General features: G+C 56.3%; 3 protein-coding genes and 1 long non-coding RNA gene across 15 annotated transcripts; 2 read left to right on the forward strand and 2 right to left on the reverse strand.

Moving 5' to 3' along the window:
* Positions 1–25,810: 25,810 nt before the first annotated feature.
* SEPTIN9 (septin 9) lies at positions 25,811–170,601 on the reverse strand. 10 transcript variants are annotated; one of them, XM_072746523.1, is made up of 12 exons: positions 170,475–170,601; positions 155,268–155,324; positions 91,703–92,344; positions 36,745–36,936; positions 35,627–35,755; positions 35,185–35,266; positions 34,758–34,895; positions 33,951–34,068; positions 33,004–33,099; positions 32,765–32,861; positions 29,020–29,071; positions 25,811–28,009 (listed from the first exon to the last, which is right to left on the reverse strand). In XM_072746523.1, exons 1-12 carry the CDS (start codon positions 170,491–170,493, stop codon positions 27,874–27,876), a joined length of 1,758 nt encoding a protein of 585 aa, XP_072602624.1. In that variant the 5' UTR covers positions 170,494–170,601; the 3' UTR covers positions 25,811–27,873. The 10 variants fall into 10 exon arrangements, with proteins under 10 accessions (XP_072602624.1, XP_025855632.1, XP_072602625.1 ...); XM_025999847.2 differs by lacking the exons at positions 155,268–155,324; positions 170,475–170,601 and adding an exon at positions 145,321–146,145; XM_072746524.1 differs by lacking the exons at positions 155,268–155,324; positions 170,475–170,601 and adding an exon at positions 113,499–113,656.
* Positions 114,515–117,593, forward strand: LOC140597677 (uncharacterized). The gene is made up of 2 exons (XR_011999497.1): positions 114,515–115,736; positions 115,887–117,593. It is a non-coding gene; the product is annotated as an uncharacterized lncRNA (long non-coding RNA).
* On the forward strand, positions 148,855–152,351 carry LOC112920665 (uncharacterized). Its single transcript, XM_025999479.2, has 2 exons — positions 148,855–149,251; positions 149,876–152,351. The coding sequence occupies exons 1-2, from the start codon at positions 148,873–148,875 to the stop codon at positions 150,517–150,519; spliced, it is 1,023 nt and encodes a 340-aa protein (XP_025855264.2). The 5' UTR covers positions 148,855–148,872; the 3' UTR covers positions 150,520–152,351.
* Positions 170,602–212,955: 42,354 nt separating the features above from the next.
* Positions 212,956–269,534, reverse strand: SEC14L1 (SEC14 like lipid binding 1). 3 transcript variants are annotated; one of them, XM_072746543.1, is made up of 18 exons: positions 269,293–269,534; positions 268,206–268,310; positions 266,759–266,851; positions 233,678–233,827; positions 233,428–233,559; positions 231,533–231,661; positions 230,222–230,456; positions 228,738–228,847; positions 226,535–226,724; positions 224,700–224,788; positions 223,141–223,211; positions 222,066–222,237; positions 221,599–221,733; positions 219,679–219,813; positions 217,119–217,370; positions 215,809–215,987; positions 215,426–215,527; positions 212,956–213,486 (listed from the first exon to the last, which is right to left on the reverse strand). In XM_072746543.1, the coding sequence occupies exons 3-18, from the start codon at positions 266,819–266,821 to the stop codon at positions 213,471–213,473; spliced, it is 2,160 nt and encodes a 719-aa protein (XP_072602644.1). In that variant the 5' UTR covers positions 266,822–266,851; positions 268,206–268,310; positions 269,293–269,534; the 3' UTR covers positions 212,956–213,470. The 3 variants fall into 3 exon arrangements, with proteins under 3 accessions (XP_072602644.1, XP_072602645.1, XP_072602646.1); XM_072746544.1 differs by lacking the exon at positions 268,206–268,310 and having other exon boundaries at positions 269,293–269,430; XM_072746545.1 differs by lacking the exons at positions 266,759–266,851; positions 268,206–268,310; positions 269,293–269,534 and adding exons at positions 262,104–262,152; positions 262,764–262,862.
* Between the last annotated feature and the right edge of the window lie 13,478 nt (positions 269,535–283,012).

A 283,012-nucleotide genomic window follows, 5' to 3' on the forward strand; every position in this document is an offset into this window, starting at 1 on the left:
AAAAAAGATTTTATTTCTTTATTCATGAGAGACACAGAGAGAGAGGCAGAGACACAGGCAGAGGGAGAAGCAATCTCCATGCAGGGAGCCTGATGTGGGACTCGATCCCGGGTCTCCAGGATCATGCTCTGGGCCAAAGGCAGGCACCAAACCACTGAGCCACCCAGGGATCCCCAAGAAATAAAATCTTTTTTTAATTCTTTTTTTTTAAGATTTTATTTATTTATTCATGAGAGACACAGAGAGAGAGAGAGAGAGGCAGAGACACAGGCAGAGGGAGAAGCAGGCTCCATGTGGGAAGCCCAATGTGGGACTCGATCCCGGGTCTCCAGGATCACACCCCGGGCTGAAGGCACATGCTCAACCGCCGAGCCACCCAAGCGTCCCAGAAATAAAATCTTTAAAGAAAAAAAAGAACTTTGATGAAACTAAAAATGTAAATCTGCCTCATCCAAGCTCCTGGACCCCAACAGGTCCATGAACGGCAGGTTAGGGACCTCCGGCGGTCTGGTCTGTGTTGCTTCTCAATAAATGTTAGCCACTCTTCTTTGGGATGTGGATTCCCTTTGTCTGCAGAAACCTCCCGATTCCTCAGAGGGAAACCAGATGCCTATCCATGCATGTGGACGCAATATTTTCCAGACAATTGCAAGGGGGTTCCAAGACCTCCGGAAGCCCCCCTTGGATCCCGGGCTAAGGAGCCCTCCTTCCTAAACAGGTGTCACGGTCCTTATCTGCTCCGGAGGAAAACGATCATGATCTCCCCGAGAACACATAGTACTTGGAAAGAAAGAGAGAATGCAGAGAGCAGAACCAACCACTCAAGAACAGAAAGAAAATATCTTTCCCAGCCATCAGGGCCAGCAGGCAGCTGTGACCCAGCGTAGCCCCTTTACGAGACTGATGACTTAATGGGATCCACTTGGCAACGAGACGCGGGGTGAGGCCAGTGGAGGGCTGGAGACAGAGGGGACGTATCACGTGATGCTGTTTGATGACACTAATTACTCATAATGGCCCGAACCAGGAACCCAACCACAAGCCAACTCATTGTAAAAGCCATATAATAATGTTTAGGATAAGGGATTAATTTTTATAGCCATCGGGGCGCTGAACTTCTGCTGTAATACAGATTTATTACAAATTAAATTCTCTCCTCAAGTGGTTAATGTAAAGACACCGAACATGGCAGAAAGGACTCCCCGACCAGACCCCCCACTCAGGCTGTGCTGGGGACCAAGGGCGGGTGTTTGATGGGCTGCCACCCCCACCTGCAGACCCCTGTCCCCAAATGCCATGCGGCTCCCACGGGGTCTATCACCTCCTGTGCATCCCCCGGCAAGCTTATCCCCTCCTTGCCTCTCACGGACGGGACCAAGGGCACCCTGCAGGCCGCAGCCCACGGGCACTGCTTTCCCAGTTCAGACCCCCGAAGAGAAGCCGGGGGGCGGGCAGGAGGCCAGGCCGGAGCCTGCAGCTCCCCATGCTCTGACTTTCAGCCTTGTGCCCTCAGCCCCAGGAGTTTCACATTTGGGAATAAATTTTGGTTTACTTTTGGCTGATGAAACCCCCTGTCCTTTCAGATGCGACAGATAGGGAACCCCTGGGGTTCTCGGGCCGGTCAGATTTCCCTGTCCTCCCTCTGAGACAACCAAGCCAGAAAAGGGTTTCTTGGCTGGGTCCCAGGCAGGCGAGGTATGGGCGCCCCCCGGCCCCGTCTCGCTGTCCCCGCAGCTCCCTGTTGACCTCGGCGAGCACATCAGTGGCCAGAGCAGCGTTTGGAAGCAGCATCCGAGGCCCCACTCCTGGCCGGGGTCCTGGCGCGGGGCCTGGGAATCTGTATGTTAAAGCACCTCCGCTGCTTTGCCAGTCGGTCGGCTGTTGGAGAGCAGCTGCAGGAAGCCCTTCTCCCTGGAAGGATCTCTAGCAGCCGTCTACACCATGCCCGCCCCAGCGCAAGGACCCACTTCCTCCCCTATGTAAACCAGCTTTCAGCCCGAGGAACAGTAGGCTATGAAGCACGGGGCACCTGGGCGCAGGTGGGGGCTGCTGAAAGGATAGCGGGGTGTCCGGGACACCTGTGCTTCTGGAACCTCCAGGGCACCTCCTCCCGAAGGTGCAGGTTCTCAGGGACCTCTGCTAGGGGGGCTGGCTCTTGTCCAGACACAGACAGGGTGTAGTGAGGTGTCCCCACATGCAGGGGAGGGTACCCACACAGAGGGGGGACACAGGCCTTCAGCCAGGAGCCAAACCCCCTGAGAGATGACGTGCAGAGTATTTGCAAATTTGTTCCACACCCTGGATTCTAGGCATTTCCTTGATGCCCCCACGGAGCTCAGATCACCTCCCGGCTGGCATCTTGGGGCTCTTGCCTTCAGAGGAGAATATGAGGGGCGCCTGAGTTGTTCCATCATGAAACATCAGCCTTTGGCTCAGGCATGATCCCGGGGTTCTGGGATCGAGCCCTGCATCGGGCTCACTGCTCAGCAGGGAGCCTGCTTCTCCCTCTCCTGCTCCCCCTGCTTGTGCTCTCTCTCCTTCTCTCTCTTTCTGTCAAATAAATAGATAAAATCTTTAAATAAAAATAATGGAAAAGGCACCCAGAGTCCAGGAAGCAGAGACATAAGGGGAAGTCAAGTGCTGGGAGGGCTTGACCTCTCACCTCCTGGGTCCCCTAACATCTCAAATGCTAGCCCAGGCACACCTGGCTGGCTCAGCGTGTGGAACATGTGACTCTTGATCTCAGGGTGATGAGTTCAACCCCCACATTGGGCGTAGAGCCTCCTTAAAAATAAATGAATGGGTAGAGGATGGATAGATAGAGTTAGCCCAGATCTTTTCAAGATGCCGGGCAAAGGCCCTGTTCCTCTGGGCCACTCTCTTTCCTCCAACCTACCTGTGTTAGGGCCCCCTACCAGCCAGGCCCTGGGGACACAACACCCAAAGCAAAGTGCTGACCCTCACAAAGGGGGGAAGAGAGACAGCAAGCAAGTAACTGAGATAATTATAAGCGATGTCAGGTGGGATAAAAGCTGTGGAAACGAGGCAGGACATGCGGACGGGGAGTGAAAGCAGCTGCTTCAAGGTGGGTAGAGCCAGAGAAGGCCTCTCTGCTGAGCGGACACAGATGCTGGTGCGAGACATGTGGAACTCAGGGAGGGAACAGCATCCCAGGCAGAGGGAACAGCCTGTGCAAAGGCCCTGAGGCAGCACAGGGCGCATGTGTTCAAGGAACACAAGCGGGCAGTGCGGCTCAGAAAGGAATAAACCGGGACTGGCTACTGCAGGGCCTCAGAGGCCAAGGCAAAGACTTTGCACTTTTTTTTTTTATATAAGACGGGAAGTCATGGGGGCTTTGGAGCAGAGGACCGACCTGATCTTACTTGTAAAAGGCTCACATCCGCGGCAAGGAGGCCGCTAGAGGGAGGGTGGGGGGTGCAGCCAGACGTGGTAGGAGATGTGGGTAACTGCAGCGGGGAGGGCCGGCGGCTTGGGCCAGGGGCAGCCGTAGAGGGCGGAAGACCACCCTAGGCTTACTCGTCCACCCAGCAGGGGCTTCGATGCTGACCAAGAAGCATGGGGAGGAAGTGGACGACCCTTGCCTCCTCTGAGGGGGGGGGGGATTTAAGCCCCCAGACAGAAGGACGGTCGGATCCCCCCCCAGCCATCCCACGTAAGGTCTTTGAGGTCCGTCCATGTTGTACTCACACCAATATTTCATTCCTGTTTAAGGCTGAATAGTATCCCATTGTACGGGCACATCACGTCTTGCTTGTTCTCTCTCTCTCTTTTTAAAGATTTTATTCATTTATTAGACAGAGAGAGAGAGAGAACACAAGCAGGGGGAGCGGCAGGCAGAGGGAGAGGGAGAAGCAGACCCCCTCCCTGAGCAGGGAGCCCAACGCGGGGCTCGATCCCAGGCCCCGGGGATCACGACCTGAGCCCAAGGCACACGCTCACCCGCTGAGCCACCGGGTGCCCTGCTTGTTCTGCTCTTGGTGGACACTGGGGTTGTTTCCCCCGCTTTGGCTGCTCGTGTGCACTCAAGTCCCTGCTCTCTGCTCTCCGGGGCTCATAGCCAGGAGTGGAAGCGCTGGGTCTCGGAGCCCCTATACGTGACCTACTGGGGAACCGCCGGACTGCTGGCCAGGCGGCTGCACCATGTTACACCCCCACCCCCCAGCCCCAGCGGCACACGAGGGCCCCAACTTCCCCACGTGCTCACCAACACTGGTCATTTTCTGTTTTGGGGGGGGATTGTTTTTTTTCCAGTAATACGCCATCCGAGGAGGTGTGATGTGACGTCTCATTGTGGTTCCGATGTGCATTTTCCCGGTGACTAATGGTGTTGGCTGACCTGGTTTTTGTTGCAATTAGTTGTGCTTTGTGAATATTCAAGGACCTCCTCAGAGATGCTCGGAGGCACCTGGCTGGTGTGATGGTCCGGGAGGGACTGGCACCCAGGACTCCGAGGTGGGGCCAGGTGCGCCCATCAGGGGGTGCTGGGCAGGCCCCTCCCAGCACATCCCACCCCCAGGCTGCCTCGGGAGCCGACCCTTCCAAATGCTCGTCTAAGGACACCTCCCACAAGGTCTCTGGAAGCCTTCGGGTGGATTCCAGCTCCACACCCGCCTGGATTTAGACTCCAATTTGTGGGTCCCTGGAAAGGTCTAGTTAAGCAGTAAAACTTTGGAGCTTTTTTTTCTGCCTGATTTTGCTATTAGAGAGAAAAAAAAAAACTTCCCCCATTTCCTTTGACTTTAGCCTTTCCAGTTCCTTTCGTAATCACTGTCTGAGAAAGCCCAGGTGATGAGAATGGTGGGCGCCTCCTCCGTGCTCCCCCTGCCACACACACACACGTGCACACTTGCCTCCGGCGTGCGCTGTGTGACATCAGCCACCAAAGCACGTGAAGGGACTCCTAGCTCCAGCGTGTCCTGTAGATAAGCTTCCTCGTGAAAACAGCCATCCCTGACCTGCTCGGGAAGTAGATTTGGACTGAACATTGTCTTAAAGCGGAACTTCTTAGGGCACCTGAGCGGCTCAGTGCACCTCCCTTCAGCCCAGGGCGTGATCCTGGGGTCCTGGGACTGAGTCCCGCATCGGGCTCCCCGCAGGGAGCCTGCTTCTCCCTCTGCCTGTGTCTCTGCCTCTGTGTGTGTGTGTCTCTCATGAATAAATAAATAAAATCTTAAAAAAAAAAAAAGCAGGGGATCCCTGGGTGGAGCAGCGGTTTGGCACCTGCCTTTGGCCCAGGGCGCGATCCTGGAGACCCGGGATCGAATCCCACGTCGGGCTCCCGGTGCATGGAGCCTGCTTCTTCCTCTGCCTGTGTCTCTGCCTCTCTCTCTCTCTGTGACTATCATAAATAAATAATAAAAAAAAAAATCTTAAAAAGTATTAAAAAAAAAAAAGCAGAATTTCTTTTTTTTTTTTTTAAAGCAGAATTTCTTGACACCTACAGTGGTAGTGCCTCCCTAGATGCATGACCCTAACATTCAAGGCTTCATGTCCCCAAATTTCCACGGTGGAATATTTTGGAAGAGCACCAGATATGGGAGGCCTAAAAGTCACAAGTGCCTGACCTGGGCCATGTTCTGAGCTTCTCTGCCCCTCTCTCTCTCTCTCTCTTTCCATCTGTAAAATGGGCACGACGTGACCTCTTTCATCTACTCCAGAGTCTAGGGTATGAGGACACAAGGTCTCTCACTGGCAGTAAAGGCATAAGATCCTGGTTGCTTTGAAAATTTATTTATTTATTTTAAATTTTTTATTTATGATAGTCACACACACACACACAGAGAGAGAGAGAGAGAGAGAGAGAGAGGCAGAGGGAGAAGCAGGCTCCATGCACTGGGAGCCCGACGTGGGATTCGATCCCGGGTCTCCAGGATCGCGCCCTGGGCCAAAGGCAGGCGCCAAACCGCTACGCCACCCAGGGATCCCTGCTTTGGAAATTTAAAGGAAGGCAAGGTCACTCCTCGTGGTGGGCATCATCACCCAAGGCTCTGTGAGCGGAGGAGGGAGGTTGTGAAGAATGAGTCCACGTGATTCTGCGGGACGTGGCGTCAAGACTCAGCGCCCACAGCCACCCAGGCCCCCGGGAGCAGTCACGCCCTGTACCCTCCCTAGTGGCCATGATGGTGGCGGGGACATACGCCCTGGTCCCCACACCGGGAGGCCCTCTCAGCACGTGGGCCACAGGTACGAACAGCTGTAGGAGGTGGAACGGTCGGGGAGGGCTGGGCACAGGGTCCCTCCTCATCAGTCATTCCTCTCTCTTTTACTGGGATCCTTCACCCCCCCTTCGTCGCTAAAACCGAGAGCGCTGTGGTATTATCATAAAGGTAAATACATAATTACAGTAGGTGGTAGGTTTTAAAAAAAAAAACAACAACATGCAAGCTGATTATTTATTTATCCAACCAACTGGAAACCCATGAGCAAAACCATCCTACTCTGACAGGTGAACATAGTCATAATTGCTCCTTAAACATGTATTTAAGTGTTGATCTGTTGTGTAAATAGATTTCTAAAAGAGCACGTTTTGAGAAAACATCTTTGAGGGGGAATGTGCTGGGCAGGGGGCTCGGAGCGTGAAAACATCTTGGCTCGTTCCAGCACACGCATTCCGGAAGTTTCTCCTCCTATCAGAGCAGATGTTTTTAGGGACTTGGGATATAGCTGCTAGAAATACATTTTTGTGTTTATGTGTTTATCTATTTATTTAGAGAGGGAGGGGGAGAGAGAGAGAGAGGAGGGGAGGGGCAGAGGGAGAGCAACCCCAGCGAGCTTCACGCCTAGCGCTGAGCCCAACACGGGCTCGACCCCAGGACCCCAAGATCATGACCTGAGCCGAAATCAAGACCTAGATGCTCAACCGACTGAGCCACCGAGGCGCCCCTTGGAAATACATTTGGGAATCGAATTTTCCAAGAGATTCTATACCCGTCAGCTCAGGCTGCCGCAGCAAAGCACCACGGGCTGGGTGACTTAAGCAACAGAAATCTATTTTCCCCCAATTCTGGAGGCTGGACTCAGATCCGGGAGTGGGCAGGGCTGGTTCCTTCTGAGGCCTGTGTGCTTGGCGTGCTGACGGCCGCCTTCTCCCTCTGTGTGTGTGGGGTGTGTCCCCAGCTCCGCTTTTTATAAGGACGCCAGTCGCCAGTCGTACTGGATTAGGGTGGCCCTCGTGACCCCACTTAACCTTGATGATCCCTTCAAAGACCCTGTCTCCGCATCCTGAGGTGCTGGCGTCTGAAGGGGGCAGGGTCTCCAGTCCACACCAGCCAACGTCCGCGAGCTGGCACTGCCTGGGGACGAGGGACCTGTGGACCCGTGTCCAGCATCATTCCCAGGGCTCTCCTGTAAGAGCACCTGGGTCCAGCCACTGGCTTTATCTTTAAGGATAAATACACCAGAGGGTGATTTAACATGATGATAAATACATGCCTCAAAGGCAGAGAAAACATTCCAGAAAGTTCCACACTTGAAGGACTGTCCTGATGGGGGAACAGGTGATTTCCAGGGTCAACCTTAGACGCCCCACGAGGTGGCCGGGAGCAGAGGAGGGGAGGGCGGCCTCACTGCAGGGCCTGGCCAGCAGGGGATGACCTCCACCGCCCCTGCCCGCTCCCCCCTACCCCCCACCCAGGGGGCAGCCCCTCCGCGGGCTCGTTAGCCATCCCCAGCTTTCAGGGGTGCTTCTCCTAGCTCTTCCCCAGGGAGGGGGGACACAGGCCCGAGGCCAGAGCCTCTCTGACATGTGTCAGGTCCAATCACCAGCTCTCCTGAGAACACCTTCCTCTCTGGTGCCCTCGCCTCTGGCCGTGCCAGCGGTGCACAGAGACACCCCTAATGATGCCGGGCAGGCAGCCCCAACAGCACACACCCCTCCCCGCTCTCCCAGGTCGGTGGAAGGGCCACCACCAACTGCACGGTCCCTGCAGCCATCACCCCCACTTTAGAACAGAGCGCGGTGAAGGGTGGGGGCCCCCTGAGCGGCCCTCACCTTCCTGGCTGGCCCGTCCCTCCCCGGCAGTGGAGAGAAGAGGACAAACCTGCTTCCCAGGGCCTGGGGGGGGCCGGCCACGCCCCGCCTCCTGTCCTATTGTCATCATGCTTACCTGTTTACCCCACAGCCCTTGGGCGTTTCAAGTCCTGCACCCAGACAGAGAACGGAAGTGCACATTCTCACCCCCCCCAACCCCCCTGCCCATTCAGAAATGCTCTCTGCTATTATATGAGCGGGTGTTCCAGAAGTTTCCTCAGCTGGCTCTGGCCCAGGCAGCTCTGCTTGCGGCCTCCCAAGTGGGCCCAGGTGGACCGTCCTGTCAACAATGGGCACTCTGTCCCCTGACCCCTCTGTCCCCCCTTTGTCTTCCCCACCCCAGGAGGGAGCAGTGAGGGGAGGGGTAGAGGGAGGGAAGGATGGTGCCCGTGGTGTGACAGCTCATGGGGGGCCAGCCCTGAGCATCCCGGACGCTTCCAGACTCTCCCCACCCCGCGGGCCTCCTGGAAGCACACAGAGAGGTGGCGGCACTGAGCACCTTGGCGGGCAGGCCGCAGGGTGGGGGACAGGGAGCTGACACCTAGAACCTTGCGGGAAGGAAGGTGTTAAAAAGCAGGGGGGAGGAGGAGGGGTGTGTGTGCTGCAGGGGAGGAGAGAGAAGGGGTCCTCCCAGGCGTCCTGGGCCCCAGAGAGGAGCAGACAGGTAAACAAAGGCAGGGCCCAGCTTGCCTCCCGCACCCGCCTCCCAGGTGACCACTGTTTTTCTTCTTTCTCCCACCACCCCCCATAACTGAGCCTTGTTCCAAAGTGGAGGCAAGGTCCCGGGGGGGGGGGCGGGTACCAGAGGAAGAGGGGCCTCTGCTGGGAGGACATGACGGGAAAGGCTTGGCTGGAACCCTTGGGTCTCCCCCAAGACCACACACACAGCCCAGGTGCACCGCGCAGCTCTGAGCCAAGCCTGGGGCCGGCGTCCACACTGGGTGCCCAGATGCAGGCCCCTGGACACCCCAGGGGATTTGCCCTCGGCGGCCCAGGCCCCACCACGCCGGGCACCAGGCAAGACCCACACCCCGGGGCACCACGGCTCCTTTCCCGGCTCTTCTGTAGGGTGGCTGGCAAGGAGCCCGCGCTGCGGTGGCACCAGACGGTGGCAGAGAGGGGGAGGGAAGGGGCCTCACAGAGCCCGTTGGGGCATCTCTGCGGGAGCCCTGCGCGGGAGCCCCCCACCCTGGTGGCTGGGCCCGCACCCTGGCCTGTCTTGCCCTGGAGGCCGCAGGCATTCCCAGCTCAGCCCCTGCCCGGGAGGGAGGCTCGGTGTTCCTGGGCAGGGGGGAGGTGCGGGGGGGGGGGCTCCCCAGGGTCAGCCTTCCCGCGCGCCACGTGGGGAAGGTCGGCGAGCCGGACGAGCTGCGGCGGGGGCTCCTTCTTCCCTCTCACAGCCCGGAACGCCGGAGCCCATCACTGCTCTCTTGGTAGGATTTTTTTTTTAAATCCTGCATATTACAAGACCAGAATTAAGCTCTGATGAATGCAGTATTAATTAATTACACGAGGATCCGGTGGAGCCTGAGAGGGGTGAGGAGGGAGGGGCGGCCCGCAGATGGCAGGGGCGGGGCTCCTCTGCCTTGGGAGGTTTACCTGCAGCAGCAGATGTGGCTCGCACAATGCAAGCCCCTGGCACCATCACGCGGAGTGGGGGTGTGGGGGGGGGCTGGGGCCGCGGTGCTCCCCCCCACCCCCGTGCAGGGAGGAGGGGAGGGGGGCCCTGGCTCGGCCACCATCTTCTGTCTCTGCAGGTGCCAATCGGAAACCTTGGAAACGCATCCCGCGTGGTCCTGAGCCCGGCCAGGTGCCGGGGCCTGCTGGGGCTGGAGCACCCCTTGGGTCTCTTCTGTCCCTAACACGGAGCGTGAGCATCGCCGGCGCAGTCCTCGTCGGCGAGAGGCAGGTTGTCCCCCTTAAACAGCCCCCAAGTCTGAGTCCCCGGGGTGGGGGCCACAGAAACCCGGCAAAACAAGATGACTCCCCTGAGGACAAATGTAAGACTGCACTCGAAGATCACGACCGGGGACCCATAGCCTGGGCTTTAAACTGCTCGGATGTGAGCGGCCACTTCCCAGGTGGCTCTGGGATACGGCCACCCCTCCCCCCCCACCGCGTGCCTGCAGCCTGACCTGAGACAAGCATCTCCGCCCTCGGGAGCAGACCCGACGTGTCCTCTCGGGCAGCATCTGGGGCGCCAGGCTGGGGTCTCCAGGCTGAGCCGGGAAGGAAGAGAGAAACGGGACACACGGGTCCCCCGTGACGGGCCCTCCTCTGTAGGCCACTCACATCCTCTTTCTCCCTGATGGGAACGTTGTCAGAATCGGAGGGCCTCGCATCATAGTGAGCGACAAGGCCTTCCATTATGAACTGGGATGGTTGTGTCCCCCTAAAATTCGTCTGCTAAATCCTAGTGCCCAGTGTGGTGGGGTTGGAGGTAGGGATGGGGCCCCCGTCCCCTGGGAGCGAGGTCAGCAAGGACGGCGGCGGGGTGACCTGATGGGGCGGCAGGAAGGGGGTCCCCACAGACTCGTAAGCTCAAGGTGCAGGGGGTGAGCCGTCCAGCCAGGGGTGGCGGGAGCCAGTGGACGCGGCGTTGGGAGCTGAGCATGTGTCCAGGACATGTGGCCCAGACCCTCCGGTGCCTGTCGTGAAGGGCATTTGTTTCACGAGCATTTGCAGCCGCGGAAGCCCTGGTTCCCAGCCCGGAGGCGTCAGCATCTGGCAGCAAACCCGCAATGGAGCAGTCAGCCCTCCCCACCTCAGACTTCTTTCGTGGCCACGGGTGTCCCCCAAAAGGAGCCCGCGGCTGTGGTGACCGAGGTCCCTGAGGTCCCCGAGGTCAACTCACAAGGAAAGGGCCTAGCAAGGCCCCAGCACAAGGTGCATCGCGATGCTACTTGAACCACAGCGCTGGAGAAGTGACCAGAGCAGCCTCGGAGAGGGAGAGGCCGCTTGCCAAGGACAGAAGTGGCACCAAGGCTACCCCAGCAGCAGGGCCTGGAAGACCAAAGAGCAACACCATCAGTTTCCAGAGGAGTGATTTTCTTTTCTTTTCTTTTCTTTTTTAAGATTTTATTTATTGATTTGACAGAGAGAGAGCGAGCACACAAGCAGGGGAAGCGGCAGAGGGAGAGGGAGAAGCAGACTGCCTGCCAAACAGGGAGCCTGACTCGGGGCTCGATCCCAGGACCCCAGGATCATGACCTGAGCCCAAAGCAGAATCTCAACGAACTGAGCACCCCACCCCAGGTGCCCCAGAGCACTGATTTTCAACGAGCACTCCACACCAAAGTGTGAAGGCAGAACCAAGACATTGCCAGGCGAAGCCTCAGGAAACGTACCTCTCTGGGTTTTTGGGAAGCCCCTGGGAGACACCTGATCTGGGAACCAGGAGCCACAACCCCATGGGAAGGAAAGAGAAGTTGCACGTCGCTGGGGAGGAGGGGGTGTGGCAACCTCAGGGAACAGCCAGAGCTCAGGAGGGGCGTGGGGGGATCCATCGGGTGGGGTGGGAGCGACTCATGAGGCATCTGATGTAACCATCGTAAGGAACATTGAGTGTGGTGTCAGGGAATTTAGGAGCAAATTGCAGCCGAGACCTAGTCAACTGTGTAACCAAATAATAATATCTAATTAGACATTATTAACGCATATATATATTAAGTCTAAGACACAAGAAAGGAAATGTAGCCATAATCATAGCATTTATCTCGGTGGTGAAAATTACGTGGTTTTTTCCCTAAGCCCTTGTTGCATGATCCCAATAATCCAAAGACTAAGTAATGTTTTTAGCCCAACGTGCGCCCTATTAGATGGACAGAGAGCAGGCAAGGGGGGTGGGGGTGGGAAAGATGGTGCTTCATCTTCCGCCACGGGATGTTGAGGGTAATGTCAAGAAACGTCACAGAAGTCCGTTATGGAGACGTGGGCCAAAACCAGGTGAAATATGCTTGAAAAAGGGACCTCAGAGGTGAGGTGGGAAGACGTCTTAGTCCATTCAGGCTGCTGTCACCAAGTACCAAAGAAGAGGAGCTTATAAGCAACGGAAATGAATGTCTCGGGGTGCCTGGGGGGGCTCAGTCCGTGAAGCGTGTGCCTTCGGCTCAGGTCATACATGATCCTGGGGTCCTGGGACGGAGTCCCGCGTCGGGCGCCCTGCTCACTGGGGCGTCTGCTTCTCCCTCTCTCTCTGCCCCTCCTCCTGCTCCTGCTCTCTCTCTCTACCAAATAAATAAAATCTTTAAGAAGAAAGGAAGAGGGAAGCCCGGGTGGCTCAGTGGTTTGGCGCCACCTTCGGCCCAGGGCGTGATCCTGGAGACCCGGGATCGAGTCCCACATTGGGCTCTGCCCAGGGAGCCTGCTTCTCCTTCTGCCTCTCTCTGTGTGTCTGTGTCTCTCATGAATAAATAAAAATAAAAAATCTTAAATAAATAGAAAGAAAGAAAGAAAGAAAGAAAGAAAGAAAGAAAGAAAGAAAGCAAATAGAAAGAAGGAAGGAAGGGAGGAAGGAAGGAAAGGAATGTCTCATAGCTGTAGAGGCTGAAGTCCAAGGTCAAGCTGCCAGCAGATTCCGCATCTGGTGAAGGTCCCCACCTGATTCACAGACCATCCTCTTACTGGGTCCTCTGACGGCATCAAGGGCTGCTAGTGAAGGGCCCTGAGCACACTCCTGGGACTTGTCCTCATGACCTGGTCACCACCCAGGCACCATCACCTTACGGGCTCATGTTCCCACCTATGCCTTTTAGGGAGAGGGACACATTCATTTCACTGCAGAGACAAAGGGCATGAACCTCGTGACTTTTTCTACTTTCCCTTTAATATTACCGAATGTGTAAAAAGCTAGGCGCCCATGTTAATGTCATTAAAAAGTCATTTTGAAAGCATATAGATAAAAAAATAAAAATTAAAAAAATTTTTTAAAAAACCATCTCGATTTCAACGTTCTTACGTTTACAACCAAATACGGAATTAATAACCAGGACATACCTTCCAAAGATCTAGAATATATGCCAGGAAGGTAAAAACACAATCTATATAGAAAAATCCGGAAGACTTAGAACACTCATGAGAAAACCAGAGAGACAAAGAAGACAAAAGCATTCCAACCGAATGTGTTTGTTATAACAATAAAAGTAAATGAGTGAAACTCCCTTATTTAAAAACAAACAAACTTACAAGTACATGCTGTTTACCAGAAGCACTTCCACAACAAAAGAGAAATCAAATATTAAGGAGAGATGGAAATTTAAAACAGCAAACACGAGCAGTTAAAGGCAAACAGAGCGCACAGGTGGGAACGTCCTCAGCACAGCGCCAAGAGCGAAAGATACGGAGACTCACAGTTATTTTATGATCAAAGATAGAATCCAAAAAAAAAAAAAAAAAGATAGAATCCATGGGCAGCCCCTGTGGCTCAGCGGTTTAGCGTTGCCTCCGGCCCAGGGTGTGATCCTGGGATCGAATCCCACGTCGGGCTCCCTGCATGGAGCCTGTTTCTCCCTCTGCCTGTGTCTCTGCCTCTGTGTGTGTGTCTCTCATGAATAAATAAATAAAATCTTTAAAAAAAAAACACAAAGATAGAATCCACATGGGAAACGTTATGCCATTCGTCATACCGCAGGTTAACTTGGAGTTGAAACGTATCAACAAAAAAGTAGCCAAATACAAAAAGAATCAGAAGGGCAGTGGTCGGCAATGACCACCTCTCTCGGTTGAGAGTCAAGTGGATGAAAAAAAATGGACCAAGTATTTTAATGACACAATTCATAAGGTTAAATTACTCTCTCCCCATGTCTATAAATAGACCAGGAGGTAGAGTGTGGTAGCCAGCCCCCAAGATGACCCGTGTGTCCACTCCCTTCCCGCGTGGGGCTGAGGATGGTCTGCGTAACCAGCCCAGCACACAGGAGTTAGGGTGCGGCACTTCCAAGATTGGGCTATGAGAGACATCACAGCTCCTGTTCCGGTCGTGTTCTTTCTTTTCGCCGTGGGTCACTCCCTCGGGGGAAGCCAGGTGTAACGTGAAGACAGGCCCGCGTGGCAAGGAACCCACATGGCTTCTGCCAACAGCCAACAGGAATGGAGCCGTCTTGGAAACAAATCCTCGGGCCCGAGTCAAGCCCTCCCGTGGCAGCTGCCTTGGCCAACGTCTCATCACTTCTCGAAAGACCCTGGGCAAGTCCTTCCCCCGTCCACTGCCCCTCAGCTCCTGAGCCACAGAGCCTGGGAGTGAATTACTGCCTGTTGGTTTGAAGCTACTGTTTGAGAATAATTCGTTATGTAGATGACTAATAGATGGGTGGGAAAAAATAGGTTTTTCATAATATGCCCTCTTTCTGAACATCAATGGAGAGGTTACACAATTGATTATACATTGGGTCACAAAGTAGATCTTTTCCAAGTGCTTTCTTTTCTAGCCACGTACAGGTCACATCTGATAAGGAATGTCTATACCCAGATTTAAAAAAAAAGAAAGAAAGAAAGAAAATTATTGCCAGACCCTGCAATGAGGCGTTACGGTCGCCTAAAAGTCAAGATGATAACATCTGGCTCCAATATCGGGTGGCGGTTGTATGGATTTATCCTCTCATTAAGGGTATTTATTTTTTAAGAGGATATGTGGCTTGACTGCACATTACTGCTGACGTAGCTTAAATATTTTGAATGCATAAAATTCTTTAACTCTTTCCATTTCTTGCCACATTCAGGTTTTCCACCCACGGACACAACTGAGAGATGGTTATTTCTACCCCACTCTGGCAGTATCAATGTGCTAGGCGCTGCATTTGCTAGCTGGAGCGAGCCATATATTTTTAAGGGTACGTGTGATCTAGACACCAAACTATTTCCCAACAAACAGCAAGTTCTGCTCTGTTCATGTGGGATAGATAAAGCTAAATCCAGGAACACAGCACATAGCCAAGCTTATAGTAAAATCCAGGAAATACAGTTTCTGTGAACTTTGGACCATTACGTTGTTGGCCTCCAGAATAAGAATAAAACGTTTACAATTGTATTAGTTAACGCCACAATTTTATTTTATTTTATTTTATTTTATTTTATTTTTTTAACGCCACAATTTTAATAGTTAATTTTTGTAATGCTAATTTCTGTTACTAATTCTCCATCTTATTATACTGAAGTCAGATGTAGTCAGTAATGGTTCTTCTTTGGGGATTTTATTAAGGTTTTCTTTGCGGCGCAGCCTAGAATCAGCTTTCATACATGTCCATGGTCACTCAAAGAAAAAATACACTGCCACCAGGGGATGGTTAACGTACCCCCGTCAGCTCCAGCATCTCTGCAGCTTTACGTATCTCTAGTCTGCTTTTCCCGTTATGTGTGGAGAGAGGCAAGCCATGCATAGTCCACTGACCTGCTCACCCTCCTGGCTCGTCCACCTGGGCCTCTAGATCTCATGCCACGTTGTTTGGGGGGCACGTGTTCCACTCTGGCAGCCCCTTTGTTCCACTTAGCACTTCTGCCCCTGAGCTGACCGCTTTCCAGTACCAGTATTATGACCCTGACACTTCTGTTTGTGTTTGGTTGATCTAGCATGTTTTTTCCTTCTTCTCTGTTTAACTTGACTGAATTGCTTTGTTTAATATGTGTTCCTTATAAACACTATATAACTGAGTTTGTTTTCCGACCCAATTCTAGAGTCCTTTCCTTTTAATGGGTGATTTATGCCATTTACATTAATTGATATAAATGAAATAGGCGGTCCTAACTATATTATTAAATATCATTAGCTATCGTTTTCAATATTTTTTTCTCTTTATTACTCTAGGTCTGTTATTTTCATGTGCATATATATCAAATATTTATATAAGTATGTATTTTATGTACATATAAAATATACCTATGCATATTTTGTATAACATATAAAATATTTTTAATACATAATAAATCATAATAGTATTAATAAAATATAAAGTATAGTTGTGCATGTGTGTGTGTGTGCCTGTCTGATTTTCTCCGTGATACAAGAACCACCATCCACCCAGGCACACAGTAACAAATTCATAAGTCACTTAAGCTCCCCGCTCCATTCATTCCATCGATAGCCAGTGCCTGGCTCTTTGACATACCTCTCAAATCTATCATTTCCTCTTCAGTCTCTGCCTTATGCCAGATTCTTAATGCTTCTCACCTGGATCGTCACATATCCTTCTCACTGGCCCGTCACCTGCCCTCATCTCACATCGACATAGTCTTCTCGCAGCTGATAGGGATCCCTGTCTAAAACTGCACCGCCCAATACGGTAGGCGAGTTTATGTAAAATTAAAAATTCAATTCCTCAGACGCCCTGGCCACTTTTCAAATGTTTAATAGCCACATGGGTCTCATGGCTGCTGCACCGGACAGCTCCACCGTGAAACTCTGATGTGGCTGCAGAAAGTTCCTTTGCACAGCTCTGTTTTAGATGCAGATCTAACTCTGTTGTTCCCCTTCAGGAAAAGCCTTTAGTAGCTCTGATGGTTTGCAAAGCACAGCTCGAATTCCTCACCATGGCCCTCCAGGCTCTTCACAACGTGGCCCCTGCCTGTATGCTGGCCTCTCTCTTGCCCATTTCCAGATTTCCTCTCCAGCTCCAGGGAATTATTTGCTTGTCTTTGACCACCGTGCACTGCGTCTCTTTGATGCTCTGATGTTCACCGCTCCCTCAACCAAGTGCTGCCTCTTCCCGGGCAGATTGTCTCTCCGGCATCCCTCTGGCCTTCCCACTCTGGCTCCCACAGCCTCTGGGCCAACTCTGCTCTGAACTATAGTTACGAGACGGGCATCTGTCTTCCCCACCATGCTACAAACCCCTGAGAAGAGGTCCTGCCTTTTATGACTTAGATTCCCCACAGGAAGCATATTACTGGCACACAGAGGTTCTCAAGACAAACATTCCTTAAATGAACAAACAGGTAATCACATGAATGGAGGCCAAGGAGCACAAGTGATGCTCATGTGTTCAGGGAGCAGTAAAGGGACTGATTGATAACAGAGCCTGGGAGGTGGGCAGATTCCACCTTGAGGCAGTTTCAGTCCACACCGATGATCAAACTGGATGGATTCAGGGCTTTGAAGGCACGCACGATTGCAAAGAGCAAGTTCAATTTCCTTTGGGAGCTGCCGAACATTAAATTAACCTTTTTAATCCTTGAAAAGCGGCGCAAATGCAGTCTGCACACTTTGTGTGCTCTGCAGCTGACTGGGGTAGGGGGGAACACCAGCCTTTGGAGCATTAGAGAGAAAGCTATTAAAGCTGCGTATTTTTTAAAAGAGAGAGAGTATAAAGAAGAATTACGAGAAGCCCCCGAAATTACAAGTGTGGGTTACAGTAATTGCTAAATTACAGAGCTCCAGCTTTATTAGACACACACCCCCTCGGCTTCTGCCGATTTCTAGGGCTGTCTTGAGCTGACAAAAGCCAAAAAGCCCTGTGGGAAGTCTGGCAGGGAGCTGAATGGGGCTAATGGGCGCCCCCCTTGTGGGTGAGGCTGGGACGCAGAAGTCTGGGTCAAGACCAGGGCAGTTTCTGTTTTCTAGTTATAAATTCATATGTGGGGGGTGGGGTAGACAATGTACCATGTGCTGGGGTTTGGAGGTAGAACTGGGGTGTTCACGTTTTCCTACTACGTGGAAGCAGCCATGGCCTGTGGCCAGTTGATTTAGAAATCCTGAGATGTGTCCCGGGGTCCTTGAGGGCCCTGGATTCAGCAGAGAAGGCCCTTCATCAGGCTGACGGTCATCATTTTCTCTATCCACAGCCTTAACATCTAAGCTCAGTGTCCTGTTCTATAGCACTCCCCCTCCATACACCTGCCTGCCGCCACGCCAGCCACAGATGGGCACATGCCACCTACCTTTTACGTAGAGACACACATTAACTTTATCATGCTGTCATCTTCTCTCCCAAACACTAAAGAGAAAGACCTCAGCTTACCTTCAAAACACCGGAAGCGAGTGGCAAAATGAATCTAATGAATGCTACATCCAAGCCCAGACCCGGCTCAACTGGACACTAGATGGCTTAGCCCCTCACACTCATGGCCTGAAAGAAGAAGGGTCGTGTTCTTTTTTCCAAGAGGAATGTATTTAATTTTTCCAGGAGAAATGTATTTATGTTGCACACTCCTGGCTTTTTTACATATAGCATTTGGGTAAATAAGAAATTACATGCAAATAAACAGGAAAATGTGACCCAGAATCAGGAGAAAAACTGTCAGTAGAAGTAGACCCAGAGATGGTGAGATGTTAGAATGACTGGACAAGGACTTTATGATAAAGATGTTAAAAGATCTAGTAGGGAAGGAGGCAGCAGGTGAATAGGGCAGCAGAAAGGGCACCAGATGGGACTGCAAACAGCTCACCATCTCCTCTACTGTCAGCTCTGCCCTCCACCTTCTGGCTGGTTTTCATTCCTTTTTTTTTTTTTTTTTAGATTTTATTTTTAAGTGATCTCTATGTCCACTACTTTGGGGCTTGAGTCATAATCCTGAGATCAAGAGTCACATGACTAAGCCAGCCAGCCAGGCATCCTTGGTTTTCATTCCTTTTGATTCCAGGGCAGAGAAGCAAGTTGAGGCCATCCCATCAGCTTCAGGATGTTGGTGATAATGGTGGTGATGGTGATGATGGTGGATGGTGATGATAGTGGCTATGGTGATGGTGCTGGTCATGGTGTTGATGGTGGTGATGATGGTGGTGATGGTGGTGATGGTGGTGATGATGGTGATGATGTTGATGGTGATGATGTTGACGGTGATGGTACTGGTGATGGTGGTGATGGTGATGATGGTAGTTGTCATCATCTGCTTGGGCAGATATAGCAAAATAGCATAGACTGGGTGGTTTAAAAACAGAAATTCATTCCTTACACTTCTGTACCTCGGGGAGTTAAGATCAAGGTGCTGACATTTGTTCCTGGTGAGAGTCAGCTCCATGGCTTGTAGACAGCTGCCTTCTCACTATGATCAAATGTGCTTAAATGGCCTCTGCTCAGTGTGTGCACATGGAGAGAGCAAGCAATCTTGTCTCTTCTTATAAGACATGAATCACGTCCTGAAGGCACCACCCTCAAGACTTCATCTAAACCTAATGTTTAATCACCTGCCAAAGGCCCCCCTTCCAACTTCCATTACATTGGGGGGTAGGCTCTGACATGAATTTGGGGGGACACAGACATGCAGTCTGCAGCAGGAGTGATGCTGCTGCTGCTGGTGCTGGCGATGCTGATGGCTAACACCTGTGCCGCCGTCTTTACTGACCAGACACTATTCTATGTACTTCACACGAACCATCTCACACGAACAGTTACTAGGTATTGTTTCCCCATCACTTTGCATATGGGGAAACTGAGGCATGGACCCAGGTTAAGTCACCCAGCTGGTAAGTAGAAGAACCAATATTCAAAGCCAGCTGCAGAGAACACTGCCCTTGGATGATCTTTGCAAATGTACACAGCTCAAGGACCTGCAAAAAGTTAGGGGGCAGATGTATGCATTATCTAGAGAAATGAGCCTTTAAGAAAATAAAAAGTGGGACGCCTGGGCGGCTCGGAAGTTTAGCACCTGCCTTCGGCCCAGGGCATGATCCTGGAGACCCGGGATCGAGTCGCACACATCGGGGTCCCTGCGTGGAGCCTGCTTCTCCCTCTGCCTGCGTCTCTGCCTCTCTCCGTGTGTCTCTCATGAGTAAATAAATAAAATCTTCTAAAAAAAAAAAAAAGAAAGAAAGAAAAGAAAATGTAGATAAGCAGCTCATAGGACTGCAACCTAGAATTCTCTACCCTCCTCACATTTGCTTGAGGGCTGAGTCTCCAGGGGGCACAACTGTAGGAGTTCTGCAGATGGGCTTTTGCTTCATCAGTGCATATCGCTAGTCTTCGTTTTACTGGGCTTCGCAGGGCTGAATTTGTAACACAGGTTTTATACTCACTGCTGGCCTGTCACCAGAGGGCTCACCTCCCAGCCAGTCGTCTGTACAGTTGCGATGTCAGTCTCTGGGCCCTAATCCCAAAGAGCAGATGACCCCAACACTCACCATCGGGAGTAAACCCCCAAGCCAGTGGCTCTCTTGATCCCTCGGGTTTCCCTGTATTCCATGCTATGGGGGCATGCATGTTTGCTGGAGTGCTCACAGGTGTGCACACAGACACACGCGCCCTACTCTGAGACCACAGGCGGACCAGCGCAATGAGATTTAACAACGTGGCTGTGTTCCAGCCCCTCTCCTCCCAGGGAGGGAGGCAGCAGAGGAAGGGTGCCCAGAGCAGCACCCAGAGCACGCGGCACCTGAAGGAGGAACCCTGGGAGCCAGGCCTCTGCCGCCACCCCGCTGCAAGACCTGCCTCCTCATCTGGGAGGTGGAACCAGCAGCCCCCAATGTGGTTCCTGCAAAGACACCACTTGAGTGGGAATCTCCGTAAAGCTTGAAGCGCTGGACAAAAACCCAGGGCTCTCTGTTAGAGGAAAAGACTTTTGTCTCCCCCATGTACCCCCAGCTGCTCTGGAGAGCAGGAGATCCAGATGAGACCCTGAGGAGGAGGGGGGCAGAGAAAGGCAAAGGATGGAGAGCTGGCTGGGGAAGGGATCCTCTGCAGGAACTTCCACTGAGCAGCAGGCAGGCTGCAGACCTGCCCCAGAGCCAAAGCCAGAGCCGGGATCCGGGTCCCTCCCACAGCAGTGGGGTCCGGTCGGGCCTGTGCCCGGGCCACCCAACAGTGGAACTCCAAAGATGGTATTGAGCCCTGTAATGAGTGGCCCCCTTGGGTTACTCTGGTTGCAAGTCCTGAGACTCAGCAACCCCCACCCCAGGTCAAGTCTACACCCTCGAAGCTCACGACCCACCAGGAGGCACTGCTGGTCCTACCTCCCCCTGCCCCCAGCAGCGGTCACAGCCCCTCCTGCTTGCTGCTCACCCTGGCTGGGCTGGAGAGGCTGCCCCTGGAGTTCCTGAGCGCCCTGCCTGGACAGGTCCTTGGAGCCTCCCCCGCGCCATCCCTCCATGCGGCTGTTTCCTTCGGGGGACTTAGATTTCTTCATGGGACAGGCTCCGAGGAAGTCATTAATCAGGGAGGTGGAGGGGCCGTGGCGGTTCTCCACGTGCCAGGTGATCAGCTGATGCTGGCGTCCCTGGCACCTGAGGGGGCAGAGAGGGAAAAGGAGGAGGGGGGAGAGGAGGGGAGATGGGGGTAGGGGTAGGGAGGAGGGGATGGGGGGGAGGAGAAGAAAAGGAGAGGAGGGGAGGAGAGGGAGGAAGAGGAGGGAATAGAAGGATAGAAGGAGGGGGAGGGCAGGGAGGAGGGAGAGGGATGGGAGATGGGGGTGGGGGGAAAGAGGAGGGGATAAGGGGAGAGGAGGGGAAGAAAAGAAAAAGGAGGGGAAGGAAGGAGGAGGCGCAGGGGGGAGGGGACAGGCAGGAGGGGGAGGGGTGAGAGGGAGGAGGGTTGAGGGGGAAGAGGGAGGGGAGAGGGAGGACAGAGGGGACAGGGAGAAGGAGGAGGGGGAGAAGGGAGGGGAGGGGGAGGAGGAGGAAGGAGGGGAGAGGGAGTGAGAGGAGGGGGAGGGGAGGGGGCAGGGGAGGAGAGGGAGGAGGGGGAGGAGGGTGTTGAGGGAAGGTGCAGCAGCTCCCTGGCAGTGACTCTCTCTGAGGAATTAGTCTATGAATCAGGCGACACTCAAGGTCCTTGTGGTTACCCGCACTCCCTCTTGTCCTCATTACCGGGGCACTCGTTGGGCCCCACTCCTCCCCGGGCCCCACTGCTCTATGGGGACCGTGGTCTGCCCGCAGGTCAGTGGCTGAGCGGCGGCCCCAGGACCCTGCCCGGCACGTGGAAGGCCGGTGGGGTGCTCCCGTGGAGGACTTGGGGCGTCGGGTGTCCCCGGAGCCGCCCTGCTGTCCTCTGGGAGCTCCGGGCAGGGGCGCGGCAGGAGGGCTGGGGCTCACACAGGCAGGAGGAAGGAGGGTGGCCAGGCCAGCTTTGCAGGGGTGCAGGGAAGGGCTTGGCTTGGCTGGAATCAGCCCCCTGCCCCCGCCCCCCACCGCTTCCAGCCTCCCAGCCTCGGGGTCCCTTCCAGCTCTGCGCCCCCCGACTCAGGCCTTTGCACAAAGGGAGCCCGTCTGACGCCGACCCCATCACGGGTGGGTCCCCCATCACACCACCTTCCCGGCCTGGAACTTCAATATGTGCTCTCCGAGGGGGCACCTGCTGGGGTCCTCCTGGGACCCCACTCGAGAGCCGCCCGCTGCCCACTGGAGTCTGCGTGGGGAAGGGGCTCAGAAGTGGGCGTTTCAGGAACAGAGTCGACCAGGGTTCTGTGCCGCGGCCCCGAGCTCCGCAGTCCGCAGGGGATGGTGGCTCGCAGGACTTCCCCAGGACGCTCTGCCCACCTGCCTGCAGCGAGGACAGCGGCCCGGTGGAGCGGGGCAGAGGGGGGAGGCCGAGGGAACAGCAGTCCTGGGGCCCCTCCTGCGTCTGGGTCTACACAGACCCTTCCAGCCGGGGCTTCGAACGGTTTCCAGCAGCTCCCGGCAACCAGGCGCCTTTCTCATCTGAGGACAGGGATGGCCTGTGCACCTCCAGCCCCCGGGGCGCGGCCCACTTGTAAAAACGTAGCTATTCTCACTTATTTTTTTTTTCTATTCTCACTTATTAAGATAGATGTACAGGATGCTCTAATGTACCGCTATTAAAATCCTGTTTTCAAAACAAACAAACAAAAAAAACACAAAACAAAACATACGGAAGTGGGGAAATCCTCACGGGTAAGTGAAAGCACAGGTTACAAAAGGAACCTGCTCCCTCTGAACTCAGTTTTAGAAAAACAAATAACAAAGTTTGCAGAAGCATTTAAAAGCACCTCTCCAAAAATAAATAAATAAACAAACAAATAAATAAATAAATAATAAAATATAAAATAAAATAAAATAAAATAAAATAAAATAAAATAAATAAAATAAAAGCACCTCTCCCCTCCGGTGCGTGGGCCGGTGGCTCCCGTGTTCACTGCTACAGTGGTTGTTTCTCGGCTTTTCTCTATTTTTCAAACTTTCTACGCAAAGCAGGTATTGCTAATATTATCGGAGGAAAACCAGAACATCTGACTTTCTGTAAAGGCCAGAGCCCTGGGGGTGGGGGCAGGGCTGGGTGTGCAGCCAGCCGGGGTCAGGGGTCAGCAGCGGGACCACAGCCCCCGGGGGACAGGCTCTCAGGCTCAGCTCCTCACCGTGACATTTTTCTCCATCAGTGACAGACCCATGTGCTGGCGTCAGGCCCGCGTCCCTGACACAGCTGGTTCTGGTTGCCCGGGCCCCTCCTGATTGTGCCTTGGGCGGCGCACACATCTGGAAAGCGTTCTAGGCGCCAAGGCAGGAAATGCATCTGGTCTGCGCAGTGAGTCCCAATTTCCACCATCCGGGACACCCGAGCTGGGCCCAACCTACTTGGAAGCCTGTCACCCCTCTCCTCCCTCAGGGGGAGCAATGGGGGAGCAGGGAGCTGGGGGCGGGGAGGGGAAGGGGAAGGCCGGGGACAGAAGGCTCCTGCCTGGCCGAGGCGGCCTCACCTGAGCTCGGAGTCAGCAGAGACACCTGCTTGGGCTCAGTGGGGGCGGGGGACCCCGCAGGGTGGAACCTGGCACAGGATGCCTCCAACTGTCAGCACTGTGGGAAGCTACAGCAGTTCCCTGGCAGTGAGCACATGGGGGTCCGGCCCAGGAGTCTGCATGGCTCTTACCCTCCCTCCTGCCCCCCTACATCCTCTCCCCAGCACCCCTAACACCCAATCAAGCAGGATACAAGCACGCCCAGGAAGCATTATGGTAATTATGCCAGCCCTCCCCTCCCCTCCCCTCCCCTCTCCTCCCCCCAGCCAGAGTTGGGGCTGGGGAAAAGGACGGTGGGCTTTGTATTTCCTTGTGGTGTTTTTTGTGTTTTGTTTTGTTTTTCTGGCATTTCCACATTCCACATTGTCTACTGTGTTCACGTTACTTTCGTAGCCAGAAAGTAATGCTTAAAGACGAGAGGAGGCAAGGCCATGAATACAGATCCAAAAGGAGACCCCTTAGCTGATTTCCATCTGGCTTCTTCCCCAGGTGGAGGCCACCTGCCATGGATCCTCGCCGGATGCCAACGCGCACACACAAGCAGGGTCTGGAGACCCCGTCACCCTAATAAAAAAAAACCCCTGTTGATTGAATCGCTTTTCTGGCTTGTTCAAACCCCGCAGCCCAGAGCAGGGAAGGCGTGAGCACTGGACACCTGGTCACCACAGCCCCCTAGGGACATCCCACCCCCACACAGGTGCTCAGAGTCCTAATGACGCTCTGGCTGGTCCTTGGGGCCTCCCGAGCACCCCCAGGATGTCTGGCAAGCTCAGCCCAGATCATGCAGCTTCTTAAGGAGCCCCGTGGGCCAAAGGAGACCAAGACCAGGACCCTGGGCGGTGGGAGAAGGGTCGGGGTGGTATGGGGTCTACAGAGGGTGAGCAACTTGTCCAGCTCACCCAGGACCTTCCTGGTTTTAGCACTAAAAGTGGCACATCCCTGGAACCCCCGCATGTGCAGGCAAACTGGACAGTTGGTCACCTGGATCAACAATAGGGGAGAGTCCCCGTCACTGCAGGGAGTCTCAGGCTGCCCTGGGATGGGAAAGGCAGGTGGGCTGGGCGGAGAGCCGGCCTCCTGGTCCCCGTGGGGCTGGCGAGTGAGGGACCAGCAGCACAGGGCCAGGCAGGCGGCGAGGCACGGGAAGTGAGCCCCGGGGAGGAAGGGGCCAGATTCCTGAGCTGAGGTCAAGGCCTGGAGAGGGTCCGGTCCAGAGAGAGCAGCTGCCGGACAGGGATGTCCAGCAGGGGTGAAAATGGGGACCATTTTAGTCTGGAGGAGGGACAGGGCTTCGGGGTCAAGGAACTGCCCCCCCCCCGTGGACCCTGTCCTCCTGTGCTCCCGGCAGATGTCAGCTGTGGGTGACACACCCCAGAAGCCTGGAAGCAGAGGCTCTACGTGGCCACTGTCCATCTCCATTGATTCATTCGGGCAAGAAACCCATTTACCTCCTGCAAAAGGAGCCAACCTGCCCCACAGAGAGGGCAGGGGACACCTGGGCTGGAACAGCACCCACCTTCCCCCGAATTCATGTCCTTGCAGAACCTCAGAACGTGGCCTTATTTGCAAACAGCATCTTTGCAGATGGAAGGTAAGGACGGGATGAAGCCACCCTGGATTAAGGTGGGCCCCAAACCCAATGGGAGTGCCAGGCAAGAAATCGGTTTCTTGTCTACAAGGACAAAAGCACAGAGCAGGAGGCCAGAGCCAGGCACAGCCTGCAGACACCCCAATCTTGGGCTCTCGGCCTCCAGTACAGTCACAGAATGGGGCACCTGGTTGGCTCAGGGCGTGATCCCGGGGTCCTGGGGTCAAGTCCCGCACCGGGCTCCCCGCAGGGAACCTGCTTCTCCCTCTGCCTCTCTTAAATAAATAAAATCTTTAAAAAGAAAAAAAAAAAAAAAAAGCACTGGGAGAGTGAATTTTTGTCGTTTTAGGCAGCCCCAGAGATCCCCTGGACACGCAGAGGCGACCTGGGGGTCGCGGTGGTTTCAAGCCAAAGGGCTTGGGTCCAGAACGCCCGGGCTCGCGCCCCCTGCCCACGGCACCTTCCGGAACCGGTCTCCTCCCCGTTCTCTAGGCACAAACTCGCCGGTGTGGAAATACTGTCAAATACTGACCAGTTCATAGGGTCCAATCTGATAGGGCGGATTTTAAGAAGAAAAACTTTATTTCCAACAATATAGGAACAGAAGCAGCTGGCAGCGCCTCCCCGTGGGAAACCCTCCCAAGCCTCCTTCAGTGAATAAATTAGGAAAGCTCTGCCCTTGGCTTTCCAGAGAAACGAGTGCTTCTGGATTCCCCGAAACCGGCGTCCCCGCCACCATTAAACAGCCCCCCACACCCTGCAAGCACCCCAGTGCCGGCTTCCTCTGGAAGGAAGGCCGGGCCTCCGGGGCCAGGAAGAGGAACACATCCCCCCTTCCAGGTTTGCTTTCGGACATTTATTTCAGGAAATACATTTTCAACTTTGTTATTTATACAAAAAGACGAATTTCTCAGGAGGCACATAGCAAAAGGCCACTGCGGAACAGATCCCAGTGAAAGTCACAATTTTTTCAAGGTCTGGCTACAGAGAAGGAAAGCGAGTCCACCCGGCCGGGGAGGCCGCCCCTCGCCCTGCGCCCCGCGCCCCGCCGCTGGAGGTGGAGGTGTCCTTCGCAATCTTGGTTTTGGCAAAAACACGGCAAGTCGGCAAGTCAACGGTTTCACTGAGGGGTCCTTCCTGTCTTGGGTGGGGAGTGAACACGTGATGCACGCACATCGTAGGCGAGCGTACACACACACCTCTGCACAGGCCTCTCTGCACCCCCTTCCTCCACTGTTCTCACGGGCTGCAGTGAGCCGGCGCGGGGGGGGGGGGGGGCGCGGCAGACAGACGTGCACCTCACCTGGGTCTCATCTCACCTGCCCTCTGCTGTGCGAGGGTCCCTGCTGTCTCTCGGGGGAGACAGAGGGTGAAGGAGCAGGACCAGGAGCGACCAGCACAGCCCTGCTTGGAAAATCCCGTCTGCAGCCTGACGATGGGCCATGTGCACCTGACTCCTGACCTCTCCTTCTCTGGGGGGTGGGGGTGTCTTTACGATGGGTTCTGGGGCGCAGGAGCCGAGGCACATTTAGGGCCATGAAAAGCTCCTGGGGTTATGGTGTCAGCAAGGCCTGGCCCGGGAGGGCTGCATGTGTACCTGGGGTGGCCGCCTGGGCATAATTTAACCAGAGCATCTTGGGCCAAAGAGGTGTCTAAACAGACAGACGGACACACACACTCTCTCCCAGTTCCCAGTTCCGTGGGGCAGTGCAGGGCAGACACCGGGGCCACTAGGGCCGCTCTGACAGGCCCAGGCTCGGCCCACAGCCCCCTCCTTCTGGCACAGTCACCTCCTCCTCATCTCCTCCACCAGATTCACTTGCTTGGACCTTCCCCAGAATCATGGGGGTGGGCTGGAGTGGGGTGCATCCGTTTCCTTCCCTTGAAGGCTCAATCAAATCCTGGGGGGAGGGGGGACGACGGAGAGATGGAGGCACACCTCTCTCTGCCTGACTTGTCCCCAGTTCCGGCAGAGGGGACGGCGGGGGATAGGACGCTGGCTCGTGGACGGCTGAGATAAAGGCACTTTCTGCTCCAGGACGGGCTCATGGGGGCTCGTGGGGGGGTGGGGGGCGGGCAGCAGGCAGCCAGTGGGCCTCGCTGGGTCTAAGCAATCGGCAACTTGCATCTCATGGAATCAACTCTTCTCCCGGTGGGTGGGGCAAGGGCAGGGGCTCTCTGAGTTCCGGGTCTGAGTTAGGCCCTTAGGGCCTGGGGCCGCGCAGGGAGGGGGTGGGAGGGGGTGGGAGGGGGCTCCGGGTCTCCCCCCCACACCACCCTGCCCCGATCGGAGGCTGTGGCGACCGGGAGCTGCGCCTGGGGATGGGGACTGACGTGGAATGGGGGGCCCCTCCTGCCCCCCCAGACCTCGGGGACAGCCAGAGGGGCGCGGCCTCTCCGAAGCCCAGGCCGGTCCAGGCCCCGGAGTCAGCGGCTAATAACGCGCGTACTCAGGAGGGCACACGGCGTGTCGTTACTCGGCAGCGTGTCAGGGGGCGGAGGACGATGATGAACGGAGGAAATGATATAAAATAAGACGGGGCACGTGGGCAGGCCTGGGGGTGGTGCTGGAGAGGACTGGGGGGCAGGGTCCCGGGGGCAGGGTCCCGGGGGCAGGGCGGGTGGGTTACATCTCCTGGGCTTCGGGCCCCTTCTCGTCGACGCCGTTGGACACGGCGCTGCTGCCCTCGTGCAGGCGCTTCACCCGGTAGGCCTCGAAGTGGATGGTGCTGGTAATGTCCTTAATGTTTTGCATGTGTGTCCTGGAGAGGGGGACACGACACAGGGAGGTCACAAGATGGGGCCGACCCCAGTCCCCACCCCCTGGCTTTCAGGGAGCCCCCCCAGGAGGGGCCAGCAGGTGGGCCGGGGCCCAGGCCTGGCGGGGTTGTGGGTGCTGTCTCCGAGGCACAAGAACACAAACGTTCCCACTGCTCGTGCCCCCGTCCCCCTTGTGTCCAGTCTAAGGGCAGGGGCTGGGTGTGAACTCAGAGGGGACAACACTGGAATGTCCTTGCTGCCACCTAGAAGCCCCAGGCCATTGGCCAGGTCGGGCGGGGGGGGGACCAGTGGTCCTGGGGCCAGGGCCTGAGCTGGTGGACCCCACTGGTCCTATGCTCGGGTTTTCCCTCCCCTGCAGCCCAGGCCCTCAGGACAGACTGGAAAGTGGAGGGGGGGGCGGTGTCTTCTGCTGCCAGGCTTTCCAACATGGTGGGGTCACCCCCCGAAGCCACAGCCCATCCCCCCAACTTAGAGGCCCCAAGAGATAGCCTTGTCCCTCCCCTTGACTTCATTCCTACATTCCTAGAATGCATCCACCTGCTGAGAAGTGGGGAGCCCCTGGTGCCACAGCGGGAGCCCCCCACCCCCACCCCCACTCCTGCTCTATAGGCTTAGGGGTGGCCGCCCAGGGGACACCAAGGAGCCTCAGCTAGGTCAAAGCAGTGCGGTCAGAGGACACTGGGATGGGAGTGGGGGACGCCGCCCCCATGCCTGGCACCAAAGGCCCCTGGGCCCTGAATCTAATGGACCCAGGCTGCAGAGATGAGAACCTGGCCCCCTTCCCACCCAGGTGACATCATCTAGAGGAAGAATTTCTACTTCCTGCTTCATTTCCATGGCAGTGTTTTAGGCCAACGGACTTCGGAGGTCATCCTGGGGGAGGTCGGGCCAGCTGCTGTCCAGGCCTGCTCCCCCACTGCCCACACTCCTCATTCAGGGGCCTCTCGGGGCCTTCAGGGGGCTAAGCCCACAGCCCACAGCCCTGACTCACCTGATAAGGAGGTCCCGAAGGTAGGCAAACTCACAGTGGGTGGTGTTCTCAACTGAGGAGAAGAGACAGAGGAGCTTTAATGTCACCCGAAGGCCCTCCCCAGCCCTGCCGCTCCCCTCCCTGAGGGGTTCTGGTGCCAAGAGGAGCCTGGGCAGGTGGGCACGGGAGTCACCACCCCACAGGGGAGCACTGGGCCCCTCACGGGCACCTGGCTCTGCAGATACGACCGTGGCAGGCCCCATGGGGCTCCTGTTCCCCGGAGGGTTCTGGTTGAGTGGTGACAGGACACAGGAACCCTCCACCCAGCAGTGGGCTACGGGCAGGAGGGCCGGGGTTGGGGGCTCCTGGGGGGGCTCAGTGGGTGAAGCATCTGCCTTCAGCTCAGGTCATGATCCCGGGGTCCTGGGATCGAGCCCCACATCGGGCTCCCTGCTCAGTGGGGAGCCTGCTTCTCCCTCTGCCTGTGTCTCTGCCGCTCCCCCGCTTGTGCTCTCTCTCTCTCTCTCTCTCTCTCTCTCTCTCCCCAGTAAATACATAACACCTTGGCCGGAGCAGTGGGGCCACAGCTCCTCACTGGGAACCAGGGAGGCTCCTGGGAAGAGCAGGACGTCCCAGGGGATCCCTGAAGCCGGGACAGGGTCAGGAGTCGAAGGTGGCGTCCTAAAGACCCTGTGCCCCAGCGGGCGCTCTCCCACACGCGTTAGCATTCACATCGCGCTCTGGCTGCAGGGGACAGCTCTGGGGACGTGGGAAGACGGGGCAGGGAGGGGGCCCCCAGGTCCCCCATGAGGACCCGAGCGGCACCCCCGTGGTGGCTGGGGGCGCAGCTGGTGGCCCATCTCATTGCTGGCCTCATCACTAAGCCGCATCACCGGGGTATGTGATTGTCGCGCACCGGCAGGCCGCTAACCGTCTACACCGCAGGAGGCGGGCACAGAGCACGCACGGAGAGGCGTCAGGTGCGGGGCGCCTGCATGTTTAATCCAATCTCCTCACACCCCACAAGCCAGCACCACGGCCCCTCCTCTGCGGTCTCAGGAACTGGGGCTCAGAGGGCAGGGAACGAGTCTGTCTCCCCGCCGCCCGGTAAGCTGCCAGGCAGGGCTGTGGAGAAAAAGCCCCAGTGCCTCTGCCTTGCCGAGCCCTTGAGCTCTAGATCTTATTCCAGTTGCTGCTTGCCTGGCTTCCGCCCTCCATGCGCCTCTGACACCCCCACCCGCACGGGGCTGTGCCTGCACTAGAACCTTCCGCCGACCGGCTCCCATATGGCGTTGCTACAAGCAGGGAGAGCGGGCGGGAAGAGCAGAGCCCCAAGCTGGGAGTGTGAGCATGAGTGTGGCTGCTTCCCCTGGCCTCGGCTTGAGTCCTCCTGGCCTCTCTGACCCCCGGTTTCCTCCTCTGTAAAGTGGGGGCTCAAAGGTCACCCACATCTCAGGGACTCGAGAGCATTGGATGAGCCGACTGTGTGCGGTATCACACCCCACCCAGCTCCCGAAGACACCCGGCCGTTTCCGAGGATGAGCGGAATATCTCAGGACGGTGCACCCCAAGTGGCAGGGAAGATCAAGGAAACAGGACCAGGGATGGGGAGGGACGGGGTGGGGTGGGGTGGGGTGGGCAAGAATGAGGCAAAAGCGCCTGCTGCCAGGGGCGAGCACAGAGCATCCCTCAGGTCCGCTATCAGCACACACGGTCCCGGAGATAAAGAGCCAGCCCTGTTCTGGGGAGGCTGAGCTACGCTGACGTAGCTCCTCCAGGGCCCTCGAGGGTCCTCATACAGGCTGCGGGAGCGGGAGACCCGCCACCTCGCCACTGTCCTTATAGGTGCCACCACACGGGTCACAGGATCTAGGGCCCGACACAGCAGGCCGGAGTAGGCCGCCAGGGGGCAGCAGACGCGTGTCCATCCCTGGGCTGCCCCCAAGCCTCTGTGGCCTCTGGCCTTTTTTTTTTTTTTTTTTAAGATTTTATTTATTTATTGGAGAGAGAGATCAAGCAGGAGAGCGAGCGAGCACGAGCACAGGGAGCGGCAGAGGGAGAAGCAGGCTCCCCTCTAGCAGGAAGCCCAATGAGGGGCTCGATCCCAGGACCCTGGAATCATGACCTGAGCTGAAGGCAGAGGCTTCAGGACTGGGCCTCCCAGGCGCCCCCCATGGGCCCTTCCTATCCCACACTTCGCCCTCCAGAGCGTGTGTCCGTGAACCAGCTCCTAAACAGCAAGGTTTCAAGACGAGGCGGAGCCAACACAGGACAAGCCCAGGAAAGGCTGGTTGTGGGCGAGCAGCTCCCCCAGAGACCCCCCCAGGGGTCACAACCCTTGGAGGAGGGGAGATCTGCAGCAGGCGGAGCCAGCAAACACCCAGGCAGAGGTGGGTTCGTAAAACACCATCCTGCACCCGATCGGCACCCGTGGGCACCCGAGGCAGGTCCGCGGGCCTCTCCAGGCCTCGCCCAGGCTTCAGCAGAGCAGGGCTGGGCCCTGGGGCTCCGCAGCGCGGCCTCCTGCAGGAGGGGCAGGCAGGCAGCAGGATAATGCCTGTGAAGCGGGCACGGACGGAGCCCCCTGACCGGCGGTTTTCACGGCCCTCACTTTCGCGTGTTTGCCCTAAAAGCTCCAGAAGTCCTTGGGACGTTCTGCATTTTACTAAAATCTTGGCCCATGGTACCCATTTTAAGGATGGTGAGCATGGAGGCCCTTGGGGTTAAGGGACTTGCCCAGTTCCACAGGGGGGCGAGGGTGGCGGCGGGGGGAGGGCCTTCTGGACCTTCTCTATACTGGGCCCTCGGCCGGGGATCGGCCCTGGGATCGGCCCCAGGATCGAAGAACAAAGCAGCCCATTTCAATCCATCCTTCCTCCCTCCTCTGTCCCAAAGAGGGAGGACGAAACAGAGCGGGTGGTGAAGAAACACCCGGGGTGGGGCCCACCTAGGGCGCCAGCACCTGACGGGGGTGAACTGTGCCGCCCACACCACGCCCAACGCCCAGCTCCTCGCTACTCGTGACGCAGAACTTATTTGGAAAGTGTTTTTGAAGATGTGATTGAGGTAAAGACCGTAACAGGGGGTCATCCTGGATCTCAGGGGGACGCTAAGCCAACGACAAATGTCCTTCTGAGAAGACAGACGCAGTCAGAAAGCTGAAACGGAGACGGGGGGCGGGGCGGGGGTGCAGGCGGGGAAGCCAAGGGACATTGAGGACGGCTGGCAGCCCCCAGGAGACAGGCCTGGAGGGACATGTCCCCCCTCCGGGCCTCCGCAAGGAACCCACCCTGCTGACGCCTTGACGTCGGGCCTCCAGAACTAGGAGAATCAATTTCTGTTTCAAGCCACCCGGTCTGTGCTAACTTGTTCGAGCAGCCCCCAGGGCACTAAGATGTGGGGGTCCTGGGAGCTTCTGCAGGGGGCGGGGCGTCTGGTTCTCAGAGCTGGACGGAGCCACAGGGCCCAGCCCTGTCGTAGGCCCAGGGAGGTGAAGCAAGGTGTCCAGGGTCACACCGCGTGGCTATGAAACACCAGCACCAGAACTTGGCAGGACCCCTCCTAGCTCCTTTCTCTCTGGGGGATTGGGGGAGAGCTCCAACAGCTAAGGGGGAAGCTGCCTGTCCCCCTCCCTGTGGCCGAGAGGGGCCACGTGACCCATGAGGTCCAGGAGCACCCAGCTGGGGCTCTGGTGCATGGGCTTCAGGTCAGCAGAAGCGGCTTTAGCTTTCCGATCCGCCGGGGGCCTCAGCGGCTTGGCGATTACCTTCGATGGTGCCCCATTTGGTTTTCCTTCCGAGGATCCTCTTCCCATTCACTTGGTACTCATGGTCACTGCCCACCACGGCGAACGGGATCATCTCCTGGGGGAGGGACAGGCGGCACTGGTCAGGCTTGTGTGCAAAGGCCGGTGTGCCCCCGGGGCCCCTGGGAGGAGCTGCCCCGCCGTGCCCTCTAGCAGGAATCGAGGGGCCCCTGGGCACGGCATCCGGCCCACCCACTCACTCGGAACTTCTCGTTCACCAGCCGGTCCTCCGAGTCCTCGTCAAACTCCTTCTGGGGGTACACATCGATGCCGTTGGACAGCAGGTCCGCGGTGATCTGGGGATCCAGAGGGGGGAGGTGTGGGCACCGTCCACACAGCCAGCTGGACCGCTGCCCCCGCCCCGGATCCGCTCCCACTGTGACCTCCAGAAAGTGAGGGGGCCCAGCTTGGGGTGAAGGGCGGGCTCTGCGGGGCTGGTGACCCTGATATTCCAGTTCTGGAGCCTCCTGGGCGGAGGAGGGGCAGCTGCAGGCCCAAGTCCTAAACGGCTCCCCGTCCTGCCTATCCAGCCACATCGCACCCCGAAGATGGCAGCTTGGGGTTGTCGAGTCACCCTCGAGCTCTACCCGGAAGCCCTCTGTCCTGGTGGGCCCCGGATGCTGCGCAGGCCCTCTGCAGCCCAGCACGCACCTGCCCGTGTCAGGACTGTCACTACCCTTTGTGGCACCAGCTCCTGCAGACACAGGGATACTCCTGTGCATGGCCGTCGTCTCTGCCCTAAGCACAGACCCACCGCCGTGCGCAGGCTCCTCCGCCAGCCAACACGGCCATGGCAAGGGCAGTCCCCCCTCAGCATGCTGGGAGAAGCCCCACACCTGAGGCTGTGGGCCAAGGCCAGGGGGCCAGGCATGCGGAGCTTCGGGGATTAGACAGAAGGGCCTCCTGGCTCACGCCCACCGGGTGGAGGGTCTACAGGGCCCAGGTGCCTCGAGTGGCTCTGACATGTGGCCTGCGAGGAGGCAGCAGCCCCGGGTGCGCCCGCCTGTGTGGACGGCAGGCTGACGTAGGGGAGGGAGATGCGGCCCCTGTCCCCTCGGTGGAGACCACCCCCTTTGCGCTTTCTCTTCCATCTAAGAAAAGCCCGGCATGCCGTGTCTGACGGCCGTGTGGAGGCGGGGAGCCCTACCCGCTGCTTGAAGTAGACCCTCTCCTCCAGGGTCAGCGTGTCGGCCTTGGCGATGACGGGAACGATGTTCACTACTTTGCTTAGGCGCTTCATGAACTCGATGTCCAGGGGCCTGAGGCTGGAAGGGAACGGCGTGGATGAGTAGGGGCGGCGGGGACGGGGACAGAACGAGAGGCTCCGGCTGGAGCTGAGAGAGGGCCCTCAGGGTGCCCGTGCGGGCTCCCGGGGCGGGGACGTGCCAGCCCGGCCAAGGCCGTGACTCGAGTGCCAGCCAAGCCCTGAGCAAGGGACAGGAAAGGGGCAGAGGGGCATTCCCTAGACACGAGCCGGGCCGGGCCGGGCAGGCTGGGGACAGGCCCGCTCTGAGCACTGTCCTGGCTGGGGTGTCCTCTCCGAGAGGGCAGCTGGGGCTACTCTTGCTCCGAAGGCTGCGGGGCTTCCCTTGGGAGGGACAGGCAGGAGGAAGCACCCGGCCAAGCCTCCGGGACAGGCTGCTGTCCACGGCGCCCCCAGACCCGGGCCCACCGGCTCCAGCGTGCTGCAGTCTGACGTCGGTTAAGGCCCTGGCCCTCAACAGCCCCCCGCCACCCGGAAATGCGCCCTGAGCAGGTGTGGGGCAGCATCGCGGGGCCCCCGAGGGGCAGGCACCCTCCTCCCACCCTGGGGCAGAGCTGTGCCCACTCTTCCCCCCGCCCCGGCGAGAGCAGCAGTCACAGACACAGCCCGGGGTCCTGAACCAGGCTGCACAGAGCCGCCCTGACCACGCGGGACCGGGGACCTGGAGAGGCAACACCGCGCAGGACTCACGAGTGGCCGGTGGCGGGGATGAAGTACAGGCAGCAGTGCACGCGCGTGTCCGGGATGCGCTTCTTCCGATTGATGTTGACCTCTTCCTGCAGGTACTTCTCGTACTGGTCGTTGATGAACTTCATGATGGGCTGCCAGCTGCGCGGAGAGGCCCCGTCAGGCTGCACCAGGCGACGGCTCCCGCCCCGTCCCCTCCCGCAGGCTGCCAGTCCCCCGATTCCCCGCCGGGTACCCAGCCTTCCAGGTACAAGGGCCGGGGGTGTTGGGCTTTCTGAGCAGAGGCCGCAGCCTTCCCTGAGCTCCCAAACCAGCCTCCCATGCTGACCTTTGACCCCAGGGGGAGGGCGAGGGCAAGATTCCCAGGGTAACTGCATTGGTCTGGGATTTGGGGGCCTCTGAGGCCAGGAGCAGCCTGATGGGCTCTTACCAGTTCTCGTTGTTGATATGGTCCCCGAACCCCGGGGTGTCGATGACGGTCAGCTTCATGCGGACGCCTTTCTCCTCAATATCTGCACAGAATCACAGCACCCACCAGGCTCAGGGGGAGACTCCGGACCCTTACAGCCCCACCCTGAGGCCCCGGGGTCACATGGGTGACCAGCGATGACCCCCCTCCCCAGGTGACGCCAGGGAGACGACCGCCTCCAGCAGCAAAGCCCAGCAGGGGCTGGTGACGGTCGTCTTGGGCAGCTGCTTCCCATGGTGGCAAACTCAGTCATCTGGGGCACGGAGGGGGGCTCCTTCTGACCAGGGCCTGCAGGGGTCCTGGAGAGCATCCCGACCCAGAGTTCCAACATACCCAGCCCAGGGGATCCGACTCGGCACTCCCAGCTCCACCCCTGGCACCCCAGCCCCACCCCAGTGCTGACCGTGCGTGATGGACTTGATCTCGATGGTCTTGGGGATGCGCTCCTCCGAGGTGGGCTGTACCGACTTCCGGCTGATTTTGGATTTGAAGAGGGTGTTGATCAAGGTGGACTTCCCCAAGCCGCTCTGCCCTGCGGAGAGGATGGGAGCCGGTCAGTGGGCCCTGCGATTCAGCAGCACCTCGGCGCTGCCCCCCAGCACCCCTCCCGTGGGGGCCCCGGGGCAGGGGGAGCTCCGGAGGCAGGAAGGTCTGGGATGCCCAGGCAGTGGCCCAGCTCTTGTGGTGCCCTGTAGCAGGGCAGGACCCAGAGGGCCCAAGAGGAGCCGAGATGCAGAGCAGCCTGGGGGAGGCCATGTGGGGGGGCAGGGGCTCCATGCACCTCTCCTCTCCAGAGCTCAACATACCAGGAGGCTCTGCAAACCTACCACGGTCTAACCACGGCCAGGCCACCCACGCTGCTGGGTTTGGGTCCAAAGACCCCAGGGCCGGGCTCCCAGTTTCTGGGGGTCATCTGGGTGGGAAGTGCAGGCACGCTCAGCATAAAGCCTGCAGCCGGGCAACCCCTGGGCTTGGTGAAAAGCCCCTAGTCGGTTCCTTCTAGGGCAGGACAGGGGCCCCTGGACGGTGGGCAGCTGGGGCCTCACTGCCAGGGACGGGACACCCGCTGGCTGGTCCCCTAACTGCAGACCCTGCCGCTGAGAGGCTGACTGGCCAGGGAGCCCCCAGGACGTCAGACCACCTCCTGCGTGCCTCCCAGGTGCCTGGGCCCCAGAAGCGCTCCTGGCCTTGCCATGTGCCCCAACGTCACTCACCGAGTCCCCTCCCTCATCTGGAGGACAGAGGGTGGAGGGCACGGGGGTGGGGGGGAGCTGGACTAGGCTGTGACTGGAAGGCCCCTCCTGCTCACGAGGGTCATGGATCTAGTCTAGGGCACAGAGCCCAGCGTGGGGATAGGGGGACCCAGCTGCCTGGCTCCGGGGGCCCGCCCTGACCTGCCACCTCGGGGTTCACACAGGGCGATCCGCCTCACAGACCGCATGCAGCCACCCCGGTTTTCAGAAGAGGAGACTGAGCCCCAAAGCCCCCGGTGCAGGGTCCCGGCGCGGGGCGCAGACTCACCGACCACCATGATGTTGAACTCGAAGCCCTGCTTCATGGCCTTCCTGCGCATCTGCTCCAGGATGGAGTCGATCCCCACGTAGCCGAAGTCCGCGGGGGCCTTCTCGTTCCGGGGCGCGGGCGCCTGCTTCAGCCCAGCGTCTCTGGGGGTGTCGGCCATGTCGCCAATGCAGCCGGGAGCTGCCTCAGGGGCTGTGGGGGGACAGTGGGGGTGGCGGGGGTCAGACACAGGCATCTGCAAAGCACCTACACCACCCCCACTTCTCAAACAGGGAAACTGAGACCCCTGTGGAACACCCCAGACCTAAAGGCCGCCCTGCACGGTGCCCTTCCCTCAGCTCCAATACAGCGCTGACCCCAGCCCTCCTCTTCCCAGCCTCCACCCTGCCCCAGGGCACCCAGGTGGGCCCTCTCCGCCTCCAGCACCTGGCTGCAATAGGCCCCAGCACCTGCTGCAGCCTGGGGGCCTCGAGACCCTTGGGGCCAAACAGCTGAGTGTCTGGGGCCAGCCTGTGAACCAGGACAAAGGAGGGGACAACCTTCTTGGGATTGAAAGGAGGACCCGAGTCCTCACTATCCTGCCCCTCCTGGGCAAGGCGTGTTCAAGCCCCGAGCAATGCTCCTCCAGGGGGGCCCAGCTGTTCCCGGCAAGGAGGGCAGGCGGAGAGGGCTCCGGGGCAGCTCCCTGCCCCCCACCCTGGACTGGGCCCCGCGGGCTCTCCTCTCAGCCCAGCACCTGTGTTCCCCACAACCACAGCTTTTGCTTTCAGGTCTGTGGACGGGCAGATGGGACGGAGCTGCTTCTAGGAGCAACTCAAGCTTTTGCAGCTTGTAGGTCAGAACCTTCCTCCTCTGGCCGCCCTCGGGAGTCTGCACGTCCCGGTCAGAGGCCTAAGGGAGGGACGACCAGGAGGCACCCAGTGGGGACGTGAGAGGTGCTCACCGCAATGCGGGTCCCCCCCAGGGCCTGGCAGGAGCACCCCGTCCCGGTGTGCCCCTAGACACACCACACACGCCTGGCCGCACCTTTCCTCGGGCAGCCTCTCAGTTCCCCTGGCGGCCTCCCTTGCCCTGGTGCATCCAGGCCCTTCCCACCCCTCGACCACTCAGGAGGAATGTCAGCTCCACCCCACTTCCCGGGGGCGCTCACGGGCCTGTCCGGTGCACCCCAAGCTCATGGGAAGAAAGCACACGGTGCACCTCGACGTCTCCCGGGTCCCTGCAGGGTGGGGCTGGTTGGCTCCCTGGGCATCAGCCCCGGAACCCCCATTCCTCTGCTCCCGGGTGTGTGCTGGGCGGGGAGGGGGGGGGACACGACAGGGTCGTGTCCCCCCCCCTCCCGGTCCCGCCCGAGGAAGCAGCAGGCACGGGCTGCCCGGCCCGAAGGCCACCGCGGGGGCCTCAGACACACTGTGCCTCCACTTCCTGGGGAAGTGCCCGGACGCTCCTGCAACCACCAAACCCCAGTGGGCCCGGCCAGCTCGCACCTCTGTCTTCCAGGTGTCAGAGGGCGCGGACAGCGGGGGCAGGCACCCTTCCCACCCACGACAAGGAGGGACCATCTGCTGACCAGTCCCAGAAATCGGAGCGTGGGCAGCTTATCCACACAAAGTCACTCAACTTCTCCATTTTCTCAGCCCCACAAAGTGTGGGTAATTCCTACTTCGCCGGATGGGGGATGGAGCAAATAACAGAGCACATGTGAAAGCGCCGGGGACCCCCGCTGCCCCCCGCCCAGGCCAGCGAAAGCCAAGGGACCCAGGAGGCAGCGATGACAGCCTCGGGCCTCCTCCCAGCAGCGCCCAGAAGGCATCTGCCTCTGCTCCCTCTTCAGAAACACTGTCCCCAGCTCCAGCATCTTTAAATAAACAAAGACAAGCGCTGCATCTGGCCTTGAACATGTGGCTGTGGGGCTGCTTCCTGGAGGCAGCCGCGGGGCCTCCTCTTGCAGGCCAGCAGTTCAGCCCGGCCCCACGTGACCTCAAATTGCTTCCATCTGCCTGTGGGTCTGGGAGCCATTCTGTCCGGGCCTGGGCACCCCCTCCCCTCTCTCCCCCTCCCTCCCCCCTGCACCCCCTCCGCTCCAGCTCCCTCCTCCCCTCCGGCCTCTGCTCCAGCTGGCCCCCTCCAAAGGCGCCAACATCCACTGCAGAAACTCAAACCACAAAGCAAACATCCTGCCCCCCAGGGCCCTGCTCGAGAAATAATAATAATAAAGCGACAAGCCCCATCCTTCCCTCGGCGGCGCAGGTGAGGGTCCATCCTGCCAGCCTCTCCTCTCCGAGGGCAGCCACCCCAGTTTGTCCTGCCCGGCCGGGAGGTGGCAGGCTGTGGGGTCTGCCTCCAGGGCCTCTGCGTGGAAAAAGCAGAGGCCCCATCAGGCAAACGGGCCCAGGGACACTTTCTCTGAACACTTGCTTCCCACGGAGAGCCACCAGGGACCTGCTCCGGCCGGCCCGGAGCGACGACAGGGGCCGTCTCCTCCGTCTCCTCCGTCTCCTCCACCACCGTCCGAGAGGCCCCCATTCTGTGCCCCCGCGCGGTCTGACGCTGTAGCCACTGGGACTGTCTCCTTAATCGTGGTAAGAGATACACAAAACCGGACATTTGCCACCAACCATTTAAAGTGTCCGGTGCGGTGGCGTTAAATACGTTCACCTTGTACAGTCGATCTCCAGAACGCTTTCCACCTCGGGGAACTGCGGTTCTCTCCCCGCGACACCGAACCCCCCTCCTTCCCCCCGCCCCGGGGGGGGGGGGCATCCTACTGTCTGTGCAACTGGCTGCTCCAGGGACCCCTCGATAAAGGGGAATCTTAACAGCGCTCACCCACTGGGGGCTGGCTTACTGCACGTGACATAATGTCCTCACGGTCTGCCTATGTCGCAGCAGGTGTCAGGACACCCTTCGTTCTCGAGGCTGAGCACGAGTGCCCGGCGTGGCTAGAGCACGTCCTGCGTATCTGTTCATCCCTCCACGGACGCCGGAGCTGCTCTCGCACACGGCTCCGCATACAGGTGTGCAAGTAGCCAGGGACCCTGCTTCTTGCCTCCTTTGGGGACATCCCCACAGGTGGGATTGCCGGGTCGCATGGCATCAGCATCTTTGATTTTTGTGAGCAACTGCCAGCTGTTTTCACGTGGGGGCCACTGAGCCCTTGAAATGCAGCCCGGCCGAGCGAGGAACTAGATTTATTTATTTGATCTGATTTTAATTAGTTTATATTTAAAAAGCGACACATGGCAAACGACAAAGATGCTGGACAGCACACAGTTCTAGGTCAACCTACTCCTTTCACAAATGGGGAAACTGAGGTCCTCGGAGCAATTTTTTTTCTCTTCCTGAGACGCCATCAAAAGAGGTCAGGCCAATGACCTGCGACCTTCACTCCATCTGTTCGACCCTGAAGCTTCCCCTGCACCGCTGTGCCGCGTGATTACTGACCCCCTCCCCGCCCCGGGTCTCCAGACCTGCACAGGAGGGGACACAATCAATACTCATGGGGTGACGGGGGTCTTGGGAGTGTCCCCTTGGTGTCGGGTGGGTGGAGGAGGGCTGTGCTGCCCCAGGCTGGCCCGCAGCTCCTCCACCACGATGGTCAGACCTGCATCCAGGCCACGTCCCCCAGTGACCTCTCCCTGCAGCTGGGGCCTCATCCTCTTTCCATGGCCCTGGCACCTAAGGTCTTGTTTCACACCCCAACTTCTTGAGATGCTATTAATAGGAAAGAGATGTTCTTCACGTAAAAAAAAGGTTTCGCATTCACCTCCCAGATACTTCTGTCTGCACCTTCATCAGCTTAAGAGAACAAGAGGGAGCCCCATTTTTAAAAAAGATTATTTTTGAGAGAGAGAGAGTGAGTGCATGAGCAGGAGGGGCAGAGGGAGAGAGAGAATCCCAAGCAGACTCCATGCTGGGTGTGGAGCCCAATGCGGGGCCTGATCCCACGACCCCGAGATCATGGCCTGAGCGGAAGCCAAGAGTCAGATGCCCAACCAACTACACCACCCAGCAGCCCCGAGCTGGTTTTTAAAGAAGATCCTGTTTTTAAGTAACCTCTACACTCAACTGGGGCTTGAACTCACAACCCCACGGTTGAGTCACATGCTCTACGGACTGAGCCAGCCAGGAGCCCCAGCGGAGCCCCGTTTCTGAAAGAGGAAAACTCAGGTTCAGATCACAGAGGTTAAGTAACGTCCTTGTGGTCACGCAGCACTGCCTGCCTTCTCTCCCTGCTCCCGCCTGGCTCTCGGGCAGGGCAATGCGGCGCGAGGGCAAGCTGCACGCTCTTGCTTCCCCACCTCAGAGGAGGGGACCCCGGGTGTGCCCTGGACGCATGGGCCCCGGTGCGGCCTCCCTCCCTGCCCAGCAGCCGCAGGCCAGCAGCTCTCCCCTCAAGGCTCTCAGGCCCACGGTGACGTCACTGCCCACCAGGCCACCGACCTCCCCGTGGAAGGCAGGCCCAGGACCACCCAGGCTGGGGTGACCCTACACACGGGCTCATACCTTCCTCCAGCCTAATTCTTTCCTTTGTTGTGGTAAACATACACACACAGAACGTTTCGACCGTTTAAACCGTGTTTCAGCGTCTGCTCCCGCGGTACGCAGCCCGTGCACGACGGCGCGCAGCCACTGCCACCGTCTACCTCCAGACTGTTTCCATCACCCCAGACAGAAACTGCCCCCACCAAAGTCCAACCTGTCCTCCTGCTCCCCCAGGGGCCTCTCCGGCCCACCTGCTAACTCGGTGAACTTGACCCGTCTACAGACCTCAGCAGCACGGTCGCAGCACGGTCCCGTGTCTGGCCTCTTTCACTGAGCCTGACATCCTCAGGGCCCCTGCATGTTGCAGCAGGTGCCACGACGTCCTTCCTCTTCACGTCTGCGTAACATTCCACTGTGTATCCATTCACCCGTCGGTGGATGAATTCTTCTGGGGATCCAGCCTAACTATGAATAGAACCCAGGTGACCCCCAGCAAGACACAGCAACAGACACGGTCATCCTACGGTGAAAACGAGGCGGCACGGCAGATGCCAGGGGCCTTTGGTTCTGGCCTTGGCTCCATGTGGCCCTTTGCAAGCCCCCACTCCCCGCCCTGCTACACTGACACTGCTCACAGGGGCAGAAGATGGGCCACCCGCTTCCTGACCACCGCCCCCTCCTCTGCAAGCCCCTTGAACCTGTGGACACTGTGGCCTGCTCAGTGGTATCCCTAACTCCTGAGCCCAGATGGCGGCACTCGAGAAATATCTAAAATCCAGCGATGGATGAAGGGATAAAAATCACAATGGGAGTATCAGCCATAAAATGCAGTGACGACCCGGCACCTGCTACCACGTGGGCAAACCTTGCAAACGTCACACTCAGTGTTTTAATAAGCTGGTCGCAGAAAGTCACCCGTGTACGATCCCACTGATGCGAAACATCCAGAATCAGCAAATCCACAGAGACACCAAGTAGATGAGTGATGCCAGGGGCTGGGGGAGAGAGAGTGCTTGCTTCATGCGTAAAGGGTTTCCTTTTGGGGTGATGAAAATGTTCTGGAAGCAGACAGGGGACGCTCAAACAACTCGGGTAAATGCCACCGAACTGCATGCTCTAAATGGGTCAATTGTCTGGTGTGGGAACCGTCATCTCAATAAAGCTGTCATAATTAAGAAAGAAAAGCAGAGGCTGCCAGTGGCGCTGGACTGAAAAGAACCCAACTGTGCCCATGAGTGCCCACCAGCCGGCTCTACAGCTCAGAGGACAGCTGGGCCCCAGATGCTACGCTCAGGCCTGAGGTCTGGAGCCCCGCAGCTGCCAGGTGGTGCCCCCCGGGTCGGAGCCCTGCATCTCCCAGAAAGGGCAACGCCGGGGGTGGCAGATGATCTCTCTGCAGGTCCCCATTTCCGCCCCTGGCCCACTTACCACTCCCTGTGGGTGAGCCCCACCCCCTCCTCCAGCACGCACACCTGCTGGGCGGGACTTTTCTCGGGAGGTGGGTGACAGGGTCCAAAAGCAGGAAGGAAGTGCCGGCAGGGCTCTGCCCAGCCCCTACCAGGGACCTCCCTCTCCCAAGTGCCCGCAGCCCAGCGGGGGCTGTGATTCCCAGCCGGAGCCAGCCACATCTGGGCACCTCTGCTCGGACCCAGGGCCTACAAAGGATGATGGGATCACGCGGCCAGGGAGCTCGCAGGGCCTGGGGCTATGGGTTGCTCATCTGGCTGGGAGGCCGACCCTGGAAAGAAGCCCGCTCTTGGGGTGGGGGATGCCTCCGGAGCCACTCAGTCCACCCCAGCTCCAGGGCAGCTGCAGAGAGAGCTCACCACGGCAGGCTTGCAAGGCCTGACCTGGAAACCGACACTCAGGGGACCCCCCCAGCCTGCCGCCTCCCTGTTTGTCCTGCTGCCTTGTTCTGCATCCCGGCAGTGTCCCAAGTTCCATCCTCCCCAAACATCAGCCTCGTCTGCCAAACACAGAAGCAGCTCTGTCGGGGCCATGGCAGCCACGTGGTACCACGTGGGGCAGTCAGGTCGCCCCAGCGTCACAGCCAGGCCCCAGACGAACTTCTTGGGGGTAAAACCGATGCCGTTGGCCGAGCTTACCCAGATCGTCTCCCAAGGCGGGGGCGCCAAAGCACGCAAACCCTAGTACAGTTGGAGGCCCCACGCCAGAGGCCTGGCACACCTGCTGCCCCGCCAAAGCTCCCACATGGACCCATCTGAGCAGACGTCAAAGTGCCCATTCTCATCCTTTAGGACCCTCCACCTCTTGGAGGTCACCCCAGGTTGAGCTGACAAATTCACAGAGGCCTCAGAGAGGACTCCTCAATTCTGGTGTAAGTGGCAGGGAGGGGAGGGAGATGCTCTTGTTAGCCAACCTGGGATTGGGGAATGCAGGTGAAGGACCAGACACACACACACAAGCACTCACAGGCTACAGAGCTGCCCTGGAACAAGATGTGCAAGAAACGGCACAAACAATAATCCTAGAAGAAGATCCCAGGGTTCTAGGGGACCTCCCTCCCTGAGCTGCAGCAGGCAGGACCAGTGAGAACCAGCAATGGGCATCAGCAGCAGTGGGCCTGGAGGGTGCGGGGCCTGGCTCTCCCCGCAGGGCTTGGGAATCAGGACCTCTTCCCATTTACTCCGTTCCTTGCTCCTAGTCCCCACCCCCACCCACCCCGTTCACCTACCCAGGCCGCTGCACACTCCCCAGAAATGTCCCAGGGGAACTTCCTGCTCCCTTCTAAAGACGGAAACACTGAATATAAACGACCAAATTTTGCAAATTTGTGCAGGCGGGGATCAGAGGGACTGGATTTCAAAAAGCGCACAAGCCTCATCTAATTCGATAAGTAATTCCAAATCACATTACACTTCACACTTTGTCCGAGGCAGGAAGCGTCTAGTCAGAGTCTGGTCAGGAACTGGGGATGCCAGAAATCTGAGACTTTGCCCTCTGTCCTGAAACTCCGCCTGGAAATGGAGCACAAAGGCTCGTGCCTCTCTGCAGAAAGGAGGGATTTGCACATGCAAAGGGCTGCATTTTCTTCAGCTAAGAGCTCCTCCTTCCGTTTTCCCCCTAGGAGGAGGAGGGGGAGGAGGAGGGGGAGGAGGAGGGGGAGGAGGAACAACAACCAGGCCCAAGGTTGCAGCGAGAGAAGACCTGGTGGGGGTGTGCCCGAATCAAGATCTCCCAGGACCCCGTGCCCTCCGCAGACCCGGGAGGGGACAGAGCAGGGACAGTGCCATGCCCGTCCAGCTCAGGCTCATTCATTCTTTCAGGGGCCGGAGGCGCCCCTGAGGCGGGGAGGGGGGGTCCCCCACTCCTACTGCCTGCCAAGGCTCCTGGGCTCGGCTCCCGCCAAACGCGTGAAAGCAAGCTTCTCCTCCATTGTGCAGGGAGGAATCTCAAGAAGCTCTTGGTTTCAATTGGCCCGAGTCGGCAAGAGTCAGATTTGGACAGCGGCCACCTCTCACCAGGCCAGCCCACCCCCTTCGGGAAGAGGCCCTCTTCTGTTCTCTCTTTGCGGCCCGGCCTCCTCCTCCTCCTCCTCCTCCTCCTCCAGTGCCTCTGGGCCAGCCAGGCTCCGCGGCCCCACGGAGACATCAGGCTTCGTCCAGAGCAAGCTCCAACCTGCAGGCCGCCCATGCTCCCTTCCTAAAAAGCAGCCTGCAGCAGGGACCCGCAGCCGGGGCCCAGGGATGAGCCCTCCGACTTCCTGCGTCAAGGATTTATTATTTAATTTTCCACCCACCCCGCTGTCCTTGCAGGATCAGGGACCGTGCCTCCCCCTGCACCCCGCCACGGAGCATCCTCCCACCCCAGAGAATCTTCCGGCATGAAGACCCCCAACCCCAAAGCAAACCCAGAATCCAGCCCCGGCCCGCCCGCCCACCAAGTCCGAAGGGGCGCCGGCTGACCGCAGAGATTCCGTTAGTTCTTGGCAAATATTTGCCAAGTTAAAAAGAGAAAGAAAAGATCCTCCCCCGTGGATGGGTGGAAACTGGCCATTTGTCACCGAGTGGAATTTCCTCTTATCAGGGACGTCCCCCTAAGGAGGGGGCTGAGGCCTCTCCTCCACCCCCACCCCCTCTCCTATCAGCAGGACTGTCAGCAGATCCTCACCAGAGCTGGGGGCGCTGGGGTTCCGCCTCCCCCCACTGATGAAATCATCTGAGAAAACAAAAAGTAGACAGGCCTCCCGGGGTGCAACAGCGCAGCCCCCCCACCCAGGGGCTATGTAGAGGAAGATATCAAAAATTCACCCCCCTCCCTGCCCGAAGTTATGAAACGATTTGCATCTGTGCAGTCCTGGTCAGGCCCAGGGTGGGGTGGGGTGGGGTGGGGTGGTGGGGGGTGCTACCTAAGGTGACCTCGTGCCCAGAGCACTCGAGGCAGGCGGAGCCCAGCCTGGGAGGGGGCCGAGCAGGGAGCGGCACATTCTTGGGCTAGGAGAGAAGTCTGGCCCGATGACCCCGGAGCAGGGAGCTGGCCATCTCGTGCCACCAGCCGAGGGTCTGAGGTCTAGGAAGCAAGCGCGGGGTCAGCCACTCCGGACCACCTCGACTCAGGTCACCCATCCATTTGCGGCTCCAGCTCTGGGCTGCAGGGAGAGAGCCGGAGTCACTGCTCTCCCGCCTCTGGGTCCTCCCTGCTCAGGAGGGAAGTGGGGCTGGAAGCAGTGTGCTCAGGGCCCGGGGGGTGGCAGGGACCCTCCTACGGCTCCCGCAGCCCAACTGCCAGCGGGGCTGCTTAGATCCTCCATGTCCCCAAGTAAGACCCCACTGCTCATCTGGTGAATAAACCACAGAAAGACCCTGTGAAACCCAAGGGCACATCCTAGGGTGCGCCAGGCCCACCACCTACGGCTGAAGCTCTCTGAAGGGACCGTGGGACGGACTGCCTGCCCATCCGCGGGGTCTCAGACACACAGCCACCCCCCTACCCCAGGCCCGCCCCAGGAAAAAGCCGTGAGCAGGGACAGCGGTGAGCAGGGACAGCGGCCCAGTCAGCCCTCGGGACAGACACATCCATCACCCCCGTAACCCTGCCTGGCAGGGGGTGGGCGGGGTGCAGACACCTGAGCCCAGCGCTGGGTCACACCACAGAGGAAGGAGAGGCGAGGTCCGTCCTCCCGTCTGGGCTGTGGCGTGATGCACCCTGGGGCTTGGGGTTTTGAGGAGACACAGCGGCCAGGCGTCTGCAGGGCAAAGTACTTAGGGGTCACCCCTCACCCCAAGTTGCAGCACATGCGCCCGGACCACCCCAGCCTTTCCCTTCCTGAAATCTCTCGGCTTCCGCGCCAGCCCCTCCTCCACATGCAGCATCAGCCCTGGTCCCTGGCTGGACACCGTCCCCGGGAGACTCTGCCCGTCTTCCGTGCATTAAATGCCAGCCTCTGTCCTTCACACACCGGAGCCGACTGACCATTCCCTTACGTCCATCATGGCTCGACAGAGATGCCCGGAGCCCCACGTCGGCCAGGCCTCGAGCCCAGCACAGGGGATCTGCGGCCTCGGCCCCAGCGCAGCCTGGCTGTCTCGCACTGAACATGCCCTGAGCCAAACTCCGACTCTCCAGCCTGCCCCGCACGTCCCTCTTGGAGTAAGTGGCCCCTTCGTGCATGCGGTCATTACAGCTACAAACCTGGGGGGCCGTCTTTGACCTTCCCCTTCCATCTCCCAGACCCATCACCCACCCCAAATTCCTACCACTTCTAACCCAACATTCCTGCAGGCGCGTCTCCTTGCTCCCCACCCGCCCCCCTTCCTCGCCACAGTCCAAGCCATCACTGTCAACCGCCTTCGCCCTCACCCGCCCCACCACCACACTCGCTGTGACCCTGAGCAAGTCCCTTAACCTCTCTGTGCCTCCATTTTCCTACGTGTATGTTGGAACAGTAATATTTGCCTCCCAAGAGCACTAGGAGAATCAAGCAAGGTCATTTACGAAACACACAGAATCACGCGGGCACACTCCACGCTCTATAGTGGTTAGCAAGACACAGGCCCGGGCCCAGCTCTCCAGCCTGGGTGCACGACGGTCTCCCGGGCTCCCATCAGCTCTGCAAAGGGAGCCGCTCCCCCGCTGCTCCTGGAGAAACCCTCCCTGTTTCCCCAGGTTGCTGAATGAAGGAATGAATGAATAGGGAGCTCGCTGCCCTGCTGCCCTTCCTCCCCCTGTGGCTCTTCTCAGAACGTCGTGGGGGGCCGGCCACGCTCCCGCCCTGGCCCCCAAAGTGCTGGCCTGCATCCTTTCCCACGGGCTTCCCCGCGGCCTGCAATGTGTGGCAGCCCGTGACCGAGACGTTAACCATTTCCAGCTTCCATCGTCCTCTGGAGCCACAAAGCACCAAACAGGAAGGAGGGATGGAAGGACGGACTTCCGGGGACAGCTCCTGCCGGTCAGGAAATTTTGCTCAGGAAATGGTGGGGGGTGAAGAGGAAGGGGGCCCGTCCAGGAGGAGAGGAGGGGGGACACGGCGAGGCCCGGTGGCCTGTGGCAGGGCCCAGTCTCGAGCCCCATCCTCACCCCAGGGGCAGGTGGCGGGCTCTCCTAGGGGCACAGCAGATGCAGAGCCTGGGCAGGCGGCCGGTGGGCAGGACTCGGAGCAGAACGGCGGAGGCCACCCCGGCACTGCCCCAAGCCGCTCCCCACGCTGCAGCTGGCCCAGCCAGCGCTACAGTGACAAGTGGATCCCCTGTGTGGAGGGACCAGGCCATCGGTCATTGAGCAGCCCCAGAAGGAAGATGTGCCCCTGGCACTGGGGCCCGCCAGTTAGTTTCACAGCACGAGGGTGACTTTTCCTGCGGCCGCTTAATCCGCGGCCCAGCTGTTCATGTGACACACGTCCAGCCCACACTTAAGAGTGGCTGGGACTGGCAAAGAGGACTTAATCACGGAGACACGGGCCACCGGAGCAGCCGCCGGAGCAGCGCGGACCGCCAGCCCTGGGTCGTGCACGGACACTTTACAGTCTACATCGCGCTCGAATTTGCTTTATGGCACAGGGTCCTGGCTTCCAGTCCCTCCTTAGGGTCCACGTTTCCTGCGGTAATTTGCTGCGACTCTTGAAACGAGAGCAAGAGGATGACAGTATGGGGTTCTTACACAAGTTCGGCCGGAATGAAGTTGAGCCAGGAAGCGTGACTGTCTGCGGGGTCCCACTCTCATGGGACCCTGCCCACCAGCCTGCCGGCACCCCCACACCCCCACACCCCGGGGTACCTGCCAGTGGATCGGAAGTGTTGTCGGAGTTCTCCACCCGATGGAGGCCACTGGTCAGAAGCAGGAGGCCCTGGGGGTAGGAGCCTGTCCCCTCGTCTCCTCCCAGGTCCCTCAGCCAGAAGCTCCGGCTCCGGCTCCGGGAAGGAGCCACATTCATATGGTAATTTCTGCCTGCGAACTGGCGACAGGCAGAGGCTCCTCCAGCTGCGGCCAGAGGGGGAGGAGGGGAGCCTGGCCCCCCAGCCCAACCGCCCCTGACCACGTCCCAGCCCCACCAACAGGCCCTTCCCTCCTGAACTTGGGCTGCAGTGGGGGCGGTGCTGGGGGGGGCGCCCCAGTGCAGGCGGGGCAAAGGGCCTTCGCCGTTTGCACTCACGTGGTGGTTTCCGATGACAATGGACACACATTTGTTTGAGCCTAATGTTTCTGTGGGACACGCTCTGCAGCTCTGCAGTCCCGCCGCCCGCACCCCCTCCCGGGATCCCAGGGGCAGCCCTCGGCACGTCCACCCTCCCAGGAAGGACGTGTGTCCCTGGGGCCGCGGCTGGTGGGGGCAGGGGGAGTGCGTTCCCTAGGGAAGAAAAAGCAAGGCCGCTCCCACACCCCAGTCCATTCCCCCAGCTTCCTAGAGGGGGAAGGGGGGGCCACAACGAAACCCAGCCACTCCCTCCACCCACTTCCTCTCTCTCACTGCAGCAGGAGCTGGGGCTGCAGCTCCCCTATCGCCCCAGGAGGACATACAAACCTGCCCAGTTCAGGCCATGCGGAGGAAGGGGACCGGATGGCCACTCCATACCCCCACGCCTACCCCCGATCCACCCACGGGCCCCTTCACCGCATCCCAAGGAGCTGGCCCTGGGCTCAAGAGGAAACAAAAGGACCCCTGGCGAAATGCCCGGACAGATTCAGGACCTGTCATGGGAGAAAGCGCAAGAAACGCACAAAGGATTGCACACAGGGCTCCCCCACTCCCACCCCGGGGGGCAGGCCAACCACCTCCCACACCACAGGAGCTTCCCGAGAGAAATGATAACACACGTCCACACCAAGACGTGGGCACATGTGTTCAGGGCCGCGTGGCTCACTCAGAACAGCGAGAACGCGGGCACATCCCTGATGCCCATCTACTGGTGAACAGGGAAACGCGCCGTGGCCAGCCCGTGGGCACCTGCCATGATGCAAACCTTGAAGCCGTCGTGTTGTGTGAAAAAAGCCAGACACAAAAGGCCGCCTGTTAGGCTCCCACTGGTGTAAAATGTCCAGGACAGGTGAACCCACAGAGACAGGACGAAGATTAGTGGTGCCGGGGGCTGTGGGCAGCAAGCTGCAGATGGGTACGGAGTCCCTTTGCAAGTGATGAGAATGTTCTAGAATCAGCGATGACCGCGTAACTTTGTGAATGCATTTGAAACACCGCGGAGTTTTCTCCATGTGTCAGAAGAGTGAACTTTACGGCATGTGAGTGATCATCTCAACAAAGCTACTAACGACGATGGCACCGGTGACCAGTGCTCCCCAATAACCAAGAGCGGGCACTGTGTCGGTGGCCAGCCCCCAGCCCTGTGACTTCCTGCTCGCCCTCCCTGCTCCTCGTGCCACCAGTGCTCATAAGACCTCACCATTAATCTCAAAAAAAGGGCCTTCGGTGCCACGGGCTGGAACCCATAAGTCAGAGTGAGCTAGGAGCAGGCCCCGTTAATAGAGGGAAGCCCCAAGCCTCAACCCAAAAGGAGGGGAGTCTGGGAAGAAACATGCAGCCAATCAGCAACCACAGAGGATGAACCGGCTCATCCCAGGCCTCCGGGCAGGCAGGAGGGACCAGGGAAAACCCACTCAAGCATCCCCTCCCGATGTGGGGACCCTGGCGACCCCTTCCAGGCACCAGAACCAGCTGTGAGCAGCAGCAGGACCCAGCACTACGCCCCCCCACCCCACACACACACACTGGGCAGGTGCTCAGCCTTCTGCGCAGGCCCAGTCCACCTGAGGAAGTGACTGCAGGAGGCTGCAGCTGCTGAGGGGCGGCCCCCGGATTTCCTGAGCCATCTCTGCAGGACCCACCCCGAATCTGCTAGAGGCCCGAGGCTTCTCCCTCCCCACAACCCCGACTCTAAGGATGCTGCTGGAAGAGGCTCCACGAAGACAAGTCAGAGAGACTTCACTGAAGCCCCACATTTACGGGGCGGCACAGGCCCCAGAGGGAGAGGGGTCTCCGGTGGCTCAAGGTTTAATTATAACTTCATCAGCACCGAGTCTCTCCCAGAGTGGTGTTAATTAGCTTTTTAGTCCCCAACCGTCCTTGGAGAGCCCCACGGGGAGGAGCCAGCCCAGAGCAGCACACGCACACAGGGGCGTCCCCTCACCCCCGGGAGAACCAGTCCCATCCGTGACTCACACGTCTCCCGCACAACCCCGCAAACTGCTGCTGAGCCGGAGGCAGAAAGTGAGGTGCAGACAGAGGCCACTGGCTCACCCTCCCACGGCCTACGACGGGCCTGGCCCCGGCTGCACCCCAGAAGCCGGCAGCACGACGCTCTCTGCAGACCAGGCCTGGGTCTCAGGCCCAGACGTATCTGTGCACCTTACTGCTGAGTGGTGTCCAAGGCGCACGGCTGGGTGAACGTAGGAGGAAATAACAAAGACAGAGGTGGCTGCTGGCACACAGGCAAGGTCCCAGGAGCCTCGGGGAGACAGACCAGGCGCTCCGGTTCCACTGCGAGCCCTGGAGGAGGCTGGGGAGGCCGCCAAGACCTTTGGAAGGATGGCAAAGGTCAGCTGAGGAATCTGTGCCAGGAGAGCAGGAAGCAGGAAGCAGGCAGCTGCGGAGGGTGCTGTGCGGAGGGCTCGGCGACGCAGGCGGTCTGCGGAGCAGCTCGGAGGACTGGCCCTACCCTGGAGGCCGCCGGCTGTCCCAGGACAGGCGGGCACCGCACCCTGGGGCCCCTCCCACTTGCTGACCTCGGAGCCGCTCTCCTCTGTGTCTCGGGTGAAATCCCAGACAGCCCGGGGACAGCACCTCCACGCTCCGGGAGCATCTCATTTGGAGCTGGCATGTACCTACCACCTAACTGGATTGGAAGCTTCTGGAAGGCTCGCCTCATGTGCTCCCCTATGCCGCTCGGCCCAGGGCTGCCATGTGGGGTGGAACTCAAGATAGCAGCTGCCCCGGGGTGCCATACACGCAGCGTGTCCCAGACCCCTCTTCTGTCTCATGTCCGTCCTACGCCGACCCTGCAAACTGGTAACTGAACCCCGGGCTGTGGCTCAGAAGGGGCGAGTCCCATGTGGAAGGCCACAGGGTCATCGAGGTGCACAGGGGGCCCCTGGGCAGGTCACCGGCCCCACCTGTGAAACTGCCTCCAGGGAATAGCTATCACTGAATTTGGGGAGCGGATGGCCAGGAGCCTCAGCAAAGGCTGACCCGGTCCTCAGGGGGCCGGCCTGCGCCCCGGCCACTTTAGTGGAGGCGGAGCTGGCACGTGGGCCCCAGGCTGCGTCAGAGACAGGGGTCTTCGTGCCACCCGCCCCTGTCCTCCTCTCCCCTCATCTGCAGGAACTCTGGTCGGAGACAAATCAGGCCCCTCACTGTTCCCCAACTTCCCAGCTTCCACCCGGTGTCCCCCACCACCCTCGCTGGGAGAGCAGGCCTCACCCAGGGGGGCTGTGTTCCCTTGGATATGAAGGGCCCCCACTTCCGGCCTCCCAGGGTCCTTAGCCCGGGTGGGGGGGCCCTAAGCAGAGTGCTAAGAGCGGCTCACACTAAACCTGTGTAGGGAACTCACAGGCGGGGGGTCCCACCTCCCCTGCCCCATGGGGGGCCGTGTGACCTGCTTCCCCAGCCTGCGCCCTGGCCTCCAAGGGGAGGAACACAGGAGGGCATGAGCCGTAACATCCCCAGCGTGCACCTGGGTGATGCCGGCACAGCCGTCCCCCGGGCACCGTTTGGCCACCCAGGCCCTTCCACAGGGAAGGTGCCCTGACGCAGCCCTTCCCCCCGCCGGGTGGGGTCCTTGCCGGAGCGCCCAGGGGAGGCACGTGTATCTCTGCTGTGGGGTGAGGTGGCCCAAGGGATCAGCTTAAAGCTCATTCCCATCTGTAATAAATAAACTTATTTCTACTAGGTGACCTGATTTTTGGTCTCAGAAGAGACTTTCTCACCCACCTACAACACTTTGGGGATGACTTCACTGTGTTGCCTGTTTCCAGGGAGGGAACCAGGCAGCCTTGTTACCTAAACGCCCCAAGATGAAGACGGAGGGCTCCGGGCCCCAGGCCCAGAGATGACCCTGGTCATCATGATGGTGCCCGTCGTAGGGTCCGGCCCCTCAGTAGCAGTAGCAGAGCGTGTGGTTTGCAAAGTGACCACAGCCTCCCTCAGCTCCAGGGGCGCTCTCTGCTGGGCAGGGCTGGTGCAGCTGAGCGAGGCCTAGAGGTAGAGAATTCCTGGCAGGACACGTGGCCTCGCCACATGATGTGACGCCACAGATGCGACACTCCTTCCACCGCTGTCTGTGCTGCGCTGCCCACCTGTGCCCCCCGCCCCCCACTACCTCCACCAACGGTGGTTCTCCCACTGACTCGTGGGGCCACTGTCCCCGTCATCAGCCTTTGGAGCCCACAAGCGACACCCAACAATGGGTGGCAACACGGATCCTTTCCTTAGGCCTCTCCTTCCCGGAAAGCAGGGCACAAAGGGGGGGCCAGGGTCACCTGGTCGGTCCAGTCCCCTGCCCCGGGGAGAATGTATTCAGATCTGGGAAACGCTCCAAGAAGAGCGCGTATAAAGACAGCAGGCCCAATGGCTGTTCTCGCAAGGCCCCCTCGAGCCAGCTGTCCAGAAACCAGAGGACTTGGACAGAAGATGAAAAGCTGCAGTCACATCGTGCTGACCGAGTACATTCATTCAAATATTAACTAAGCAAGCTCCTGGGAGGTCCAGCACCCGGAGCCCGAGATCGATAAACCACAATCTCTGCCCCGGTCTCCACGGTCTGGCCAAAGACAGACAGGAACAAATGTCCCCACCTGATGGGGGGGGGGGGGGGGGGGCGGGCGGTGTCCTCTGGGCAGGAGGGTGAATTCACAGTCCTGCTCCGGGCTGGGAAAACCTTATCTGCGGTCAGAGGCCTGCCTGTGACAGGCACCCAGAACCAGGCCTGGGGACACCAGCAAGGACACCGTTCCGATGACTGTCCAGAGGACGGGGCGCTTGGTGCCTGGTACTCGCAGGGCAGGGCAGAGGCTGGCAGGCCTCTGGGGGCACAGGTCCGGCAAGGGGAGGCCCTCGCCAGGCACAATGGAACAGAGGGAGGAGCACCACAGCAGCGCCAGGTGAGGCCCCTCCCCAAGGCCAAATGGGGGGTCAGTGTTGGTGACTCACCCCCAAACCAGAGCTGGGGTTCCACGTGCAGCCACAGGTGCTCAGGGGCTGTGCCCCACCCCCAGCTCCAGAGTGGAGGCAGGAAACCTGGGGGTACATCTGCCACGGTCCAGCTACTGATTTCAAACCAAAATTGTTTATGATTCGAGGGACGCCTGGGCGGCTCAGCGGTTGAGCGTCTGCCTTCGGCTCAGGGCGTGACCCCAGGGTCCTGGGATCGAGTCCCACATCGGGCTCCCTGCATGGAGCCTGCTTCTCCCTCTGCCTGTGTCTCTGCCTCTCTCCGTGTCTCTCATGAATAGATAAATAAATAAAATCTTTAAAACGAACAAAGAAAATGAAACATTTATAATTCAATTTAGGTTGGAACAGCCAGGAAGAGGGGAGTGAGCTGACAGGCTGGCCTTCACCTTGCAGAGCCTTCCTTCGCACGAAGCTGCCGCCCCCAAACCAAGGCCCAGGCCCTCCTCCCGGAAACCGGCTCCCACGGGCTGAGCACTAACTCTGCTCTTACGGTGGGAACGGCCAGCCCAGAGGGCAAGCGGCAGCTCAGGGCCCTGCACAAAGTCAGAATCAGAACTCAGAACCCCCGGTCCTGGCAGCCCGTGCTTCCCAGGGGTGGCACAAAGAGAGAGAGGAGAGGGGCGTCTGGACCCCATTCACCCACCCACAGCCCAGGGACGAGCCAAAGGTGGGCAAGATGTTGCCACCCGCCCCTCCGGCGACCCTGGAACTGGAACAAGGCTCCCGATGAGCCCGCTGAGAGGCGGTCAGGCTAGAGGGCCTGTAATCGGACATCAGACGTGAGCCTCCCCTGGCTTCCCAGCCTGCTCCTCTCGCCTGCACAGCCCACTGCGCGGCCTGCCACCCCCGGGAGCGGTCCTGGGGAGGCCTCCTAAGGCTCCACTGAGCTCCCGAGAACAGGTCCCTACCTGTCCAAGGAACCAGGCTGGCGCTCAATAAACAAATCAAAGCTTGCCGCTGGAAGGCAGAAGTCTGGGCATGGAGTCTTGGCCAAGGGCTGTGATTTGTGCTGGAAGCACCTTCCCCAAGAGCCCAGCTGCGGATACGGGGCTCTCCGGAGATCATCGGCCCTGGAATAAACTCATCCTTCCTGTGCACTTGGCCGTGGAGAGCAGGAGGGAGCCCAGAACCTCTGGGTGGCACGGGGGAGCCGGCCCAAGACTTAAATGTGCAGGGGGCATGGGATGAGGGAAGCTCAGCCAGTCAACCAATGGCTCCCTAAGAACAGCCTTGAGATCTTGGACGACACAGGAAACCGGGCAGGGCTGGCTGGGGGTGCTGGGGGCGCTCTCTCAAGTATGGGGTCTTCTTCCCCTGCAGGGAGGGCCCCTGGGGACCGTGCCCCACGTCCTATCTGACAACAGCAGCTCAGACAGTGACACAACAGGAAGGGGGGAGGGTATGTGGCCGGGAAGTGGGGAGGGGTGGGGAGGTATGTGGGCCCAGAGAGTCTAGTCACCCAAATGGGGATGGGGCTCCTGGGGTGAAAGTCCCTGTGAATGAACCCTGTGCTGTAGGTTTGGGGCACGGACCAGGCTCCCAGGGAATGACCCCTCCCCCGCCCTGGGCCCCAACCTGGGCTGTCCTTGGCTTCCAGGGGACAGGGGACAGGGTGGGGGGCCGAGGGGGGCCTTGAGACTGCCCCCTTCCCATCAAAAACAGTCTACTGGGTCCCCCGCACAGTGTCGGCCCTCCCCGCGCCCCAACCCACCTGGCCGTGGTCCCCGACGCGGTGCCGGGCACCCAGAGCAGGCTGGCGGAAATACACACACGAGCCCGCAGACACAATAGCGTTGCAAGTGCCACAACACGGAAGCGATCGGGGTGGCAGGGGGAGGCCTGTGAGCGGTCAGCGACAACGCAGGTCCCCAGACACCACTGTTAAAAGGGGTCCGTCAGGGAAGAGAGGTCTCCGCCTGCGGTCACACCCTGGCCCCGAGGAGACCCAAAGGGAGAGGAAGAGGCCTCAGGCAGACACTGGGCCTCCAGCCCCAAATGCTTAAACTCATTCTCCTTTCTATTTCCTGAAGGGAGGGCCCCCATGGGTTGCCATGAGGAGCCACCAAAGAGAAATGACATTTATGTAGACACCCGTGGAGGCGAACCAACGATGAATCTAGTGGGAAACCCACATGTAATTCCAAGGAATTCTAAGGGAATGCAAGGGAGCCTAAGGGAACGGGGGCTTTCTCTCCCTCGTCGCCTCTCAGGCTTTTCCACGGGGGATCCAAACCAAATTCCTACTGGGGCGCCGTCCCTACAGCCAGAAACCCACTGACTGGAAGGCACATTTCTTATTTTCCTCCTGGAACGGAATTTCAAACTTCTCTTGGGTCAGCAGAGATGCACCCCCAAAGCTCTGAAAAGCCCCGCAGATTTCCCGGCGGAGAGGACGGGCAGAGAGACGGGATGGAACCCGGAGGCCGAGCGATCCCCAGGGGACGTGTGGGATGAAGTTTCAGGAGCAGATGGCATCGGCTCTCCGGCGGCGGGCGGCGGGCCGGCCCGGGGTGGCCGTGGGGCTGGGGGCTGGGGGTCTTCCCAGCGTCTCAGCTGGAAGGGCCTGGCGACGGCGGGTCCCCGCGGAGCAGCCTGGCCCAGCACAGCACACGCACCCCGGCCCCCGCCCGCTCCGGCTCCCGGACCGGCCGCCCGTCCCACGCCTCCCCGGAGCCCGGAGCCGAGCCCAGCGCGTCGGACCCCGCATTTGGAGCGGCTGTTGCAGCTCACGCCGCCCGGCCCCCAGCCGCCCGCCCCAACGGCTGACAGTCTGTGCCGAACGACTTTAAGGGGCGGCGGCGGCCAATCCGATCCCCAGCCCCCCCAGCCCCCCCAGCCCGGGCCTCGCTAGAAGTCAGGGCAGCCCCTTGCGAACGGGAATCGGGCTCCTGAGAAAGCCCCGCCGCCGGGAGGACCTGGGCACTCAGCGGGCGGGCACGTAGCAGTGGCCGCACAAAGCCCCGCACAAAGCCCCCGCACAAAGCCCCGGTCCTCTGCCCCGCGGCCCAAAATCTGGGCCCCGCGTGGAGACCGCGCTCCCGCCGCCCCTCGCTCGCTCCCGGGGACCCGGAGCCGGTCCCGCCGGCCGGGGGCGCGGGGTGGGCCCCGGGGCGGTGCCGCTCCCGCCCCGCCGCCGGGCCTCCGGGGGGCCGCCGGGCACCTGAGGGCCCCCCGCCGCCGGCGCGCGGCTGCGAGGAACAAAGGGAGCGGAGGACTCACCCAGCAGCTGAGTCGGGCTGCGCTGGCCGCCGGAGAGCGCGGCCCGCCCACCGGGTCACATGGCTCCGAGCCGAGCAGAGGATCAAAGGGGCTTTGTGGCCGCGGAACAAGGAGCCTCCCAGAGCGCGGGCAGAGGTAGGAGGGACGGGCTGGGAGCGGAGGCTCGGGGGCAGGGCGAGGGGAGCGGAGTTGGGGGGACGGGTGGGGGCGCGGCTGCAGGCCTGAAACCAAGCCGGGCCGGGGGGTGCATTCTGTGCGAGGAACGCCGAGGAGCCGAGCTCCCCAGCCGCCGCCAGAGTCACCCCCAAAAGGAAAGTGACACGGTGCCCGGGAAGGAGGCTCACCTGGACGTCCAGCCCCGCTGCCCGGGCCAGAGCCACCAGTCCCCTCCTCCCAGGCTGTCCTCCCGCCGGGTGAGGCCGGCCGGAGCGCGGGGCGGTGCTGGGAATCTGACACTGCCCAGGGGCGCCCTCTCTCCCCGCTACCCCGCCCGGCACTCCCCGTTTGCCAGGTGAGCCCCAGATGGGTCCTGACCCCCGGCCGGCTCAGAGGACACGCCCAGGCTAACGGGCAGGCCTCCGCCCGCTCACAGACCCCCCGGAAAAGCAGTCCTGAGCGATCCTGGGGTCCGGAGCACAGCCAGCCCCGTTGGCCATCGACTGCCTAAGGGTTCTAGGGTGGAAACACCCGCAGGGGAGAAGCCACGGAAGGGGAACTGGGGCAGGGCCGGCTCACCCAGTGCTCGCTCTTCTTCCTGGAGCCTGAGAACTCGGCTTCGGGGCTGCGGCTTCTACAGCCCTAAGGGCCTGGGCAGTGAGTCACCCTCCCTGCAGACCCCAGTCATACGCCGAGACCCTGAGGAGGGTGGGCTAGGTGGTCCCCAGAGGGAGGAGCTTGGGAGCCACCCTGTTTGGGGCTGGGCCTGGACGCTGGGATCCCTGGGATCTGCCAGCCAGACCCATCCTGTGCCCCGACCCCTGACCCCGAGTGAGTCCCGCCCAAGCACAGGCGTGGCCAGGGCAGCCCCAGGCCTACTCCCCACCAGAAGAGGGCTCCCACAGGTTTTGGGAATTTGCAGGGGCAAGGAGCGAGGAAGTTCAAGTGCAAAGGAGCCCTGAGTGACCCCTGAGCAGGTTGTCCTAGGGAGGTCCACCCTCCCGTCCCCTGGAGGGCCAACTCTGGCCCAGTGCTCGCTCCCAAGGCATGCTCTCCTTTCCCGTGCCCACCCCCTCCCCATGGCCGGTGGGTGAGGCCCCCAAGCACCCACCCCATGGGCCACACGGGCAGGCTGACCGCGTCCAGCTGGTCCACCCTCCAGTCCCTCAGAAGCAAGCTCGCCCTAGCAGCAGCCACTGGCTGGTCCAACCGCTGCCCACCCCGGCTGGCCAACGTCCTCCCCGGGGCCTCCCAAGTCTTCGGGTTTGCCCTAAAGGCTTTGGGGACTGCTGGGAGCGTCAGGGGAGGGACGGCCTGCATGCCCGGGGTTCCTGCTCCCCCATCAGACCAGAGATGTGGGCCCGGGAGGCAGACACCAGACTCCAGGCCCCCTTCACTCAACGTAGCTTAGGTTCACCACCCAACCCTGTGGGACAGGACCCGTGAAATGGGCACGATCAACTCTAGGTGCAAGAACTAAGGTGAGACATGATGTCCAGGATGAGGAAAAGCAGCTGCTCAAAATCTACACTTCTCTTTCCCTGGAAGGTGGTTTCCTAGGACAGGGAATAAGGCAGGCCCGGCCCCAAGAACCATTGCCAGATGCCCGCCAGGAGGGACTCCGGTCACACCGGGTGTCACGGTTCACGTGGAACCTTGGAGATGACACCTCCACTCCACACCTGTCCTGTGGGCAGGGGCCTGCCTTCCCCACACTCCCCTTGGAACCTCCTTCCCCGCCGCTCACCTGGCTGTGTCCCCCAGGGCCCATCACCCCTTCCTGGGAGCCAGGTGGGCAAACCGCCAGCTCACCAAGGCCACTCCTTGCCCTGCCTCCTCGTCTCCCTACTCCCCCCTGCAGAGCCCTGGCCCAGGAGGTGGCCTGGGTGCTTTCTACACGTTCCCTCACTCATGGCCCATGGGATGGAGGGGGTTCTCCAGAGCACAGGAGAGGGAATCCCTGCACCTGACAAGACCCTGCAGCCCAGGGGTGCTTTTCCAACCCAGAAGCCCCGCCCTCCGGACCCGCTCAGGGTCTCTGGGCTCAGCACACACAGCAGAGAGAACAGCCTGAGGCCTGCCCAGCCGCCCACCGCATCTCCTAGCAGAAACAGAAGGCAAGGCACGCGTACACACACCACATCTGTCACTGGCTGCTGTGGCCAGTGGCTACTGTACTGGGTGGCAACTCTCTCAATAGTCTCGATTCTACCCTGGAGTTAAGCCAGATCCTTGGAGAGCTGTATAGACCGTATTATTTTCGCCCTACACTTCATTTTCAGCAGTGGAAATGCAACTTCACTTGGGGGTGCTACAGGATACAGCTTGATGGAACCCACAGCAGGTGATCACAGCGTCCCCCTCCTGGGGATATTTCTCCCAGATTCTACTATCAGAAAGAGCAGAACTTCTCCCAAGAAGTGACTTCGCCAGAAGTGACTTCTGACTGCTAAGCACCAGTCAGAAGACGTTCCGAAGATGTCCATTAGGGCCACCACCCATTTCTGGGGCTCTCTGTCCCCTATGTGGTGCACCGCTGCTCAGACCAGGGTGAACTTCCTGGCTCGAAGGCAGCCAGCCCCTGACCTGAGGCCTGGCTCACACAAGTGATGAGCTGGGCCACCCGGAGGGTCCAAGAGCTTGAGGTCATGTACTTCAGGGCTGGGAAGCTATCTGGGGCCATTTGCAAAGGGAGAGAGGAGAGAATGGGGGGGGGGGGAGCAGAGGAGGAGACCCCAGGAGAGAGAAAGGGAGTGGAGAGGGGGGCCCCACTGGGCTCCTGCAAACCCTGCCCCTTCTGAGCCGGGCCTTCCACACTCCAACTTCCTCGCACGTTATGTCCTTCCAATAACCGACCCGTCCTGTTTACTGACTTCAAAGTCACACACAGCCACACTGATTAGGGAAAAATCTATAGAAACAGAAAGCGGATTGGTGGTTGCGAAGACAGGGGTGGAAGGGTCGAGGGGGAGGGTGTGGGAACTGACCACTTAATAGACACGGGGCTTCCTTTTGAGGGGACGAGAATGTTCTGGAGCTTGATCCTGGTGATGCTGCACAACACAGTGAATGTGCTCAGTGTTATTAAGGGCAAATTTCATGTTCTGGTATCTGATATCATAAAACATATTTAAAGGAAAAAGAGTTTAGTGCATCCTTTTTTTCTTCTCGAGCCGGTTTATCGTGTTGTTTCCTACCTGGAGACCACAAGGGCCCCAAGACAAAGTGTAGGTGTGGGGGTGGGGTGGGAGACTGAGCTGTGTCCCCTGCTTGGAGCTGAGACAGGTCACCAGATATGGCAGGAGGGATGTGGAGACCACAGAAGCTAGAGACTCAAGAACCGATTCCCCACGGGGGCCTCTGGGAGGAGCCAGCCCTGCCCACGCCTCGCCGTAGCCTGGTGGCCCTGACCCCTGATCTGGGGCCTCCAGAAGTGCAGGACAGTGGGGTGCTGTTGCGCAGGGCCACGGTAACCTTTGGCCCCTGGACACTGACACAGCCCCGCAGTCCTGACCTGACCCGCGGTACGTACAGTAGGAGCTTCCTCCCACGAATGTGGAAACCCACGCTCAGACCTGAAACTTGCTCTGGCCAAGGCAGTCCAGAAGCAGGAACAGGATCCTCCCCCCCAGGCCCCTTTGAGGGGGTGTCCAGGTCAGATTTTCCCAAGCTGTCACTTTCGGGATACTGTGATCTCCACCTGTGCCCACAAAGCCAAGGGAGCCCCCTGGCTGGACACCAGGCTGCCGTGGAGTGGAGGGGAGTGGGGTCCACTGCCTACCTGGGGGACGCCCCAACAGAATGGTCGTCAGGGAGCTGGCTGTCCTGGCTCCCACCTCCAAATAGGCCAACTGGGGGAAATGCAGTGTCTGGGGGTGTCACCTGTGCGCAGTGGGGGGGCGCACCCACATGATGGCTGCGACCCACCCGCCCTCTTGCCCACAGCGGCAGCACAACAAGGAAGGGAAGTGGTCACAGAGCACCCCTCCCCGTCTCAGGCACATGTGCACACATGCACAGTTGTGCATACACACCCCAGTGCCCTAGTCCCCCCACCCCCTTTCTCCAGCCAAGCCCAAAGCCTGGGTGTAAACACAACACTCAGCCCTCCCACAGCCTCTTCTCCAGCCCACCCTGGGCCAACCCCCATGGGATGCAGCAGATACTTGCCATCAGAGGCCCAGAGAAAACACCCTTCCCTCTGCCCCGCAGGCCGGGGGCTGGGCTGCCCGGGAGGGGCTGCTGGCAGCAGGTGCAGCCACACACCCCTGGGCGGAAAGGGGAGCCTGCCCGGCCCTGCTGTCCCCGGGGGGCCTCCCGAGGGCCCCAGAGTGGGGGCTCAGGTGAGCCTGGGGGGGAGGGTGCCTCCAAAGCCTCTCTTGCCCCCCCCGAGTGGTGGCTGTGCCACCTAAACGAGTCCCCACTGGGGCCCAGCCTCATCCTCCGCCGCTGCCACTGCCACCTCTTCACAGTGGTCAGCACCGTGGCTGCCACCACCCCCCCACCTACCCTCTGCTGTCTGCTTCCGCCCACCTCAAGAAAGCCACCCTCTTGAGAGAACGCGCCCCGCCAACATGCAGGCGCACCCGTTGACCTGGGCCAGCCCACGCCGCGGATTAACCGCCCCTCCTCCTGGAAAGGCGCCTTGGAGCACCATCCTCTCCTGCTGCCCCTCCAGGCAGGGGTTCATGGGGCCCGTCCCCAAGAGGCCCTCCCAGCTCGGCTGTGACTTAGGGCACACTGTTTTCTCCAGGCCCTGCAGTTGCCCAAACCCCTCCTAGAATCCCCTCCCCTGGTAAAAGTCACTGCCTCCAAGGAGCCCTCCCGGCGAGCACCCTGACCTGGAGCACCTGCCAGGCTCACTCACCCCGGAGCGGAGCGTGGAGGCAGGAAGCCCCCCCCTTCCTCCTTCCTAGGAAGTGCGCGCCTCCCCACGGTCACACGTCGCCTTTTCCCTCTGGGCCACCTTGATACACATTTCCTTCCCCGCTTGCAAAGCTATGGTGTCAGCAGTGTCTTAGAAATTACGTGATGATACCATAACTTCAGAAAACCGTGCTCCTGCCCGGCAGCCAGCTCCGTTCTCGGGTGGGGGGGCACTCGGGGGGATCAGAGGAGCCCCAGGCGCGCTGCCAACCGCACCCACCCCGCCCCCGCCCCCCCTCGGCCGCCCGCGTGTCCCGGCTGACACAAAGCCAGGATCCTAGACACCCAGCAACAGAAGAGCCCCGACCCTGCATCGATTTCAAAGACAAAAACCAAGGTGTCAACCGCACGTTCTCTCGGGGTGTCAGCAGGGAGGATCGCCAGGTGGGGGCGCTCCAGGTTGGCTTTAGGTGCGGCGCGCGGCCTCCTCGCCCTCCCTTCGCCCTCCTTTCGCCCTCCCTTCGCCCTCCCTTCGCCCTCCCTCCCACCGAAACGAGGGCCCGAACCAGAAGCCCAGCTGCTAAGATGGTGGGATCCTGAGTCAGACAACCCGCAGCTTAGTAGTTAGTGGGGGGGCCGAGGCTCTGACACCCCAGGGTGCTTAGATTCTGGAAACAGGTTCTCAATCCTCACAATGCATCCCATTCTAAAGGGGAGCTTCCAAGAAATACAGAGGCCTGCGCCCGGCCCCCGCCGTTCTGAGTTCACGAACCCAGGGGTTGGTATTTCTTTGAAAACTTCTCAGGGGGTTCCAGCGTGCAGGCCGGGTTGGAAAGCACCGCGTGGGACTAATAGATACCATCTGGGACCTGGTGAGATCTGGGATGTCTGGGATCCTGGGACATGGTGAGGTCCTGGAACCTCTGGGATCTTGGGACCTGGTGAGATCTGGGATCTCTGGGATTCCGGGATCTGGTGAGATCCTGGGATCTAGCGAGATCCTGGGATCTCCAGTGAGAGCATCCTGAACCCAATGTACCTAAGAGGCATGCACGGGACGAGTGGGGTACTCGGGTCAACAGCTCCTTCAACTGCCCAAAGAAGCGTGTGTCCTCCAGAGGTTTCATCCCGCCTCAGGACCAAAGGAACCCCGCACAGAACCAACCCTCAGCTCAGAGAACTTGGTTTAAGCCCAGAAGGTCCGCGCAGCTCTTGCTGCCCAAATAGCAGCAAGGGGCCCGGGCTGGAGGGGCCCTGGCCATTCACTGGGCAAGGCTCGGGCTTTTGATCAAGCGTCTCCACGCTGCCGGCTGCCTGGCTGGGACTTGGTAAAGACGAAGAAGAAAGCAGATCTAGGAACGGGTCCAGAGTACATCCCAGTGGCATAAAAGGGACTTTGAGAAGACAATTGAGCTCCTGAAATCTCTTATCTGACTAAAGGCAGAACTTCCCAAAAGAAGTCCGTGGTCATCAATCCCCTCCTCTGGGCAACCAAGGAAGATGGACTATCGGACTATCACAGAAGACGAGAAGTCTTCACACCACACCTAAACATTCACAAAACTATCTACCTCCCATCTACTCTCCTAAGGGGCCATTTATCTTTCCAAAAAGTCATTTGTTTTCCAGGAAGGGCTCCTCTCCCCCGCCCTTTCCCCTACTAGGAGAGCATATAAGCTTCAAATCCTAACAGCCCCTTTGAGTCACATTTTTCTGTAAAGTCCCATGTGTGTATGTGATTAAAGCTCTTTTCTCTTGCTAATATGGCTCCTGGCAGCTTAATTCTGGGGGGTGGGGAGGGGAGGCCCCTGGCAGTTTAATTTGCAGACCCCCAAGAACTGGACCTAAGAAGACAGACAAAAGTTTTTTTCCTCGACAGCACCTACCAAAACCAAACCAAACCCTCGCCTCACTGCAGATCCACACTTTCCCCACCCCCCGCCAGCAATTTAGACCTCTGTTTCTCAAATTCTGTTAAAGCAGGACAATTTGTCCTGCAGAGCACTCCCATCCTAAAAGGTTTCCACAGATAAATGTATCAACTGCTACCCTCCACTGTCCCTCTTTTGATGTTTACAAGTATTTACCAGCATAATATATAGAATAAATATTCTATAGAATATAAAAATATTCTATGATGCAAGTTTTTTTTTTTTAAGTTTATTTTAAACTATTTTCTGGGGATCCCTGGGTGGCGCAGCAGTTTGGCGCCTGCCTTTGGCCTAGGGCGCGATCCTGGAGACCCGGGATCGAATCCCACATCGGGCTCCCAGTGCATGGAGCCTGCTTCTCCCTCTGCCTATGTCTCTGCCTCTCTCTCTCTCTCTGTGACTATCATAAATAAAAAAATTAAAAAATAAATAAATAAATAAATAAATAAATAAATAAATAAACTATTTCCTAAACTTGTTGGACCGTGGAACCACTTTGCCTCTATAACACCTACGAATGGTCCCAGGGAGAAGGCCATCTGGAAACACTGGTTCGGACTTAGCCCGTCAGCAGCTCTCTCTTCTTGTTCCAGGCCAGACCTCATCACAGATCGGTCCAGACCCTCTGGACACAGGTTGGAGTGGGAGCAGAGACCATGAGCCCCACAGGTAGGATGGCTTACCCAAGGCAGCTAGAGAGCTTGGAATACTATTTTTAAACCCAAATTCCTAAGTTACCAGAGAACACAAGAATGTGTGGTGGTGGCATTGTTTATAAGGGCAAAACCTGAAAACAACCCAATGTCCATTAAGGAGAGAACAGAAGGGATGCTCAGGTGGTTCAGTCGGTGAAGCATCTGCCTTCAGCTTGGGTCATGATCTTAGGGTCTTGGGATGGGGAGTCTGTTTCTCCCTCTCCCTCTGTGCTCTCTCTCAAATAAATAAACAAAATCTTTATTTTTTTTTTTTAAAGGGGAGAACAGAAAGCTCTGGTACATCCACCCACCAATGATCACGCGGCAGTGAAAATGCACGGACCAGAACTACAGACACGACAGTAGATGACCTCGATTCCAAACATAAAAAACTGCAAAAAGGGTGCTTATACCTTATATGCCCCAGTTATGCAAGGTGCAAAACAACGCTATGTCTGAGAAACACAGCTACACAGCAGAAGTTCTAAGGCATACGTGGGAAGGAGGAACCTGAGTGCAGGATGCGGGCACATCTGGAGGGAGGAAGGAAACGGGCCTGGTTATTGCCTGCCGCTCAGGCTGGACAGGGGCACGCAGGTGTCCGCTGCCTGGGATGGTGCACGTTGGTTAAAAACTAAAGAAATCTCTGGAGGCCCCAGGAATAACAAGGCTGTGACTTAACTGCTAAAGGCATAGCCTCCCTGAGCCACAGCTTACTCCCCTGTAAACCGAGGGCCGCGAACCCACCTGCTACTTGGCTGCTTGCAAGGAGGCTGCTCAAACTTCCTGCCCTCCCTTATGGGGTTCTGGGTAGGATGATAACGAGCTAACAGCCTCGAAGGGCTTTGAAAACCACACCAAGCTTCTAACCCAGAGCGGGGAGCCCGCGACTCCAGGCCTGTTTTCATGACCTGGCATAAAACACCCCAGCCAAAGGAACCTTGTTTTTTCCTCCAGGGCAGAGGCCTTGGTCTCTGCCGGCTGCTCAGGATATCTGACAGGACAGTTTTCTTTTTAAAGATTTTATTTATTTATTCATGAGAGACACACAGAGAGAGAGGCAGAGACACAGGCAGAGGGAGAAGCAGGATCCCTGCAGGGAGCCCGATGCAGGATTCGATCCCAGAACCCCGGGATCATGACCTAAGCTGAAGGCAGATGCTCAACCGCTGAGCCACCCAGAGACCCCTGACATGAGGTTTCTGTCAGCCCAGACCAGCTCTTAGTGAGGGGCTCTTGACCCCCACCCCCACCCCCATCCCTTTAGCATAGGACACAGACTGGTGCAGGTGCAACCACTGCTCACGTCAAGGAAGAAGCCCAAGCCAGCCCCGCTCTTTCCTCTCTGCCCCCAGAACCAGGAGCTCCGGAAATTCGGAGGCTGTGAAGCTGCTGGCACATCATCTCCGGCTGTTTATTCACAGAGGGGTCGCTGACCCTCCCGGGTTCCCGCCACAAGCCGGAGCACCACTAGTGCCAGACCCTCTCTGCCTGGGGGTAGAGGGAGCCAGCGATCCCACTGAGGAGCCTGTGGGCTCAACAGCCACCCCACTTTGCTTTCCATCCTCCACCACCCACAGCTCAGGGACTTTGGGCAAATTTCTAAACCTTTCGGAAGCAGCTTTCCTACCCACCAAGAGGGGAAAGGGGTCCTTCCTCCTGCCGGAACTGGGGAAGAAGGAAAGAGGCGCTACGTGCACAGACCGGGGTGGGGCCTGCACTCAAGCAGGGGCTCCAGAACGATGCCCACCCATCTTCCACCGACACTGACGTGGGCGCGGGGCCAGGAACAGTCAGGAGGAAGCAGAGGAAGCAAGCATCTGCCAGCCTCTAGACTCACGATGCTTGGAGCTGGAAGTGAAAGCAGGAAGGAGCAGAAACTGTTGGACAGGGAAGTGTGATCACTGTGAGCATCTGTGCTTTGAAACCCTAACAGTGCACCTGCAGGGCCTTCTGGGGAATGTCTCTCTTAAACATGTATTTAAAAAAGGAAAGTGAAGGGGGACGCCTGGTTGACTTAGTGACTGAGCATCTGCCTTTGGCTCAGGGTGTGATCCCGGGGTCCTGGGATCCAGTCCCGCATTGAGGCTTCTTCCTCTGCCCGTGTCTCTGCCTCTCTCTGTGTGTGTCCCATGAAAAAATAAATAAAATCTCTTAAAAAAATAAATAATAAAATAAAAAAGGAATAAATATGCAATACTCAATGAAAGAAGTCAAGATAAAATAAATAAATAAAATATATAAAAGCATCCTGTATAAGGACAATTAGGGAAGTTCAAAAGCGGGCAAAATTCTGTGTGGGGACGGCGCACTTCTGTCTCCCGACTACGGCAGTGGGCACATGAGTCCGTGTCCAGAACAAAAGCTCACAGAACCACACACGCAAGCAACTGAGAGCCCAGGAAAGCGGGTGAAAGCCGAACGAGGTCCCCAGCTGAGTTCATACTGCGGCACCGTCGTTTCCTGGCTTTGCTAACGAACTGAGTCCTGTAACACGTCAGTGGGGAGGCTGCTGGGGGAAAGGCCACAGGAACTCTCTACCGGGACTTGTGCAATGTCTTGGGAGTCTAAGACTTTTTCAAAATAAGGCTTTTAAAAACATATCAAAAATGGGAAAGGCCGGGAGTATCGATCACAAGGCACAAGTTAGAAACGGGGACTGGACGCCTTTCTCCCTTCGTCTCTTTGTGCAGAGTGTCTGGACGGTGTCCCGAGCGCAGGCTCTGTTCCAGGTGCGGTTGGGGACCCTGCAGGCTCAGGTCTCGGGGTCAGGGAGAAAGACGCAGAGATAAAACGCAGCGGTAGGCAGAAGCCAGGTGGAGGCACCTGAGACGGGTCCGCCGAGGCTCTTCTCAAAGAATCCTCACAGAGGCCCGACACCCCGAGAAAGCAGGTGTTCCAGGCAGGGGCACCTGCACACAAGCCCTGGGGAAGCAGCTCTGATGTCAGGAGAGGCCGAGGGGCCAAAAGCAAGGTGGCCGGAGGCCCCCACTTGTCCTAACGTGTCATTCCCAGCTGTTTTTTCCAGACCCCAGGATAGGGCCATCATGGCAATTTGCTCACCGGGTCCCCAACTCAGCTCAGGAAGTAACGGTTTCATGGCCACATGGAAGAGCCTAATTTCTCGCAAGCTGCTGGCCACAGGGTGCCGATGGGGAAAGACAGAGGTTGCAAACCCACTCGCCAAGGTCTCCGGGAGCCCCTTGGGCAGCCTGGAGGCACCTGCAGGACGTGAGGGCAGCAGCAGTCTGCAGAGGGGGCCCCCACGCCCGTGCAGGGCACCTGACCCTTCCCCACCCTCAGCCAGGCCCCAGCCCTCAGGTCAGGGCAGCCTCTGGTGCGGAGGCAAGCAGTCCATGCAGGCCTCAGGTCACCTGCTCCCCCAGCTCCCCTGGCCCATCCAGTTTGCTCCGTGAGGTCCGCTAACCGTCCACCACTGGGGAAAGTGCTTGAAGAGACGAGCTGAAAATCTGGCCTGAACTTCCTGCGTGCCCTTGAACCTGGCACGGAAGCTCCCTGGGCCTGCCTCCCTTTCCTCACTTGCAAATCATACAGATGAACCCTAGAGTCTCTTGCAGCTACAGAATTCTCAGGAGAAAAAAAAAAGGATCCCTGGGTGGCTCAGGGGTTGAGCGCCTGCCTTGGGCCCAGGGCGTGATCCCAGAGTCCCAGGATCGAGTCCCGCATCAGGCTCCCTGCATGGAGCCTGCTCCTCCCTCTGCCTGTGTCTCCGCCTCTCTCTCGCTCTGGCCTGAATAAATAAATAAAATCTTAAAAAAGAAGAAAAAGAAAAAAAAAAGCCACAAAAATGAGGCGGGTGTGGGGGTTCACACCCTAGCCTTCGCTTGTGAAAAAGGGAATCGTTTTCTCGACTGGTTTCTTGCCTGCCCTGCCTGGGGGAGCCTTCCTGCGGACTCTGGATCTGGGAGAGGCTGTGGAAGCTCCGCGTCACCCAAGGAGGGCCTGAGGCACACGGAGAATTCCCCGGAATTTTTCCAGAAGATCGCCGCTTCCGGACTGTATCAGCTTCCTGTTGCTGCTGTAACAAACTGCCACAACCTGAACGACGCACAGCACAAACCTGTCACCTTACGGTTCTGGAGGTCAGAATCCCACATGCGCCTCTCCGGGCCTCTCCCTTCCTCCTCCTTAAACTGAGGGAGTGGGGCCACGGGATTCCACGAATCGCACCCACACGGGACGGCTCTGGAACCCTCTCGAAGGCCGGACGGGCAGCTCACCCCTGCAGGGGCGTCAGCAGATCTCAGCTGCTTCCAGGACCAGGGCGGCTGCCGGGAAGCGGCTTTTGCCCACGCCCGCCCCGGGCCTCCGTGAGAGAGGCCAGGGCAGCAAAACAGGAGGCCGTAGGTGGCAGGGGCCAAAGAGGCCAGGCCATTCTCTCCAGCAGAGGCCGGGGCAGCGGAGGAAAGCCGGGCACGTGACTCCAGCCTGCAGTTCTCAGGGGAAGGGCGAGCCCGGGCCCAGGGAAGCAGGGCCCCCCCCAGCCCCCCCCCACCCCCCCCACCCCCCCCCCACCCCCGCCGCCAGCCCAGCTCAGCTGTGGGGGGATGGGCAGGGGCCCTTGCCTGACAGCCCCCCCATGGCTCCAGCCCAGCCTCCCCGCCCCCGTCCCATCTCGGGGGAGAAAGTGAGGCTCCTTGCATTGCCAAATTCCAGTAATGAATCCCACATTCATTCCATCCTCTTTGCTTATTGGAAGCTCTCTCTCCACCTTCTGGGCTCGCTCTGAACAGCTGGCCTGCAGAAGTCGCTGGAATTCAATATGCAGGGTGGCTTCGTGGTGCCTGCACAGAGAAGCCCAGCTCACTGCATCCCCCACCCACCCCTTCCTCTGCGGAGGCCACGTTCCTGCCCTTTCCCTGGGAAAAGAAGGAGCAGCCAGGATCCCTCGTTAACTCTTTCAGGCCCGCCAGCTTCCTGCGGGCAGGCCTCCCTGCCCGGTCTGCCTCGTGGCCGGTGGGGCATGCGCCTTGGCTCCCTCCCACCACGTCGGGGACCGGGCAGGGACCGCGGAGGGCAGCAGCGACCGGCCGGCCATATAGGAGCCCACGGTCACGGCTGAGAGACGAGAACACGGCCTGGGTCCGTCCGGCGGCCAGGCTCCTGGGCTCTCGGCCCTGCCGGAGGGCAGGTGTGCAGATTCCGCAGGAAGTTGGGGGCGGGGGCGGGCTAAGAGGTTCGGGCCTCGCCCGCCACGCAGGGGCAGGGCTCCGACCCCAAGGTGTTCAGACACCCACGGCGCCGCTCCCGCAAACTCCCGCTGCGCGTCACACACCAACACGCCTGTACGGAAGGCAACCCACCGCCCCACTGCCGGCCAGGTGAGCGGTGACAGGGATGCGAGGCCCAAAGCCACCCCCACTGCCCTAACGAAGCCAATGACGAACAACCGTGGTCATGAGCGCAAAGGGTGTCTGTGTCCCTCAGAAGCCCCATCCTGTACGGACATCCTTCTGGAATGACGTGTGCAAACTGGGCTGCAGTGACCGGGGGCACCTCCAGCCCCACCCCAGGGACGGGCACCAAGGGAAGGCCACAGAACAGGGCCTGAGATACAGGATTCCAGCTCTGCCACGAAGCTGTGTGACCCTGGCCAGGCCACTGCCCCTCTCGTGGCCTCAGGGTCTCCACTACAACCAGAGAGCGGAGTCGGTCGGTGGTTAGGGACAGGGGCTCTGGGGTCAGGCTTCCTGAACCCAAACCTTGTCTCTGTCACATGCACCAGCTGTGTGGCCTCGGGCAGGTTACGTAACCTCTCTCCGTGCCTTGAGTTCCTCACCTGTGAAATGGGAATTAACAGAACTGACTTCACGCTGTGGTTCACCACACTACAGGAGATACACCACGTAAACCCCCCCAAGGCCACACAGAGCCCACGGGAAGCCCTAGTTACCATGAACGGATGGCAACGCCACTGTCACGATCTCGGGGGGCTCAGTCCGGCCTTGGCAGCTCGGGGCCCCAGGCGACAGAAGGTGCTACCCCTCCAGTGACAGGAGCTGAGATGCCGGAGCCCAGGGCCTGAGCAGGTCTGGCCACCCCACGGTGGGGCCCGCGTTCCGGGAAACCTTCCCTAGAGAGGCCAGAGAGGAGCTGCCCGGAGAGGCGGAAGGGGCCCTGCCTGTCCCAGCGAGGGCTGGGGATGTGGCCTGTGAACCCCAAGCACAAAACTGAGAAGCTCAGACGCACAGAACGGCTTTGACGAGGCTGCTCCACGGCACCTCCACCTCCACCTCCACCTCCACGCACCGGCAACAACGTCTGGTTTTTGAAGGCCAGGGGACGAGGGGACCCCCCCAGGGGGCGGGGAGGCCCCACACAAGCTCTGCTCTCGGCCACTGAGCAGCGAGCAGGCAGGAGGACTTAATCACTACCATACGCCGCGCCGAGCCGAGCCGAGCCACAGGGAGGGGGCAGGAGAGGAAACCAACGCGGAACATGCTGGGCGGGTGGGGGGACCAGGAAGGAGCAGGGTGCGCTCCCAGCCAAACCTGCAGAGGTGCGGCCAGGCCTCCCCCCACCCCCCCAGTGTGTGTGTCCACAGCCTGTCCCAGGGACACCTGGATCCGGCCCCAAGGTCAGGCTCCAGCTGAGCCCACCCTCTCCAGCCCCCAGAAAGCCAGCCCGGTCTGCCTCGGGCCGCAGCTGCTGTTTTTCCAGCAAGGACAGGGCTGGGGCTGGAGTGGGGGGGCCACCGCAGTGTCCGCACCCCCCGCCCCCGGGGTTGGCAGAACCAGGTCCCGCCTCAATGGCTCACCCCGACAGCCTCTTCCCTGCCCCCTCTGCTGAAGGAGGGTCTCCCATCCAACCCCACCTTTCCCAGCCCACCCTCATCTGGGTCAGGGGCTCACCCTCCTCTCTGCTCAGCCCCGAAACCTCGTGCTACAGGGCAGGAGCCGCCAGGACTCAGCCATGGGGCCGAGGGGCAGAGCTGTGGGATGAAGGGGACAAGTGGGAACACGCAGAGGGGCTCGAGTACCGGTCCCCAGCTTGGAGCAGGGCTCACAGGACAGGGCTCCCCCTCCTCCGAATGCCGCAGCATCTGCAGCCACGGGGACCCGCAGAGAGCAAAGCCACACCCGAGGGCGGCTGAGCGGAGCATCCCGCGGAGCATCCCTGAGCCGCCCGGGTCTCCAGACTCCCCGCTCTGTGCGAAGCATGCTCTCGGGCCACTGAGAGCTGGGGTTGCTGTTGCACGGCCCCTGCTAGTGGGGGGCAGCCCACGAGGCAGGGCAGGGAGGCCCCTCCACACCAGAGCAGGGACCATCCAAACCTTGGGGAATCAGATCCCCACAAAGGGCCACCTCTCCCCGCCACCGCCTCTCAGAGCCGGGACACAAGCTTCCGGGAGAGGGGGGACCCAGAGCGGGCCACCTCCCCCCTGAGAACAGGCAGCGGCTCCCAGGCAGGCCCTCCTCGATGGCTCCCATTCCATCTACTGTCGTCAGTGTCCCGATTTCCAAGAATATTCTCAGAACGGCAACAAGACGAGCTGAGTAAGAGCTTACGGATTGCAGGCACCGTTCCCAGGGCTTCACACGCATCCCCCTCAGGTCCTCACGGCGCCCCGACCGGAGCCTGCCCGTGGCTCTCCTCCCCCCTCCGGCAGATGAGGACACGGGGCACAGAAGGGCTCGGCAACCTGCCCCGGGCCACACAGCGAGGGGGCGCAGGAGCCGGCCCCGTGTCCTGCTAGCCGTGTAGGGACCCGCGGAGGAGTAGGCGGCAGGGCGGGTCCCCGAGACCCTCACGTTCTCCTCGGAAACCCCAGCTTCTACCCCCCACGCCCCAGAAGGTGAAGGAACGGATGCATGAGAGCCGACAGCACACAGCGGCGGTGGGCAGCGGGGACGAGGACCGAACACAGCCAGACACCACCGACCGTGATGGCAGGGCTGCTCTGGGCCTCCGCTCGGATGGACGCATCCGCTCCTCACTGAGGCCTCCCGAGGGTGTTTCTCTAAGCCCATTTCACAGAGGGGCACACCGAGTCCTGCAGCCAAGGTCGTGCTGCCAGGGAGGTCGCGAGGGCCAGCGCTGTGGCCGCAGCCTTGCCCACGCCACTCATAGACAACCCCATGGAACAAAGAGGAAGAAGCATCCATGGGGGAGGGGGGGCCAGGCCTGGTCCGCCGCCCCCAGCCAGGGGCCACCCTCTGCTGGAAGCTCCCAGCCCGCTTCCAAGTCCCACTGACCCCACGATGGTCCTCTGACTTGCTGTGCCCTCCCGGAGCCAGGGGGCCCGGCCTTTTACGAGGCCGGATGCGGGGCAGGATGAGGAAAATCCCTGGGGAGGCAACACCCTCGTATGTGACAAAAAGAAGCATCAGATCCAGATCCTGTTTGTCTTTTTTTTTTTTTTTAAAGCCCTTCGTGTTTAGCATACGCATGGAGAAACAGCTTGGAAAAAACGCCAACAGTGATTTCTGCAGGATGCAATTATCAGCGATCGTATTCTCTGCAGTTTTCTAATCTGGTTTTCTTTGCCATGAGTCGGCATAATTTTTAAATCACAAAAAATAAGGCTTGGTTTCAATCAGGAAGACAGATGCTTCTTAGCTTCTCAGCAGCCCCGTGAAGGCACGCGGGCATCACCAGCCAAGCAGAGAGAACGTTCCAGAGCTGTCAGCCAGGCCCTGGGCCGGGTCTTCCCGGGATGGCTGGGAGGGGCCGGGTCCCCTCGCCCCCGCGCGCAGAGCCGGGTCCAGGACCCACTGGTGGAAAGTGCGGTGGGCGCTGCACAGACCCTGCCATGAGGTCACTTCCTGCCGGGCTGCAGGGAGGATGTGGGTTCAACTGGAGTTTGTATCAACACAGCTCGGCTTCACCCCCGGCCTGGTGGGGACCCCCTGCCCCGGCCGGCATGACAACCCCAGGAAAGATGTGAGCAGGGAGGGAAGCCACTGCGGGCGTGACCCGGAGAGACTTTCCAGGGAGAGATTTAGAGAAACTGCTGCATCCGCTCGAGACCTCCGCTGCCCCCTACTGCCCGGCTGTGGCTCAGGGAGGAAGACGGGGTGGGGAGGGCGCCCAGGGAGGCTGGGGGCAGAGCCCGGCAGGGAGTGGGGCTGCGGGCACGGGGCCCCGGAGGGTAGCCTCTCCCCACGGGCAGCTCCCGTCTCCGCAAACATCACTGTCCTCATTCCTCTGCAACGAAACCAGGCCGCCCAGGGGGCTGGACACCCATTCCCAGGGGAGCAAGCAGCCCTGCCTGCACAGCACACCCCGCAGAGCCAGCAGCAGGTCCACTCCCCGCAGGAGGTGGCGGGCCCCCCCAACAGAACCCAGGAACACCTGCCAGCCAGCCTGTTCCTGGGACCAAGTGTGAGGGGATGGGGTGGAGGGTCCCGGCCCACAGGAGGAGAGCCCCCTCCACTGTGCGTGCCCCTCCTGCTCCAGGCCCCACCTCTGATGGGCTAGGACCCCGCAAGGCACAGCCGCAGTCTGAGGGGCGAGCCTGGGGAAGCAAGCAACGAGGCATGCTGGGAGGAGGGCACCACATTCACACGTGCCGTGGGCCCTGGCCAGGTGCCGGGGCATCTGGGGCTCACTTGGACCGCCCCCCAGGTGAGTGTTTGCTCCATAGCCAGGCCCACCCACGACTCAGGAGGCAAACCCCAACGCAGAGTGGGTGCCCGAAGCCTGCGTGGCCCTGAGCACGTCCCACCCCTCTCCGCACCCAGGTCCTACCAGGTACCAGCACAAAGTAGGTGCCTGAGTGAGTGACTCCCCGCATGCAAAGGCCCTGGGATCAGAGGTCCAGCTGAGTCCCCGGTACCTGCTGTGTGACTACAGACCAATGACTCGGCCTCTCTGTACCTCTTGGGTTGCTGAGAAGGCTACAGGACATGCACGGAGAGCTCCGAGTGCAGTGGCTGGCATGCAGAGGGGCTGGATATCCGGCAGCCAGCTGTGGGGTAGTGAGGACCGCGGTGACAATGAAGAGATCAAACCAAAATGGCAAATGAGCCCAGGGACGGGGTGCTGGTCAGACAAATTCACGCGGCTCAGGACTCACTCCAGTGACAACCGAGGCAGGGCCTGGGGACTGTCAAGGTGTCCTGTCCACCCAGCGCCCCTGGCCTCCCTGTGCTCTCACTGACTGGCCCATGGGGTATGATGGCCCCAGTGGGGCTCCCGCCTCCACTCAGCCTTCCTGGGACACCTACATGCTTGCGGGGCTTAGGGCTGCCTATCCTGACCCAGTTCCAGCCGTCCGGCCAGACAGGCCCCCCCAATGCTGAGCTGCACCCACAGGTGCCATTTGCACCTAGGGCCTCCGCTCAGGCCGGGAGCTTGGCCTCCCCGGGGACCCCAGCACACGGCGATCTCCGACTCCCCCTCGGCCCCACCAGTGGCACGGTCTTCGCTGCTCGTGGCTGTCCGCTGAGGCCTGACAACGCCCTTCTGCCTTCTACCCTCATCTCTGCGCCAGACAAACCCGTCACTCTGCAGGGCTCAGCACACATCAATCACTTCCTCCAGGAAGTCTTCCACAACTGCTCCAGCTGGATGGACGCTCCTCTCCTAGGCCGCCCTCTATGGCTCAGTGCTCAACAGGCATTAACTGAGCCCGGGTGACATGCTGTTCTGGGACACAAGCCGTTTCTCTTGCCGTCGTGGAGCTTGCACTCCACGTGAACAATAGGTGTAGGATGCACGTGTCACCTATTCACGCTCCGCTCGCAGAAAGCCACCCACTGAGAGTGCCCATGAGAGAGCCGCATTAGCTGGGGTGACAGGGGAGGTACCTCTCTGATGAGGGTGGCACTTAGGGGCCCAAATGAGGCAGCCAGGAGAAGAATCAGGAAAAGATGGCTCAGGAAGGAACAGGCAAGGTGAAGGCTCTCAGTGGGGACAACCCTTTGTGTCCTGGGGCAGCCAGGGGGCCGGACGCCAATGATGGGGGTTGGGGGTGAGTGTCCCCAGGACAAGAGGTGCCCACGGAGAGGTTTGAGATGCAAAGCGACCTGAACCGTTCAGAAAAATCACTCAGGACCGCCAGCATCGCGGTGTCAAGCTTCACGCCCGTTACACGTAGGAAGGCGTAGGAGCCTCGTAGGCCGCGTTGGGGGTGGACGGACTGCGGGGCCGGCGTGGGGCGGACAGGCACTCCCAGCCGGGGCCCTGCCCGGGATCTGTCTCGGAGACGGCTGTGTGCGGCAGATGATGCCCGAATTCTCAGGCCCAGGCACATCTCAGTGGGCGAGCAGGGCGCTGTTTCCTGCCCGGGAGGCCTGGGGCAGGGGCTCAGGAGGAGACGGCGGATTGTGCTGGAAGCGCTGGGCTGGGAGCTGTGCCCTCCCACCCCCAAGCCGCTGCGCATCCGAATTCACTGTTCTGTGTCACCGGTGTGAACACAGACCTTCACTTCTCCCGGAGGCCGACACCCGGGCCACGGCACATCCCCGGCACGTCACACCTCCTCCGACGGCAGACCGGGGCCCTCGTGCGGGGAGGCCCGGATCCGTCCAGGGTCACGTGGCCAGTGGCCAGCAGAGCTGGGCTAACCCCGCAACTTCTAGCTCCGAGCCTCGCAGACCGCAAGCGCTCGGACGGACGCCTACCGGATGGGTGCGGGTCGGCGGGCGGCCGGATGGACAGGTGGACGGGTGGGTAACTAAGAGGGCCTGTGCAGAGCTGGGTGACACTGAGTGACCCCAGCTGGGAGTCCAGCCCGCCCCCGTGCAGAGTGGGCACTCGGCCAAAGTGAGCTCTCGCTCTGTTCCCGGAGATGCGGCCCCCTCCCTGCAGGCTGTTCCTGGCACCCTGCCCTCCCCGCGGAGCAGCGCTGACCCCGCGCACCACGTGACCCAGCCCGAGAAGCCGGTCCCAGATGTGGGAGGTCGTGCAGGCCGGGGGCCGAGTGTGCAGGAGAACCAGCTGCACAGGAAGCTCCTCCGGAAGCCTCCAGGCTTCGCAGGCCGGACTCCCAGGGCCTGCTGCTGTGGGGCCCGCTCCCGCCTGGCGTGGGCAGCCCCGACCTGGACCGGGGGGCTCCAGAGGGCTGGGAGGGGGAGATGTGGCCTTGTCCCCAGGGTAGCTGCCCACCGGGAGTGAGACTCTGGCTGCGGCCCCTTCCTGTCCCAGCCCTAGTTGAGCCGTGGGGTCACTGCCCCGGGGCTGCCCATACATGGAAGGGACCTCGGCACAGCTGGGACCCAACCAGAAGCTGTCTGAGTGGCAGAGACACCGGGCACCTCGTTACAAACCCGCTGCGGCTCTGGACTCAAACAACCCCCATTCAAATTCAAAGCCAGGACCTGGGAAGCCTGGGTGGCTTCGTGGTTGGGCGCATCTGCCTTGGGCCCAGGGCATGATCCTGGAGTCCCGGGATCCAGTCCCATATCCAGTTCCCTGCATGGGGCCTGCTTCTCCCTCTGCCTGTGTCTCTGCCTCTCTCTGTGTCTCTCTTTCTATGTCTCTCATGAATAAATAAAATCTTTACAACAAAACAAAATAAAACAAAAAAACCAAAAAACCAGGACCTGCCACTTCCAGCCTGAGTAAGTTTTTCACCCTCTCTGCGCTTGGCACCTTCTCTGCAACAGGTAACGCTAAGTGTTTGCTAAGATTGCTGTGCAGATACATCCCCGGAGCAGCTGAAACCCGGAGTCTAGCACTTGGAACGGTCACCATGATTAATGGGATCTTAATAAAGCCTAGGAGAATGACAGCCTCTCCGCTGTGTCCCTAAAATGGAAACAACTCTGCTTGCTGAGCAGCAGAGAGCCAGCCAAGGGCAGGCTCCCAGGTCTGGCTTCCAGCCACCGTCCCCCTGCAGAACATCCCCCGCTCCCACCCCTGCCCCCCCACCCCCGCCGGGTCTCAGGCAGGCCCCACCCTCCAGAGAATCTCAGGGCTGGCACCTGCTTCCAAAGCACATGTCGGGACTTTCCAGATCTTTCCTCCCCTCTCTCTGACCTTCCCCTACTCAGTTACCCCCCCCACACTTTCTTACTCACTCTCTCCTTTCAGTCCTGTTCAAAAACAAATGATCCAGGCCAAGTGTGTCAGCTGGCTCCCTGGAAAAGTTTCTCTGCAGCAGGAACATGTGGCTGCTCACTGCAGGGGGAGTGGCGCTGGGCAGGATTACTCACCGCAGAGCTCGATCTCTCGGGGCGCTGGGTCACTGGGCAATGACTCAGGCCAGCCTCGCCCTCCCCCCCCCAACTCCCCGATAGGGAGGTAGCCGGGGGCTGTATCTCTACAGTCTCCTGGGCAGAGACTTTGCCCATACACGGTCACAAGCACTGCATCAAGTCTGCCACTCACCAGGGTCCCCGTGGTGGGCTCCCGAGCACGGTGTGGATGACTCGCTCAGAGGAGCTACAGCTCCTCACATTTGCCCGCGGCCTGGGCCAGAGGCGGGTGCGATCTCAGAGCCCTCGGCTGTCACCCGGGGCCCTGGAGCCGAGTCCTGACCCAGACCCCAGAGGCACGGAGGAAGAACTGGACAGTGCAAGGGACACCTGGGTGGCTCAGCGGTTGAGCATCTGCCTTCAGCTCAGGGATCGAGTCCCGCATCCCGCATCCCCCGGTAGCAGGGAGCCTGCTTCTCTCTCTGCTTCAATCTGTGTCTCTCATGAATAAATAAATCTTAAAAAAAAAAAAAGCTGGACAGTGCGGGGAGTCGGTTCACAGTGGGGTTCAGTAAGCTCCCCTCACAGGGGCCCTGGTTCCAAAGGGCTGAGTGTGGGCCCAGAAAGCTGCATTTCAGATTCAGAACTATCTAGAGCCTGAAAGGGAATACTCAGGCCCAGGAGGTGAGGGGACAGCATTCGGACAACCATCAGCTTTCTGCCACCAAGACTCCTCATGCGCATCAGCTTCCCATGATCATGTGGGGCCAGCAGCCCGCTCCCCGGCACCAGCCCTCAGCACCCCCAGGGGAAGGAAGGGCCCTGAGGGGTGAGGACGGACGGTTTTCCATGGGTCCTTGGCACCCTCAGCCCCCTGCTCTCACCCTAGACTCCCTCTACCTCGCGTCCCCAAGTAGAACTCTGGGGGCCTGCTCCCGAGGCCCAGAGACGGGAATGGGCAACCCAAGGACGGAAGCCCCCTCCCCAACCCCATCCCCGGAGCCATGCTGACAGCCTGGCCTCCCAGGAAGCCATGTGGCCACACGAGGGTCCTGGCCACCCTGCCCAGTCCCGAGGAGCGGAGACGTGCATGAGGAGCTGGCCTCCCCACCTGACACTGTCTCTGATGTCCCGAGGGGCTGAGCCACGTGAGCAGGGAACACCTGTCAAGAGCTGGGCCCGGTGCCCGCATGCTGGAAGCACTCTGGGGGCTCAGCGGGGCCTCTGAAATAAGTATGGAAGCCACCGGTCCCCAAAGAGGGGGACCCATCACTCCCAACCTTCACCCTGGCGGCATGTGTGTGTGAGCCTGTGTGTGTGTGTGTGTGTGTGAGAGAGAGACAGAGAGAGAGAGAGAGAAGAAAGCTTCGCCCTCGCCCATCTCCGCACTTTGCGCAGCCCAATCAGGACGGCGGAGAACTACTCCAAGCTCCAGGAAAGTCGGTAACCCAGGCGAGCCTGTGGAAGCCATCTCTGCACAGGACGGCGTGCCCTGGACCTGCAGGGACCTGCTCCGAGGCCTGGGAGCAAAGCTGGCAGGCAGGAGGCTGGCGTGCCTGCCCACGGTTCCGTTCCGGGCCAGCCGGGGCCAGCCGGGCTTTTAATGCAGCCGCTCCCCAACCAAGAAGGCACACCCCCACCTGCGCCCTGCCCAAACCTCTCCCTGGGCTCTGCAGCAGCACTGGCTGGGCTTGGAAGGGGGGCGGGAGGATGGGCAGGGGCAGGGGCGCCGCGGGGCTGCGCAGGGGGCGGGGCAGGGCCGCACTGAGCTTGGGGGGCCCAGCCAGAGCGGTGGTGAGCAGCCACGCGGGGCTCCCTGCAGCTGTGATCCCAGGCAGAGAAACGGGACTCCCAATCTGTTCCCACTCAAGCCCCTGACAAGCAGTATCTTATTTCAAAACCCAGGGCAGCTAAGGGGCTGGAGGCAGAGGGGGAATACCAGAGTCTCTCCTTCCTAAATGGGGTTTTCTTTCATCATCTCCTGGCGCCTTGCGAAAGAAAGAAGCAAAAGGAGGGTCCGGCTTGGGCTCCCCTGCATCCTGGCCAAAGCTTAGGGCAGGGACCCAGCTTCACGCACCGGCCGGGGGCCCCAGGCAGCTCCACCCCCGCCGCCGCAGCCGTCCCCTGCCAGGCCAGCGGGGCAGCCAGGCCCCCCCAGGAATCAAGTCCAGACTGTCAGCAGCTGCTGGGCCTTCGGCACGCAGCTGGAGTCTCTCTCGGACTTGACTTCCTAACCTAGAAAATGGGATGCTGAGGGTGACTGTGGCCGGAAGCTAGCCTCAAGGTGCACGAATTGTTAGGTCCCTATGGATGCCTCCCCGCTGAGATAAGGGTTTCTGGAAAGGCTGTAACAGGGATCTAGACCTGGAAGGACCAGGAAAGTCTTCCAATCCCTGAATCCATCCAGTCCCATCCTGTCCCATCCGGAAAGGGAGGTGCTTGTGCCAAATGAAGTGCCTCCGGGGAGGGGAAGAGGGAAGGAAAATCCGGGGAGGAGGGGCAGGGATGTGCAGGAGGCGAGGGAAGGGGAGGACCCTTCCAGGACCCCACGTGTGACCATGTGACAGGAAGACTGCGCGGAGTGCCCCCAGCCCCCAAAGGCTCCTCTGGATACTGAGGCTGCACATTCCCAGACCTTCTGGGCCCAAACAGAATCACCCACACCGGAGCCAAGTGTCTCGCAGGCTCGCAGGCATTGGGGTTGGGGCAGACACCAAGGCCAGGGCGGCTGGGGGCCCCCACCACCCACAGAGAGCAGGGCCAATACCTGCCAAGAACAGGCACGCGTAATAAGCAAGGATCTGGGCAGAGGCAAACTTGCTGCTGAATTAATCCCAGGGAATTCGGCTTCTAACTCGCGGAGCTGGGCTGCCTCCCCAGAACAGAACGTGCACTTACAGAGCAGCCCTGGTAAACCACAGGCAGCGCTGGGGTCTGGGTTCGAGGTGTGGCCCTGTGCATGCACCAGCAACCAGACTGCTTAGTCCTCCCCGGGGACAAAGGAGTGGCCAAGGCCCCGTGGGTGGCCACAGGAAGAAGGGACGGCCAGGTGCCAGGCTAGTCCCTTTCCCCGGGGTGGGGGGCAGGGGGCAGATGGGGATCTGCCCTCCTCATCCACCCCAGCCTCCCTAGCCACACTCCACCCCAGCCCAGAAACCCACCGCACCTCATCCTGCCACACCCAGCCGGAACTCACCTGGTGCGGGTGTTGGGCCGGGGGCCTGAAGTCCAGGCCGTGGTGGAGGGTCGGTGGCTTTGGGGCCTTGTTTTAGGAAATGCCTCCACCCTCGGTAACCTGAGCCCCGTCACAGGGGCCTGCTGCCTCCCCGTGCCGCCCTTCCTATCAGGCACCAGATCCGCATTAGTCAGCAGGCAGGCGGGCAGACAGCCACAGACCTAAGGAAGGCCCAACGTTAGACCAGAATTAAGGTGGGGGTGGGGATCACCCTGAGGATGAAAACAGCCCCCTCTCCTCTCTCTTGGGCTGGGCTACCATGGTGCAGAGAAGCAGACGCTGTCCCCTGGGAGTTGGGGGGGGGGGCGGGATCACACCATGACTCAGGCATGCTCTGGGGTCACCAGCCACTAGCGGTACCGTGGGTGTCACCTCCCTCTGGCTCAGCTGATAACAGCTCCCCCATCCCCGTGCACAAGACGGAGCTGACACCCCAAATTCTCCTGGACCAGGAGGCTATGCCTGTAAGTATGACCCACCTTAAGGGGAGGAACAGAGAGAAAAACTGCTGCAGCCCAAGCCCTTCTGTTCAAACAGCAGCCTCCTCACGCCCCTCTGGGAGCCCCATGGGGTCTCCTGTTTCTGCCTGAGCAGAAGGGGGGCAGGGCCTGAAGCCCAGTGCAGACCCAGGACATGGTTCTGGAGACTGTGAATGAGGACAGCGGCTTCCAGGCTGGACCCCGGGGCCCAGGGAATAGGGGACCGAGGAGCTCAGAAGTAGGGACTGGACAGCCCGGCCTGCCCACCTCCTAGCAGTGGTCTCTAGGGGGAACTGTTAGCTCTTGGGGGGGTCGCCTCGGACCACACACGCCCCAGCAGCCGGACGGGTGGTCCAGCAGGCACACGGGGCCCAAGGGCCCACATGATGGCAGGACTGTGCTTCTGCTAAAGCCCGGCCGAGCCAGGGCTGCCTGGAAAGCGAATGTGCTGTTTTCCCAGCTCAAGATGCTCCCAAAGGAGGTGTTTCTGGCAGAGCAACTGGAGACTTCGCTGGGGCAGTGAGGCAAGCAGAGCCAAGGCCAGCGGGCAAAGGAAGCCAGGTCGGGAGGCCCTAGTGGGCAGCAGCCTCCCACCGTCAGCAGGAGAGGGGCTGGCCCCGGCTCTGCCCCTGCAGCAGAACTCCTAGAGGAGGCACGGCTACTCCATCAGCTCCGCTGGCTACCCCTGGGGCGGGCCACCCTCTCCAGAAACTCGGCCTGGCCCAGAAGCCGACCAAAAGGCCTCTGCTGCGTCCTGGGGGCAGCCCAACCTGTGAGTCGGGGGCTCCAACACTGTGATCTCGCCGGCGCAGCACACGTTATCTTCCTCCTTAACTTTCACAGCCAACGCTGGAAGCCCTGGGCAGCAGGTGCTCTCACTGGGAAGTCTGGGCTCCTGGGACCCAGGGATCGGAGGATTTGAGACTGAGGATGAGATATTTGGGAGTAGGGAATAAAGCCTGGGGGCATACCTAAGAGAGCCCCCAGATGAAAATGAATATAAACACACATTTTAATGCAGTACATTCACAACAGGCAAAGGGGGGAAACAGCCCAAGTGGCCCTCAGCTGATGAGTGGATGGACAAACTGTGCTCTAGCCACACGGTGGAGCGGCACTCGGCTGTCAAAAGTGATGACGCACTGATGGGCACCGCAGCATGGATGTCACAGAGTGAAAAAGCCAGTCAGCGAAGACCACCTACCACCGCGCCTATTTCTCTCTCTTTTTTTTTTTTTTTTTAAGGAGACGCTGTGTTGGGCATGGAGCCCAATGCAGGACTTGAAATCAGGACCCTACAATCAAGACCTGAGCTGAGATTAAGAGGTGGATGCTTGGGGCACCTGGGTGGCTCAATGGTTGAGCCTCTGCCTTTGGCTCACGGCATGACCCTGCGGTCCTGGGATCGAGTCCCACATTGGGGAGCCTGCTTCTCCCTCTGCCTCTCTCTCTGTGTCTCTCATGAATAAATAACATCTTTTTAAAAAAGTCAGATGCTTAACTGAGCCACCCAGGTGCCCCTGGTCCTGGGTCCCAAGGTTCAGAATAAGCAGATCTAGACAGGAAGGCCTGTTACCGCTTAGGGCTGAAGGAAGCGGTGGGGGGAAGAGTAGGTGACGGCTAAAGGGTATGGGGAGTGTGTCTGAGGGGATGGAAATAATCTAAAACTGGATGCGGCGATGCCTGCCCCACTCACGGGAGCTGTGTCCTTCCGAGGACCGCGCTGCGAGGTATGGAAAGTGTATCTCAATATCTCGATAAAGCTGCTTTGGAAGGAATAAGCAAAGCTCCTCCCACCCAAAAAGAGAAAAGGACAGAGACCACCAGAGTGTAGCAGGTAAGGATCACTTCCAGGAAATGCTGCATGTGGATGCACCCCACACACACGTGCATCAATCTACACATACACGTGTCCTGGTTTGTGGTACAAAATGTGTTTCTTACCGGGAGCTGCAGCCCAGCAAAGCTTGAAAGGTGCTCTCTGGGCAACATCAAATCCACAATTCCTGGAACGTGGGCCCTTCACCTGCCTGGACCACTCTGCCCATCACCACCCCCGTTTCCGAGACCCAAGGTCTCCCCCATCACCACCACCAAGAGGGGTCCACCAGCAGAGAAGGGGGCTCTCTCCTTGGGGTGCTATGACCCTCTGGACTGGTCTCTCTCCAAACCCTCATCACGCTGCCCTGCTCGCGTGTCAGAAGGAGCATCCCCAGGACAGCGGCCACATCCACTGCATCTCTGGACATGGTCCAGGATAGTGGCCGAGGTGCCCGGAGCAATGGTGCCACACTACCACCTCTCTAAGGGATTTTATTTGTTTTTTATTTATTTTTTATTTTTTTAAAGATTTTATTTATTTATTCATGAGAGACACAAAGAGAGAAGGGCAGAGACACAGGCAGAGGGAGAAGCAGGCTCCACGCAGGGAGCCCGACGTGGGACTTGATCCCAGATCTCCAGGATCACTCCCTGGGCTGCAGGCGGCGCTAAACCGCTGAGCCACCTGGGGCTGCCCTCTCTAAGGGATTTTAAATGGCTTAAAGGATGATCTTCTAGGGAAAGAAGGTATAAAATATGAGAAAAACAACAAACAAGAATTCAAACAAACTAATGGAAAAGACCTGGTTACGGTTTTTGAAGTACGAGGGTCCCTACAAAAGGATCAGGCTCCGATGGTTTCACGAGTGAATTCTCTAGAAGTTGTTATGTGGAGACGACTGTGTTGCTGTTTAAAATGTTCCCGGAGACAGAGGAAGAAAGAAACACATCCAAATTATTTTTTGTGAAGCTGGCGGGACACTGACACCAAAACTGACAAAAATAGCGCGCAGGAGCGCACCCCACCCACGGCGGAGCCAGCTCACGTGCACACATCCGTGCAAAACCGTATGTCCCTACCTCGCTGTTTACACCCCAATAAATTCCAATAGATTAATGACGGCAATATGTTAAAAAAAAGAAAAGCGAACCATAAAAGTGCTAGAAGAAAACCTGGAGGCATGGTTTCTATAATCTTGGAATGCAGGAGGCTTCCAAGCAGGGTGTGGATCCCAACAGAAGACGAAAAAAAAAAAAAAAAGAATGCACTTGCCAACCTACAGGTTAAAGACCTCTGTTTGGAAGAACATGCTATAAATAGAATCGAGAGTCAACAACTGGGGAAAAGCACTTGTAGCAGCTACAACAAAGGTGTGGATAAGAAAATGTCACGGCCACCAGGATGGGCAGCCCACCCCGTGCACATGAGGGCAGGGAGGAGCCGCTCACAGACAACCCAGGGCCCTGGGCCTGGAATAAGGAGAAGACACTCCCCTTCATACCAAAGAGGGGTGAAATAAAGCCCCAGCCCGAAAGCGACAGCGTTGCAGCCCCGCAGGTCGGAGCGAGGGCACAGGGCCGCTGTGCTACTAGCGCTGAAATCGGGTGTGACCGCTCGGAGGCCAGTCTGACAACGCGGATCAACGTTTTATTTTATTTTAAAGATTTTATTTATTTATTTGAGGTGGAGCAAGAGGGAGGGTGGGGGGGGTGGAGAGAACCAGCAGGGAGAGGGGACAGAGAGAGAAGAAGCAGGCTCCCCCCACCCCTGCGCCTGGAGCCTGACGACCAGGGCTTGATCCCAGGACCCAGGGATCATGACCCGAGCGGAAGGCAGACACTTTGACCGACCGAACCCCGCAGGTGCCTCCAGGGTGGATCAATATTTTAAATGCACACGTCCCGTGGTGCAGAAATCCCACTCCTGAAGTCGGGGCAGCCCCCTCCCAAACACACACACACACACACACACACACACGGATGTTAAATGCGAGCACGTTCACGGACACCTCGAGCATCACGGTGAAAGGGGGGGCAGGGACGGTAGGACCAGAGGGACCGGCTGGGCGCAAAGGCAGCATCAGAGAAGGAATAAAAAGCTAGCTGCAGGAGTCCGGTTTCACTTGTGTTCTCACAAAGTCTCTAAGATATTTACACACAGACTTCTCTCCGCGTGGGCCCAAGGACGGTGCCCACGTGCCAGTCCCGGAAGGACACGCGATGTGCCCCGCAGGTAACACAGGCTGCCCCGGGAAGGACGGGATGGGGGGGTTGGTCAGAAAGACAGGCTTTCTTTTCAAAGTCCCCATGATCATTGTTTCTTCTTTTTTTTTAAGATTTTATTTATTCATGAGAGACACAGAGAGGCAGAGACACAGGAAGAGGGAGAAGCAGGCTCCCTGCGGGGAGCCCGATGTGGGACTCGATCCCAGGACCCTGGGATCACGCCCCGAGCCGAAGGCAGACGCTCAACCACTGAGCCCCCCTCCAGGAGCCCCTATTTCTTCTCTTCGAACACCGGCCCCGCCGCTCTGGAAGGAGACAAGGTAAGTGGGGGTGCGGAGCGGACACGCCCGCGGAGGGAGGGCAGCGGGCGATGGGCAGCTACGCCTGTCCGCTAAGTAGGTTTTACCTTTGGTTTTCGTCCACCTGCTTGTTCCCCCAAAGCCTTCCGGATGCGGGGCTCCGCACTGGCCATCGTCACCCTGCAGTGCTTCCATCCTAACGATGCCATGTGGGAGGAATCGTGCCACCGCACCGAGGGGGAAGCGGACGCCAGAGCAGAAGTGGCGCGGCCTGCAGCGGGCAGCAGCGGGGGCCCAGGCGGCCCGGGGAGGACGCCCATGCCCGTCAGCCCTGCCCCCACACACTGGGCAAGGCCCCCAAGGTGACCCCTGTCGCCTAACCTGCTATGCTTCGACGCTGAAACCTCTGGGGGTCATTCTGGAAGGAGGGAGTTGGCAGCGGAGGGCATGGGGAGGGGAGGCCGAGCGTGGGAGCTCCACGCCCCTCCACCCTTTAAAAAAAAAAAATCACATCCACTTTTGTCCCTGTCCACTGCTCCAGGAACGGGAGGCTCAGTCCCGGGCACAAGCTGCCTTTGCTCATCAGCCACATCCCAGAGCTCCGGTGCCCCTGGGGTTCCGGGCAGGGGGCACCCGTGCTGGCCACAGAAAGCCCCAGGTCAGAGCCCAGGGAGACACGGGGACAGGAAGGCCTGTCCTGCCAGAGAAGAGCCTCCGTGGCTCCCCCTCACCCGAGCTCTCGGACACGCCACCGCAGGTCCACATCGGGCCTCATCAGGCCGGCGTGAACCTAGTGGCGTCCTGCAGGCAAACTGTCGGAACCTGGAGTCTGGCCAGGGCTGCCCACACTTCAGGGCACCAGGTGGGGGCCTGAGCGTGCTCCCCCAGCGCTGACGTGTCCTGCCCACGCCGCACAGGGCGGGGCTGTCTGGCTCGGGCACATTCCCCACACAGCGGCCCCATTGTGCCGACCCCGGCTCCCGGCAGCTGTCCCGGGCCCCACAGGCTGTGGATGCAGACCCGGCTCCTCTGCTGGCAGCTGCGCCGGTTCCCGGAACAAGCGCCCGGGAGGCCTCACCCAGCGCCATGTGTCTGGGAGCCCGGGTTCCATCCTGGGGCCAGGCTGGGTGGCCAGGGCCACAGCCCCCGAAGCGGGGAAGGGCTGAGGCCGCCTCCTCCAGCGCCCGCCTCCTGCCCTGCCCTCCCCGCAGCTGTGCCTGGCCCCGCGGAGGGCATTCCGCAGCTGCCGGGGTTGCATTCCCCGGACGGGCCCTCGTTCCTCCTCAGCCCTGGGCTGGGCCGGCAGACAGCCAGGCGGGCTGGCGAGGGGAGGCGGTTGCTTTTGCCTGGGCCCCGGAGCCCAGCTCTGTCCTTGCTGCCCCTATCTGCCTCACCTTGGACACACACCTGCCCTGGCCGCTGTCCACCTGCCCACCCCCCGCCCTTGCACGGGGACTTCCTGCACAGACACAGGTGGGAAGTGTGCTGGTTCTTACCAGGGGGCAGGAGGAGGAGACCCAATCCCCAAAAAGTAAGCGGGTGCCTGGATGCTCCCCTGGGGCCGGGTCAGGAACATGCTGGAGACATGGCCCAGTCCTGCCACAACAGAAATACTGAGGGGCGCCTGGGGTGGCTCTTGATTTCGGCTCAGGTCATGATCTCAGGGTCCTGGGATCCAGCCCCACGTCGGGCCCCCTGCTCAGCCAGGAGCCTGTTTTTCCCTCTGTCTCTGCCCCCACCCACCGCGTGCACGTGCACACACACTCTCTCTCAAATAAATAAACTTTAAGAAGAAAGAAAGAAAGAAAGAAAGAAAGAAAGAAAGAAAGAAAGAAACATTTAGCCCTGCACAGAAGGAAATTCTGCAGGTGAGGGGCCAGGGCCTGGTGAGGTGCGAGCCCACTGCTCTGCTTGCTTCAGCACACTTATCATGCTCCTGCTGTATGCCAGGTGCTGGGATGGGACTTCCCCAGGGAGTTTACTGCCCAGCATCAGGCCCAGAGTGGACCCCAGTTAGTGGGGCATCCTGCAAACACAGGAGGAGTCTAGGGAGGCTCTGCAGAGCCTGGGCCTCCCCCTGAATCGCACAGTGGTCCCCCTCACCCCACCTCCCTGCTCCAGCCTGGCACATTCCCGCCCACTTCCCTGGCTGACCCGTCCCCCCCTTTATGCTCAGTACACACCTGTCCTTCCCTGAAGCCTCCTCGGCCCAGCCTCCTCCTCCTCCCAGCCTCCTCCTCCTCCCATGTCCCCACTGGGGGTCCCAGGAGCCCTGTGCTTCTAGCCCCCGCTGTCCCCTGCAGAGCTGAGACCAACTTCATTCTGTCCCAGCCCCTAACGCGGACTCAGTGCAGCAGGCACCCGGGTCCTCCTGCAAGGCAGGCAGGCGTGCAAAGACCAGGTGTGCAAAGACGCTTCGCCCAGCAACAGAAGCTTAGGGACCCACCGTCACCTTCCTCCAAGCTCCACCCACAGCCAAGAACATCTCTAGACGTTTCTAGTGAGAGGGACACCCTCCTGAGACACGTGGTGAGTCTGCCCCACCCCAGGCTCACATCCATCATCACCAGCCATGCCTGGCACCACCGTGGAACGTGGTTCTGAGTGCACCGCCTCGGGACAAGGGCCCCAACCACTCCCTCAGTGGACAGATCAAGAAACTGAGGCTGGGGGTGGGGGGCGGCAAAGTGAAGGCTCAGAACGAGCTGGCCCGTGGGATGGGACCGGGACCCAGATAAGAACTCAGCGGGAGCCGGTCCAGGGTGCTTCGGTCCCCACCCTGCCCCGTCAGCCCCAGCCTCCCCCGTGGCTTCTAGTTAGCATCCGGAGACGTCAAAGCAGCAGACCCAGGAGTGAGCAGCCAATGCCCGCCTTATAAGGCAGCCTCGGGGAAACTTGGCCGGTGTCAGCCATGGGCCAGAGGCGGGTGGTTCCCGGGTGGAGGCAGAGCCAGGCGCTCCCCGCACAGGCATGGTTGTGGTCCTGCCCCACCCGGAGCCACCCATGCAGGGGCCGCGGAAAGCAGGGACGTGGACAGGGGACAAGCTGCACTCACCCAGAGCCTGAAGAGAAAAGCAGGAATGACCAAAGGGTGACAGGGAGGGTCAGGGGTCAGGGCCAGGGGCCGGCAGCCTCAGAAACAAAGAACCCAATGCACCAGAGCAGAGCAGGTCACAACCTGTGGGTTCTGGCTTGACCAGGAAAGCATCGGCTTGGTCCCCACAAGGTCCCATGGGGCCCTCGGGGTCTGCCCCCAGGGGCCACAAAAAACCATCTCACTCCTCCAACATCGTTTCACTGAGCACCTATTGCATCCATGTCACTCAGTTAAAAAATAAATTAAAAAAAGAAACTTGAAAAAAACTAGCACCAGCCTCACCCTCAACCTAGAACCCAGCAGGGCGCACGGAGGAAATTCTGAAAAATACAGGATGAATGCTGAACATGGATAGCGCTGGTTACAGGTGAACTTTAGGTTCTAACTTCTACGTTTTCTGAATTCGAACTATTTTTACATGAGGAGTCTAGCAGAGAAAAGTTTCATGCAACACAGGTAATTAATATTCCAAGCCAAACACATACATACAAAAAAAAGATGAGATATCATACATCAAAAAAAAAAAAAAAAAAAAGCAAAAAGGCACAGAAGTCAAAGGAAGTAAGGCCATTTCCGGCTAGCGGGAGGGCTTCATGGAAGAGTGCTGTTTGGGCTTTGAAGAATGCATAGGAGTTCAAAAAAGAGGAAGAAGGTCAGGGGCCAGGAGTCAGGAGGTCAGGGCAGGAGGGGGGGAAGGGTGGATGGGAAGCAAGGTTGAGGGACAGCCGGTCTGTGTCTGCATGGACTGGGCAGGCGGTGACCAGAGGAGCGGACGGAGCCCCGGAGCAGGGGACCTCACCGCCAGAAGCTGCTACAGCAGATTCCAGGACTGCAGCCTCACAGGGAAGGCCCTGCCCTGCACTGAGCTTGCTTTAGGGACTTAAAGACTGGACATCCATGGCCAAGCCGGTCAAGGCTAATCTCCCACCCACAGGGGGCCCTGCTTCCTCCTCTTCCTCCTCCTCCTCCTCCTCCCCCACCCCCTCACCCAAGGCCCGAGGACCATCTGTGCCCCCACCTCCTCCAGCCCCCACCCCCGAGCATCCCTCCTAACTGCATCTGTCCAGCCCAAAGGCCCTCAACCTGTGAGCACTGGTCCCGGAGAGCCGATGAGACACGGGGGGTCGGGGCACAGGCGTGTACTCATGTGATGGGTACACAGCCCCCCACTCCTCAGAGTATGCTCCACGGCAGGAGGCCACTGGGCGCAGGAGCTGGGCCCATCTGCCCTCTGAGGGGCCCCGGGGTCTGGGCGGCTGACCGCGGAGCTCTCGTGCCGGGCTTGGAGATTTAAACTCTTTTCTACGGCGAGAGTCTGCGGTTCCCTCTGAGTTCCAGGCTCCTGGGCACCTCGGGGCTGCTGCCTTGGCTCCCCTTCCCCGCCTGCTTAAATTCTACTTCCTCCAAGGCCGGCTCAAGACCCCCCACGGCCCCCTCGGCTGCTCCTGAGCAAAGCCAGACTGGGCCCAGCGGCCCCGGCTCCCAGCACAGCCTAGAGGCTAAGCGGGGCTAAGCGGGGCCTGAGCCGCGTCTACATGCTGAAGGAAGACATCCTCGCATCCCCGAGGCCGTGCCCTGCCTGCCCCGATGACCCAGGGCGGGTCCACCCTGAGCAGACACCCTCCTGCCCGTCGCCCAGAGCCAGGACCCCGTCCTCACGCATCCTGCACCAGCTGCCATCACGATCTGGACGTGGACGGGCCCTGGGATGACCGCATCCCCAACCACGTCCCGCTTGACTCAGCCGGGCATGAACACCTCCCCCACCGGCGGGACACCTCACCCACGGGCGGGACAGCTCACCCACAGGAGGGAGCCCTATCTGGAGGCAACGGCCCTGGACCAACAGAAGCCCACTCCCCGTGCAGGGGCCCGCCGACCTTCCAACACGGCGGTGTCTGAGTGGGTGGGCGTGGCTCTGCAGGGTCCAGTTTAGGGAGATGGGGGAGTGGGCTGAGGCCCAGCATGGCCACAAACGGGCGTCTTGGCCCCCACCCCCGTCTGCCACCTGCTCAGTCAAACCAAGGGAGCTTCTCCCACTGAAGCGAGAGGAGCACTGGTCCCATCCAGCGCCCCACCCCGTCTGGAGCCCAAGGACCCCTTCCCAGCGGCCCCAAGAACCCGGGCACACAGAGAGGAGGCGTTCTCGTTTCCCTTGCCTCTGGCCACGACCTTCCCTCCCTGAGGAGGAGCTAGAGGAAGACCCCCCAGGACTGAACCTTAGGAGGGCCACGAGGCCCCCCACCTGAGGCTCCTGCCCCCGCCGGGTACTTATGGGGCAGCCCGCAATCCCTCTTGAGCAGAAGCCTGCCCGCCCCACCCCACCCCCGTGGCCTGGTGATCAGAGGCACATGGGAGCCCGTCCTTGGACCTCAAACCCATCGTACCCCCGTGTCTCACATGAGCCTGCCGCCTCTTCATTTCCCAGACTTGCAGACCCTGCTGTTCGGGGCGGACAGCGCATGCTCTACACCACGGCGCATTCTGACCCATAGAGGGGTCCCTCGAAACCCAAAGATTCTGTCCAAAGCCCGACGCAAGCATCCTGGTCCATCCCCAATGCAGAGTCCCCCCACCACCAGCCTTGGGCCCCCTGCCCCGGTGTATTCTTGGCTGCCACGGAATCCTGCCCCCACCCACCTGCTACACCCCCCCCACGTTGGGACTCCAGGGCAAAGCCAGCTCCCCATCCCCGCTCCTGCTACTCACCCTCCTGGCTCTTGGGTGGGGCCTCGGCCACGGTGGGCTGGGGCTTGGGCTCCAGCCTGCTCTGCAGCTGAGACATCGGGGTGTGTTCTGAATTCTCCAGGGTCTGGGGTGGGATGGGGGAGGCGGGCACCTCGGCCGGCTTGGGCACCTGGATCTCGACCCTCTTGGGGGCTACGTCCGCAGTGGGGGCTGCGGGCACCTCGGGGATCTTGGAGGCGGGCGTCTCCATCCTCCGGTGGGCCGACTCCTGGGGCTTGACTATGGTGATCTCCGTCCTCCGGGGGGCGGGCTCCGGCGTCTTGTGGCCCAGCGCCTCGGCCCGCTTGAGGCCGAAGCGGGACGGCCCGGCGGCGCTGGCGTTCTCCACCTGCTTGGACGAGATGTCGATGGAGATCTCCGTGCGCCGGGACACGGGCTCGGCCTTGGGGCCCGAGAGCTCAACCCTCCGCAGGGCAGCCTTGGGGGATCGCTGGCTGAGGGAGTCTACATGGCGGGCTGCGGGCTCAGAGTTCTTCACGCCCAGGTCCTGGAACTTCTGGGTGGAGCTGGCCACAGTGGCCCGGAGCAGGGGGGTCTGGATCCTCCGGGGCGGGGTGGAGTTGGGCGTCTCAGCCTCCTCGACCTCAAAAGATCTTTTCAAGGCTGGAAAACAGAGAGAGGGGGACATGAGGAGCGGATGGTCCGGGAACTCGCTTACGCCAAGGGAGCTGGCGGGGGTGCTGCGGCGGGGGGCCCAAAGGACTCGGGCTCCCTCCACCTTGGGGGAACAAAGGGGACAGCCCCACCGTCCCAGGGGCCGCGGGCACCAGCAATCTCGTGCACTGGGACACAGAGCGAAAAGGCTGGAGCTCGGAGGACACAGCAGCCTCTATGTCCTCCAGGGCCACGGCGTGGACGTGCCAGCCACGTTTTCTATAAAGATGTCCTGGCTCAAGGGGAGCTTTGGCTTCTTTCTCGTCGTGGCCTTCCTTGGTCCCTCCTCACCTCCACCCCACGCAGACACGGCCAGACACAAGCCACACCACCAGCAGCAGCAACGGGGGCGGGAGGGGGGCGTCCCCAGTAACAACCGTCACCTGCCAGAATCACGACGGCAATGACGTCACCCTAACAACACAGCACGAACAGCCAGTGGCACCGGGTTCACTGCATCCGTTTACTCTTCCCGTGACCCTACCCTGTGAATACTGCGGTTAACCCCTGGTACGGATGGGGAAACTGAGGCCCTGGTGCTTAAGCCATGTGCCCGATGACGTGGAGACAGAGTAGCCAGAAGATGCCATCTGTCCAGATGCAGGGCCCAGCGTTCTGACCACGTGGCTGCCCTGATGCAGGTGGGATGACAGAGCCCTGGCGCGTCCACACCCTCCAACCCGCTCGGGTCCTCGCCCCCGGCTGCCTCCGTGCTCTGCGACCTGCCCCAGCCCGACCTGGGCCCCCGAGGGACACCAGGCATCTGACTCCCACCCCAGATGCCCACTACCTCTGCCGGGACCTGCTCCCTCCAAGGCCAGGGGACAGTGCCTGGGAAGCTGCCGGCCATCCCCACGGTCCCTGCAGCCGGGCTCCCAACAAGAACCAGCTGCTCCCGTTATAAAGACCAGAGCATGCAGGGCCCTCATGGCAGGAACACTCACCAGCTCCTTCCCGGCAGGGCCCACAGGGTCTCTCCCACCCAGCGCCCCACCTCGCCTGCCCAGCCCCCCCCACCACCACCCCCGAGCCCAGGATTTCCTGGGACCTCGCCAGGTTGTCCCCAACCCCAGCAACAGCAACGTGGGCCTGTTCTCAGCGCCGCTCACCCCAACCCCGAGTCTTCCATCCTCCAAATTCCAGCACGGCCTTGTCTGATCCCCGTGGACGGGGCTTCCTCCAGAAGACCAGGGCCTGCTGGGTGGCTGGGTGGGGGTGGCCAGGGGAGCCTGTGCTCCTACGTCCTGGGAGACAGGAAGCAGAGGAGGCCCCGTCCCCGACATCTGGCTGCCGGAACGACCAGTTCCCCAAACGTGGCACCCAGGCGGGACCTCTCTCAGCCCCGGGCACACGGCCTGCTCGGTGCACAGACGGCACGACATCCTGAGTTGCAAAGCTCAGCCCTGCCAGAGGCCCCGCGGGACAGAAACGTCCCTGGTCAGAGGGAACCGGCCTTTCTCAGGGGCCCACCTGCTGCCCCGCAGGCCTGTGAGCCCATTGTGGCCAGAGCGACGCACTTGTCGGGAGAACCTGGGAATCTGCATTCTCTATGTGCTAACTCCTGATCCGTATGCGCTGGCACAGGGGAAACCACCCTCTCAGAACAGGTGTGGTCAAACCAAATCATATCCACAAGCTGCAGGTGGCCCGTGGGCCTGGCCTGTGACCTCTGCTTGATATCGCAGCCAAGGGCAGTGGGGTTCCGTGCCGAGCAGCAGGGATGTGCCAAAGCAGGGATGCCGGCACCCCTCCCGGCGCCCTCTCCCCTCAGGTGACCACAGAGTACAGACCGCTTGTTCCAGGGCAGCCTGAGGTGACAAAGGACAGGGCAGGGGCGTATCCAGAAACCGTGACCTCATGTGGGTCCCGGGGGGGGCCTCTGGTCTACCCCCAGCCCCCAGAGCACCGTCCAAACCGCCCCCTGCACGGTGGCTCCATCTGTCTGGGAGCTCTCTAGAGGAGGGGTCCGCACCCCACCCACCTCCAGGTGAACTCGTGCAGCCGCATCAGAGAACAGACATCAGGTGGGTGGGACGTTTCCTGGGTTTGGCCCAGAATGAGATGACCTTCTCCCTGGGGGTCCAGGGAGGTCTGTGAGCCCCTCTGGAGGGTCCCCTCTCTGGGAAGCCCACTTGGAGGGTCCCTCAACTACTGACTTACAAGTGAAGACCCTGCACCGAAGCAAAGATCCCACTGACTCGGGCGCGGAAGGTCCTGGGGGGTGATGCATTCGAACCCGGCCCACACGCAGATCACTGCCCAGCCGGGTGGGCCACTGCCCCCGCAGGTCACTGCCATGGCCATCTCTGCAGACGCACACGCCCGGCCCCACCCGCCATCCTCTTCTCTCTCGCTGCTTTGTGTTTCTTCATGCCACACGTCACCCCTTGGCCCCCCATTACCTGTGTGCTCATCGTCTGGCTACATGATCGACCTAGGTGTTCACCCCCAGACATCCGCCCATCCCATCCCATTCCTAGTCCTAGGCTCGGAGAGAACCAGAGCCATCCCCACCCCCAGGGCGGTGACTGGCAGCAGAATGTACAAGTTGTTAGGGTTACTCTTGACAATCTACGCCAACCCCCCCAAAGCAGCAGACCCCCGCGCCGCCACCTCCTCTGATTTCAAGTACACCCCAGAGCCAGGCTCGCTGTCGCCTCCTGCCCTGGCTCCACGCAGTTCACATCTGTCCCTCCCATGTCATCCAGGCCATGTCGTGGCTATGGGGCGGGGACAGGGTGTGTTTGGGGTCCCTGGAAACATCCTCTCCTTCTTAACTCCACGAGCCACCTCTCCGTCCCTTCATGGGCCTCAGGGGCTGCTTCTACACGACCGGAAGGGGGGACCAGGTCACAGGTGTGTAGCTGTGGGCACAGGGCCCAGGGAAGCCCCAGACAAGCTCCACTTCTAAGGTTCCATAGTGAGTTGAGCCGTGTACCCCAAAAAGGTATGTCCTGGGTCCCAACTCTCAGAACCTATGAGGGGGACCTTACCTGGGAAGATAAGGTAAGGATTCGAGATGACATCATCCTGAATCTAGGATGGGCTCTAACTCCTCTAGATGTCCTTACACAAGAGAGAAGGGGGGGATTTGAGGCCCAGACACAGAGACGCCCTGTGAGACCAGCAGAGACCGGGGAGGTGCAGCCCCAAACCACCAGAAGCCGGGAGGAGCAGAAAGGAAAGAGCCTGACCCTGCCGACACCTTGACCTTGGACTTCAGGCCTCCAGGACCGTGAGACTACATTTCTGTGGTTTGAGCCTCATGGTCTGTGGTCATGTCTTAGGGTGGCCCCATGACGTTACCACGGGACGGCTGGAAGGGTGAGACCCCTGGGCTCCAGGATGGTCCGGGCTCACCCGAGGGCGCTGCCACCCTGCCCAGCACCCCAGCCCCTCTCCAGGGGCCCAGGAGAAAAAGCCAGCTCCCTTTCCCTCTCCTGGGATCACGCAAGACCCCAGACAGTAGGAGACGTCGTGGGGAGTGATGCTGCTCTGGATCCACACGCGGGCTATTTGGTGATGAAACAAGATCACTGTGTAAGGCAGGCCCTGCAAGGGACACCCCGTACGAAGCTGCCTCCCCACGGAGGGTGTCGTGACACGAGCAGCACCCAGCTGGGAAAAATTAGCAAACTGTCATGTAGCCTCCCCCATCGGAGTCCTAAAAACAGCCCGGGCCCTAGGTGCACACGTCCAGCCACTGTCCTTGGGAACACCCTCCACCAGCTCCGAGGGAGCCTGGGGGTGGCCTACCACGGCGGCAGGGGCCTCTCTCCTTCCCCACCTCCCCTTCCCTGCAAGGGTGTAGAGACAGCCGAAGGGTGTCCACGAGCAGCCACAGGGGCCAGCAAGAGTGCTCAGGAGCTGGTCATTTGGCATTTCTGAGACCCTGTGTGACCGTAGGGCAGAAAAGTGGCCTTCACTGGACCAGTGGGGAACAGTGGGCTGCACACTGGGCCGCCTCCCCTTTGTCTGCCGGATGTCACTGCCATCAGGGGTCACGACAGACGTCCCCAGCTGGATGTGACAAGCCAGAATGCCTCTGAGCAGTGGACGGGTATGAGGCCAGCAACTGGGGCGGGGGAAATACTGCCACCTCCATAGAGCAGGAGGTGCCCCGCTCGGCATACACCGTGTCTAAAACACGATCGCCCCCCCCCTTCCTTCTCCTTTGCATTCACGCCCCTGCGAAGCCAGGCTCAAACCTCACTTGCTCCCCAAGGCCCTCCTCGCCCCCCACCCCCTACCCCAGCCCAGTGGGCGCCAGGAGCCCGAAAACGGTTGCGTGCACCCTGGCCTGCCGCTGGGAATTTACCCCAAGGAAATAAATAGAAGCGCAGAGGATTTACGGACGGGGACATCTGAATCCGCGTTCAAAGAGCAAATGCTGGAAACAACTGGGGTTCACATCGATTTCCTAGACCCATATGCCCAAGTCCTGAGCAGTCATCAAAACCACGGTTCTGAAGATGAGAAATGTTGAGAATATGATGTAAAAATAGCAAGATGCAAGCTGTGTGCAAGGGCGTGACCGCATCTCACACGCACATGTGCGGCGCACACGCGCGCTCGCGGGGGCGGGGGGGGGGGCGGGGGCTCTGGGTGTTCGGGTGGGTGCTTCGCTCCCTGGGACGCTCCTGCCTTTTGCCAACGTCCTGCGCCCAGCGCGGCTGGCTGACGACTTCCAGGGCATAAACCCGTCAGCAGGGTTTTTAGAAAGAGCCGTGGCTGCGGCGGCGGGGGAGGCCCGGCCCAGGCCTCCAGATGCGCGTCCGGGCCCACGGGGGGCAACGCAGCCGCGGCGGGGTCTGGGCCTGGTTAGGGAGGAATGCGCGGCGCACAAGGGGCCATTGTGAAGGGCCTGCCCCGACCACAGGCTGCGGCCCACCTCTCCCCGCTTCCGGCGCGCGGTGCTGGCCCCGGCTGGGAGGGGGCACCCGGGCGGCCACTGGGCGGCCACTAAGCCCGGCTCCGGGGACAAATGTCACGCAAAGAACGTTAGAGCCCAATGTCAAAGCGAACCCCTGCACAACTCGCGTGGGAGGGGCCGCCCAGGACACTGCCGACCGTGGGGACCGATCTGGGCTCGGGCCCCAGGAGTGCCGGCCCCGGCCCAACGGGGAGCCCCGTCCAGGTTCTATCCCCGAACAGCGAGGCCAGCCAGCAGCGGGGCCCAGGGCACCGGGCAGAGGGTACCGCCCTGCTCCCCATCCCGAGCCTGCAGGGCCAGGCCCCAGGAAGACGCCACCGCGAACGTAAGTGCTCGGCCGTGAGGATGCAGAGCGAGCCTGGGAGCCCCCGGTTCTCCTCCCAAGCAGGGCCGGCCCTGGCACAGCCCCGGCTCCGGGTCAAGGGCTCCGGCGGGGCGGTGGGGGGGGGACAGCACCGTCTCGCCGCAGAAGACGGGAGCTGGGGGCTGCAGCGGGGGCCTCGAGAAGCCCCCACCGAGTAGGGCAGGGAAGGCACAGCAGACGGGACAAGGCCCAGTCATTTAAGCAACAAATCCTCCCAAGGAAAAGAACCCGGGGTCACAAAACCAGGACTCGTCCCCCTAAAGGATGAGCCACCTAGGGAAAGAGGGGCAGGGCAGAGTCCCGGGCAAGTCCGGGCAGAGAGGGTGCAGGGTGAAGGGCCTGGGTGCCCAGGGGTGGGGTGGGGGGCGGTGCTCACGCAGACCCCAGGTAGGAGCTCCAACAGGGGGTGACACGACCCCATCATCACAGAGTCTCTGCTTCCTCGGCTGTCCTACTATGGCACTGCCAGGATGACACGGTGGTGTCCACGCCCCAATTAGGTGGTTCACCAGCGCACCTGCAGGTGGGTGTGCACCCAGGGGTGTGTGTGCTCACCCCACAGGAGGCCAAGGTTGCACGGGCCTTACCAATGTCTCTGACACCCGCAGCTAGCATCTGCCCCTCAGCTGGAGGGCCTGTCCTGGTGGCCACCTCGTGCCACTCAGCCCTGAAGGCAGGAGGCGGTTAACAGTGCTCCCCAGGCCAGCAGGCTTTAGGCAGTAAATGGAATAACTCTGGGGTGCAGGGTCCCCCAGGACCCCCAGTCGGGCTGAGCCCCAGCATAACATGGTGGGTGCTGCACCCTCCAGGCCATGTCCTACCCTCCTCTGCAGGGAGGGGGGGAGGGTGTCCCTGGGATCACATCCGCTTGGATCCCAGTCTCAGGAGCAGCCTCTAGGGGCTCGCTCAGTGGTGGGGAGACGGCTGAGGGGGCAGGTGGGGAAGGGGGCTGCTTAGGAAGTAAAAGAGCCCAAAAGGAAAAGCTTACAAACAGGCGCTGGCGGAGCACGGCCAGCCCTGGGAAGCCAACAGGCCCTGGATTTCATACAGAGAAGCACGCGTGGTCAACAGCCAGGACGCAACACGCAAGAGGCAAAGTCCAAACAAAGGAAGAGCGATGGAGAGCTCGGCGCCTGCGGGCCCAAACCCTCCGCCCGGCCCCTCTCCCTCTCCCTCTCCCCCGGCTGCGGGGCCACGCGAAGCCTGAGAGCCACGTCCAATGCCAGCCCCGCGCTGCCCGGCTCTGGCTCACGTCTGGGGGCCAGTGGGCGGCGAAGGGCTAGTGGCTGCCCCAGACTCACGCGCTCGGCCCCTCTCCCTGGCCCCGGGGCCACCAGCAGGCCTGCGTTTCCACACCAGGCACGGTTTTCCCAAGGATCCGGCCTGGGGCCCCTGGACAAGGAGGAAGCGGCTGACCCCCAGGAACCCTGGGGCGGGGTGGGGGGGTGTACAGGGAGGGAGGGACAGCCAACAGTATCACTGAGAGCTGGGGACTCACCCCTGCACCCAGGGGAGGCCACGCAGCTCCAGGCAAAGACTGCGAGGTACCCCCGTGTTCTCTTGGCCGCCTGGATTTATTTTGATGTCTGTCTTTTGCTTTGGGTGTTAGGAGGCACTGTCCTCTCTCCCCCCTGGTGCCCTAGGCCTGGGGGACACGGGCACTCGGGGGTCCTTCTTGTTCCACGCAGCCTCCGCCCATGAGGCCTGGCCCCTGCTCTGCAATGGCAACGTGAGAAAGAGCAGGCTGGGTTTCCCCGATGGGGCCAAGAGCAACAGACGAGCCCCCTCCCTCCCTTCCCAGGGTCCCCCATCGCTGCTCACTGCAGGGCCCCCCACACACAGCCTAGGTGGCCCCACAGCCTTTCCCAGGCCATGACCTTTTCAGCCACAAGAATACAAAAGCCAGAAGGGGAGTGTCAGTGACCCCCCCAACACACACACACAGACCCCCTCGGCTCCATGCAGGGAGCCCAGTGGCAGCTAGGCCCCCAGACTCCAGCCCCCAAGCCCCAGACCTTCTCTTAATCCCCAAATTCACTGCGTTAAGTTCTCCGTGGGAAAAGCTCTCGGCAATGTGGCAAGCAAGCCAGCACGCAGGTGGAACCAGCCCTCCCCGGCCTCGCTACACAGCCCTATCCACCCAGGAAGGGGCCAGGGTCCTATCGGATTCCTTTACAACGGCTTCCAGCTTCTGCTGTGCCGTCTACAGAAGACGCTGGTCGAACGGTGGCCCCCAAAATGCTATGTCTGGGTCCTCTAATTCCCCAAACCGCTGAAAGCGACCTTCCTTGAGAAAAGGGTCTTTGCAGCAGTACTGTAGGATCTCGAGCTGAGATCATCCCGTATAAGGGTGGGCCCCACATCCAGCGGCAGGCGTCCTTGGAAGGCAACAGAAAAGGAGAAGACACACAGAGCTGGAGGCCCTGTGACGGTGGCGGGGACCGGAGGGACGGGTCGACAAGCCAGGGGTGGTCCCCGAGGCTGGAACAGATAGAAGCCTGCAACAGACCCTCCGTGCGAGCACCCAGTGGGAACCAACGCCTGCCCATGGCCTGGCCTGGGACTGTGGCCTCCAGAAGGGGACACACTAAACGTCTGCTGTGCTAAGCCGTCCAACAGCCCCAGGAAATGAACAGCCCAAGAGAACACGGAAGACAGGAGAGGGGAGGTCTCGCAACCACTGCGGCCACCTTCTGTGGATGCTAAAGCCACTTCCCGCCATGACTCACCAGCTCTGAGAAGGGGAACACGGGTACCCCGGGATCGGTCTGGCCTGGTGGGACGGAGCCTCTGCCCCATGGCTCCCAGGGGGCAGCCCCCTCCTGTCACTTGCTCTCTCTCTCCCCCCAGCCTCACAGCTCCCCCACGTCCACCTGGACCAGGGCCCACACCTCCCACCCACCTAGGATGTCCCAGCTCATGCCTGTCGTCTAAGTATCGCTGGACAGGGCACCCTGCTTGCTCCCAACACCGTCCCACTTGGGGCAGAAAGTTCTCCGGCCGGCCTACCTTCAGAGGGCTCATCACTGGGGTTTAATTACTGGGGTTTATCTCTCCCAGACTAAAGATGAGCCTTTGGGTGAAAGCCGTCCAGCCCGGGAGACCCCAGCAGGCAACAGGGGACACTGGCGGAGGGCCTCCTGCTGTAAGAAGTCCCCCTACACAGAGCAGAACCATGACACATGGGCACGGGCCTCTTCTGGCTGTTGCCATCTGCCCAGTCCCCCTGGGTCTGGAGACACCAGGGTCATTCTAGGAGAGCTTAAAAGTCCCCTAAGACGCTGGACCACCCTTTTCTTCCTTGACTAAATTAAAGCTATGGGAGCTTGTGCACACGTAGAACAACGTGATGCAGAGGGAAGGGTGTCGTCCTCCCCACCCGGAGAGAGCAGAGTGGGGGCACCTGGCCTTACGGTGGCGGTGGCTGTGGCCAGCAGAGATGGGGATGAGATAGGGCAAGAATGTCCTGCCCCAGGCTGGGGACGCCAGGCTGCCTGTGGAGCTCTCCCTGGACAGCGGGGAGGAGGAGGGGAGGGACAGGAGAAGGGCCAAGGCTCGGCCCAGCCTGGAGGGAGAGGAGGGGACACATGACCTCTTGGCCTCCTCGGGTCAAAGGTTCTCAGATAAATGGCAGCCAGGGAGGGCAGAGGGGAGCCCCCGGGAGGGGACTGACATCAAAACCTGAAACCACAGGCCATAGCTTCAAGGGCCTCCGAGGTCACAGAGCCCAGAGCCCTTTGGCCTGTAACCCCCTCCCCGGCACCCCAGACACCCTGAGGGGGTCTCCAGGAGGCCCTGTCCCAGAAGGAGAGCTGAGCTGCTGGTTCCAGGTTGGAGCACCACCACCCTGCCCCACGAGAGGGTCCCCAACCACCTCCTCAGCCTTCTCCTCCGGCACCCTTTTACCTGCACCCTCCAACCACCCACCGCTCCCCCAAACACACCTTCCCCAAATCCACAGGCCCATAAGTGCTGCTCTTTGGGATGCTGCCCCAGCCCTGTCCCTGACCTCAGAGCAAGTAGATAGGTGGTGAAGACCATTCCGCACCAGGCCCTCCTGCACCTGACCCTCCTGCACACCGGCCTCCTGCACACTGACCCTCCTACACACCCACCTCCTGCACACGGCCCTCCTGCACACTGGCCTCCTGCACACGGCCCTCCTGCATCAGGCCCTCCTGCATCAGGCCCTCCTGCACACTGACCCTCCTGCACACTGGCCCTCCTGCACATCGGCCTCCTGCACACTGACCCTCCTGCACACCGGTCCTCCTGCACCAGGCCCTCCTGCACACAGGCTTTCCTGCACACCAGCCCTCCTGCACCAGGCCCTCCTGCACCAGGCCCTCCTGCACACCAGCCCTCCTGCACCAGGCCCTCCTGTACCAGGCCCTCCTGCATACCAGTCCCTCCTGCACCAAGCCCTCCTGCACACCGGCCCTCCCACATACCAGCCCCCCTGCTCCAGGCCCTCCTGCACACAGGCCAAGCTGCCAGGCCATGGTCAGGGGAGGGGGCCAGCCGCCTCGGGGGGTTACTCCTCCATTCTCTGCTCCTAGCCCAGCAACCTCGAAGCCGGGCACTGGCTGTTCCTGATCCGCCAGAGGAACTCCCCCCCCCTCCTTCCTCACCTCACTGACCACTGGGAGAGATGATAAAAGCACTTTAAAAAAAAAATGAAGGAAAAAAAAGGCCTAATACCCGGGGGGGGGGGGGGGCGGGGAGCACTGGGCCCAGGTGGTGCCCTCCATTAATCACACCGCCTGCCGAGGACGCCAGAGGGACAGATGGCTCTGCCTGTGTCGTGGCCTAGGGGCGGGCAGCAAGCGGGCGCTGCCCAGGCCAACGGGAGCTGTGGCCTAATTACAGGGGATGGTGACCCCAGGGAGCAGGGGTCAGGCGCCGGTCAGAGCAGCACCCAGGCCTCCCGAGGAGTCGAGGAGTGGGGGGGTTGGGGGGGAGTCTCGGTGACCACAAAGCCCTGCATGCACCCACGTGGACTTGCGGCTCAGGCTCTACCAACCCAGCGGGGGAGTGGACTTGGGCTTTATCCTCAAGGATACGAGGGGTGTGGCAGGGGAGAGGGGCCCAGAAAACTAAGAGGAGGAGGTGAGTTTGTTGTGTGGAAGAGACAAGAGCTGGACACCGGGAGGATTCTGGAAGGGGCTCCCAGGGAGCAGCAGCACCTGCATGGGAGGCCGCCTGGCTGTTCTACAGAGCCCGGGGCGAGGCTGAGTGAGGCGGCCTCCGGGGCCCTGCTCGGGGCCTTCCTGGGCTCCCACCAGGGACAGCCAACCATCTAGAACTTGAGGAGACCCTTGGAAACGTCCAGCAGATGGGCCGAGGGCAGCGGCTCAGAGGATTGCAGACGGGACACAACCACACTCCTGGTGCCCAGATGTGGGGGCCGAGGCCCGGGCAGGCCAACCTCCCTCCAAGCCTGGTCTCCCATCCCAAGCCTGGGACACTCTGCTGCCCTCGGATGGGCCGCTGGAGCTGGCTAGAGAGTGGACCCCAAAAGACGTGTCAGTGTCCTAGCCCCGAGACCCGTGGATGGGACCTGATTTGGAAATAAGGTCCTTGCAGACGTGATTAAAAATCTCAAGATCTGATCATCCTGGATTTAGGGTGGGTCCTCACCTTAATACTGAGTGACCTCCAAGAGACAGGAAAGACACAGGCACGCAGAGGAGGGGGCCGTGAGGCTGAGGCAGGTGATGCGTCCACGAGCCAGGAATGCCAAGGACCTGGGGCAGCCCCGGAGCCAGGACAGGGGTCTGGGACGCAGTGTCCCTCGGGGCCTCCAGAAGGAACCAGCACGGCCAACACCCGGATTTGGGACTTTGGGCTTCCTGACCCGGGCTTTCCGGCCCCACCAGCCTGCACATGGGCCTGTGGAACTTTGCTGGGCAAACTCACATCCTCAGGCTGCCTCCCGGCCTACTCAGCCTCCTCTCTCACCAAAAGCCCCTGCCCCACCCCTGCCCCAAGGCCCCGCAGGCTGACCACGGCTCACACTCGTCCTGTCCATGCCTCACCTTCCAGGCAGTGGTGAACTTACTCTTTTCACCTTCTGTGTTCACCCACCATGCAGGGCCCAGGCTGCCCGCTGCCGCTCCTGATTCCCGCCTCTGCAGGAGCCACCACCCCACAGGGTCCGCCCACCCCGCCTGGGCACCCCCACCAGGGGCAGGAGACAAAGCTGCCTGCGGGAATCAGACATTTCTCAACCAAACATGGAGAATTAGGGGCACCTGGGTGGGCTCAGTGGTTGAGCATCTGCCTTTGGCTCAGGGCGTGATCCCTGGGTGGGGTCCTGGGATCGAGTCCCGCATCGGGCTCCCCGCAGGGAGCCTGCTTCTCCTTCTGCCTGTGTCTGCTTTTCATGAATAAATAAATAAAATCTTAAAAAACAAAAATAGAAATGGAGATTTTTAGCTCAGTTGTCAATATAACTGCTCAGTACAGGAGGATCAGGGCAGCTCGGCTGCGTCCAGAGCTGGGGAGGCTTCCTGGGCCACAGAGATGGCCCCTCTGGTCAGGCCAGAAAGAAGGGCAGGGCCCTAAAGCCCCGTCCAGCCCTGGCACCCGACGACCCCAGAGCCTCAGTGCAGTCTGCTGGCAGCTCTGGCGACGCTTGCTGCTCCCGAACCAACCAGCAATTCCCAACACTCAGCAGAGCCGGAGGGGCCCGGCCAGGGACGGCCCAGGGACGGCCACCCCACCTGGTGAGGTCGAGGAGCAGCGTCTGGGAGGGGGACTCCTGGAGCGCTCGCCTTTGGGCCAAGCTGCCTTCTTCACTCAACCCAGCGGCCCAACCTGGAGCTGGAAAGGCCCGCGGGGACCCATCTCTCTAACCGGGGTGCGCGGCAGGGTGGAATGAGTGATTTCTCTCTCCGACAATCAACTTCCAAAGATAACATCTATTGCTCTTTTATCCTGGCTGCAAAAGCGACTTACAGACAACGCAGAGAATCGGCTAGACCCAAAGAAATAGGAAAAAAAAAAAAAAAAAAAAAACAACCTCTAAGCCCATGACCCACTATCAAGATCACCGTCCTGATCTTTCTGACGTGCATGCGTGTGTTTCCACAGCAGCCTCGTGCAGTGACGCGCTCTGAGCATCACACGGGTCCGATCTCTGCACATTCTGGCACCGGTTCTCTGAATTCCTTTGCAGTTCTAAGCTGCTGGTTCCCGGTCGTTCTCAGCTCTGACCACTGGTCAGAATCATTTCTGGAGTCTGTTACAAAACAGATTGCTGGTCCCACCTCTTAGAGGTTCCGATTCAGGAGGGCTGGGTGGGCCCGGCACCCCAAAGTACATCAGAGGGGAAGGTGGGGAGGCCCCTCCAAGCCTCCTCTCCACCGCCACCCCTTGCCGAGGATCCTACAAGAAGGAAATCCTAAGCACCGGCCATCACGGGGGCCGCCCTGGTCACAGACCTCGGAGACACCAGCTCAGCAGCCCCACTGCCCCCACCTGCCCCAAAAGTCACCCAAGGTCAGCAGCGGCCAGCCTCAGCTCCTGGTCCGTCATGACCCAAAGGACACACTGGGCCCTGCTGGGGGCAGATGCACATGTGACAAGGGGGCGTGTCAGTCACGAGGCCTCCAAACCTGCCCCAGGCCCAAGCCGTGTTGACCTTTGAGACAGAGAAGGTCCAGGCAGCCCGGGGTCCGCACAACGAAACATGGCATAAGTCACCTGCTACAGGAAACACAGGACAGAGCTGAAGGCCAGTGCCCTGGGCCCCTGCCCGCCTCCTGCCTCCCCCGAAGGTGCCCACTCCTCCCCAGGACGGGGATCACAGTCCTCCCTGCAGACTGTCACCCTCCTGGGGACGGAAGCAAAGCTCGGTAGTGTCTGTCCTGGCTGTACCCTGAGCACTTGTCGGGTCCCACTACCAAATTCACACATTGAATCCCATCCTCAGTGTGACAGGATGCAGGGTGGGGCCTTTGCAGGTGCTGGGGACATAGGAGTAGAGCCCTCGGGACCAGACCAGGGTCCCATAGAAGCACCCCTCTGCCCTGTGAAGACCCAGGGAGAAGACGGCCGTCTGGGAGCCAGGACCGGGCAGCAGCGTGATCGGGGACTGCGAGGGATGAATGCATCGGTTAAAGCCCGGCTCTCGGGTTTTCGTGACAGCGGCCATGCAGGGGGGCCTCCACCAGGGCCAAGGACACCACCTGGCCAGTCCTACAGGCCCAAAAAGTACCATTGCCCTGAATTTCTAATCGCTGATGTTGCTCAGTGCTTCCGACACGCCGGGCGCCGCTCTGCAGTCCGTTCAGTCCCCGCAGGTACCCCAAGTCACAGCGACTTTCTTCCCTCCCCATTTCACGGATGGGAAGGCGAGGCGCCGAGAGGCCCAGCATCAGAGCCGGTGCGGGTGCAGCCAGGTCCCCGCCAGCATGCTAACCCCAGCCCCACCCCCACCCGAGTCACACCCCAAAGTGGGGAGCTACCCCCCCAACAGCACTGCGCGCCCTGAGCCCACGCCACCTGCCACCCTGCAAGGTGGGTGCCGTCATTCCCAGCTCACAGGGAGTGGCCACAGAGCTGGAGGGCAGCGAAGATGGGACTCGGGGGGCAGCCCCCCTAGACCGCAGGCCCTGGACGCCCGCTGTCCCCATCCACCGCCGCCGAGTAGCCTGAGATGGCAGGAGCCCGTGTGGGGAGGCACCAGGAGGGCCTGAGGGCAGGACTCAGGAGGAGGGGTACAGGGGGCTGGGTCTGCCTTCCATGTGGCCTCGGGCCAGGCCTGACCTGACGGAGCCTCGGCGGCCCGTCCACCTTGCTGGCCTCCGGGAGGACCGAAAGGCTGAGTATCTGACGTGGCCACCCCAGCGCCCGGCACGTAGTAGGTGCTCAGGAAAGGAGATGGTGATGGACACTAGCAAGAGCCAGCGCGGTCAGAGGAAGTGCCTGTGAGCAAAGGGGCAACAGCTGGAAAGGCCGGGACTTGGGTCAGAAACAAAGAATGCAGGAGGAGGGGGGGAGGGAGGGCGGGAGGGAAGGAGGCAGGGAGGCCAGAGCCTGACAGCTGGCTCCAGGGCAGCTGTTTGCAGGAGCCTGGCTTCATCACTTAAATATTAGGAGAGATGTAAATATTCGAGTGCGAGTGCACAGGGCAGGGGGAAGATTTCGTCCCTCTCAGTGCCCCCATCCCCCCAGCTGCCCCAAGACCCGGCGACCCCCAGGGCCCCAAGTTGGGGTGGGGACAGCAACTCAGGAGGGAGAGGACGTTACCCCTCCTCCCTCCTCTCCCAGCCTGGGCCTACCAAGGTGTGAATGGATGACGGCCCTCCCGGTCTCAGCCCCAACGGGCCCCAGGCCTGCCAAGGCTTTCTTTTGTAGCTTAGTAAAAAAGCCAAGCAGCCCTTCCTGAGGTTTTGTGGTGAAGGCCCAGGACGCAAAGCTGACCCCTCCCACCTGCAACTTGCTCCCCGCACCCCCCCATCCCATCCCGCCCCACCCCTGGAGAAGTTAACACCTGGATCATTCATCACCCAAGTCCCTCCCAGCTCACCCAGCCTCCTGACCAGGAGCAGGGACGGAGCCTGGGTCCCCCTGGCAAGCATAGCCCCAAGGGCACCTCCACCAGGTGCAGGCACCCCTGCCAGGCACGGGCACCACACAATCTCCCAAGGAAACTACAAGCTGGGAGAAATCACGAGAGAAGCCAGCCTGCCTGGTAAACTCCCACCCAGGACTCTGGGTAGGTACTCCTGCCTCCAGGAAGCCCTCCTGAACCTACCCCTCTCTTGGGCTCATGCCTGCCCGCCCCCCCCCCCAGAAGCTACAGCAGAGCTGGCACGGAGCTGGCACCCACAGAGAGCTGTTGAATAAGAGGAATGAGCCGATTGCTTCCCTCACCCCAGGATCCTCCTCCTGGCCCGCCAGTGAACAGAGGGATCCCAGCACTTCATCTTGCGCCGAACGAAAACCCAAAACCCAAAACCCAGGCACTTTGCAGAGCGCGCCTTCCCCTGACTTTTTACGGGGGACAGGAGCCAGGGGACAGCAGAGAAGACCGCCCCTCTAGGCCTGGTTCGGAGCCAGGAAAACTTGTATGCTTTTACTGTAGATAAAATCGGTCTCCGGGGGACACGGGGCAGGGGCCTGGCCTACCACTCGCGGGGAAACTGCCCACCCACATGGAAAGGAGGACCAAGTATCCCCGCTCCGAGCCGGCTGCCGGCGCCCGAGGAGGGGGCCAGCCCGGATACGGAGCGAGATCCAGCCTGGGACGGTACAGAAATCCTCCGGACTGTGGCCACGACAGTTAGAACCAGCAGTGTCTCCACCTTCCAGGTCAGTGTCTGGGGGAGGGGAGATGCCAAGGTGGCCCATACTGGGGACGTCTCTCTCCTCCCACCAGAAGGAAAGATGCTGCTGCCCGTGGCCCGGGTGGCTCCCTGCCTCAATTCCTGGGGACCCTCATAGGGAGGTGCCCAGGACCCCCAGGCCCAGCCCGAGGGGACAGCCAGAAGCCCATCAGCGCAGACAGCCAATCACCGGTCAGTGCTCCTCGAACAGTCAGGGAATCATCCAGAAAGACCTGACAAGGGCTGCAGAAGAGCTCAGAGTTTCAGCTCCTCCTTGGAAGACGGAGGAAGCAGGGCAGAGAAGGGAAGCAGCCCTGGAATTCCTCCACTTGATCCAAATGAGCCCCAGGCCACATGACCCCCCACCTCCCCACAGCCCCTCACTTGTACCCAGGGAACCATGGAACCCCCCAGCTAGAGAAACGGACCCTCAGAGACTGGACGAAGAGTGGAATGGACAGGAGGTGGAGGGGTCACCTCTGCACTTCCCCCCCCCATTTCCCCCCCTGGCTTTCCCAGGAAGCTACTTCAAGTGTTGGAAGGCAAAGGCTCCGGGCCTCGGGGACAAGGACAACACAGGAAGCTCGGAGCCATGGGTGGGGAGGACACACTTATGCATGTAAAGCCAGGGCCCTGGATTTTCTGGATTTTGCAACTCAGCCCAGTGGAGGGAGAAGGCCCCAGTGGCAGAGGCTCCCCTTCCCAGGAGGAGCTGTTAAAGACTCGAGAACACAGGAAAGAGGGCAAACCCCAAGCAAGAAAGAGGTGGGCCGGAGCTTCATTCTGGGCTCCCCATCTGGGCACCCCCGGCTCTTCACCGGCCCCAGGCTGGGCATTGGGACTCCACGGACATCGGCGCTGTCCTCTTGATCCCCTGCCTGAATTTCTGGGCACTGGCAGCACTTTTAAAAATGACAACAAACGTGGGAGCTTCTAGAATGTCTCTTGGTCCAGGCTGAACAGAGCCTCCAGGCTCTGCCCCCACCAAATTAAACAGCCCGAGCCCAGAATTGCCCCAGGCGCCAGGGGCGTCTCGGGCCGCGCTGGGTCTGTTTGGCTGGAGATTACAAATCCTCAGGCTTCTGGGACCGTGTTCCAGAGAGTTCCGGACCGTTCGGTCTCATAAGCAAAACTCAGAGCCTCCAAATTTGGGAAAAACCGAGAGGGCCTTGGAAAGAAAGCCACTGTTTGACCATTTTTCCTCAGTGGCTTTGTCAAAAGAAAGCGCAAGAACTCGTTTCCCGGCCGAGTTTCTGGGATGTATCCAAAAAATTGAAATATCCGGGGGCTTCCACCCTCTGATGAACCTCTCACCGGGGCCCCTGGCCACCCATGCCCCTCCACCCTCCCCCACCCCACCCTCCGATGCACACCACCAGGTCTTTGAGGGCGTACACCATGTAAGCCGTTGCTCCAGCCACAAAACAGTGAGCAAAGACGCACGACGTGGCCTTGGGGGGCTCCGAGCCCGGCGGGAAGCACCTGGTCTGGCCAGGCAGGGCAGGTGGGACTCCCTCCTGGGTCTGGGGGCCAACATGCAACCCTTGAGTCTGGCCCCCAGGTCCTTGCTGCCAAACCAGGGTACGCCCCCCTCTCTGTACCCCGACAAAACTCTTCTGAGCAGCAAACTGGCCCGAGCCCAGGGCTGCTTGGCCAGTAAACCAAGGAGGGTGGCAGCTATAGTGCCGGCGGGGCTGATCTCTGAGCGTGACCTCCCCTGACCTCTGGGCACCAGGGAGAAAGAGGAGGAGGGAGCCCTGTTCTGCTCAGCCGGCGCCAGGGTAGCAGGGCCACAGCGCCAAGAGGCAGGCTGAGAGGTCCCCGGCTCCTGCAGGGCAGGTGCAGCACCTGCACACCTCCGCTTCCTCGGGGGCCGCCGCGTCATGAGTGGGCTCCTCCAGTCCGGCCAAGTGACCTCATCGCCACACGGCTCCCACCTCCCGCTACAAAGGACGAGCTGCAGGGAGGCGCTACCCACTGGAGGCCCTGCGTCTGGCTGAAAAGCGGGAGGCATCGCTCCAGAGGCCCACGGGCATTAATTAGGGACAGGTCTGCACCCATCGCCAAGCAACAGGCCTTGTCCCTCTGGGAGGAAAGGGGCTCCTGCATCCAGCAGTCGAGGGAGCCCCGGTCCCAGAGGCTCCTGGGCTCCCAGATGAGCTGGCTTGTCGGGCCAGCTGGTGAGGTCCCCTCGCCCCTCCCCCAGCACCGGCACTCCCCCCACCCCCACCCGGGCCTGCTCTCCTGGGCCAGAGCCTCCAGGACCATCTGGGAGGGTCCTCCGAGGAGTCAGCCGAGGGTCTGGGTGGCCACAACCTGTCCTGTCCGCAGTAGGGCACAGCTGAGGGACCTGAGTGCCCGAGGCCCTGGGCCAGACTGCGTTTCAACAAACATCAAGGACTTTCGGGATTCTTTCACCGCGCGCAAATACGGCTACGGCAACCAGGGCCGAGGAAAGCAGGCCGGCAGCTGGCACTTGGAAGGGCTTTGTTACACAAAGACCAGAGTTGTAAGGGCCTCACAGATCCGTCCAACTGCTCCGGCCTCCACCGGCCCTGCGATGGGGGAAGGAGTCGCCCCTCCTGCCGCCCCGTCCCAGGCCCATCTGCGTGGTGGGGGGAGGGGGGATCAAAAAACTCTAAAAACAATCACAGGAGCAAAACGCAAACCCTCTTCTTGCCCCCACGTGGGGGTTCCCCACAGAGCCCTGAGTTCACCCTCAAAGGGAAGGCAAAGGCCAGTGTGGGACGTTCGTGCCCATGAACGACACGCAGCCAACAGACACTTCCACAGTAGAGTATGGGCTGAATCCCCACGTCACCTCGACAACGCAACAGAGCCAAAGCGAGAAAGGTGCCGCTCCCCAGGGCCAGGGGCAGATGTGCCAGGACGTGGGGCATCAGCTGACCCACACACACCCACCTGCAGGGGCGTGCTGCTCTGGCTGGACACCCACCCTGCACCCCACCTCCTTCCCCCCCCGCCGCCCTAGGGGGCACACTACCCTGGCCGGACACTACCACCAGCTCCAAACCTCCCCAAGACCAGTGCCCAAGGATTGACAATCACCCGCAGCAATGCCCTGGCTCAGAACCTGCTGGGCTTTGGGGGTGGCCCCTGGGGCTTCTGTTCTCCAGCAATGAGCACGCGCCTGGTGACAGGCCGAGTCCGCCGGCCCCAGGACTGTGGGGGCGCAAAAGCTGCTGAGGGGCTGGCGGTCTCCTCCCCGACCCCTTCCATCCTACCTCACAGAAACCCCGAGACACTGGTGGGCAGCCCCACGGGCACGGACCAGCGCTCCTGCGGCGCTGCTCTGGCCTCCCCGGGACAGTCGGAACTCCAGGCGGGGACGCCTGGCCTGGCCCTCTGATCCGCTCCGACTGGCCCCTCCTTGGGCCCCATTCTCCAATGGACCAGCTCATTCCGGCCTCCCCCGCTTCTGCTGGCTCCTGGGGACCTGAAGGCTCCCCTCCCTCCCTCCCTCCCTCCCGCAACAGAATTCCGCCTTTCGCCTTTCGCCCAAGGTCGGCCTCCTCCACGCGACCTTTCTGTGCCGGGTCCCTGCCGCACTGTATCGGGCGCTGTTGCCCCGGTCCTGCGCTGTCCTCCTCCTCTCCGAGCTCCTTCCCCAAGTCCGGCCCTCCCAGGCTCAGCCCCCAGCAAGCAACCCCACCCCAAGCTCCTGGGGTCCTTTGGGCCACTCCGGGCCCTGGAGCTGGCCAGCTGGCCGCTTAGGGCCCTTGCACACGCTTCCACTCAGAAGCCCCGAGGGCTCTAACGCCCGACCCCTCTGCCTTCAGTGCACACAGCAGGGTGACGGATGCAGACAGGGAACCAGGGGCTCCCCAAGAGTGAGACATCTCCCCCTGCAGTCACAGGGCTGCCAACTGTTGCACCAGGATGGTCTCAATGAGGCCATTGTCTCCGACCAAATGAGAGGGTCAAGCTGCCGCCTGGAGGCAGCGCAGAGGCTGCCAGCGTCTCCAGATGGGGTGCGCCTGGGGTCAGGCTGGAGTTATACACCGGGACCCCGAGGCAGAGACGCTAACAGCCTGCATGGCCCCGACCTAACAGCTGTAAAACCACAACACCCCCTCCGTCCCCGCCCCCCTGTCCTGCCTCGGGGCTACCGTGGAGTCCCACTGCTCTTCCCCACAGACCCTGCTGCCAACGCCAGGCTTTCCGCTTTCCGCTTTCCGGCCCGGACTGCAAGCCAACCTAACTGCACAGGCGACACACAGCGCGCCACCTGAAGGGGGCAGCCGTCTCTAGACCGGCTGGTTCCCGCACTTGGACATTTAGGACATAAAAGGCCCTTGAGGGCGGCTGCAGGAGAGCCTGGCTCTGGGCATCAGAAGGCCAAAGAGGACCAAGCAGACGCGGGGAGACCCCAGGAGGAGCCCGCTACCCAAGATGCCCAAACAGCAGGGGATAAGCCATCACGGCCCCGCGGCCCCAGAACTCCCCTCGTCCAGGGCTCAGTGCCAGAACCGAGAAAGTGCTCCCTCTACGGCGCCAACGCAGGCGGGTCCCTCTGCGTGGGCAGGCCGGCCACGGACCCCAGCCCTCTGGGCTCTTCACACCCCTCCCTGCTCAAACCACTCCAGGCCCGGCCCCAATCGCAGCCGCATCTCCCCTTGGGATCCGGCCAGACTCTGGCCCCCAGAAGTGCCCCCACAGACGCGGCTGACCCCAGGTGGACCATGTGGCTGCAGAGCTCTCTGCCCCGCGGGGAGGGGCCCTCCTGGCGCCGCGGGGCACCGGGACCTGTCGGGCTCCGGGCAGCCCAGCGTCCCCGAGGCCGGCCCACGAGGGCTCTGCCCAAGGCGGCCTGGAAGCCCCTGCGAGGGGCGGGGCGGGCGCTCGGGTCCCAGCAGAGCAGGCCCGCCCCCGAGGGCAGACCATTGTGTGCGCTTCCCTCCTCCGCTTTATTTACTCCCCAGGACGCAGGACGCGGAGCCACAGGCGGTCACGCGGGCTCGGGGAGGCGCGTACACACACACACACACACACACACACACACACACACACGCACACGCGCACCCGGCCGGGAAGCCCGCGGCTCCGAGGAGGCCCCAGGTCCCCGCAGGCTCCCAGACCCCGGGGGCCGAGCGCTCCCTCCCGCCCGCGGGCCCCTGCGCCGCCGCCGACTCCAGGGGGCCCTGCTCCCCGGGCGCCCCCGCTCGGCCCCCGCCCACCCCCCCCCCCCCCCCGCCCCGGCCGGAATTCGGCTGCGTCCGGCCCCGAGACTGGGCGGGCGCAGGGCCGCGGCCCGAGGGCCAAGGGGCGGACAGCGCCGCAGCCACGGAGCCCGCGCCCGCCCGGCTTCCCCCGCGTCCCCGGCGCTTCCCCGGCGTCCCCGGCGCCCCGCGAGCCCTCGGGGCTGTGGCCGCGCGGATGCGGCCGAAGGGAGGAAGCGGGGGCAGCGCCGCCCCGCCCGCCCCACCCGCCCCCCGCCCCCGCGGCACCCACCTTCGAAGTCCGAGATGATCCCGTCCAGCTGCGCGTTGACCGCGGGGTCGGACATGGTGGCCGCGGAGGGCGGCGAGGAGGCGCCCGGGCCCCCGCCCCAACCCCGCGCCCCGCCCGCGCCCCAACCCCGCGCCCCGCGCCCGCGCCCGCGCCCCCGAGCGGAGCTGCCTCGGCCCGGGCTGCGCTGAATGAATGGGGGAGGCGGGCGGGCGCCGGCCTGGGCTCCGCTCGGGCTCCGGCCCCCGCCCCGCCCCGCCTCGCCCCGCCCCGCCCGCCCCGGGATCGGGTTCGCGCACCGCCCGGCCTCCCGCTCGCACTGGCTGCTCCGCCCGCCCGTCACGGCCCGGGGGGGGGGGACAGGCCGAGTCCTGGGCGCCCGGGACGGCGACCGCCGGCCCCTCCCCCGGCGCCCCGCGGCGGCCAGATGTGGGCGGACGTGGGCCGGGGCGGCGCGGGCCGAGGCCTCCCTCCCGGGCGCGGGTGCTCCGCGGGGCGCCCAGGACGCAGCCAAACAAAGTTCGCCGCCGCCGCCGCCGCCGCCGCCTGCCCGCGCCCGGGAGGGGTGAGGGGTGACGGGTGAGGGGCGAGGGGTGAGGGGTGAGGGGCGAGGGGCGAGGGGTGAGGCCCGCCCGGACCCGCCGTGCACGGGCCGCGGGGCGAGGGGCGCGCAGGACTCGCGTGGCCCCCCCGCTGCGGGCCCCCCCAGGGCCTCCCCACCCCAGCCCAGTGCCCGGGAAGGTGCCAACCTGGAGGGGGCGCTGGGTCGGGAAGGAGCAGCCCGGGGCGTGCGCCCCCGCCCGCCCAGCTCCCACCATGAGGGGGGCTGCCGTGGCCGCGAGCATGGACGCGGGTGCTCGCCCCGAAAGGCGAGGATGCTCCCTAGCACCCGAAGGAAGGAGCCCGGGATGGGGGGGCTCCCGGCTGCGCCCCCCGCAGGCTGCGCCCCACCGCAGGCCTGGACAGCAACTTCGACACTGGCCCGTCCATTCGCAAAAACAGATTAAAGTCACCTACAAGGGAGGCAGGCTGGGGACCAACAGGACCAGTTGGGCCTTGAGAAGCAAAAGGATGGAGCCCCCCACCCCCCACCCCCCACCCCCCACCCCGGGAAGGGCCCTCCAGGGCTGGCACCTACAGCGAGAGGGCCTCCCCCCCTCCCCTGCCTAGGCAGGTAGGCTCTCCGGCCTACTCTCTCCCCCCTCATTACCCGACTCCCAGAACCTCTGCCCCAAGCCCGCCCGTGTGAGAATCTCCGGCAGGGAATATACCCTCCTGCTGGCAGCAGGTCCTCTCATGAGTGGCCTGTGAGCCCCCGAGACCTGGTCCCGGGTCTCAGGTCAGTCCCCACCACTCCCAGCCCAGCCCCCACAACCCCGGTCTGGAAAGATCCCAGATGTGCTGCGGATGGATGCCGAGGCCCGACTGCCATCCCACTCATTCCCCACCTCTTTCTGGGAATGCACTGGGCTTGGTGGGCTCTATCAAGGAGACAGGATCGCGTCCTCTTTCTTTTTAAGAAAAGTGGTCACTCCCTCCCTCATGCTTTGGATATTTTGAACTATTTTCAACCGAGTGAGTTTGTGGACATGGAACTGCAAAACCACAGACATTTCAGATGCGCACACACCCTCATCTGCCCGGGAGCCCGAGGTTTCAAAAAGGAGTCACCACTGGCATGAATAGTGCCCCACTGGCTTTCACAGCAGCCCTGGCATTCGGTGTTTGAAAGCCAGCTCCTGGGTCTCCGGCCTGACACCCCAACCCTCTGGGCCACCTGTCCACCCAGCATTTGGGAGGTTGGTGGTCCGCCACCCCTAAAAAGCAGCCTAACTGCACAGGCCCCTGGGAGGATGCTGGGCCACAGCATTATTGTCCCATGTTTTTATAAAAAAGCACCTGGGGACTGTAGACACACCCATGTGATTGTTCTCCCAGGGTGCTGGCATGGAGCTCCAGCAGATTAGCATAGGCTCAGCTTATTGTGCACTATTCACGTCCATTCATGGTGGAGCTGGACAGACCTATGCTTATCTCCTCGGGAAGCCAAGCCAGGGTGCACGCCTCCCCCAAAATGCCCCCCTGTGGGAACCCGAAAGACAATGGCAGGAGGGGACCGGCCTCTCCAGCCAGAAAGCACCCCATGTTGGCATGACTGCGCTCCAGAGTCCATCCTGTTCCACACCCCCCGCCTTCGGTTTAACCTCTAGGGCCACCACTGCCAGGCCTCGACACCTCCAGGTAAGGAGATTCCCCATATTCCCTCCGGAAACCCAACCCTGCGCTTGGCCACACTCCCAGCCAGGAAGTTCACCCTTGTATCTAACCAACTGCTCTAATTGTACATCGTTTATTTCCTCTTTTTTTTTTTTTTTTTTTTTCTGTCCTCAGAGGAGATGGGAAACAGCTGGGCACCACCCTCCACATAATCACCTTCTCCAAACTCGAAGACAATCCGGCAGCTTCTCGGGCATCTCTTTCTCAGCTGGAATCATCCACCCGGCCCTGTCTAGTTCCCGCCTTTGATCACCTCTGATGGCTGCATCCAGCCCACAGCTCCAGGACTTGAAGAGGCCCTGATCCTCATGGGGATGTGAGGGGTCCCTAGCCCCCTTCTCAGGGCAGAACAGTCAGGGTTGGGGCAGGGACGGGCAATCCTGGCGGGGGCGCTGGGCAGATAAAGTCAGCAGCAGCAGCAGAGAGGAAAGCAAGCTGAAATTTGGCAAGAAAAATAGAACTCGAAGGCGTCCGCATTCTGCAACGGTGCACTCTTCCAACGCCATGGAGAAGGCCGGACTGTAGGCCTGGCCCAAGGGGAAAGTATGATTATAGGGGACACCGGAGGGGCCACCCACCTCCCCGGGTCCCCCATGAGACCTGTGGTGGGTGCTCCAAAAACACACGTCCACCCGAACCTCAGAATGGGACCCAATTCGGTACGAGGATCTCTGCAGGTGTAATGAAGGTAAGGGTCTCGAGAAAAGATCACCCTGGATGGCCGCTAAATCCAATGACAAGTGTCCCTCTAAGAGCCCAAGAAGGAGGAGACACAGTGAAGAAGCCCTGTGAAGGCAGAGATTGGAGAGATGTGGCCATGAGCCAGGGGCACTTGGGACCACAGAGGCTGGAAATGGTGAAGAAGGATCCTTCCCCCGAACCTTCAGAGGGAGAGGGAGCGAGGCCCTGCTGACACCTTGTTTGGGCTTTTGGCCTCTAGAACCGTGAGAGATGACATTGCTGCTACGTCAAGCCCCCTGCGTGTGTCCTTTGAAACAGTAGCCCCCGGACGCTCTACAGACTTTCACCCCAAAGAGGTTCGTGATCGGCAAAACCCGCTGGAGATAAGGGATGCTGTCCAGCAGGGGGCCGCCCTGAAGGGATTGGGGGGGTGGCTGGGGACACTCGGACAACCAGTGGCACGTTTTAATAAGAACGGCTGAGGGCCAGGGGTGGGTAAGAAGGGTGTGATGTGAAGTCCAGTTCTAAGCCTTTCTGGAAATGGGAAGGAGAGAATGGCGTGGAGAGAAACCCCACGGGTCAGGCCCCGGTGGGACGAGCCTTGGGAAAGAGGGAAGGAGGAAGTCGATGGGCGGAAACAGCCGTTTGGCTCAACCTCGGTATCCATGACCTGGGGTTCCCTGCGGGGATTGGGGAGTAGAGGGAGGTCGGTGGCTCGCTGCCCAGCCGCCCTGGGCCTTTGGACAGGACACCCTGTTAAGTGGACCATCTGTTTCCTCAAAGTCCAGGGCAGGCGCCCATGGTCTCGGCCTTGCCCGGGCCTGGCGCACAGTAGGGCTTCCCTGAGCTCCATCACCCCCCTCCCCACGCTCCCCAAGTCCATCATCTTTGTAAATGGTCCCACCATCCACCTGGAGACTCAGGCCAGGTGTCTAGGCCTGTTTCCCTCAGCCCCACATCCAGGCCATCACTGAGTTTCCACCTCCCAAATATCTGTGGGTCATCGGGCTGCTTCGAACCTCAAGTCCACGCCCCCCCCCTTCCAGTGGTATATGCTACCTCACGTTTAACAACGAGTCTGGGGGGTAAAAAAAAGTAAATTAAAAATTTTTTAAATTAAAAAAAAATCCCACCTGATAATTACGTAGCACTTGCCTATTTCTGTGGTGTAAATACTCCCACCCTGGCCAAATCTGAGCTGCCAGCGTGACACCATCCAAGGCACAGCTGGGAAGCTCCGGCAAGTAACCGTCACGGTGCAGCAGGTCTACGGCGCATCTTTTTTTTTTTTTTTTTTTATCGCGCTAACATCTACCTAACAGCGGCCGCGCTGCCCTGCGCCCGTCCATACGCCCATTCCCAGGACGGCGGGCATCCGCCCAAACTGAAACCCCTCTTTCCATCGAGCCGGAATCCCTGTGTCCCCCTCGGCTCCCCCGGGCCCACGGCAACCACCCCTCCACCTTCTGTCTCTGTGAATTTGGCTGCTCCGGGGAACGTCGTACAAGTGACGCCGTACGGTGTTTCCCTTGTGTGTCTGGCGTAGTTCACTTAGCATGACGTCCTCGGGGTTCATCCTCGTGGCCGAGTGCGTCAGGATTTCCTTCCTTCTCATGGCTGATACCCTGTTGCCTGGACATAACACGTTTTGTTTATCCATCCATTCGCCCCTCGACGGACACTTGGGCTGCTCCCACTTTTTTGGCTGTTGTGAATAACCTGGGTGCGCACATCTCTCTGAGCCCCGTCTTTTGCCCCAAGGCTTTTGGGGCATTCACCTAGAAGGGAAACTGCTGGATCCCATGGTAATGCCGTGTCACTTAATTTCAAGCCACGATTTCTACATAACTTATTTTTTTAATTTTATATATCCCATAAAATATTAACTATATTTTTCACAGAATACACGAATAAATCGCTGACAGAGGTTGCGCCGAACCACCGGCTCGCAAAACACCTCAAAATTTGACAACTTGGCCGTGGTCCCACTGGGACCTCTCCCTCCCGCAGAGCCTCCTAAGTGATGCGCTCCCTGCTTCTTCTCCTGCCTCCCTCCATCCAGATCTCAGTGAGGCTGAGGGATCAGAGTCCCCGCCCACGGCCTGGTGCCCACTGAGACTCTCTAAGCGCACACTCCTTACCGCGGTCGCCGAGGCCCCGCGGCCCTGGCCCCTGCCCAGCTGGCCTACGCACCGGCCGCCTTCTTCACACCGCCTTCTGCCTCAGGACATTTGCATCAGCTGTTCCGTCTGCCTGGGCGGCATCCCCATGGTGTCCCCCCGCCCCGCCCACCCGCACCCCGCCCCGCCGACTCCCTGTCTGTCGTTAGCGTCTTAAACATCAGAGCGACCATCGCAGGGTCCTCCGGTGGCTTCCTCGCCTCCCGACTCCCCAAGAACCTGTCAAGCCCCTGTGGAAAGACGACGTTCAGTCTCCCCTGCAGGGTGGCTCCTGACGGGGAATCAGCCCACGGCGGGCAGCGGAGGGGGGACATTCAGGACCCACGCGGACTCCCTGCCAGCCACCGTGCGGACCTGCCCCAGCCCCGGCACTCGGGATGACAGGCAGGGCACCGTCTACACCCGGACCCCGGCTCCAGGACCCCCACGTCTCCCTTTATGTGGCCCTCAGACCACCGCGTCTCCCAGGTTGCCGGATTTTGAGTCTCCCCCGTGACGCCCGTCTGTGGGTACAGCTGACATTTCAGCAGCGTGTAGGCTACACAACACCCTCACACCATCTGCCCGGCTGCTTAAATGCAACCATAAGGTTTCACTTCAAAGGGGAATGCCGGTTTCTTAGGCGCGTGATTAATCTGTTCCCCAGGCTCCCCAGCTCGCGCCCCAGCTCGCGCCCCAGCTCGCGCCCAGCCCGCTTTGTTCAGAGAATTTACAGCAAACCCTGACCACAGCAGCCCGGGCCTTATCTCGGAGGCAAGGGAGCTTTTTAAACAAAGTGTGGCTCCTAAATTCAGGCTTTCGAGTCCCAGAAGGAAGTGCAGGCCGGCAGGACCCAGGCCAGCTCTCTGCTCCGGGGCCGCTGCCCTGCCCGGGCCCCCCCCATCCCCAGCTGGGCTGACAGATGCTCGGGACCCTGGCAGCTCCGGGGGTGCAGGGGTCGGGGGGGGGCCTGCAGCCCTGCCGGGCCCTCCCATTTTCAGTTTCACTTGCAACTTTGACTGCAGGGATGTGAAAGCCAGTGGGACCACGGGAGCCACCGCAGGGCAGCGGCTGCCGACACAGAGGGACAGGAGCCCCGGTGCTCCAAGACTGTGACACTGCGAGATGGTTCCTTGCCAGCTGGACTCTGTCTGTGGCTCCAGCGCATCTTTTGTTTATTGGCACGTCCAACGGGCTCTGGGTTGGCAAATGCGGGTGTCTGGGCCCCCCCGCCCACCATGGGCTGGGTGAGCTATGGCCCAGATAGGATGGAAGAGGAGGAAGACGTGACTCATCCTTTATTCTGCTCTGTTCCCTCTACACACAGTCCGTTCCTACTGCAGCCCCCAAGATGGGGCTTTGGGAGGGACTAGAGTCCCCCACCCGCCAGGAGCCCATCTGAGAGGCTAGAGGTACAGGGATGGGCTGGGGGGCATGCAGCATCCCCTGCACCCCAGCTGATGGGGAAGAAAACAAAACCACTCGTCCTCCCAGGAGCTCCAGAGTCACACAAGGGGTCTCGAAGGAGTGGCGGCCTGGCACCCACCCGGCCCCAAAGCAGCAAGTGGCTGTGCCACCTGCAGACGCCTCAGCCCTGGGTCTGCCAGGACACCTGGCCAGGCCACACAGGCCAGAGGACAGGCTGTGCCCGCGGTGTCCCGACCTCCTCGCCGCGTCTCCCCAGCAGACACCCGGCTCCGAGAGTTCAGAGGCTGGAGGCAGCTCGCCACCGCTGCATCGTGGGGACGAGGGCTGAGTCACCGGCCTCCCCCCAGCTCCACGTCAGCAGGCACAACAGGATCTGAGCAGGATCCAAGCAGAGAAGAAAGGGCAACAGGCCCTCTGTGGCCAAACTTATTTTTAAAGTCACCGCAGTGACCGAGGGGACGTTGTCCTCAGGGAGCTGTCTGTCCGCCTGCCCCCTTGGACTCGGGCCACGTGTCCAACAGCCAGCAGGCAGGTGGGAGGAGAGGGGGCCGCGGCTCGGGGTGGCAGCCGTCCACGCAGGGAGGGCAGGGAAGGGGGAGCCTCCCCACCACCCCACCCCGCACACTCTCACAAGGGTCCTCGGGATTCGGGGCACGCACAGCCCTTGCCTGGAGTCCGGGGCCCCTGCTGCTCCATTCTGGGGTGGGGACTGAGACGCTGGCCCCCCGGGAGTGCTGCAGGAGCGGCCCCTCAGGGGACACCAGCTCCCATGCGGCCATCCGTCCGTGGCCAAGGTGGAAACCTGACTGTGGAAGCTTGCAAGGGAAAGACCAGGGTTGGCTCTGGGGCCTGGAAGGGAACTGGTTTTCCATCAGGTGGCCGCTGTGGGGAGCGTCCCCAGAAGCCAGCCCGTGAGCCTGGGGCTGCAGAGCTGGTGCCCATCCCTAGAAGCAGGAGATGCATATGTCTAGGCAGACCCAGACTCTGCCCCCCTCCGCCCCCATCAGCCAGTGACCTCGGGGCCCCTGGGTGCTCCAGAAGTCCACCCAGGGGGCAGGCCCAGGGTCGGGCTGTGGGGGCAGAGCGAAGGCAAAGGCTGGGTGCATCATCGGCCCCTGTCCGGACCAGGCCTCTCTGGGCTCAGCCGGAAGAAGCCACACATATTTTGAGACGGAATCTTGAGCCAGGGGATGCCTGGGTGGCTCAGTGGTGAGTGCCCCCTTCCACCCAAGGAATGATCCTGGGGTCCTGGGATCAAGTCCCGCATCAGGCTTCTTGCTTCTCCCTCTGCTTGTGTCTGCCTCTCTCTGCATTTCTCATGAATAAATAAATAAAATCTTAAAAAAAAAATCTTGAGCAGGCAGGTCCTCAGCCCCCAGCCCCTTCTCTTCTTTCTCCTCCTCCTCACTTCCCCCAAGCATCTCGGACCACGCGTCGCCCTCTCTACACCTCCACGGAAGGATGGAGAAGAAGAGGGGCCAGTCCCCTCACTCAGTGGACGCTGCTGAGCACCGCGTCTGGGGACAAGGGGCCCGACGTCAGTAACCAAAGTGCGTGTGGGTCTACCCGGGGGCTGGACTCTGCTTGCCGCTCCCGCCCACCACGAGCTGACACGAGGTTTCATACCACCAGATGCGCCCCTTGGCCTGCCAGGACCCCCAGGGGAGGGTGGCCACGGTGCCACACTGTACCTGCGCGGCCGCCTCTCGGTCTCGGCCCGGAGCCTTGGGAACAGAGTGCCCTGCGTGGGAGGGAGGCTGGCCGGGTCCCCTCCCGACAATCTGGTACCACTTTCCTGGATAATGCAACCTCCCCACTGCCAGGGCCACCGGGGCCAGCCAGCAGCGGAGCAACCTCAATGAACCATTTGTCCCTCGTGTGAAGTGACCTCAGGGACGAGGACGTAATGAGTTTGCTATTACCGCCCCCCCCAATGCCCTCCTGGTGCTCTGCTCCCCCTGCCCCCAGTGTGAGTCACTCCCTGGGATGACAAGACTGGACTGAGGGCCCCTCCCAAGGTGGTGACGGACCAGCCCCAAGGGCAAAAGCTGCCCGGTGCAGAGGCTTCCCTAGACTGTCTATATCGGGGCCCCTGGCACAAACGGGAGTCCCCCCTGTGTCTCTTTGGTTCCCTGGGTGCCTGCCCATCTGGGGACTGACAGTGTTCCGGGAGACTCCTGCAGATGGGGAGTGGAGGGGGCGAACCGGCCAGAGAACTGGCATGAGACAGCCCCAAGGCCTCTGCAGGCCACCCGGGCACCCCTGAGACGGCAGCAGGTCGGAGACAGGTTCGGGGTGTCTTTCGTTACCGCCGAACGCTCAGCCCTCTCACACGCTTGGCCACAGCTCTAGGGAGGAAACGTGCAGGCCGCAAGCTGACGTCCCTGCCCAGGGTGCCCTCTACTCCCAGCCTCACTCGGAGCTGCTGGTGGGACACCCCTCCTGGAATGCACCTGCGACCCGTCACCGGCTCCCTATAGCGAGCGAGAGCCCAGCGGGGCCCACACGGCTGCGCCGGGCGCTCCGACTCCGCCAGCCACTCCTGCCTCCTCTCGCTGTGCTTCTCCATGGCCTCTGCTCCCACCCAGCTGCTCCTGGTTCCCGACACCCAGCGTCACACCTCTGTACCTGTCCCCTGCTGTTCCCTCTGCCTGTAGGCCCTCCCACCCTCCTTGGCTGGCTCATTCTTTTTTTTTTTTTTAATTTTTTTTTAAGTAGTCTCCATGCCCTGCTTAAACTCATGACCCCGAGACCAGGACCTGAGATCAAGAGTCGGACGCTTCACCGCCTAAGCCACCCAGGCGTCCCTTGGCCAGCTCATTCTCACACCTTCGTGTTCTCAGCTCAGATGCCACTTCTAAGAAGCCTCCCTGGAACCCCCTGGGTGGAGGGACTCTCTTCTGGGCCCTCCCGTGGGTTTTCCCAACCACCGGGGCAGCCCCTGACCTGAACCATTCACTCGCAGGAGGGGGAAGCCAGGCAGTGGGCATCGGGAGGTGGGGTTTGTGGAGCAGAGAACCAGCCTGGGGGAGTGACAGTCCTCTCCTGCCACAGGGAAGACACAGCCGGCGGAAGAAGGAAGCGATGGGCATCCCCTGCCTGTGCCCCCGCCGTCCTGACGGCCAGATGGGCTACCTTGTCTTGACAGATGTTCTCCAGCAGAGAGAAATCTCTCCCCTCGGGGATGGGGGCGGGGATATTCCAGAGGTGGCCACGTCTACACGGGTCCCAGAGACCGTGGAGTCTGGATCCTGGGGCTTGTTCCATCCACATGGCCACAGGCCGGGCCCAAGCCCGCGGCTCCTGCCCAAGCATGAGCACACATCTGGAGCTGCTGGGCCCCGAGGGCAGGGCGGGGCAGGGGAATCCGAAGCCGCAGCACCCTGGGCAGAGAGCAGAACCGCACACAAATCCCCGGGGCCTTTGGTACCAGGGGCATCGTCTCCAAGGAGGTAAACGTGGACATTCCAGGCCCGCGAATCACCAGGCGTCAGCACATCTCGCCAGGCCCCTGGCCCACCCCACGGCTGGAGAGAAGGCAACTGGCGGAGCCCACGTGGCGCGTGCGGTCCTCTGGGCCAGCAGGGTGTGCAAGCCCGGGGCCTGAGAGGTTCCCGCTCGATTGCAAGTGATCTAGGTCACCCCCATCCAGAAGGAGGCCAGCGTTGTCCCGTTGGGGACCTGTGACCTCAGATGAACACGCAGAGCGCCCATCCCATCTGGCCAAGTTGCTATTGTCCGTGGCCCCCAGCACAGCACCACAGCTGTGGATCCTGCGTCCTCCCGCATCTCCCCACTCGGTTCTGAGCAGGAGGGCTGACGTGCGGAGCAGTGACCCCCGAGGCAAAGCAAGATCGTCGAAAGGAGGGAAGTACTGAGCAATAGGAACCCCCTATTAAAACAGAGACCAGGACTCAAACCCTTCAGGAAGACCTTGGTGAAGGAAGGATGAAAGACAGGGCTGACGCAGGGCGTGCTGGGAGACGCTGAATGACCTGCCCCAGCATCGGCGGCGGGGAAACGCCTGATTTATAACATTTGCCCGTTGCCGTGATGGACACGGCCCCAGCCATGGCCAAGGTCAAGCAACCAAAGTGACATAACTAGACGCAGAGTGGGCAAGGGGCACGCACACCGCCAGCTGACGCCATCAGACAGCCGCAGCGGGCTCATTTTGGGAGCAAGTGAGTTGACCCACGGTGTCCCCTCACCTCCCCAAACAGCTAGGGCCGATGGGGGGCCCTCCTGCCCCTTCCCCCAGTTAGAGTGCAGATGTGATGGCAGGAGCCGCAGCAGCCGTCTTCTCTCACGAGATGGACGCTGCATGGGGAGGATGCCCGAGCAGCAACGGAGCACGCTGTGTGTCCCCCCCGCGCTGGGCCATCACGATTGCTTATACGTGGACAGGGAAGCAGAAGAGAAATTAATCTCTCTGTTGCGTAAGCCTCTGCTGTTTCAGCCTCTGTTACGCAGCCAGCCAGCTCCCTGACTGGTAGCGTGTGTGCCCCTCATCCTGCCAGTCTGGTGCAAGGCAGTCGGTCTAAGCTTTATGCACTACGCCTCTGGCAGACTCTGATACAATAAACGTAGTCACAGCAGAATGAACAGTGCAGTTCACCCAAGGTGTGTCCCGTTTGCTTGTTTGGGTATCGGGAATCGGAAAACAAAGGTCTGAGCTTAACAGAGGACAAATGCTCGCATAACGCAGAGGGGACGCCTAAACAATACATGCCCAGAGTAGGCCCGGAGTGTTCTGGAAAGGTCTGCGTCGAGATGGACCTTGAGAGGTCACCAACGTGAACAGCTTGTGCCGCACAGAACAGACGTGGCCACGTCAGAGACAAAGCATGTGCCTCAGAACATCTGTAGGAGCTGAGGCCCGGGCTCCGGGTGCGACTGCTGCGTGCAGACCCAGGCTGGCCGTTCACCTGGCAGCAGGATCGCGGGCGCGTTACTTCACCCCTCTGAGCTGTCCCCGATTCCTCCGTGTACGAGGGACAGCAATCCCCTAGAGTGAAGGGATCGGTGGCAGTGAGTGTCTGGCATAAAAATAGGAACTTGGGGAACACCTGGGTGGCTCAGTGGTTGAGCGTCCGCTTTGGGATCGGGTCATGATCCCGGGGTCCTGGGATCAAGTCCCGCATTGGGCTCCCTGCATGGAGCCTGCTTCTCCCTCTGCCTGTGTCTCTGCCTCTCTATATCTCTGTGTCTCTCATGAATAAATAAATAAAATCTTAAAAAAAAGAAATGCACCAGCAGTAACACCAAGGGGGACCTACGGAGGGATGGAAGGAGGGACAGGTGGACAGAGGGGCATAACTGGGTGCCGGTGGTGGAATCTGAGGGATGGGCATGTGGGTGTGCACCGTAGAATGCTTCCAACGCTGCTGCATGTCTGGCCATTTTCACAATCCACGGAGGGAGGAGAGAGGTACAGGGAGCCACACCAGCGGTCGGGGCAGGCCAGACCCCCACGCGTCGGAATGCAGCCCTGCAAGTGCAGATGCGCCTTCTCCCTCCTCCTGAAGACTGTCAGATGGAGGCTTACCGAGCGTGTGCCTTAAAGGTTCAAGGCCCTGGCTTCTCAGTCCTGACTATGCCCTCCCCACTTGCACCTGGAAGGTTCTGCAAGGGGTCGTGGGCCGGCCCCGATGCCAGCGCTCCCTCCCGCGCACAGTGCCTGTCGAGTGACAGATGCCAAGCTCACCTCAGCCCCTGCCCCGTGCTTTGTCTGCCTGCCCAGAGAGCACGCCCCGCCCCAGCAGCCCGGTCCAGCCACCCAGCGGACACTTCTGGACATGGGGCCAACGACTTCTTCACTATGCTCTGCTCACCCCGCAAACATCCGAAGTCATAAATAAAGCACTAGCGAGCGTCTCGATAGCTTCCCCTCCAGTGGCGCCTGCCCTCTCCCCGCAGGGCTCTGTCCTGCCAGACGGCCCTTGGTCCAAGAGCCCCCTTCCGGGCCTGTGTCCCGAGGCTGCCCCCTAGCCCCCAGCAGGCCCCAGGCCGACTGAGAAGCAGGCTGAGGGCTGCGGCCAGTCGGAGCCCCCTGGCTGGGGCAGCCCACTTAGAGCCCCCACTTAGAGACCCAGAGAGAAGGCAGGACTGGGGGGGGCCACTGGGGCCAGGGAACTGTAGTGCTAGTGAATGGGGGAGGGGGTAAGGGGGAGGAGGAACAGATGGAGGAAAGCAGGAGGAGGAGCCCCACTTCCTTCCCCGAGGGCGAGGGCGGGCGTTGCCTGCAGCCCACTGCATTTATTACATTTAAGATTACTATTACATTGTTTCCTGCACGATCACCTCCTTGAATCCTTGAGAAGCCACGGGGAGGCAAGCCTCTCCATCCCCGAATTTCCCCATGGGGGGCACAGGTGCAAGAAAGGCAAGAGCCTGCCAAGGCCCCAGGGATCCATCCGTGGAGTTGCCGGGACAACCTCACGTCCATCTGTGTAGCCCTACACAGAATCATGGGCAGCAGGGGCTGTGGCTTTGAGTCCTCGCAGAAGGCTCCAGAGGCCCAGGAGACTGGGCTGGAGGCCAGGCCAGGTGCGCAGGACGTGGGCTGTGCGGGCTAAGCTGAGGGGCACGCGGCGTGCATTTAGGGGCCGGGACGGGGCCGGGATGCTGCACGCGTCTGCCGAGTGAACCTTCGCGGGAGTCTAAGCCCCAGGTCCCTGGTTGGCCTGGTGTCCTCTCTGGAACGCCTTCACCCGCAAGGAGACAGCACCCACCCTGCACCACTCAGAGATCCGGACGTTGGTTTTCTCCTAAGGATGGATACTCAGAACGCTGGCACGGAGGAGGAGTCTGTGCGGGCCCCACGGGAGCCCTTCACCGCGCAAGGGCCTTCCGATGCCGCAGCCACTGTGTGTGAGATTGGAGGCGGGTGTCTCCCCTGCCCCCGTGATGCCCCAAGGGGAAGGGGCGTGGGGTGAACGCATGACCCACAATCCACGCTCAGGGTCCTGTGCACAGCCCCGTGACATGAATGAACAACCACAACAGCCAGGACACAAGGCAAGACCCCCCGGTGGCCAACGTTCCAGAGCAGACTCTTGGCAACCACCCAGGGGGCTGGTGCGGGAGGGCGGGGGACGGGGCGGGGGGAGGATGCGTTTGCACCAAGCCCTACTTGTGCACACACATGTGGCTGACAATCACCCACACAGCCGTGCCAGGAATCTGGCGCACGGCCTGCCAGCCACAGGGCGCTGGTAATCCCCAGCTGCTCTCCTGACGCCACTCAAGAGACGCTGTCCTGTCCCAGGCAGGACGGAGGGGGTCACTGTTTCCAAGGTCACATACCCCAAGGGGAGACAGGCGTTTGGGCCCAAGCCATCAGCCCTCGGTCCTGCGGGCCAACGGGGGAGCACCCACCCATTCATTCAGCGTTTTATTGAGCAACTACGAGCTGAGCGGCCAAGTGCCACAGACCATGGAATAATCAGCTCGTGGAAAACCATCCTGATCCTCTCCTGGGCCTGAGGCAATAGGAAGAACGTGGACTTGGGGGTTGCACGGCCCTCAGAAGTCCTGCCTCTGCTAAGTTATTGGCTAGTGGAGACGGGACAGGTTTCTCGACATCTCTGGGCCTCAGTCTCCCCGTGAAATAGCGGGTCTTGGCGCGACGAGCAGCTGGTGTCTGCAGGCGGCGCCGGCCTGGGCTGGTGTGTGCCCAGCACACAGGACATGAGGGCAGCTCCTCGCTGGCCCCGTGTGACCAGCAGGCACCAAGCTGGGAACGCTCAAGCGCTGATTTATCCGTGCCCGTCCTCGGGGGCAGGGAGGTGGCAGCAGGAGGTGGCACGGCCCCGCAGCTGCTTCTCCCAAAGCTTCCCGGAGGCTCAAGTATCACTTCCTTCCCTGACAGCTGCTGGGTGCCCGGGTCCGCCGGCAGCAGAGCGGTGGCGGGAGGGGCTGGCGGGGCACCCACCGTCCGGGCCGGGCAGGGACTCTGGGGGAAATCCAGGTCCCGGGAGACAGGCCTGGCCACAGGCTGAGGCTACGGGAATGCCCCTCGGTGTCCGCAGCGAGATGCCGACCCCAACCAGGGCCCCGGCCGCTCAGAGACCCACTTCACGTCCGGGAACAACAGCCGCCGTCGAGCACACGTGTGAGAGTGAGTCCGAATGGCTGTGTGCGTGTGCGCGTGTGCCCTGGGAGGCGTGGGGGGCAGGTCTGGGGCAAGTCCCTGTACCCCATATGCCTCACTCTCTTCATCTATAAAATGGGGGGGGTAAACATTGCCTACTTCAAAGAGTTACGGTGGATCGAAAACGAGTTACCCTCTGTAAAGCGCTTAGAACAGTGCCCGGCACGGAGCGAGTGTGACAGGTTTGCTAAGCAAGTAAAAAACACATCAGACCCGTGTTATTAGGTGCTTAAAGCAGAGCTTGGCACGTGGCAGGCATCAATAGCTGGCGTTCTCGAAGCTGCCTGAGACCCAGGAGAGCAGATCGGGGCGGCGGGGGGGGGGGCGGCGGCCCTGTGCCAGGCGGCCTCGGCGGGGGCAGGTGCCCACACGTGCCACACACAGCCAGGTGTTCATCCACGCGTGTCACTGCCTACACACGTTTCCCCAGACCCGTCTGACGCTTGATTACGACGTCGGGGCCTGGGCAGGTGGGCCACGGGGCTGAGGCTTCGCTAGGAACCCGAGGCGCAGCCAGAGACAAAGGGCCCAGGAGACAGCGCTGCAGGATCAAGCCCAGCCTGACCCCCAGTCGAAAAGACAAAGCAGAATGCGTAGGGCCTGAGCAGAAGGCCCCCCACCCCTGTCCCTCTTAGGCATGTTCCCCACATCGTTACACTTTGAGATTTAAGTTCTCTTAAAATAACAGACACCCGGTCCCAGCAGGCACCTCAGAGGTCCCTTCTGCAGCTCTCCTGAACAATCTCCATACAGTCCGCGTTTGAATACTTGCAGGCATGGGGAACTCACTACTTTGTGAACCAGCCTATTCCATTGTCAGAAAATCCAACCTGTGGGCAAAATGCCTCTTTCTTTTCTTTTCTTTTTTTTTTTTTTTTAGATTTTATTTATTCATGAGAGACACTCAGAGAGAGGCAGAGACACAGGCAGAAAAGAAGCAGGCTCCATGCAGGGAGCCTGACGTGGGACTCCAGGATCACAACCTGAGCCAAAGGCAGACGCTCAACCACTGAGCCCCCCAGGTACCCCCAAAATGCCTCTTTATGTAACGAGTCAAGCTGCACTTCCTGGGACCTGGCACTGTCCGTGCATTTTGGAGCAACTCAAACGAAGTCCCTTTCTCCTTCCATGTGACGACCGTCCAGCTATTCAGACACAGGCCCCCTCCCAACCCCTGCCCTGATTCTCTCCGAGCGCCCCCTCCCCATGGCATCTGAGTCCCCCGAGACCCAAGGCCCTCTCTTGCCCACCCACATCCTCCTTCACTCCTGAGTCCTGGGGAGGCCCCTCGGCAGATGGAGCCTGCTGCAGTCGAGCTGTGTCCCCCACAAAGGCGTGTTGAAGCCCTAACGCCCAGACCTGTGCACGCGACCTTATTTGTAAATTGGGACTTTGCAGATGTGATGGAGTTAAGATGAGGGCATCCGGGTGAGGGCGGGCCCCAAACCCAGTGACTTGTGTCTCTGTAAGAGAAGGGAATGCGTGTGAATGAAGAGACTCCCAGAGGCAGCCCTGTAGTGAGGTTTCTAGAAGCTGCAGAAGGCCAGCAGCCACTGGACACGAGGTAGAAGCACGGAGACGACTCTCCCTGGATCCTCAGAGGGAACCAGCCCTGACCGTGGACTCCTGGCCCTGGAACCATGAGACAACCGGGGTCTGCCCTCACCTGTTATGACAGGACACCCGTCCAGGGACTGAGCGAGGGTGGTCCCGTGGCCACGTCCCCCCTCCTGCAGCCTGGGGCTGCATCCACTATTTTATGTCATCGGCGGGGCCCAGCGGTGGCTCACCCCGGCTTCGGTCAGCAAGCACCCGCAGGCCTTCCCACCGTGCCCCCGGAGCACCTGCCGAGGGCCCCTTCTCGCTCCCACCGCCACCTCGTTGGATGCCGGGGCCTGGGGGGTCGGCCTGGGGGGGTCGACCTGGACCTGGTGTTTTCACAGACTGCCCACCTGCCCTGAGCTGATGTGGGGAGCCACTGGGCAGGGTTCCAGCTGAGGGTCCTTCCAGGGGCGACCCCAAGATCCCGGCCTAGAACTGCAGGAGCCCCAGCCTGGAGCGGGCCCCCTCCCGGCCTGCGAGTCTCCTTGGGCTCAGATGGGGATCCCGAGCCCCCCCCCCACCCCCCGAGCTTGGGACATGAACCTCCCAAACCGGCCCCCAACTGCACGGGATACTGGTGAGAAGTGCTCTTCTGCACATAAACCGTCCCTGCCCCACCCCCGCTTTCTGTTCCCTTGAATGCACAGCAACAAAAAGCACAGTTTTGTGCCAAAGGTGGGGCCTGAAGTTTCCCAGAGTCCGGTTTCCTGCCAGGCCTAGGTACAATCTGCAGGACTGCTCGCCCCTGACTATGTGCATATGTGTGTGTGTGTGTGTGTGTGTGTGCGTGTGCGTGTGTGCGCCCACTCACGCCTGCATGCCCGTGTGCACACGTCCCACCCCGCGCAACACTCAGCAGGGGGGAGAGGTTCGCAGAAGTTCTTCGTGGTGGTCAGGAGGATGGTAAAATGTGAAAGGAGAGCTGTGCACACATGCACGCACGCACACACGCACACACACGTGCACACGCACACGCCCTGCAGGGGAAGTCCTGTTCCTTCCTTTCCTTTCACCTCGAAGGATCCCGGGCCTCATGACACAAGACTGAACTTCAGAAATGAGCCTGAAGCCCCATCCTGGGCGTTGCGGAAATCTCCACCGGCCTTCTAGGTGTGCAGGGCGCCTCTCCCATATCTGTCACATCTCCTGCCCCCTCCCCCGCCCCGTTTCCTCCAGGGGCTTCTGCTCTGACCCCCACCTTTGCACTTGGGTGTGAATCATTTCCTCCGCACGCACACAGACACACACACGGCGCGGGAGGAGAGACAGGGAGAGGCTCCCTCGGGCACCGCAGAGGAAGGGGCTTCTCTTCCTGGGCAGCCTGGGGCCCGCCCTTCCCTGGGTGTCTCCGGCACCAGCTCTAAGCCCCCGGCCCCCACCCCCCCCAACACTTCCCCTGGACCAGGGCCAACCTGCCCACGCCCTCTCTGTCACCCCATAAGCTGCTCCTACAGACCAGCCCCACCAACACCCTCTGGGAAGAACGTTTTGCCACCGGGAGACCACGGGTTTCCGTGGCACCACACACTCTCTCCGGCAAGGCCTGGGGCCCGACCCAGGGAGGCAGGGCTGCCGGGGCTCCGAGTCCTTCGCTTCCTCCCGTGCTCTGTCCCCGCAGCCCCGCAGGTACCTCTGCTCCTCGCATGTGTGTCGTGAAACATCCACAACACAAGAATTCACCGTGTGACAATACTGAGGCCTACATTTCCGTGGCATCACGGACAGCCACGTGGTTGTGCAACTATCAACATCACCCATCTCTAGAATCTTCATCTTATCAAACTGAAACTCTGTGCCCCTCAGACACTAACTTCCCATTCCCCTCACGCCAGCCCCGCCGGCCACGGCCTCCTGTGAACGTGCACCCACACCTGCGAGAGCCCCTGCTTTCAGGTCTTCGGGGAATACAACTAGAAGGGGACCTGCTGGATCGCGTGAGGATCCTAGGTTTAAGTTTTTGAGGACCTTCCATACTGCTTCCCACAGTGGCTGCACCACCAACAACAACAGAGCACGAGGGCTCCAATTTCTCCACATCCTGACCCCCACGTGGTATCCTCTGTTTTTTGGATAATAGCCATCCTCGCGAGTATAAAGTGCTATCTCATTGCCGTTTTGATTTGTGTTGCTCTAATGATCGGGGACACCGAGCATCTTTTCCTGGACTTGTTGGGACCTGTGTGTCCTCTTTGGAGAAAGGGCTATTTGAGTTCCTTTGCCAGTTTTTTAATGTTTTTTTTGTTGTTGTTGTTGTTGGGTTGTAGGAGTTCTTTATATATTCTAAATATTAATCCCTTATGGATATATGGTTTGCAAATATTTCCTCCACCCCCCCCCCCCATTCTGTGGACTGCCTTTGCCCTCTGTTCAGGGTGCCTCTGAGGCACAAAAGTTTTAAATTTTGATGAAATGTAATTTATCTGGTTGTTGTTTTATTTTTTTCTCTTGTTGCCTGTGCTTTTAATGTCCTGGCCAAGAAACTGTTGCCAAATCTAAAGTGACAAAGCTTCCCCTGTGTTTCCTTCTGAGGTAGCTGCTTCTTTACTCAGTGCCCTATGTTCCTCACAGTCTTGTTTTACCCTTTTCATAGCAAACTAGCTTTTACCTGTTAATGATTATTTGTATTACAGTTTGCTCTTCAAACTACTGTGTGGTGTGGTTTCTGTTTCCTGCCTAGGACCTGACTGATACATCAAAGTAAGCAGAAGGAAGGAAGTCATGAAGATAAGGATAGAAATAAAGGAAACAAAAAAAATAAATAAATAAAGCCAAGAGTTCGTTCTTTAAAAAGATCTACAGATCAATAAACTCATAGCTAGAGTGATGAGAAAGAGAAAGAAAAGAGAGATGGAGAACATAAATCACCGGTGTTAGGAATGAAGGGTTATCCCTAAGCTTCTATAGATGTTAAAATGATAATAAAGGAAAATTATGAACAACCATTTTTTTAAAAAAGATTGTATTTGACAGAGAGAGAGCAAGAGAGCACAAGCAGGGGGAGCAGCAGAGGGAGAGGGAGAGGGAGAGGCAGGCCCCCTGCTGAGCAGGGAGCCTGAAGATGCAACGTGGGGCTCAATCCCAGGACCCCAGGATCATGACCCGAAGCTGAAGGCACTCAACTGACTGAGCCACCCAGGCGCCCCTATGAACAACTTTACATGAATAAATTCAACAACTTGCATGAAATGGACAGATTTCTTCAAAATACAACTTATGCAAGTTGACACAAGAGGAAGTAAAAACCTTGACTAACTCTCTAGATGTATCAAATACATTTAATGGATTCAATTAAATACTAAACTCATTTAACATATTTGATACAAGAACTTATTTAAAAAACAGCTTTCCGGAAAGAAAACTCTAGAGACAGATGGCATCCTTATTGACTTCTACCAAACACTTAAGAAAGAAAGAACACCAATTTTATGCAAACTTTTACAAAAAATGGAGAGGAGGGGATCTCTGGGTGGCTCAGTGGTTTAGCACCTGCCTTTGGCCCAGGGTGAGATCCTGGAGTCCCGGGATCGAGTCCCACGTCCGGCTTCCAGCATGGAGCCTGCTTCTCCCTCCTCCTGTGTCTCTGCCTCTCTCTCTCTCTCTCTCTCTCTCTATGTCTATCATAAATCAATCAATCAATCAATCAATCTTTAAAAAAAAATGGAGAGGAAGGAACACTTCTGAGCTCATTTAATGAGGCCAAAAGACCACTTGCAAAGGCCTTACCAAAACAAACTAACCAAGAAATACCACACCGATAATATCCCTCATGGATCTACATAAAAAATCCATTACAAAAAAACTAGGCGAATCAAATCTGGCAATATATAAAAAGGATTACATATCATCACCATATGGGAGTTATTCCAGGAATCCAAGCTTGGTTTAATACTCAAAAATCAATCATTATAACTCACCCTATTAGTAGAACAAAGGAGAAAATAATGATTATTTCAATAGATACAGAAAAAGTATTTGTCAAAGTCAATATCCATTCATGTTAAAAACTCCAGCAGATTAGGGCGAGAGAAAGGAATCTCCTCAATCTGACGAAGAGCATATTTAGAAAATCTATACTTAACATCCTACGTTCCAGCACAAGACAAGGATGTCTACTGACTTCTATTCAATATTGTACTGGCAGTTCCAGCTCATGTAATATGGCAAGAAAAAATAATTAAAAGAATCAAGATCAGAAATAAATAAATAAAACAAGTACTAGGATAAAAAAATGACTCTGACAAGTTCACAGGATATAAGGCTTATATATAAAAACCAATTGCATTAAAAAAAAACAATTGCATTTTATATACCAGCAACAAACAACTGGAAATGAAATTTTTAAAATATATACTCAAATTACAACAGCACCAAAAAATAAAATGGTTGACTCTCTACTTCTAAAATTTATAAGGAAATTTAAAAGGCCAAGAGTGTCTAGGGGCATCTTGTGGACTCAGTCAGTAGAGCACGGGACTCTTGATCTTTGGGTTGTGAGTTCAAGCCTCACATTGGGTGTAGAGATCACTCAAAAATAAAATCTTATATACTATATGTTGGCAAATCGAACTCCAATAAAAAAATATACAAAAATAAAAAATATATTAAAAAATAAAATAAAATCTTAAAAAATAAATAAATAAAAAGAACACGTAAAGCAATGTTTTAGATATATTGGGAGAGCTTATGTCAAAGCTTATTATGAAGCCACATTAATCAAAACAGTGTGGTACTGGCCAGAGAATAGACAAAATATCAGTACAATGTGATAGATTCCAGAAATAGAACCACATATACAAATTCAATGGATTTCCAACAAAGGTGCCAAGGTTCTGCGATGTCTTTTCAACAAATGGTGCTAGAACGACTGGGTGTCCATACTGAAAAAACAAAGCAGCAAGCAAAACCCAACATACTGAACCTTAACCCCCTACCTCATTACACAAAAGATGATTTGTAAAACCTAACATAAAAGCTATAATCATAAAGCTTCTAGAAAAAAACCACTGAGACACTCTGTGCCACGTGGGAGCAGGCAAAGGTTCTTATAAAGCTCGCAGAAAGCGGTGACCACAAAGGAAAAGCAGTCTGTTAAATCAGATTTCATCAAAATTAAAATGACAAACTTTTGCTCATCCAAAGATAACCACACTAAGAAATGAATATGTGGGCCACAGGGCCGGAAAAGAATATTTCCAATATACGCATCTGACAAAACACCAGCATCCAGAAAGAATAAAAGTCAAGCAGCCTACTTTGAAAATGGGCAACGGATCTGAAAAGACCCTTCACAAAGGAAAAGTAGACGAGTCCCCAGTAAGCAAATGAAAATGTGCTCGCCAGCATTAGTCATCAGGAAAATGCAAATGGAAGCCCGAGATGAGATGCCGCTACACACCCACCAGAAGGAGGGAATCATAGAGACAGCACCAAACGCCGGCGAGGACATGGTACGGGTAAGATGGCATGGCCACTTTAGGAAAAGATCTGGCCGTTTCTTGTCAAAGTAAACCCATACCCACCTACCCTCTGGTCCAAAAATTCTACTTGGTATTTACACAAGACAGATGGCAGCGTATGTCCATACATGCACCACCGTATACGAATGCTCATAGCAGGGGATCCCTGGGTGGCGCAGCGGTTTAGCGCCTGCCTTTGGCCCAGGGCGCAATCCTGGAGTCCCGCGATCGAGTCCCACACTGGGCTCCTGGCATGGAGCCTGCTTCTCTCTCCTCCTGTGTCTCTGCAACTCTCTCTCTCTCTCTCTCTCTCTCTCTCTCATAAGTAAATAAATAAATCTTAAAAAAAAAAAAAAAAAAAAAAAGAATGCTCATAGCAGGGATGCCCGGCTGGCTCAGTTGGCGGAGCGTGCGACTCTTGATCTCAGGGTCGTGCGTTCGAGCCCCACGTTGGGTATGGAGATTACTTAAAATTAAAAAATATATATATCCTTTGGGGCACCTGTGCTTGAGCATCTGCCTTTGGCTCAGGGTGTGATCCTGGGGTCCTGGGATCGAGTCCTGCATCGGGCTCCCCACAGGGAGCCTGCTTCTCCCTCTGCTGTGTCTCTGCCTCTCTCTCTGTGTGTCTCTCGTGAATAAATAAAATCTTTTTTTAAAAAATCTTTAAAGAAAAGAATACTCACAGCAGCATCTTATTCATAAGAGTCTCCACTGGAAACATGAAATGAAGACCACTCAGCAATCATGGGACAAACTACTGGTGCTGGCGGAAACACAGATACATCTAAAAAAAAAAAAAACCCCACGCAAACTGGCAAAATTAATCTATAGAGGGAAAAACCCGAGTTTTGGCTGCCCCTAGGAAGGTCGAGGCAGGAACCGCCTGGCAAGGAGCAGGGATGGGGATGATGCTCTGTACCCCGATAGGGGTTGGGAGGCACAGTGTAAGTCTGTGTCCAGACTCAGAGGGACAATGCTCAAGATCTGGGGAGTTTCGTGGCACGTACACGTTTTACCTCAAAGAAAAAGAAGAAAACAAATACTGGACTCTAGCTAATGAGATGCAAGCTGAAGTGTTTGCAGGATAATCCACACAGATAGCAGCAGCTTATTCTGAAAAGGGGTCCCCCAAATCACACAGGCTGTGGGCAGATGGAGGGACGGACGTGAGTTGCAGCCAGGAGAGCGAAAGGTGCGTCACATGGGGGTGATGGACGTATGGGGGGGTTAGCACTAGAATTCTCTCCTCTTTGCTGTGTCTTGGAGATTTTTCACAGTAACAAGCTGGGAAAGTTTAAGAGACAGAGACACATCCACCAAAAATAGGGAAGAAGAAGGATGTAGCAGGCTCCGCTGAAGCCCCCAAAGCTCGGAGGCCACAGCCAGCGTAGGAGGGAGTCCTCGCTCCCGCGCTGGGGCCTCCAGGGCCTCGAGGTGACTCCCACTCTGCCACCGCCACCCGCCACCGGGTGGCCGGGCCTGCAGGAGCCGCAAGGGGAAGGGGAAGTAACACCCCCGCAGCCTCTTCCCCAAGATACCGGGAGGATGGAACCCGGCAGGGCCCGGCTCTCGGCGGCCTGTGCTGCCACCTTCTGGGCGAAAAGCTTCCTGCAGCCCAGTCCCTCTCCCCCCTCCTGCTGTGCGGCCCCCTCCCTCCCCAGGCCCCACCCCGCCCCTCACTGAGCCATGAGGGCACCCATGCACCCACCAGGCAGGTCTCCAGAACCCAGGCCCCTCTGTGTCCCCTCCTCCCCAGAGAGCTGCAAGCTGGGGCGGGGGCGGGGGCGGGAGGGGGGCCGCAGGGCGTTCCTGGAGTACCCCCCCACCCCGCCACCCTTAAACACACAGCACAGAGGAGCGGCCCAAGCCCCCAGCCCACCGCCCCCTCCAGCCCCCACATCTTTGCTTGTTACCAGGTAACAGCATCCTCTGTTGTCTCACACAGCACCATGGCCGAGAGCCCTGCATCCTTGAAAGGAAACGCCACCTGGCCAGGGCACCGGGACCCTGGTGGGCTGGCTGGGCGCATGGTCGGGGGGCCAGAGAGGGGCGCGGGCCTGAAGCGAGGCCACGGGATTGTGAGGTCTCCGGCCTGGGTGAGCCTTCTGCACCCCACGATCACGCCTGTGCGCCCCCACCAGGTGTCCCATAGGTGCTCAGGGAGCACAATCAGTAGCAAGCAAGGCCGGGCCCAAAACGTCCCCTGCGTGGGCCGGGGGCACAAAGGCACCTGCCATCCGCCATCCTACGAAAGAGGCCCTTGAATCTTCATGCCCCTTGCCAGCCCTTGCGAGGTGACTGGACGCACAGGAGCTCAGTCCACACCAGCAGGAGGGGGTGTCAATCCCTTGATGGGCACGTGGGGTCACATCAGCGTTCAAAGCGACTCTGCCGGAGACTCAGGACCTTGTGGGACATGAAGGCGTGAGCTGCGTCCCCCACACCGCATTTGCTCCGGAGGCTCCCCGCTCGGGGTCCCCTTCCCAGGCCTCAGGCGGCCTCAGCCTCCCCTCCCTGCTGGTTGGCAAAGCAGACGCCCAGCTGGCATCCTCCCAGTTCAGATGGGACAGGCCTCCCTAAAGTTAGCAGCCGCCAGGGCAGGGCTGGACGCCAGGGCAGCGCACCTGCAGCCTTGCCGACCCCCCGGGTCCACCCACAACCAGAGGCCCTCCCTCTCCCGCTGCAAAAAAGTGACTATGGCATCCTCCTCCCCTCCAGGCCTCCCTGCTTCCCCTCCGGGCCTCCCACAGTGACTCAGCAGCCACTGGGCACCCCAGGCCTGAGGCCCCCTCCACGGGGCACCCAGCAGGCCTCCCCAGTGGACCAGACCCAGCCCTAGTCCCACCCCCACCCGTTGCCTTGATGATGTGACCTCAGGACCTTTGCATATTGTTTTCTTTGCCTGGAAGCTCTTCCTTTGGACATTGGCCTGGTCGGGTCGGGTCCTTCTGGTCATGCAGGTTGCAGCTCAGTGTCGCCTCCTCGGGAAGGGCATCCACTAATTCCCTAACACACACCCACGGACATGCGCACATGGCAATGATCACATCACCTGTTCTAGGCTGCGTCTAGAATCATCTACCCACGTGCTTATCGGCTAGCTGCTTGACGTCTAGTTCAGACAGAGTCCCGAGGGAGCAAGGGCTGCATCCTCCTTGCTCCTCCAGGCCAAGAACCGAGGTGAGCGCCTGCACCTTGCGGGACCTCAAAAAATACTCGAATTGCGCACGGGACCAACCTGAGTGGGATAGTCCCGCCACCGGCAGCCCCGCTATGGCCTGGCAGGAGGTGAACTCAAAGCAGAACAGACTGCTGCGGGTCTGGTGGGAGGCAGTGGGAAGGCAGGAGAGGAGCACGGGGCGTGCGGGGTCCTGCCCCCACCGAGCCCTGCGGCCCCGACACACCCACGGGCTCCTGCAGATCCACCCAGCCGCAAAGCAGGCTGTTTTTTTTTTAAGATTATTTATTTATTTATTTATTTATTTATTTATTTATTTATTTATGATAGACATAGAGAGAGAGAGGCAGAGACACAGGCAGAGGGAGAAGCAGGCTCCATGCCGGGAGCCCAACACGGGACTCGATCCCGGGACTCCAGGATCACGCCCTGGGCCAAAGGCAGGCGCCAAACCGCTGAGCCACCCAGGGATCCCCAGCAGGCCGTTTTTATAGCAAAATTTTAGAGCTGGTGCCGCTTCATTCATTTCCCAGGGGCGTGTTGCTTTGTTTACTCAGCTTTGCTCGTCAGAGTTTCCTCATTTGTTTGAAAAAAAAAAAAAAAGAAAAAAGAAGAAAAGGAAGGAGGACCTAAAGGTCTAAAGGCAGAAGTGTTCACCAGGAGCTGAAATCCGCACTATCTGCCCGGACTTCAGGCTGTGGCCGAGACGGCCATCCCAGTGCAGGCCACTTGCTGGGACAAAATCTCCCCAGTTGCTCTTTCAGGCCCTACACTGCCCTTTGCCCGGTCACATGCCCAGCTCAAAAGGGGTTCTCAGTCCACAACCGACCCTGTCAGCGGAATCCGCACAGAAGTTTCCATCGGAATGGAAGGGAAGACGAGAGGGATGACCAACTCTGAGCAGGGGGCAGAAGCCGAGCAGGAGAGTATGGGTGGAGGAGGCTTCCTGGGAAGAGCACAGGGACAGGCACCTGGGTGGCTTAGTGGTTGAGCATCTGCCTTCAGCTCAGGGCATGACCTTGGGGTCCTGGGATCGAGTCCCGCGTCGGGGTTCCTGGGGGGAGCCTGCTTCTCCCTCTGCCTGTCTCTGCCTCTCTCTCCATGTGTCTCTCATGAATAAATAAAAATTAAAAAAGAAAAAGAAGAGCACGAGGACAGACCACTGGATGCGGAGCCCCACACTCTGACACACAGACAGCCAAGGTGACATCCCAGGCCGGCCTCCACTGTCAGCCCAGAAGGGCCCGGTCTGGGCTTCCCCGGGCACAGCACATGTCCAGCTATGTTCCAGGCCAGAGCTGAGGGATTCAAGGCCTGGGCCAGCCCAGGGTTTCCCCACTCCCTGCCACCCAGAGGAGCCAGCCTGGGCGTGAGAGCAGAAGACTGAATCGGGATCCCTACCTCACACCATATACAGAAATTAACTCAAAATGGATCCAAGGCCTAAATGCCAGAGTCAAAACTCTACGACACTTAAGAAAAAAATCTCAGGGGCAAAGCTCTGTGACAAGGGGAATGACACCAAAAGCAGAGCAACAAAAGAAAAAATAGTAAAGTGGGAGAAGCAGCTTGCCAATCACGGATCAGATAAGGGACTGACATGCGGGGTATGTAAAGAACTCCTACCACCGACGACGAAACACAAACGACCCAATTAAAAACTTGGCAGAGAAAAAAAATAAAAAATAAAAATAAAACAAAAACTTGGCAGAGGGGTTGAAGAAACGTTTCCCCCAAAGACACACAGATGCCAACAAGCCCAGGAAAAGGCGTTCACCATCTCTAGCCGTTTAGAGAAGTGCGCGGCAAAACCACAACGTGACCCCACTTCGCCCTCGCTGGGATGGCTGGTGTCCATGAAAACGAAATAAGCAAATAAAACAGCAAGTGTCGGTGAGGGTGCGGGTGACCGGAACCCTCGTGCCCTGCTGGCGGGAATGGGAAACGCTGCAGCCACTGGGCAGGCGGCACGGAGCTTCCCACCAAAACTAAAAACTGCACCTGATCCAGTAACGCCGCTTCTGGGCATGTAGCCGGCACGTCTGGGAGCAGGGTCTCGGGCAGATACCCGCACACCCGTGTTCATAGCAGGAGTTGTCACAAAAGCCAAAAGGCAGAAGAACCACCCAAATGTCTCTCCAGAGACAAAAGAAGAAACACAATGTGGTCTCTCCAGATGATGGACTCTCCTTCTGCCTCAAAGTAGGAAGGAAACTCTGACACCTGGGGCCCCTGGGTGGCTCAGCAGCTGAGCATCTACCTTTGGCTCAGGGCGTGATCCCGGGGTCCTGGGATCGAGTCCCTCAGTGGGCTCCCTGCAAGGAGCCTGCTTCTCCCTCTGCCTGTGTGTCTCTGCCTCTCTCTCTGGGTCTCTTATGAATAAATATATAAAATCTTTGAAAAAAAAAAAAAGAAAAGAAAAGAAACCCTGACACCTGCTATGACACGGATGAACCAATAAGCCAGGAAGGACAAATAGTGCAGGGCTGCACTTCTGTGAGGTACCTGGAACAGTCTAACCCCAGAGACACGGAAAGTAGGATGCCGGCGGCCAAGGGCAGAGGAGAGGGAGAACGGAAAGTTGATGTTTCATGGGGACAGAGTTTCACTCTGGAAGGTAAAGAAGTTCTGCAGATACACGGCTGGTGGCACAACTATGTGAGTGTTGTTGTTTTTTTTTTAATATTTTACTTATGTATTTGAGAGAGAGAGGGAGAGAGCACAAGCAGAAGGAGAAGCAGACGCCCCACTGAGCAGGGAGCCCGATGTGGGACTCGATCCCAGGACCGCAGGATCATGACCTGAGACGAAGGCAGCTGCTTAACTGACTGAGTCCCCCAGGCACCCCCATGAGTGTAGTCATTCATGCCACTAAACCGTATACCCCAAAATTGTTAAAACGGCAATTTTTTATGGTGTGCCTATTTTACCACAGTTTTTAAAAAGAGTTCAGGATCTCGGGGATCCCAGGCCCCTGCAGCACGGCTTGGCTGTGGCAAACGGCCCGGGACAGCTGCACGTGGGACAGGGGAGCTCCAGGGAGGAAGCCGCGTGGAAGGGAAGCAGGGCAGTCTCCCGGCCGGCTCTTGGATTCCGCACGAGGCTGAGCTCCCCACATGCCACCAGGCACCAGGGAAAAAGGCTAGTGGCCCCCACACCCCAAGGTCCAGAGTAGGACAAGGAGGAACCTGGGGCATGGAATCATTCTGTGCATGTAGGACACATCGGGCCTGAACTGGGGAGGGGGGAGTATTTGAATGGTGCTCCCCCACCCCAACCCCCCAAAAAACACCTGCTCACCTAGAACCCTTGATCATGGTCCTATTTGGAAATAGGGTCTTGCAGGCATGATTAAGTTAAGGGTCTTGAGAGGCAGTCATCCTGGATTCTCCAGGGGGCCCCAAGTCCAGTGATGAGTGTCCACATAAGAGAGAAGCAGCAGAGATTGGGGACACAGAAGGTTCCATGACGGCAGGCGGAGACTGGGTGATGCTCCTACAGGCCGTGGATCACCGGGGATGGCGGGCAGCCCCCAGAAGCCGAGAGAGAGGTACAGGGCAACAACGCCCCCCTCAGGCCTCCAGGAACCAGCCCTGCCGACACCTGGAATTTGTACTTCCAGCCTCCAGAACTTTAAGAGTCAAGCACTGTTGCTAAGCCGCCCAGTCCGTGGCCTTTGGTCTCAGCAGCCCTAAGAAACTACTCCAGGGACCAGGTCAGAGCCCTAAGAAACTAAGCCAGGAAGGCTCCTGGCCACTCCCCTTGTCTTGGCGACGAGGGAAATAAAGTGAGAGAGGACAAGGCAGGTCCAGGCAGCTTGTGACCTGCCCGTCCAGGACCGGGGTGAGACGTGCCCGGGGGACTCAGAGACAAGCAGGGACAGGTGAGAGGTGTCCAGCTCCCTGCCCCCCCCCACGACCGTGGATGCCCCGAGAAGAGCAGACGAGCGCTCCGTGCCTCACTGGGTCGGGCAGACGCCGGCCAGCCAGGGGCAGCGGCCCTCCTAGGACCCCACAGCAACGTCCCCGCGCAGCAGAGAGCTGCCACATTCCCTGCCTGCAAGTCACCCGAGAGAGGCCCGTTCCCACCCCCACCCCCCTCCCCCGAGGCCCAGCTGAGCTAAGTAACAGCTCCCCAGTCGAAAGTTCCCTTCTTGGAGATTCTCTCCCTGCTGAAATACAAGCACTTGGAACAAGATAAAACTGCTTAATTTGTAAAAGCCACAAAGCCAGTCCAGAACAAGGGAAAAAACCCGACCCTTGGCTGGAAGGCGCGGCCTTCTGTGTCTCCGCGGCCAGTCCCTGCTCCATGACTCATCCCTGCCCTGCTGACAAGCCCTCCGGCATCTTCCCCGGGCCATGGGGGCAGGGGGGTGCCTCTGAGAGGGCCGGGGCCACCCCACGGCCGAAGGGGACCCCAGGCCCCGGACCCACGGACGGGGCAGGAGCCCAGTGCTGCCAAGAGAAGGAGCGAGCAGACGGAAGGGTCCTGTGGCTGCCTGCACCTGCCCCAAGCCCCCGTCCCCTCCCCAGCAACTGCTCCGGGACAGGACCGGACAGACACACCGCAGACGCCAGCCCAGCAGGGGCATGGGCAGCGGCAGCCCCGTCTGGCAGGTCGGGCGGGGCACCCTGGCCCCCAGCCCCAGCTCTGCGCCAGCACGGGCGGGGCCCGAGGCAGCGGTCACAGCCGCCTTAGGGCGACACAAGGGGACGTGCCTGCAAGAAGGAAGGAGCCTCCGGGGACACCTCCCCTCCAGGACAGGCTCAGAAGCCCACCGGCTTGGGCCACGCCGGTCCAACCCCTTCACGCTACAGGCTAGGACACCGAGGCCCGGGGCCACGGGGTGCGCGGACGGAACTCGCTTCCCTGGGGAGCGGGGGTGCTGATTAGGAGCGCAGCTATAATTAAGGACCAAGGTCAAGATCTGAGCAGGGCTGGGGAGTGTGTCGGGAAAGGGCCCGAGGATTCCCACTGCCCTTCCCATCTGTAACCACTTTCTAACTGAGCTTTGAAAGAAATAAGTAATTTTTAGTGACAACGCATCCTTATGGGAATTTCATCTCAGGCACATCCTGAGAGAAGGTCCCCTTTCTGTCCCTCGCGGGCAGTCCCAGCCCAGGGCGGGGGCGCCTGGCGTGGCCGGAAAGGTGCCCAGCTGACCGTCTCCAAAGGCAGTTTAGTTCAGTTCACGGAAAGCTCCTGGGGCCTGGCTGGCCCAGAAGGTTCCGAAGGGGCTGTCACTTCCCAAGGGTCTCCTCCCCGGCTCTCTCCTCCCCTGGGGTCACCCACCCGGCCGTGGCGCGGTCATCTGTAAAACGAAGGCTGGACCCACGGCCCCGCGGGGCCCTGCAAGCCAGGCTGGTGAAGTGGCCTGTCAGGCCCTGTCCCTGCCCCGGCCCCACAGCCCCTGTCGGCCCGGTCCCTGAGCCGCCACCGGTCTCCACGGCTGCCCCTCCTCCCGTGGCCGTCCAGCAGCGCACGCGTGCGCACACGCACACTCAGCACACACACGTGTGCGCACGGCCGGCCAGCGGCTCTCCTCCCAGTGGCTGCCCCATCGGCCCTGATAGCACATCACGATCTGATCGCCCCCTGCAACAGCAGACAAGGAGGAGCTCTGGGACGGACCACCCGTTCCTGGGGAGCCCCCGACACGCACAGTGGAGGCAACACACGCGGGGCTGTGGCCCTTGTGGGGTGACATTGTGAGCCCCACCAGGGCCCAGGGGTCAGCCCAGAGCAGCCGAAGCCCTGGGGTGCCCCAGACCTGCCCGGCGTACCGGTCCCCCTGGGGGCACACCGTGAGCAGGAGGCACTATGACGACGGGGACTTGAGATGTCAGACGCGACGCGGCCACTTGAGATGTCAGACACGACGCGGCCATGGCCAGCGGAGGGACAGAGGGCCTCTGACCCAGATGACTCAAGGCAGAGCTGCCTCCTTGGGGTTGGCTCTCGCGCCACCCTGATGGCTCTGTGCCCGCTCCGTGGGGGCTGCCGGTGACAGCGGCCCGTCTACGAAGGGCTGGACCCCCAGGGGGAGCAGGGATCCCTGGTTCAGACCCCGAGGGCCCAAGGACAGACCATCTGCCCTCACTCCGTGGCCTAACGTGACACTGAGACACTGAGACGTTTTAAAATGCGATTCTGCTCCAGGTTCTGAGCGGAGTCCACGTCTGCTCATCTTTCCGGCCCATGGGGTCCCTTGGTGACCCTAGAAGATCGTCACTCCCCCTCCGCACTGTCGGGTTCCCAGGTGAGCAAGGACCCCAGTGACACCGCTGGCCCCAAGGGCATTCGCCTTGGTTAATGTCCCCAACGGGCCAAGCTCTGAATGCCATGCATGGGCACACGCACACACACACAACACACGCGCGCGCGCACACGTTTGCACGTCTCCTCTGAGCACCGGGAGAGCTCCACCCCTGCAATCAACTCCTGGGAAGGCACCAAAATGCTATTTCAGGGAGGAGACCGAGGCGGCCTTGAAGACTGGACTTTGGCTGGCAGCAGAAACACTAACCACACGGTGGACAAACAAACCAAGTAGCGGCCCAAATGCCGCCACCCCAGACGAGGGCGCCAGCCGCGGGTCCCCCCCACCCCACCCCTTCCCAGAGCCCGGGCGCCAACGGTCGCAGCCTACAGATGCAGAAGTGGCCGGCTGGGGAAGGAGAGAGAGGAGCCCCGGAGGGAGAGCAGGGTTTCAATAAAAGCCAGACTTGGTGAAGCTCAGCTCTGGGAACGCGGCGTCCCACGACCTCAGCACAGTCGCGAGGGAAAGAAATATGTGCACAGGAATGAATCAGAGTGACCCCGGGCGCTGACTTCCCGAAGCGGGGCCGGGACTCTGGGTTAGGGGAGGGGGCAGCGAGTGGCCTACCTGTGATCCGGTCTCTCTCCATTACTACGGATATATTTAGCAGCAGGCGGTCCCGGCGTCCCCCTTTCCAGAGGCGTCCTCCCCTTCTCACCCCCGACGCCCTCCCTCTTTCTGCCTCCTCCTCCTCCTCCTCCTCCTCCTCCAAAAACACTCTTTGTCTGGTCTAATTTCTTCAATCTGTTGCAATCACGAATGCATCCAAATTACCACATTTCCATGTGCTGATCATATGTTTGTGCCCCAAACTGAAGTAGCATTGTCTCTTGGAACCCGGAGGGAGAAGGGACCCGAGGCAGAGCCGAGAGGCGCGGAGGCGGGGCGGGGGCCGGACGTGGGACGTGGGCCGCGAGCCTCCCGCAGCAGCTCCTCCCGCGGCCCCGGCCCGGCCGGACCGCCGTCTGGGCTTTGTGCGCGGGGCTCCAGAGGTGCGGCGTGCGGCTTCCGGAGGCTTCTCTCCACCCCCTCCAGCCCCGCCGCCAGGCCTGCTGCTCCTTTTTAATATCCACTTGGAGAAGCTTAACTTAGCCTCTTGGAAACCAGCTCACAGTCAAATTCCTGGCGACTTCCAAAGTCTTTCATTTTCCCCCCGTCCCGAGATGCTACGTTTCCTCTGGTGGAAGCCTTAGAAAAGCCTAGTTTCCTCCTGCGTGCCCGCCTCGCCTTCCCTGCGCTGGGGGGGCGGGGGTGCGCACCCCACCCTGACCCTGGACTTGGCCCCAGGGAGGCAGGCGGCCAGGGAGGGCTCCGGAGCACCTGCCCCGACGACAATGACTACGAGGAGCCCGGCAAAGGTGCCCCTGTGGCCGTCCTGTCGGAGGCGGTGACATAGGCCACTGGCCGTCCCACGGGGGGGAGGGGGCCTGCGGCGGGCGCGAGAGAGACTTCCTGGAAGGTCCCACTGACTCATGAGTCAGTGCGTCCCCAGCTGTCCCCGGGGAGGGAGCCTGGCTGCTCAGCACAGTTCCCCACACTCAGCACTTCTCTGGGAGGGCCCCCCCCAAGGCCAGGCGGTGGGGGGGGGGGGCGGCCTCAGCAGCTTCCTGCACTTCCCTGGGGTCCTCTGGGGCCCCGTGGGGCTCCTCCCCGGGCAACCTCGGGACCCCACCAGCACCTGACCAGAGTCCGTCAGAGCTGGGGGGCCGGGGGGAGCACCCCCTCTGCTCTTCAGGCTTCTTTCCTTCGGGAGCTCAAAAGTGGCAGCCCTTGGCCCGAGACTCGGAAGCAGGTTTTGTCTGCCAGACCCCATTAAAAGAAAATGCACATTGGTGCCCACGTGTCAAGGGAAGCTCAGGCGATTTTGCTGGGAACTCCAGATGTCCCAGTTCTCCTGCAAAAGGGGGCATCTGGCCACAGGGGCTGGTTTGAGGAGCACTGCCCCTCCTTGCATGAAACAGCATTGGCCAGTTTGCTCTGATTTATCCTGAGTTTGCATCCCAGTCCCACAGGGTCCCACATGGCCACATAAGCATGTGTTACGGGGGACGACGGGGGGGGGGGTGGGGGGGGGGGGGGTGGGGGGGCTCCGTGCACACCTGCTGGATGGTGCCGGCAAAATTCCCATCCCCTCCTGCCTGGGACAGGACCCCAAATGTGGTCTCCTTTGTAGCCAGGGTGTCTCCTTGGGGGTGGGGGACACCAAGTAGCAACCATCTCCCCACCCCCACCCCCGCTGGATGGTGCCGGCAAAATTCCCATCCCCTCCTGCCTGGGACAGGACCCCAAATGTGGTCTCCCTTGTAGCCAGGGTGTCTCCTTGGGGGTGGGGGACACCAAGTAGCAACCATCTCCCCACCCCCACCCCCAAGCGGAGCCTGGGGCTGGAAGCCCCAGAAGTGGCCTGTATGCTGAGGGAAGGTGGGGGGGCGGTTTCTCAGCCAAGGGAGGTCCCAGACAGGCTGAATGACAAGATATCACATCCTAATCCCTGTAAATGGGACCTTTTATTTAGAGAGTCTTTGCAGACTGGATTACATGAAGGATCTTGAGACGGGGAGATTAGCTGGGATTATCAGGCTGGGCCCTAAATGCCATCCCTTCCATCCTCCTGACTCCTTTAGGAGGGGAGTGTCGAGGTACAGACACAGGGGAAGGGATGCGAAGGGAGAGCGGAGACAAACTTGAAGGCCCCTGCTTTGAAGGCTGGATGCAGCCACAAACCGAGGACCCCACAGTCCCCCAGAAGCAGGAAGAGGCCAGGAAAAGATCCTCTCCGGGAGCCTTTGGAGGAGCCGCGCGCAGTCCTGCCCACACCTCGATCTCAGACCTCCAGCTCCAGAACCTTGAGAGGATGCACTTGTGTGGTGGCAAGCCACCACGTCCCTGGCCATCCGTTCCAGCCCCCCCGGGGACCCACCCAGACACCGCGGGCCAAAGGCCAACGTCCCCGTAAAACGTCTTCTGGTCATTCTATTCCGTTCTGTTTGTTTGTGTTTTAAATATTTTATTATTTATTCATGAGAGACACAGAGAGTGAGGCAGAGACACAGGCAGAGGGAGAAGCAGGCTCCATGCGGGGAGCCTGATGTGGGACTCGATCCCCAGGCCTCAGGATCACAACCTGAGCCAAAGGCAGAGGCTCAACTGCTGAGCCACCCAGGTGCCCCCATTCCATTCCCTTCTAAAAACATCCTGTTCAACCAACCACTAAACAATCCTTGCATTAAAACAATGGGAATCATGGAGATTTTTGTTGTTGTTGTTTACTCATTAACTCTCTTTCCTGACTTTGAAAAAGTACTCTTTACTGGTTTTTCTGATTGTAAACATAATATCCGTTCATTGTATTGAATTTAAAAACGACAGAAAACACATAAAGAAGCAGCCCCTATGGGGCAGCCCGGGTGGCTCAGCAGTTTAGCGCCACCTCCGGGGCCTGATCCTGGGGTCCTGGGATCGAGTCCCAGGTCGGGCTCCCTGCGTGAAGCCTGCTTCTCTCTCTGCCTGTGTCTCTCCCTCTCTGTCTCTGTGTCTCTGATAAATAAATAAAATCTTAAAAAAAAAAAAAAAAAGAAGCAGCCCCTTTGATACCACGTGGGACTCTCTCCGACACCAATCCCCACCGGGGCAAGCAGGTCCCGGAAGGCCCCGCAGACAGGCCCGCCGGTGGAAATTCTGGGGAGGCCGGGCCCTGGCTGGTGGTGGGCCCTCCCGCAGGCGCCGAGCGCGCAGGCTGTGATTTCCCTGCTGTAGCTGGTACAGCTGCCGAGCACAGCTTTGACCCTGGGTTCTCCCCCGGCATAGTTTGGCTCAACGTCCATTCCCCCAGCCATGCCTAAAAATCCAAGCATTCTGGCCCAAGCAGGGGATAATTTGAAACCAGAAACCTGGCAGCGCGGATTGGCTCCAGTGAGGCCGGGGTTAGTCATGAGCCAGCTCAGAGCCCAGGCGCAGAGGTGGGGTGAGGCCAGGCCGTGGGAGAAGGGGGCAGCCAACCCCCCGCCGCTCACCACCGCTCACCCAGGGCCAGTCTAGGCACCAGCACTCTCCACTCAGGGGGAGGAGGAGGCGACTGGCCAGGCCAGGCCGGACCTGCATCCCCAAAGTGGGGTCCCCATGTGGCTGCATCCTCCACTGACAGGGCTCTGCGGTTACATAAAACTAGATGCCTGCCTTAGATTCCTCCGGCACATTAGCATAGTAAATGTGGTGAGTTGTCCCTGTGAGGGGGCTGGGGCTTCCTTCAACCCAGCACTTCCCAAATTGGACCGACACCTGCCATCTGGGGGAGGCAGGACCCCCCCACCAACCGGCAGGCCCCGGCTCCCAGCCACCGGCCCACGTCCCCGGGGTGGGCACCGAGGCCCACCAGCCTCTTCCAGACAGTCCTCAAGCTGGTATCTCTGTCCTTCACCCCCCAACAGCTCTGCACCTGCCATCTGCACATTGCTGACCGCCACCGATGTCACCATCACAGCGAGGGGCACGGTACAAGGTAAGGAGGAGGAGTTCGAGGAGGGCTTCATCTTTATTTTTTTTAAGATTACTTATTTATGATAGATACAGAGAGAGAGAGAGGCAGAGACACAGGCAGAGGGAGAAGCAGGTTCCATGCAGGGAGCCCGATGTGGGACTCGATCCCGGGTCTCCAGGATCACGCTCTGGGCCAAAGGCAGGCGCCAAACCGCTGAGCCACCCAGGGATCCCCAGGGCTTTATCTTTAAAGATGCGGCTCGGCCCCGTCCGTGAAGCACACCTGCCCGTCCCCCACACCCAGGAGGGAGGGGACACCCAAGTAAGGGGCGTCCCCAGGGTGCCCTGAACTCCTGCCACCAGGCCAGGAGGATGCTTCCGAGGATGTGGGCAGCGTGGGCCCCAGGAAGGGGTCGGCAGGACCAACCCGTGGACTTGTCCCCAGTGCGCATTCTGAGGAGGGGCCGTGAGGAGGTGGGCGAAGGGGAGCCCGGCCGAAAGGAGACTTCCTGAGGCTCTGGGCTCAGCCTCTCGGGCCCCCTCCCCCCCCAGCGCTGAGTCCTCCATAATCTGCTCCATGCTACGGGGAACTCGCTCTAAAAAAGAAAAAAAATGACTTTTCCATTCATTTCCTGCTCATCCCCAGACTCAACGGCTGACGTCTGCTTCCCGGAGTTAAAAGAGCTGCACCCCGACCCCCACGCGCCAACCCCTGGCGCCGACCCTCCGCAGCCGCTGCGACGGTACCCACCAGCGGGGCGGCCGCACCCTGGGCCGGCGGATCCTGGGCCGGGCCGCCTGCGCTCCTCTCACGAAGCTTCTCTCTGCTTCTTACTGTGCAGCAAGTTTCGGCTGCTCCTAAATAAACACAACGCGGCTACCATCTGCCCTGGGGACTGCGGCGGGGGTGCCGGTGCCGCCTGGGCCGGCCTGCGCCAGAGAAGAGGCCCAGATGGGCCAGGTCCTGCCCGCACGGCCCCCGCACTCAGCCACCCATCCCGGGCCGCAGCCAGGCCCGAGCTGGCACCGTGCGGAGCAAGGGGACCCACGGGGTACGCGGGCCAGGGAAAGCCTGCCCCGGGGCCCCCCAGGTTGGAACTCCCCCCTGCCAGGAGCAGGTGTCTCTCACTCGATGGGGGCCCAACATCCTGCCTGCACACGAGGCGCCCTACAAACGCTCGCTGGGTGAACAGCGGACTTGAGGACCGCGCCGTGGACCGTCCCGACCAGCACTGCCCGGCGGAACTTTCCGCGATGACGCCAGCGTTCTCCATCTACCGCCTCTCATAGGGCAGCCACGTGTGCCCACCGCGGAACGGGTGTGCTGCCCCCCCGCTCCCTGGGGCCACCGCATGCTCCATGAGTTTCTTCACCAGAAGACAAACAGGGAGAAAAGCTACTTTTCAGCCAAGGCAAAAAAAAAAAAGGCAGATACTTCTATTTTAAGCTTGTCCTCTGGCCGGTGGTCCCAAGTTTGTCCTATACCAAGCTCAGTCCAACAATATTTACAGCCTGCCAGCTGGCTGTCGGAAGAACATCCAGCCCTGGGGGGGGGGGGGGGGGAGGCCAACCTGCTAACGGAGATGGGACAGGTGGGGTCAAAGTCACCCCAGAGAGACGATGCCTTCGGAGGTGACAAGGTGCAGGGCTGATCCTGGAGCTGTGGCCCTGGGAAGGAGGGAGGAGGCGGGAGCGAGAGCTCGGGAAGGGGAACAGGAACTGCGGTTTATCCTGCAGGGACAAGGGGACCGAGGGTTCTCTAAGTAAGAGGCCCAAGACGGGTCTGTGTGGAATCATCACGTGGATGGAGCCTACAGCCCAGTCCTGGGCACACAGGCGGGTCTCGGTAAACGCCACTGCACGCTGACGGGAGCAGAGCAGCCTCCGTGGGGAGAAGGGGTGCGGGTGAGGAGGGACACTGAGGCCTGACCAGGCCCAGGCCACGAGGCCGCCCATCCAAGGGTCATGTGGGGGGACGAAGAGGAGTTGATAAGATCTCGGTGACCTGAGGGTGCCGGGCGTGGGACAGAGGTCAAGGACGACGCTGAGGTTTCTTGCTTGAGGACCGGGGTGGAGAACCGGGCTGACACACGAGACATGAGAGAAACAACGGAGGAGCAAGTGTCAGTGGGTGGGCACAACGGCACCAGCGAGGGGTGCCTGTGGGGGCCCAGGGCGAGCCCCAGGGGCAGCCAGGCCCCGGCAGTGTCTTCCTCGACCACCCCCGTCACAGAGGCACAGTCTCCCCCTTTAGCCCACGTGGCCGTGACGATGGCAGCTGGGCCCTGCGGACAACGGGGTGTCCTGGCGGGAGGCTGAGGTTCACGGGGCCTGGAGCAAGGATGGAGGTGGGGGGACCCGGGGAGCAGCGGGAGCATCCGCTAGGGGATCCCGTGGGGCCCCTGCTCGTGAGTGGAAAGGGAAGAGACGCAGCCCAGACAGCAGCGTTTCGGGGAGATCCTTCGGTGGGTAGGGGTCGTCCACCCGCAGCAGCCCGCGGGGCGGTGCAGGCGCTTCCTGGGGCTGCCCTGACAAACCACCACCAACCGAGAGGCTTTAAAACAACAGAAACCGATCCCTTCCCAGCTCTGGAGGCAGAAGTCCAAACTGAAGGTATCGGCAGGGCCACGCTTCCTCCGGCGGCTGCGGGGAAAACCCCTCCTGTGTCCTCCAGCTCCGGGCCCCGGCGTCCCCGGGCTCGTGGCCACCTCACTCCATCTCTGCCTGCTCCCCTGCGCGCCTGTATCTGTCCCCTTCTTGTAAGGACCCCAGCCATCAGGTTCAGGGGCCACCCTAATTCCAGCAGGATCTCACCTCAAGATCCTTAACTAACTTGAGTTAACTAACTAACTCAAGACCTATTTCCAAGTCAGGCCACTTTCTGAGGTTCTGGGTGAACATGAATTCTGCGGGGGATGTTATTCAGGACCCTACAGAAGGGATGAGATGGGATGCCCGGGGGGCTCAGTGGTTGAGCATCTATCTGCCTTGGCTCAGGGCGTGATCCCGGGGTCCTGGAATCGATGCCCGCAGGGAGCCTGCTTCTCCCTCTGCCTGTGTCTCTGCCTCACTCTGTGTCTGATGAATAAATAAATAAAATCTTAAAAAAAAAAAAAAAAAAAGAAGAAGGAGAAGAAGAAGGGATGAGGCCACCAACCCCAGAGCACACCGGATATCAGGGCAAAAGAAGGCTCTGAGGGATCCCAGCGGGGACGGTGGGGCAGGCTGGCTGGGCCGGGCCGCGGGAGGTGAGGACGCTGACAGAGGCAAGTGCTGTGGGAACCAGGACAAAGGTTGGCCGGGGACCGTGGCCTGGAGGCAGCCGCCCAGAGAGGCTGTGGGAGGCCCAGAAAGTCGGTGAGCGTGGGAGACCAGACTGGGAGGCCACTCCGGCGGCCTGAGTGTGGGCATCATCTGCCTGTGGACACACACGTGTGCACGGGGCACATGAGAACGTTTCCGGCAGCGTCTGTCACAGAGGGAAGCTTCCGTGGGCCTCCAGCAACCGTGGGTACATAGCTCTGCCTGCCTTCGCCTGCGGTCAAAATAGATGAACTAAAGCTACGTGGGCCCCGCGTGGGTAAGCCTCAAAGTCAACCCGTCGCGTGAAAAAGCAAAGAGTAACCAGCAGCCGACTCCCCTTGGACACTCGATGTGATGCTGCCGGTCTGCAGGGCGAGACGCGTGCAGTCCACAGGCAGCAGCACAGACATGCCCGGCGGTGCCCAGTTCTGAATGCAAACGGGTGGTCACGGGGCGCCTGGGTGGCTCAGTGGGTGAGCGTCCGCCTTCGGCTCAGGTCGTGATCCCGGGGTCCTGGGATCAAGTCCCACATCGGGCTCCCTGCTCCGCGGGGAGCCTGCTTCTCCCTCTGCCCCTGCTCGTGTGCTCTCTCTCACTGTCTGCCTGTCTCTCAAATAAATGAATGAAATCTTAAAATCTGTTTTGTTTTGTTTTTCTAAAACAAGCAGGTGGTCATCTTGGTGGGAAGAGGCATGGGGAGGGTGACTCGGGGGCTCAGACCACACTCGCAACCCCTTATTTCTCAAGGGGAATATGGTGGGTGCATGGCTGGTTGGTTATTTTATTCTTTATAGTGTATTTTGTATGTCTACCAATTCCATTAAAAAAAAAAAAAAGAAAAAGGACAGAAAATGAGTGAGTTCATCGAAGGCTTGACCATGGATGTGGCTTGAGCTGATGGGCTGCGGCTTGTGCCAGAATCGGCCATCTGCGGCCTGGGCCCAAACACAGCCTCGCGAAGACCCTGAGCTCACAGGGGCGGCGGCGGGGACGCTGTCATACGGCCCTTTGCCCTCTGGGAGGACTGGGGGTCTGGGGTCCTGGACGCAGGAGACCAGTCAGAGTGTGGGCGAGAGGTCAGGCTGCGGGGCAGGAGCAGGACCGCGGCAGCTCTGAAGGGGGATCCTGCAAGGGCCAGAGGGACTGCGGGGAGCTGAGAAGCTGGGGGTCCAGGGAAGAACCCCACCTGGCCCCCGGTCGTAGCCCCCGGATGGCAGGGATCAGAGAAGGAGCCAGGAAGACAAGGAAAGGGTGTCCCAGGCCAGAGCCTGCACAGCCCCCCCAGAAAGGATTTCGTGTGTCAGCAGGCGGTCCCAAGCGAAACCCAGATCACCGGCTTGCAGCTCTGGGCTTTGGCAAATTATGCCTTAGGCTTCCAAGCGGAGCCATGGAAGCGGCTGCCAAGTGCTGACGGCACAGAACCGGCCGGGCTGAGCACAGGGCAGCGATGGCCAGAGGAGACGGTGTCCACACAGCCCGGGGCGCCAGTCTCCCGAGACCTCAACCCCAAACTCAGGAGCCTGCTCGCAGCCCATCACGGGGCAAGGCCCCGGGACCCAGCCCGGCTGCTGGAAGGGAGGGAGGCAGAGAAGCTCTCCGGCTGCAGGGGCAAGGAGCCCCAGACAAAAGCTGCCCCAGAAAGACGACGGGGCTGGGCAGTCCAGTGGTTGGTGTCCCGCCGCAGCTGGGGGGGGGCGGTCGGGAGTGGGGAGCTCTTGCTTAACCACGGATGTGAATCATGCAGCCGCCCCGGAGACCTCCAGCCGGGCGTCACCCTTCCCTCCCCACACCCGGCCCCATCCCACACCACAAGGGGCCTCCGACACAGCCCTGTGGACATCCCGGCCTGTACACCCACACGCCCCGACACTACCACCCCCGTCCTGGGCGAGGAGCTGCCCCTCGGCCGCCCCGCCAGCCGGGGGTGCCCAGCCCACGGGCAGGTGCCACTCCGATGGTTAGCCCTCGGGGCGGTTTGCAACGGCCCCGGAAATGGGCTCAAGGCCATTGGGTAAGGAATTCTGGGGCGGCCAGAATGATCCAGAGCTGTCGAACTTCACAGCTGCCGGCTACATGTGGATATTAAGTGGAAATTCAGTTAATTGAGTAATTGTACACAAGTGACTGAATGAGTAAAAAACTCAGTGAGGCGCGTGGCCACTGTACTGGACAGTGTGGACGTGGAACCGCCACGGGAAGCTCTGCTGGGCAGGGCTGGTCTGGGAGGTAGGATGTGGGCTCTAGGGGAGGCAGGGCCCTTCACCTCTGGGCCTCAGTGTCCTCTTCCACAAGAGGCCACCAGCACGACACACACACCGAAGCAGCAGGGAGAAGAGCTCGGCCAGCACCACCGGGAGCCCGTTTACATGACACGGGTCAAGGCTGCGTGTCCGCTCTGTCGCGGGAGCACCCTCCATTCTGCAGGGTCACAGGGAACAGGCACCGTGGTCCATGGACCCACCGGCCCAGAGCCGCTCAGAGTCAGAGCCTCCCTCCCTCGGGCCGCCCGTCCCTGGGCACCTCGGCCAGCGCGCCCTATGGCATCCACGTCCACCTCTCCCCTCTGCCCTCTGTCCTGTACCCCCAGGCCTCTGCTGTGGTCAACGGGCCTGAAAGCCACCTGCAGCAGAGCCACCAAAGACAGTGCCTCCCTGGGCAGCAGGGAAGAGGCCCCACTCACCCGGGAAGGCAGGCGGGACGGAGCGCTGGGGATCATGGCTGAACAAGCCACTTACCTGGGCCAGTGGGGTCGCCAAGCTTCCGGAGACGGTTGCTGGAGGTCCGCGTGACTCCTAAAGACAGGGGCAGAGGGCAAAGGTCACACAAGGCCGCTGGGGGGTGGGGTGGTTACCACTGGGCATCTCCTCACCTGTCCTCCTGCCATGGGCTCCCTCGTCCTCCCAGGTGACACCCAGACCCGGTGGCCACCAGCAAGGACAGCCACTGCCGTCTGGATGCCGGCCGCTGGTGGGCACCAGGCCAAACCCTTTGCACACATTTCCCACCTTACAGCTGAATGTCAGTGGGGTTGAGGCCACACGGCTACTAGGAGTTGAGCCCAGAATGAACTCAATGTCCATCAAACTCCAAAATCGGGGCTTGGCCAAGGGTGCCGCACCACCCTGCCTGTCTGCAGGCTGGCGAGTGGTGCTGGCACCCAGTCAGGCACCAGCCACCCCCTGGGACCATGCACGTCTACCCGTATCGTGAACTGAGATTTCCCTGCACCAGGGTCCTGGACGCAGCCCCCTCTGCTCTGGGGCCGGGCAGAGCCAGGCTGGATGTGGGAGGGTGGAGGAGGAGCTGCTCTCTCCCACACCCCCAGGAGGGAGCAAGAACAGAGCCCAGATTAACACAGCCTCGTGCTGCACGTGCTCCGTCCCCGCACACACCCCTGGCGGCAGCGCGTGCTCCCCGCAGAGGCTTAGGGCAGGCAAGTCCCAACTCGAGGAGGTTTGCTGAGGTGCTAAGCCGAGCAAGCCTGAGGCTGCCAGGAAGGGTATCCGTGGGATCCGGAAAGGGCCTGCCTGGGCAACCAGGCCGTGCTTTGGAGCTGCCGGGACACCCCAAGTTGGCCAACAGAGGCCCTCCCCACAGACAGCAGGAGGAGTGCAGAAGGGGCCCAGGGCTAAGCCAGAAACCTGCCTGCGGCCTCCACCATCTGACCCCCACCCGGAACGCTGGGGTCCCGAGCACCTCCACAGAGGCTCTTGTGACATTCATTCATTCCCTCATTCGTCCCACAAACCCGCTGCTGAACTACGGGCAACGGCGAGTGGATGTAGCCAGCACCGATCCTGAAGGTTCCAGAGCCCCAGGCAGGGCGGCCTGCAGACCTGGCTTCATGTCCAGCTCCCCGGCGACACACACGCTCTCCACATCGACAGAACGGGGTGCAGTCCGTCCTTCGGGGTCTGGTAGTGAGACACCTACCACTAAGCCTGGGCCGCTTTCCAGAGCTGGGGAGGACCCCAAGATGTGCAATATTGGGGTCTTCCAATATTTGGGGTACTCCAGTATTTGGGGTTCAGATATTGAACACACCCTGAAACAACACCAAGAGGTGCACGTGGCACAGGACTCAAGGGCTCAAAGTGACCAGTGAGGCTTCCAGGAGGCGAGGAGGCCCAAGCTGTCCCTTGCAGGAGGCCAGGGGGATGGTGAGCCATGTCCACTCGCCGAGGCTCTAGGACAGTCACCAGCTTGTGTCCTCTCCCCACTCAGCCCCCCAGGCAGGTGCCACCACTGCCATTTCAGGGAAGAGAGGCTCGGAAGTCCCCAGATGCCAAGTTCCCCTGCAGAGCCCCTGCCCCGCCCCAGCCACGTCGTGTCAACTTGACCGCATGCCCAGGTGCCCGGATATTTGGCCACACAGTATTTCTGGGAGCGTGAGGGTGCCAGGGTGTTTCTGGACGAGGTTGGCGTGTGAATCGCCAGACTGAGTGCAGCAGGCCGTGCCCCCGGTGCTGTGGGCTTGAGCAAAGGAGGGAGGATGCTCGCGGCCTGGCGGGGACACTGGGCTTCTCCTGCCCGTGGACGGGGACGGCCACCCTCGGGTCCCCTGGTTCTCGGGCCTGCAGACTCGGGCTGCACGACAGCACCGGCATCCCGGGTGGCCGGCTTACAGACGGCAGCCCGCGGTGTCCTGCGGCCTCGGCCACCACAGGAGCCCGTCCCCCGCGGGTCTGCTCCTCCGGCAAACCCTGACATACGGTGACCTCACCCGGCAGACACGCAAGCATCCTTCCAGGTGCCACCTGCCCTGACTGACATCGGCTCCCGGCTGAGCCATGGAAACCATCCGTCCTCGGGCGTCCAACCAGAACGCGGGGTTCCAGGCCGGCCTGCCAGACGCGAGCGGGGACCACGGCCTCGGGCCGCGCCGGCTGGTCTTGCATCAGGCTTCTGCGACGGCAGCTCCCGTGAGACAGGAGAGGGTGGCCCGAAGTGGCTCCGGTGGGGGCCCGGGGCCGGGGGGGCGCGGAGGGCGCGGGCCCGCTCCCAGGGCTGCCCAGGCGTGAGCGCGGCATCCCCAGCCTCCGCAGGCCTCCCCCCACGACGGCTGTGACCCGAGTGGGAGCGACGCTGCGTGTAACCGCCCCGAGCATCACTCTTAGCCCCAACACGCACATGCGGGTGACAAGCCACGCAGAGGTCCCGCTGTGGCCCCCGTGGGCCACGGCTGTGCCTCTGAAGCCAGTCAGTCCCCAGTATGGAAACGTCGGGGGTGAGACACAGGGAAGGAATGGGCCCAGCATTCCTGTGGATTGACTCACTTCCGGCTGCGACATCCCCTGGGCCGGCTGGACGCCCACCCGCACCCCTGCCCCTGCTTCCGGCGAAGGGAAAAGGGGAGAGGTCCCATTCAGGTCCCCGAGCCCCCACCCCACACCCGGGGCATCTGGTCCCCCAGCCCCTCCTGGGCTCGACGCCCCCCAAGCCCCGGGGTGGGGCTGCAGCGGCCGCTGGGACCAAAACAGCATCTGTCTCAGATTTCTTGGGTGGAGCTTTTGTTTTATTGATGCTGTTTATTTTTCCGATTTCCCAAAACACGCGGCCGGTGCCAGGCAGCCCCTGGCACGGAGGAGGCGCCGGGCACGCGGGAGGTGGCGGCCGCGGCCCCCGCCCCCGCACAGGCTCCCGCCCGCTGCCCGGCCTCCCGGGGCCACACCCCGGCCAAGAGCTACTGAAATCCGGCTCCTTGGACGGCTCCCGGCCGCGGCGGAGCCCAGCGGAGAGGGAGCCGGAAAGGCCTCCGAGCCATCCAAGGGCTCAGTTGTTCCAGTTGAGAATTGAGTTATTTTTATGTGATTTTAAAATAAAACATATTCCGGGGGAGAGGAGGCGATCTGGAATCTGGCTGGCTGGAGTCATCCCCGACCGAGCCGCGTGAGTTCCCCGAGGCCCGGCAGGCGGGACGGCCGGCGGGCAGAGGAGCAAGAGTTCAAACCCAGGCTTCGCCAGGTGCCTGCGTGCACCTCCCCCCACCCCGGGGTGGGGAATGACCTCCCGACACCTCCCGGTGTCGGGTCCCCCCCCACCGCGTGCAGCACGCGGACGGAGCGTGGCGGCCGCACCCGTGTGACCGAGATTAGACGAGGTCCCACGCTCCGGGCACTCGGCAGGGCGCCTCGCACGAGGTAAGCGCTCAATGGATTGCATAATTATTATCATTAGTAGCATATTCATCATAATCATCATCATTTTCAAATTATTATTATGCTCGTTATTCACCAGCCCCACATCCAGCCGGAACCCAGGGATCTATAATTAGGAATTAACAAAGCTCGGCTGCCCCTGTGCTCATGCACGGGCACCGAGTGTGAGTTAGCGTGAGATCCAGAGGAAAACGGTCACTCTTGGGGCAGGGGGGCTCAACATCTGGACGCTCTCCCCTCCCAGACCCCGGCCACCCCAGAAACTCCGAGGCCAGGGCAAAAGCCATTTCATACAAGGTCACAAACTCCAGAGTAGTGACAAACGCCAGGAAGGTGTGACGTGTCGGGCTCCGAACCCCCGAGACTGAAACACCCTTCAAAGGAGACAAGGAATCTAACTAGACTCTCGAGTTCACGTATTATCGATAGTTTTGGGTTTGATGAGTGCACGGCCACGCACAGCCTCGGAGCCACCGACTCCGCCCAGGGTCGCGCACAGCCTGGACATCCTGACCCGGGCAGAGGGTGACACCCCCCGAAACACACACACGTGCACCCCATTCTGCTCCGAGCCAACAATGAATGAGGTCTGGACAGGACCTTCCCCCAATCAAGAAGTCACCGTTTTGGGATCCCTGGGTGGCTCAGCAGTTTGGTGCCTGCCTTTGGCCCAGGGCGCAGTCCTGGAGTCCCGGGATCGAGTCCCGCATCGGGCTCCCTGCATGGAGCCTGCTGCACCCTCTGCCTGTGTTTCTGCCTCTCTCTCTCTGTGTCTATCATGAATAAATAAATAAATTTTTTTTTAAAAAGTCACCGTTTTGCAGGAAGAGGCGCTGTGAAAACTTGCACCAACGTTCATTTTTTTTTTTTTAATTTTTTTTTATTTATTTATGATAGTCACAGAGAGATAGAGAGAGAGGCAGAGACACAGGCAGAGGGAGAAGCAGGCTCCATGCACCGGGAGCCTGACGTGGGATTCGATTCTGGGTCTCCAGGATCGCGCCCTGGGCCAAAGGCAGGCGCCAAACCACTGCGCCACCCAGGGATCCCCAACGTTCATTTTTAATAAAGAAAAGAAAAGCATCTGGGGCGCCCGGGTGGGCTCGGATCATGATCCTGGAGTCCCAGGATCAAGTCTCGCATCGAGCTCCCCGCAGGGAGCCTGCTTCTCCCTCCGCCTGTGTCTCTGCTTCTCTCTGTGTCTCTCATGAATAAATTAATAAAATCTTAAAAAAAAAAAAAAAAAAAGAATCCATTTTCAATTTTTTTTCTTCCAACTCCTGAGTTCGAGTCTCTCAGGAAAGGACGGGGAGGTCACAGCGACCTTGGCCCGCAGCCGCCTGCCCCTCGGCCTCTGAGCCCGGGGTGGGGGCCCCGGGACGCACCGTCTTCACCCCTTTCCCCAGGGCCCACAGAAGCTGGGAGAGGCTCCAGCAAAGTCAAAGGTCGCAGGTGGGAGTGAAGAGTCAGATTCTAGGCTTATCCTGAGAGGAACCTGAGATCAGGCGATAAGCGCTCCTCCCTCTCCTCCCAGCCTCCGCCCTTGGTGTGCTGGACAGGCGAGGGAGGAGGGGGTGCCCTCCCGGGGACGCCCCGAGCTCTGACTGCATCTTCGGGCGGGTGTTCCATCTCTCTGAGCCTGTGTGGGCGCATCTCCAAGATGAAAACATTCATGAGCATCGGCTGCACCGGGCGCTGTTCAAGGAGCGGGGGAACAAGGGACCCGGAGTGGCCTGGCCTCTGGTGGCGGCGCTCGCAGCCTGGGCGCACAGGCCGGGAAGGTGCCAGCGGCTTCTGCACGCGGGGGCTCTGACCACCCTCACCAGGCAGCAAGGTCACCCGAGAGCCAAGTCTGCCCCACGACATCGGTGCTGAGCAAGGTCCCGCAGAGCCCTTCCCCCCAGGGCCCACCAGCTGGCCATCTCTGGGTCCCACCTACATAAACGACGTTCGTCATATAAAATACACACTCAGCAAAGTCTGAATTTCAGGCAAACGACAGATCATCTTTAAGCATAAGCGGATCCCTCGGCTCCTCGCTGCCCCTCCAGGCGCTCGTCTGAGCAGCAGAAGGGCTGTCAGCCACAGAAGACAGGGTCCCCAGGTCTGCCAACCAGTGTGGGGCTGGGGGTAGGGGGGACTTGGGAGAAGCCTAGAAGGTGGGAGCACGGGAGAAACGGGGTAGATCCTACCCCCTCAATCCATCCTGGAAGTTTCTCCCGCAACAGGTCTCATCTCTGCTGAAAGCTGCAGCTCGGGCCTGGCAAGCTCACCTTTATCCCCACTACCTGCAGGTGCCCCTGGACTGGAGACACGAGCTCCTCCCTCTGACCCTCTGACCTGGGGGCAGGGAGCTTCCTGCTGCTCACCTGTAGCTTGTCTCCAAGAAGCCAAGGAACCATAAGCTCCAGGGCCCTCGACTAGCACGAGAAGGACCCTAACAACATACCCACATTTTTGCAGAATTTGCACAACAGAAAATATCTTCAATCCGATCAGTTAAAATCACGGTCTACGTGGACTCTGAGGCCCTGCCCATCACACGGCTCCTGTGTAAGGTACCAGGGGAGGCGCCGCTGGCATCTGGGGGCTCCCACCACGGAGAGGCTGGACGGGGAGATGTGTAGTTTGGACTCGGCTGGGTTATATTTACATAGTTTATAGTTATTTCTGTGTTTACTTAGGTGACGGCTCGCCACCCCGAGGTGCAAGTCCAGCAACACTCCTTCCAATCACTGCTCCAATCTGTCTGCTGTGCAGGATCACCAGGGATAAGACACCAACACGACCCGAGTGCCTGCCGGAAACATGTGGGCAGCAGGGGTAGGGGTGGGGTGGAACGTATGGAAGCAGAAGCCAGCCCACGGAAAACCACTCCGACCCCCAGACACAAGTCGGGAGCAGAGAGCAGAGAACTTGATTCCCTTCCACGTGAGTCAAAACAAAAAGTATCCCCAGTCGGAAATAAATATACAGTTCTAGATGCCCCATACTTTCCTTTTTGTCTTTTTAAGATTTTATTTATTTATTCATGAGAGACAGAGAGAGAGAGAGGGGCAGAGACACAGGCAGAGGGAGAAGCAGGCTCCGTGCAGGGAGCCCCATGTGGGACTCGATCCCAGGACTCCAGGATCACGCTCTGGGCCGAAGGCGGTGAATCGAAATTGTCCTAATAGTATTTATCAGAATTCTTGTGTTCATAGGGCAAAAATTGTGGCAGTACTACTAACTCTGGGTGAAGTCACTTTTTTTTAAAGGGCAGCAAGTATTCTTTTAAAGATTTTTTTTCCTTTTTTTTTTTTTTTCCTTTTTTATCTTAGAGAGAGAGTGCACGTGCGCACGAGCTGGGATTTTGGGGGAGGGTGTGGGGGAAGAGGGACAAGCTCCGAATAGCTTGATCCCACCACCCCAAGATCAAGACCTGAGCTGAAACCAAGAGTCTGATGCTCAACTGACTGAGCCGCCCAGGTGCCCCTGAAGTCACACTTTTTAATGCATCTCAATTAACCAAAAGTAAAAAAAAAAAAAAAAAAAAAAAAACTTTGATTAACCATAAGATGAATGAACTTTCTAGTCTCTCACGAGAAAATGATGTTACCAAGTCATCACGTAAAGAAGCGATCAGAGTACGTGGCCAAGCCATTGCTTCTGGGGAAAAGACAAGTAGTTGATTGATAAGAGTATTGTTATTTTTCTGGATTTTCTGGGGTTTATGGTATTTGCTAGCTGTTTAAAATTTATAATTTGGGGATACCTGGCTGGCTCAGTCGGTGGAGTGTGTGACTCTTGATCTCGAGATTATGAGTTCGTGCCCCACGTTGGGGGTAGAGATTACTTCAAAAATAAAATCTTGAAAATAATAAATAAATAAATAAATAAATAAATAAATAAATAAAAAATAAAATCTTGGGGCACTTGGGTGGCTCAGTGGTTGAGCGTCTGCCTTTGGCTCAGGGCGTGATCCTGGGGTCCTGGGATCAAGTCCCACATCGGGCTCCCCACAGGAAGCCTGCTTCTCCCTCTGCCTGTGTCTCTGCCTCTCTCTGTCTCTCATGAGTAAATAAATAAAATCTTTAAAAATAAACAAATAATAAATAAAATCTTTTAAAAAATAAAATACGATAAAATTTACAATTTGGTGTTCTTTCTTCCCTCATTCTAAACAGGGAATCATGTCATACAGACCTCATGCAAGCTGGATCTGCCCCTAGCTGCTTCTTTCCATCATCCCCCGAACAAAATGCCTACATTGAAGCCCTTCTGTTCCAAGTCCTCGAGTGATTTCTGTGTCCTGGTCAGACACCCAAATACAAGCCATGAACAAACTATTCCTGTAAGAAAGATGAGCAGATGAACAAAGGGCCCAGGGACCCTAGGGGAAATTGAGGATAAGCCATCAGAAACTGCTGACTGCAGCCAAAAAGAGCTGTAGGAAGGCGTCCCCAGATTACAGGAAGGTGCATGGGTCTTCTTGGGGTCCCACTGTTTACTATCCCCCCGAGTCACCAAAGAGGTAGATGTGCTTCGCTCGAGCTTGAGACGCTGGGGAGAGCATGACAGGAGGGCACGCCCCAGAGAAAGGTGAGGTCAGGGGTGCAAGGGCCCTGGGAAGCCTGGCTAGGCAGGCGGCTGTGCAGGCAGCGCTGTCGACTGGCCTGTGGGGCCCGGCGTCCAGTAGAAGTCGCTGCACAGGTAACGAGGCAGCATAAGGAATGGTCGCCAGGAGAGGCGATCGGTCACCAGGGGTGGCCAGGGCATTTAGGCTGGCTCAAAGAAGCCAAAGGACACTTCCTAGGGTACAGGTGCATCCATCCGTAGGGGCCAAAGAAGGGAAGCAGGGCCCCAGGGTGGCCGCCCTGGCATTGCACACCAGCCAGAGACAGGAATCAAGCCCTGGAGGCAAGTGGACTTATCTTTTATTGATTTCTAATTTAAAAAAAAATTTTATCCTCACATGGCAGGTAGGGGGAGCACTGCAGTCTCCTCCTCTTATAGGGACACCAACCCCACCATGAGGGCCGCACCCTCAAGACTGTCTCAACGGAAATCACCTCCCAAAGGCCCGGCTTCCAAATGCCATCCCACGGGGGCCTGGGGCTGACCTTCTAGACAAGTCAATCCTCGACGTGGGTTGATAAGCAGAGCGAACGGCATTTGCTGTTCATCGGGCCTCCTTACAAAACGCTGCAGTCAGAACACTTGTCTGGTTTTGGATGCAATCCCAGGAATGATGGAAAAAAGGAGTCATCGTGCGCAATGTTTTATTAAGCTAATTACCTGGAGAAATGTTCAGTATCCAACCAGCCCGTGTCCCCCAGCTAGGAGCGCGGCTACTGTGACAAGGTCGGCTTGGCACAGAAGCCTCGATTCGAGCCTCGGGGGCCCCCCACCATCCCAGGGGAGGGGCAGGGTCAGCGGCTAGTAAGAGGAGGGATCAGCAAACCAGGGACGTCCGCTCTGGGGAGCCATCAAGTCAGAATCCTGCGATCCATGCATGAGATCCCATCTCAGGTGGAAAGGACAGAATTAAAGTGGTTTCCCTAGGGAACCTCTGGGAAATATGTTTTACACCTTTGAGAATCAAATCAAACGCTACGCCTGTGCCTGTGGTGGAGGGGGCTCAACAAGCAGTGTTACACCGACGGGACGGGACGATTTGTTCTTTCAATTTCCTATTCTCGTTGGTGATGAGTAATGAGCAAAGTGAATAACCGAGAGGGGGAGAAATTTTAAGAAGACCAAAGAGAAAGACGAGATGCACAGTGTGTATTTTAGAAAAAGCTTTTCTTTAAGAAAACAAACCCCCCAAAAATGTATTATGCAAAGGTCTGGCTGCTGAAGCGCCAGCCCCCCGGCTGCCAGGAAGGCGCTGCCATCCAGAATGACTCGCCCGCCCGTGCGGCGGAGGGTCCACCTCGGCCAGACGCCCACCCCCTCCGCCTCTCCGGCCTCACGGCACCCCCCGATGTGTGCACCACCGCCTGTGTCCCCTGCAGCGTCTACACTGGCTCACCTCTGTACAACAGTCTAACACCTGCCCCTCGACACCCACAGGTTTGAACCTGTGGCTACAGAACCCAAGTCACGGTTCTATTACAGCATTTTGCAAACTAACCCCCAAATCCCTCCGGGTTGATTAGCCAGGTCCTTAACAGGTTAGAAGACAACAGGGGTTGGATTTAACCCACTTCCAAGTGGCTTGGGTTACAGGAGCATTATTCTCCCACCGGGATCTGATCCTGGGTGGAAACAGGAGGCCCGGTCCATGGGAATTCTGTGAAAGCCCCCGGATGCGGGTCAGGTAGGGGTGCAGGCCAAGCCCCAGGCAGCCTGCCAGCCTGCCCCTGCCCGGCCCCTCCCGGTAACCACACTCCCCAGGAGCCGTCTCCAGCCCGGGCACACAGCTGCTGCCCCGACACGCCTGGCGCGGCCGGGACGAGGGGCCCTGGCACAGCTCGCGGGGACTTCCATGGGACCAGCACCCCCGTTCCCAGGCCCAGCCACAGCCTCGGTGGCTCTGCCTGCCCTGTAAGCCACCCATGGGGATGACCACAGCCCGTCCAGCAGCCAAAGAGAGGACAGTGGACAAGCCCCCGCCCCATCCTCCTATCTCGGCCCCACTCTGAAACCCCAGGCCAGCAGAAGACACGACTCTCCAGGGGGCGTCCGCCAGCAGGGCAGAGGCCCTCCTCTCCCCACCCAGCACTTTGGGGGGCCCACACATGGGGGCTGGGGCCTGCAGCCCGCATCGCTTGGGGGAGGACCAGAGGACATGTGACATGCGCTCCTGCCGCAGCAGACAGGGAGCTGGGGCTCGAGGGCCACCCTGCGACCCGGATCGTCTTCCTCTCCCTGCCGCTGCCCCTTTTGCTGTCCTGGAGGCTCGCAGGCTGCCAGCAGTCACGCTTCAGAGAACCAGGTCAGATTAGGCTGGGAACAAAGCGCAGTTGTCGCAGAGCTTCCAAAAGGCCACTGACAGCAAGACGCCCGGGAGCCGCCACCCCCTCCGCCGGCCGCAGCTCAATGCCCCCCTTCACGCAGCCTGCAATGGACCCGGGCCCGGGCGGGGACACGGAGATAAGGCAGAGAGAAACCGGGCCGCGCGGAGTGCCACACTCAACCTCGGAGACCCAAGGGCAGGCCACCTTTCCGCGGAGCCACCAGCGTGCAGGAAGGACGCTCAGAGCCTGGCATCAGCAGCGCCCGCAGACGCTCTGAGGATGAGCGGCTGAATCCACAGGGACAGTCAAAACTGGCCAGGAATCTGGGGAGACAGGCACCCCGCTGCTCAGCCCACGTCCCTCTGGGAGACCCGGGCCCTCAGCACAGTGGGCGCTGCAGCCCGTGGGCTCTGTGCAGGTCCCCAGGGGGCCCCACTGCCGCCCGCACCCACGGATCCCCCCAAGTCCCCAGGCCACGATAATAGCCCCAACAGAGAGAGCCAGGAGCCCAGCAGCCACTTCCCTCCCCACACAGAGGCTCGGGCCCTGGGGCCTGGGGCCTCCCTCCCCCAAGGCCACCAGCTGGATCCGCCCAGGAACTGGCGCTCCTCGCCCCTGGCTGGGCCCTGCGCCGCTGTGTGCTGAACCCTCCTTATCGAGCACATCTTAGGCAAACTGCACGGCCCACGCAACGCTGCGCAGGGACAAACAGAGTGCAGAAACGAGGTCCCACCCCCAGGCCCCAGCCGCGTGGGGCAGCCTGGGATGGGCAGGAGAGTCTCAGGGCTGCCCAAGGCGTTGAGGGGTGGGGCGTGGGGAGCCCCTTCTCCCTGCTAGTGGGGTCGCAGGGTCCTCAGGTGAGATGCCCTCCGCTGACACCCTTCTGGGAGCTCTGAGCACACAGCCCGCCCTCACGTCCACCTAGGTCATGGGCTCTAGGCCTCTGCTCTGGAGGGGCAATCTCACGCCCCCTCTGCACCTGTCCTGCCTCCAACTGGTTACTTGGAGGGGCAGCAGATTTCCGGGAAAAAGGTGGGCGGCCTCAAACTCAGGTGTGTCTTGCAGGACTCTCAGAACCCCTCGGGGCTGGCTGGGGAGATGCGGCCAGCAGGTGACTCTGAGCAGCCACACAGTCACATAGAAGCGTGAGCAGGCCCAGGCCCGAGCCTGCCTCCCCACTCCTGCAACAGGCCAGCCAGGGGGATGGCCCCAGGTCTCAGGCTCAGCCTGCCTGCTCGTGACTGGGGGGCTTCGGGGGTCCATGAGTCCCAGGGTCCTGGGCACAAGTCCACGGGGCTAGACTCAGTGCACGAGGTAGCTCTGTCTCTCTGCCCAGGTCCCGAGCTGAGCCAGAGCACATTGGCTTGGGGGGGGGGGGGCACAGAGAAGAGGAAGAGCCCTGCCTCAGCTCCCTGGCCATGCTTACCCTGCAAGCGGGGAACCCGGGGTTAGCACACTGGGGAAGTGTTCTCGGAGGTTCCTCTCTCTCTTCCCATAAGTCAGCTCCCAGAGCACTGGGTGAAAGGAAGGCCACACTTTCCAGGGGCCAGCCATGGACATAATCTCTGTGAGGCCATTCCTCTGGGGTCCAGCCTCCTACCCAGGCCTCTAGAGAGGTCACCTGGGTGCAGAGCTTTTTAACCCCTGGTAGGCCAGGGGCGCCCTTTGCCAATGTCCTGAGAGCCACAGAGAATCTCAGAATAGCTCCCAAGTGCACACACAGACCAATCCCCACCCCCCTTGCTCCTGATTTCTGTGGCTTGGGGGCCTCAGGTGAGGCCCCACGGGAGGATTCCCAGTGAGGATTGCCAGGGGAGCCAGGTCCATGTGACCTCATTCCAAACTCAGAAAACCAGAAAACCAGAGGGGGTTCAGATCTCAGCCGGCTCCGGCGCCAAGGGGCAGAGGGAGAAGCCCGGGCCTCGCTCCGGGCCTCCAAACCAACAGAGCTGCAGGGAGGACCAGGAAGCCTCCAGGCTTCTCGGGAAAGGCAGGGACATTTGGCCTTCTCGGCCTTCCTACTGCCCGTAAGAACGATGAAGATGGTAGCAGCCACCGGCCTTTCTAGGCCTTTTTGTGCGCGAGATCATGCAATCATCACAACAAATCAGCATCAACCCTGTTTAACAAATGAAGCGAGATCGAGTCGAGGAGGCGCCAGACTCGGGTTTAATTCCAGGAGCCCGGCACTTAGCCCTGGGCCTCCCTGCTGCCCCGGAGCTGGAGCCGGAGCCAGAGCCGGAGCCGCCGGTGAGGTGCATCTGGGGAAAGCCAAGAGCCACACTGGAGCTGCCGCCCTGCAGCCCCCATCTGGGCCTTTGCTTTGCTCCCCACTCGGAAAGCCTTTTTTTTTCATCCTCCACCCACCCCCCACCTCTCATTTCTCAAGGCCCAGTTCAATTTTGCCTCCTACTCATCTCGCCTGGGGTCCCTCCTTCCAGAGCATTCGGTAGCATTTGCAGCCTATGGTTCAGGTCGGGAGGGTGTCATCAAGCTAGTGTCTCGTCTCCTTCTCGCCTCCCCAGGGAGAATGCAGCAGCGAGGACCCCCCCATCTTTTAATCAGCTTTGTACCCACGAGGCCCCGGTAGTACGTGCCCAACGCACAGTGTGTGCTCAGCAAACGCAAACGGACCCGAGACACTTGGGATCTGCCCCAAAGCATAGCTTAAAAATCTCCCCCTTTTCAGAGACTCATGAGTGCTCCAAACCAGCTCTGCAGAGGACACCATTACCATCATTCAATTTATTTCCAAGCCCATAAATAGGTTCAGAAGCAATGATCCCACTCAATCTAGGCAGTGAATAAAAGCCCTCCAAGGATTTTCAACCCTGGGGGATTTTTCCCACAAATTTTCCTTAATTTCGTGGCATTGACGCTAGGCAGGGGTCAGTCTGACTTCCACAAAGCATCCCTACAGAATTGGGGGTGGGGGGTGAGGCGAACTGCGGCATGCCCAGAGGAGGCCGGAGGCCAGCCCGCCCCTGGGCCAGGCCCCTCCAGCCCGATCCCACACAACTCTAAGAGTGACCCAACCCGCCCTGGACCACTGCCAGCCAGGGAACAAACTGGAAGTGGTCCAAGCTTCTCCGGCTCCCATCCTCCAGGGCCCCACCCCGTTAGGTAAACACAGGAGCCACGGAGGCTGCCTTTACAAGAGCTGGTTCCTACTCACCCCATAAACTCTACTTCCACTTATTACACAAAGCTTCATCCCTCTTTTTTAAATTTACCTGGGGCAGGGGGAGGGGGAGAAGGCGTGGAAGAGAGGAGACCCTCTGGCACCCATGTGGGATGATCTCAAAGTCTCCCAGGAAGAGGCCAAGGACCTATGACCTAGCAGGGCCCATATCATCCCTGCTGTCCAGACCCACCAGCAGGATGTGACGTGCAAGGAGCAAGGAGCCTAGGGCAAGAGCGGGGCTAGTGATCCCGGGGAGGGAGCCGCACACGGCAATGCCCACAATCATCTCAAGTATTTGGAGCATGCTGGGGAGGAAGGGAGGCCACGTGCCAAACCCCAGCATGTGCCACCTGGAAGCCCCCTCCTCCTCCACCATCACATCAACGCGCCCATGCTTCCAAGATAGAGCGGAGAGGGCTCAGGGGGTGTCTGAAGGGCCGCGCTGTCTGCAGCAAGGGGGTGAGAGCTGGCATTCTAAGCTCCGGACCCAGGAGGGCATTTTGAAGGAAATTCTGAGTAACCCTCTTTGAGACAAGTTATTCTTTATTACTCATTTCAGTTCCTGAATGTGGAAAGCAGGAGACTGAGAAATGGCCCAAAGACAGGGGGGGTGGCGGGAATGGCCTCTTCAGCTCCGACAAAGTCCCATGATGTTGTCCTCTTATCAGCAAAAATCAGTTCACGAGTCCTTGGCAGAAAACTTCATGTCCAAATAGATTAAGGGAAAGAGCACAGTTTGCAAGGTGAGCAAAAGAGGAGAAGCCAGTTATTATTTGAGAACTGAGGAGGACCCTGGATCCTGCCTGGAGCCTTGGGGGGTGGGGGTGGGGGTACCCACAAAGGAAAAAAAAGACAGAAAGAAAGGACAGAGGTCTGGATGACCCTTGCTCCCCCTTTCCATGCTTGTGGCTTGTTTGCCCGTCTGTGAAGTGGGACCTCAGAGCAACCCGAACCAGGGGGGCCTCCCCCACCTGCGTGAGGGCAACCTGCCGCGGAGTCAGGATGCCAGCACGCGGGGCGGGGGCGCTGAGACCCGCGGGGTGGGCCCGTGGTACCAAGCCCGGGCCTTGCTGGAAGGTCCCATCTGCCCCACGGGGTAGAGGGTAACTAACAGTTCATCCGCAGAGGATGCTGCGGCCCCGACCACCAGCCCCGAGGCTGCCCCAGGGCGCCCCCCGCCCCCGCCAACACGCACGCGCGCGCGCACCGCGGACGGCGGCACCTGGCGAGGCCCTGGCGAGGCCCCTGGCGAGGCTCGTGGGCGCCGGGTGAGGAGGGCGCGCAGGGAGGGCGGCCCCCGGGCCCCCGGGCCCCTGCACACACCTGAGCGCCCCTGCCCGGGGCCGGCAGCCGGGCCAGCCGGGCCGGAGCCAGCGGCCTCGGGCGCCAGGACGACCCCGACCCCGACCCCGACCCCGACCCCGACCCCGACCCCGCGGCCTCGGAGCGAAGGGCAGCGCCGTCCGTCGAGGGGTCACGGCCTGGAGGACCCTGGATCCCGGGGCGGGGCGGGGGCTGCGCTCACGGGCCGGGGGACGCACCCGCACGAGCCCGCCCGCCCGCCAGCGCCTCTGCCCAGGGAGGCGGGCTCGTCCCGGGGCCCCGACCCCGGCCCCGGCCCCGGCCCCTCCCCCTCCCCGCTCCGGCCGTGGCGCCCACCTGAGGACGACTTTTTCATGGTGCCGCCGCGGCCGCCGCTCCCAGGAAAGTGTGGCGGCGGCGCCGCGGGGCGCGGGCTCCTGGGTCGCTAATCCCGGGCTCCGAGCGCGCGGGTGGGGCGGGAGGAGGGGCGGCCCCGGCCCGGCCCCGCCCCGCCCCGGAGGTGCGCGCCGGCCCCGCCCCGCCAGTGGAGGTGCGCGCAGGCCACGCCCCAGGCCCCGCCCCCGCCAGTGGAGGTGCGCGCAGGACACGCCCCCAGCCCCGCCCCCGCCAGTGGAGGTGCGCGTCGGCCCCGCCCCCGGCCACGCCCCAGGCCCCGCCCCCGCCAGTGGAGATGCGCGCCGGACACGCCCCCAGGCCCCGCCCCGCCAGTGGAGGTGCGCGCCGGCCCCGCCCCCGGCCCCGCCCCGCGGAGTTGCGCGCCGGTCACGCCCCAGGCCACGCCCCAGGCCCCGCCCCCGCCAGTGGAGGTGCACGTCCGGCTCCGCCCGTGGCCACGCCCCCAACCACGGCCCCGCCCGCGGAGGTGCGCGCCCGGCCCCAGCCCCGCCCCGCGCTGCACCTGCGCGACCCCGCGGCCCCCGCTCTGCATCCCCGCGCGGTGTGTCCTTGGGGAGGGGGCGCCCTCGTAGCCCGCGGCAGCCCCCGCCAGCGTAAAGGGCTGGTCCCGGGTCCAGGAGCGGGGACTGGGGTCCCAGGTGACCGCTGGCGAGGGGAGGAGGAGGAGGTGGAAGCGCGAGGAGCGGGCGCGCGCGCAGGTCGGGGGGGGGGGGTGGGGGGGGAGGCGGTGGTACAGGGACCAACCCCGGGGGAGGGAGCGCGACGCTGGCTTAGTCGCCCAGGGCGCGGGGGGGGGGCCGGGTACCTGTCTCTCTACCTGTCTAGTAGTCAAAAGAGTAGGCTGCATCGACTCCTCTGATGAGCTGGGGGCCTCGGTTTCCGCATCTGTAAAATGGGCGCATTGTAGCGGCTCATTTCTGTTCCATCTGAGACCCACTCATCCGCTATGTGCCAGGTGCCGTGCGTGGCTCTGAAGAGCAGCGCAGGGACGGGCGTCTTGCCGGCCCGTGTAACAGGCGGTGACGACAGCGAGCATCCCCTGGCAAAAGTTGTACAGAGGAATTCTGCTTTTGTATCCTCAAGGAAATTTTCCGTAATAAAACTTTTTTTTTTTTAATGTACAGAGGAGAAAGTGATGCATTTTGTCCGGAGGGTGATGCCAGAGTTTTATGAAGGTGGTGCCAAAGCAAGGTTGTTTTTTTTTTTTTTTTTTCAAAGTAAGGTTTTATAGAATGAGTAGGAATCTGCCAGGTGGCCAGGGTTTGGGAGGCGGGCAGTTCCAGGCAGGGGGAAGGGCGCAACGGAGCCGGAGGCGCGTGGAGACACACCGGGCCAGCCCTTCCAGATTTGCCAGCCCAGGCCCCCGGGTGTAGACAGTTGAGGGGGAGGAGATCCAGGCAAATTCTTGGTAAGGGCGCAACCCTGCCTGCTCCTGCCCGCGCCCCGGAACCGCACGCAGGAGGAAGTATGCTCAGCTTCACCAGAACACTGTCCCCCTCTCCTTTACTCCCCACCGCGCCCAGGAAGCATTTTTATTTCCTGCCAGAGAGCGGGAAGCTCGTATGTATCAAGGAGAACTGAAGTACATGTGGCTCCGTGGGTGGGTCCCACCTGCTCCCCTTTTAAAGAAATCTGTGCAGTCAGGTGACCTTCCCCACGGCCAGGTCCCAGGCAAGGGGCCCAGAGTGGACACTGGAGTCTGTCTGGGCCCACAGGGAGTGGAGGCTGGAGGGGGGGGGGGGCAGGAGGGCAGGGGGTGGGTGAAGATGGGAGGGGGGCAGCCTCAGGCCTGGGGAGTATAGACGAATTACCGAATTACCGTCCCTAGATTCTGGGATGGCCGCACAGCCCGCACACCCCTGCAGTCGCCACTTGCACTAGCACAACACCCCTCATTGCCACCTGTGCAAATTCCACTCTGGTCAAGCTTTGTTCTGATTCTGGCTCATACGCGTGACACTCCCCCGACACTGAGGCCTGAGGTTCCCAGAGCCCAGAGGCCTCTCGGGAGGCTAATCGTTGGCTTTGTTCATTTTATTTAGCTCAAGTCAGAGATGCCCCCGTGCCTGGAGTCAGGGAGGACTGTTGGGTATTCTCTGGTTGGTTGGCCCCGCCCTCGGCACCCACCGTTTCTGCCTGTGGGTCATAATTCACACGTACCTGGGCACCCAGGAACCAGGAACACCTGTGTTGTAGTCATATTGGACGGGGAACATTCCCAGAACTCAGAAGGAAGGAGGAGGGAGGGAGGGAGGGAGGGAAGGCAGGGCAGCGAGGTGTTCCATTCCACTGTATGGCTAAGTGCGTGACTTCCAAGATGCATGAGGGTTAATTGTTCAAGCACAAAAATTTTATTTTCAATCTCTTTATGGATGACTCTAAAACATATAACCACCCGCCTTAATAGAATGTACCAACCTTTCTCTTGGCTCAAGATCATCTTAAATGACACCTTTAACGGTGACCGACTCATACACCGCTATGCTGCTTCTTCGTGCAACATCCCCAGGCCACATGCTAGCCAACTTGTAAAGATTCTTCTTCAACACTCGGCTCCCTTGTCACAAGCCACACGACTTCTCTGAGTCTCGGTTTCTGCTCCTATAAATGTGGATCACAGTATCTTACTTGGCTTGCGAGGCGGATGTACTGATTAGAAAAGCAATGTTACAGGAGCGCCTGGGTGGTGGCCAAGTTGATTAAGGGGCTGACTCTTGATTTCTGCTCACTCTTTTTTTTTTTTTTTAAAGATTTTATTTATTTATCCATGAGAGACACACAGAGAGAGGAGAGAGAGAGGTAGACACAGGCAGAGGGAGAAGCAGGCTCCATGCAGGGAACCCGACGCGGGACTCGATTCCGGGTCTCCAGGATCAGGCCCTGGGCTGAAGGCGGCGCTAAACCACTGAGCCACCCGATTTCTGGTCACTCTTGAGATCAAGCCCCGCGTTGGGCTCTGCGCTGAGCGTGGGAGCTGCTTAAGATTCTCTCTCTCCCTCTCCCTCTGCCCCTCCCCCCATAAAAAAAAAGAAAAGTATATTAAGTGCCTAACTGTGCTGCTGTCACTAAATCCTAAAAGGTGTGGGACTGGCGGGGAGTGGGCAGTGGGCAGAAGAAGCCTGAGAGCCTTGCAGAAGGTCGAGGAGACCCTGAGGGGAGTAGAGAAAGCGCCGTTGCCCCCTCGGGGACCGGAAGCCGTCACCAAGTGGTGGCAGAAAGCTTGGCAAAGCTGGTGCCTGCAGTGGCGTGGGAAACAGACCGCAAGCGTGCTCGCGAGTGTGACGACACAGCTAAGGCGTTTTCGAGGCCGAGGGGGGAGGCCCTGCTTATAATAAAATGGAAAAAGGAGCGACAGGAGCCAAGAGCAGACTCTCTGAGTTTCAAGTGGAATTGGGAGGAAATGGGAAAAGCCGGAACAGTCTCTGCAGCCAGCCAAGCTTTCTCCAAGTGACAAAGGGCCTGGAAGGAAGCAGCCCAGGTGCGACTGCAGGATCTCGGGGAAGACCCCAGGGGAAAATCGCAAGGGGCCTCCTCACCCCACAGACCAAGGCACTGTCACAGCCTCTGTCACAGCGCCGGCCTCGGGGCTTCTCCCACCTCCCGTGGGCGCGGGGAGGGCTCATCTCACGGAGCCCCTGCTGCTCGGTGAAGGCGGCCTCTGCCAAGGCCACACGCCGGGATCCCAGGCGAGCCACGTCCCCGTGAGGCAGAGCCACGGGGACCGTAAGCCGCGGGCCGCCAAGGGGAGACAGGACGGAGGGAGGAACAGGGGGGCACGGGGTTCTTGGGGCAGCGAAACCATCGTGTAGGATGCTGTCGGGCCGGTCCGTGTCACTACGCGTTTGTCCAAACCCAGGGAGTGTGCAACAGTAAGAGTGAGCCCAGGTGCGAACTACAGACTTGGGTTAATGATCATGTATCGATATTGGCTCATCAGCGGGCGCCTGGGTGGCTCAGTGGGTGAGGCGTCTGCCTGCCGCTCAGGTCATGGTCCCAGGACCCTGAGATCAATCCCCACGCCCTGCTCAGCGGTGGGGAGTCTGTTTCTCCGTCTCCCTCGGCTGCCCCCCCCCCCCGCTTGTGCTCGTTCTCTCTCCCTCTCTCTCAAATAAATAAAAATCTTTAAAAAAAAAAAAAATTGGCTCCTGGGTTGTAACAAATGTACCACAAGTTAGGAAGAGGGGATACTGGGGGTGGTGGGGGGCGGTGCACAGCTCTGTACCTTCTGCTCCACTTTTCTGTAATCCTAAAACTACTCTTTAAACACAAAGCCTATTAATTTTCTTTTAAGATTTTTTGACAGAGAGAGAGACAGAACAGGAGCGGGGGAGGGGTGGAGGGAAAGGGAGAGGAAGTCTGTCTGCTGAGTGGGGAGCCTCATATGGGGCTCGACCCCCCTGGGATCCCTGGGATCGTGACTGGAGCCGAAGGCAGACACTTAACCGACCGAGTCACCCAGGCACCCCAGTCTATTCATGTTTTTTAAAAGTTTTGTGGGTGGGGTTTTTTTTGCAAGGAGTGGATTTTAAATTAATACATAGGCAGCCCCTGAGCTTTTAAAGGAATTAGGTTTGGACTAACTGGGATCAAGAGGAGGCAAAATGAAAAAGAGGAGGGTTTTGGACTCTCAGCCTTTTAGAGGAAGAGGTGGGCTGAGAAAGCTATTCAGTTGCAAACTCTGTTTTCTTATGAAAGAGGAAGCGTGACTCAGAGAACAGCCGCAGGCGGGACAGAGGACTGAGGAGCACCCCCCTCCCCCAGACCCATCTGCAGCAGGTGGCCTCAAGGACTAGAGGAGATCCTGCACCTGGAGTCTGGGCCCAAAGCTTGCGGACCAGACACGTTCGGGGGCTTGGGGGCGGGTGAGTGTGTTTTGCACGCGGGAGGCCTGTGAGTTGCTGCGGCCCAAGGACAGGCTGTGTCAGAGCGTATTTTCCAAAGACAACCGCGGCGCCCTGTGCATCCCCTTCCACAGGGTGACCTCGGTGTTCCTCCCTGTGTCCCCCTCCCACTCTGAATGTGGGAGGGCTTGCGGTTTAACTGTAACCCTTAAACTTGAGCCGCTCCAGAGTTCTGCGCTGTGAGGACGCCGAGGCACACAGGAGCGTATGGACTACCTGTCTACTGCCGCATAACAAATGGTCACAAACTTAGTGGCTTGAAATGATACGTGTACAACATCTCGCAGCTTCTGGGGGTCAGGAACACGTGCGTGGCTTGGCCTGGGCTCTGGGCCAGGGGCTCACAGATGGCGCTCGAGGGGCTGGCTGGGGCGGGTCTCATCTGAAGGCTCAACGAGGGAAGGGTCCACATCCAGGTCCGAGTGGCTGTGGGCTGAACCAGCTCCTGGGAGCCTCTTAGACTGAAGGCCTCAGTTTTGCACCAGCCAGAACCGAGCTCCTTGAGGAGAGGGTGGGGGGGACTCCCGACACAGCAACTCGCCCGCCACAGGAGAATGGTCTGCTGGGAAGCTGGCATCCGTGATCGCGTGATCTGATCGGACGTGGCCACCCTGAGTTCTGGGAGGGAGACGTCTTTGGGACCATCTTAGAAGCAGCCTGCCCGCAGGAGGCCGCAGTCCTGGCTGGCAGTCCTGGGCTCTAGGTCTTCCCAGCCTTCACGTGGTCCCCGTGCTGCGCCTCCACGTCGTCTGCAGACCTGAGACCTCCCGCTCCAGCCACCGCGCGTGCCAGCTGCCTCCATTTCCCAGCTCTGCTGCTCTGCCCACCGTGTCTTCTCTGTCTTCTGCCAACGTCTTGCTGGTCCTCCCCCTGGTCGTCCCACCCCGGTTTCCAGGCCCAAGTGGTCAGCCTCGGCTCTGACAAGTCATCCAGGATGATGGATCGCTCCTGCCCTCCGTCCTGGGAGGGGCACGGTCATGCCAGCCGTGTGGCTAACTTCACTTCTTCGGCTCGGCTCAGCACGTCTGCTGCTGACTGTTCTCCGACTCACGCCGTCCCTGAGCTCCAACTTGTCAGATGACTGAGGCCTGGCTGCGTGTGCAGAATTTACGGTAAAGGTGTGGCCACTCTGACACCTGCATGTGCAATGTGGGAGTGTACGCTGCTCCCCCCTGTCCAGAAAGCACTTTGGCAAAATGTGTCAAGGGCTTAAAACACTCGTGTGCTTTGTCCTCTTTAATTATGTTGTTTTTTTTTCACTGGCTGATTCAACATAAATTTCTTGGTTACTCATTATGGCCCCCTTCCCTCTAATGCTTATAGTCGGGTGAGGAAAATAGACATTAACCAAGCCAACATAGAAGAAGGTACGATGAGAGCGAACACTACAAGCGTCACCTCTGGTCTGGGGTCAGGGAGGGCTCCTTGTCGGAGGGGAGACGGGACTGAGGTCAGGAAGATGAGCAAGGATTAACCAGGAGAAATGAGGGGAAGGAGACCACAGGCAGAGAAGAGCTTGTGCAAAGGCCCTGTGGTGGGAGGCCTTGTGGTCCCTGCAAGGAACTGGAGGAGGACGCAGGAGGCTTGAACCCAGAGAAGCTGGAGAGATGGTGGAGGAGGCAGGCCTTACAGGCACATTGAAGACTTGGACTTTTGTCCTAAGAAAGGGAGGTCTTGGAAAGGTTCCAGGAGGGAGGAGTGGGCTGGCATGAGCAGACTGGCACTCTGAAATGGCAGCTCTGGGTGGACTGCAAGTGGCAGGAGGGGGCCAGAGTCCAGCAGGAGCCTAAGTCAGTGCTCTGGGTGGGGATGAGGATGTGTGGCCGGTGGGCGGACAGAGAGACGCAGAGAGAGAAATTGCAGAGCCCCGGAGGTAAAGTCACTGGGCCTGGGGATGGGCTGCCTGAGGGATGGCTGGGAGAGAGGACAGAGGACAGAGGACACACTGGGCTTGGGGCACGTGGTGTGGGGGGCTTCCAAGCATCCAAGGGGAGCCATCAGCTGGGCCGTGGCCTCCGTGCTTGAGCGTCAGAGGCGGGCCTTGGCTGTCCATCCCTCCCTCTGGGCAGACAGACCCACCGACAACGGGTGCAGGGCACTAAAGTAAGTGCCCAGTGACAGCTTTAGAGTTCAAGAAGTACCAGCCCCCTTGTTTGGTGGAAGAGTTCGTGTAGCTCTGGCAAGTGCCAAAGGAAGACTCCAGAAAAGTTTCGGAACAAGACACGGTGCACGCCGTGAATGTGCTACATGCCACTGACGTGCTCGCCGTAAATGCTTATTTTTATTTTATGTGATTTTCACCTCAAGAGGTTATTTTTAAAGAATGAAGGTGGCAGGCTGGCTCTGTCGGCGGAGCGTGCGACTCTGGATCTCAGGGTCGTGCGTTCGAGCCCCGCATTGGGCGTAGAATTTACTTAAAAACAGAAAGAAGAAAAAAAAAACAGAAAGAAGGCTGCAAGGTCCGTAGTGCACGGAGATCTTGTCTAGAAAACAGACACATGACGCGTGTAGTAAAAGAAACACGTTAAAATACAGGGCAGGCGGCACCAGAGGCCACAGGCTGTGCCTGCCTGTCGTGGGATTGCGCGTGACTTGCTTTCTTTGTCCTTTTCTGTGTTTTCCATGGTCAACGTGTATCGCTCTCATGATCTGAAAAAAACAGCGATCCATGCTGCGTATACACATACGGACTCATATCAGTGGATTATTTGTGTGCATAGACACTTTTTTGAGGTCGACGTTGGTATACTTTGACCTTCAGATCGTTTACAATCAAACTCCTTGTTATTAGGACCTAAAGCGAGGTTTTTCCCCCACCTTGGGGCAGCGTGGCCTGCCAACTTTCAAAGGGTGGTTAAGCATCATTTCAGTGGGTGGCTTTCCCGTGAGACCATTATCCAGAATACGGGCCACGGGGCCCGAGGTTGCGGGGGCTCGCCTGCTAGGTTTCTCCTCTGCACCCCGACAAGCAGGGCTGGGCCCCCAGATCCTGAGAATCTGCATCTTAAAATTTGCATTTAATTGATTTTATTGGATTTCTTCCAGGTCAGGCCTCAAAACGGCAGCGGGGCTTCTGTTAGGGGGAGATCTGTCCTGGACTCATGCTGAGTGCTTCCTCCCAGACAGCGCTTCCCTCCCTCCGCAGCAGCCTGAGGAAGTGGTGGCCCTTCTGGAAGATTCTCCTGGACACCACGGATCCAAGCGATCCACATCCCCCACCTCCTTAGGGAACCGTTCTTAGGGCGCCCAGGAGCGGTCACTGCCTGTCTCCAGGACGCATTCCCAGATGATCATAGGTTTCCTCGTCATACAGAAGGGCTCTGAGGTCACAAAGTGTCCCCACTTACATCAAACCATACTAACTGGGCAGCATCTTGCTGTAGGGCTTCTCAGAGCCTTTAACGTGCTTGTGGATGCTGTGAGTCTCCAACAAGAGTTAGAGTTCACAGCCTTCCCCAAACCCACGACACCAGAACTCTTCCGTTACAGGTCCCTGCAGTTCCATGGGACACTCTCTGGGAAAGGGCGCTTGTAGGAGGCGGGAGGTCGTGGGGGCGGGAAGTGGGCTCAGCTCCAACATCAGCTGCAAATGAAGGCTCCTCGGACCCTGGGCCGGTCTCCTTTGCCCTTGCCTCTTCCCAGCCGGCCTTGCCCACTCTTCCTCTCCCCTCCGCTGCCCTCCTGCAGGAGGAGCCAGGACGAGCTTTCTGATGGGAAAAACCAGGGCTGGCATCCTCACTGACGCTGCACCCGTGCTTTTCGCTCAGGGGTAGCTGGGAATCCCCAAGGCAAGGCCCCGACTGCAGCTCAGCCCTCTGACTCCCTGGGAGTCCATCCCACCTCCCCGCCTCTGCTCAGGCCACCCTGTGCTCCCAGCAGACCCTCCAGCCTGGGAACCATGGGAGCTCCCCGCCTTCCTCCCCTCCTCCTCCCCTTCCTCCCCTCCCCTTCCTCCCCTCTCCTTCCTCCCTCCTCCTCCTCCCCCTCCTCTCCTTCCTCCTCCTCCCCCTCCCCCTTCTCCTGGGGCTTCTCTTCCCACAGGGGAGCTTCCTCTGACTTTCTTTGTGGGGAGAAGCCAGATTCGTCTCTGTCCACTGGTACCTCCAAAGGAGCCCTCAGAGCTTCCCACCAGCCCCCCCCCCCCCCCCCCCCCCAGCCAGTCCCATTCCATCAGGAGGTCTGGCTGTGGAGGTTTCCAGAGCACTCCCTGGGCCTGAACTGTTGGTCTGGTGGAGGGAGACCCGAGGTCTGGGTTAACACCCCAGAGCCGTTAGATATCAGCCCAGTGGAGCTTCTGCATGATCCTAAATATCTGTGCCTCAGTTTCCTCAGCTGCCCTGGGCTGTTGTGCGGTTGGGGGACCGTATGCAGTGCTCCCACATCACCAGGTGGAGGGTGAGTGAGAGTGGAGGTGGCCCCCCCACCCCGCCACAGTGCCCGGTGCAGAGGCGCTCCATACACTTCCGCCACTGGAGTGCTGGCGGCCTGTGGGGTCGGCCTGCTGGAACCGGAGCCCCACGCCGGACGCGCCAGGCTGAGAAAAGCCAGGTGTCTCCACTTCCCCTAAGGGCCATCATGTTACAGTTCTCCAGAGAAAGTGAATCTTAAAATTTGCTTTCATTAAAAGCATGAATAAATACGGGGCCTGCCAGGGGCTGGGGCTGCAGGTCCTGTGGGTCACGGGGTCGGGGGGCACCCTCTCGCTCTCTGGGCGTACTCCGCTCAGCCCTCGGCGAAGTTGCAGGACCAAACACAGAATGCCCAGTTAGACTTGAACTTCAGGTAAGCAGCAAATAATTTTTGCAGTATGAGATGTCCCACATAGTATTTAAGACATAAACATATACTTTAAAAAATTATTGTTTATCTGAAATTAGCATGTAACTGGGCATTCTGTATTTTTACTTGCTAAATCTGGAAACTCTGGCCTCGGTCCCCGGACCCAGGCTGGTAGCCCTGGAGAGGAGCTGTGACCGTCCCCCAGTTGGGGTTCCCAGACACCAGGCTGGGGCCTGGAGCTGGCCCGTGACAAGTCCACCAGTTAGAAGCAAAATGAGACAAGTGAGAACAATGCAAAGAGGTGAGTTTCTTGGTTTTGTTTGTGTTTGCTTTTCTTCTTTTATAAGAGACTAAGATGTTCAAAGACTGGTCTTTCTTCTGAAATTTTCCTTTCCTGTGTAAATGCCACTACCCACCCACCGTCCCCTCCCCGCCGGCCACCAGCAATGACATGGGCCTCTCAGAGCTGTTCCCTGGACGTGGGACCGTGAGGCCTGGCTGAGTCTCTTCCTAGCTGGGAACCTTGGAAAAAGCACTTAACCTCTCTGCTCTTTCACTTCCTTACCCATGGAATGGGGATCATGACCTCCCCAAGGCCACAGGCTTGCTCAGGACTGGATGGAGGCCACCCTGGTACGTCCATGTGCAGAAGCTCGTCACGTGGCCCACTGAGGATGTGTGCCCTTTGCCGTGTCATACTGTAATTCAATAAAATAGTTTATAAAAAAAAGTTAAGTTCAATGAGCAAAGAGGCTTCTAATAGAAACTTACACCATTTATCTTTCAAGGAGATATTATTACCTCCAATTTTTAAATGGGATCGCTAATTTATTACCCATTGCCTGCATGCAGCTGGCAGAGGCTTGCCACTATGGAGGAGAAAAAAAAAAGTGTAGCTGAGCTCACATTTGGGTCAGCTTGATGAGGTTTCATTTCTAAAAGTTAACCTTCAAACCTATTACATTCCAGGAAACTGAAAATTTATACTGGTTTTCTATTTTTAATGGATTTATAATAAAAGGAAATATTTCAAGCTTAAAAAAATAGATGGCACTTTAAGTTCATTTTCCAAGTCGTCTCATATAGCAAAGGCAGATAAACTATAAAAAGAGTAACTTAAAAGACATAATCTGGAAGAAAAATTCAGATCCCTGTCTCCATGTAACAGGCACCGAAAGGAGGCCTGAGCTGGAGTCGCACTGTGCGAGGGCCAGGGCAGGGCTCCCAGCCACATGCCTGGAGAAGGGGAAGAGACCAGCCATAGTTTCTGAGCCATGGGACCCAGGGGTGCCCAACATCCCCCCAGGCCAGCAACAAATGGCTTCATTGTTCCACATTGGGTCCCCCAGGAGGCCAGGTGGAGGCAGCTGGACAATCAGGGTAGACGGACAGGGGGAGAGATTGGGGAGACAGAAACATCGACTCAAGACGAGCCTACAAACCTGATCCCCAAAACCTGGGCAAAGCTAATGCTGATAAAGACAATTAAGATCAACCATGGAGATGCGAAATAGCTCCTGGTGACGTGGAAATAATAGAGAAATCTGAAAATGATTTTCACACATTTTATTGATTGGTTGATTGAGAAGGTGAGGGCATGGGGGGGGGGAGCACAGGGAGAGGTAGAGAATCACATGCAGACTCCATGCTCAGCAAGGAGCCCAGTGACCCCGAGATCATGACCTGAGTGGAAATCAAATCAGATGCTTAACCGACTGAGCCACCCAGGCACCCCTGAAAATTATTTTCAAATAAAAGTGTTTAGGAACATCATAGAAAATTTTAAAATGATGAAAGCAAAACCAGCTTGAATGAAACAAAACTGAATGCTCATGATAAAGAATCAACTGGCAAAAAAAATAAATAAATAAAAATAAAATAAATTAAAAGAAAAAGAATCAACTGGCAAAACTGAACGTGAGAAGCATGATTGTTGAACGTTAATGCTCGACAGATAGAATAGGTGTTGTTGGACGCACTGAGGAATGAGGGAGTTGGCAGGTATCACTGAGGATGTGGCCCAGAAATAAACAAATGAAGCAGATAAGGACAAGAAGTTACAGGTAAGAAATGCAGAGAGTGGATCAAGAAGTTCCAGAATATGTCTCACAGCGGCTTCAGAAGAAACTAGAAGGAATGATCCAAAAAATAATGTTCTAACACAGAATTGCCGAAAGCTTTCAAAAACTAAAAAGGAAATGTGCGGTGCCAGAGCAATAAACACCAGTTCATAATTAGAGACTTCAGCAAACCTGCAGCACATCTGAGGACACAGAGAAAAGTCTGAAATGCGATCAGAGACCAAAAGATTATCTACAGAGAGGGGCACCCGGGTGGCTCAGGGGTCCTGGGATCGAGTCCCACGTCGGGCTCCCCGCATGGAGCCTACTTCTCCCTCTGCCGGCGTCTCTGCCTCTGTCTGTCTGTGTCTCTCATGAATAAATAAATAAAATCTAAAAAAAGATTATCTACAGAGAAATGAGAATTCAGCGGGTTTCTTGTCATCTGGAGCAATCCGCCCAAGGGCTGAAGGAACCCAGCTGCCATCCTAGGACTCTAGAGCCAGCTAAGCTATTACTCAACAGTGAGAACAAAGCACATTTCCAACATGCAGAGTCTAAGAAAGAGTTCTCTTCCCACAAAGCATCCCTGAAAATGTACCAAAGGGTGAATTTGAGCAAGAAGGAAAGTCAAGCCGGGAGGGAAGAGAAGGCTGCAAGAAACAAGGGTGAACACGGAACTATGTTGGTTAATTGAGTTATTATTGATAATGAACATAAAGTAACTGATGCCACGTGTTGCAAAGAGTGACACTGAGATTCTGGAAGTAAGAACAAAGCCTGGGCGGGGGCGGGGGGGGGGGTGCGGATTATGTTCAGTGGGAAGTTCAAGCTCCCAAAGGAGGAGAGACATACAGAGTAACTTTCAACTGTTATAAAAATGTATAGCTGAATACTTATATTTAAATATATAGATAAATATCTCAATTTAAAATATTTAAATTTAAGTATTAAATATCCAAAGGGTCCCTCCTGCAGCTTCTAAACCAACAGAGAAAGATAAACAGAATGGTGATGGGGAGCTTGGATGGGTCAGTCCGAGGAGCCTGAATCTCTCTTTTTTTTTTTTTCAATTTATTTTTATTTATTTATGATAGACATAGAGAGAGAGAGAGAGAGGCAGAGACACAGGCAGAGGAGAGGGAGAAGCAGGAGCCTGAGACTCTTGATCTCAGTCAGGGTTGTGAGTTCGAGCCTTATGTTGGGTGTAGAGTTGATTTAAAAATAAAATCCCAAAAAAAAAAAAAAAAAATCCCAAGGGCGCCTGGGTGGCTCAGTGGTGGAGCATCCGCCTTCGGTTCAGGTTATGATCCCTGGGTCCTGGGACTGAGCCCCAAATTGGGCTCCCTGCTCAGCGGGGAGTCTGCTTCTCCCTCTCCCTCTGCTGCTCCCCCTGCTTGTGCTCTCTCTCTCTGTCAAAGAATACAGGAAATCTTTTTTAAAAAATAAAAATCAATTAAAAAATAAAATCTTAAAAAAAAAAAAAAAGAATTCGAAAACCCTTCAGAAAAAAAGGAAGGGGAGACAGGGAGACATGGTAAATAAAACCATAAAATTGAATGACAGAGGAAAGTCCAACTAAGCCAGTTATGTAGAATGATGTGAACAGGAAGGTCAGCACGCGCAATGCTAGGTACTGCTTACAGATATTTATACAAGTTTTAAAAAGTATAAAATTTAAAATGCAAAGACAATAAGAAATAGGTTTGGAGAAGGAGGAAGAATGTACCCATGGGGGTACAAAGTGACCTTCAGTTTTATGTGTGACATTGTGTTGTTAACATTTATTGGGAGGGCATTTATATGTGATTCAGGAATCATAAATCACATATGGCGGGACGCTCACCTTTGCTAGCACCAGGCAATATCAACAGGTGTTTGTTGTATGGGTTCTCCATTTTTCTGATGCTTGAGACACTTTTTTTTATTTTTTTATTTTTTATTTTTATTTTATTTATTTATGATAGTCACAGAGAGAGAGAGAGAGGCAGAGACACAGGCAGAGGGAGAAGCAGGGTCCATGCACCGGGAGCCCGACGTGGGACTCGATCCCGGGTCTCCAGGATCGCGCCCTGGGCCAAAGGCAGGCGCTAAACTGCTGCGCCACCCAGGGATCCCCGAGACACTTTTTTTTTTAAAGAGTTATTTATTTAAAGAGAGAGAGTGAGTAGGAGGGGCCGAGTGAGAGGGAGAGAAATCCTCAAGCCGACTCCTCGCTGAGCACGGAGCCCCATGCAGGGCTCCATCCCATGACCCTGGGATCATGACCTGAGCTGAAATCAAGAGTCGGATGCTTAATCGACTGAGCCACCCTTTTCCCGGAGTCCTACCGGTGCAGTTCAGTGACCCCAACCTGACAGGCTCCAGGCTGGGGCCCGAGGGCCAGTGTCCTTCCTGTCCTCCCAGCAGGTGAGCAAGAGCCGGGAAGATGGACTTGGGGACATACACAGGAAGCCCACCTTTAAAAGGACCACAGAGACAGACCCCGCAGGACACCCCTTCTCTGAGGTCCCTAGAGCAGCGGGATTGCTTGATGGGGCAGGGGCTGGGGAGTTAGTGGTTCAGGGGCTCAGCGATTCAGTTCTGCAAGATGGAAGAGCTCTGGAGACAGATGGTGGTGAGGGCTGCACAACAGTGACAGTGGACCTAAGGCCCCTGAACAGCACTCTGGAAAGCGGCTAAGGTGGCAAACTTGGTGTGTATTTTACCACAATTAAAAAAAAAAAAAAGGGACAATTCATTGCCCACCCCTCTGAGCACTGGGAGCTGCCAAGCACCGTCCTCATCCTCACACCTGCGGCCCCCAGGACGCCCTGCAAACTCGCCTTCTGGACAGGAAGGTGGTCGTGGCAGCTGTCCTCAGGTCGCTTTCGCAAACGCAACGTTACGTGAGCTGAGATCAGCTCTCCTGGCCCCTGGCTTTCCCTGCGCTCCCCAGGTTACTCCATGTGGCCCCTTCCAGGACAAACATGGGACCCCCCAGAGGGACCGACCCAGGCAGTCCTGTCACTGCTACATCGCCTTATGATCCCCCACTGCGGACCGGTCCTTAGCTCACGGGAAGGCCCACAGCCCCAGGGACCAGCGGCCTGCCCGAGGGCCCCTGCGTGGGGAGGATTTTCCAAGACTTTAATTTACACACGTTCTCCCTCTAGTTCCCCAAATCCCGATCCTAAGGTGTCAGGATTTCGGGGCAGGGCGTGAAGCAGACGTTGATGGAAAACAGTGTTCCCTCCTGCCTTTCAGGAAGAGTTCTGCTGGCCGCGTGGGGGTGCGGGGTGCAGGAGGGAGGGGTGCCTTGAGAGAGAGCGAGAGGGGTTCTCTGTGTGCAGACAAGAGGACAGAGGTCGGTGGGAGGTTAGCAGGGGCTGGCCCCACGCCCTGGAGGGAACAGCTCTAGGGCACCCTGGGGAGGTGGCCTGGGGTGCATGGGGATCCCCGTGCTCCGGTGAGGGCATCTCAGCAGGACCCAGGCAGAGCAGTGACCAGGGGCCTACGAGGAGGCCTGGAGCCTCGGCCCAACCCACGGTGGCCGTGACAGTAAGGGGAGGGTGTGGGAAGAGCAGGAATCCCGAATCACAGTCTCCTGTCGAAGCTGGGGGCTCGGGGGCAGCTCTGTGGGCACTAAGGCCATGGGCTTGCTCTGGGCCTCCTGCCTTTGCGGACTGAGGTTCAGCTCGCTCCCCCACCCCCAGAGGCAACGTCCATGTGAGCTAAATACTCCCCCAAACCCAGGATGCCCACCTTCTTGCTGTGGCCTGGCCGTCGGCCTGGGGGAGCTGATCACTGGGCTGGGGTTGCTCTGGGGCAGAGCTGAGTGTGGCAAGTGAAGGAGAGCCCCCCCCCCCCAGGCCCTGCAAGGTGTCCAGGCAGCCCAGGGGCTCCTGGGAAGGCAGCTCCTCGTTGACCCCTGAGCTCAGAGGGGCTGCCGAACCTCTGCATCTCAGCTCTTCATCTGTCGGGTGGGATGACAATACCTGCCTGGCAAGGTGGTGCCGAGGACTGAGAAAGGACTCAGCACCAGGCCTGCTGCCTTCTGGGGACACCTTCCCACCTGGCAGCACAACTGCACACCGTCCGCCTCGGGTCAGGAGCCCCCAGCGGGGCAGAGAGGAGCTGAGGGCTCTTTCCCGGGGTGTCGGGTGTGGCAGGGCCAGGCCCCGGACTTTTCCAAGTAGGAGATGGTTTGGATGGGTGCCTTTCAGGGAGGACCACGCCAAGGTCAGGAAACAGCTGGGGGTGGGCAAAGAGGGCTGTTCCAGGAAATGAAACTGGGAAGAACTGGTAATGGGATATAGAGGTAGAGATAGAGGAGGGGACAGGAGTGAGGGAGGTGATGCCCAGGGAGGCAATGGGGACAGTGGGGAGAAGGGTGGAGGTGGTGGGGATGGGGGAGATGATGAGGATGGAAGGGATGGGGAGGGGAGGGGGACAGAGAGGAGATAGGGATGGGAGGGGTGGGGATGGGAGGTAGGAGAGGCAGGGTAGTGGAGGGAAGGCAGCTGGGCGGTCTCCTCCACAGGCTGGAGTTCAGGGTGAGCGGTGAGCGTGACCAGCCTCCTGCAGGGCCCAGCTCAGCGGGTCATTTCTCGATTTCTCTGTGGCTCAGGCACCCCCACCACCCTGGAACACCCCGGGCAGGCCCCCAACGCCACGTGTCCTCAGCACTAAGAACCACCTCACCTTTGCTCGGCTCCACTCACCGTCACAGATTAAAAGAGCCAGACTGGTCTAAACCAACACGTCATGTCACGCCCATTCCAGGCTTCGGGGCCCTCACTCCTGTCCACGCTGCGTCCCCCCACGTCGCCTCCAGATTCTAGCTCCGTCTCCAGCCTGCCCTGTGTGCTTTCCATGCCCTGATTCATTGCAGCCCCATCATGGTCCCGTTCACAGAGACGTGAAGTCGCTGGCCGAGGGTCACACGGCAGCGCGGAGGTCCAGCCTGCACGGGCCCCAGGCAGCAGCACGCCTTGGGCTCTCCCACGGTGCTCTGCGGGGCTGCTCGGCCACTTTGTGGCAAGTCCTGCATGGGTACGTCCAGCGCCCTCTCTGAAATGTGGAGGCTTCACCCCAAAGCCCAGAGCATCAGGAGAGCCCGTTGCACAGGCTGGAACCTAGTGAGGGGAGCCCGGCGGCTCCTGACGCGGGGGGGCGGGGGGTGAGGGAACTCAGGCGTGGGAGCCCACCCGGGTGCCCCGTGCGGGCGGCGTGCTGACCGGTCTAGCCAGCCAGCGGTGACTCAGCCTCGGAAATGACAGGCTTCCGGGGAACAGGGGGTGCCTGTCGGGGGAGGCGGCCCACGCTCAGGGAAGCGGAGCAGGGCAGAGCTGGCCATAGGGCCGGAGGCCTGGGGAGCCACAGGTGGGCCCAGTGGGGGAGACACGGAGGGGGTGGGGGTGCCTCCCCTCGGGGCAGCACAGGGGACCAGCCCTCCCGGCCCAGCCGGGCGCCGAATGACTGTGAGACGGGCCGTGTCCAAACCCCCCGGGTCCATGACCTGCCGTCGCGCCGGGATCCAGGGCCCGCAAACTCACCTGCGCGCCCCATCCTACTCCCGCCTTCCTCGCGGCACAGAGCTGGGCACAGAGAGGCACTTTCTAGGGAAAGAAATGGCATAGAAAGGAAGAGAATTGGCCTCTTGCAGACGGTCTCCCTCTCTTCTTGCTCCCATCCCGGAACGTCGCCCTGGGAGCCGCCCGGGCCCGCCCCCTCCAGGCGCTTACACGAGGGTCCAGGGTCGGGTGAGGAGCGGGGGCCTGCCGGGTTCTGGAAGACAGCAGCCATCTCCTCCGGAACCGGGACCAGAGCTCCGAATGCCCGGGCCTCGAGCTTACGGCCCAGGGGACACCGGCCCAGGACGTCCAGAGCCCTCCGGAGGTGCGCGGCCCCCAGGTCACCAGGCTGAGCCCTGGGGCAGCAGGGAGCGGCCGTCTGGGTGGGAGGAAGGAGGTCCCGTCCTGGGGGGCCACTCGAGAGGCTCACACCCACCCCTACACACCCCTCCATCCCATGGCAACCGTCAGCTGGGGGCGGCCGTGGCCCCCCCCCGTGGGGCCTGTTTTCCAGGCGTGTCTGCTGGGGCCTCTCCCGGTCCGTCTAGGCCCCGAAGCTGGGCCGCGGGTGGCGGTCGGTCCCCAGGCCAGCAGCTCTCAGCGGAGGGCCGATGCGCAGCGCTCCCTCGGACGCCGTGGCGGGGCCGGTGTAGCCGCTCCTGGCAGCCCGGCTGGGGGCTGTGACAGAGGCTGGCCCTGCCGTCCAGCCCGGAGCTCAGGGCTCCGGCACCAGGCGCTTACTCTGCTTTTCACAGAGCAAGGTCTTCCCTGGCCCAGGGTCCTGCGTCCACCACCTTCCTTCAAACAGACACTCCGTCACATACCAGGGACTTCCAGTCTGGACAAGACGGTGTAGACTCGTCTCCTCCCGCCCCTCTCCGCTAAGTACGGCTACACACCCTGGAATGACACAAGAGACAACCCAAAGGGGATCTTAAAGAGCAGAGGGAGGAGGCGAACCGGTTGGGACCCCAAGAGTCAGGAACAATTCACCGCAAAGTATTGTAGGCCCCCATGCGCCCCCCACACCCCAGACCAGGGCACGCACTTCCCAAGCCCCCACCCGGCCCAGAAGGCAGCCAAGTTGGCTCGTTCTCTCCTGGACCGAGCAAGAGGCTCCCAGAACACCAGGCCTGCCAGGCAGAACCAGCAAGGGGATGGACTGGGGGCCCCGACAGTGAGTGGCCAGGCAAGTGCTCCCCTTACTCACCCACAGACACCGCTGGCCAAGGGACAGCCCACTGCAAGAGGCGCAGGTCAGGGAGGGCTCTCTGCCCCAGCCAGCCAGCTGGGGTCCCCTCCCACCTAAGGGCCTGGGCGCCCCACCCTCTGCACCACCCTCCCGGCCATCCCCCGACTGGGCCCCGGGTGCCCTGCCCTCTGCACCCCTCCCCAGCTGCCCCATACTGGACCATGTGTGCCCTGCCCTCTGCGTCCCCCCTGGCCACCCCCTGACTGGGCCCTGGGCACCCTGCCCTCTGCACCCCCCACCAACCACCCCGCAACTGGGCCCTGGGTGCCCTGCCCTCTGCCCCCTGGCCGCCCCATGACGGCCCCAGGTGCCCTGCCCTGTGCACCCCACACCGGCCGCCCCCTGACCGGACCCCAGGCGCCCTGCCCTCTGCCCCCCTTCACCCCCTGACCAGGCCCGGGGGCCCCAGGCAATAGGGCATTGGAGGCTCACAATCAAGCCAGACTGGGCAGCGGCCCACAAAGGCGCTGAGGGAATCAGCCGTCGGCTGCAGGCCTCGCACCTTCCAGAAATCTCCTTCAGGGACAAAGAGAAATAAAGAGGGAACGAAAGGCACTCGTGCCAGCAGACCTATCCTTCTAGAATGGCCACAGGAAGTCTTCAAGCAGAAGGTAAACGATCAAAGAAGCACCTGGAGCATCGGGAGGAGTGGGGGTGACGGGAGCACGACCGTGCTGCCCACAGCAGACCTTCCTCCGCGTGGGTGTCCTGAATCCTATGTGGCGAGGCCAAGGTGACAGTCGTCTGATCCTGCTGACACTTAACGGGGGGACCACAGGGCCCCGTGGGTGAAGGTGTGCGAGCTCCCCATGTCCGCCGGAACGGCGACACTCAGGCCAGCATGTCGTGATGCGCGGCGTGTGGCAGTAGCCAGGTGTGTGTGTGCGGAAGTTCTCAGAAACCCCAGAGAGAAATCAAGACGGGGCCCTAAAATACTGCGACGGTGGGCAAGGGGAGAAGCAGGGCAAGGAGAAGCCGGCACGAACGTCCCTCGCTCGCTAGGAGGGCGGCCTTAAGCCTTCGGTGTCCACGCGGTCCCGATAGGCTCACGGAAGGCGACACGGCCCCGGTAGGAGAACGCAGGCCCCAGCCAGAGGCTGCTCACAAACCTCACTTCATCTTTTAAAAAATTGTATTTCAGGGATCCCTGGGTGGCACAGCGGTTTGGCGCCTGCCTTTGGCCCAGGGCACGATCCTGGAGACCCGGGATCGAATCCCACTTCGGGCTCCCGGAGCATGGAGCCTGCTTCTCCCTCTGCCTGTGTCTCTGCCTCTCTCTCTCTCTCTGTGTGTGTGTGTGTGTGTGTGTGTGACTATCATAAATAAATTTTAAAAAAATAAAATAAAAATAAAAAATTGTATTTCAATTCACTGAACTAACATAGAGCCTCGTACTGGTTTCAGAGGTAGAGGTCGGGGTGTCCCAGTCACATCGAACACCCAGCGCCCCTTTCGTCACGGGGCCTCCTTTTTTTTTTTTAATAAATTAATTTTTATTGGTGTTCAATTTACCAACATACAGAAAAACACCCAGTGCTCATCCCGTCAAGTGCCCCCTCAGTGCCCGTCACCCATTCCCCCCCACCCCCCGCCCTCCTCCCCTTCCACCACCCCTAGTTCGTTTCCCAGAGTTAGGAGTCTTTATGTTCTGTCTCCCTTCCTGATATTTCCCAACATTTCTTCTCCCTTCCTTTATATTCCCTTTCACTATTATTTATATTCCCCAAATGAATGAGAACATACACTGTCCTTTTCCGATTGACTTATTTCACTCAGCATAATCCCCTCCAGTTCCATCCACGTTGAAGCACATGGTGGGTATTTGTCGTTCCTAATGGCTGAGGAATATCCCACTGTACACATAGACCACAGCTTCTTTATCCATCATCTTTCGATGGACACCAAGGCTCCTTCCACAGTTTGGCTATTGTGGACATTGCTGCTATAACATCGGGGTGCAGGTGTCCCGACGTTTCATTGCATCTGAGTCTTTGGGGTAAATCCCCAACAGTGCAATTGCTGGGTCGTAGGGCAGGTCTGTTTTTAACTCTTTGAGGAACCTCCACACAGTTTTCCAGAGTGGCTGCACCAGTTCACATTCCCACCAACAGTGTAAGAGGGTTCGTCACGGGGCCTCCTTGACGCCCGTCGCCCAGTGACCCTGTCCCCTCACCCACCCCCGCCCCCACCCCCAGCGACCCTCCACAAAACTCACTTCAAACCCAGCCACACCAGTGAACTGGAAACAGAACGAATGGAAACAAGACACGCCACGCCGACGATTTTCCTTTTTAAAGCACGAGTGGCCACACGACTATGAAATCAAGTGGGCTTCAGAGCAGAGGAAATGACTAGGGACAAAGGGGGACGTTTACATGATGATAAAGAGATAAATTTGCAAATTTGCCAGAGACACAGGAATCCCAAATCCGAGTGTGCACGCCGAGCATCAGAGCCTCAAAGTGCACGAAGCAGCGGAGCTGAAGGGACAATTGGACCCACAGATACATCTGGGCCCCCCGCACAGCTGGAGAGGGGGACAGACAACCCCCGGGGATATGAGGTTCTGACTACCCGATCCACCCCCAGGATCCACCCCCGGGATCCACCCCCGGGGTTCCCCCCAATCCCACCCCTGGGACCCCCCCTTGATCTCACCCCCGGGGTCCCCCCTGGGATCCACCTCCGGAATCCCCCCAGAATCCCCCACCCCCAGGGATCCCACCCCGGGATCCCATCCCCAGGATTTCCCCCAGGAACCCCCTCCCGGGGATCCCACCCCCAGATACAAAAGAGCCCACTCGCCGGGAGAAGACTCATGTTTATCAGGTGCCCAGGGAACACCGACCAAGAGCCGCCGGTCCTGAGGCTCCAGATAAACCTCCGCACGCCCCTGACGCCTGACACCACGCAGAACCCGTCCTCTGACCGTAACAGGGTCAAACGACAAACCAACCACAGAGAGACAACGGGAAAGTCTCTAAACACCTGGAAACTAAACAACCCACTTCTAAGTGACCCCCGGGTCAAAGAGGAAGACTCGAAGGAAATGCAAATGCTGAGCCGAGTGAAAATAAATATACAACGTGCGGGAGTACGTGGGGCGCGGCTGGAGCGGTGTCCAGTGGGAACCGGGCGGCACCCCGGGCAGCACCCAACACGCACATGAAGGAGGCGTCATGTCAGGTAGGGACGCAGGCGGACGTGGCACGGGGTGCAGAGGTGACAGCGGTGACGGCCTCTCTGCCCCGGGGACTTACAGCCCAGGCGGACAGAGGCAGGGACAGAGAGACCACACGTGTGGTGCGGTCAGGGGCTTCCGTCGGGGGGTAACGGGGTGCCAGGAGAGCAGAGGCAGCACTGAATCCAGGCTGGGGGAACCAAGGAAGGCTTCTCGGAGGAGGTGATACTGAGCTGAGCCCTGGCAGCCGAGGTAAGAGCCTCACCTGTGCTCAGGGAGGGCCACCCGGTGTGCTGAGGGGGAGAACGCGGCCCAGGAGGGCACAGTCGGCGGGGCCAGGGCCAGAGGGGTCTTCTGAGACCCGGGGAGGAGTTTGGGCTCGACCCTAAGGCAACTGTGTTTGCAAATATTTCCTCCCTTTCACTTTGCGGTGGAGACCCAGGTGGGAACGGGATTGGGGCTTAGGTGTGGCCCCCCGGAGAATCTCCCTATTTTAAGGTGAGCTGCCTGGGGACCCGGAGGACATCCGTGACCCTGTCAGAGCAGTGTCTAGACTGGCATTTGGGTGAACAACTGGGAGCAGGTGACAGCACACGGGCTGGGCGCCGGGACATGATTCTGGCCACGCACTGCGTTGAGGAGGCCGATGTCACGCAGCCAAGGGCTAAGACGATGGCACCAAGGAGGCTGTTTCTCAGGACGGTAGGGTCTGGGCCCCGGGACGGGCCAGTCCCAAAGCCCTGGAGGGGGCGCTGGAGACTGAGTCAGGTGGGGAGCCCTGGGCTCTGGGGGCGGGAGGGGAGCGTGAGGCCTGGAAGCCGCGTGGGAGCCCAGGCCTGCGGTCCTGCCCCCACGCTGCTCAGAGCCCAGCTCAGCATCTCCCTGGGAGGAGCACTTCTGGGGGAGTCCAAGCAAACGCAGTAAGAGATGGGCTTCTGGGACACCCTCTGACCTTGCTCCTTCATCGCTCTCTGACCCTCATAATTAAATAAAAAATATGCGGTTAAAGGTTTGGGTCACTACAGAGGGCAGGTGAACAAGACGTAAGCGACTCCTTCGGGAGTTCACAGTGGGTGGGGGAGGTAAACCTGGGCCAGGTAAGCAACCTGGTGAGAACTAAAATGGGGAATACAGGCTGCCAGCTGAGCACAGAGCGGGAGCAGCCACCCTAATGTGGAGGGGTCACGGAAGGCTTCCTGGGGGAGGGGGCATCTAAGGCAGCCATGGGTGACCGGAGCCAACCAGCCTGGGCCTGAATCCCAGGCCCTCCACCTACTGGCTCCACCTCTCCGGGCCTCAGTTCCCATCTTTGAGCTGGAGAAGGAACAGCCCTTCCTTGGGGGGGTCCCAGGACGTCCCAGGCCCAGGGGGGAGGGCGAGGGGTTGCCGGCCCCCCTCAGGCCAGGTCTGGGCCGGCCCGCGGCCTGCGTCCCAGCAGGTGGCGCTGTGGCCCACGGGACCGCGGCCGGGCAGCTCCCGGAGGGTGGAGCTGGAGCCCTCAGAGGAGGCGGGGACAGGGGACAGGGGTGGGGACACACATGCACACACAGCCGTGCACAGGCATGCACACGCCCACACACGTACAAACACACGCCACGCCCCTGACCGAAGGCTGCCGGAGGCAGCAGGGAAGCCGGGGGGCGGGAAGCGAGGTGACCGCGCGGGCAGGTGCACTGCGGCTGGTCCCGCACCGGGCACACAGGGAGGCGAGGACAGCACAGCGGGGGTGGGATACCGGAGCCTGGGACAGTCAGCGGCCCCGGAGGTCCCTTCCACCCCCGATCTGCTTGGGGGCTGCAACCTCGGCCTCTGCTGACGGGGAGCACTAGGCGCGTCCCCCCCGGCCACCCTGGGGTCCTACCTGGGCCGTGGGCCATCCGCGGCGCCCTTCGGGCCAGAGCCTCGCTCGCAGTGCGGTCTCCGGGCTCCCGGGGCCACGGGCGCCCTCACCGCCGCCCCCCTTCCCGCCCCGACCACGACGTCTAAGTGCCTGCAGGATCTCCCTGGACCCTGAAGGCATCGTGCACCAGCCGCGCCCAGATGCAGTAGGTGCCCAGCGTGTGCGGGGCGGGGTGAGGCCCTGCACCCGGGGCCCCCAGGCCGCCTCACACCGGAGCTCCACCCGCACCAGCTGCCGCAGCCCACAGCTCATGGCTCGCGTGGGCACGGAGAAGCTGCCCCTGGGGCTCCCGGCCGTCCCCCCCTGGCACACCGTCCCATGCACCCTGAGAACAGCCCTCAGGGACGGGGCGCGGGTCTCACCCCCAGGCGCCGGCCTGGGAGGACAGCGGCCTGTGTGCACCACCGACCCGCTGCTTCCGGGCTTTTCATCTCTACGTCCTGCCGCGACCAGTCCTGCGGCTCTCCTGTCACCCTCCCGACGGGCGCTCCCCACCTCGAGTGTCCTCCGGCTGGCGGAGACTGTGCTTTGCTTCAGCTTGCGGACAGCTGGCGGCAGGAGCGCGGCCTGGGGGTCCCCGGGCCTCCTCTTCTCTTTGTGGCCCGCGTGGCCCTCGGTCAGGGGTCCCAGCAGGAGCTGACGCATCAACGCCACGTGAAATGCGCTGGATCTGCGGTGATCCCGGGGCGGCAGGCAGGGTGAGGACACAGGGGCCACCATGCCTCGCCCTCTGCGTGTGCCCTGCGGGCCGAAGGGCCTTCCGGGGTTTCACCTGCAGGTCCTCACAGGCAGGTGAGAGGCTCACTCGGGGCCCACAGGGGGGGACTCCAATCCCCCAGCCCCTGCTGGCGCTCAGGACCACACGGTCTGCAGCCCCAAGACCCCTGCAGGGCCTGAAGACCCAGGCCCCCGCCCCCACAGCCTTCGCACGCACCTGAGGACCTGGACCACCCACCTTCAGCCACTGCCCCACCAGCCGCTCCCACCCGTCAGAGGTTCTTCTGGACTCTAGAGCCATAGCACTGAACACAGCATTCGAGGCTCCTGCCCTCGGGGGTCGGGAGTCTGCTGGGGAAAGACACTTGGGTCACAGGAGGACAGTGCCAGAGCGCCTGGATGGACGGTGCCATTTAGATCAGGCAGTCGGAGAAGGGACGATCTGGGAGAGGATACCACAGATGGGGAGGTGCAAAGGCCCTGGGGCAGGGGCCAGCCCGACTTGCTCTGGGAGGGTGGGGAGGCAGGAGAGAGGCTCTCCAGGGACAGGGCTGGTGTGTTAGCTGCTCACAAAGCACATTTATACCAGAGACCAGGCATTGGCCCAGGTGACCTTCCACCCCATACTGGGCAGTGGGCGCTGTTCGCTCCATTTTGCAGATAAGGGGCAAGAGCTTCTGAGAACTTCAGCTCCCCGAGGCCTCACCGCTAGACAATCATGGCCTGGGACGGGCGGACTGGAAAACCTTGCTCTCACCATGCGCTGTCTCAGCCCCCAGCTCCCCACTTGCCCTGAACTTCACGGAGCTTAGCTGCCCGTCCCTCCCTTGCACGGATCCCTCCGGCCTCCACATTCCCTCCCGAGCGCTGCCTCCCCCTCGCCCCCAGCACTCTGCACTGGGTCTCGACACTCTGCCACCAGCCCTGGCTGGGTCCCCTGCCCCACGCCGCCACCGTCCCTTCTCACTGCTCTGATTCAGTCGAACCCCCAGCAGCAGCTCAGAGGCCCGAGGTGGACTCTCAAGGGGCCAAGTTGATAGAACATCATAAACAGGTTGGTCTGAGGTCTGGAATCGAGGCTGCAGACACTCTCCTGGCACTGAGAGCCCAGGGACCAGCTCCACTGGTGTGGAGGCACCAGTGGCAGCGTGCGGCGTGTCCGCCGTAAGACATTCCCGCCAGAGGTCTCCCACTCACACCTCGTTCCGATCTAACGTCCTGTTCATGGCAACATGCAGCGACAAAGCAACGGACGGCGAGCGGAAACGATCAAACCCCCAAGGGGGACGCTCCGCCAGTCACCCAGCCCAGTCTCTTCCAAGGTCGAGGTTATAAAAACCAAAGTGGGCTGGTCTTGCTCCAGATGACAAGTGACACGAGACGCTGGTCGGCGCACGACACTGTCCTCCATCGGGTCCTGGTGCGAACAGCCAGCGGTGGGTATGCACCGGCCGTTAAACGGCATCAGGGCATTATGGTCCATGTTGTTGGTTGTCACTTTGTGAAGATATGTGTCCTCGAATACTTTAGGTGGAAATGTCACAAAGACAGTCATTCACTTTAAAATGATTTAGATTTCTCCAGAACGAACCGAGTACGTCAGAGTGTCTGCAACTGTTAAATGTAGGTGATGGATATGGAGGCCTTCGAGATGTGGCTCTTACTCTTCCATGTGTTTGAAATTTTGCATGATAGTTTTCAAACATAATATAAATCAAGTACAGATCTCCCGGAGGATGTGGGATCGAGAATAAAGGTACAGTGGCAACAGTAAAGAGCAATTTATGGCTCTTACCAAGGGGGCCAGGGAGTGGCTGTGTTGGAAACCCCACATGGGTGCTCGTCAGAGGACAGAGCCCCTGGGGCCCCCGGGGGGCACCTTCTCAGATACACGCGACCCACCGCAGAAGCCACCCGGGGTAACCTGGGACAGCCCAGGCGGTGCCCAGGCCTTGGACCGGCCCAGAGGATTCTGGAACTGCGAGGAGGCCGCTGTCCTTGGCGATCAGCTCCCCACCCCGAGACCTCAGCTCTCTTCATCGGTTTACTGCCCCTGCCGCGAGGCCGGGCCACCATGCACCTGCCGAGGCTCCCAGCCGAGTTCAGGGGGTTCCTGGACTCACGTGCCTCTGCAGACCAGGCCTGCGCCCTGACTCACCTCCAGTCTCCTGGGGACGATGGGCTCTGTTTCTGGAAAGAAGCTGTCATTTGAGGCTGGTGGAACCTTCTGGGGCACAGGGCCACACACCCTGGGCTCCCCTGAGCCATTTCTGTTTAACAGCCTCTCAGTGGGTTCCCAAGGGTCTGGGGTTGTGGGAGCCTTGCCAGGAAGTGTTGACGAGCGGCAGCCTCTGACAGAAGTCACTGGATTGGGAGTTTCCTGGTGACGGTGGCAGACGCAGCAGCCTGGCTGGTCCGTGGGTCCTCCCAGGCCACGGCACTGCAGCTGCTTGGCTGTCCTTGTCCACAAAAGGACGCACAGTGAGCTGTCCCCACGACCACCATCCCAGAAACCAGGTGTAAGGACAGAAGTCTCGTGGGTGCCAGGGGCTCAACGCGGGGGCTGTGCATCTACCCTGAAGGCCCAGAAGTGCTGGATGATGAACAAGCCTGGAGCTGGCCCTTTGGGAACTCCAGGGCGTGAGGCGAAACCCCCCATCAAGGGTAGCGTCTCCAGCAGGGAGTGCCAGTCTGTGGGGCCAGGTTCGCTGATTTTTAATGATCTAAAGCAATTCAGCAATAGGCCTTGGAGGGTGCTCACCTCTGTATCGTCGTCGTGTTCAGTAGCTTGCAAGTCTCAGGGACCCTGGAGGTAGCCTGAGCGCCTTGCCAGGGGAGCCCCCCTGTGCTGGGCTGTGAGGGGCCGGGTGGCCACACGCAGCGGGCTTTGGGCCGCCTTCCCATCCTGTGGCCCCGTCCAGGACCGCAGCGGCAGGACCAGCTGCCAGCGCCCGCTGGGTGCACGCGCAGGCCGAGTTTTACTCCCTCACCCCCTCTCTTCCCTCGGACGCCATCAGTTGTGAAAGACCCCCAGAGGACAGCAAGGCCCAGCAGAGAGCCTGTGACTGCCCCCAGCGGGACTGGGGCTGCGCGACGGGAGCGGCTCTAGGGTCCCAGCTGCAGCCCAGAGCCCTGGGAGTTTCGGGTCGGATGTGATCACCTCCAAGCGTGCGCCACGGCAAGGGCCTGGCGTCAGCCTGGCATCATTGTCATTATCTGCCTCCGCACGGCGGCTAATAGTTCTAGAACTCTTCCTGCGTGTGTGCCAGGCCCGATGCACGTGAGCTCACTGCATCCAGAGAATAACCCCATCCATTTAGGGGTCCGAGAGCTTCCCCGGTGTCATATCGTCAGTAGCAAAGCTGAGGACTGGAGCCCCCCCACATTCACTGGCTCCTAGCAAGAAAATCAGCCACGCCGGGGCTGCCTGCCTCTTGGCCAGCAGACGTCCAGCCGGGCTTGCAGGAACGCTGCCGTCAAGAGGCAGGACGCGCAGCGCGGACCCCAGGGCCCTCGGAGGTGCTGGGACAGAGGTAAGAAGCCCCCACATGGCGCTGTCAGATGGCATCCCCAGGGAGGCAGGAACCCGGGCTGAAAATAGAACCGATGTTTGCTCATTTGATTGTAATATCCCTCTGACTCGCATATCGGGTGCCAGAGCCACTAACTCTGGGATTGCAAAATCACCCGCGTGACTGAATCTATGTATCCTGTTCCAGTATAGACGAACTCAGCCCTTAGGGTACGTCTGACCCCCCCACTCCCCGCACCACACACACACACACACACACCCCACACACACCTTCTAGCCCCACCTCCACATAAATGTGTTGGTGCTTTAAGAAAACTCCATACGATGCTGAATTTCATTTATTGAACCAAAAATCAGGAAGTAATCACAAGGGAAATCTGGCATCATGAAAGGCTTCCTACTGGGGGTTCCTTTCAACGGCCTTTCCCAGAACACATTTCAACACAGGATCTGATATCCCGGGAAGGTGTTTATTGAGCGGACTGCAGGCCACTTGTTTCACAAGAGCAACAACACGTCATGCACTTGGAGTTTGCAGTATTTATCGATGATGATGATGATGAAGTCACCATCGTGAAGCTTAAGCAAAAGAAAATCCTTGAGGACGAAAGCTGGCACCACTGGGAGGGGGGCTCTTCAGTATTTTGTCCAAATGTCCAGGTTCCCCAACTGGGCGGCTGTGTTCTCTGTGCAGGGTCGGGTGGGAGAGGGTCCGCGTTGGGGCCTGGAAGTCAAACGCTCTTGGCTTTCCGCACAGCTGACGAGGTCAGCTTTCTGCCCCGCCCGAGCGCTCCCGACCTCAGTGATTTCTAGGGGAGAATGGGACCCTGGATGAATTCCAGTTACACCTTTTGTTAAAACCAGGCTCGTCACAACTGCTGCTTTGTTTGCAGTGGACCGAGCACCCGTCTGGGAGCCCAGGGCAAGAGGCCAAGCCCCAGCTGCACCACTATGGACTCGCTGTGTTACTTTGAGCACACGTCTTAGCCCCTCTGGGCCTCAGTTTCTTCCTCCCAGTCCTAAGAGAGCTGGATTAGAACAGTGATTCTCACCAGGGACGGTTTTACCCTCGCAGAGGATAGTGAGCCATGTCTGGAGACACAGTTGGTTGTCACCACCAGGGGATGCCACTGGCATCTTGAGGGTAGAGGTAGGGATACCCCTGGACATCCTACGATGCACCAGAGAGCTCCCACAGCAAGAGACTATGCCACTGGGAATGTCAACAGTGCCGAGGTCGAGAGACTCTGGAGAAGACAAGTCAAGACCAGGCTATTGGGACGACAGGACGGGATGTAAGCTGGGGAAGTCGTCGAGGCTCACTGCCTGTTCTCACGGTCCTTGCGGCCTTCCAGAGAGTCTGGTGACACCTCCCAGGAGCCTCCTCCCGCTCTGGGAACAGCAGAGAATAGGTAAGGGCTGATGGCTAAGAGCGCAGAATGTCCCATTCAGGGATCCTGCGAGTGTCGGCGACCGAGGCCCTGTCCATCCTGCCTTGGTTTGTCGCCCCCAGGTAGGTGCCCCTGCAGGCGAACACCACGACACCCCCTGAACCTGATCCACGTGCACACCCTGTTTCCAGAGGCAGAGAGACCCATACTCTTTATTTCCTTTTCACAACAACCCATGTGCCGTTTCAGACCTTCACTGGGGAGTCAGAGCCCACGCAGGATGGTCCGCCAAGTCCAGCGGCCCCGACGGCCGTCCCCCCACCCTTCCCGCAGAGCAGGCTGGCGTCCCGGGCAAGTGCAGAGAAGTGCTCCCCACTTCAGTTTGCATCTTCTCTTGTGACTTTCCAAACCAAACAGCTTCTTGGGAGGCACGCTGAAGTGTTTAAAAATGAGGCAATAAAATAAATCACTTGTTCTCGGAAGACAGCCTGTTGGTTATTAGGCTGCATGTTTCTGCTGAATAAATGCTGACCTGGGAATGCTGACGGGAGGGCCTGCGAGCTGCACAACCTGCGCAGGCAGCAGCAGGCCCGAGGACACGGTCCCACGGGGAAGAGCCCTCTTCGGGTCCATGCGAGGCCCCTCTTGGCTGCAGCGGGCCACCATGGAAGGTGTCCAGGGGGACGCCGGGCCTGCCTGGCATTAGTGCTGCAATTTATTCCTGTGCTATTTCAACACTTACGACCGTCTCACTGTCCACAGGCAGCTGCCCGGCTGGTTCCGGACCTCCCCGCTGCCGGCGGCCGTCCAGCTCTGCCTTCCTGCCCCGACCAGCCACAGTCCCTAAGCATTTCTCAAGAGGCTTCTTTAAGGATTTTATCTTGAAGTCATCTCCACACCCAGTGTGGCTCTCGAACTCATGACCCCCAAGATCAAGAGTCGCACGCTCCACCGACGGAGCCGACCGGGCGTCCCCAAGAGGGTTCTAAAGAGCTGGAAGTGAGTTTTGTCCTAGAGCCACCAAATCTGGAGACCCATTCAGGATTAATGAAGTCATCGTGTCACAAAAACCAACATCAGATGCGCCAGAGATTTAAATGTAAAGAATAAAACCACAAAAGAAGCCGAAGAAAATGTAGGAGAATTTCACCTGGGGACGTCCTTTCTGAATAAGATGTAAAAGCCAGAGGCAATTAAGGAAAGGAAAATATGTTTCATGTCATAAAAAATTTTCTGCTCAAAGTCAAACAAAAAGTCTAAGCCACGTGACAGACAGAAGACAGCTGCTCCCATCTCGTGCAGAGTCGAAGTTGCAAGCTGGTGGCCCCGAAGGACCCCTGGTGCCTTTTGGGGCCTGGCTGCCCTGCCCCCACCTCTGGCCATTTGTCAGGATGAGCTCCCTTCTGCAGGGGTGACAGACAAACCCCGACGTCATGGCACAACGCAGCACAGATTCACTTCCCACTCACAGGAGCCCCTGAGGCTCGGGCGGCTCTCCAGGGCAGCGGCCACACCACGGGGTGACACCGACCCAGGCCGTCCGGGGTGAGGGCCTCCCCACCCCCAGAGGTGGCATCATCACTCCGTGGCAGATGGCCGGAGCAGAGCACGTGGGCCACGGGCCGCAGGGGGCTGGGAGGCACGGGCGGTCACGGTGCCCGGCGAGCCGAGGTCTCTCTGCCACAGCCCTCCAGCTCCTCCGTTCTCGGGCACTCACCCAGTGGCACTGACTTGATGCTGTGTCTTGAAGACTGAACCTACGCCTGTCCCGTGGCCTCTGCATTAGCACTTCCCTTTTTCTAGAATGTTCTCCTGGAAATCCTTCGAGTGAGGCCTTGCCTGCTCACCCTGTTGAAGACTGCGACCCCTCATGCGCGCCCCCTCCTCCTGCACCATTTGGGACAACAGTCAGGAAGAAGGAGATCATCTCAGCTGTTTCAAACAAAAGGATCTAATATAGGAAACGGGCTATTTGGCATTCGAAGTGGAAAGGACACAATGGGGCTCCCACCTGTAGGCCGGAGCTACTCACCCAGAGGCGGAGGGGCTTCTGGAAGCTGGGGCTGCAGGGTGGGCTGGCTCAGGGCATCAAGGGTCACTCGAGAGGTCGTGGGGCCCAAGGGGGGGACGCAGTCTGGGGGAACTCAGATCTCTGGGGGGCGCACTTGGCCACCAAGCTAAGACTCGCGCCCCGTCACAACGTGCGGCTCCACCCACCCTCCTGGAACAGCCAGGGCCACGGGGAGCATCAGCAGGTGTGACTTGAACAAAGGAATAGAGGGTAATGGGAAAAACATCTGCGGCCCAGGGAGATGGAAGGACATGGCCCTGCAGACAGAGGGTGCTCTTCAGTGGGAGAGAGAAGGGTTAAGAGCAGAATCAAGAAATGCAGCAAGGAGGTGGGCGGGCAGTGGAGACAGCGGCAGGGCAGGCAGCGGGGCTGTCTGGTGGCCCGGCGAGAGCATGAGGCACGAGGGACGGAGTGAAGCAGCGTGTGGTCTGCACACACAGAAACACACGTCATTACACACGTGTGTGCCTCCCCGTGACCACGAAAGGTCCGGAGGGATCACCCAGCAGGTCAGAGTAGCTGTCTCCGGGGAGCCGGGGGCGCTGGGAGGGGGGGGCGCAGGGTCCGGGAGACGCCTGACTCCCCTCTCTTCTGTTTGGATTTTCACCACGACAATGACGAAGTATTTTCTTATGATAAAAACCATGAATCTTATGATAAAAGCCACGTACTGAGGGGCGCCTGGGTGACTCAGTGGGTGAAGTATCTGCCTTCGGCTCAGGTCATGACCCCAGGGTCCTGGGATGGAGCCCCGTGTCGGGCTCCCCGCTCAGCAGCGAGTCCCTTCTCCCTTCTCCCTCTAAGCCTCACCCTGCTCGTTCGCTCTCTCAAATGAATAAATAAAATCTTAAAAAAAAAACAAAAAACAAAAACAACCACACACATACTGAAAAAAGGACAGTGACTCAGGTTAAGGGAGATACAGCAGAGAGGGGACGGCCCCTCAAACACAGCCTGTGCTCACACGTCAGGCCGGTGGCCACACCGTGACTTGTCAGGGACCCCGGACAGCACAGGGGCTCCCTCGAAACCAAAAAGGCCTCTGGAGACGGGCCACTGCCATGGTCTGAGAGCACCCACCCGCAGTTTTAGAAGGAAAGGGGGTGATGTGAAGGTGCCGACGCCTTCACGGCCCTTCGGGTGATTCGCAGCGGCCCACGGTTCTGTGTCCAGAGCAGACACGCTGCAGACCCCACGTCCCACGAGGGCTAGTACCTACAGAACAAGGGACTCGCCGCTCGACAGCGAGGCGCCCGAAGACTCCAGTTAGAAGTCACGCAGGGACGTTTCACCAGGAAGGCCGCACAGGGGGCCGACAGCCGTGAGAAGGCGCGCACCCCTCGGGGAGGCCGACAGAGGGAGCAGGCCGGTGCCCGGGGACGCCGACGGGCCCCTCGCCCCTCGCCGGGGCAGTCTGGCCGCTGCTTGGAAAAGCAAACGTGCGACGAACCGACCCGGCAACTGCACTCTCGGGCTCTCAGCCCCGAGACGCGGAGTTTCTGTTCACATAAAACCCGGATGTGCACAAGCCAGCTGTACTCACGGCAGGCAAAGCCAGACACGGGCGCCGCGTGGCACTCGCTGCGCTGCCACAGGCCACGCACCGCGGGTCCGCAGCGCACGTCTCCGAAAGGTCACAGACTGAGGGGTTCGGTTCCGGGAGCATTCTCGAAATGACAAAACTCTCGAAATGACAAAACTCTCGAAATGACAAAACTCCCAAAGTGGAGAAGAGTGCCGAGGGGTGGGGACAGCAGGAGGGGAGTGTAGCCTCAAAGGCAACGAGGAGGGGCCGGAGGTGGAAACGCTGTGCTCTGGCCGTGGGGGTGGATGCATGACCCTGTGTGGGGGGAACCACGCGGAGAAAAATACCCGGTCACAGGAATGAGTGCAAGGAAACAGGGGCGGGGGATCAGATGGGTGGGCTGGTGCTGACTGATCCAGGGCCTTATGGTTTGGCAGGTGTTATGGGGGGGGGGGGGTAGGCAGACCGGGTAAAGGGTGCAAGGGACTTCTCAGTGTTGGTTCTGACAACTGCATGTGACTGCATCACAATTCTTTCTTTTTTTTTTTTTAAAGATTTTATTTATTTATTATTATAAAATTTATTTATTTATTTATTCATTCATTCATTCATTCATTCATTCATTCATTCATGACAGATGCACAGAGAGAGTGAGGCAGAGACACAGGCAGAGGGAGAAGCAGGTTCCATGCAGGGAGCCTGACATGGGATTCGATCCCAGGACTCCGGGATCACGACCTGAGCTGAAGGCAGATGCTTAACCAGTGAGCCACCTGAGCGTCCCCACAATTATTTCAATACAAAAACACAGACACAGGCTTTTCCTGCTTTACCGTGAAACCTAATTCAAAAGGTTCCTATGGGGATCCCTGGGTGGCGCAGCGGTTTGGCGCCTGCCTTTGGCCCAGGGCGCGATCCTGGAGACCCGGGATCGAATCCCACGTCAGGCTCCCGGTGCATGGAGCCTGCTTCTCCCTCTGCCTGTGTCTCTGCCTCTCTCTCTCACTGCGTGCCTATCATAAATAAATAAAATAAAATTTAAAAAAAAAAAAATAAAAATAAAAAAAAAAAAAAAAAAAAAAAAAAACAAAAGGTTCCTATGGATTTACAATTAAAAAAAAAAAAAAGAAAAAAAAGAAAAAGTAACATTATTAGCAAAAAAGTAATAATAATTGCCCTCTTAAAGAATCCATGTTGAGTGGAAAAGCTGGCTTCTGTGCAGACCCGAGTCCCTGTTTAATTTGCGTCTAGGCCGGTGGCAGGAGAAGCCACTCAATGGCACTGCCACTTGAGCGCATCCACGGGCCACCCGTCGCTCATCGGCCAAGGGGTGGGGCCCCATCCCTCACTAGCTCATTCCTGCGGTCACACCGGCTCACACAGGAAGGGAGAAGGGATCAAGGGGCACCTGCCACAGAATGACAACAGACTGTCCTGGCTCAGGTTCCCATGCACAACCCAGACCTGCTCTCTCTGGCTTCCAAACACGAGTGTTTCCCACTTGTCTGTGGGGATCGGCAGAGAGCAGTGGTTCTGAAAGCAGGTGCATCTCCCCCCACGCCCGAGACTGTCTTGGAAATGTCCCAAGCAGGAAGTCCCCCACTTCCCTGCCTGAGGCCTGAGCGTGTCACAGCCGGCCCCGGGGGTGGAGCGGGGGCAGGGGGCTCCCTCCCTGCTGTGGGAGCCCAGGGGCCAGCACCGGACACAGGGACACACCAACGGCAGCCCCTTGGCAGGTGTCCAGCCTGGACAGAGGCTCCCAGGGGCAGGGCACAAGGCGGGGCTGGCGCAGGACAGGAAGCAGGACACCAGCTTGTCGCAAGGCCAGACACAGCAGGGAGGATGCTCTCTGTACAGAGACGACACCTGTCCTCCTGTTCATGCTCACATTCTGTGTCCTTCCTCTGCCCTTGGTGAAATGACAGTAATTAATAGTCCACGCCAGGGCTGCGTGTGTGCGGTCGGTGTGCACGTGTGTGCATGTGCACATGGGTGGGTGTGCACACACACTCCCATAAGTCACTATTCACTATTTCTTTGGAAATGCTCTGGTCCGTAACATCCTTAGCCTGAGGACCTGGACAAGCAGCAGCCTGGCTCCACTCCCAAGTCGCAGGGGTCCCGCCCACTGCTTGGCAGGACCCGCCTTCTCACTGAGGGGCCTCCCTCCACAACACGCCAGCACCTTCATTGTGCCGGATCCTTGCCACACCACCAAGCCACCCCCGGCCTGACCCCACGAAGAAGCTTCCGGGCTAGAATGGGCCAACAAGTCAGTTCCACAGAGGTCTTGGGGTTGCACAGAGTCCATGCAGGGTTCATAGGAACACGAAGGGCTTTATGGGGTCTCCTTCCTGGAGCATGGGGTCAGGGTTCCAGGTGCAGGAGCAACAGAGGCAAGGGCCTGGAGGCCGGGCAGGTATGGGGCCAATTCTACTGCCAGCCTAGGCTCAACTCATGAGAGCTTCTAGGAAAAGGGATTCGAACAGATTCCACTAGGGAGCTTTAGACATGACTGAGTCAACAAAGAATAATTTATCCATCTGCTCCTTTGGAGAATACTCAGACACCCGGGCTCAGTCGGAGGCCGTGAGTAAAGGGAGCAAGTGGGGGTCTGGCCCATAGGTCTGCCCTCAGCACCAGGCTGGGAGAGGCACCGGCCACCCTCAGGAGCCTGCTCTCCCTGGGCCAGCCCCTAGGCGCTCCCTCTGAGCCCTCCTCAGGCTGAGGTCCACGGGGAGGGGTGAAACCAGAGACCCTGTGGCATATGCTGAGTGTTACTGAGGCCGAAAAGGAAAGATAAGGGGAGATGCACTAGAGGTAGTGGGTAGGGAGGAGGACCCCCAGAGGCAATGGGGCAGCTCAGAAACAGTGTGGCCTGAGCACAATCACTGGGCACCTCCCTAGCACCAGCACAGGGACCCCTTTGCCAGATGCTTCTCCAGGGCAGAGGGTGTGGGCCATCCAAGCAGGGGCTGTCACAGTGCCCGACTGCAAGCTAAGCCAAGCCAGCATGTCGAAGGGTTGGGAACAGACTCTGACTCCCTGAAGACCTCCAGGGGCCTCTTGCCACATAGCCATGGAGCATTCTAGAAGCAGAGAGTAGGGGGATCCCTGGGTGGCTCAGCAGTTTAGCGTCTGTCTTTGGCCCAGGGTGTGATCCTAGAGACCCAGGATCGAGTCCCACGTCGGGCTCCCTGCATGGAGCCTGCTTCTCTCTCTGCCTGTGTCTCTGTCTCTTTCTCTGTGTCTCTCATAAATAAAAATCTTAAAAAAAAAAAAAAAAAAAGAAGAAGAAGCAGAGAGTAGTGTGCTCCTCCGAAGCTCAGGCTGATGTGAGGGCTGGTACCTCCTACCTGGGAGCAATCAGTGAGTGTGTCCTGATGGGCAAGCGCCCCACAGACTGGCCAGAGTCGCCAGGCCCAAGGAAGCAGCAGCTCCCAGGACCTGAGCACACCGACAGGGACGTCCCTTCCGCACACTTCTGCAGGGTGCCGAGTTCTGTACCTGTCCCGGTGTGCAGAGGGTCAGCACAGCCCCAGCACACCCCTCACACCAATGCCAACAGTGGGGCCCAAGAGGGCAGCGACATCCCTGCAGGAAGAGCTTGCAGCGACAGCTCCCAGCACAGCCCCAGTGGGGACCATGGATTAGCAGTGGGGAGGGTCCCTTCCCCTTCCCCCTTCTGGAGTGGGGCAGGGTGGGTCCGCAGAGCCTTTCCAGGAGCAGGGCCCACGGCCCGTGATTCATTCTTTTTCCCTTTCCTTCTCTCTTTTTTCCTTCTTTCCTTTCTTTCAAATATTTTATCCATTTATTCACAAGAGACAGGGAGAGAGAGAGAGAGAGAGAGAGAGAGGCAGAGACACAGGCAGAGGGAGAAGCAGGCTCCATGCAGGGAGCTCGATGTGGGACTCCATCCCGGGTCTCCAGGATCACGCCCTGGGCCAAAGGCAGGCGCCCAACTGCTGAGCCACCCAGGCGTCCCCCATGATTCTTTTAGAGGGTCCACCACAATGTTTTAACCTTAATTGCTTTTTCAAATAAGAAGGAAAAAATGAATTCCTTAATGCTGAGTATATAATGAATCCAGGCGGGATCACATCCATCTCTATACCAGCCCCGCGCTGAAGTTAACTCATTAACATTTTTGTGAAGTGAGGCAAAGTGCAAGGCCCCATGGGGTCAGAGTACAGTGTCTGCAGGACCAGAACCTAAGAGGCCTTGTCCCACATTTACTCCACAGATGCTCTGGAGGTATGTGCCCTGGCCAGGCACTGTCCTAGGCCCTGATGGAGCAAACACCCCACCTCATGACCCCGCAGAGCTGTGCCCCCTGCCTTCCGACTGGTCGAGCCCCCCACAGAGGGTGATGCATGGAGAAGAGAGAAGGTGCTAGAAGGGCTGGGTACAGCCCTCCAGGGCTGGCTGTCCCCCACAGCCCCTGGCTCCAACAGGTGTTCAATCCAACAAGCTGTCTGTCCTTCCATTCCATGGGCGCCAGGGCAGAGGGGCAATTGGGGGACGTTAGCCCCAGGACCCACTGCCACCCCGTGGCCATCTCATTCCCTCTCGGGAAGAGGGAGGTGAGTGTGCCGTCAAGCTGTTCTGGCCTGTCCTTTAGTGGCATGTCCTCCATCAGATGCCTAGTGTGATCTCTTCCCAGAGGACCCCAGAGACACGTCACGCTCTGGTGTGTCCTCGGCCCCTGGCACAGTACTCTGCTCCCGTTCCCTAGGCACAACCAGTACTGTACGGAACTTGTCACGTTTGTAGAGTACCTGGAAGTAAACAGCCCGGTCTAATAGTCATTTGCATGTTGTCTTGACAATGGCCCTGGTAAGGTGACCTGCCTCCTCACATTTCAGGGTCGTGACAGCGACGAGATGGAAGGGACTTTGGAGGTCTCTGGACGTGGCCTTCACAGTGCAAAGTGGGGCTCAGGGAGGCTAAGTGGCTTGCCCAACATCTGCCCGCCTCCCCTGGGGCTGCTGGACTCACAGTCACCTGCTTAGGTACAGCCCCCTCCCTTCTCCAGGCTTTGCCATCCTCAAGCTGTAAGAGCTGGAACTAGACCATCCTAGACTTTCCCAACTCGGCTTTAACGGTCCATAATTTTATTCTACATTCAGAAAAATAAGCCTATTGATGGAAAAACTGAAACCAAAACACACACCTACACAAACCAGAGAAAGATGATTGCAGATTAACCAGGTTCTTTGTAAAAGTCAAGGGCTTTGCAATTCCAGGGTTTGGGAGCACACTTCCCATATGAGGATCCCCCAGAGAGTCGGAATCAATAGAAGGCATATATAGAAGGAAATCCAATATAGGCAATAGGCTCACATGATTACGGAGGCTAACAAATCCCAAGATCTGCAGTCAGCAAGCTGGAGACTCTGGAGGGCTTGATGGTATTATTCTAGTCCAGCAGGTTTGAGACCCAGGAAGAGACTTTTTAGTCTGAAGGCAAGAGAAAGTGGATATCCCAGTTGGAAGACTATCAGGCAGGAGGAATCCTCTTTTCCTTTGGGGACGGCAGCCTTTGGTTCCATTCAGGCCTTCAACTGATTGGATAAGGCCCCCCTGCATCAGGGAGAGCGATCTGCTTCACTCAGTCTACCCATCTAACTGCTAATTTCATCCAAAAAACACCTCCACAGAAACCCGGGATGTTTGACCAAACATCTGCGTACCGTGTGGCCCAAACTGACACATTAACTGTCGCACCTCCCCTGAGATATTTTAGGAGACACAAGGGCTGGAGAATCTCCACCCATGGCTCTGACTTGCAGGGTAGAGCTGGAGAAAGGACGTCATCGTCATCACCGCCCCAGCGGGGGACGGGGGATGCGTGTCTGCAATGTGGCCACAAGGTGGCATCGGGGGAGGACATTCCCTGGCCAGGGCGGTGACCACTGTCAGCGGCAGGGGGCCGGACAGAGAGGCTCCCCTGGGGGCTGAGCTTGGGTTTCACTGGGGCTGGAGCACCAGGGCTGACAGATCAGGGGTGCAGACTGGGTCAAGCCCACGGAGACCTATGCTGCTCTACAGACGGAGCTGGGAGCGTCCTCCTATCTGCCGCCGGGCCTGTCGCCCCTCGCTGGTTCGCAGGAATAGCCCAGAGACAGCAGGCAGCACCCTGGTCTCTCCTTGGTGTCGCATGCACCCGAGCCGTTGGGATTTGAATATCCGAGGGCTCAGGGTTGTTTCTCAGAGGGTGTCAGCACGGGTCCTGGGGACCCATTCTCACCCCCAAAGCCAAGGTCAGAGCGGATCTGGTCCCGGGGCAGGATGGGTGGCGGGCAGCACATGCAGGGGCACAGCCCCCGGGGCCGGCCTCGGAGTTCCTCGCTGTGCCCGCCGCTGGCGCACTCCCCGGCTTTGCTGTCCCGCTCGCGGCCACCGGCAGCACGGGACGGACAGGAGCTGCAGGTCGCAGCAGCTGCAACCCCTGATTTGGTGATGAGGACCAAGGAAAGGAAGCCTGAGTCCCAGTGAGAGAGCCGGTGTCCCTCTCCTTCGAGGCAAATTACCTGCCTAAGCCCTGGCTGAAAACACCTCCGCCCGCAAACGTCTGGATTCTAAAATAAAACACAGATCCAGGAAAGCGCACGAGCCCCCCAGGACCAGAGCCCTAGAGCTGCCGACGCCCCGCGCCTCTCCTGACCGAACGGCATGTCCCGGCCACGCGGGGCGGGGGGGTCACTGTCTCCAGGCAGACACACAGGCGCATCCGCATCACGGACGGAGACTCAGATTAACCACGCTGATACCACCACTAACGTGATTACTAAAAACAGAACCTTTTGCGTGTCCTGTTCCTGTTTCCGGCCCCAAAGTTGTCCGTCACAGAACAGGGCGGCAGCCAGGACGCACGCAGCGCGCTCTCCCCGTGTGCGGCCCGCCGGCCAAGGCCCATAGGCCACACAGCCCTAAGCCCCCCCCCCCCCCGCTCCGTGTCCCCCTCCACCCTGGGGCCCCGAGCTCGGCGGGAGAGCGAGCGGCCACCCGACGCCAACTTGCTGCGCAGACACCTGCACGCCGTGTTGCTGGGCATAAATTCCTTTCTTTCCTTAAAAATCTCAATTATTCCCTTTCTTTCCACACAAAGCTCAGCCTTTGGAAAGCCTGACAGTCCCACACACACCCCCCTCGGCCCCCCAGACACCGAGGCTCCCCAAAGTACCTCTCGGCGCTGGGCTTGCCCATCCCACGCTTGTGTGTCACCCTCACGCTTCGGCTGCTTCGCTCACCCTTGAGACACGTCCCCTTCTAGGTCTCTTCACCTTTGTCCTTTCTGATTTGTACGATTTTCCCTTTATGCTTTTCTCTTAGAGCCTTATCAGTTGTATTTTCCACTTTGTGTCCTTCTAATTCAGTCTTAATTTTTTAAAGATTTTATTTGAGAGCGAGAGAGACATAGCGAGCACGAGGAGGGCAGGAGGGGCAGGCTCCCCGCTGAGCAGGGAGCCTGACGTGGGGCTCGATCCCAGGATCCCAGGGTCATGACCTGAGCCGAAGGCCGGCGCCCCCGTAGTCTTAATTTCTGAAGCGATTTCATTCATTTCTAATTCTTGTCACTGTTTCTGAACTTTTCTAGTGCATTCCTTCCTGTCAGGTCTATCCTCCTCATGTCTTTTTGTTCATTAAAAAACAATAACCACCTAAACCCAGGCTCTTACACACAGGACACGAAGTGGCAGCTGCCAGAGGGACGAGGGTGACGGGGCACCAACCTCCAGTCCCGACGTCCGTCACAGAGACGACAGGCCCAGCACAGGGAACAGCCGCGGATACCGTGAGGACGGGGTACCGGGACGGGGGTGGCCACACCGGTGAGCACGGAGCCACGTACAGAACCAAGGAATCCGTGGGCCGCACTCCCGGGACCAATACAACACTGTGTGTTAACTGTTCTTCAATTAAAAAGCGAAGCCGCGAACGTTTGCCTGTTTTGTAGGCGCATCCTTCTGGCTCCCCTCCCTCGTCTGTAGGATGCTCTTCTCTCACAGCTTTGTATGGGCTTGACTTTGATGCTTTTCTGATCCTTATTTTCATGTGACAGTATGTCCTAAACTTAGAATTTCTAATTCTACACGGCTTGCTCCCTCTTCTGTCTGTGGGAAGTTTAAAACCTGCGTCCCTCGGCTTCCAGAGCTTTCCTGGCTCCTGTCCTGCTTCAGCCTCCTCTTTCCCTCCTGAGGCCCCGTCCTGCTCCGTTCTCATCCCCTCCTGGGTGTGGGAGCCTTCCTAGCAGACAGCCCGTCAGGTGTGTGCTGGCAGGTGGACGCAGAGAGTCCTCCCCGGGCTGCTGAGGCTCCTGGTCTGTGCCTCTACTCAGGGTTTGTGCAGATATCTTGTTTTCCTGTGAATGATCTCCAGAGGGGTTTTTTCATTGTGGTAGAAAACAGCAAATGTTGCCATTTTAACCATATTTAAGCACACAATTCACATGTCCACAGGTCCCAGGTTTTTTGGTCTAGCTGCTGCTTTTACACGGGACGCCCACTACCCTGCTCCCAGAACCCTGCTTTCCAAAGCCCTTTCAAATGAAAAGGTGTCATTGGTTTGTCATGACAACATTTTACTGAGGACACCTCTGCCATGACCGGAGAACTGAGAGGCGCCAGTATTACATGAAGTGACGTGTTTCAGGAGAAATGCGTATTGGAGGCTTGGCGGCCCAACAGATTAGGACGTCCCACTTTGTCGCCATGCTCTGAGACAGCCCAGAGACAGCAGCAGGTACGGATGCTCACCTGTTTCTCATGCCGTCACCGTAAGAATCCGATGCTAAACCAAAGGCTTGGTAAAAGCAGGCCTGACTTAAGGGCAGGGAGAGAGCTCGGGGCACGGAAGGAACTGCTGGAAGCCCTGCCCTCCCGCAGCGGCTGACTGAGGCATCAGTGAGGCACTCGGGGGCCTCCGAGCAGGGAAAGGAGCACATTGCCTCTCTCGACTGCTGACAAACTAGAAACCCAGACTAAGCCATGGGCGTGCGGACATTCATGCCCCTGCTCCCCACCCCACATCCGGTCAGTACCCCCTGCCAGCTCCCCCAGACCCTGCCTAGAAAAGCAAATGACCCACAGGTACCAACCAAGGCAGCAAGCAGGCGGTGAGTGTTCTGGCCTGCTCGGGCCCTACCACCCTGGCGCACCAAATGGCAAACAGCCGGGGACAAGGCGGCCCAAGTTCCTGAGGTCTACACCTGCCCTCTTCTTTTTTCTGAAGCCACAGGATTCAAGGATCTGTTTTGTTACTGAAGAAACAGTGCCTTGGGCACCAATGCCACAAGCCGTGTCTGACCTCAGAGTCCAAGGCACCTGAGCAGGTCTTCTTGTGGCTGTGAGGGAACCTGTGGGCACCGGGTCTCCGCTGCAAGTCAGCTGCCTGCAGCTGCGATGTGTCTGCAGGACAGCCCGTTCCTGCACAGTGGTTCCCAAACTTCTAGAATCCCAGCGCTCGGGCTCCAGACTTCTAAAATCTCCTAAGGATGTCAAACTCTCCAAGGGAGGCTGCTGCTCCACATTTCACAGGAAGAAAGAGACGTTCTCTTTTTTAAACAGTTCACATTTATTATTGGTAACAGTAAAAAAATCTTTTAAAGACTATCAGTATTGTATTACCAAGAGTGAGGTAATATGTTTACAAAACATTTACAGAATTTGATATGCAAATAATGAATTTAGGAAGAAAAGTGAGTTAAGACACTAGTAATAGAGGGGAGACCAAAAGAACCCTTAGTGCAGAAGAAAGGCGGAGTGTGAGAAGTCAGGGCATGGACAGTAGGGGCAGAGTCCAGGTCCGTGTGCCCGCGGCCCCTCAAGGAGAACCAGAGAACCAGGCGCCGTGTCACTCAGGAGGAACCCTGCAGCGTCTGCGCAGTGATGTGCTTTGAACTCTTAGAGACGCGTTCGACTCTCTGGGAACAAGACAGTGCCACTTCTGAGGCAACTGAAAACGAACACGTCTTCAGACTGGGGGAGGGGGGAGTGGCTGCAACTCAAAGAGTTCTAGAAACACCCTGGGCTGAGGTGGACTGTGGAGGGAAGCGTTTTCTTGGCAGCTGTCAGCAAAATCGCCATCTGAGACACAGAGAAAGAGAGAAGAAAGAGAAGAAAGGGACCATCTTCAGGTCCTTATAATTTAGAAGCAGGAAGCACTGATCGGAAGCAGCCCAGATGCACTAACCAACCCTACTGAGCTTTCTGGAAACAAGGCTTTAGGAGCCAGTGGTGAGTGTTTCTTTTCAAAGGAGACACAGGACTGTGCCCCAGGAAGGCGGCAAGCACGGAGAGGCCAGTCTCCGGTGTGCAGGCAGCCTGGGGGCCTCACTGACGGGGCGTTCCTCCCGCGCCCTCCAGGGCTCGCCCGCGGAGCACACACGCCCTCCACACCTCGTCCACTCGGAGGCCACCCACCTCCGGCCTGGAGGGCAGATGGGAAGCCACGCGGCCCCGGGCTTCCGTGCCTCTCTCACATGCCAATAACAGCCACGTGGGTTTTGGCACATATCTGTAAAAACACAGCCTCTTCCAACACACGACACCACACATCACACCCTTATCACAAACGCGAACCCAATGCAACATCCAGACAGATCTGCAAATAACTCGCTTTTCCCATAAAAAGCAGAAAAAACGCGAGCCAATCCAAGAATGCCATGCTTTGTAATTGGGAATCAAAAACAAAAGACAAAAGGCAAACCAAGCTCATAATCTGATTTGCTTCTAAGAAGAATCTCTGACAACTTCATCTCACTTTCTATTTGCCATTTCTCACCAACACCCCACAACCCCTGCAGTGCCTCACTCACCTGCATGTGCCCCCACTGCCACTCACGTATGTGCCCTATGTACTGCCGCGCACACACACTCCCATTTGCCCCCAAAGCCACACTCACACACTGCGACACTCACACACGCACCCCCCCCAACTGCCACACTCACATCCACTGCCACAGCCACCCCACATGCCTGCACAGGCAAACACACCCCCACAATCTGCAATTTCCTTCTATGAAGGAGCGGGACTCCCGTAAGCCTCATGCTCTCCTGGAGTGACCACACGGCAAGAACACTGGTCAGCTCAAATGAACACTGGACAATTTCAAAATGGCAAGTGTGACTGAGTCTTCAAAAGAACCTTCTAGTGACCTCAAGGACCACGTGGGTTCTGATGCTATCAAGCTATGAGGAGGCACCGGGAATATAAGTCTACATTGAGTTTAGAGCTAGCATGTGCAGGTAAGAACATACTAGAAGAAAAAGGGAAAGAATCCTTTCCGCGCGAGTTCACATACAGAAAAATCCTGCTCTGAAAGTATCAAAAAGATATGGAAAGGAGAAAAGAGAAGCTGTTTAATGGTGGCGGTACTCTCCTGGCACTCTGGGGGATCCTCGAGAGCCCCCGGGCCCACCCGCACCCACTGCAGAACACCCGGTCCACCTGCCAGCAGGGCCTGAGCCGGGTGCCGCAGGCTGCCTCCGAGTCCTCCCCACAGAAGCAGCGCTGCTCAGAGGACACATGCCTAGCAGGCAGCCCCTCAATCCATGGGCCGTGCCGGCTACCAGCAGAGGGTGACACTGTGACGTGGTGTGGGGACGAGCTGGCAGTTCCTGCTCCGTGTAGGAAGGCTGGGTCACCTCTGAAGGATGATGTAGGAATTCATCCGCTAATGGACAGGGTGTGGAGGTTGCTGGAAACATTTTTTGCATCAACGTTTGAGACAAAGTCAACCTCTTGATTGTATATAAACTACTTTTCTTTCAAGAGAGCCCTTGTGCTCTGGTTTGATTTTGTGCACACTGTATACAAAATCTATGGCTATGGAGTTGGAGTTAAAACTACCTGCTGAGATAGTCTGGGATCAAGGACTACGTCTGCCGTCTGGAGAGCTATCTGCTACCTAGAGGGTGAGGAGTCTGCACAGTGTGGCCGCCGAGCGGGTGGTGGAGCGCGGCGGGCTGTCCGAGGAGGCGCGCCGTCCCCTCCACGGCCCAGGCACGGGCGCCGCAGCACTACCTGGAGATCATAGAGCTGGCCTGAGACTGGCTGGAGGAGGTGGTGGCGGCGCTCAGCTGGGAGAACCCGCTGTGGCTGGACTCCAGGCTGGTCATAGAGCCTCTGTGGACAGCACAGGGAGCAAGGAGGTGAGGTGTGAGGACCCCGCTGCAGGCCACCCCCCAGCCCGCATCACCCACCAGACTTCCTGGCAGCCCCTGCTCCCTGTTGCCCACTCCAGCCCACCTGGCACTCACAGAGCAGGCTCTCCCAGAACTGCGGTCCACTACGGCCCTGGCCCATGATGACAGCTGGCAGCAACAAATGGCCCAGAGGCCACCCCCGCCCATACCCAAGCCCACAGCAGTGGTGCTGTGATGGCCCCAGTGGGAGGGGAGCCGTACCGGAAATCCTCGGAGCCGATCACTTCGGTGTAGTACATCACTTTGCACTTGTGAGACGACACTTGCAGGGAGGCCAGCACATCGTCCACCCGGGGCAGGTTGGTGGCGGCGCACGCTGGCATGCTGTGGAATCTCCACTGCAGGATGTAGAAGCCCGGCCATCTCGTCACGTGTGAGCCCTAGAATGAGTCAGGCAGTGCCAGCTGAGAACTGACTTCCAAGTCCCTACCCTCCACTGGCCCAGGAGGATGCACCGGCAACCTTCCCCGAGCCCACTCGGATTGGGTGGTGACAGCCAACCGACCATTCCAGTGCGTGGAGGGACCTACTACTTGCTACCAGAGCCAGTCCCACGCGGGCTCTGCCTGCCTGCCGGCCCTGGAGCAAGGCCTCACCCAGGGGCTGGGCAGGCCTTGGGGAGGGGCTCTCCCCCTCTGCCCGTCCCAAGGACTTACAGCCTCAGGAGGAAGCCACAAGAGAAGCAGGTGCCTGGTGGGGTGGGAAGAGCTTGGGGGCCCTTCATTCAGCCTTAGGGGGTCAAAACAGATCCTCTGACCAGGTGGCACTCTCTTGGACACGCTCCCAATGATCTCACTAGAGTACTCTGGTTAAAAGCCTGACAATCTAAAGGAGAATGTCAACCTATGAAAATTAATTTCTCCATTAATTCTGGAGCTTACACTATCCGTTATTTATAAAATTGAATTAAATACTCTCTTTATTCTGTTTCTCGGATCACCGAACACTGACAGGCTTATCCCCAAAAACTCTAAAGGCAGCAAAACCATACATCTATGATGCCAGCCAGAAGCACCTAAGAACTTCTGTTCTGGGAACAAGCACTCAAAGTAGCCGGCCAGATTTTTAAAAACTGAACCGACAGAGCATTTGTAAATGAATGCGAACGCTCTGGTGATGAGAGTCAACGGTTTCCTCAGCACACTTGCTCATCTCCCTGCTATTGAGGGTGACTGTTATCTCCGTGGAAGTCTGGATCCCAGCTGGTCACGCACACAGAATGCCTTCCCCCTTCCTTCCACGTCGCTTTTGTGAAGCTAACTTCTGAAGAAAACTCATGCACTTAGATAAAAGTCATGGATTCAGTCCAAAACCACTGCTCAGGTCTGAGTTCCTTGCCTTCGGAGTCTCACTCGGCTCCCCAGGTCCTTCTGACAGTAACTAAAACTGCACACACCCGCCAACTCTCCTGCAGACAGACAGTGCCAGCCACACAGGACAGCAATGAAGCAAAGGACCCTTCCTTTTGAAGACAAAATACCCAAGCTGTAGAGGATCAGAGATGGCTCTACCTGCACGCTTTCTCCTTCTTTGCAGATCAGAGGTGACTCCACCATGCTATAGTCACGGCCCAGCTGCCACACTCTGTCTATAAGCTGCACGTTGTTCCCTCCCGGGGAAGTAATGCTGTGCGCCCCCAATGAGTCTTTTTTGGGAGGCTGGGGCGACCTCTTGGAGTGGTAGATGTTGAAGACGATGTCCCCTTTGCACACGTCAAAATCCCAAGTGATCACTGAAGAGGCATCCACAATCTGAATGAGGATCTGGAAAAAGAGATTACACTAAGCAATCATGGTAAGCATGAGTACCCCATCCCTGTGCCAATACTGTGGCAGCTTCATCCCTGGAAGAGCTTCTGGGCCCAGTCATGCGTGTTTTGGAGGGAGGGAGACATGTCATGTCAGCCGTCTCTTGACCTGCATCCGCTGTTCAGCCGCCCAGCTTTTCCTGTCTTCCCTCCTCCCAACCAAAGGCTCCTGCTCTGTGTCACGTGCCAAGCTCCGTGCTCTCCCTTAGCTATACCTACAGCCGAGATTCCCCACCGCACCATCCCTAGCATTCTGGCACACTGGGTACTGGCTGTAAAAATGCGTTAACACAGAACAGAAGTGACTCAAGGTATAGAAGTGGTTCCGTGGATCACTCTAGGCTGGCAAGCACAAGGAAGGTCCCAGAGAAGGTGTGAGCTAAATAAAGAGCATATGGAGGAATGGAAGGAAGCGTTCCAGGCAAGGGAGGGGACATAGACTCACAAGAACGGTGGCAGCCAACACAGGGTGGGGAGAAAACAACCAGGGGCTGGGCAGGGCAGGGGCCCCGGGGACTGAGTGCCAACCTCAAACCCAAACTTCCTAATGGCGCCCATATAAAGTTTCCCAGCAGGGAATGATCAAAGTCGTATAGTTTAAAACATTACTGTGGGAGGGATGTGAGAATTGAAACCAGCTGTAAAAGGCTGTGTATTCGCTCAGAAATTTCAGCCGAAGCCAGGGCCGGTGCCCCCCTCTTCTAGTAAGACCCATCTGTTTGCTCTTCAGTACTCTGCTTGTCGTCAGGCAGACTCGTTTCAATTCCACCACTGCTGCTTCTCACCACAGAAATACCACTCTGGAATTTCCCTAAAGAGCAGATTCCACGGAGCACAAGAGTCCTGTCTGGGAACAGCAACTATCCCGCAGCAAAATGGCTCCCCAGGGGCTGAGCTGTCCCCAGACGCAGCCCCCTGTGCTGCGTGACAGGCACCCTGCTTCTGCACTCACAACAGGGACGTCGACTTCAGCCTTCGTTTCAGGGGCATCATGTCCTTGATTTGTGTTTTACTTAACCCCCAAAGCAAGTTTTAGTGTTCTGACGTAGAAAACTTTCATAGACACCCTGTGACTCACGAAAAACGTCATACACCATGCGGTTCTCTACCAGACAAGAGCGGGTTACCTGAGAGAAATAAGAACTGCATCTCCTCAAGCCTGGTCTCCAAGAAAGGAATTCATACAAATTATCCCCAAAACACAGTCATGAAAATCTGAGCTTTCCCCTACAGAATCTATGAATGAGGCAAAGCAAATCGGTCTCTACTTGTTCAAACCCAGCAACAGTACCCACCTGCCCCACAAGCGACGGGCTGGCCATGGGGGGACACACACCAGTAAGGACAAAGGCGATGGCAGTAAGGGGCGGGCTCCAGCCACCACCATCGGCCTGAGCCCCCAGCCCCTCGTGCATTGAACACTGGCTCAGAGCCCAGTGCCACCACCACCCTCGGCGACAGCCCGAGGCACAAACAAGCTGCCCAGAGCTCAGGAAGGGAGACATGGCTGTGAGCCCTCACAGCTCAGACCACTCATGATGTCACAGGACACACAGTGTTTGCAAAACACAGGAATACTCTAGCCTCCACACCAACTGTGACAGAAAGAAGGGAAAACAGAGATGTGCTTTTTCCTCACTCCATTTGACTTACAAAAATGGGCAAATTCCTTAAAAATATAATCAAAGCCCAGTCATGAAAAAAACCAGAAAATGAACCCAGCCCTATATGATCATTAAATAAACTAAATTTAAAGTCAACACTCGGGCAGCCCCAGTGGCTCAGCAGTTTAGTGCCGCCTTCAGCCTGGAGCAGGATCCTGGAGATCCAGGATCGAGTCCCACGTCAGGCTCTCTGCATGGAGCCTGCTTCTCCCTCTGCCTATGTCTCTGCCTCTCTCTCTATGTCTCTCATGAATAAATGAATAAAAATCCTAAAAAAAAAAAAAAAGAATTAAAAAAAAAATAAAGTCAACAGTCTTCCACAGGAAAGACCTTCCACATGCCACTCATCCCTGTGCTCAGGGCTCTCTGGTAAAGCCCAGGGCAGGAGGCCTTATCTCCTTCAATGCAGAATTTTACCTCAACTAAAGATTAAAAAAAAAAAAAAAAAAAATCAACAAAAATCTAAATACAGAGACCAGAAAAAGCATTTGATTCTTCTAACTTAAATCCTACTGGGGAGACTCGCTGAAGAACGCCCGTGGGGAGTGGGGCCCCCACCGCCACCCCGCCGGGCCCTGAGTGCAGACGGCGCAGGCGCACCTCGTGCGGGGCTCCTTTGAAGACGCTGGCCGACTGGTAGATGGTCTCGGTCCAGAGCCTGAGGTCTTCGTTCTCCAGCTCCTCCGCAGTCCTGTACAGAGACTTGGGCACCAGCCCGCCCTCGGGCACTTCACACTGGGAACACAAACACGGCAGTGAAAGCCATGCACACAAGAGGGGCCCTCTGAAAACCAACACCCCGGCAGGCACCGCGCCCCCGGCCACTCGGGGAATGGCACCCACTGGCAATGTCGCAGCTTCTGCAGGACTTGGCAATGTACATTTTTAAAACTTCTGAAATATCCATGTCTTTCTTTAACTAAATGACAAAGCTGATTTCCCACAGATTTTACACTGCTACGTATGAGGTATGAGGTACTGGACTCCCTCACTCCTGCTGCTTCGTGGAAAACCCACAAGCAGTTACACTGTGCTGTAGAGAGAAAACATGTTAGGAAAAGTCTGCTTCTCAGGCGACTACAGGCCTGTGTTTATTGTAAGCAATTACAGTTAATCTATATATAACCAACAAAGAAAGCTTTGTGTCTACGCCGAGTCAGAGGTCAGCCCACTACACCAGACAAAAAAATAACAACGGAGAGCCTCTTCTGAATCGTGAAATGGGCTAGGTCGAATTAGAATCTGTACACTTCATAAATTTCTGAATTGACCCTGACTTAGTGACTCAATCCTGAAGTCCAAAGAATCCCAGCACCCCATGCACCGTGGGCTCTAGGAGACAGTGGACAGAGCACACATGCACTACCACAGTCTCCAGCCAGCAGTGCAGCACGACGTCCCACTAGAAGACCCCACACTCACACGGTGCATGAACACAGGAGCAAGGAGGGCGGGGAGGAGCCTCAGTGCCGGAGCCTGGACCCATGTGGACAAGTGAGGAGGACTCTTACCACGGGGAGCACATAATGGGGGTCAGTGCCTGATAAACGCGGTCCGGTTTGCCACAACTCAGGTCTCCCTCTGCTCCAGCTCACTACTGGGAGGACCAACACTTGGGACCATTTGTAACATGAGTTCGTGGGTCGCTGCACAGCTGACCTCACAGTTTAACCTCATGGCCTTCGGTAAGGGAGGGTCCCGTGACCCTGGCACTGCGTCATGATGACGCCTGCAACAGCAGGATCAAGGCCCTGGAAGCTGAATCCAAATGCCATTCAAAGTCCTCTAACCAACCCAAGAGACCCGAAAGCCCAGTCCGTTAGCTAAATACATGCATTGAATCCAGTGTGGACACATCTCAAAGGACTTTATTACGAGGATGACAGAAGTCCTCTAAGGAGAACCAGACTCCTCTCTGCATTCAGCTGTCACTACAGGAAGCCAGCTGGGCCGCTAGCAGAATCCGTCTCCTTCACCCTCGTGTCAGCCCATCACGTCCGGGGCCCGTAAGGTCCTCAAGGACCCTTCATCACAGCTCAGGGCCCTGACGTGGAGGTGGCTGCCTGATAACCTAGCAACGCCATGGATACAATCCCCAGATTATAGAAGGGAAGTAATTCCCTTAATGTGCCCCTTTCAAGATGTTATCCTTATTTATTGTCAAGGGGGAGATCTTGCAGAATCATTTTGAGTCTTTTAAGTGTTTTCATAAAATGCACAGCTCCTCCAAACAGTTACAAGAACGTGATCCGCACAACACTGAGTGAATAAAGCAAGCTGCAATCCTATCAGGTTCTAAAACAAATTCTCATTAGTATTTAACATCGAAGAAATATGCACATTGTCAACAATTTACCTAACTGGCTCTATGTACCTTAACTCTGGGTCAGAAAAATGTCAGCCAAATAAAGAAAAACAATAATCCAAACTAAAAGTCTGAAAATCATTTGTACCAACCATCACCCACCTCTCCTACCCTATAAAGCAGCCAAATGTATAGCTGCTTGCCTAAATACATACCATGCACTCCCCACTCAGGAAATCTGGAATGATCTCTTTATCAATGTAGTCCAGCAGGCCTCCAGGGCCCTGGTAGTCATTTCCTGCATAAATCAGGAATTTCCTTCTGGTGTTGTCATCAATGAATGGACTAACCTGTAAGTAATGAGAAAAGACCACAGAGTCATTTTGCTTTGCTGTCTGATTTCCAAAGATTAAAATTACAATGTGATGGTAAGAGTGGGTGGGGGCAGGGGCAGGGAGTCTGATTCCCTTTTTCCGTGAAGTCTATTTGTGTGACAAAAGGAATCTTGGGAATTCTTTCTGCCCTTAAAGGACCTGAAAAAGTGTGTATCTTTCCAGGGTTGTTACTTCCTGACTAGTTAAGACGAATAGTCACAGACTCGTCATAGACTCGTGGATATGAATGCATGTGTACCTGCCTTCTAAATGGCTAATTGTTTCTACAAAACAGCATCCAAACCTACCAGTGTCCAGAGCACAGGGAACACCCGGGGAGCACGAAGAATAAGGAGGCGGCCGAGCGTCTCTGGGTAGTTGGCCTCCACCACCTCTATGATGCGCAGCAGGGCCTTGACGCCAGGTCTCCACAGGTGGCGCATGTTCAGCCCCTCCAGGTCCACCAGGCAGGTCCATGAACTGCAGGGGAGGCACACGTGTGAGCTACTCACTAGACAGCACACTTGCAAACCATGTCCTAAGCTATTTTCTCCCTGATATTATGAAATAGTCATTTATATCCATTTCCAAAAATATACTAGTTTCTAAAAATTAAAGTGTTATGAATTATATTTCTATCTACTTATGTGAAGCACACGGGATCAGTGTGGTAGGACCAATCCCTGAGACATCAAAGCCCCAATGGCTGACAATTAATAACAACCTCATTCAGACAGGCTCATGACCCAGCAAACAAGGTGACATGCTGTGCCTGACATGCTGAGCCACCTCTACTGACCCAACAGGCCAAGAATCTGGCTTTTTAATGCACAGTGTGACTGAACTGCAAGCAGCTTTTCTTCAACAAATACCTACTGAACTCAGCAGTGTCTCAGGAGCTGAGAAACAGCAGGAAACGGAAAACCCTCGAAACTCTCTCCTGTCGCAGTGGAACTTCTGCTCTAGTTAACCTGCTATGTGTCAACCTCTGAACCACTGCACATTTTCCAAATAGTTTACCATAACTCCAAGTGTGGTTTAGAAATATAGGATAATTTTCTTGTGCCCCTGCAACTAAAACAAACCAAAATCAACCTGCAGCCCTGTGCTCCCCAGGACGGTGCAGACTAACCACACAGGCCGACCCCCTCAGAGTGAGGTGACAGCCATGACTCGCTCAGGATTAGAAACACCCAAATCCAGCACCTCTCCCTACCAACTGACATGGTTATCTATCTTCTACCTTCTGGAACACTGCAGAAAATGGGAAGCTAAAAATCTAAAAGCCTAAAAATCAAACCAGATTTTGATCCTGAAAGTCGATGGGAAATATTTACCTCACGTTCTCAAGAAACTGGAAGGAAAAACAAAATCAACATCTACCTGATAGGTCGACCGAAGACTTTTGTATTTTCTTCACATCGTCTCAGCCCTTCTTCGTTTATGGAGAGAACCTATGTGCAAAAGAGCCATAAAAAGCCCAGGATTAGTCTAAGTAACACCACTGTGTCAAGTTATGCAACAAAGTGACAATCATACAACCCATTTTAGGCAAGCGTCTCAACCAGAGGAGTCATCTGTTTAGATTTTCTGACACATTCATACACACAAAACATATCCCAAAGATATGTTTCTCTTTCTCTCCAGAGAGTGAGCTCTGTCCTTAGGACAAAGGTGACAGCTACGTCATGAGAGATCAGAGCTAGGCCCCACCAGATGGGCAGAGAGGGCGTGACCTGCTGACCTGTCTTCAGAAGTGCATTTGGAACAGCTGGAGGTCACCAGCTGCGATGGGGGAACATTCTAATACTACACGTACTATCCATGAGAAAAGGCAGTTTAAGAGCTGACTTGAAGTACGGCTAAGGGAACCCTTTGATTTGGATTAACAAGTGCTTCCCCTGGAGACACGGTCCATCCACATCTTTATGTGCTTACAGGTGTACATGGGATTCTGCGTGTGTAAGCACTCACATGATGGCAGGGGCCAAGAGAATATATAGATGCCAATGGCAGATATTTGAAGATAATGGGATTATAGGAGTTTCTTTTAAAGTTTTTATGGGATTCCTGGGTGGCGCAGCGGTTTAGCACCTGCCTTTGGCCCAGGGCTCGATCCTGGAGACCCGGGATCGAATCCCACTTCAGGCTCCCAGTGCATGGAGCCTGCTTCTCCCTCTGCCTATGTCTCTGCCTCTCTCTCTCTCTCTCTCTGTGTGACTATCATAAATAAATAAAAAAATTTAAAAAAATAAAATAAAATAAAGTTTTTATTTGGGGGACGCCTGGGTGGCTCAGTAGTTGAGAACCTGTCATTGGCTCAGGTCGTGATCCCACATCCAGGGATTGAGTCCCTCATCGGGCTCCCTGTGAAAAACCTGCTTCTCCCTATGCCTATGTCTTTGCCTCTCTCTCTGTCTCTCTTATGAATAAATAAAATCTTAAAAATTAAAAAAAAATTCCTTAAATAAAGTTTTTGTTTGGTTTTTAATTTAAGAACATTCTTCTCTTCATAACTAGCCTGTGGAGGCTGAAGTGGGAGGGGAACCTAGAGTTCAGCAGGCAGGAAGGAAGTATTTATAATTGCCCAGATAAGAGATGTTAGAACCCTCACGTAAGGAAATACTGGGCAAAGAATACTATGAATAGGTCTGATCTGAGCTCAAAAGGAGAGGAGAGGGAAGGGGCCAATCCAATGGAACAAGGGGACTCAAAATCGGACCCACGAAGTCACCTTGAGTGGCTACACAGATTTTTGTTGATGCTTCCCTGTGAAAACATTTTTATAACTTCCACGCCCTCTTTTGGAATTTTAAAAATATATTAATCTTCCTTTCTAATTACAAAAGCACTCCATGCTTGCTGTAAGCTGTAACGTAAGTGGAAGACCGCAATCCTGCTGGTAGAGGAAGGGGTGGCGACCTCCCCAAGAAGGCACTTACATATCGCAGCAGAGCCTCCTCCCCGAGGGCTCTCACCAAGCCCTTGGTATCCATCTGCCCCAGCCTGAGCACGTACAGTGGCCGCCCGTCTGCAGGAGGGGAAGGAAAGGTATGATCACCGTTCCTGACGAGAAGCTGACAGTACAACTCTAGGAACCTTCCCAGTCAGAAGCTGCAGTTGGCTGTGTGTGCGCCCAGGAGATTCCCCCGACTGCCGTCCCCGTGCCCAGGATGAGCAGCATGAAGCGGAACCCAGCCTCTCATCTGGGCCTAACCACCAGGAATGACCGGGGCCGTCGCTAGGCTCAGCCTCCTCACTGAGACAATCAGGGCCCTGGGCAAAGCCGGCTCTCAACAGCAGGGAGACCTCAGAAGACCTACAGACTATTTTTTTGTGAATGTGGAGTATTTTAAAATTTTATTTTTTAGGGAAAACAAAAAATTTCCCCCCATTTCATGGGTTATCAAAAAGTTAATGTCTAGATTTTTTTTTAAAGGCAGCTTCCCTTGATTCCCACCGGAGCGATCGGGCTACATGAGGGTTTTCAGGAAATGTTTTAATCCGTACCAGCCAGCACATGTTGGCTCTACATGTTTAAAGCCTGGAGGTCCAATGGATGGAAACTGAGAGAAACCTCACTCACTACACAAATAATGCACTGTCATCACGAGCCAGCTACATAGAGGGGAAGATGATCTTGGGGGCCACGGTGTCCCCTGCAGTCAGCATATCCTCTCGAATCTGGATTCCTAATATTCGGTGCCACAGGAGCAGCAGGAAGGACAGTAAGTAAGACTTGTCTCCTGTTGTTAATGGAGGGCTCGTTCTGTATATCTTGAGATATACAGAGGCTGAGATATAAAGAGATATAAAGAGGCTGAAAATTCCCTTGTATTCATGACCCGGTGACCTTCACCTCCTAGGGGAATCTGGGTCTATATCTTGTCTTTGCACTCCCAAATCTTGTTGAAAGGAGTATTGATTGATTGATTTTTTGAAAGGAAGATTTATAAAAAGCATCTGCCAACATTTACAAAATACATTTGTTAATGTTTTACTACTTCTGAAGGGCGGGAAAGTAGAATACGTAGATGTTTATAGTAAGAACTGACAGCTACAATTAATCTGGAAGAGTACGAGAGATGCAGTCCAGAACACAGACAAGTCAGAGCTATTCCGTTCTGGAAGAGTCTGCCTGGAAGGGGCAGGGGTCCCAGGGTCCTCCCTGTGCCCACTCCATGTCTGCAATTCTGCTCTGTCCACTGTCCGGCACTGAATCGGGAAACAGAGCGCACCTCTGGCAACGCCAGCATTCCCACCCAGCATGGTACGTAAAGTGACCCAAGCGGATTGTGCTCCCCCACACCGCCCTTCGTCTGAGGACCATCGCTTCCTTGGCTTCTGTGTTGCTTCCTGTCCAAAATGGAACGGAAATTCTTCAATGTTGTGAGGGAGAAAACCTGGCTACATATTTTTACAGATATTGTAGGGGTTTAAGTTATAAAAGTTCTTTTACTAACACTGTGTTCCTGAAAACACTGCCCTCAAAGTTGCAGGCTTTTTAAATCAATCAAAACAAAGTCCTTGGGACTAAGAAAGGAGGTGAAGAAACCTGGCAGCCAAGGGACCATGCACGGAGGGAAAGAGCACACAGCCTGTGCTGCTCCATGGGGGACACCGGGGACTCCTGAGTGTTGGAGGGCCGGGTGGGGTTGGCCATGATGAATGGGAGCCACTTTGTTCAGGTGGGGTAGGGTGTGTGCCCGATGCCTTCACGGGCCCCTTAGACTCCATGAAACAAGGCCTGGAAGCACGTCCGCAATGCCCAGCTCACCTTTATCATGATGGTGCCAGCCTCCTGCATAGTAGTCCTGGAGGACCTGGGGAGGACTCCAGGTGTCAAGAATGTAGTCCACCTGGTGTTGCTTTCGCCAAGTCAAGGACTGACACATGATCTCTCTGGCTTTGTCTATATTGAAGTCCCGGGCACGTAAAAACCGAAGAATATGCTCATCTTTTGGGATCTAGTAAGAGAAAAAAAGGTTTCTAAGCAATGTTAAAAGTTGCTAAGGGAAAAAAACCCAAGTTACTAAGGGAATAAAACTCCTAAAACTGTCACTTCTCATCCAGAGTGAGCTGCATTATTGCACTATTTAAAATTAGCGATTACTAAAAAAAAACCTTCCTCAATGCTTTAGCAAATTGGTATCATTAATCTGAATAATCTTTATAGTACCCCATTTTAGTTTCAGCCAAGTAGAGCGAAGGCATAAATCTATTAAACTTCAGACGCTTCAATTCACTGAACTGATTTACGATTATGATCTGTGTGCACTTTTTTTTTTTTTAAGATTTTATTTATTTATTCTTGAGAGACACAGAGAGAGAGGCAGAGACACAGGCAGAGGGAGAAGCAGGCTTCATGCAGGGAGCCTGAAGTGGAACTCGATCTCGGGACTCCAGGATCACACCCTGGGCCGAAAGCAGGTGCTAAACCGCTGAGCCACCCAGGGATCCCCGTGTGCACTTTTCCACACTTAACAGTACACTAGTGCAAAACTTAGAATACAGAAGTGTTGTTGATTTTGGCAGCGGTGGTGGCATTCCTAACACACACCTTCTCTAAAGTCTGTTATTGGATAAGCTGACTTCTCTGAGTGAAAAACATGCCCAAAACTGTGTCCGTGTGTCATCCGGCCTGGCCATCTTCCTCTGCAGCCACAAGATCACTGACGCACGCAGCTGGTCCACAGGGGATGGGAAGGTGATAGGAGGGGAGCCTGCCAACTAACCCCTCACTGAGAGAGCAACTCATGGCACAGAGATGGGGTCGAAAGGACCACCATCAAACGTGGTGAAGAATGTGGTTCTGGAACCAAAGGGCCTGGCTTGCTGGAAGGCCTCGGGCAAGTTACTTGTGCTCTGTGCCTGTTTCCTCACAGGATAAAAATATCACCACCTCAGAGAGCTGCTGGGAGGACTTCTCTTTTTTTAAAGATTTTATTTATTTATTCATGATAGACACACAGAGAGAGGCAGAGACACAGGCAGAGGGAGAAGCAGACTCCATGCAGGGAGCCTGATGTGGGACTCGATCCCGGGACTCCAGAATCACGCCCTGGGCCAAAGGCAGGCACGGTACTGCTGAGCCACCCTGACGTCCCTGGGAGGACTTCTTAAAGATCGCAAGTGTCTAGGACACAGTGAGTGCCCAACAAATGACCACCATCATTACCATGGTTGTGCTCTCGACAAGCAACACTTAACAGTCCTCAGGATGTGGCTCCAGTGACCCAGGCGGACAGAACAGAGAGTGGGCCGACTCCATACAATCCCAGCTTTCCTTTACTAAATGATGCCAGTACCAAGTGGATGTGCCAGTCTGCCTGCACGTAAGCCCCCATTAGCATGAGGATTATCAGAAAAACCTGATTCCTTAACGAGGCTAAAGTTCTACCAAAAACCTCAAAATGAAAGTTCAAACATTTCTGGTCTTGGAATAACCTATGAACTCCTTCCAAAGCTTCTGAAAATTAAAATGTCTGCATACTTGGGGTTGCCCAGGTGGCTTGGTCGGTTAAGCATCTGACTCTTGGGTTTTGGCTCAGGTCATGACCTTGGACACATGAGATGGAGCCACACATCCGTCTCCAAACTCAGCGGGGAGCATGCTGGATACTCTCTTTTTTTCTCTCTCTACCCCTCCCCCTGCTCTTTCTAAATAAACAAATCTCTGAAAAAACGTCTGAATACTTGGAATATAATATTGCTTTGTAATTTGGCATGTAACTGTTTTTAAGTGAGACCCTCCTCTGGTAAACCTAGAACAACACAGCTAATTATATGTGGAAGGACATCCCAACTTGCCATGAGGGACTCAGATGCCACACACACAAATACAGATGCAGTGACTCTGGGACTGGGAGGGACGTCCCCAGCTATGACAACTGGGGACATTTACTCTGAGTAACTACGAACGGGACCAGGGTCCAGAGTTCCACAGACAACACCACTGCACATGGGGTGCCGGTCCTCACTTTGCCCTTGTGGGTTTCCTGGAGCCACTGGCGAAGCCGGATCAAGCAGCTCTCCTGTAGTGGGGTCAAGTCGCCCAGGTACCTCTTGATGTAGTCCGCATCTAGTTTGTCTGGAATACAAGTTACACGACGACATTTACAACAAAGAACACTAGAACATGAGGGCTTCCAAAGTCATCCCGCTCAGTAAAGTGAAGTATGGTCCCTGAGTTGCAGAACTCAACAATACTACAGGGATGGCAGAGCTAAGCCAGGCCCCTCGAGACCCTCCCTCAGTGATAGTTTGTGAGATCAAATCACTGAGCAAACCCCAGGTCAAGCTACTGATTCAAGTATATTCGCTGACCACCCGGTGGTCAACTCTATTTGCAAAATCTCAACACTATTCATGTAGAAAAAAATCTGTAACAGCTATTTTAGTGGCTATTTTAATTCAATCTTATATAAAGAGGACCTACGTGACATAAAACTAGGAAATAAAACAAGCATGTGGACTTAAACCTACTCTGAATAGAGCTACTGTGCTCCAGAACACAAGAAATCTTCATGATAGGTACCATAAATACAGCAACATCCATACGGTGGAAAAATAAAATGTGTCCCCAAACCAATTAAAATATCTGCCACCTGCTATCTACTGGATGGCTAACAAATGGCACAGTTTAGCTACAGAGAGGAAAGCATAGAAGTAGCAGCAATACTTTAACAAAACTTATGGGTGATAGAATTTTCTTGTGTGGTTTACAACAGGCATCGCTCAGAGAAATAAGAGATGTGTGTGTGTGTGTGTTTAACATACATGAAAGGCAGCACAGCACAAGCTAAAAGCAGACCCTGGAGACAGAATTTTCTTGTGTGGTTTACAATGGGCATCACTCGGAGAAATAAGAGATGTGTGTGTGTGTGTGTGTTTAACACACATGAAAGGCAGCACAGCACAAGCTAAAAGCAGACCCTGGAGCCAATTGCCTCAGCTCAATCCCAGCACCACGACTTGCCAGCTGTGAGACTCTACAAGTTAACTGAGTTCCTCTGGGCCCCAGTTAACTCACATATAGAATGAGGGTAATAAGCACTTCGTACCTAAAAGGAACCACTGTTAAGTGAATAAATATTCATAAAGTGCTTACAACAGGGCCTAGCACATACTGAGGATAAAGTGATGGTGATACAATTGTGTTAAGAGGGTTAGTTGCCACCTTTCATTCACTAAAGATGTCTCAATTAAAATAAATGAAACACATTTCCTGGTTTCAAGAATAGAATAACTTGATGTAACCCTTGCTGCCCATTAAAATAATTAAACGTTTCTTCATTTTAAGAAAAAAATAAAATGTTATATAAGGCAGAGGAAAAGAGACCGTAACAAAATGATCTCTATATGTCCTCAGGAAACAAGAATGGGCAGAGGAGGCAGGGGAGAAAGGACTCCATGTAATGCCCCAGCCTTGCTCACAGGACAGACGAGTCACTTTCCGACCCACCATCAGGGGTCCCTGCCACAGGCTCGGGCGGCCCGGTGGGGGTGCCAAGGGCCTCACTGGCCAGCCCCTCTGCCTGGGCAGTGTCTGGAACCACAACAGCCAAGGACACGGCTTGTTTCTTGCATGATGAGGAGGTCTCTGAGGAGGGAGCAATGGAAGGTGGAGTCCAGCGGGGCACGAATGTTATGCCTTCTTCTTCCAACTGACGAAGGTAGTATTCAATTATTTCTTTTCCCTTTAAAACAAAACCAATTTTAAAGTTAGTATATATTCAACATTCAAATTATTCATCACTCACAGGTTTTAAAACACTAATAAAAACTTAATTGCTATAGCATAAATCTACAAAAAGAACACTGAATTGCCTTTGTCTTTTTGTTTTTCATATTTTACTTCCTCTTCTCCAAACATTTAGCAAATAATATCTAAAAAGACAGAAATTTTTATGACTAATTAAAAGCACCGATTTATCACACTTGTACTTAATATGTGTTTTGTGTCTCAATCCAAATTCTTTCCAACATCCTGAAAATAAAACAAGCCTTCAAAAAGCACTCAAAAATCCCACATGGATACATTTCACAACCAAATTCCACACCAACACTGAGCAGCAGTATAAAAACGAGAAGGAAAGTGGGGTGGGTGCCTGGGTGGCTCTGTCACTTGAGCAGCTGACTCTTGATTTCAGCTCAGGTCACAATCTCAGGGTCATGAGATCGAGTCCCTCATGAGGCCCCACACTCAACAGAGAGTCTGCTTGAGATTTTCTCTCCTTCTCCTTCTGCATGTCCCCCACACACTCACACATGCTCTCTCTCTCCCTTCTCCTCTCCCCACCTCCCAAATAAATAATAAATCTTTTTTTAAAAAATGAGAAGGAAAGTTTTTCCATGGAAGGTGAACTTAATAATCCAAGGCCTGGGGAACCCCAAAGACATCCCCAGCAATTGCCTCCTCATGAAGTACCTCCTGCCCACAGACCCTGAGGTGGCAGCAGGGGGTGCTATAAACTGGCTGTTCCCGCCTAAGCCACCCCACCCCAATCTCCCAGCGATTCTAAGCAGAGAGTACCACGGCCAGTGGCTACATGCTCCTCCTTACCTCCACTGGCCACCAGCATCATCTGAACACCCATCCACCCCTACAACTCCCTGGAACACGAGGCTTGGGGAAAAACCAAAGCATTTCCTTGTCTTGAAATGGCTGGTATCCCTGACTAGTCCATTTCCAGCTTTCTGAGAACACTGCCAGCTCGGAGCATCTCAGAGGCTACTGCCTCCCCTTCTCCATAAAATCCCAAGCTGGACTCACTTTTTTAATGTTGCTGGTATATTGTTTCATTGCAATTTTTTCCACTGTACTTTCAAAACCAAAGAAAGATTTAATATCTAAACTTGCAGACTGTTCAAAACAGGTCCAATCTTCATTTTCAGGGTGAACCTGCAGATAAATCAGAAATCATTCCCATTAACTATGCTGACAACTGATAAGGTCATTTGCTCCTCAATCAACTCGTAACCGAAGAAAACATGTTATTTTACTAACAATGTTATTATCGTGAAAGCACCAGATGGAAAAATTATACAGAGAGGTATTATCATAAAAAGACCTAAATAATATTTCTAAGATACTCAAAAAAAAATTCTAAAAATGACTGTTAAAAGGAGAGCTTCTTTTTCATTCTTGATTCGTTTGTTTACCGCATTTATTGAGCAGTGTTCTCTATCATAAACGCAACGAAGATCCCTGCCCTATGAAGCGTACAGTCTGCAGGGGGAGAATGGCAGTTAGCCACAAACATAAGCAGTATAAATTCTGCCATTGTTGGAAGACAAGCGCCGCGGGAAAAGGAAAGATGGAGCAGCTTCAAAGGACTGGAATGGGGGTGGGGGGCAGCGGAATTAAATAGGGTGTTCAGGCTGGCTTCATCCAGAAGGGCAGATGTGAGCACAGACTGGAGGAGGGGAGGGCGGGAGTCAAGCAGAGATCCGGAGGCACAGTGTTCCCGGCAGAGGGCACACTTGGAGCAAAGGTCCTTCGGGGAAGCGCGCCTCCGCACCCAATCAGGAGAAGCAAGATGGTGTGCAGGCTGTGCACGAGGAAGCCAGGACAGCAGATGTGTGATGAAGAGAAAACACAGGGCCTTGTAAACCACTGGAAGGCCTCTGGGCTCCTCCTCTGAGTGAAATGCAGTAGTGCTGTAGAAAGTAAGACATGATCTGATACCTTTAAGAGGACCACTTTGGATTCAGTGCTGAGGACAGGTCGTAGGAAGCTAAAGGAGAAGCAGAGAGACCCTACTAGATTCTTCTAATAATCTGGTAACAGAAGTTATTGAAGATGGTGTGGTGCATAAGCAGCCTGATCTTAGAGGTACACATTACAGGCATTACCCCTTCCCAAAGTCTGCATTCCACAACTTTGCTTTTACAAAAGATCTATATTTGTACCTGGCTTTGCTAGCCAAAAGAAATCCAAAGAGGATTTCTGCTTTTAGGAAAAAGGGCAAAAGGGAAAACAGCATTCACTATTTGCTTGCAAAAGCCGTTACAGAGGCAGCTCGTAAGCTCGTAAGCTCCCCAAGCCTTGAGAGTAGCACCAGCACCAGTAGCACCAGCACCCTCTGGCAGAGCCACACTCAGCATCTCAACATCAGGACTTCGGAGTTTAGAACTGTGTCTGTGCATCTGAGCTTTATCTCATTTTGTGCATCTGTTAGCAAGATGTGTCCTAAGGTCTCAGAAAAGCCTAAAGAGATTATTTTTTTGAGGCTACAAATGCTTTAAAAAAAATTCCACATAAATTCATGGTAATTTGCTGCTTTGCTTTGTCCCATTTCGGTGTATGCCAAGGGTTCAAAGGAATGCTCTACTTTCAGACAGTGGAGGAAAACGGTATCTTGGGTCCTTCCATAAATACTTCTCAAGTGTTAGAGTGGCACCAGAGAGGAAGGGACATATTAAGGTAACATTTAACGACAAATCAAAGCATCACTAGGCTCCCTTAACTATGACAACGTAATCCATTCTGCAGTAAACCACACCTGCCACACTGCTAATCCCACCAACAAGAAATGAGTGACAATATATGATGGAGAGTTGCCATCTGAGACAAGGCAGTGCACTGGGTAAAGCGGTGGCCAAGCAACTCCCTGGAGCACATGCTGGCCCACGCCTGCATCTCTCCCGCAAATGCCAGTTACTCACAGTGTAGCAGCAGTGCTCATTGATGATGACGCGATTAGAAAAGGTCTCATTATGGGCCTCAATGTGCAAGGTACGTTCCCGAGAATTCAATGAGTTCTTCTGGACAAAATAAACATAATCAACTCCTGCAATCTTTAAAAAACAAAATAAAGAAGAAAAAAAGGGCTTGTTATTAACAAGTACAAGAGAGGCTATGAACGTAAGTTTGTCTAGTTTGGGGATGGTCTTTCTAAGGTGTCCCTGCAGGTACCTTTTTCAGCAGCCGTGGTGCATCTATGTCCAGCTTACAGCGCCTTTCTATAACGTGAATAGCCCCATCTTCACTCTTGAACTCATTCACAGTGTCACTGTCCACAAACATTGGAATCAAAGGACATGTAGGAAACCTCCTTTCATAGGCCTACGAATAAATTTTTTTATAAAGAAATTGAACAAAGATGCAATCTGACAGTTTGCATTTGATATTCTCCCTGGAATGAAAGCATCTCTTAATATATGTCAACATGTTACATCAGAGCCATCTCTGTCTTTACATTGCAAGCTTTCAAAAGAAAGAAAAAAGACATTCTATGCTCATGGATTGGAAGACTCAATGCAGTAAAGATGTCAACTCTCTCCATATGGATATAGAGGTTTAACATAATTCCTGCAAAATCCCAGCAATGCTTATTTTTTTTTAAGCTACACAAAAGATTATTTTAAAATTGGTATGGAAAGGTGGAAGAACTAAAATAGCTACAACAATTTTGAAAAAGAGACACCTGGGTGGCTCAGTGGTTGAGTGTCTGCCTTTGGCTCAGGGCGTGACCCCGGTCCAGGGATCGAGTCCCACATTGGGCACCCTGCAGGGAGGTGCTTCTCCCTCTGTCTGAGTCTCTGCCTCTCTCTCTGGGTCTCTCATGAATAAATAAATACAATATTCAAAAAAATATTTTTTAAAAAGACTAAATTGGGAAGAATTACTCTATGTGGTATGGTGGTGATCCAGGCTACTGGTACTGGCAGAGAGATATACATAAAGATCAATAGGACAGAGTAAAGAGCCATAAATGGACTCTAACAAATATGCCCAACTGATTTTTGACAGAAGGTGCAAAAGTAATTCAATGGAAGATGTACAGCCATTTTTTCCAACAAATATTACATTGCACAATGACAGGGGGAAAAAAATGGACCTCAACCTGAGCCACACACCTTATATACAAATTAACTCAAAATGGACCAAGGACTTAACCATTTTTGTAACATTCTTGAAATGACACCACTACAGGGGCACCTGGGTGGCTGTTGGTTGAGCATCCAGCTCTTGGTTTCCATTCAGGTCATCTCAGGGTCATGGAATTGAGCCCTCTGTTGGGCTCCAAGCTCAGCACTGAGTCTGCTTGAGATTCATTTTCATTTTCTTTCTTTCTCTCTCTCTCTCTCACCACCCCCCCCCACTGCCCCTCCGCTCAAATAAATGAATAAAATCTTTTTTTAAAAAAGATTTTATTTATTCATGAGAGAGACAGAGAGAGAGAGAGAGAGAGAGAGAGAGAGAGACGCAGAGACACAGGCAAAGGGAGAAGCAGGCTCCATGCAGGGAACCCGACGTGGGACTCGATCCCGGGTCTCCAGGATCACGCCCTGGGCTGAAGGTGGCACTAAACCGCTGAGTCACCCAGGCTGCCCTAAATGAATAAAATCTTAAAAAAAAAAAAAAAAAAAGACACCACTATAGAAATGCAGAATAGGTCAGTGGCTGCTGGGGGGAAAGACAAGGCAGGGATGTAAGTGTAAAGAAAGATACTTGGGAAATGTTCTGTATCTTCACTGTATCAACATCAGTATCCTGGTTCCAAATATGTACTACAGTTTCCCAAAATGCTACCACGGGGGGGAAAATGGTTAAAGAGCACATGGCATCTCTCCATATGATTCCTTGTGAATAATGTATTATTAATATATTGTCAATCTTCAATTATCTCAAAATAAAAAAACAATTAAAAAAAGAAAGTTTCACTTGCTATATAATTCATCCAAACTTTTAGAAAATGCACTCAGGCACTTGACTGAGTCACTGTATAGTGTGTGGTGATCTGTGAAGACAACTTCGCTAAAGACCCTGTTAAATTCACATTAAAACCTAAGCCACCCAGCAGCTCACAGGAGTGTGTGAGCAGGAAACCATGGAACCCAGAATGACAAGTCCTGGGCTATAAGAAAGAGCATAAAAAAGAAGCTTGGGGCTGGGTTCAGCAACTCATGGAGCTGATGCTCCTATTAAAGTGACAGACATCACTCCTCCATCAAGTCCTAAAAATGGGGGGAGAAGGGGGCTGACTTTCCATCTTAATCACAACCAAGCACAGATTTAAGAAGAAATGTATGCTGTTAAAAAGATTAATGAAAATCTGAAAGCAACACAGATTGCTCTGATTTTACCTCTAACAAGGAGCCAGGAGTTCTGGGGCACCACCATACTAAAAAATACTGCCTATCATGGAGAAGTTTCCTGATGTTCCCTGTGAACAGGCTTGAAGTTTCTACAGAATACTCAGATCACAAGAGCTGCACTGAAGATCCCATAAAGCACCAGAGCAACCTATTAATCTCTCCACCTGGTTTTCACTAATCCCACTCCAAGTGATCGTAGATTCTCTGGTGCATAGCTCATCTCCCCTCCATAACATTGCAGGGTTATACCACTCTGAAAACTGTGGGCTGTGCTCTGGCTATCTATACGTCTATACAAGATATCACACGAGGTAACACGGCAGGGAGGGGGAAATGAAGCAGACAGTTCAGGAAAGGGACTCAGGGGAATACAAAAGCATGCCCTAAGAATAAGCAAGTGCAAAAAGGCTTGAGGAGAAAGAGAACACCCTCAGCTTTGAAGAGTTGGTTTGGGAAGGCTTCATGGAAGAGGAAGCATTTACACTGGGCCTCAAAGCATGGGAAGGTCTGTTTATAGTCAGCAAGAAGGGGAGGGATTTCCAGGAAAGAGAACTAGGGCGCACGGCCTCACGGGAATGTTGGGGTGTGAACAGGGACCCAAAGCTGGTGGAAGAGAGAATGGTGGCCTGCAGTGGCACTGTGACATGGCATGTCCCTACTGAGCAGTGACCACACGGCCATGCACTGAGGGTGCTGGCAGTCCTGGAGCTGACCTCCTCCACAGGGGATGGAGAAGGAGGAAACTCTACCATGGGACTAGGGTCGCCTTGTCAGGAAATTAATGACAGTCACACATAGGACAGGCTGGAAGGGAGGCAAAATTTACGTGGTCACCAGGTGTATTTGATTTTTTAAATGTTTTTACTTTGGGAATTGAAAATATATTCTTCGTATTTATCTACTCCACTCTTCTCCTCAAATGTATTCTGAATCCCATTACTGCTATAATCTTGATAAATCACACAGTATCTGTCTCTCAATGCATTTTAAATAAACAACATTTAAGAAGTTTATCCAACCACTCAGACGTATAATACCACAGATAAGTCTCAAGGAGGACCTGAAATTTGTATTAAGCACTGTGCACATGAACAGTTCTAGAAAAAAAATTTGCTATAATTTGTTCTACAGACACTGAAAACCATCTAAACTGATTTTTGAATTGTAATACATTAAAAAAATAAAGATAAAAAAATTGTAACACATTAAAAAACAAACAAACCTGGCTTTGTACATTCCAGCACTATGACATACCAAAAAACTGAGAACACTGCGGCTTCAAACAAAACAATTCTTTTTAGGTTACGTAAAGGGTAAAGCAAGCACTCACCAAGAAACAACCTAAGCTAGGGTCTCTCCTACTGAAGGACCTATTGAAACGGGGAAGCTGTTTCTCCCTCTGCCTCTTTCTGTCTCTCATGAATAAATAAATAAATAAAACCTTTACAAAAATAAAAATAAACCAACGAATCCAGCTTTTTGTTTCTGTGCTCACTTCCCTGGGCCAATCTTTCAGAGATACATAAAGTCAATGAATTCTGCATACTGTTGGCATAGAAAACTCTTACTTTCCAGGGGTTTGGGGAAAAGGAAGACTGCAGAAAGCTGACATAATTTTAGTCTCTGAAACTGCTTACAGATACCAGACCCCAGGTTTTCAACACAAACTACAACCAATACAGTATTGCTACAGCCTCTGAAAAATAGAGACATTCCAATTGTATTAAAAACATTAATATATGTTCTTGTTTTATCCTTAGGAAAGGCCTAGAAGCAATGACTTCTCACAAGAAACCTGACATCTAGACCCTGGTTTCCTTTTAAGATTTCATTTATTTATTTGATAGAGAGCTCACAAGCAGGGGGAACAGCAGGCAGAGAGAGAAGCAGGCTCTTCCCTCAGCCAGGAGCCCCACGCAGAACTCAGTCCCAGGACCTTGAGATCATGACCTGAGCTAATGGCAGACACTTGACCGACTGAACCACCCAGGCGCCATGACCCTGGTTTCTAAGTACCACTCCCTATCACAAACGAACATATGCATTGTGAAGAAGTGGCTGATTACAGGTCTAAAGGAAGAAGAGGTCGAGACAAATCTGAAGTACTTATCAAAAATTGAGGATGTGCTCAGTGACTGATGGGGACATGTCAAAAGGACACAGAAACCTGTCCAGAGAGGTTCCCTCCCCAACCCTGGGGTCATTTGAGAGAAAAAAAAAAAAAAAGAGAGAAAGAGAAAAGATAGTAAAGCTTTCTAAACCACAGAGTGATACTCAAAAATGGGCAGGGGAGGAAATCTTAGAGGCAAATGTCACTTAACCACAAGAGCAAATGACACAATTAGGAGAATCACAACTGTGCTAGCACCAATCCAGTCACCGGTTCGGACAAGGACCACCAAAGGGCACTGCAGGGCGTGGCTGTTGGAGGAGGTTATCACAGTCTCACATATCGTCCTGCAGGTTACTAGTTACAAAGGGACAAAAGTGCCTTTACAATGGAAAGATCTAGTAGACATCACCTTGATCAAACAATTCAACTCAGGAGGAACAATGGGACAGCCTGACAAGCTGATGTGACACAGCGGAAGCACACACAACCTATGCAGTCCTCACAACAAAATGGTGAACCCGAAGCTCATGAGGAAGCAATCTGACTAATCCAAGTTACAGAACATTATACAAAACCACCAGCCTGGACTCTTAAAAATAATTGAAAAATGCTGGTGCTTAGAAAGATGAATAGAGAACTATCTAGAATAAAGGCAATTAAAGAGACAGAGCCATCAACTGCTGCACTGGCTCTCTGATTGGAATAAAAATAGCTATACAGAATATTTAAGGAAATGTGACCATGCCTCACACATTAAATAATATCATTCTGTCAGTGTTAAGTTTCTCGGGTGTGATAATGATGACCGTTAAGGAGAATTTCTCTTAGACAATACACACATTATACTTAGGGCAAAAGTGTTATGATAGACACAGCTTATTTTCAAATGGTTCTGCAAAATATATGTCGCATATGTGTATGTTTAGAAATAAAGCAAATGTGCTAATCTATCTAAGTGGAAATGTATACAGGTATTTACTATACTTCCTTGATTTTTTTAAAAATGGGAATTTCTCAAAAAAGAAGTTGGGGAAAGTATTTTTTTTGGGGGGGGGAGTATTAATAGGAGATGGTAACTTTAGGGGGAAGGGCCATATGGAAGCTAACAGTGCTTTTGCATGTAACTGATTGAATATGACACTATCACATTTTATACATGAAAAGGTAGAAACCTGAGGTTTCCCCAGGCCCCAGCCCAAGGTGGAAGGCCGGATGTGGAGTCTACCAGAAACCTGGGCCTCTGCAGGTACAGGGGCCCCCTGCCCAGGCCTGACGCCGCAGCTCTGAGGACATGTAGGCCCAGAGAGCGCTAGCTCCTGGCTGTTTAACAGAAGACAGCAATCTGGATTTCTATGTGAAGCTTCCCTATTTTTAAAACCTTGTTTGGGCCAATGAGCCCACATAAGCAGAACTTTGAGCCTTCCCTCTAAGAAGTCTCTCCAAGAGAAGTGAGCAAGAATCCAGGCTTCAGCTCACATCGGGTTCAAATGACCGCCTCAGGAGAACCGCAGGAATTTCTAAATGTCTTCTTTTTCGTGAACTATTGGCAATATTATCAAATCACTTCCTAATCACGTTCAGCATTTATCAAACACAAAAATCAAGAAAAGCTGAACAAAATTAACTGTTCCAGAAGGAAATCTCCAGAGAGGGAGAAGCATTCTTCTAGGTCTCTTCTTAAAAGTTTTATTTTAGCAAGAGAAAATAACTTTATAATCATTTGCTCACTCTTTTTGTTTAACATAGCAATTGTTTCAATAATAAAAACAAAACCAGGCCCTTATCCATTTGCCCCTGGGAGGAAAGCTGCCTTCTGGGTAACTTAGCTTCCTCCTACCTTCCTACACCCACTCTTCCTCTTTCAGAAAGGAGTTCTGAGCCTGTAATTTGGGAGCCTGGCAACAGTACTTTCAGTTTTTAACCAACCTTTAAGATGTCAGAAGCCTGTACTGTGCTAAAGAAAAACCATATTTTAGTGAAGACATTTCAACTTGAGAATTAATGAGCTTAACGTTCTGCCAGGAAAACCCATTTAAAAGAAATTCCATTTAAAGAATCTACCTTTAAATTGAACTATGTTCATACACAATTTAGCCAACAAACCAAGCCAGCAGCTTTCCATACAACCACCTGGGTATCCTGTGGCACTGGACGTGACCATCAGACTCACTTAGAAACAGATCTGGTTTCACCCCAGAGAGAATCCATAAGTGAAAAAACTAAACATGACTTAAGTGTGTCTCAGAAGTTGCCAGTGCTCAAGGAAGTAAGTATAAAACCGATCAAGACCATATGGCAAACCGACCAACGTCCCTCAGAGTCAGGATTCCGTAATTCGGGGACTGCACAGTGACAGGTACATACAGAGGGCCTGCCACATACGGCAGTCCATTAAGATCCCAGAGAATGCAACAGTGCAAGGCACAGGGATGTGGCTTTAGAGGCAAGACATAAAAACATGTACTGTATTCAACAACAGAGGAGAGGACAGGGAGGAGGTGACAAGTGTCAAGGAACTGTACTGACCCTAAAACTGCCTGAGAGAGTCGGGGGGAAAGGGCTTCAGGATGGACGGTGAACGGCTTTACCCAGAAGTGCATCTGCCGAAGGGAATGTTCCTGGCGGGAGGAACAGCAGCGAGACGGAGAGGGAGCACAGCGCGGACACACTGCAGGCCTGTTTACACCAGGCAGTGCTCTCAGAAGCTGGCCCAACGCAGGCGGGGGCTGCAGGCGGGGGCTCCATGCAGAGCTTCGGGCACCTGGTCTGTGGCTGAAACTCAACAGCATGTGAACAGCTCAGCTGACCGTAGAGGTTAAGAGTGTCACCCACCAGGGAACCCGAGGGCCCGGACACTGCACGTACTCTCTAGTAGGCCCTTCGTGGGCTTCTGGAGTCTACCTCTACTACTACTTCCGTCTAGTCCACAAGCAAAGCGAGGTTCCAAATTACACACTGCTTGTGAATGCAAGTGTTCAGACTTCACAAGGTATTTATAAAAACGTCCATTTTTTAAAAATGTGAGCCCTTCTAAAGAAAAGTTATAAATCAGTTATTTCATTCATCCAAACACTTAATGACAACCTGACCAGATGAGCAATTTTCAAAAGAGCACGAGACCAGGAGCAAACGAGCAAGGGTAGCACAGTGCACACGACCGTGGGAGGAAGTGGTGCCTTGTCCTCAACCACCATCCTCAGTAGACCCACGAGTCAAGCCACAACAGACTGGAACACTCGCTGGGAAGATCAAACAGGAACATACAATGGCTCTACTAAAGCGGAAAAAAAATCTGTAAAAATCTGATGGATCCCAAGCCATCTCCCTCTGAGATCAAACACACTTGAAGTTTAAATTATGAATTTCATCTTAGAAAACCTCAAATCCCATGGTTCTGATCACACATTCTTTCCAGGTGCTACTTAGTGTGCAGAAGGCAGTTCAGCCCATGGTGCCCTGAGCTCCAAGGACAAGGAGGGCATCATGATCAATGCCACAGTGATCTGGCAAAAGAGCTTGGATTCTCTCCTAGGACCTCCTCGTTCGAGTAGGAGTGCGCTGCGCTGCTGAAGGCACAGCTACAGCGGAAGAACAGATGGCAGACACGCTGCTCACACCACGCACCGACACGTTCCCATCTGCAAACATTGGAGACAGTTCTCACCAGGATTATCTTCTTTTTGCCATCCATCTCTCCAGCACCCGCCCTCACAGCCACCCCACCATGACGGAAGCCAGCCGTATTTATTGTGATAAGGCAGGCGCCACTTGGCGCTCCAGAGAAGGAGCGGACAAATACTGGGAGGGAGTGCGTATTGGTGTCATCGCTGCCCTTGCTCTCATGTCCCTGGCCCCAGCTCACACTGGACTCCAACTGTCTGCCCTTTCACTGGCCGTCAGACAACTGGTAGCTGGCAACAGTGGCACAGTTCTACACGGCCTGGTAAAAACTACCCATGATATTAAAAAACTTCACACATAAGAAGTTTTCATCCCAGAGAGGTTGTTAATCTTGTTTACCCATACTATGGTCATTTTAAATAGTGTCCCCAAAACACATAATAATAGGGTTTTTTCTGACCTCTTAAAATAATTCAGGTCAGTGAGACCCAAACTGTGCTTGGCTCTACTCCAAAAGACAGGACAAGAAGGCCCTTAACCCAAGTGCCTGGCAAAGGTCTCTCCTGAAGAGGAACACAAATTAGCACTAAATGAAGTTCTATCCATTTTAAGATTTTCTACCACAAATTTTCCTAACCCTTCAGGTCCTAGAAATAAATGCTAGTCCATGACCCCCTCCCCAAGTAGTGAGCAAAGAAGCAAGGAGCAGGAGCAAGGAGCAGCAGACAAATCCCAGCAAAAGAGCAGGGCACCCCTACCAAGTGCCCCTGCCCTGCACCTCCCTCTCCCACAAAAGCCAGTGAGCCTGAGGCTCGATTTTATCCTGCACATATGGCAGCATGGGGCCAGCTAACAAACTGTTCCTGGTTCACAGCAGAGAAATGACTGGAAGTCACTATTACACAACACGCAGCAGAGTCCCAAGACTTCTCAGCATTTGAACCATTACTATAAGAACAAAACAAGCAGGAAAACAAAGAACTGTCCTCAGAAGATAAATAATCATCTAAATTTTTTTTTTTTTTTTGGTAAAATTTTATTCATTCAGTTGACAGAGCACAAGCAGGGGGAGCAGCAGGCAGAGGGAGAAGAAGAAGCGGGACTCCCCGCAGAGTAGGGAGCCCGATGCGGGGCTTGATCCCAGGATTCTGGGATCATGACCAGAGCCAAAGGCAGACACCTTACTGACAGAGCCACTCAGGTGCCCCAATATCATCTAAATCTATTAAAAATTTTACTGAGCATGTTTGGGACATCTGGCTGGCTCAGAAGGTATAGCGGATGACTCTTGATCTCAAGGTTGGGAGTTCAAGCTCTACATTCAATGTAGAACTTAATTAAAAATAAAATAATAAATAAAATAAAATAATAAATCAGGCAGGCACTGGCTTGCTCAGTTGGTTAAACGTCTGCCTTCAGCTCAGGTCATGATCCCATGGTCCTGGGATGGAGCCCCACAGGCTCCCTGCTCGGTGAGGAGTCGGCTTCTCCCTCTCTCTCTGCTGCTCCCGCTAGTGCTCTCTCACACACGCGCACTCTCTCACTCTCTCAAATAAATAAATAAAATCTTAAAATAAAAAATAGCATGTTTACATTTGGCTAAAGCAAAGCTACCAACTCATAACAGCAGCGTAGTTTCAGTTGTTAAAGACAAACATCAAACAAACCATTCCTTCTCTCTTGGCAGTGTGCAGCCAACTGTATAGCTGAAGCCTTGATTTAGAAAGGTCTTCTAGAGTACTCTTACAGTACTCGTAATGTATTCCTTTCCAAGAATTTCCGGGCAAGACTACCTGGAAACTTCTGTTAACACAATTTAATCGATTGACACAGAGCTCAAATAAAATTCCAAGTACGATCTAGCATGCCTGATTAACGGCATCTTCTCCTTTTTAGCCTAGATTAGAAAGCTGGGCCTGCACTGCTTCAATTGTGTCCCATTTCTGAAAAGAGCTCAAAACCGACATCTCACACAACAGCCTGAGGGTGGTTTCACAGTGTGTTTACTGTCTTAAAGATAATCACTGATGACATTTCTGACTATTCGTCCTTAGGCACAGTCACGTGGAGCTCTACATCAAAGGTTTTTCCAAGTTTCCCTTCAAAATACCCTTGATATCTCAGTAACTTTTCTATGGTGCCCCAAAGCCAAAAGAAATGCCATTTATTATTAGGTCTAAACAACTTAAAAAGCATTAGTAACCATCTAAAACAATAACACATTTAAGTTGAGGGAAAACATGTTTTCGTTTCCTTCCTAAACACCCAGTATTACTTGTGAGCGTGTGTATGTGGGTACACGTGTGGGGGCTTGGAATCACACTGGACACTCCTACTCTGGTTTCCTGTTGCTCACGGATTCTCATGCGACACTCGCTTTTTAGCATAGCAACCAGTGAAAACCCAGCTCCACAAAGATGTGACACCATTAAAAGAAACGCAAGTGTGATCTAATCTTAAAATGTGAGCTACCGTGGGCTGGGAGTTTGCACAGTGTCCAAGAAATGTTGACTATCACTGTGTTTCCTTAAAAATTAAAAATACCCCACAGCACTGTGGTGCCTCAGAACAGTGAGGGAACTGTGGCTCCAAGTGCTTTAAATCCTATTCATTTGTTCACAAATTCTGCCTATATAAAGAGGCAGTATTCAAAATCTAAACAAAGGACGCCTGGGTGGCTCAGAATTTGGGCATCTCTGCCTTTGGCTCAGGGCGTGATCTCAGGGTCCCAGGATCAAGTCCCACATCGGGCTCCCTGCAGGAAGCCTGCTTCTCCCTCTGCCTATGTCTCCACCTGTCTCTGTGTGTTTCTCATGAATAAATAAAATCTTTAAAAAAAATTTAAACAAATGAGTTTCAATACAATCAATCATCCTCTACCATCAAACTTTCTATCAAAAACAAAGAGTTCAGTGTTCTAGTAAGTTTCCAAAGTCTACATAGAGACCTTTAAAAATCGAAGAGCTGGGCGAGCAAATTCCTCCTGTAAGTAAAGGGCCAGATATCAAATGCTTTCAGCTTTACGGGCCAGACATCCTCTGTCACAAATAGCGCTGCCACCGACAGCATGTGAACAAACGAGTACAGCTGTGCTCCGATAAAACTATTTACAGACACCGAGAAATGAATTTCATACACTTTTCACGACATGAAATATTATTCCTTGGGATTTTTCCTAACCACTAAAAAATTTAAAACTGTTTTTAGCTTGCATATGAAAACAGGCTGCAGAACGTCGTTTGCCCACTCCTGATCTAGGAGATTAACTGTGACAGGTTCCATTTAATTACTTTCTCACAAAAATTCAAGAGTTATTTAAAATGCCAACCAGTCAAAACTGTGATGGACAAAAAAAACTTGAAATAAAATAGAAAGAACTGCAAAGCCAATGGATTGCCACTTCCTGTATCTGTATTTACATTTACCTAAACTGTTCGCCATTAGAAGGGCAGAGTTCCAACAAATACACATCTAACTTACGCACGCAAATTTGACTACATACATTTTACCCAAAAAAGGAGTGGAGAGCAGGGGAGAAGAGGGAATGAATTTGAATAGTGAGGAAAACACCCACCATTCCACTCACTGAACAGATGACTCCGGAATGGTTCCATAAACCAGCAGCCACCGGCCACACGTGGCGATTCACAAAATCAAGTAACATTAAAATTCAGTTCCTCACTCTCACAAGCCACATTTCAAGTTCAAGAAGTTGCTCTGATATTCCTGACTGACTTAACAATGAATAACTAAGTCTTGTAACAAACGTATTGACCTGACAACTCCACACCTTTGTCCTAAAGTCCCTAATGAGAACGTCTGCGAGGCTGGTGGACGCTGGAAATCCTACGTCCTCTGATAAATTTCTTCTCCCCATGAAACCCAGAGTCATTCATACTTATTGATAAGCTAATTATGTTAGTCTGAGTTTCAAATCTGTTTTATTAATTAGGCTTTGTTATTTAAAGTCTTTTGTCCAGGAGCAGAAGACTATATTCTCCATCTAAAAACTTCTGGCATCAGAGGGAATTTTTTTTTTTAGAAAACTGGTGACCTCTGAACTCACACACCAATCACTAAGCTAACTTAAGGGTAAACATCAATTCATTCCTTCAAGGACAGCTTACTGAAGCAGCTCAAAGCTCTCTTCAGCTCCTCTGGAGGCTGCACCTCCCCACCCCCGCCCGTGGACCCCCTTCCTGTCTCACCCTCCCCCAACCTGATCCCTGCTATTCCTTCCCTGTCTCTCCTTGCCAAGAATCTTAGATCGTTTTGTTTTCTGCCTAGAATATAACTTTAGTAACTGCTTTTCTTCTTTTTGCTGAGAGCCTGAAAGGCATCTCTTTTCTAGTCTACAAACATTAACCCAGCATTTTTTTAAAATTTTTTTAAGATTTATTTATTTATTTATTTATTTATTTATTTATTTATTTATTTATTCAGAGAGAGCGAGAGAGAGGCAGAGACACAGGCAGAGGGAGAAGCAGGCTCCATGCAGGAAGCCCGACACGGGACTCGATCCCGGGACTCCAGGATCACACCCCGGGCTTCAGGCAGCGCTAAACCGCTGCACCACCGGGGCTGCCCTTAACCCACCATTTTAAAATAAATTATAGGAAAAATAAAAAATAAAATAATATAAAAAATAAAATAAGTAGGGGCGCCTGAGTGGCTCAGTCTGCCTTCAGCTCAGGTCATGATCTCAGGGTCCTGGTCAGGCTCCTTGCTCAGCAGAGAGCCTGCTTCTCCCCTCTGCCTCTGCCTGCCCGTCTGCCCACTTGTACATGCACACGCACTCTCTCTCTCTCTCTCTCTCTGTCAAATAAATAAATAAAATCTTTAAATAAAATAAGTTACAGGTTTTACTCTTGAGTCTAACAAATTCAAAATTTTAGAAAAGCACTATAGAGGGATGCTGGGTGGCTCAGCGGTTAAAGCATCTGCCTTTGGCTCAGGTCGTGATCCTGGAGACTGGGGATCGAGTCCCATGTCAGGCTCCCTGCATGGAGCCTGCTTCTCCCTCTGCCTGTGTCTCTGTCTCTTTGTCTCTCTCTGTGTGTCTCTCATGAATAAATAAATAAAATCTTAAAAAAAAAAGCACTATAGAATCAAAAGGTATTCTCTTTTTTTAATGCCAATGTTTCCTGCTGCAATATATATTAATAAATTGTGGTATACCCACCCAATGAAACACTCTTCAGCAATACAAAGTAACGAACTATTTATTTATGCAGACATGAATAAACCCAAAATAATTATGCTGGATCAAAGTAAACAGGTCAAAAAAAAAAAAAAAGTACATGTGATTCTATTTCTGTCAAATTCTAGGAAATACAAACCAATATATACTAATAGAAAGCAAATCAATGGTTGCCTGGTCATGGGAAAGAGGAGAAACTACAATGGGGCATAAAGAACTTCTAGGGTGAAGGATATGTTCATTATCTTAATTACAGTGATGGTTTCAAAGGTATATATACATGACAAAACTTATCCATCTATACATCCTTAAAATGCAGTTTATTTTTCATCATTTAGATCTTAGTAAAGCTAAAAACAAGTAAAAATACAAGTACATATAGTTTTAATTAACAAGCCAATTCAGGGAAGCATTTCTAGCAGTGACCAGGATTTCCTGACAAAGGAACCCGATTCTCCATCATCCAGCATGGAGCAGGCAAGGGTCAAGGGCATTTGAAAAGGAACATAGCAATCGTCAAACACTGGAAGCAGCCAAGATGTCCCACAAAAGATGAATAAACAGGCTGAGGCACATCCATACAACGGAATATTATTCAGCAAAAAAGAAAAATCAGCTATCAACCCACAAAAATACCTGGAAGAAACTTCAAAGACTATTGTTTAACGAAAGGAGGCTGCGTGAAAAGACCATGTCCCATATGATTCTAACCACATGAAGCTCTGGTAAAGGACAACTACGGATGCAGCCACTCAGTGGCTCCTGGAGGAGAGGGAGGGAGGGACAGGTAGACACAGGCAGTTTTGAGGGCAGTGAAACTACCCTGTATGACACTGTAATGTGGGCACATGATATTCCACACATGTCCACACCCAGAGAATGTACAACACAAAGAGTGAATCCTAATGTAAAACACAGACTTCAGTGAATAATATATTAATATTGGTTCATCAGTCAAAACAAACACACCACACAGGATGTCAGTAACAGAGGAAGGGGCGCCTGGGCAGCTCTGTCTATTCAGTGTCTGACTCTTGATTTCGGCTCAGGTCCTGATCTCAGGGTCATGAGGTGAAGCCCAGCATTGGGGTTCCACGCTCAGTGGGGAGTCGGCCTGCAATTCTCTCTCTCTCTCTCTCTCTCTCACTCCCATTCTCACTCTCTCTCCCTCCCTCCCTCCCCAGCTCCCGTGAGGGTGCGCACTCGCCCTTTCTCTCAAATAAATAAGTGGAGAAATTATAAAGGGGTATTTAGAAACTCTCTGTACTATCTGCTTAATTTTCTATAAACCTCAATCTATTCTAAAAAAAAATATATATATATATATATATATATCTCCATTAAATACGAAAAAAAGGGGCAAAACCTAACCTATTAACTATGCTATAAGAAAGCAAAAAGACAAACTTCTTTTCCAAAGAACTTAGAAAATTCAGAGCATCACGTACTCCATAATCACTCCCTCCCTTCTCCCATGACAGGCACTGCAGGGCAGGTGTGGAGGGGCACCAACAGAAGGCAAGGAGCATGTGCGAAGACCGGAGGAAGCAGGCCCCAGAACAGACTCCCAAACCACCGCCTACTTACTGAATCCTACGTGTGTAGCCTCATGGCTTTCACAGAGATTAATGCAATGACCATGCAAGTTCTTCCCGTGAAATGAGTTTTTCTATGAAACGAATTTCTCTCTACTTTGAAATGAGGAAATGGAGGCTGAGGGAGCAAATGTCCCAGATGTGACCCCAGGTCTGCCCCACTCCTGATGCAGATGGCCTTGGATCTCAGAGCCGAGCCTGGGAGAAAGAGACAGGCTTCAGATCCCAGCTCTGCCCTCAGCCAGAAGACAGCTTGGGGGGTTACCGAATTTCCTCATCTTTTTTTACTGTACATAATTATAGAAGATTACAGAAGAAAACGTTTAGCAGATCCTGACTCAGAATAAATAGTCAAAACACGTGGCTACCGTTCCCCACTTGTATGTGAACTTCCCAAAGAGGAAGGGACTGACGAACCCTGGGTAAGGCCGCAGCCACCCAACAGTCCCAAGGAGCCAACTAGACCACGCAAAAAGAGGAAGGACGTCTTTCTAATGCAAACAGCTTTAAAAACTAAACATTTTTTTTGACATTTATCTTCTCTACTATACTTCAAAAATGCACCCCTCAAAAAAATCTATGTGTTCACTAGACTAAAATGATAATTATGTCCCCAATGGCCCTAGAAACACAAAGATGCAAATCTCATGAGGCTCTAGTGGAAACCAACTGTTAAGTTTATAAAATAGCCAGTGGTGGAAAAAAAAATTTGGTATAAATAACATCATACAACTTTTTTCTATAAGAAAAAAGAAAAGCCAAATAAGATAAAAACAGGCATCATCTTTATTTCAATATAGGCATTGTGGATAAAATATTCCCTCTGTAATGTAATGTAAAATAAATACAAGAAATAGATGGCTTTAGCAGGTTAAATAACTGATTAATTAGCTGAATATACTATACCCAGTTACTGGAAGGAGAAAATATGGTCCTGAAGATACGCATAACTGGAGCTGGGAAGAGAACTTTCATAAAATACAGGAGGGCAGCCGGGAGGGTGCCGGCTCCCAAGATGTTCTCTGAAAAGGTTTCAGTTACAGGCAGCCCTGAATCAGGCCTGATGTTAATGGTATTAACATTTTCCACAGAATGAGGAAATACAATATACCTGGAAGGGAAAGAACTCACGTCAGGAAACTAATCGCTCAGCTCCCGCTGTGGCCTGAATAAATGTAAACATTAGCCTGCTGTTCCCACAGTCTCAGGAGAGCCATCCGCTGTTCTGCAGACAGAGCCCTGCCCGGGTCACCTCGTACAACTCTTGACCAAAGACATGATGCTGCACCAGCACTTACAGCCTCACATGGATTCTCTATTTAGTTTTTCAGATGGACTATTTTTTTTTAAAGATTGTATTTATTTATTTGAGAGAACTAACGATAAAGAGAGCACAGGCAGGGGAGGGCAGAGGGAGAGGGAGAAGCAGACTCCCCAGTGAGCAGGGAGCCTGAAGCGATTGGGGCTCCATCCCAGGACCCCAGGATCAGGACCTGAGCCGAAGGCTGACGCTTAACCGACTGAGCGCCCCAGGTGCCCCCAAATGGACTAGTTTAAACTCAGAGCACCAGCAGCGTTCCTTCCACCCCACAGCCTCACCTCACCAAGTATCAGGAATCTGACTCGGCGGCGCAGCAGTGTCCCTTCCCTCCACTCCTGTGGCACTGTCACCTTAGGACCAAGACACAAACCAGAGAGGCACACCAGAGCTTTAGTTCTGGAGTCAATAAGCCCTGATCAGAAAGCCAGCAGCACCCACCTATGAGCAAGAGCCTGCAGTTAAAGAGAAAAGACTGAGAGACCGGGCACTAGAGAAGTCTGACTGCCCAGCAGGGAACCAGGTCAGAGACACAGACAGATGGGAGGCAGAACCAGGAGAAAGGGAGAGGAATTTTAAAGCAAAGACCACAAAGCGGCCCTGGGCAGAATCAGGAGAGGCAAGGGGGGAGTGTTACCTGCTGGCTGGTAAGATCTGGGTCTGTCTGGAGGTGAGCCAGCTGCAGGAGGCCACCCTCACCTGCTGGCTGGCTGGCTCAGGACTACGGTCTGTGCCATGGTCACTGGGTGAGGTGGCCAGGTCAGAACTGCCATGGGGTGAGCAATTTCAACCTCAGTTTTCTCACCTGCATAGTGGAGTAAGAAAAGACCTACTCCCCAAAGTACACACTTTCAGTTATAAGTCAGTAAGCCCAGGGGCACCTGGCTGGCTCTGTCAGTGGAGCATGCAACTCTTGACCTCGGGTCCTGAGTTAAAGTCCCACATTGGACTATAAAAAAGGTAAGGGAGGGCATCTGGGTGGCTCAGTCAGTCAGTCGGTGAAGTGTCCAGCTCTTGATTTCAGCTAAGGTCATGATCTCAGGGTCATGAGATCAAGCCCCAAGTTGGGCTCTGCACTCAGTGGGAAGTCTCCTGGGGGATTCTCTCTCTCTCTCTCTTCCCACCTGCTCACAGGTGCACACACAAACACACTCTCTAAAGCAAACCTTAAAAAAAAAAGTCCTGGGGATGTAATCACAGCAGAGTGATTATAATTAATAATACAGTACTGCATATTTGAAAGCTACTAAAAGAGTACATCTTGGAGGTGCCTGAGTTGCTCAGTAGGTTAAGCGTCTGCTCAGGTCACGACCTGCTTCTCCCTCTCCCCCTGTGTTCGAGCTCTCACTCTCTCGCTCTCTCAAATAAATAAAATCTTTTTTTAAAAAAAGAGGGGCACCTGGGTGACTCAGTGGTTGAGTGTCTGCCTTTAGCTCAGGTCATGATCCCAGGGTCCTGGGATTGAGTCCTGCATCAGGGCTCCCTGCAGGAAGCCTACTCCCTCTGCCTATGCCTCTGCCTCTGTGTCCCTAAATGAATAAATAAATAAAAATAAAATCTTTAGGGACGCCTGGGTGGCTCAGTGGTTAAGCATCTGCCTTTGCCTTAGGGCATGATCCCGATTTAGGGATCAAGTCCCACATATCAGGCTCCCCGTGGGGAGCTTCTCCCTCTGCCTATGTCTCTGCCTGTCTCTCTGCGTCTCTCCTAATAAAATCTTAAAAAAAAATAAACAAAATAAAATCTTGAAAAATATAAAGAGTACATCTTAAAAATTATCACAAGAAAAAAATGTGTAACTAGGTGAGGTGATAAACGTTCAATAAACTTATTGTGATGATCATATCACAAATATGTACATATATCAAAGCACTGTTATGCACCTTAAATTAATACAATGTTAAATGTCAATGACACCTAAATAAAGCTGGTAAGGACCTTACCCACAAAGGAAGTGTAAGCAATAGAAGAGATACTAGCAATATCCTTAACTTCTGGGTCTAACTTAGGTCAGTGGAAATGAACACAGTGTACACATTTTTTAAGATTTTATTTTTAAGTAATCTCTACTCCTACCGTGCAGCTTGAATTTACAACCCTGGGACCAAGAGTCACGTGCCCTTCCAACCAAGCTGATCAGATGCCCCAAAAGTTTTAAACTTTCAGAGACAGGATATAGTTGTAATTGAGGACCATTTACAAGAGACTCTAAAATTCCTTTCATGAAAAAGAAACATGACTTTAAGAATCATAAACATAAAAGGACCCCCACACACACCTTTCCACTTTAAGGTGACAGAATCAAAATGTGGATGTATCGTGTGATTTTCCGCAGCTCTAAGTCAGACCGAGAAGCAGAGGACGTTACCACCGGTCTTCACCATTCTTGATTTCACCAATCAATGCTCAAAGGACAATCAAACAAACAACCTACTACTACGGTTTCATTGTATAGGAGGGTCCCCCATTGTTAGTTAGACCAGTTGGGCCAGGACACCTGGGTGACTCGGCAGTTGAGCTTCTGCCTTCTACTCAGGGCTTGATCCCAGGATCCGGGATCGAATCCCACATCGGGCTCCCTGTGAGGAGCCTGCTTCTCCCTCTGCCTGTGTCTCTGCCTCTCTGTGTGTGTGTCTCTCTCATGAATAAATAAATAAATCTTTAAAAATAAATAAATAAAACAGTTGGGCCAACAAGCCATCAAGTGAAGCACCCTATCCCCACAACCTCCGGTTGTTTTCAACCTCAGGTTGAGTTGCAAACAAATGTGGTTCATAGGGATTTATGCAAGTACAGCAGAATCTAATGCCAGGTACTGGGTACCAAGCTTGAATAATGTACAAACCTCTTTTAAAAGAGAAAAGTTTCTTTGGACCTTTGACGTTGACCAGTTATTTTTATTATTATGTTATTTAAATACGTACAAGGTACATAAAAACTCATAGAATTAAAAAACCCATGACATACATTTACTAGGAAGGGTGACAACTTGTTGGAGCCGATTTCTCCTTCAGCACAGGCACGAACCGGTGGCCAGGGCACCGGTTTCAGACCTGAAGGCCTGTGGGGAGACACTGCGGGTGACCCACCATCCCCACTGCTGTCTTCAGTTAGGCCTATATTTGTAAGTTCCCTGTCTGTGAGGTACCTTAGCCTATACTTGGCTCAAACACATCATCCATGTATTAATTTCACCTCAATTTTTTTTGTATTTGCTTTCAATCATTAAAATAGTATACTGGCACCCCCAAATAAACCTAACAGCAAACTGCATACCATCTGATAACACTTAGCTATAAGTATGTCCAGCATCCAGATGACCTCAATGTGTTCATACATATTTTTGGACAGTCAAAATAAAAAGCATATTAACCAATCCCTACTAGAGAATTAAAGGACACTACAGTTGACCCTTGAACATGAGTTTGAACTGTACAGGTCCACATGTATGCAGATTTTTTTTTTATAAATACAGTACGGTAAATGTATTTTTCTTATGATCTTAACATTTTTTCTTTACCTTATTTGATTATAGGAATACAGTATATGATACATATACAAAATATGTGTTAACTGCTTATATGATCAATAAGGCTTTGATCAACAGTGGGCTACTTACTAGTAGTTAAGTTTTTGGACAATCAAAAGTTATACATAGATTTTTTTTTAAGATTTCATTATTTATTCATGAGAGACATTCAGAGACAGGCAGAGACATAGGCAGAGGGAGAAGCAGGCTCCCTGGGATCAAACCCTGAGCCAAAGGCAGATGCTCAACCAGAGCCACGGAGGCGTCCCTATATGCAGATTTTTAACGGCATGCGGGGGAGGAGCATCTGTGCCCCTAAACCCTGTGTTAGAGGGTCAACTGTGGTTAGAAAAAAAGAGGTATATAAATCTTTCAAGTAGGTCTTTATACTATATCTCTGTCAATAAATCTTGAAGGTCAAATATTTCACAAGCCACAATTACTTAAGCCCCAGGCAAACAAGAGTGTCAGGAGTGCTATGAAAGGTTTCTCTTCTCTCTGGTTTTCATGTGCAATCATATGACTGACCCATGCATGATCTAATGGCATCCAAAACACACCATAATTTGCCAAAACCATTCCTAATCCATAAATTGTTTTGTCTAATAAATAGCAAACAGAGTATAGGTGGCAACAAAAATAGCAGTTTTGCATATTCCTGTTCAAATCAAGTTAGATTTGGCAGAGTACTGTTTTACTTTCCAGAGTGTAAAAAATAAATCCATGGACTTCAGAAAAGCATCTGGTGTTCCAGGGAATCGCAGCTGTCAGCTTTGAAAGATGCCATGTGTTTGCCCACATAAAAGAATGTAATGAGCTATGGAAATATTATCCGGTTTCACAAACCAGAATAAAAACTTCATCATCAGTAGGCTGAAAGCAGGAGCTGTTTCAGTCCATCAGGAACATATCTGTTGTGCACTATTTATTACCTCCCTAGACCTTCCAGCGCCTGCTCCCCTATATTCTCTGCCACTTCTCTTCCCCTAAGCAGGACCCCACTGCTGTATTTCCATGGCACTACACCTGCTGTAGATGCTGCTCTTTCTTCAGAAACCAACAAAAGCAACCATGAGATGTAAATTACAGATATACTTTGAATAGATGAAACCAAATTCAGTGATGGAATTCTTCAAGGAACATGTCTTTTGGATCTAGAATCTATTAACATAAAGGACACACACAAAAATAAACCGAGAGAGATATGCAATTTTGGGGGCTGATGCTATAGTAAAAAACTAGATCTTAAAAACATACAGTAAACACAATAGTTGAAAAGTGGAAGCAACCCAACTGTCTACTGATGGATGAATGGACAAACAAAATGTGGTATAAATTATTATTCAGCCTTAAAAAGGAAAGAAATTCTTTTTTTTTTTAAGATTTTATTTACTTATTCATGAGAGACAGAGAGAGAGAGAGAGAGAGAGAGACGGGGGCAGAGACACAGGTAGAGGGAGAAGCAGGCTCCACACAGGGAGCCTGATACAGGATCTGATCCCGGGACTCCAGGATCATGCCCTGTGCAGACGCTCAACCGCTGAGCCACCCAGGCATCCCAAAAGGAAAGAAACTCTGACACTTGCTACAACATGGATGACCCATGAAGACATGATGCTGAGTAAAATACTCAAATCATGAAAAGACAAATGTTTTGTGATTCCATTTATGTCAAGGAACCGTCATAGTTCTATTCAGAAACAGAAAGTGAAAAGGGGGCAGGGTGTTTGCCAGTGGAGTTGGTGCTTAATGGGTACAAAGTTTCTGTTTGGAAAGGTGAACAATTCTGAGGATGAAAGCCAGTGGCTGCCCAACAACATGAATACCCTTAAGCCCACCGAATTATACACTTAGAAATAGTTAAAATGGTAGATCTTGTATTACTGTATATTTACCACAATAATACAGTACAAATCTACTCTACCTGAAAATTAGCAAACAAAGCCATACAAATAATTAAATTAAGGCAAGTTCAGAGAAACATACACTTGTAACTTTGGTATTATTAAATAACAAGAACAACCTTCTGGAGGAGCATATAAAGCAGACAAATAGTCTCCCTCTTGGCATGTTAAATCCTTCAAAAGAAAATATAATGTAAGAAGAGTCTCTGACACAGCCTATTAAAGAACCTATTCCTTTAAAAAAATTTAAAAGTTACAATTAAAATCAACTTCCCTTTCTCCAATCTCATCTACTGTAAATTCTAATGAAGGAGATCTACCCCAGTGGTTCTCAAACCTGGGCAGGTGTCAGAATCACCTGCAGAGCTGTGAAGCCACACTGCTGAGCCCACTCTCAGAACTTCTGATTCCATAAAGAATCAGAACTTAGAATTGCTAGAATTTGCATTCCAAACCAACTTTGTGTTAAACATAAAATGAAGATAAGAGGTATTTGGGGAAGAGTTCTGAGTATTAACAGCATAAATCCTGCAATAAATCAATGATGTCTTAAATGAATTTACTTCTTAAAATCTGTACCTTGCAGCTTTTAGGTCTGGACTTGGTTTTTAAGACATACACAAAGATAAAACTAGGAAAAGGAAGAGAAAACACACATTTATGACTAGGACTACCTGATGGTACAGAATAACTTATTCACTAAGGAAAAAAGAGTCATATAATAACGAATCTTTCAGATTTAAACCTAAAGGTATCTCAAAAAAAGGCGAGGGGGGACACCTGGGTGGCTCAGTGGTTGAGGGTCTACCTTTGGCTCAGGTTGTGATCCCGGGGTCCTGACATCAAGTCCTGCATTGGGCTCCCCACAGGGAGCCTGCTTCTTCCTCTGCCAGTGTCTCTAACCCTCTCTTTGTGTCATAAATAAATAAATAAATAAATAAACAAACAAATATCTTTTTTTTTTTAAATTTTTTTTATTTATTTATTTATGATAGTCACAGAGAGAGAGAGAGAGAGGCAGAGACACAGGCAGAGGGAGAAGCAGGCTCCATGCACCGGGAGCCCAACGTGGGATTTGATCCCGGGTCTCCAGGATCGCGCCCTGGGCCAAAGGCAGGCGCCAAACCGCTGCGCCACCCAGGGATCCCCAAACAAATATCTTTTTTAAAAAAAAAGAATACCATACTATTGGTCAACAATTTTTAAATGAACTTTATGTTCTATAGGGGAACTACAGAAATGAAATTCTTTTATATTCCATATTCATCACTATGGGAGAAAAGCCACTCAAAACACCAAATGATACATAAAACCAGGACACATTTTTTTAGTCAACTATAGTGATTATAAGCTTCAGTTTACTGAATATAGACTTTATTTTACTCACGAAACGATTTGAGTCAGTTCCTTCAAAACATGATTTAAGCAGTAAATACCTCCAACCAAAAGAATATGATCTGATGCGACCTTTTGTCAAAATTTTCATTACCAGAAGCAGAAGTATCACAGGAACACAAACATATATTCCAAGATTCACTTATTCTTTAGACAAATCTATTTCTGAGAGCTTACTATATGCTCAGGTTACAAGCCCGAAGGCAGAGAGCACAGAGAGGGAATTTCACCTAGGAGAAGTGAGTCTGACCAGTTAAGAGTCAGCCAGGTGAGAAAGAGGGAGGAAGGTATTTGAGGCAGTCTGCAGAAAGGCAGAGGCCATGGGAAATAACAGCATACTGAGGAAACTCCAACTAGTCCAATATAACTGGATGCGGAGCAAACATGGGGGCTCATGCGGGGAGATGAGGCTGGAGGTGCAGGAGCAGATGGGGAAGGGCTCCAGGTACCAAGCTGTGTACCAATTTGAGCCTCACTCTGAGGTGTGGGGAAGACACTTAAGAACTCTAAACTAACACAGAGCATGTTCAGCTTTACCATCAAGAGCTCCTGGGAGCAGCCCTGAGCAAGAGCAGGTTGAGTGAGGTGGGGTCAGGAGTCCGAGTCCAGAGGCCCCGAACAGGACACCAGGAACTCTCATCAGAGAGAAGCCAACATGATCAGAGACTGGCAGATTCAGAAGCGGTCTGGGTGGGGCGCCTGGCTGGCTCGGTCAAAAGACCACATACGTGACTCTTGATCCCACATCAGGTCTAGAGGTGACTTAAACAAAAGTTTAAAAAAAGAAACAAACAAGCGGTTCAGGAGACATCCTGGACATCCAGGAGGGTCTGGTCATCCCTGAGCCTGGGGGGTGAACAGGGAAGGGAGCCAGGGATGCCGAGGCGCCTGGTCTGAGGGCAGGGCACACGGTGGTGGCACTCGTCAGAAGCAGGAGTTCACAGGAAAAGGCAGAGCTTCCGAGTGGCATTTTATTGAGGGCTTTTCTGGTTTGTTTTTTGTGTATTTGTTTTCTGTTAGGCTATGTTCTTTGTGCAGGCAGGAGGAGGGAGTAGATTCTGTTTCAGACACACTAAATTTGTATATAGTCAAATGGAGATGTTCTAGCAGGCAGCTGGCTAGGACTCTGGAAGCTGAGTGGGAGTCTAAGCAGAAGATAAACTTTGAGATCTTCTGTTTATAAAGTTAACAGTTGAAGCCATGGGTTTAAATGAGGCTGCCCAGGAAGAGATGTCAAGTGAGAGGGAACCAGATAGTTCTCAAATACCATTAACTACCAATTAAAACACCATGATGTTTATGAGGGCCAGAAAAAACAAAATATACAACTGGGCCCCCAAAATAGCAAAACAAGTATCATCAGAGGAGGAGCCCATCTGTCCCCGGAAAGGCATCCAAGTGGAGAGAGGCGAGATCAGTCAAAAGGGCAGGCCAGAGAGTTCCACGTGCAGCCTCTAATCAAATATGCAAGACACTTACACACTGGATGCTTATCAATAACTCAAAGTGCGCTCTGAATACTCTAGTGCGAAAACACGCAGGAGAGCCATGGAACAGATGGCAAGATTTCTGAATGGAAAAGCACTCAGCCCATATCAAGATGCATAAAGCAGTTACCTTATATAGAGTGATAATGGTATATACATACATTTTTCATTAAAAAAAAAAAAGGCTAGTTCTCCTAACATCAAATTGTATCTTGCAAAAGAATTTGAATGCAGTTATGTGCTCTCCGTTTCAACACGTAAAATCATTCCCCTAGAAATACACAAAACTGTTTCCTGCTTGTACAGGTTAAAATCAAGAAAGAAGAATCAGTTATGACACCAGGCAATCCAAGTCCTCTCTTGAGTTGAAAGTCTCTGTGTTTGCTTCTCCAACCAGCCTGATATCCCTGCCCAGGGCTGAAATGGAAGAAGCACCCATAGCCAGACCCTCAGACCACTGCCCCCAACCTCACTGGCCCCCAGCCAGACCTCCATCAGCACCTGCTGCTCGTGCTACTCACAAACCCTCTCAATCAGACTCGCCAACAGATTAACTCCTTTCTATGTGACACATTAGGACCAGCGAAGTGGGTTAAAAAGTAACCATAAATAGAAAGACCCAGTTTAATTTGGGAAAGAATATTTTGCATCTTATTTGTAATTCAACATTCCTGAGGAGGGTCTCAGGGACCAAAGAGGAAGACAGGGTTTTTACCACTGGCTCCAATCTCTACCATCAAGCGTTTCAAGAGAGCTGCTACGAGTCACTGAACCGATTTGAGGCTGCATCTGCTCCTATCTGCTACCATGAACAATTAAGTCAGCCAAAGGTTAGGGGGACGGGACTGGACGATGACCCAGTTTCTCTAACAAAGGGAGGGAATGAAAGGAAACAAAAGAAAGGGAGAATGTGGGAGAAGCACAAAGACTGAAGATACAAAAACCGAGAGCAACGGCTGATCTGGAGCAGGAACCAAACAACTTCTAAAAAGACATTGTTCCTGATAGTCGAGAAAAGTCTAAACATGGGCTCAATGTTTATGTTAAATGGGATAATGACATGGCGACCGTGTTTCAAAAGGAAAAGGTCCTCACTGGTTAGAGATGCATCCTGAAGGAGTTATGGATGAATTCACAAGATGCTGAAATCTGCTCTAAATACACCAGGAAGGGACGCCTGGGTGGCTCAGTGGTTGGGCATCTGACTTTGGCTCAGGGCGTGATCCCGGAGTCCTGGGATCAAGTCCCGCCTCAGGTTCCCCACAGGGAGCCTGCTTCTCCCTCTGCCTGTGTCTCTGCCTCTCTCTCTGTGTCTCTCATGAATAAATAAAATATTTAAAATAAACAAATACACCAGGAAAAGAAAAGGGGGGGTGGCAGATGACACAATAGTTAGTAGCACAGTGCTGCTCCTAACTAAGGGGGGGCGGCCGGGTGATGGGCCTGTGCATTTACTTCGTTCTCTCTACTTGGATATGGTTGAAAATGTCCCTAATACAAGGTCAGGGGTCTTGTCTTGTATTTTGTGTTTTCACAAAAACAGGTAAGTCAAAAAAGCAAGGGGCTGAGTCAGATCCTGCTTTATTTCGCCTTCAGATAGTTCCTACTGAACCACAACTGTCCTCACCCTAGCACATTAAAAATAATTCAGGATGCATAACATGTTGGCGAGTGGGTGTAAGAGAAGGGAAAATGCCTGGTTCCATCCCAAGCAGCGTGTAATCAAAGTGTACTATAATTGTCCATTTCCAAAACTAAGTAAGTCTGACTAATCACACCCCACTTGTATTAAATGCAGTAGGACTCACACTATGGCACTCAAACACCCTATAAACGAGAAGACTACAATGTCCCCCTACTGAAAACTGACCAGCATCTTATTAATATACCATCAGAGAAACTGGATCATTTCCCTCCACTCCTACACTTAAACAAGTTGTTTAAAGTCAGCTACCCAAAACACATGAACACTGCCTATTTACTTCTGAGTAAAATCAAATCCTACTGCCTGTCAGGCTACCTGAAGACCTAATGCCACCTCAATCAACCAGAAAGATGTATTTCCATTCACCATGAGGAGCTGGGAAGCCAAAGTCAGGGATGCCAAAGGCCCTGGGATGAGATCTAGGATGAGAGGAAGATGTGCTTTGAGAAGAGCAACGAGAGACACTAGCTAGCCCCCAGCAATGACAACACTTCAAACTAAAATGCTGCTCAATGGGACGCCTGGGCAGCTCAGTGGTTGAGCGTCTGCCTTTGGCTCAGGGCGTGATCCTGGAGTCCCGGGATCGAGTCCACACCAGGCTCCCTGCATGGAGCCTGCTTCTCCCTCTGCCTCTGCCTATGTCTCTGCCTCTCTGTGTCTCTCATGAATAAATAAATAAAATCTTTTTAAAAATAAATAAATAAAATGCTGCTCAAAACCCATCATACACGTGACTCAGGCCAGAGGGGAAAAAAGCAAAAGCGGGACAGGTGGCTCAATATTTTTTCAGGAGAATGAACAGGGCTTCAGGAGGCAGCTGGCTGCCAGACAGAGTGAGCAAGGGCAAAGCAAGAATGTGTTCCAGCAGGACTTGTGCCCCTCTGCCCCAATCAACCCAAGGAACAATCTGGAAGCAGGGTGACTTGTGTGCCAGGCCACCTCATGAAGAAGCACTCTACTTCTCAGATTTCTACACACCTCGCTCTCACCCCAAAAAGACCAGACTCGGTTTAACTCAACGTGGAGCTCTTCTCACACTACAGTTACACATACAAATTTACCTGGGGTCCCTACAGGTGTCCCCAGTTGTTTTGATACAGGAAATTTGAATGGATGGAATAAAGCCTAATAAATGTAAGTACAAATGCCTGTTTAATCTAAAAGAAATCTTAAATATAAAAGAAATACACCCATTCAGAGAAGTCATTTACTTACTGATTCATTTCACCTCATATTTGGAGGCAGGCAAAGGGCTGGATGAAAGAAAGAGGGGAGGGTGTAGGTATCGCCAGGCCCCGTCCTCCCTGCCCTCCTATCTGCAGGCTAATTCCAGCACCTCTCACCACAGCCTTCCACTAGGTACTGGCCTAGTCACTGGGTCACCCAGCTGGTTTGTGGCAGGGACCAGATGTGTACCCAGGTCACAGCAAATCTCTCCCTCTTGCCTTCATCATCTGGTCTTAGCGGGAAGCCAAGAGACCCCCGAGGAAAGGAAAAGGGGGCTAAAAACAGAGAACAAAATAAGCAAAAACAAAACAGAGAAGGAGCAAAAGCAAATTTGGTGGTGGTGGTGGACCATTTAATCAACAACTGTACACTGGCAAATAGCTTTTCTGTTCATCCAACCTATAAAAGCCATCACTTAAACAATTAGTAAGGTGCTTGTCAACACAGCTTTATATAATTTATGAAGATGTTAAAAAAAAAAAAGCCAAATTCATCACAAAGGGCTCTGGTCCTAAAGGAGGTATCGGTTAACTGAAGGATATAGTGAGTTACTTCTTTTCCATAGAGAAAACTGTCTGAAAACAGATCACAACTACATTTTAGATCTGAGCTTGCATCAAACCCACTTCCAAGTCCTCACACTCCAAGTTCCTGTGCACAGACAACAGCTGACCAAGTGCAATCCAAGAGCCTACTACGTGCTCAGTGCCAACACTTGAGAGAACAAGAAATAATACGCCAAGTCACTGCCCCTGAGGAACATACAAAACAGCTGTACAGAACCCTGAGAATAAAAGAACCTCAATTAGCAGGGGAAGCAGCTAACACCAACCACCCTGATAAAAAGGAATCAGAGGAAAGGGAGAGACACAGGCGATCCCCCAGAGGCCCGGGGGAGTGGGCCAGGTCGGCAGGAGCGAGATTCAAAGAAACCGATGGGAAAGCAAGCAGCTAAGGCAAGGAAGGAAGTGTCAAAAGGGTGTAAGGGCCGGAAAAACACTGTGTGGCAACCCAGGACGGCACAGAATAGATTTAAAAGTTCATGTTTGTGAAGTAAGGGTAAACAGACGGGGGAGGACAGGAAGGGCCTCGAGGGAGGGCACAGGAGTCTGGAGGGGGAGAGACAGATAGGCAGAGGTCACTCACACGGGACGGCCGAGTGGGCACAGTGTCTGGCAGCAGAACATGGGGTGACCTGAAGGCATAAAAGATGGGACGAGAAAACGACTAACTCGGGTGGTACCAGGAGAGAAAGGGACAAAAACGTGAGACCAGAGGGCACAATCAGGCTGTCTGCTGGGACACAGATGGTCGGGGGCTCTGGAAGAAGGCCGGTGCTCCCGAGCAAGGGAAAGCAGCCAGAGCAGAGCCCCGGGCCCAGCGTGTGGGTGGCAGGCGGCAGGGCAGGAGTGGGCACGGTGGTGGCCTGCATGCAGCACGGCACACACCACGCGCGCCAACGGCTCAGGGGGCAGCTGTCCTGGGGCCAGGGGGACACAGGCCAGTCCTCGCTCCCCGTGCCTACAGAGGACAGCAGGCCCGCAGGCCTCTTGCACCCGCTCCTTAGTTCCACCATCCCTCGTCACCCCTCCTCGGGTCAGTGGTAAGGGACCCATGATGTCAAGGGGGCAGAAAGCTGTGCTTGAAAAATGTTTCTTTTTAAAATTGTGTTTTCCCCCAGAAATGGGGGGGGGGGGGATATGTTTCACATGAAACACTGCCCCACAAGCACATCAAAGTCCTCCCGCCCATACCAAGCTCCTGCTTTGTGGGATCCCCTCACTCCGCCCAGGCAAGACCCCAAACCTTTTAAATGTCCTTCAGGGATTCAATCTGCCTCCCCACAGCCCGGCGGAGGAGCCCCAGGAAACATGCTTGGATGACACTGGACAGGTCAGAGGCATCCTGCGGACCAAGAACACTGGGAAGCCCCTGCAGGTGCCCACGGGGCAGGAGGCCGCGCAGGACGCAGAGAACAGTCAGGAAGCAGATTTCTGCCATTAAGTGTGCCTCGGGCTCCTCACCCTCCAAGGTGAGGTAGGTGCTCTCAGGCCATTTCTCAGCTCACTGAGGCTCTAACCTGCTGTTCCTGGGCAAACATCTCAAAAGCAGGCCCTCAATGCCACAAGGGCCTGCTGGAAGACTCCACCGCCACCTTGCTCGTTTGCCATTTAATTCAAATGGGTCAATGAGAGCACTAACATGATTTCTTCATGCTACGGGTATACTGATTCCAACACAAATGATAAATTCTCATTACATCAATCAAATGCAATTAACATGTTTGATGCCCACCGTGTCGCTACTTACACTAGGCAATTTCCACCTGAGCCATTTTCTGGCACTACTAAGCTCAGTCACACCCATGGTTGGCAGACAAGGGCATGTGTTCACTGCGTGGCATTTCCCCCCAAAGGTCTCCTCCCAGCAAGAACCCCTCTCGAAGTAGGACTTGGAGCCCCCCTTTGATTCCCCAGGCCCACCACCTGCCCAGTGCTCCCACCACTACTAGGCACTTGCTGTGGTGCTCTCAAAACCCTTTCCCTTGAGGAGTGCCTGCTGGCTCAGAAGGTAGAGCGTAGGACTCTTGGTTTCCAGGTTGTAGGTTCAAGCCCCACACTGCATGTGGAGCAAACTTAAAAATAAAATCTTTAAAAATAAAAAAAGGCGGGGGGGGGGGGGGGGGAACTCCTGGGTGGCTCAGCAGTTGAGCATCTGCCTTCGGCTCAGGGCGTGATCCCAGAGTCCCAGGATTGAGTCCTGCATCGGGCTCCCTGCATGGAGCCTGCTTCTCCCTCTGCTTATGGCTCTGCCTCTCTCTCTCTCTCATGAATAAATAAATAAAATCTTTTTAAAAAATTCTTTTTTCCCTTGAAGCTACAGTTCTGTTCTTGCTTTAATTCCTTGCTGTCCTCAAAACTCTCTTTCTCCTTGCTCTAAAGAACTGCAAAGAATAGTTCCAGACTAAGTCTATTATACTACTGTTTCTCCTCAATGAAAAATAATAATAATAAAGAAGATAGTAATGAAGATTTTATGACATACCAAATTTCAGTCTGCAAAGTGGCCAATGGCACTGCACAAAAGTCACTAACAACTTAAAACATTCTAGTTTCTATCTAATTCTGGAAGGAGAGCATATTTCATTTTTCCATTTTCAGATTAAAAAATATTTTCTACAACTCAAAAGAAAAGACACCTTGCCTCAAAACAAAGCAATTTAAAAATGAGTTAATTTTGGGACGCCTGGGTGGCTGAATGGTGGAGCGTCTGCCTTCAGCTCAGGGCGTGATCCTGGGGTCCTTGGATCGAGTCCTGCATCGGGCTCCTTGCAGGTATCCTGCTTCTCCCTCTGCCTGTGTCTCTGCCTCTCTGTGTGTCCCTCATGAATAAATAAAAAATCATTAAAAAAAAAAAAAAGGAGTTAATTTTAAAAGCCTAGGGGAGATGGTTGAGAACTTGAATTTCAAATTCTCCTGTAAATCCACACATAAAATGGGCAGAACAAACTTCACCATTTTGAAAATTGTCAAGTAAGGAAAATAAAGTTGACCATTAGATGTCAAAACTCCTCTTTATTAATCTAGTGTCTGCAGAACACATCAAAAAACCGTTGCCTCACACAATCAGTTTTGCACTGCGCTTTTAAAACCGTACTTAACGTTTTAAAAAACAGAACATACCACTCCTGGCTCCCATGCCCCCCGCACCTACCTGGCCTGACCCAGCCCCTGGAGCAGTTCTCGGTTTCAAACGGGGCCACTGAGCTCCACAGCTCCCCACACCTCTCCCCCAACCCCACCAGCCTCTGCCAACTGGAAAGGGTTGGACAAATAAGCTGGAGGCTGGCCAATAACCTACATACTTGCTCCAGGAGAGAGATGACCAGATCGAGTCTCTCTAGAATCTGAACTGGGAAACATGACAAGACTGGGTCACTTAGAAACTGAAAGAATGCAACAAGAAATGCCACAAAGCTGAACTGGGGCCTGACAGGCTTTGAATAGCTAAAACAGCCAGAGAGCTGAAGCCACAGGGGAGGGAAGACCAGGAGTGAGCAAAGCAGCCGGCCAGCAGGAGAAGGGGAAAGAGAGGCTCCCCCATATGGAGCAAGGCAGAGTCCCACAGGGTGAAGTTCCAGGGACAACTGCAGCCGAGGTGCCCCGGAGCTGCCGGGAACCACCTTCCAATGCCAGGTTCTTGGAACTCAGCCCAGCCAGCTCTCATTCCTGCATTCACATCACCACATCACGCCACATGTGTTCCCATGAACAATACCCCTTCTCCAGCTCTCTGGAGTGGGTCTTTGCTGCAAACAACCAAAAGCCAAAGCAGCACGCATAACATGCAAACAGGAAACAAGCCTTTCTGATAAACCATCAACATAAAATACTGAACAGTCCTCGTACTTAAGGGAAACACCGGGGCGCCTGGCTGGCTCCGCCGATCAAGCACAGGACTCTTGATCTCGGGGTTGTGGTTCAAGCCCCACACTGGGCGTAAAGATTACTTAAAAATAAAATCTTCAAAAAAAAAAAAAAAAAGGAAATACAGAACTAAAACCACCACCCCCGTGCCAAAAGAAAAACCCCCAAAACCTCACATTGACCAAGAAGAGGCACAAGGGAACTTTCTGCGGTAATAGATGGAAAGGCTGAAATCCTGACAGCATCTTGATAGAGGTGTGGGTCCCTCTTTCATCAAAACTGATCAAACTGTACACCTAACGTGGCCATTTCATTGTATATAAATTATGTCTCAATTTCTAAAAACTCCCTGTATCTAAATTTTTTCCTTGAGAGGACTTGTATTTGGGGGGTTATTTTTCAAAACTCTACTGCTCTGAATAAATCTCACAAACAAAGTTGAGCAGAAGCAGCCAGATGCGAAAACACCTGAGTTTCTAGTTAAATATAGAACAGAAACAGCCAACACTCATCAATGGTGTTGGAAGTCAGAGCACTGGCTAACTTTGAGGTGGGAGGGAGGGGGCAAGTGGGACTTCTTGCTAGGCTGGTGTGTTCTGGGTCTTGCTCTTGGTCCAGTTTTGCATTTTCACCAGGTTATGTTCATGACAAAAGCATTTCCGGGACGTATACACCTTATATACACCTTATATACACCTTATATACACCTTAAAAGTAACACAAACGAGAAAAGGAGATGGAATACCCAAGAATATTCTGTAAGTGATTGGGAAAGATTTGTTTCCTTTTGCATCTAGTGAAATGCTTATTTTCAGGCAAACTCTTCAGATAAATAACAAAGAAAATTAAGACTTTAGTCACCCCATTTGTGAAATTCTACTATGCCTCATGAATTTGATGTTGGGGAGAAACTCATTCAGCAGTCGTTAGAATAATCTAAACTCCATCCCATAGTGCTCAGTGCTACGTAAGTGCATTCACTGACAACCAGAGCATGCTTCCGAACAAGCAGCAGAGGGGAAAAAAAAACCACTCTCCATATTCCTTTTCTACTTTAGACAAAAACAGCAAAATCCAGAAGTATTTCATCAGAATTCCACTTCTGTGTTTTCAAAGAGAGAATTAACTCAGATTCACCTATTAGCCTGAGGTGTATTTTTAAAAAACAAATATGCAGGTTTTGATTTTCAGAGATTTACGGTTTAAAAACATTTCACGAACTCTAGATCTGGATCATAAGCATAGAAACAGAGTAAGTAAAGGTGAAGCAATGGAGACAAATTATGAAATAAATATCCATTTACAAGTCATCAAATCTGAATACTTAAAAAAAAAAAAAAAGCCAAACACTAAATTAAAATGTAAAGTACTTACAGCCATAATTAATTCAAAGGGGTGTTTATACACCCTCACCGGTGACTGGTATTTCTGCACCATGATTGTAACACAATAGCAATCCTCTCACACCTGCAAAATACAAATATAGGATTTTTTTTTAACATGATTAAGTCTGGAAAAAATTAAGTCTGCATTTACTCATCACACCACAGTCTAAGTGTAGAAAGGGACCTCAGTAGGTCACATACTTCTCTACGCACAAAAACCCAAAGATGACACTTGGACTACATAAGGAGAAGGAGAAGGTAAGAAGGCAGCAAGAAAAGGTGAAGAAAGTCCCAGCGTCATGAGGGAAGCAGCTCTGGTCTGCCTCCCAGGGCCTGTGCTGGGGTCTTTCCAGCACTGAAATGTTATGATCTGATTATTCTCGAATAATTTTCTCTTCTACAGCTTCTACAAGAGGCCAAATAAAAAGGATGGCACTTCAAGGTATTAAGTGTGGAGACACACAAAAATAAAAATGGAAAAAAATGCCATTGCATCTCAAATTGTGGTACACTCCTCAAAAGCTGGCTCCAAAGTAAACTTGTCAATCCGTGTTTTCTAACTGCGTAGACTACTATGTCAGAGGCCTGTCTTCAAATGACAGCAACACCAAGCACTCTGGCTACAGGGAACCTCCAGCCTCAAACAGCTGTGATACTTGTCAATAATCCATTAAATGCTGGAGCCTACTTCCTAGAGGAAGGAATCTTCCTGCAAGGCACATATTCCCCCTCCAGCACCAGCCTACATGCATTTTTCTGGAAAACACACTTTATCTGGAGTCCTCTGAGTGACTTAACTTCCCTATTTAAAAGTGAGGAAGAGGGATCCCTGGGTGGCGCAGCAGTTGAGTGTCTGCCTTCGGCCCAGGGCGTGATCCTGGAGACCGGGGATCCAGTCCCACATGGAGCTCCCTGCATGGAGCCTGCTTCTCTCTTTGCCTGCGTCTCTGCCTCTCATGAATAACTAAATAGAATCTTTTTTTTTTTTAAGATTTTATTTATTTATTCACAAGAGACACAGAGAGAGAGAGGAAGACGGAGACACAGGCAGAGGGAGAAGCAGGCTCCATGCAGGGAGCCCCACGTGGGACTCGATCCTGGGTCTCCAGGATCAGACCCCGGGCTGAAGGCAGTGCTAAACCGCTGAGCCACCTGGGCTGCCCCAATAAATAGAATCTTTAAAAAATAAATAAATAAATAAAGTGAGGAAGAGGGGCACCTGAGTGGCTCAATCAATTAAGCGTCTGCCTTGGGCCCAAGTCATGGTCTCGGGGTCCTGGGGCTGAGCCCGACGTAGGGCTCCCTGCTCAGCCGGGAGTCTGCCTCTCCTTGCACGCCCCCCCACCACCACCTCCCTGCTTGTGCTCTCACACTCACAAAGGATTAAATAAAAATCCTAAAAAAAAGAGGAAGAGAAATAAACCCAAAGAGCCTACCTGTCCTGCTGAGAATAATCATTAAAAATGTTACTTCATGCTGAATATGGTCAGAGGATATTCAAAAGCACAAAATGGAATATCCTCAAGGAGCCCAAAGGCTAGCTGTAACCAAAAAAAAAAAAAAAAAAAAAAAATTAGGGAGATATGTTTTATTTCAGAAGATTCTTATCCACGTTATTACACTTAAGTCTAGGACTCTCTCTGGTATGTTTGTTTAGCATATCTCTCCCAAGGAACAGGTTCTGTCGGACAGCAGCAGCAGCAGCAGCCTGAACCCTGCTACAGAACTACTCCCCTGTGACCTCGACCCAGTCGTTTGGCTTCCCTCGGACTCAGTTTCCCCTCTGCAAAAAAGAAAAATTAGAGGGGTTTTTTTTTGGGGGGGGGGGGGTGGAGGGGTGAGAGATAATCTTGAAGGGCTTCCAGCTCTAAAGTCATGCCACTGGGAGCCCAACTCCGCGGGAGGGACCGCGCGAGCCTCCATCCCGGGGCCCGGCAGGTCCCGATGCACCAGGTCCCGGGGCCCGGCGGGTCCCGATGCACCACGTTGGTCTCTTGCAAACCTGACGACGCCGGTGCGCGATTTGGAAACTGGGGAAATGAACTTCGGAGTTAATCTCCCAGCGGAGGGGAGAGGGCTGGTTACAGGGTCTTAAAAAAAAAAAAAAAAAAGGGATGCGGGGGTTGGGGTGGGGGTGGGGGTGGAGGGGAGACTTAAAGAGCAGCAGGAGGCTCGGCGAAGCTCCTCCAGCACCCAGCCGGGATTCCGCCGCCCGCGCAGCCCCCAGGGACCGGGCTGGGGGACCTGCCGGCTCCCGAGCTTCGGATGCTCCGGTCCAGGAGGCGTCCTCCGTGGGCACCGGGGCCACACCGGCCGGGGGGCAGCCTGGACGCGGGCGGCCTCTATTGCATGACAATTGGGAGCTTAGAAATCAGCCACAGGCCAGACCCCGGGAGGCCGCGCGCGCGCGGAGGGGCGGCCGGGCCCGCGGGCCCCAAGCGCTGCCTCCCGGGGTCGCGGGGGTCGCGGGGGTCGCGGCGGGGACGCGGAGGAAGCCGCGGGGCCGGGCCGGGGGGCGCCTACCTCTTGTCAGAAAGGCCGGGCCCGGGACGCGGGGCGGCGCGGGGCGCTCATGCCGGCGGCTCCGTGGGGCCGCCGCCGTTCCACTGCCGCCGGCCGCAGGTCCGCCGCCGGTTCCGGGGAGGGGACCGGGGGGGCGGGCGCGGGAGGGGCGCGGCGCGGCTCGAGTGGTTGTTACGGGCGACGGGGGGGCGGGGCCGGGCGGCCGGAAGCAGCGCGCGTGCGCGAGCGCGGCCGAAGGACGGAGGCGGGCGCGACGACGGTTGCTAGGCGAGGGGGAGGGGCCCGAGCCGGCCGGAGCGGCTCTGCGCAGGCGCCACCTCGCGGGCCGGCGGGCGTGGGCGGAGCTCGGATCTGGCGCCTGCCCTGACGTCCCGGCGGGTCTCACTAGAGGCCGCTGGCCCCGCCCTGCTTGCGTCACGGGGCGGGGCGAGGGGCGGGGCGAGGGGCGGGGCGTGGGAGGTGCTCTAGGGGCTGCACGGCCAGCGGGGAGTTCTGCGGAGCTGGAGCAGGCGGGTCCCCGCGCGCCTTCGGGTGTCGCGGCTGCCTGGGGCCGGAGCAGGCCGCTACCCCGGGAGGTCCGGTGCCTCCTCATTTTTTGTGCACTGCTCCGGAGCAGCCGGAGCAGCCGGAGCAGCAGGCCTGCCCTGCAGCGCCCTGACCACACCCTCGCCGAGTAGTGCAGCCGAGGCGAGCGCCAGGGCCCGCGAGGGACTGGGTGGAACCGAGCATCGAGCATCGAGCATCGTCCTGTGGACACGTCCCGGCCCTGCGATGGAGCTGACGCGGGGCCGGGCCAGCCCCCGGGGTCCGGGAGCGCCGCGTTGCAGCGGGACCGCGCAGCTCCAGCGCCAGCCTTGAAGCACTAGTGTGATGCGCTGAGACGTGGGGCCTTCAAGGCCCGGAGGGGGCCACCCATACGGCGAGGCCACCCATACGGCGTCACGACCCACGCGCGCGATTTCTCTGGCGGTGTCCCAGCCGTGCCCTGTGCATTAGTCACCCCGGGTGGCTGCACTCTGGATGCTGCCACCGCACAGCGCATTTCCGGAGCTGCTGTGGAATTTCCTTCAGGACCAGTTTAGCAGCCACCCGACAGCATCATTTATAGCTTGATCACACTTTGTTTTTCTCAAACCATCATTTTCGCACTTGAGCACCCACGTTGCACACTAGACTCGGCTCCGACAGGCTTTGGCCTGTTTGTAAAAAGCACGTTGACCTCCAAAAGATGCTTTCAAGAAGAGACATCCCAGGAATGATGAGCCTCCCACTAGGAGTAAACAAGCAACACCTATGAAATGGTCTTGGCAAAAGCTGACCTGATCTGATAAGCCTGTAGGTGTAACCACCAATTGACAGGAAATGGGGAACAGAGGAACATGCCAAATGATACCATGGGGAAACAATTGCCCAAGCATCAACTATGGGAAACCCTGCATGACAGTCTTTATCAGATAAATTCCAAAGGGAAAAAGGGGGAAGGGGCTAAAGGAGATTGGGTGTTCACTGAGTTGTAACAGTTAAGATTCAGGCACTTTTGTCTGTATATAATACACTTCAATTAAAACTTTTCAAGAGAAAAAGACCTGAGACATCGACCAATTGCAGCATATGTACTTGATTTCCATCTTCATTTTCACAAATAAATCATTATGAAACCAGGGAGCTTAAAGTCTTCGAACATGCAATGATACTAAAAAATGACTGATTTTTTAGGCAGGATAATGGTATCACAGCTAACAGTTTTCAAAGAAGCCCTGTCTTTTAGATTAAGGGGAAGGTCATTGCAGGAGAGACACTGGGAGGCAAGTGACAGCCTTAGCTCAAACTTCATTAAGGGCTTAGATGAAATAAGATTGGTCCTAAGTTGATAATTGTTCATTGTACTATTGTGTCCACTTTTGTATAGGTTTGAAATTGCCAATAATAAAATGTTTTTCATTAAAAAAAAAAAAAAAGATGGTCTATGACCACTGAGGCTGGCAAATCAAGACATAATTACAAAAGAGGTATTTGAGGGATCCCTGGGTGGCTCAGCGGTTTAGCACCTGCCTTCAGCCCAGGGTGTGATCCTGGCAAGACCCGGGATCAAGTCCCACATCAGGCGCCCTTCATGGAGCCTGCTTCTCCCTCTGCCTATGTCTCTGCCTCTCTCACTCTGTGTGTGTCTCTCATGAATAAATAAAATCTTCAAAAAAAAGAGGTATTTGAAAATGTCTCAAGCAATAGTAGTATCATTGAAATACAAGAAGAGACTCACAAGGAATCTAATTTGGAGGAAACAACACTTGTTAAAATGTATAAATTATGGTATGTTTGATTGGGTTTTTAAAATATTTTATTTATTTATTCATGAGAGACACATAGAGACATAGGCAGAAGCAGGCTCCTCTGAGGAGCCCAATGTGGGACTCGACCCTAGAACCCCAGGATCACGATCTGAGCCAAAGGCAGACACTCAACCACTGAGCCACCCAGGTGCCCCTTGAAGATTCTAGTCTTTTTTTTTTTTTTTTTTTTTTGAAGATTCTAGTCTTGATGAGTAAACAGTTGTCTGATAAATAAGCTGTTTGCCCAGGTGAGCAATCTATCCTCCTGAGAGGGGGTTGTTTGCCAAGATGAGCCAGCTTTTGTTAGAAGACATTATTTTTCATGAGTTTCCTGAAGCAAACAGTAAAGCTATTTATTGGTTTACAGTCTTATCTTCCGGGGGGAAGAATTCTCTAGATAAACAGTAAGCCATATTGACACAGGAGTCCTGACAGTTAAATGATTTGGATACGGGTGGTCTTGTTTTTCATCAGGGCCATGGGTTCGTTCTGTCTTGCTGCCTTGCCCTTATCTCAATGTCACCTTGACCCCTAACCAGCAAGGAGAAGGAGAGGGCAAAGAGGATCAAACACTCTTCCTTGAACAACACGTCGGGGATGCAACGTGTGTGTGCACGCAGTAGTGTGTGCATAACAGGCAGAGCAAAGGCAGGGCTGGTGAGACAGCTGAGCACTAGTGGAGATGACATGGTGTGGCCTCCCTCGTCTGCAACAGCATCCCTGCTCTCTTCCTCAGACTCTTGAGAGTACTCCAAGACATCCTGAGTGAGGTCCCAGCTTGATGAACATTTTTTTTTCGATGAACATTTTTATTAGTAAGCTCCTCACTTGTCTGTGGTCACCTCTCATTTGGTGGATGGAAGGCTTGATGGGTGCCCTGGGATGGTGATGAAGATTCCCAAGTTCTGGCATCCCTAGAGAGATCCTCTGGCTCCTTAGGATTGCTCAGCTGAGTTACCACTAGGAGCCGGAATCTGAAGCTGCTGTTTCCATGTGGCCACCTCTGGCTGACTTGGTCAGGATATGGGATCAGTGGCCTGCTCACACCTGCCTGGGCCCGGACGCTGTGGCTGTTACATCTTCCCCAACAGGATTAACCTGAGCTGGGGACACTGTCCCTGGTCCCTATAGCCACATCTTCTCCATTGTTCTTAGTACACTATCAGGACTCATCCCCAAGAAAGCATCGGGAAGTTGGTGACACCACGAGGACTGGGGGTATGGATTAAAGGGAAGGCTGTGGCTGGAGAGACACTGGGAGGCAAGTGACAGCCTTAGCTCAAATTTCAGCCTGCAGTGCCCAACGTCTTCCCCACAACAGCCAAAGAAACAGGAAGTAAGGTCTGAATGATCCCTTTGAATGTAACTAAGGGAGTCAAGTAAGTGTTTAGGCTGTGTGGGAGGCCCAGTGGCATTTATTCGTAGTCTCCGGTGGCCCAACCCACCCTGGCATCTGCCCCTTACACATTTGGTCACAGGGACATGTCCACTCTCCTCCACGTCTGGAAGAGATTACTTTCTCATTTGATGGTAAAAGACAGCCTCGCAAAACACGGCAGATTCTCCTGACTTGGGCCATCTGGCAAAGTTTCCAGCCTAGAAAAGTATGGAAAATGTAGCTTACCCCACAGGCACAATTTCCTAATTGAGCTCTGGCGGCTGTCCAGTGGCCTTGAGCTAATACCATTGCATCATTTCCAACCTGGGAAAACTCGAGGCCAAGAAGCCAGATCTGCAAAAGTTATCATCTGACCTTACACATTTCTAAAATACCTCATTTCCATCTGGAGAGGCAAAGCTCCCCTTTCCCTAATTGGTTCCGCTGCCAAAAAGTCTGCCCTCTTCCAGGGCCCTCTTCTTAATGCCGTTGGCAGAACTCGCTTGCAAAAACACAAACGCAAACTCACACCTTGGCTCTGAGTCTACATCGACGACAGAAATAAATGTAAGCATCAAGGCCTGCCATCTGAGATCTCCTATAAATCTTGTCCCCAGCTTTCCTTTGTCCAGAATGATTCTATTTCCACCTCCACTCGTCTGTTCATTTATTCATCCCTTTGTTAACTCGGCAAACATTTATTCAGCTCCTTAATTTATTCAGACACCATATTAAGCACAGCAGTGTGGGAAGATACATGATATAAAAGCAGATTTTCCTCCCAGGTGCTCAGCCTACCGCATAGGGCTGACATGCAAACAGTGAAGATGTAGCTTCTAAGTTCTGCAGCCCCCCGAAAGCCTTCCCTGTCTCCTGTTCTTTCTTGAGATGCCTATGAACGGGGCACTTCCACGTAAGGCATGCCGCCTTCAATGGGATTGTAAAAGAATCAGGTCTAGGGAAAAAAAAAAAAAAAAGAATCGGGTCTGTATCTCATCAAATTGCAAGTTGCTTGGGTCCTAGGACCATATCCACTCATTATCTTCTACCTGTCGTGGCACCTGCCATTTTCCAGAACCCTATTAAATAATGGATGGGTTGAAGTCGTGACCCTTACCCTAGGCCTTTATTCTGAGTGCATTGAACACATCTCTCCATCCCATGGACCGAGTGGGAGCATCCTTGGGGGTGGTGCTCTCCCACCCTGTCCTGTCCTCTGTGTCACCGAGTAGGACAGCAGGCCTGGCATAAGAGAATTGCTTCCCTGTGCCCTGGGAAACACAGCCCTCATCCGATGAGATTTAGAACAAAGGATGACCTGAGGCCTTTCAGCTTCCGGCTCAGAGGAATAAAAATAGCCAACCCAATCATACTTCTTTTTGGTTTGTTTGTTTCACAAAATATAGTCCTCGCTTCTCCGACCCTGATGCAGCTGTGAGGCACTTCTCTCCGAGGCTAATCGGGACTTCGCAAGTCAGCAATTGCTCCCAGGCTGCTCCTCTGCGGGTCACACCAGCCGGAGGTGGGGTTGGCCTGGCAGGAGCAATGAGGTGCCAAGAAGGCACAGACCAAAGGTCACACAACAGGGGGACACCGAGTGAGGGATAAGAAGCAGAGCATCCTAAAGAGAATCAATGAAGCATTTTCCCCAAAGCTAAGGAAGGAAGAGAAAGGCCTGCTCCACTTTCAGTCCTGTGGGCAGAGAGCGGAAGAGACAGAGGGCCCAGACCTCCCCCTCTCTCTGACATAGATAAAAGACAGGGCCACCTCAGACCCCGAAATCTCCTGTCCCCCCAAAGGCTTTTGACCATGGCAGTTGGGGAGGGTGCTTCTGCTCAATTCCACAGCCAGGCATCTTGCTGCTGTGCCTCCAGAATGTTCTGTTACCTCCCGCTGAGAGCCACACATCTGCTCATTTCACACCTCGCTGAAAATCCCATCTCTCGGCCCTTCCCACCTTGGCAGTGCCTGATTGAACCATCTCCATAGCCCAGAGCAGCTTTTAAGATCTTTCTCTTCGAAAGGATAAAAAAAAAAATTTTTTAATTGGATGTTGATGGGATTTGCTGTCCGAAAACGTATCTCCTAGGGCTGTAAAAGCTTAGATAAGAAAATGTTTGTAAAAACTTTGTAAATGGTTAGGCTCTATGTAAATGCTTCCCGTAGCCAGGCATCTCACAGCTCTGCCTCCGGAATGTTCTGGAACCATAGATTATTATTACCCTGCTCACTCCTTTGGTTGTTACTAGGATCATCCTGTTTATTTAGAGGATGGATGAACTTCCCCGTCTGGAATTTCCCCCGCTGAGCCTCCCAGGCGTCCCCAAAAGACCAGTCCTCGCGTGAACAGCTGCTAGCACAGACCTTACCTCTTTTCTTGGTAAACCAAGAAACCAAAATCTTAAAAAATAATAATAATAAAATAAAATAAACCGCTACTGTGTGAACTCACAATCATCCCTCAAAGGGACCCTGCCTCCCAGCCCTGCCTTGCATGGTGGCCTCTGTCAGCTACTGTGCTCTTGCAGAGGCAGGCCTGTCGCTGCCTCCAGGACACTGGGGGGTGTCTAGCGCTCCCCAGAAACCATGCAGGTGACACAAGTCCAAGAGCCCATGTACCTTCCTCCAGAGCCCCAGGGACGCAGGGTAGACCTTTGACCTTTACACAGCAGGGACAGGGGACTTACCACCAGGCTCAGGAAGCCCCTGCAGCCTGAGGACAAAGACATCAGTGTCCTTGGTGACTGAGGCTGGCATCGTCCGAAGGTTAGGCATGTGCACCTTGATCACAGGCAGGCACACAAAGGATCCTCTGGGGACCAGCCTCTTGGCAGCTCCGGAGAGTCTTCCAGGCAACCTGAGTTTATTCCACACTCAGGGAAGCCAAGGCACAAGGAGGCCAGGTTGTTTGATCCCTACAAAGAATTCGGGAGCCAGCTGACCATGCCTCTCCCCCCATATGACATCTTTTTTTTTTCAAAGATTTTATTTATTTATTCATGAAACGCAGAGAGAGAGAGAGAGGCAGAGACAGGCAGAGGGAGAAGCAGGCTCCCTGGGGAGCCCGATGCGGGACTCGATCCCAGGACCCCGGGATCACGCCCGGAGCCGAAGGCAGACGCTCAACCACCGAGCCAGCCAGGTGCCCCCTGCATCTTCTTCCTTCTTCTGGTCTACCAGTTTCGAGATTGGTAAGCCCAGGTGTCATGATGAAAAGCGGATCAGCCGTAAGCACAGAGGCGTGGGGTCCACCTGGAGGTGCGTGAGCCCCTGATGGATGTAGGGGCCTGTACATCCTCGGACATTCTGCTGAGCAAGCTAACCGAAGAACACCTCCGGCCTTCAAGTATTTCCATTCGGGCCGCAGGTAGCACTTCGAATTGTCTTGACCTATAAATTCTTTAAATAACAAGTGGCGAGATCCTGTATGACTTTTTTTTTTTTTTTAATTTTTATTTATTTATGATAGTCACAGAGAGACAGAGAGAGAGAGGCAGAGACATAGGCAGAGGGAGAAACAGGCTCCATGCACCGGGAGCCTGACGTGGGATTCGATCCCGGGTCTCCAGGATCGCGCCCTGGGCCAAAGGCAAGCGCCAAACCACTGCGCCACCCAGGGATCCCCCTGTATGACTTTTTAATGTTCCATTTATCCTTCCGTCTGTTGTTCTGAGATTTACAATCAGGGAGCTCCTGCGTGCCTAGCCCATGACACGGAGGAAAGAAAACTTCACTGCTTTGCACACGAGGGATTATGTTCACGCTCTAGAAGGCTCTGTGAAGTTAAAGGTACCCTTGACTTGGTAAAAATAATAAGTAAGTTTCTTTCTTTCCTTTTTTCTTTTTAGTGATCTCTACCCCAGGAATAAGTAGATTTAAAGAAAAGGAAAAGTGGGGTGCCTGGCTGGCTCAGTCAGAAGAGCATGCGATTCTTGATCTCGGGGTTGTGAGTTTAAGCCCCATATTGGGTGTAGAGATTACTTTTAAAAAACTTTTTTAACTTAAATAGAAAAAATTTAAAAATAAATCCACTTATTCTTATGTCCTGGCAGCAATTTGAATCTCAATACAAAGTAATGCTTATTCTCTGTTGGAAGACTTTGAACCTATTCTCTTAACTTCTGCATCTCTGGCTTTAAACATTGGGCAACTCTGCAAGTTGAAAGGAAACAATGATTCTCCTGCAGCTGTTTCAGACTCAGTTGGAAAAAAAAAAAAAAAAAAAGAGGCCCTGAGGAAGTCTGTGGACTCCAGAAAACCCAAAGGGCCTCCAAGTGGTTTCTCCTACCCCTGCCCTCAGATCTGCAGCACTGGGATCCGGGGAACTTTCAAGACCACCTCATTCATCTTGGCCCAGCATTTAATATTTAAGAAGGCCGCGTCAAATAATGTCTGCTGAAAGCTTAGCACACTTCACGGCTAACGACAAAACTTGATTTTGAGCCTTGACAGCCTGAGTAAGGGACCTTCCTAGCTGAGATGGGATCCCTGGTCAGTGGTCTGGGTCACAGGACCCAAGTGATGGACACACCTACAGAACTTTGGGCCTCATGACGTCCAGGTGGGTCCTGCTCAGTTCCTGATGTCCCCAGAGATGAAACAATATCGCGCAGCAGAAACAGCACAGGGTTTTTGTTCCTGCTTAGGCCATGATTATCATCCATTAGGAGCAGCAAGGTTTCATGCACAGACTGGACACAGCAACACGGTTCCCACCAAAGCCCTCAGCGGTGGGGTCAGCCACATGAGGGTAATTTTAAATTTTTAAACATGTATGTAGGGGGGCCTGGGTGGCTCAGGGGTTGAGCGTCTGCCTTCGGCTCAGGGAGTGATCCCAGATTCCTGGGATTGAGTCCCACATCAGGCTCCCTGCAGGGAGCCTGCTGCTCCCTCTGCCTGTGTCTCTGCCTCTCTCTGTGTGTCTCTCATGAATAAATAAAGTAAACAAAGATAAAAAAATAAAAAGTTACATAATTTTTAAAAATATTTATTTGAGAGAGAGAGAAAGAGAGAGAGAGAGAGAGCACACAAGCAGAGGGAGCAGCAGGCAGCAGGAGAGGGAAAAGCAGGTTCTCTGCTGAGCAGGGAGCCGAATGCGGGGCTTCAATCCAGGACCCTGGGATCATGACCTAAACTGAAAGCAGACACTTAAGCAATTGAGCCACCCAGGCACCCTGTAATTTTATATTTTTATTTTTTATTTTTTTAAAGACTTTATTTATTCATGAGAGACAGAGGGAGAGAGGCAGAGGGAGAAGCAGGTTCTACACAGAGAACCCGATGTGGGACTTGATCCCAGGACTCCAGGATCATGTCCTGGGCCAAAGGCAGGCACTAAATCGCTGAGCCACCCAGGCTTCCCTGTAATTTTTTAAATTATAAAATAATATCTGCCATAGTAGACTGTCTACATGGCATCCATGTTCCCATGTCTTCACTCCTAAAGCCTGACTTTTTCAGGCATTTGCCCTTGTCCACATTACGGGGTCCCAGGGGAAGCTGAGTGCTGCCCCAGGCCCAGCAGGTAGATCAGGTGAGGCTAAGGCATCCCTCCCCCCAGGGACTGATTTAGAAGTGAGCGTGTCACCCAGTTCTGACCAATGAGACCAGCAGGGGAGTCAGCCAGGGGGTCCTGGAGAGGTCCCTGCACTCTGAAAAAGGAGACACCTAAACAGAAGTCCCCTATTTCTGTGTGTGGACACTGTCGTGCCTGGTCTCATTCCTGGGATGGCTGCAGCTGTTGCTGGGTCCACGAAGGGAGCCAGCGTTTGCTGGGGAGGATGCTGAGGCCCCAGAGAGGAGAGGAGGAGGAAGCAGAGGGAGGCTTTCGTGACTTGCCCTTGCCGTGTGCAGGGCCCTCCTGCTGGACACCCAGTCCTGAGAATCCATCCGCCTCCTCATGGGGCAATCCAGTTTGATGAAAGGTTTTCTGTTCCCTGTGGCTAAAAGCAACCGGAGCACATGCTCATTTTAGAAACAGGTTTAAATGCAGAAACACATAATGAAGAAAATAAAAATCACCTATCATCCCACCATGCCAATAATAACCACAATTCATGTCTTGGTGCCTTCCCACCACTCTTTGGCGGTGCTCATTTTGCTGTATAATTACATAAGCAATACACTTGCTTCCTGTAGAAAATTCAAACGGTGTAATTGCCTTATGGGGAAAGGAAAACGCTGCTAGAAACCCTTCCCTCCCCACTGGCCCCGGTGGTCGGCCCTCAGCAGTGTTTTCTGACGCATGCTCTGCTCCCAACTGATCAACACCGGCCCAGCCTGGGAAGCCCATGCACACGTAAACTGTAGTGTGCCTCCGACGGAGAAGGGGAAGCCAAGAGGAGGAAACAGAATGGGATGGGAGCTTCCACTCCCTTCTGCAAGCAGGCCTGGCCTGGGCACAGTAGCAGAGGGAAGAGATCCTGGGCTTTGAGCAAAAGGATCTGGGTTCAAGTTCCCAAGTCGCAGTCAAAGGCGGTGTGGCCTTGGGCAGGCCCCCCCCCCTTTTCTTTTTTGTATAATGAATTTTTATTTATTTATTTATGATAGTCACACACACAGAGAGAGAGAGAGAGAGAGGCAGAGACACAGGCAGAGGGAGAAGCAGGCTCCATGCACCGGGAGCCCGACGTGGGATTTGATCCCGGGTCTCCAGGATCGCGTCCTGGGCCAAAGGCAGGCGCTAAACCACTGCGCCACCCAGGGATCCCCTTTGGGCAGGCCCCTTTACCATCCTGAGACTATGTGCTCCTCTGTCGAACAGGAATAATAATGCCAACAGATCTGTTGCAAGGGTCGGAGATAATGCGCATGGTATGGCCATTATTCAAAATATTTGTCAATTTCCTATATCTCTTTCTCGACTCTTCTATCATATGCTGAACATTCTCTTCCCCGCCCTCTGCTGTCCTTGCCCCGTCTGTGGCAGCCGGGGCTTCTTGGGTGCAGACAGCAGAATCCGCTGCAGCTGGTTCAAGCCGAAGGGGTTCCCCAAGGGGCAGGGAGCTCACAGAACTGTTGAGACGGTGGGGGATGCAGGCACTGGGCAGACTTCCAGAAATAACCGACTCCCCTGAGAAGAACCGAAGGACCAGCTCACCCGGCGGCACCTCCCCAGGAGGAGGAAGCTGCCAAGTCAGGATGTTGCTGCCTCGGCCTCCGTCTCCAGAACCGGGCTCGCCCTGCCAACAATCCGCGCCAGCAAGGCGATGCCCTGTCCCCTGCCTCCACCCACGTAAGTCAGTCTGGATCAGTCTCCCGCAGGAGCACGCAATTAGGTGAATCTAAATCACCCAGCTCAGCCCCGGCGGGTGTTACCTTTCTCCATTGGAAAGGGGATACCTACAATCTGGAAATCCGAGTACAATCAGAGTGTGGAGAGAAGGTTCAAAACCTTTGGGGCAGCCTCAGATTACGGTGGGGAGTAGATCAAGGGTACACGCTTGGAAGTCATGCACCTGTGTCCCCGTCCATCGGAGACGGCACTGCGCCACGCTCCAGTTAGGCCCCAGCTGGGCTTGGATGCGAGAGGCAAGGCAAGGAGATCCATCAGGCACGTGTTTGATGGGTCCTTCACACTTCACGCTTTTAAGAACATGTTTGGGACGGGGTTCAGGACCTACTACCCCCAAATACGGCACCTTGGCACATTAAATGTTGCAGACTGGAGGAATTTGAGAAAATAGCGGGAGCAGGAAGTCCACTGCGACCTTCCCCCTGACACAGGTCATAAAATCCTGCCATGAGAGGTGCCCTCCACCCGGGGCAAAGGAGCATCCTTATCTCCGATGACAGGGGGGATGCTGGGAAGAATCCCAACCAACAGGCCTCGCTGAGCTTACCCCAGTTTACCACCGTTTACCTCAGATTCCTTGACCTATCACATTCGACCATGACAGTCCATTCAGCATCAAACTCTGCACAAAAATGCTCAGGTCTGGGGGCCCCCAGCTGGTTGGGTCAGTGGAGCCTGTGACTCTCAATCTTGGGGTCGTGGGGTAGAGATTACTTAAAAATAAAATCTTAAGAAATGGCCACTCAGATCTGTTTCTTCAAGTCTTCATTTCCTTATGACAGCTCTCACGAAACAGAAGACTTCTATTAAATAGGGACGCCTGGGTGGCTCAGTAGTGGAGCATCTGTCTGCCTTTGGCTCAGGGCGTGATCCTGGGGTCCTGGGATCGAGTCCTGCATCAGACTCCCCGCAGGGAGCCTGCTTCTCCCTCTGCCTGTGTCTCTGCCCCGCCGCCCCCCCGTCTCTCATGAATAAATAAATAAAATCTTTTTTAAAAAAATAAGAGACTTCCATTAAATCATCATGTATGTTTCTCTCCTTTCATGTCTTTGCAGTTTAATTTTCAGACCTCGCCAGGAACCCTAAGGGAGGCTGGGAAAACTTCCTCCTCCCTCGGCTTGTCCACCCTAATCTCCAGTCGATGAACTCCCGGGCAGTGTAACAAATGAGCCAAAATTGCTTGCAGTGAGATAAAAGGAAATGCTGTCAGTAAGGGGCAAACGTAGCCCGAGGGTCACCGAGGCCTGGGACAGGTCCCCACAGTCACATTCCTGAAACTGTTCCTGTTTTCCTAAGCTGTTGTCTCTTCTCCGGCACAGGATCAGAACGCGTCTGTACAGGCTCGAATGTGTCTGATAACCCAGCCCTCGCATGGGAGCGAGGTGGCCCCGCAGGTGTGACCTTAGGCTGGCTTATGTCACCCAGGGGTCACACACACAACAGCAGTATGAACTGTTACTGCGGAAGGACCCTTCAGGACAAGCCACACTGGCCCTCCTGTTACGGATAAAGATGTTATTAATCACCTACACTCGTAGATGGTATTTTGCACTCACTCAGGATGAATGATTTCATCAAATACTCCTTCATTCTCCAGGTGGATAAAAGAAAGGTTGCTTCTTGCCCTGCCAGAGGGCTGGCATCCCCGGTAACAACCCAGCCCGCCCTCCCACAGGGTGTACAGGCTGTGCCGTGAGCTTTTCCTCCAGCTGATGCAATGATGTGAGCCTCATCGTTTCGACCCTTGAAAGAAGCAGCTGTTCGGGGCACCTGTGTGGCTCAGTCGGTTGAGCATCCGACTCCTGACTTTGGCTCAAGTCATGATCCCGGGGTCCTGGGATCGAGCCCCGCATCAGGCTCCCTACCCGGCAGGGAGTCTACTTCTCCCTCTGCCCTTCCCCCAGTCTTACACACACACACACACACACACACACACACACACACACAGTCTCTCTCTCTCTCTCTCAAAATAAATAAATAAATAATCTAAAAAAAAAAAAAAAAAAGGAAGAAGCTGTTTGTTCCAGGGTAGAACAGAAGCCTGCAATTCACCCGTGACCCCTAAGGAGAAGTGACCAAGTGATCTTCTAGACTCTACTCTCCTTCCCCTATGGCTGCAGGCAGAGGCTCATTTTCCTGGGTGTTAATCCAGCTGGTGGGACTCTGTTTAGGAAGACAGCACAGCCAGCGCTGCCTTCAGCTCTCGTTGAAGGGGGTGGGATGGTTACTGGAAGGTACTAGTTATTTCTTTCCTGTCCTCAACCCCCTGGGATTACCTTGCCAGTCAAAGCCTGTGCTCCCTGCGTGCTGTGACAGAGGCAATGCTGATGGCAGGAAGCGGGGACCGCGGCTTCTAGGCCCACTGCCTGCACGCATGCCTGCACACACATCAGAACAATCGGGTGAAAGGGCTTCCGGCGCTGCGCAATTATAACCTTGACTCGGGATAGATGACCTTCTCTGGCTGGGGCCAGGTTTCTCCTAAGGTTAAATGCCATTCCTGGAATAGCAGCTGGAAATGCCCTGTCCTCTGTTACCTTTGGACTTAGTGGCGCCTGGGACTGTCTTACATAACAGAAAAATGACCATTGTCACTTGGAATGTGCAGGGCTTAAAGGACAGCCTGACATGGGTGGAGATGAATGAGCCTCATTCACAGTCCTTCCCTTCTTTATCCCTTCTAATTAGGGTGACGGACGTCCCAGTTGGCGTGAGACA

This window comes from Vulpes vulpes, chromosome 2 (assembly GCF_048418805.1).
Source record: "Vulpes vulpes isolate BD-2025 chromosome 2, VulVul3, whole genome shotgun sequence".
Classification (NCBI taxonomy): Eukaryota; Metazoa; Chordata; class Mammalia; order Carnivora; family Canidae; genus Vulpes; species Vulpes vulpes.

Coding starts and splice junctions, on each gene's coding strand:
- SEC14L1 (XM_072746543.1), bottom strand. CDS start 266,821: ATGGTGCAGAAATACCAGTCACCGGTGAGGGTGTATAAACACCCCTTT. Junction 230,457..231,532: donor ATACCAGCAACATTAAAAAA/GTGAGTCCAGCT, acceptor TTTGTTTTAAAG/GGAAAAGAAATAATTGAATA. Junction 215,528..215,808: donor ATCGGCTCCGAGGATTTCCG/GTACGGCTCCCC, acceptor TGCTGTCCACAG/AGGCTCTATGACCAGCCTGG.
- SEPTIN9 (XM_072746523.1), bottom strand. Junction 92,345..155,267: donor TGGCGACCCCACTGGCCCAG/GTAAGTGGCTTG, acceptor TCTGTTTTCCAG/CCTTGAAAAGATCTTTTGAG. Junction 36,937..91,702: donor CCCACCCAAGAGCCAGGAGG/GTGAGTAGCAGG, acceptor GTCCCCCCACAG/CCCCTGAGGCAGCTCCCGGC.
- LOC112920665 (XM_025999479.2), top strand. CDS start 148,873: ATGTGGCTGCATCCTCCACTGACAGGGCTCTGCGGTTACATAAAACTA. Junction 149,252..149,875: donor AGCGAGGGGCACGGTACAAG/GTAAGGAGGAGG, acceptor GCTCATCCCCAG/ACTCAACGGCTGACGTCTGC.